This window comes from Suncus etruscus, chromosome 11 (genome assembly GCF_024139225.1).
Source record: "Suncus etruscus isolate mSunEtr1 chromosome 11, mSunEtr1.pri.cur, whole genome shotgun sequence".
In the NCBI taxonomy this organism is placed as follows: Eukaryota; Metazoa; Chordata; class Mammalia; order Eulipotyphla; family Soricidae; genus Suncus; species Suncus etruscus.
In genome coordinates, this window is record NC_064858.1 from 101,474,660 (window position 1) to 101,763,017 (window position 288,358).

General features: G+C 38.7%; 2 protein-coding genes, 1 long non-coding RNA gene and 1 other non-coding gene across 5 annotated transcripts in view; 2 read left to right on the forward strand and 2 right to left on the reverse strand.

Moving 5' to 3' along the window:
- The window catches only part of TBC1D15 (TBC1 domain family member 15), a 76,292-nt gene extending 9,292 nt beyond the window's left edge, over positions 1–67,000 (forward strand). Inside the window, exons 2-17 of the mRNA XM_049782747.1 lie at positions 15,298–15,396; positions 15,955–16,029; positions 19,155–19,293; positions 23,918–24,128; positions 26,634–26,736; positions 28,587–28,784; positions 30,854–30,982; positions 31,804–31,907; positions 32,433–32,527; positions 41,046–41,162; positions 47,938–48,038; positions 55,381–55,480; positions 56,295–56,392; positions 59,872–59,988; positions 61,344–61,430; positions 65,935–67,000. Coding sequence (XP_049638704.1) covers positions 15,298–15,396; positions 15,955–16,029; positions 19,155–19,293; positions 23,918–24,128; positions 26,634–26,736; positions 28,587–28,784; positions 30,854–30,982; positions 31,804–31,907; positions 32,433–32,527; positions 41,046–41,162; positions 47,938–48,038; positions 55,381–55,480; positions 56,295–56,392; positions 59,872–59,988; positions 61,344–61,430; positions 65,935–66,156 — 1,995 coding nt within the window. The 3' untranslated portion in view covers positions 66,157–67,000. The remainder of the gene's footprint in view (positions 1–15,297; positions 15,397–15,954; positions 16,030–19,154; positions 19,294–23,917; positions 24,129–26,633; positions 26,737–28,586; positions 28,785–30,853; positions 30,983–31,803; positions 31,908–32,432; positions 32,528–41,045; positions 41,163–47,937; positions 48,039–55,380; positions 55,481–56,294; positions 56,393–59,871; positions 59,989–61,343; positions 61,431–65,934) is intronic.
- Positions 49,029–49,135, reverse strand: LOC126023568 (U6 spliceosomal RNA). The gene has a single exon (XR_007500683.1). It is a non-coding gene; the product is annotated as a U6 spliceosomal RNA (small nuclear RNA).
- Positions 67,001–78,363: 11,363 nt separating the features above from the next.
- On the forward strand, positions 78,364–210,997 carry TPH2 (tryptophan hydroxylase 2). 2 transcript variants are annotated; one of them, XM_049782762.1, is made up of 11 exons: positions 78,364–78,472; positions 80,682–80,824; positions 84,222–84,405; positions 84,522–84,622; positions 91,189–91,256; positions 120,034–120,230; positions 125,117–125,252; positions 164,994–165,120; positions 198,601–198,696; positions 210,488–210,621; positions 210,748–210,997. In XM_049782762.1, the coding sequence occupies exons 1-11, from the start codon at positions 78,364–78,366 to the stop codon at positions 210,920–210,922; spliced, it is 1,470 nt and encodes a 489-aa protein (XP_049638719.1). In that variant the 3' UTR covers positions 210,923–210,997. The 2 variants fall into 2 exon arrangements, with proteins under 2 accessions (XP_049638719.1, XP_049638718.1); XM_049782761.1 differs by having other exon boundaries at positions 78,364–78,468; positions 80,672–80,824.
- LOC126021916 (uncharacterized) lies at positions 98,974–112,910 on the reverse strand. Its single transcript, XR_007500257.1, has 4 exons — positions 112,876–112,910; positions 112,475–112,644; positions 103,873–103,956; positions 98,974–98,991 (listed from the first exon to the last, which is right to left on the reverse strand). It is a non-coding gene; the product is annotated as an uncharacterized LOC126021916 (long non-coding RNA).
- Positions 210,998–288,358: the final 77,361 nt, after the last annotated feature.

Here is a 288,358-nt window from a genome sequence, read left to right on the forward strand (position 1 = left end):
AACTAAAAGGAGAGTACCGTGGCCAGAAAGCATGACCCCAAGTGCACAGGTATGTGATTACCACAGCGATCCTGAGTCAATACTACAGCCAGAATGTGTGCAGAGCTAATGGAGTGTCCCTAATGAGCATTCTGGTTGATGTGTAAACGCCACACCAAATGTGTGACCCTTCGTGTTAGCACCGTGTTAGCACTAATTGTGTTAGCACTAACTGTGTTAGCACTAATTGTCAGTGGCTCCCATCATCACACGAGTTAAAGGGGAAGGAGACAGACTAGCTTGGATCTGGAACCAAACTTGTTTTCAAAGTCTAACTTCTGTTTTATGATTGACTTTAGTCAAATTACTTAACCAATGTGCTTCTGTCCCTTTAGAGGTAATAAGGGATTGGTAGTAGTACCTCCTTTTTGAGACTGAATTAACAAGTAAATATATTAGAACAAAATCTAATCCATAGTAGATGCTGTGTAGGTGTTATTCATGACCTGAATTGCCTTGAAAGTAAGTCCTTGCTGTTTGGTAGAACGTAAGTTAGAACATGGGTTTTAGCTGTGTGTTTGTTTTTGAGCCACCTCTGGAGATGCTGAGGGCTGTGTACGAGACAAATACCCTGCCCTACCCTCAGTGTGTTCTTTTTATGTTTTGCTTTGTTTTGTTTTGTTTTTGTCAGGGGTTACTTCTGACTCTGCTGCCCCTGGCAGACTCATGGGACTCTATATGATGCCAGAAATCGAACTACTGTTGGTCCCACCGCAGGTTCTGGGTCGGCTGCGTGCGAGGCAAAGGCCCTACTGCTGTGCTATCTCTCCAACCCTTAAAGTTATCTATAGTTCTGATAATCATTAGAACTTAGGAATTGAAAAATACCTTGTTTACGAGTTACGTGATTTTAATGATTTGGGTATCAGTAGAGTAGAGGCCACCAGTGATTTAGGAGACGAAGCTTGATTGCCTGGGTTCAGACTCTAATTCCATGACTTGATGGTTCTGTGTTTCTTTTTTCTTTCAAACATCTTTCCTGTCTCAGTTTTTCTTATTTGTAGAATGATACTTTTCTATTATTAAGTTGTAAAGAATATTACACAGTTAATAATTTCAAAGCACATAGAATTTTCTGGAGTCAAGGGCTCAGTGAACGTTAGCTGCTATCACACTGTTGTTAAGGAAGGTTTTCCAGACTTTTAAGATTATAAGGTTATTATTGGTTTGGGAATAGTTGAATGCTTAGCTTTGCTGTCATTTTTCTTAAGACTACTTGAAATTTAAAAGCAATATAGTAATGTAAAATAAGCCAGAGGGAGAAAGGAAGTATAGGTATGAACTTAGAGTATGACTGTTAATTACTTTGCTTGAGAGCCGCGTTTCTCAAGTGAACCCCTAGTACGTTCCAAAGTGTCCAGAGACGAAAACCCAAATACATTTTGACACATGACACATAGAGTGTCATGGAATGAGAATGGGGGCTAGCCAGTAGGAGGGGGACCACAAAGGAAACAAGATTGGGAGGCAGCCCTGGTTAGAAAAAGGTTGAGAAACGGGCCAGAGCGATAGCACAGTGACAGGGCATTCACGTAAAAGGTTGAGAAACATTGAGTTAGAGGGCTGTATTTTGGCTGTAAGTTTTCTAGGTGCCAAAGAAAGACAAGAATCCGATTAATTAGAAGAACTAGGTGAGGAGCACTTACAAACAAACATAGCATCTTTAGTAAAATAAAGAGCAAAAACAATAATGAACAGCAACAAATAAACCAAAAAGCAAAAGCTTAGAAACACTAGTTTATACATTAGAGAGAGGGATAGCTTCAAGGGCCTGAGCACATGCTTTTCATTTGGGGGTATCAGGATTGACTCCCAGCACCTCTTGGCCCCTGAGCACAGCTGGGTATGGCATCTTGGCCCTTAAGAGTAGTTATTAGGGCCCGGAGAGATAGCACAGCGGCGTTTGCCTTGCAAGCAGCCGATCCAGGCCAAAGGTGGTTGGTTCAAATCCCGGTTTCCCATATGGTCCCCCGTGCCTGCCAGGAGCTATTTCTGAGCAGACAGCCAGGAGTAACCCCTGAGCACCGCCGGGTGTGACCCAAAAAATAAAAAAATAAAGAGTAGTTATTAAAGATTATAACCAAGTCTATTCTTGTAGGTTTTTCATCCTATGAAATATAGCAAATGCAATGTTGCATATTGTATCTTTGCTAAAAACAGAAACAAGCCCCTTAATGCCTCTTGGTTTGCTGGTAGCTTCAGTAGTTTAGTAAGTATACTGTACTCTATATTATACTCTATATCAGGGGTCTTCAAACTTTTTAAAGTGGGGGCCAGATTACGGTCCCTTAGAGAGCTGGCGGGCTGGACTATATGAACTACTAATTCCTACTCACACTGCACATATCTTATATAAATAAAATGAAAACCATTTATAAATAAACAGGTCACGCACCAGTATTTCAATGGGAACTGTGGGCCTGCTTTTGACTAATGAGATGGTCAATGTCCGGTTCCATATTTGTCACTGCCAGCCGTAACAAGTGATGCAAGTGGGCATCAGTTAATCTTGATCTGGTTGGAGATTTCAGATGTTTCATTTTTGAAAAAGTCTGTTCACAGGCATAAGTGCTACCAAAGATGGTTACCATTTTGGGCGCATGGTTCCTGATATTTGGATATGTCTCAGAGGGGAGAGATGCATAGAAATTCAAAAAGTTACTTGACTTAAATGCGTCTTTCAGAGAGTCACAATTCTGCAGTTCAGTCAGTTCCATTTGGTAAATTGTAAGGACAGTTTCAATCTCAACAGAAAATGGGTTACGAAAAAGCTGTATGTCCTGTTCATGGAGATGAAGCTCTTTGAATCTAAATTGAAACTCCTTTTGCAACAATTCTAGTGAAGCCAGACATGTTTCCTTTGGGAATGCAACCAATGGTTTGTCCGCTGACAGGTTTTGAGTTGTTGGGAGATGACTGAAGTTTTTCTCCTGTACTTGTTTGATGAGAAGGCCTAATTTTACTTCAAATGATTTCACATGCGATGCCATGTCACAGATGAGCTTCCCCTTGCCTTGAAGTTGCAGATTAAAACTGTTGAGTAGCTCTGTTATATCTGTCAGAAAGGCAAGGTGCCATTTCCATTCTGCATCATTGAGCTCTGGTGCTTCTTGGTTTTTTGAAAGTAGAAAAGTTGTAATCTGCGGAAGTAAGTCATAGAAACGTTTCAAAACTCTCCCTCTACTCAGCCAACGGACTTCTGTGTGGTACAGAACATCTTCATGGGCAACATTTACCTCAGATAGAAATTCCTGAAATTGTCTGTGGTTTAGTGCATGAGTTCTAATGTAATGAACACAAGATACCACAATTTTCATAACAGAGTCCCACTTCAGTGATTTACAACACAGCGCTTGTTGGTGGATGAGGCAGTGTATGGCAATTGTATGAGGATGGTTATGTTTGTCCATCTCTTGTGTAATGTGAGCAATTACTTCTCTCTTAGACCCCACCATGCTAGGAGCACCATCAGTTATTACACTGACTAGTTTAACCCAGCCCAGCTCCAAACCATTCACAGTTTGGCAGACCTTTTCAAATATATCCACTCCTGTGGTTGTACCTTTGATACTTTGCAGTACAGCAAGCTCTTCTGTGACTTCAAAATACTCATTTGTCCCACGCATATAAATGAGAAGTTGGGCAGAATCACGAACATCATTGCTTTCGTCGAGTGCCAAGGAAAAATAGCAAAGTTTCTTTGCAGAGTTTTGCAAATGGTGCAGCAAATTTTCTCCCATTTCTTCAATCCTTCGTGTCATTGTAACTCCTGAAAGGCTCACTGTACTAAATAAATCGGCCTTCTCTGAACACATCTCTTTGGCAACAGAAATAAGGCATTCTTTAACAAATTCTCCCTCCATAAATGGTTTGCCATTGCGCGCTATTTAGCTTGGCAACTTGAAAACTTGCCCGCAGTGAGGAAGTATTTAACTGCTTCTGCTTCACAAAAGTATTTTGTTGAGTCGTCAGTGTATGTTTCAGTTGTAATATTTTATCTTTTCTCACTTCTCCAACCAAACCATCATATTTATCTTTATGTTGCGTTTGATAGTGGCGTCACAAATTGTATTCTTTGAACACAGCAACTATATTCTGGCATCTCAGACACACAGCTTTTTCTTTGTACCGCATAAAAAAGTAATCGTAAATCCACTGTTCTTTGAATATCCTACACTCGCCATCAATTTTTCTTTTTCTTGACATCATTGTTTCCTAGGGATTTCAAACTGATATTAGTGAAATACAAATATGTGTGTATATATACACACAGTGTATGAACCCCCATTAGTCCCTGATGTGAACACTTACCCCTTGCAGTCTTTTCTAAGCAGACCAGCTCAGTCCCTGATAGTTCAGTTATATCTCCCTATATAATGCCCAAATTGATATGTTCGGAATCAGCATGTGAACACTGAAAAGGAATTTCAAAATGCATATAAAATTTTCAATGTAACCCCTTTAAAATGCTTCAGCATCGAACCCCTAATTTTCCACATGGGCAATTCAGCACTGAACCCCTAACCTCCCAACCACCGCCCACCCCCTAACTTTGATTTCAGCACTGAACGCCTCACCACCCCCAAAGGGGAATTTTCATATGAGTCACTCACAGCCCAATCGGGCAGAACCCTCCCATCTGGCAAAAATTTATTTCTATGGCACTTTTGACTGACATTTGGCAGTGGAAGGAGTGGAGGAAAACCTCACTGACAGGCAGGCACAGCACACAGACACCATGTTGCCTGGGGGTGGAGCAGGCGCCTTTTTACATCATATAGTCACCCACATATGGTACTCCTCACCACGTGGCGTCCGGCGCCCTCCAGTGATGCCATCAGCCAGGTGCAAGGGCGCATCAGTGTCCCTCTCAACACCGCCCTCACGCTCACTCTCCCAGCACACAACATGCCGTGGGCGGAGGTGGTTGACATCATCCCTGAGAAACCATGACACTGAGTGTATATGCTGGCAGGTATCTTGGCAACCAAACAGCGCTCACTGCTGGCTGGCCGGATCAGACTCCTCTGCGGGCCGCATGTGGCTCGCAGGCCTTAGTTTGAAGACCCCTGCTCTACTTGTATCTACTTGAAGTTTTAGTTTTATGATTACTTGACTAAGGTCAGGGTGGGTTTTAGTCATAATAAGCTTTTTCTTTAAATGATTTCATTTATTGAGACACAGTGACTTACAAAGATGACCATAATTGTTTCAGACAAGCAAGGTTCCAGCACCACTTCCACCACTAGTACAACTTTCTCCCACTAGAGTTTAGGTTCCCTCCTGCCTCTTTAAAAGTGACAGATCTTTTCCTTTTGATTAATATAGTTTGTGGTCCATACTTGCTTTATTTTTTTTTAAAGATTCCATTTTGTATATTTTTTAAGTGAGTTTTTGAAAGTGAGTTTGAATTTGATATAAATTCTGATTTGTTGTTACAGTTTAGCAAATCTTTGTGGATATCTGTGTGCAGAAACATATTTCAAGAACTAAAGGGGGAGATTAATTTCTCATATGAATATTGAGAATGAGAAATAGGACACTGCCTCTAAAGAACCCTTCCTTCCTTCCTTCCTTCCTTCCTTCCTTCCTTCCTTCCTTCCTTCCTTCCTTCCTTCCTTCCTTCCTTCCTTCCTTCCTTCCTTCCTTCCTTCCTTCCTCCCTCCCTTCCTTTCTTCTTCCTCCCTTCCTTCTTCTTCCTTTCTCCCTCCCTCCCTCCCTCCCTCCCTCCCTCCCTTCCTCCCTTCCTTTCTTCTTCCTCCCTTCCTTCTTCCTTCCTTCCTTCCTTCCTTCCTTCCTTCCTTCCTTCCTTCCTTCCTTCCTTCCTTCCTTCCTTCCTTCCTTCCTTCCTTCCTTCCTTCCTTCCTTCCTTCCTTCCTTCCTTCCTTCCTTCCCTCCCTCCCTCCCTCCCTCCCTCCCTCCCTCCCTCCCTTTCTTGTCTCTTCTTTTCCTATCTTTCTTCTTCCTCCCCTCCTCCCTCCCTCCCTCCCTCCCTCCCTCCCTCCCTCCCTCCCTCCCTCCCTCCCTCCCTCCCTCCCTCCCTGAGCCTTCTTCCTTCATTTATCCCCAGATCACTGCCTTATGTTAAGGCACCATGAATTTCTACCTTTCTGGATATTTGTGGTTGTTCATTCTTGGCTTAGCTCATTTCTAAACATGTGTGTCAGCTTAGAAAAGACAGGTTGAGGGGCCAGAGAGATAGCACAGTGGTAGAGCATTTGCCTTGCAAGTGGCCGACCCAGGACCAAAGGTAGTTCGAATTTTGGCATCCCATATGGTCTCCTCAGCCTGCCAGGAGCGTGATTTCTGAGTGCTGAGCCAGAAGTAAAACCTGAGCGCTGCTGGGTGTGGCCCAAAAACCAAAAACCGAAAAAAAAGAAAAGACAGGTTGGATCTAGGCATTTTCTTCATAGAACTTTCTACAAGTTCTGAGTATCCAAGAGTTGTTTTCAGAATAGATTCCTAATTATTTCTAATATTGTTTTTGACCCAATGACAAGTATCTGAAGGGATGAGTTCTACCACTGAAACATACCTCAACACCTTATACTCCCAAATCTTCTTTTCACTTCTTTAATTTTTATTTTTTTTTTTTTTTTGGTTTTTGGTTTTTGGGCCACACCCGGCGGTGCTCAGCGGTTACTCCTGGCTGTCTGCTCAGAAATAGCTCCTGGCAGGCACAGGGGACCATATGGGACACCGGGATTCGAACCAACCACCTTTGGTCCTGGATCGGCTGCTTGCAAGGCAAACGCCGCTGTGTTATCTCTCCGGGCCCATTCACTTCTTTAATTTTTAAATTAAATCACCATGAGATATAGTTACAAAGTTGTTCATGATTGAATTTCAGTCATATAGTGTGCGACACCCATCCCTTCACCAGTGTCCCTAGGTTTCCTCCCTCCTGCCTAACTTCCAAATTCTGGAGCAGACTTAAGAATCCCTGTATGATTAGATCTGATCTTTTCTTTTGTCTCTGCACTTTTATTTTTTGTTAAAATTTTTTCAAACTTTGATTTTGGGCCATGTGCTGCGTTGCTTAAGGGTTACTCCTGCTCTGCCCTCAGGGATCACTGCTGGTGGTGCTCTAGAGACCTTGTATGATGCCAGGGACCAGTCCTGAGTCAGCCTCAAGGCAAGCTACATGGTCCTTCCTTACAATGCCTTTAATTTTTTTTTTGTCTCATCTGTTTAGATACTTTTATAATATTGCCACTATTAATGTTTTGTTAAAAAAAACAAGGAGCTATTTCTTGCTCATTGCTCAGGTGATCATGCTGTGTTGGTATTCTAGGATTCCAGTATGCAAAGCATGATCTCTAGCCCTTTGGCTTATCTCCTTGGCCCATACATACCATGCTTTCATCTTACGTTGTAAGGTCTGTTTTCTTTTCTGAATCCCCAGTTAAATCCTAAATGCTATGAAGACAGCGGATGACTCTTATTTTTATACTTAGCAATCGGGTTAGTGCCTGGCACACTGTAGATATTCAAAATAAACTCATTGAAGTAAAAACTGAAAAAGACATTTAGGATCTTTTTTTTTTTTTTTTTTTTTTTGGTTTTTGGGCCACACCCGTTTGACGCTCAGGGGTTACTCCTGGCTATGCGCTCAGAAATCGCTCCTGACTTGGGGGGACCATATGGGACGCCGGGGGATCAAACCGCGGTTTGTCCTACGCTAGTGCTTGCAAGGCAGACACCGTACCTCTAGCGCCACCTTCCCGGACCCGACATTTAGGATCTTGTGCACAATTTTCATTATACTCTTCCATGGTCATTGTTCACATCACACTGCTAGTTTAGTCAATAACTTTTTTTGGGGGGGGCAAACACCGCTGTGCTATCTCTCCGGGCCCAGTATTGTTCGTGTTTTTAAATGTTATGTTTAACTCTGATCCATTTCAATTTAATTTATATTTAAGTGTGGTTTAGATTGAAGTTTTTTTTTTCATGTGGATATATAGTTGTTCTAGTACTATTTGTTGAAATAGCTATATTTATTTGAGGAATTGCCTTTGTATCGTCAAATATAGATTTCCAGAGAAGAAAGATACTTCAAGTGACTAGAGTGCATGCAGAGATTGCTTGAATCTCGCTCAGTAATCCCAAGAACCTTGACGTAGGGAACCTCATGTTCATACAAGCTCTGCTGGGAGCCCCATCCCACACTGCCCTATATGATACCCAAACCCTCCACCACCCAAATTTCACCACATATATGTGTACTTGTGTCTGAAAATCTTTATTGTCACTTTTTCAAAAATAAAATTGCTGGGTCTGGAGCGGTGGCACAAGCGGTAGGACGTTTGCCTTGCATGCGCTAACCTAGGACAGACTGAGGTTTGATCCCCTAGCGTCCCACATGGTCCCCCAAGCCAGGAGCGATTTCTGAGTGCATAGCCAGGAGTAACCCTTGAGCGTTACCGGGTGTGACCCAAAAACCAAAAAAAAAATTTTTTTTTTCCATACACATGTATGTTTCTTTGAATTATTTGTTCCCTTTTTAGACAGGGCCTCCCAGACAGTGTTCAGGGATCTCCAGGGCTATACCCTGAAGTTTTGGAGTGGTGGTGGTGGTGGTGGTGGTGGTGGTGGTGGTGGTGATTGTGTGACATCCGCATTTGCAGAATTCAAACTGGATCCCAACACTCATGTGCCCCGACCACTAAGGTATCTCCTTAGCCTTTTAACTCTTTTCTGTTTATATGTCTGTGTCAATTTTTTTTTTTGATTACTTACTTTAGATTTCGTCATTTGGGGGTGGGCAGGGAAACCTCGCAGTGCTCAGAGGCTCCTCCTCCTGGCTCTGTAGTTGGGCAAGGTGCTGCTTATTCATCTTGTGCCTCCCAGTGTTCAGCATCCACCCAGCCTGTTGTGCTTTCTTTCCAGCGCTGTATAGATGCATACTTTTAGAATGATGTGGTGCTGCTCCACTGTTACTCTTTTTTTTTTGAAATTGGTATATTTATTCCAGGTTGTTTACATTTTGTAAATTGTAGAATTAGTTCAGTATCTCCAAAGGAGCTTCTGGTATTTTAATTTATATTGCAGTCCATATAAAATCAGTCTGGAAAAATGGACATCTTACTATTGATTCTCTGAGTCAGGAATATAGTGTATTAATTGTTATCTGTCACTTTGAAATACTTATAAATTTTAGTTTAAAAGTTTTGTGTACCTTTCAGAATTTGATTTTTTTTGGGGGGGAAGGGTTTGGGTCACATCCGGCAGTGCTCACGCTTCTGGCTCCACGCTCAGAAATCGCTCCTGGCAAGCTTGAAGGACCATATGGGATGCTGGGATTCAAACCACTGTCTTCTGCATGCAAGGCAAACGCCTTACCTTTCCATGCTATCTCCCCATGCCATCGGCCCCAGAATTTGCTATTTTTAATACTATCATAAGTACTTTATTATAACCAAGTTTTTGATCATTGATAATATATAAAATATACCATATGAGACAACTTTTTAACTCATGAAAACTTCTTAAGTCATCTTATATGCTGGTATACGGCATTCTTGAAATTTACTCCGGCTTCAGAGACGAGGAATCTGCCCCCCCTTTACCGCTGCATCCCATCCAGCTGCCAGGCCTCATCACTCAGTTCTCTGCTTGTCCTGATTTGTCTTTCAGGGCACACAGAGGAGCTGAGTTATCTAGTGCCACATTTCATACAGCTGCCGGGTATGTGGCTTTCCGGTGCTCAGTCCTCTGTTCAGCTTTTAGGGGACACAGGAGGCGCTCTGTCTCCCTCTAGCTGTCCTATTAATCACTGCACCCCAGCCAGCTGCTCTTGGAGGAGCCCCCTCTTCCTGCTCTTAATGTAGATCACAATGAAAAAAATCACAGTCACTCACTACAAATGACAAATGTAAAATAATTGTTGACACTCCAAAGTCTAGCTTTATTAAACATATACTGTTAACCTTTTCTCGTCTTTGTTTTTTTGTTGTTGTTGTTTTTCGGGCCACACCCATTTGATGCTCAGGGGTTACTCCTGGCTAAGCGTTCAGAAATCACCCCTGGCTTGGGGGGATCATATGGGACACCGGGGGATCAAACCGCTGTCCTTCCTTGGCTAGCGCTTCCAAGGCACACAGACACCTTACCTCTAGCGCCACCTCACCGGCCCCTGTTAACCTTTTCTCTTACAGTTTTTATTTTTCCATTTGGTGTGTGTTAAAAGAGAGGTACTCTTATATGGTGAACATAGCCCAAACCCTATATTTTAGCAGGAAAAGTAGGAGGTTGTCTTATATGCTGGAAAAGGCGGTAATTGATGTTTGAATGTTGATAATAAAGATTGGATCCTTGTTAGATGGTTTCCTAGATAAATCCCCCCCCCCTTTTTTAGTAACTTTTACATAAATTGCATTGGATTTTCTAGAGGATTATGTCATCTGCAAATAAATGGCTTATCTTTTTTGTTTGGATGTCTTTTTCTATATAACAGTATTTAAAACCTTCAGTACAGTGTTAAATAGAAGTGATAAAGGTGTTTATATATTTTTAAGGTGTTTATATTTTTTGTAATCTTAGGATAAAAGCATATTGTGTTAGCTGAGGTATTTTATAGGCGTATTTATTAGACTGAGGATATTTATTTCTGTTCCTAATAAGCTTATAATTTTTCTTAGAAGTGGGTGTTGAGAGCCACAGAGCTGTGGTGAAGCAAGGCCATTGGTGAAGTAGCTATGGTGGGTGATGGGTGCAACAGGCATGGCTTCGGCGGGTTGGGGTTTTGGCCCTCACTTCCCTCCTGAGACTGCCGGCTTTTAGCTTTTAGCCTGGCCAGTGCACTCATAATTTTCATGGCTTGGGGTATATCTCTTCAAGTACAGAGTGAATTGTGGAGCTGGCTGGCGTAGGCATGACGACTTAGTTTATGGGTGTGGTTTTGGCTACCAGGGCTTCTGGAAGTAGAAGGTGGGGGGAGGAGGGCACTCATTTTCATGTCAGAAAATGTCCTGGTGATACCCTCCTAAACACTGGCACACCTGGAGTTTTGGTCAATTGGCGTCTCTGCAGAGGGTTATAGAAGAGTGGTGAAGCAGCACCTATTGTGATGTGGTGATGAAGCAGTACCTAAATTTGATCAAGTTTGGGTCACATGATTCCATTGTTGTTTACTTTGTGGTTTGGCTATAAATAGTGGTTCTGTCTTTCCTTACCACCACCAGTTGACCCTGTCCCTGGTTATTTCATATATGTCATTCTCTCCTTCCACTCAGTTTCTTTTCTTCTCCTCACCATACCAGGGGGCCTGAAGTGTTCTAGGCAACCTCTGGTTAATCCGCTGCATTCCTTCATGTGGTTATTCTAAATGACGCATATAAGCCAGAACATCCTGTATTTATCCATCTTTTTTCTGGGTTACTTCATTTAACATGATATCTTCCTATTCCATTCAGGTTGCAGTGAATAGTATGGTTGCATCAAAGGAATAGTAAGTTTTTCTGATGAAGATTCTCATCGTAAGGGGCTGGAGAATTAATTTGCTTAATTTGGGAGCAGTATCATCTTAAATGAGTTGGGCTGGGACGTGCTTTTTATCTTCAGTCGCTGTTAAAAGTTTGTGTAGACTGGTGATCAAAGAAAAAGAAAGTTTGTGTAGAATTGGCATTATTTATTTCTGTGTTTGGACTATGCCCACTGTGTCTGATTTATTCCTGGCTCGGTGTTCTCTTTTGGTGGACATAGAGCAGTTTATGCGGTACTGGGGATTGAACATTGGTTAGCTGAGGAAGTCAGTCAAGTCCTTGCTGTATTGTCTTTTTCAGTTTCCTGGTATTATTTTGTCAATATTTGGAAAATTTTCCCAGTCACATCACGTGGATTTGAAATTGTTTCGGTAGGAAGATTTTAAACTATACTCAATTGTCTTATTGATGTAGTTTATTCAGATGATCTTGTTGATGTTTATTTATTTTAATTTATTTTTTATTGAGACCATTGTGAATTACAGGTTCTTCATAGATGGGTTTCAAGCATAGTAATGCGAATTAGTGCATTCCCACCATCAGTGTTGATTTCCTTCACCACAGTTCCCAGCGTGCATCCTGGCCCTCCATCTCTGGCCCCCTGGTCTGGCAGTGTAACAGGCCCATTTTACGGTTAGATTGTTATAGCTTCAGTCTCTTGATTCTATTGTCGTTGACTTTGATTTGGGTATTGAGTTCTGAGTTTTTTTTCCCTTCCACCTGGGCCCCATCCTCCCTCTCTCTCTCTCTCTCTCTCTCTCTCTCTCTCTCTCTCTCTCTCTCTCTCTCCTTCTCTCTCTTTTTTTTCTTTTCTTAATTTGTAGAATAATGCAGAAGTATGAGGTGAAACAAAGTAATTTATGTCCCAAGGTTCTATGAAAAAGGTGGGATCCCCCTATCTAGAAGATATAAATATAATTAAGAAAAGGGAGTGTGGCAGTGAGTTATTTATTTATTTATTTTTTGGCATAGGTACAGCAAACATTGGGGAGGTTAGGAAGGAAATACCCTTGGTCTAAAACAAACCGGTTGTCTCTACCCATGAAGCATCCTGTCATAAAGCTTGATTACAGGCTCCAGGCATACTAATTGGCTAACCCTAAGTTCTTTCTTCATGGTCCCAGGAAAAGTTCTCCTCAATTACAGTTGCAGCCAGGCTTCTGTAATTAGAGATCCTGGTTTCTGCACAGATCCTATGTTGAAGCCAAGGTGTCATGGAGCATCATCTGATTTCATCTCACCGTTAGGTGTCGAGGCAGGGAAACCTGCCCTGAATGCAAGTTGTTGCTGTTTCCTAGTTGTCAGGATGTCACATGAACCCACCCTGAAGCAAGCCAGTGCCAGGGGTGGCATTAGGGCCTCCTCAGGTGGAAATTTGCTTTTTGGTGCTGGTGCAGAAAACAATGCCAGTTCCAAGGGTGGGAGCCAAGGTGTATGTGCGGTTGGATGGTTGATGTTCTGTCAGCTGAGGCCTAAGTCCAGTCACCATGTTCATGAAAGGGTGAAAGGTGCAGCCGTACTTAAAAATTTTATGATTTCTATCCCTATTAGATAGAACTTCTTTCTGTACATAAGATTTCCCCCATTTTAATGTGCCCATGCAAAAAGGAACAATGCTACATAATACCACTGGTGCATATGGGGGTTACATAATCTCTAGAACCTGGTTCTAATCTGAACTCAAATCCAAGAGAGACTTAACATAGAATTTCCTACTAAGGAGATTTGAAAAAGGGAAGGGACAGACAGCTACCTCTCTATATAGAAATATACACTATCTTTTTAATTTTTATTTATTATTTATTTTTGTTTTTTGGGGTCACTCCTGGCTCTGCGCTCAGTAACCACCCCTGGCAGGCTTGTGGGACCATTTGGGAATCAAACCCGGGTCTGTCCTGGGTCAGCTGCATGCAAGGCAAACACCATACCTCTGTGCTGTCTTTCCAGCCCCGACATTCTTATTTTCCGAATTCCATCTAGATAATAGAAGTAGAGCGGCTTTGTTTCAGTGCCACACCCAAGGGTGCTCAGTCTACTACCTAGGAACATGGTGCTTGGAGGCCAGCCTTTGTGATGCTTGGGATCATGTGGTGCTGCTGAGATTTGAATTCAGGCTTTCCTGTATCATTTGCTCCATCTGTTGAGCTCTCTCCAGCCTAACCTTGTCTTTTATTTTATTTATTTTTGCTGTTTGGTTTTTGGGCCACATCTGGTGGCACTCAGGGGTTACTTCTGGCTCTGTGCGCAGAACTCACTTCTGCAGGCTCAGGGGACCATATGGGATGCCAGGAATCGAATCACCATTTGTCCTGTGCTAGCTATGTGCAAGGCAAATGCCTAACCACTGTGCTAATGCTCCGGCCCCAAAAGTTTATTTTGCACACCTGATGGTACTCAGTACTTAATCAAGATTGAACTGAGCTGCATGCAAGGCAAGTGCCCTGCCTGCTAGACTATCTCTCTGGCTCCTGAAAAAGTACTTTTAATGAATTGAAATGAAGCTCAGGAATAGAATTTCAGTTTTTAATGTTATGTCTATAGAAAATAAGATTGCCTCGAGATACATCATTTAATGTAAAGAAAGCCAAGCAGTACAAAATTTCCCAATATCTGTGAAACATTAAAGTACCACAACATCAATAAGAAAAATGGGTTTATGATATTAAAAGAATTTGAGAAACCTTGGGATGAATTTTATGGATAATCATATTAATAAAATATTACTCAAATGTTAGAGTCATCTTTTTTACTTAATTCATATGGTATAGTTAAATATCCTTTGTAACCTGTCCTTCCTATTTCCTTTCTCTATTCTGATTCCTATTCATATTGGATACTATTTAGGAAATCCTAATTTAAAGAACTTTATGTAGTATTACTAAGTAATTTCCTAATACTTGTATATACACATTAGTTTTGTCTGTCAAAATAATCATCTTAACGACTTCTAAATGTCTTGAACTTAGAAGAGACACACATAACATTTAATTTGAGATCTTTCAGTTTATCTTTTGAGTTCAGATATCTGACATTAAAATTACTTTTATATGGGGCTGGCATGGTGGCGCTAGAGGTAAGGTATCTGCCTTGCCAGCGCTAGCCTAGGACAGACTGCTGTTTGATCCCTCGGCGTCCCATATGGTCCCCCAAGCCAGGAGCGACTTCTGAGCACATAGCCAGGATTAACTCCTGAGCGTCACCGGGTCTGGCCCAAAATCCAAAAATAAAAAGAAACTTTTATAGATGAGACAGTCAACACCTTGTTAAGTATTATAGAAGAGCATTTCAACTTTTTTCTTCTCAAAACAGATGTTATGGGCTGGAGAGATAGCACAGTAGTAGGGCATTTGCATTGCACAACCAATTCTGGACGGACATTGGTTCGAATCCCGGCTTCCCATATGGTCCCCTGATCCTGCCAGGGGCGATTTCTGAGCGCAACCCCTGAACACAGCCGGGTGTGATCCAAAAATCAAAAAACAAAACAAGGACCTGGAGAGATAGCACTGTGGCGTTTGCCTTGCAAGCAGGCGATCCAGGACCAAAGGTGGTTGGTTCGAATCCCGGTGTCCCATAGGGTCTCCCGTGCCTGCCAGGAGCTATTTCTGAGCACACAGCCAGGAGTAACCCCTGAGCACCGTGGGGTGTGACCCAAAAACCAAAAAAAAAAAAAAAAAAAAAAAACAAAACCAAAAAAAAATACCCCAAAAACCCACATGTTAAAGTAGTACCAAATGAAAGTGATGTAATTAATGTTATTTTTCTGTTCCAGATTGTATATGAGCAAGAAGGTGTCTATATTCATTCATCTTGTGCAAAAACTCATGAACAGGACAGTTTGATTGCAGGCATATTGCGTGTTTTAGAAAAGGTAAGGTTTTTTGGGGGATGGAGGTATGTTTGGGGTGGTCACAGCCAGGGGTGCTCAGTGTTTCTTCCTGGCTCTATGCTCAGGGTTGATTCCTGGTGGTGGTGCTGGGGGCCAGCCAAGGCCAGCTAGATGGAAGGCAAGTTAAGTGCCTTACATCCTGTACTGTCTCTAACCCAGAGAGGTCTAGCTCTTTGAATTGTTTGTGGTAGTAATTCGTCTTTGTAGAATAATCAAGCATGTTTGAATTTCAAACATAAAGTGAAATCATAATTAAACTGGTTGTGAATTTAACATGGAAGAAAGAAAATACTTTCGATGAGCTAGTAAAATGATATGGGATATTCAAAACTCATGTAAAAATTCTAGAAATATAGAAAGTTACAGTGAACATGAAGTAGAATTTAAAAATGGAGTTAACAGTTGTTATCAAATAATGTTAAATTTGATAGATACGCTATTGCATATTTAAAGTGCTAATATTTAAGTGGTAAAAATTTTCATTTTGGACTTCAGAATTAAGAATAAGTGTTAAGAATGTAAGATTTTTTTTTTTCCTAGGATGCTGAAGTAATAGTGGACTGGCGACCTCTGGATGATGCCTTAGATTCTTCTAGTATTCTCTATGCGAGAAAGGTAAGATAAAACATATAATTACAGGATTGCTGTTTAAAGATAACAGTTTGAAAAAAAATTGATAACAGTTTGGGACTGGAGTGATAACACAGCAGTAAGGGCTTTGCCTTGCACACGGCTGACCCAGGACGACAGTCCGTCACTCCTGTGCCTTCGAGAGCCGATTTTTGAGCACAGAGCCAGGAGTAATCTGAGCATCACTGGATGTGGCCAAAAAAAAAAACACAAAAAAACTAATTGACTGAAATACAGCTTATTTACCATAAAATTCACTCTTAAATATGTTTATTTGGGGTGTTTTGGGCCACATCTGGCAATGCTTCAGGGCTATTGCGAGCACTGTGCTATAAGGCTGTTCTTGGCAGAACCATTTAGTGCTGGGGTCAGTTAAACAATTTGTGTCCCCAAATCACTTTTTTGGGGGGGTTTTATTTTGGGTCACATATGGTTCTACTCTTAGGAATCACTTCTAGCAGTGCTTGGGGTACCGTCTGGGATGCCTTGGATCCAACCTGGGTTGGCCTTGTGCCAGGCAAGCACCTTACCTGTTGGACTATTGCTCCAGACCCCAAAGCCACCGTTTTAAAGTGTATCAGTCAGTGATGTTTCCAAGTACAGATTTTGCACACACTTTCAGGGACCAATAGTGAACATTTTTTTTCAATCACTACAAAAAAGACTCCTTTAAGCAGTCACTCCTCCTGCCCACTTAAACCTGTCCCCTGCTTTCTGAGGGTTTGCCTTTTGTGGATTTTCCCATATACGCATAATAGTACACTGACATATAGGTTTTTGGGTTGCACCCAGCGGTGCTTGGGGGTTACTCCTGGCTCTGCACTTAGGAATCACTTCTGGCAGTCTCGGTTGGGGTCCATATAAGATGCCAGGGTTCGAACCCGGGTTGGCTGTGTGCAAGGCAAACACCTTCCCTGCTATCCTATCTCTGATTTATTTTCCTATCTCTGATTTTTTAACATTAATAGTAATTTTTTTGTTTTGATTTTTTTGGATCACACCCAGTAGCGCTCAGGGGTTACTCCTGGCTTTGTGCTCAGAAATCTCTCCTGGAGGCTCAGGGAACCATAATGGGATGCCGGGATTTGAACCATTGTTCTTCTGCGTGCAAGTCAAACGCACTACCTCTATGCTATCTCTCTGGCCCCAATTGTAATTTTTATTCGATATCATGATTTACAAAGTTACTCCTAGTTTTATGCATTCTGTGTTCCTGAACCACAAGTGTCAACTCCTCTCTTCTGGTGTCCCCAGAATTATGTGATCTTTTATTACATGCTTCCTAGACAATATGTGTGTGTGTACTGTGTGTGTATGTGCATGTTCTTTTTTTTTTTTTTTTTTTGGTTTTTGGGTCACACCCGGGTACGCTCGGGTTCCTCCTGGCTCTCCGCTCAGAAATCGCTCCTGGCAGGCTTAGGGGATCATATGGGATGCCGGGATTCGAACCGCCGTCCTTCTGCATGCAAAGCAAATGCCTTACCACTGTGCTATCTCTCCAGCCCCTGTATGTATGTTCATAAGTTAAATAATTGAATCAGGTGAGATCCAGTCAAAGTTGTTCATGGTTGAGTTTCAGTCATACAGTGTTCCAGTACTCTTCACCAGTCCATATTTCTCTGCAGCTTCGACAGATGTTTTTAAGACTCATTCATTTTATAGTCTTTTTCAGTATTGTTACCCTTTTATTTTTTTATTACTAGATTTATGGGAGAAAACTATTGGTTGCTGGATTATACATTTTAAGATTAGGCTAATATGAATAATGTTGCTATGAATATTCTGCATTATTTATAGACATAATTGTGTACATTTTATTACTTAATCTTCAAAAGCTAGGAGTACAATTGCTGTGTAATGTGATTACTGCTTAATATTTGTACTGTGTGTTGACTTTGCACATGGAAGGTAGAGACTGAACTTTCATTTCTTAATTATCTCTTCATTATCTGGCTTAGTTGTTTTCTTTTAATCTCAAGCTATTTAAACACACAGATTATCTTCTGGTTTCATTTTCTTAAACACATATTTCTCCCAGACCCTTTTGGCAAACCCTTTCCGAATTGGTTGTTCATTATAATTGCTGTATCGCAAGGATTCCTTACACCTCTTTCCCATGTTTTAATTGCCTTATTTTTTATATCCTTCCCCGCCCCATCACACTGGGAATTCATGAATACGTTCTGGTAAGCTTCAAAAAGCAAAAATGGAATTCTTGCTTGACTAGAAGCCTGATCCTCATGTGTCCTTGTGTATTCAGTATATATTTTTCCGTTTCATTATCTGTACACATTGTCAATATGTATGTCTGTTAGTTTACCAGGATGTTGAGTCTTCCTTTTTTCTTGTAGTTGTGATACCTCATATTGCTTTTGCTCCTTTTAAATTTCATTCCCTATTATGTATCAAACTTATAAATATTAATATATATATTTCCTTAAACAACTATCTGGTATTTCATTGGCACTCCTCAGGTTTTTTGTTTGTTTTTTGTTTTTGGGCCACACATGATAGTGTTTAGGGGTTACTCCTGACACTGCTCAGAAGTTGCTCCTGGCATGCTCGGGGGACCATATGAGATGCTGGGATTCGAACTGGGGTCTGTCCTGTGTTGGCCACGTGCAACACGTGCCTTCCCTCTGTGCTATCGCTCCAGCATACTGCTTTGCTCTCTCTCTGGCCGGTTACCCCTCAGTTTACTTGCATATTCCTTCCTGATGCTTATGAGAACCTTTCCAGCTTTTAACTCTTACAGAGTGCTCATTTACAGAGTGGCTCTATTTTCTTGCTGCTTCTCATATGGGTGCAGTTGTATTCAAAGTAGCAAAAGGAAGGAAAGGAATGAAGCCTTTATTTCCTAATTAGAAACTTTCCTAGAAACCCTGCAATTCTCTACTGCTTATATTTCTTTGATAGACTGATTGCAAGGGAGTCTAGACATGCTTTTCTTGTCTTTGTAGTAAAGATAAGAGAGTAAAAGAGTAGTTTTCCACAAGTGCTGCCTTTCTCAATCTATAGACTTATTTTGGGTAGCACTAGTTATTATCGAAAGACATTAAATTCTGCTTTTGGCTACTCTACTAAATAGTTCATATGTGTGATTATTTTAGGACTCCAGTTCGGTTGTAGAATGGACCCAGGCCCCAAAAGAAAGAGCCCATCGAGGATCGGAGCATCAGAACAGTTACGAGGCAGAATGGGATATGGTTAACACAGTTTCATTTAAAAAGAAACCACATATCAATGGAGGTATGAATCAAATCTTTTGAAATCTCAGATGGGTGTGCTACTATATATTATAAAAGAGAATTATTTCATGTTTGTCTTAGGAGAAGGATGGCCTGATGCTTTGACTAATATAGTCTCATGTATTAGTTACATTTCATTTTGATCTGGTAAAAATGTGCTTTTGTTTTAGAGTTATTAATGATAAAACAGTGTTATTGTTTGGTTGTCTGAGGCACGCTTTAAAAATCTAGTAGAATAAAAGAATGTTATTTCATTCTAAAGCACCAGGGGGAGACGGAGAATACCACAAGTCGTACTGTTGTTAACATTGCTGTGCTACTGGGATTTTTTTTCCGCTTGCTGCAGACTAAAAATATAGACTCCTTTCTATATGTTCATAAAGCTTTGTTCTGCCTCTTATATACATTCATATTCCCACACAGGTACATACGTACTTATATTTTTAGATCTGTGATTGCCTTGAGGTTTTACATGTAGAGAAACGATGCTCACAGCTTGATCAGAAAACACAAACCATCTCAGATGGTTTCTGGTAAAGATGTTAAGCGGTTGTGTAGAGTTTGTTTTTATTTTGATTGACAGCAGTTTGGGTTTTTTGTTTTTGGGTCACACTTGGCGGTGCTGGCAACCACATGCTAGAGCTTTTGTATGTACAGCACGTGTTCCAGCCTTTGAGCTATAATACAAATATCATTTGAAAGTGTGTGTTCGGGTCATACAGTTGGCTGTGCTTAAGGCTTACTCCTGGCTCTGTGCTCTGGGATCATTCCTGGTGAGATGTGGAGAACTGTATGTGGTGCTGGGAATCAAACCCAGTTTGGCAGCATGCAAGGAAAGCATCTTGTATCTCTTAAGTCCCTATATTGATAGTTTTATATAGGATTACTACTAAAGTAAAATTAATCCTTCATGGAATCATTCTCGTATACAAGTTATATTTTCTACTTTATCATTTCTTGGAAACAGGCAATCAAGTAGTAAGTAACTCATAAACTTTTGAGAAATTGCTAGTATGTGCAGTTGTTTGTGTTTTCCTTCTCTTTGAGTGCTGGGGGCTAGTCCCTTTCTGCAGAAAAGAAGAGTTCTTACCAGAACAATGCAGATTGTCAAAGAAAGGTAAAAAACCAATTTGGTGGGTGAGATGAGAGATGAGGTTTTTTTTTTTGCCCCCACCACGCACGGCCATGATTTTTTGTTTGTTTTTGGGCACCACATGTAAAGTGTTTAGGGATTGGGAAGAAGGGTGAAGGGAGGGAGGGAGTGAAAGAGAGAGAGGAGGTAGGGAGGGGAGGGAGGGGTGAGGAGAAGAAGAAAGGAGAGGAAAGAGGAGGGAGGGGCACTGCCACAGGGGCCAGCTGAGGGTGAGTGTGGGGCTATGCAGTTGGTCCTAGGAATTGAACGCTGGTGAAGGGTTAGCGTGGGACATTGTATGATCAAAACTCAGCTATGGACCGCTTTTTAGCTTCATATCTCACATGAGGATTTACTGTGCTTTCTTTATTTTTGGTGATCTAAGTTCATTTCGGTGACTTTTATTTGTTCTGGGGTCCATACTTGGTGGTGCTAAGGGACAGCCAGGGTGACTCCAAATCTGTGGCTGCTCGGGGTTATGATAATCCTGGGATTGAATGGAGGACCTTGTTACCTGTGCTCTGCTATTTGGTTTCCTTTAGGAGAAAGGAAGACATTTGGAGTTACTCCAGGAATTCTCTTACAGTTTCTTTGTAACTAAGTCTATTTCTGGTTAACTGTTAATGAATTATTGATTACTTTTTTTTTTGTTATTTGTTTTTATTTTTTATTTTTTGGCCACACCCAGTGACACTCTGAGGTTACTCCTGGCTATGCGCTCAGAAATCGCTCTTGGCTTGGGGGGCCATATGAGACACCAGGGGATTGAACCTCGGTCCGCCTGAGGCTAGCACTGGCAAGGCAGACGCCTTACTGCTCCGTGCCACTGCTCTGTGCCACCACTCTGGCCCCAGAATTATTGATTACTTTTATGTTGACTTAGTGTGCCAGGTTATTGATTCATTTAATGCCACATACTTGAGTATCTGCTATGTGCAAATCATATTTTTCTAGTCAGTGGAGATATAACTGAATGAAATAATGTTTCTATTTTTGTAAAGCATATTATATACTAATATAAATATGCTAATATATGTTATGTATAATATATTATTAATATAATACATATTATATAGTGAAAGGACCCAAAGAATGATTTGTAAATATTTCCTCTCATTTATGAGAAAAATTTATTTCTTCTCACTTATGAGAAGTTTGCGAAAATGCATGAGGCATTTTCTGTTATATTAGATAGTGTGTTTCCTTAGTGAGGGAAATATGTAAAAATTGTTTTGGCTAGAAGAATGGCATAAGTGTAGGGCGTCTGCCTTGCATGCGCTAACCTAAAACAGACCGCGGTTTGATCCCTCAGCATCTCAGGAGTGATTTTTGAGTGCGTAGCCAGGAGTAACCCCTGAGTGTCACCGGTGTGGCCCAAAAACAAAAACATGTATGTAAAATTTTATTTTTGGACAAACATAGATTTCTGATCATTTATATGATTTCTATTATTTAATCTTTAACATATGATTTAATGTGACTTTCTTTTATTAAGTATTGTTACTTTAAGCATTAATATTAAAAATGATCTTTATTGAATTTTTATTGCTGTTTTATTTATTATTTATTTGTTGGTTTGTTTTTTGAGCCACACCCAGCGGCACTCAGGGGTTACTCTTGACTCTGTGCTCAGTAATTGCTCCTGGCTGGCAGTATGGGATGCCAGGGATTGAACCTGGGTCTATCCTGGGTCGTTCACGTGTAAGGCAAATGCCCCACTGCTATGCTATCATTCCGGCCTCAAGAAGTGGTTTTAAATTTTAGAAAGAGGCCGGAGAGAGAGTACAACTGGTAGGGTACTTGCCTTGCATACAGCCAACCTGGGTTTGATCTCTGGCATCTCATACGGTCCCCTAAGACCAGGAGTGCTTTCTGAGTGCAGAGTCAAGAGTAACCCTGGGGGCCGGGCGGTGGCGCTAAAGGTAAGGTGCCTGCCTTGCCTGCGCTTGCCTTGGACGGACCGTGGTTCGATCCCCCCGTTTTCCCATATGGTCCCCCAAGCCAGGAGCAACTTCTGAGCACATAGCCAGGAGTAACCCCTGAGCGTTATCGGGTGTGGCCCAAAAACCAAAAAAAAAAAAAAAAAAAAAAAAGAGTAACCCTGGAGCATTGCTGGATGTGGCCCCAAATCCACCTCTTTACCCTTCCCCATTTTTTTTTCAGTAACATAACTGACATGTCTGAGGTAAAAATGTTAAAATGCCATTTTTACATTAGAAATTAATTATGCCTTTTAATTTTAACGTATTAAAAGGAAATATTTTATTTGTTTAAATGATCTTTGTTGCTTGTTGTCATTTATGATCTACATGAATTTCAGATTTCAAATGTATATGGACTATATACAGACTCAAAATATTTATAACTATAGTTTGGCTTGACCTAGCTTTTATTTGATAAAACGCATTCTAGTAGGATGTTTGAATTTATTCCTTCTCTCGGAAGCATTCACAATTTAGTTATATTTTCATCCTCAATTGTTTCTTTTGTTGTTTGTTTTTGTTTTTGGGTCACCTGACGGCGCTCAGGGGTTAATTCTGGGTCTGCTCTCAGAAGTTGCTCCTGACAGGCTTGGGGAACCATATGGGGTGCCGGATTCTAACCACCATCCGATCTGGGTCTGATGTGTGCAAGGCAAACGCCCTACTGCTGTGCTATCTCTCCGGCCTTCTCAATTGTTTCTTATTTTTATATGTAAATTAATGTCAATCTCTATATTCACTCTAAAGGAAATGAGGATAATAAGTTGTATTTTTTGTTTGTATTTAAAAACATTTTTGTTTGTGAATAACTCTCCAAAAGCATCATGTCATTTTCATTTGGGGAGAGTGGAAAACAATGAACAATTTTTTTTTTTTTTTTTTTTTTTGGTTTTTTGGCCACACCCGTTTGATGCTCAGGGGTTACTCCTGGCTAAGCGCTCAGAAATTGCCCCTGGCTTGGGGGGACCATATGGGACGCTGGGGGATCGAACCGTGGTCCTGATCCTTGGCTAGCGCTTGCAAGGCAGACACCTTACCTCTAGCGCCACCTCGCCAGCCCCAATGAACAATTTTTTGAGTGTCTGTTTGCTAAAATACTTGGTTCTGTACTAGTTAGTAACCGATATTTTTTTAATTCCTTAACATTGGGAGGTAAGTATAATTATCTTCATTTTACAGATAAAGAAACTGAGACAGATTCAATTATTCCCTTTCAGTTAGTAGATAGTATCATAATATATTTGTATTAAAAATTAAATCGAGTTCCACTTCAAAGTCATTGTCATTTTGGGAAAAAAACTTATATTTTTTATTTAAAACATTTTTTAAAATGTTTTTTAAATTTGTTAAATGGCTATTGCCATTTCAGATACAGGTGGGACCCTAGTAATATAAATGCTGTAGTCATTCCCCAGGATCAACTGATTGATGTTAGGCAGTCATGAAGAGCCTTATGAGTACCTTTTAAAAAGGTGAACAAAACTATTTTGCCCCACTTTCTTGTTTTCAAGATGCTCCAAGTCATAGAAATGGGAAAAGCAAATGGTCCTTCCTGTTCAGTTTGACAGACCTGAAATCAATCAAGCAAAACAAAGAGGGGATGGGCTGGTCGTATGTGGTGTTCTGTCTGAAGGATGACGTCGTTCTCCCTGCGCTACACTTTCATCAAGGAGATAGCAAACTGTTGATCGAATCCCTTGAAAAATATGTGGTATTGTGTGAGTAAGTATCAGCTTATTGTTTATTTACTGAAATTGGATTGTTGTCCAGAGGCAAATTTTTGCATGTCATTGACTGTCAGTGACCTATGTGCATATTATTAGGGATCAAGTGCTTTTTTATTTTTCTGGCCTATTGACCACTTTGGATCAGAACTGAGTAAATATTGCCACTTCAGTTATTTGGATCAGCAACCATTTACTTTTTTTTTTTTTACTGTTATATAGAAAAAAATAGTCCAGTGATTTTGTTATTTATTTATTTATTTATTTATTTATTTATTTATTTATTTATTTATTTATTTATTTAGGTCACACCCAGCAGCACTGGCTCCTGGCTTTATGCTCAGAAATTGCCCCCGGCAGGCACACGGAACCCTATGGGATGCCGGGATTTGAACCACCATCTGTCCTGGGTCCGCTGTGTGCAAGGCAAATGCCCTACTGCTGTGCTATCTCTCTGGTCCCCAATGATTGTTTTGTTTTGTTTTTTTGGCCACACCCATTTGATGCTCAGCCATTACTCCTGGCTAAGCGCTCAGAAATTGCCCCTGGCTTGGGGGGACCATATGGGACGCCGGGGGATCGAACCATGGTCCTTCCTTGGCTAGCGCTTGCAAGGCAGACACCTTACCTCTAGTGCCACCTCACTGCCCCCCCCCCCCATGATATTTTTAATCTGTATTTCAGTTGTGAAGACATAAGTGATCCTGGTGGATCTAGTTTCTGTTAAACATAGTTTATAATGTTCTACTTTTTGAGTTAGACAAGTTTAAGACCTTTATAAAATTATTGGTACAGAAGACAGAACACTCTTTCCAAAACTTCCTTTTTGTATTTATTCAGCTATGCGCATGTGTTCTTCTTTGTTTCTATTTCAGCAAATTTGTTTTGGGTTTTATCATAATGATCACAGCTAATTGTTTTATAATAAGTAGTGCTGGATTTTAAAGCACCTTATTGGCTCTGTTATTACTCCTGCCCCATTGACCTGTATTTAAAAGTTAACTTGTCATTTAAAACTGTCCTTGTGAGAACATGTACATCTTCACATTACCCATGAACATCCTCCCAAATATTCAGAAGAATGAGGTTTAAATGCAAGTTACATGTTTTAGAAATCATTTTTCTCCTACTTCAGACAACTAGCCCTGAACTCCCAAAAAAATGATCAGGGTCATAGTAAGCCACACTTGTCTGTGAAGACCTAGTGCTGTTTCTGACTATAATCAGAATGAAGTCCTGTTTTGAATTGGAAACCCCTAGCACTGGGGTTTCATCCTGTTGCGTTAAAATTGAGAAGAGATAACTGTTATTAAAGTTCTTATCTCCAGCATAATAAACTAGAGATAGAAAGTAGCAAAATAGCACATTTAATATTTATTTTAAACACAAAAGTTGGGGATTTATTACAGCGGAGTTACTAAGTTTTAAAACTTATGGAATAGAAATTTTGAATAGGGGTTGGGGCAATAGTACAGTGGGTATAGAATTTGCCTTGCACATGGTTGACCAATTTTTGATCCCTGGCACCCCATATGACCCCTTGAGTCTGCCAAGCTTAATTTCTGAGTGCAGAGCCAGGAGCGCCAAAAAAGAAATCACAAAATTTTTTTTAGATAATTCATTGTATTACTTGCAGTTAGACATATATAATATTTTGCTTTTAACACCTAGTATTGAAATACTACTAAATTATATAGTGAAATTAGAAATCATTTGAAAATAGGACACTTTCCACTATGCAGTGCATTACATATTATATATTAATATCATATTACATATTACAGTGCACATATATGCTGATGAATTCTAGAGTTTCTTGATTTTTTTAAATATTTCTGTGATAATAAAGACATCTGTATACATTAGCTCTATCTACTGTCTACTTACCTATAGGTTCTTTTCAGTATGTATAATGCTAGTGATTGAACTCAGATATGCAAGGCATTTACTTTAACCCTAAGCCACATCCTTGATCCCCAAAACATACCTGTAAGTTTTTTTTTCTAGTTTGTATTTACGTGTGTCTGTATGTTCCTAGAGTAGGTAGCCAGGGCCTCACACATGAAAGGAAGGTAATTCTGTGTGTGTGTGTGTGGGGTCAGTGTTGAAAACCAGGGTCTTGGGTGTGTGTGTGTGTGTGTGTGTGTGTGTGTGTGTGTGTGTGTGTGGTCAGTGTTGAAAACTAGGGTCTTGGGGGTGTAGGGTCTGTGTGTGTGTGTGTGTGTGTGTGTGTGTGTGTGTGTGTGTGCGCGTGCATGCATGAAATTTGGGCTTTTTTATAATGTAATCTTGGCCTTTGTATTCTGTTAATATATTTTGATAGTATTAGAAGTCATTTAACTTGCCGTTTATTAATATTATTGGAAAGTAGTTCTAGATCTGGAGGAGATACATGGTATGGTTTTTTTTTTGTTGCTATTCCAGTGTGCATGAATGAGTATTCAAGTAGTAATTGATGCAGCATGCCAGAACTTTTAATAACTCCTTCCCTTTTTTATTTTAGATCTCCACAGGAAAAAAGAATACTTCTTGTGAATTGTCAGAATAAGAGTCTTTCACAGTCTTTTGAAAATCTTCTTGATGAACCAGCATATGGTTTGATACAAGTATGTTTCTTAAATCTATCTTTTGATAATCACACTCCATTATTTTATATATCTTCTACCTCTCATTTTGTCAGATATACAGAATGAGTGTTTCTCTGTGGAAGCTTTATGAAACTATTTTCCGTAAAGTTTGGAAATGACATATTTCATGATATTTTTCAGATTCAGAAACCTCTTTGGGTTTTTATTTGCTCTAAAGGCAATTTTATCTTTGATCGTTAAACTGCAGTTGAACATTAGTAGATTTTTATTAACATAGTTTTTATTATTTAGGTGAAAGAAAACTGGGTAAGCTACTTTGAATTAATGATAAATTTACCAAAAAATGTGATTTGAATTCTTATTTTCCAGTTGATTCCTTAAGTCATGATAATCGGTTTTCCTTTGCTGTATTTAGCTATGTTCTTGCTAAAAATTTACTTAATATAGACAGATAGAAAGTTAATTTTACATTCCAATTCCTGTGTAATGAAAGTTCTTTATTTATTCACTTATTTTTTAAGAAGTGTTTGAGTGCTTTTTTATAGGTATTTTCTTCTTTGGCTCTAAAAGAAAAGCAAGACTAAAGAGTGAACTTTTAAGGAAGAAGGACAAGAGATTCAACATTGATTAAAATGGAAAGAAAGGGAGATGTTTTTTGTTACTGTGAACATAGTCATTTTAAAGCTAGACCTTTAACATTAACTGTTTCTGCGGGAGAGATAGCACAGCGGTAAGGCGTTTGCCTTGCATGCAGAAGGACAGTGGTTAGAATCCTGGCATCCCATATGGTCCCCCCGAGCCTGCTGGGGGCGATTTCTGAGCGTGCAGCAGGAGTAACCGATGATTGCTGCTGGGTGTGACTCAAAAACAAACAAACAAAAAAAGTAAATCTAACTCTTTTTTTGGTCCAAAATTAGGGTTTATATATCCTTGACAGCTCTGCTGTTTGGGGTCCTGAGAAAGAGGTCTAAATGGTGGCTCTTTCTTAAAAAGGACTCAGGACAAGTTTGAAGTGAGCTAGCTAATCCATGGTGATACTGTATGCTTCAGTATCTGTATACATTTTTATTTTTATTTTGGGAGGGGTTTTGCCACACCCACACTCATCGGTGCTCAGGAGTTACTTCTGGCTTTGCTCTCAGAAATTACTCCTGGTTCAGGGGACCATATAGGATGCCAGGAATCGAACCCAGGTTTATCCTGGGTCTGCCGTGTGCAAGGCAAGTACTCTACTGCTGTGCTATCTCTTTGGCCCCCCAAAATGCATTTTAGACACGATTCTAAGAGCTCTATGATATGGGAACCCCAGAAGATCCAAAAATACTCCTTCTAAATAGGAGTCCAGGTGCATTTGAGGATTTAGAAGTACACCCAGCCAATAAAAAAGCGTTTCATGCCTTTTAAAACTGTTCGATCCAGGACAAATTACTGGTATCAGCATATTTTACTAGTCATACAATTAAATTACAATGTCAGATTACAGTTAGGCATTTTAAACTTAGCTGCCAGATCTCTTTTGTTAGACTAGTGGGATACTGCACACTTCAAGAAATATTCTTTTTGTGAAGGCAGGACCACTAGACAGAAGAAAGCTGTTTTGGGCCATTCACCAGTGGAAAGTAAGAATTGCATATGTCTCTGGTGTGTGCAGATTGAATGAAGCCTGAAAATTAATGTGTTTATGTGCAATCAGTAGCATTACTTGCCATTTAATATACTGTTTCCCAGAAAATTAAATTTTAAGAAATCTTAGATCACTTTTTAGTTTTGATTTCCTCCCATTTAAAAAAACTTTGACTTTCAAAAATCATGATATTTGCTTCCTTTATTTGAGTTAGTAATGCTGTTATCTTTTTCCTACTACATAGAAAATTAAAAAGGATCCTTACACAGCAACTATGGTAGGATTTTCCAAAGTCACAAACTACATTTTTGATAGCTTAAGAGGCAATGATCCTTCCACGCATCAGCGACCACCTTCTGAAATGGCAGATTTTCTTAGTGATGCTATCCCAGGTTTAAAGATAAACCAACAAGAAGAACCAGGATTTGAAGTCATCACAAGAGTGAGTAGAGATTGGTATCTTTGTAATTCTTTTTTTTTTTTTTGTTTTTGTTTTTGTTTTTGGGCCACACCCGGTAACGCTCAGGGGTTACTCCTGGCTATGCGCTCAGAAGTTGCTCCTGGCTTGGGGGACCATATGGGACACCGGGGGATCGAACCGCGGTCTGTCCAAGGCTAGCGCAGGCAAGGCAGGCACCTTACCTTTAGCGCCACCGCCCGGCCCCGGTATCTTTGTAATTCTTAACATTTTAACAGGAAAAACTAATTTTTTAAATGAATGAATGGAATATTATAGGACTAGCAACTCAATTTTTTATTTGCATCTTTCTTTTAATTTCCCGCCTTCATCCAAAATCTTACAACCCTTTTTGCTGAGTTATTTCCTCTCAACTAAGAGTGCTTATTGTCTTACCACCACACACTTGGCTTGTTTTTTATTGATTACTATTTATATTTTGTGGATCTCTTTTCTTTGGATACATTTTATTACTAATACATTGATTGTATAGCAGTGAATAAATACTGAATTTTGCTTGTTGCTGCAGGTTCTGTTTCGAATTTGCCTGTTTCTCAGACAACTAGTCAGGACACAGTAGTCTGGGACCTTTTCTCATGGGAACTTTTTTTTTTTTTGGTTTTTTGGATCACACCCGGCGATGCTCAGGGGTTACTCCTGGCTGTCTGCTCAGAAATAGCTCCTGGCAGGCACGGGGGACCATATGGGACACCGGGATTCGAACCAACCACCTTTGATCCTGAATCGGCTGCTTGCAAGGCAAACGCCGCTGTGCTATCTCTCCGGGCCCTCATGGGAACATTTTTTAAAGTAAAGTTCTGGCTCTGAACTTTGCAAATATTTATATATTTATTTAGATTTGACTTTTGGACCACACCAAGTGGTGCTTAGGGCTTACTCCTGGCTCTAGTAGGGCTTAGGAGATTGAGCTTGAGTTGGCCCAAGTTGGCTTGTAAGGCAAGTGCCTTACTCCACTGTACTCTGGCCAGGCTCAGCAGATCTTTGTGTAGAATTTTGAATTTGCTATCTTCTAGACTACATATAGTTAGAAAATTGTCAAGTACTTAAGGAGCTTATATTAAAAAGTGATTATTTTAAAATTATCAGCGTCTGTTAAAAAAACTAGCACATTCCAGTGGAGCTGATGGATCGTTTATCCAATCTGAAAACAACACGCTTAGTTTGGAATAAAATCTAATTTAAAGGTCTTACAGAATTTACATGTTAAATGTTTTATGTGTTTATAATCAAGATTGATGATAATTGGTGCTGGAACAATAGACAGTGGGTAGCGTGTTTGCCTTATGCTTATCTGACCTGGTTTGATCTCCAGCATCCCATGTGATCATCCTTCCTAGTCTACCAGAAGTCATTTTGAGCACAGAGCCAGGAGTAACGCCGGGTATAGCCCCCAAAACAAAACAAAACAATAAAAGATTGTTGATAGCAAATGTTTTTTCCTCTCTTTTTTTGGGCTTTTGATTTTGGGCAGTATTTGGTAGGCTACTCTTGTATCTGCTTGGGCTCATTCCTGACAGTATCTAGGTGACCATATGATGTACGTAGGGTGTCAACCAAGAGCTCTTCTCCAGACTCAGCCAAGTTTTGCTATCTCTGAAATAATTACTTGGTTATTTTGTTGGTGGAGGAAGCTCCTAAACAGTATTTATGTGGCCTAGGACTCCCTTCTGGTTACTCCTGGCCAGCTGGGAGGAGGTCCAAAAGTGATGTGTGGTAGGCTGACAGTCCTTGTTGATTTCCTGGGCCATACCTGGTGGTGATCAGGGGTCTGCCTGGGTAACACCTGGCAGTGTTGGTGATTGTGTGGTGTTGGAGATTAAACCAATATCAGCCCCATTTTCCTTACCCTCGTGCTGTCTCTATGATCTCTGCTCACTCATTTATCTGTGTAGAAAAGAGAAAATACATTGAAGGCTTATATTATAGTTCACTGCTGGACATTAGAAGTGATATTTTCATATTTAATTTTAGTATGTATGATGACTTCATATCACTGTTTAAAGGTGTGTTCCTTTTTGCTCATCCTATTTTAGATTGATTTGGGAGAACGACCAACAGTACAAAGAAGGGAACCAGTGTCCATGGAAGAATGGACGAAGAACATTGATTCAGAAGGAAGAATTTTAAATGTGGAGAATATGAAACAGATGATATTTAGAGGGGTAAATGCTTTTATCTTGCTTCTACGTTAAATTGCTGATAATCAGGTTTTTCTTTCATTTTTTTTTCCTTCTTTTCCCCTACAGGGCAGAGAGGAACGAACATTTTAACTGTGAAATCTTGAAATCCCTATAGTTGTGGATGTAGTTTAGAGGTAGAGCAGATGTCTTGGATGTAGGAGACCTGGGGTTTGATCCTCAGAAAATCTCTTTCAGACAGAGTGAGGCACCCATGAAGTCTCTGAAGGTTGAGTGAGGAAATACCATTAAAGCTGAGGGAAAGATACTTTTTCTTACTTGAACTTCTGTAGGGCTTGCTAAGGAGACACATATTCCAAGCAGTGGAAGTTTTTATCAAGTAAGGACTCTTATTAAAAGAAAAATCAGCCCCTCTGTCTGATATTCTACTGTATATTCTTTTATTTTTTCTGGCAACTTTATCTCATTTTCAGAATGTTGGGGGTGGGGAAGACGACAGCATGGTGAACTCCACAGTGGTGCTTAGGGGCCACTTCCAACAGAACTTTTTTTTTTGGCAGGGGGGCGGGGGGGGGGGGCACACCCGACTGTGCTCGGGTTACTCCTGGCTCTGAGGTTAGAAATTGCTCCTGTCAGGCTTGAGGGGACCATGTGGGATGCCAGGATTTGAACCCAAGTCTGTCCTGGGTTGGCCGTATGCAAGGCAAATGCCTTACCACCGTGCTATCTCTCCTGCCCTCCAATGCATATAAAGAGCACTGAAGCTATTAGTCTTTTTATTTATACATTTGAATTTCTTTTTTCCTTTTTTTTTAAACACATATGTTTAATATGTTTTTCTTCAGGGACTTTGTCATTCATTGAGAAAGCAAGCATGGAAATTTCTTTTGGGTTATTTTCCTTGGGATAGCACCAAGGAGGAAAGAACTCAGTTACAAAGACAAAAAACGTAAGTGATGGTCTTTCGTTCGTTCATTAAAATGAAACAGCCTGTGTTGGCAAGTGCTCTACCCCCTGTGTGTTTGGTGGTCCCAATGTAGCCTTTGATTTCAAGCTAGCTCTCAGTTATTATGAACAAGTTCATATTCTTAGTCCTTTCTTACCAGTTCAAGGGTATTTTTATATTACTGTGTTTCTGCTATCAATAGACTGAGGAAATGGAACTCATTAAAAATATGTAGATTTGTATTTGTAATTATTCCAGAACTTTAGTAGTGTTTAGTAACTAGAGGAATCATAGTTATGAAATAAAGATTGATACGTTTTCTCAAAATCATACCTGATATTATTAATGTAGCTTAAACAAAGGTTATGACTTATATAAGGTTATTTTATTTTTGCTTATTTAATCATGACTATTTTTTTTTAAATGAATGTACATTTCACTAGTACTACAAATGCTTTGATAATTGTTGAAAAACTCTCTTGGGTAGGTTTCGAAGAAAATTTCAAAACTGTTGTGTCATTTTTTTAGTGATGAATACTTCCGAATGAAACTACAGTGGAAATCTGTCAGTGAGGAACAAGAGAAGAGAAATTCGAGGTTAAGAGATTATAGAAGTCTTATCGGTAATCTTTTCTTATTGATATGAAAATACAAGAGGCTTTCCATGGGAAGTGCTGTTAATATTTGAAATATGAAGTTACGACTCAAAAGTATAAGTAGAATTGGAGAGAGTATATTATATAATGGGTATTTAGTGTTTCTAGTGTTCCACTTCTAATAATTGCATGAACTTATTAGTAGTATATTTATAAGTACTGCTAGATTTAATTTTCAATTTTAGACTCTGAATATACAATATGTAGTTAACTTTATTTGCATTTGAATTAAGTTCATCAAATATTTTTCTTATTACTAAAGTAGTGTCTTAAAAAGTATTGAGCTCAGTGTGAACAAAAAAAAGAAAATACAGCTTTTTGTATAATCTAGAGATAATTCTTATTAGTAGGCTTTGATTTGTATTATCTAGGCCTTCTACGAATATACTACCTTCCTTTTTTTTTTTTTTTTAATCCAGTGACTGTCCTCCTGAAATTCAGTTCTCTGTTTCTGGCTCAGGGGTTTTGTGAATTTCAAGATTAGGGTCATTTGGGGACAAGATATCCTTGGGATCTCCAGGCTCTTCTGCATGGATGCTACTGTAGGTGCTATTGCTGCTGCCTCCTCTTTACCTTTTATTTTACTGTTAGGACTATGTAAGGTCACTAGGAAAAAAAATGGTAGGTGGAATGGCTGGTCAGGCCTAGGTGTCACCAAATGTCCATAGCAAAACTGTTCCTGCTTTGGCTGCATGATTTTTTGGATGTGAAACTCAAATACTTTGAATTCAGGACCTAGCATGACATCAACAGGGCTGGAAATTTGAATCAGTTGCAGAACATTCTCCTTACGTATGTGAGCTCCTGGGTTCCTTCCCTATCCCAGGTGACATTTGCATTATGGTGGCCCTCGAGTTGATACTTCCATTTTTTGCCCCCAATAAATGACTCATCATTTTTTAAAAAGTTTTGAAAACTGAATGACTTCATTGAGGTATAGTTTGTTCCTCCCAAAAGACACTGATAGAATTTTATAATAAAGGTAGACTGACTTTGTTCTGAGCTCAAACGGTGAGACATCTTCAAGGTTCTGGGTTGAACCCTTTCCCTGCATAGAACCACAAGTGTTGCTGGTTTGAGCTTGGATCCCCTAAATAAAAGAAAGAAAAACTAGACTTACTTTCAAATTATATTAGTTATCTGATTATAATGATAAATAACAAGTTGCTTTAAATTATTGAAGGTTAATCATTGAAGTTATTGAAAGTTATTGAAGGACTACATAGTTATTGCTGTTCAGGTATCTGCCAATCATAAAGCTCTATAGAAAATAAGAGTGAAGATTTGACCCCGAGCATTACCTTAAGCACAGAGCCAGGAGTAGCTCCACCAAATCCTGATGGGAGAGACCAGTTCCTCAGGAGACCAGGCAGTGTTGGGGATCAAACCTGGGCCTCCTGCAAACAAAATATGTGCTCAATCTATTGAGTTGGGTCTCTGATCTTGCTTTCTCCTCTGGGACATCAAATATTTAAAGAAGAAAAGGTCTTAGAGGGTCATCTAATTTAGAAATACAAGCCCTTTCCCCATTCCATATTCTCTTCCTTTTTTTATTAAGCAGTGACAAGATGACACTGCTCTTCTCTTTTTTCTTGTGTCCTAATCTTAATTTTATCCAGGAAATTGGATTAAATTGTAGGTGTTTTAAATATCCATAATGCAATTGAGTTAAAACATATAGTAGGGGCTGGAGCTATAGCACAGCATTTGCCTTGCACGCGCCTGCCCAGAACAAACGTGGGTTTGATCCCTGGTGTCCCATATGGTCCCCCGAACCAGTAGTGATTTCTGAGCGCATAGCCAGGAGTAACCCCTGAGCGTCACCAGGAGTGGCCCAAAATAAGCAAAACAAAGCCATACAGTAAGTAATTCAATTCTTTTATTTTTATCAGATAATAAAATTGAAGCCCAGAAACTGTTAGTAAATTGTCATGTCATCTATGTAGTTAGGTGCCTGATCCAGAATGGATGTATCTATTTTTAATTATAAGAATATATTAATTATAGCATGATAAGCATATCTATTAATCTTAAGTGTTATCTAATTTCTATTATCTTTTTTCAACTATGTATTGCTTTCTACTAATAGAAATGTATATATGAGGGGCTGGAGCAATAGCACAGCAGTAGGGCATTTGCCTTGCATGTGGCTGACCCAGGATGGACCTTGGTTCGATCCCTGGCATTCCATATGATCCCCAAGCCAGAAGCGATTTCTGAGTGCATGCATAGCCAGGAATAACCCCTGAGCATCACTGGGGGTGGCCCCCTAAAAAAAAAAAACCTAATAAATAAAATGTATGTATGTGTGCTTTTTGTCTTTTGTTTTTGTTTTTGTTTTTGTTTTTGGGCCACACCCAGTGATGCTCAGGGGTTACTCATGTGCATGTGCTCAGAAATCACTCCTGCTTGAGGGACCACATGGGATGCCGAGGATCGAACTGCGCAAATACCCTACTGCTTGTGCCACTGTATTGTATTCAGTTTATGTTTTTGGTGATAGATTTTGTAAGACTCTTGATCCATTATCTAGAGATCTGAAAGGGAAAGAGAAATTAAGGGTGGAGCTATATTTTTATTGGGAATTGGTTTTGGCCACATCTCATGGTGCTCCTGGCTCAGTGCTCATGTTTAGGCCCCAGTGGTTATTGGAGGACTAGCACCTGACAGTTCTGCCTGCAAAGCATGTAGTAAACCCATAGAACTATCTTTGGTCTTTAACTATATTTTTTGACTGGAGATACTAGGCAGTTGGTGGTTCCTTAATGGAGAAAAAAACAATGCAGTAAGATGAAGTTGAATTAGATAAAATATACTTTGGTGCCAGGAAATAAAAGAAAAGGCAAATGGCCAGTTGAATAACCTGAGGTATTTAAATTTGTGTATGTGGTATAATTATTCATGGAAATAATGGATGCCACCTAGAGAAAAAGGAGCAGGCAGGAAGCCCAGTAATTCCAATAGTCAGAGCAGTGTTTTTCTAAATCTTTGATTAGGGATATTTTGGAAATAACATTGATTATGTGCTAGAGAGAGAGAGCTCAGTTGCTTTTAAGTGTGTAGGTCCAAATTTGCTCTTTAGCACTGTGTGGTCTCCTAAGCATTGCCAGGTGAGGCCTTGGTGTACAGGGTGAGCATGAGGAGTTGTCCCTGAGCAGCACTAGGTGTGACTCAAACAGCAAAACAAAAACCTGAAGAAAATCACACTGTTTTAAATGTTAAGAACACCTATCCAAAAAGTGTTCATGTAGGTACATAGGGACAATTTTGTACTGTGATTTTTTTTTGTGTGTGTGTGTGTGGTTTTTGGGTCACACCCGGCAGTGCTCAGGGGCTATTCCTGGCTCCAGGCTCAGAAATTGCTTCTGGCAGGCATGGGGGACCATATGGGACGCCGGGATTCGAACCGATGACCTCCTGCATGAAAGGCAAACGCCTTACCTCCATGCTCTCTCTCCGGCCCTGTACTGTGTGATTTCTTAAAGGCAGTTGACATTTATCATTTGGGAAAAGGGACAAAAGTATTAGTCTTAGGGAAGTTCTTTTCAGACTAAACAATAAAAGTAACATATGTAATACATTAATGATATGGGGGCCAAGCAGAAAAATAAGGCAGGGGAAGGGGTTAAGAATTTTATGTGTGATTTTTTTTTCCAGTTTTATGTGTAGAAACATGAAAAGCAGAAAAGAATGTGTTAGACTTGTTTCAAACATAGGAGAATGTGTTTGAAGTATATGTGGAAGGTGAGGGATAGTGGGTAGAGACCGACGGGAGAGAACGAAGGTGGAAGATCAGGTTTGAATCACTTAGAAGTTTCTAAATCATTGCAAGAACTTGAGTTTTTACTCGGAGGGAGGTGGGGTGCCACTGGAGGATTTTGAGTGGAGGAGTGACTCGATCTCACTTTATTTACCAAACAATGCTGGCTGGTGTCTGTAGAATAGCTGTGGGAAGTGAGGATGGTAGCAGAAAGATTGCATCGGAGAAATCATTGACACTTAGAAAGAAACAAAACATATATATGAGAAGAAAAAAAAAAAGAGTTTCTTATTCTAGAAGTCAAATGAAGTAAGTTTTTTAGGCAGTAACTGGGAGTTCAAGTAAGATGAAAATAAGTTGACCCTGCATGGAGGTGCAGTGGATGTGACCATCTGATTGGAGAGAATTTGAGAAGGAATGGGAGAGAAATTGGGAAACTGTATTTTTATAGCCCTGTAGAAAAAGATTATCTCTAAACAGAAGGAAAGGAAAACTATAGCATCAATTAGAGGGAAAAGTGAAATAAAAAATTAAGGGGCTGGAGCAGTGGTGCAAGTGGTAGGGCATCTGCTTTGCATGCGCTAATTTAGGATGGACCACTGTTCGATCTCCTGCCGTCCCATATGGTCCCCAAGCCAGGAGTAATCCCTGAGCATCACTGGGTGTGGCACATAAAGCAAATTTCTTTTTTATTTTTAATGACCTGGGGGATATAATTTAAGTTGTAGAGCACAGCCCTAGCATGTGCAGGCTCAGCACTGCATGTGGAACCCCTCACTCCCAGACCACCTCATCCCAGCATGCAGGCTCTGGCCCCTATTAATAAAAAATTACTAAGCGCCTCAGGGTAGCCAAAATAGGATGGATTTCATGCATAAAATAGGACATGTCTTAAACTACCATCATGGAAGTTTTTAGTATTAGGTACGAAGTACAATTATATGAGAACAAATATAGTGATATATTAAAATAGCAGGAACGTGGGGAAGTCTAGATAATTTGTATTTTGTCAGAAATAGGAAGTGAGAGCCTCATTGGAGACATAGTGTGTGGAAGGGAACATTTTAGAGTTGGGGAGATGAGACATGAAGCAATTCTATGAACAGGGAGAGGGACTGAAGTAGGGCATTATAGCCTACTTGACAAGGAAGTGAGGACTCATTTGACATGAATAGTGATGGAGTTTGTAAAATGTGATTAGTAGTCATATTTTCTGACTTAAAGTTTTTTGTTTTATTTTGTTTTTGGGCCACACCTGGTGAAGCTCGGGAGCTACTCCTGGCTATGCACTCAGAAATAGCCCCTGGCTTGGGGGCCCATATGGGACGCTAGGGATCGAACCATGGTCCGTCCTAGGTTAGTGTGGGCAAGGCAAACATCCTACTGCTTGCACCACCACTCTGGCCCCATCTGTCTTACAGTTTTTATTTTATTTTATTCTTTTGAAGCATCATAATTGATGATACCTTAGAAGTTATTGTTGTACAGTTGCAGTTCAACTACACCAGTCCCTTCACCAGTGTTTCAAGATTTCTCCATTATCATATGGTTTCCTCCCGCACCCCACACTTCCACTAGTCTCCTCACCCAGTCATTTTCTTCACTCCGGGTCGTGCTGGGAATTGAAATGGTTTATGTACTAAACCAAGCAAGCACCATGCTCATTGTGTCTCTCAGGCGGAATCCCCTCCCCCTTTTTTTTTCTTAAAAAAAAAAAAAAAAAGTGCCTTGCAGTTAACGGGGCTATTTTTGGGGGTAGGGAGCAAGCCTGGAATTGAACCGAGGAGGATTGAACATAAGTGTTCTTAGGCTGAGGTCTAATCCTATAGGTGTTAATTACTTTTATTTGTTATGATTCCAACTTAAATTTTATTTGTGAAAAATATCTGAAACTTTGAAAACTTGATCCACAAAGTTGCTCATAATAGAGTTGTTTCAAGTATTCAATATTCCATCACCAATCTCATTGCCAGTGTGACCTTTCCTTCCTCCACAGCGTCTCAAGACGCTCACTCACCCCCACCAGCCTGCCTCCTGGGCTCCTTTCAAACAAGTGTTTCCCTCATTTGTTTTTAGACATAATTTCTATTTTTCCTTTCATAAAATATATCGCTTGTTGTAAATTGTTTTTAAGCCCTTTGGTTTTTTGCTGGACTTTTTTAAATTTATAAATTATCAATATAACAGAAAAGGAAAAGAATTTGTGAGGTTACAACTTTTTGCCACATTTAAACCACTTTTTTTTTTGTTTTTTTGTTTTTGTTTTTGGGCCACTCCCGGTGACACTTAGGGGTTACTCTGGCTGTGTGCTCAGAAGCCGCTCCTGGCTTGGGGGACCATATGGGACGCTGGTGGATCGAACAGTGGTCAGTTCTAGGCTAGCGTTGGCATGGCAGACACCTTACCTCTAGCACCAACCGCGCCGGCCCCTAAACCACTTATTAAGGTAGATCTTCTATATTGGCTTGTTGACAACTTGTGGATGAGTTCATAAAATTACATACCTTTATCAGCTATATCATAAGAATGAAATCTTTTGATGTTCTGATTTTATTATTTTTGGAAGGTCACGTTCAGTGGTACTCAAGACTCGCTTCTGGCTCTATGATTAGACTACTCCTGGTGGGGCTCTGGGGACCATATGGGATGCTGGGAATCGGACTTACTTATTTCATACTACACATCTGAGCAAGATGATCTACTATTTGCGTTTCTACTTCTGACTCATTTCACTAGTTTGAACACCCTCTAATTCCATCTGGGTTGTGGCAGATTCCAGGATTTCATTGTTTCTCATAGCTGTGTGGTATTCATTGTGCCTATAGGCCAGCATTTCTTTATCTGCTCATCTACAACTCAACATTTGAAAACCATAGCTCTTTGACTAATGTTGTGGTCCATTTAGATGTGCAGATATCCTTATGGATTAATGTTTTGGTAATTTTGGGATAGATGTTTAGTAGGAAGGAGACCCCTGGATCATGTGGGAGTTTTATTCTTAATTCTCGCAGGTATCTCCACACTGTTTTCTATAGCGGCTGGGTTAGACAAGAGTCTTACTTATACTGAATGAGGGTCTTTTTTTCTTTTTAGAATAACTCTTTTAAAATTAATAAATTTAAAAAATTTCAAGAGTGAAATACAGGTACAATGTTGTTTATGATTGAGTTTTAATCATACAGTGTTCCAACATCCATCCCTTTAGCAGTGCACATTTCCCATCACCAGTGTCCCCAGTTTCCCTCCTGCCTCTGGGGCAGATTTCCCCCATCCCTCTTCTAGGCATTGTGGTTTGCAATACTCCTAAGTAGAGATGTTTATGAGTAAATGAACCATTTGAATGTCTTTAGATCAAGGTCTCAAACTCGCAGCCCTTGGGCCGTTTGCGGCCCTCCTTACAACATTTTGTGGCCCTGCCCTAGAGGAATCTTTTTGTTTTGTTTTGTTTTGTTTTAGTTGTTTGGGTCACATCCCCAATGTTCAAGGCTTACTACTGACTTTGCACTCAAGGATTTTTGAGACCCCTGCTTTAGATGACTTCTTTCTCATTTACTAAGATTTTCAAATTTAGGAAAGGCCCTTTTAGTTGTAAAGTTTTTGTACAGCAGAGTGCATTTAATACATATAAAAATAGATATCAGTGCATTTGTAAACTAAATTCGTCAGTACAACGTGGTAATGTTTCCAAATGTTTTAATGGTGTGAAACCATTTCTAGCAAAATGTGAATTTTCATTTTTTTCAAAATTAAAATAAATTGTTTATAATAATATACAAACTGGATAAATATATAATATGAGTAAGGATTTAATTTGTTGTGAATATGATTATGGAACATGACAAAGAAGCTGATAATACTGCTCATAGTGATGGAAGCAATTATGACTGAAACAAATCTTTTTGATTACGCCTGATTGCATAGAAACCTTTATTCATTACTGTTTTCAACTAATCCTGCCTATCCCATGCTTTCATGACTGGCATTTTTTATGGCGAACTAAAGTGAATTATTACTTAGTGTTGTTTTTAATTAATTAAAATGTTTCCTACTACTTAATTAGAAGATTTCTATATAGAGATAAAAATTTAAAAAAGCTTTAACATATACCCATGAGGTATTGAACCAAATTTTGAAATATATTCCACAGTGTTATTTTATTGCAGCTTTGAAATGGAATTTGATGAATTATTTTCATTAAGTAAAAGCCTGGCAAAAAATAAAATTAATAGATGGGAAATAATCCTATGTTTTTAAGATATGAGCTCTATAAAAATCTTATTTTTGTACAACAGAAATAACTTATAGACTGAGGGCCGGAGGTATCAAAGGAACTATGGGGCCAGAGGTACCAGAGGGTGAGAGAGGAAAAATGGTATATGTATCAAAACTTAGGTGGTGAAAGCTGTGACGCCTTATACATGCAGAACTATGAAGCTCTGATTCTGATATTGGGCAAAGGAATAAGAGTATAGTTTAAAAAAGTTTTAAAGCATAGTCATTTTGAAAAGTTTTCAAATATGGAACAGCAGGGTAGGGTGTTTACTTTGCACGCAGCTGACCTGGGACAGACCCAAGTTGGATTTTTGACATCCCATATGATCCCCTGAGCCTGCCAGGAGTGATTCTGAGTGTAGAGCCAGAGTAATCCCTGAGCAGTGCTGGGTGTAGCAAAAAAAAAAAAAAAAAAGTATTTTTCAAATATGTGATTTTTTTTTTTCTCTTCAGAAAAAGATGTTAACAGAACAGATCGAACAAACAAGTTTTATGAAGGCCAAGATAATCCAGGGTTGATTTTGCTTCATGACATTCTGATGACCTATTGCATGTATGATTTTGATTTAGGTAAGTTCCCTAAATTGTAATTTAAAAATACTCCTGCATATTTTAAAATTGAGATTTACCAATTTATTAGACATATGTAATAGCTTTGTATATGCTTGTGTATCTGTTTTTGGACCTAGGACCTTAGACATTCTAAGCATACACTCTACTAGTAAACTGTGTTACCTGCATTTTATCTGATTATTTGCACTAAATATATTCATTAATGGTTATGAAGGGGACAGAAATGATCAAAAGCATACAGAAGAAAAATTATAAAGGAATCAAATATTTAAGGGAGGGACAGTAATTTACAATATAGAGACATACTTTCAGATGTTTCTATGCAAGGTGCAAGGTGATTTTTTTTTGGAATATGTTTACAGTGCTTGTTTTTTTGTTTGTTTGTTTTGGGGTCACACCCAGCAGTGCTCAGGGGTTACTCTTGGCTCCACGCTCAGAAATTGCTCCTAGCAGGCTCGGAGGACCATATGGGATGCTGGGATTCGAACCAATGACCTTCGGCATGAAGGTCCATTAAATGCCTTACCTCCACGCTATCTCTCTGCCCCCCCAACCCCCACCCTTGTTTACAGTGTTTATAATGGGGGCTCAGTGCCTGTAAGCACCAAGCCAGGAGTAGCTCCCTGAGTATTGTTGGTGTGATGCTTCCTTCCCCTTTCCCTCAAATAATCCCTCAAAACCAAAAGAACTATGACCTATCTGAAAGGTTAAGTTACTTTCAGTATTGTAAGTAGGCTGAAGAAAAATAATAATTAAAAAAAATCTCACTCCTATGTTCTTTGTTTTTTATTTGATATTCTAATTTTAAGCTTTAATTAACCTGGAAAAGTGACCTTTGTGTAGATGTTCCCCCCTCCCCTGTAGAAAGGATGAGCAGTTTTTGATTTTTTTTCTATTTGCAAATAATTTTTTTAAATAATTTTTATTGTGACCAGTGTGAATTATAAGCCTTTTACAGCAATAGTTAAAGTACATAGTGACATTGAATCGGGTGCATTCCCACCACACCAGTGTTGTCCTCCCTCCATCCCTGTTCTCAGCATGCGTCCCATATCCCTCTCCTTTGCCCCCTCCAGGCTGCTAGAATAAGTGGTCCCTTCTGTGTATAGCTTGCTGTGGATTGGCTACCAATTCTGTTGACTTTGACTTTGGGTTCGGTGTTTAAGTTTGATCATTTTTTATTTCGACTCAATGTTCATGGAGACTGTTTGATTCTGTTACCATCCATTTTTTCCCCCTCAATTTATGAGGCAGAACAAGATGATCCAAATTATGTGGTTCTGTTTGAAAAAAAAAAGAAGAAAAGATGAAAATGAAAAAGAAAATAACTGAAAACCAAAAACAAAACAAAAGAAACCAAAACAAACAAACAAAAAAAAACTGGGAGGAGTCTGTCTAGAGGTTATAAATATCAATTTAAAAAGAAGAAAAACATAACAAAAAACCCCACAAGAATCCAAAACCAACAACAACAAAATAAACAAAACAAAAATCAAACAAAAGACCAAAAACATTCTAACCCTCCCCTATAGAAAGGATGAGCAGAAGTTTTTTTGATTCCTTACTGAAACAAGTTTTCTATGAAAACAATTTCAGTGAACACCTTCAGAAACTGCAATAGTGCTGATTAAGATGTTTATCAGTTGGCACTAGTACGAAATCACTGAATGCTAATTTTAGACAGCTTAATCTTTAATTAAAAGGAATTTGTACATTAATTCTGTTCCCTCAACTCATGGCATACAACAAAGAACATTATGTATAAAATAAAATCGTTAAGCAATCAGAATATGAAAATTAGTTTGACTACTCTCCTCAGCTAGGAATTACAGAGAAATATAGTAGGGATTCCAAACGTAAGCTGAAGGTTTAAAGGATTAGTTTCTTTAAAATTTTTATACCTTAATTAATTTATTCTAACTTTATAGTAAAAAGTTTTTTGGTTTTGGTTTTAGGCCACATTGGTGTCTCTCAAGGGTGATTCCTGGCTTGGCACTCAGAAATGACTCCTGACAGGCTTGGGGAACCAGTAGGGTGCCGGGGATTGAACCTGGGTTGGCCGTGTGAAAGGCAAATGCCCTATCTGCTATGTTATTGCTCCTGACCCAGTAAAAAGTTTTTGTTTGGGTGGGATTATTTTGGAGAAGAGATGAAAGATGCTTTGTAACTCTTTTTATACTTGGATGGTATTCTTTAAAATATTTTTATTATGAATCTATTGCAAATTCAGGTCAAATTTTCTTTAAGCTTTAATTGGTTTAGCTTTTATAATTTTCAGTCTTTTAACTATATCATTGCTGTGTTAGGAAAGTTTTGATAAAAATGTAGTCTTTCGGGGCCAGAGAGAGCACAGCGGCGTTTGCCTTGCAAGCAGCCGATCCAGGACCAAAGGTGGTTGGTTCGAATCCCGGTGCCCCATATGGTCCCCTGTGCCTGCCAGGAGCTATTTCTGAGCAGACAGCCAGGAGTAACTGCTGAGCACCGCCGGGTGTGGCCCAAAAACAAACAAACAAAAATTTAGTCTTCCCTTCAATCTTTTTATTAATTTTTTATTTGCTTTATTTAAAAACATGTATCATATAGTTGACATAGTTGACCATTAATACATTTGTTTCTAGGTAAATGAGAGAAAATTTATTTATTTATTTATTTTTTTTTTTTTTGGTTTTTGGGCCACACCCTGTGACGCTCAGGGGTTACTCCTGGCTATGCGCTCAGAAGTTGCTCCTGGCTTCTTGGGGGACCATATGGGACGCCGGGGGATCGAACCGCGGTCCGTCCTAGGCTAGCGCAGGCAAGGCAGGCACCTTACCTCCAGCGCCACCGCCCGGCCCCGAGAGAAAATTTATTTAAAAAGAATAGAAAAGAAAAAAGAAAAAGAGAGAAAGAAAATTAAATGAAGTAGTACAGTGACGAGCAAATTTGTGAAAATTATTGTATCTTCAATGAGGTCCTTAAGGCATTGGCAGAAGGTTTAGTAAGTTCTTGATTTTGTGACCTCAGCTACCCATTGGTGTATTTTTTTTTTTTGGCTTTGGGCCACACACTCAGGCTACTCCTGGCTATGTGCTCAGAAATTGCTCCTGGCTTGGAGGACCATATGGAATGCAGGGGATCAAACTCAGTTCATCCTAGACTAGCGTGGGCAAGGCAAACACCCTACTGATTGTGCCTCTGCTCTGGCCCAAAATTGTATTCTTATGAGGATGACAGCATCAAACAAATAAAGTTGTCCAGTAATTCAAAGCACTATTACTGATAGAGTGGCTTTGTGGGGCATGTTCTCAGCTTCCAGGCTTTCCAGAAGGAGGATACAAACGGGGAGGCGGGGGTGGGGTGGGGGTGGGCATGCCGCACTCACTACCAAGTAGCACTGGTAATATCAACCCATATATCTGCATACCTGATGTTTGGTTAGATTGGTGTCTCTGCAGAGAGTTGTTGAGGAATGATGAAGCAGGGCCATATGCAAAGTACAATTTTGGGTGATGGATGCAGTCGGCATGGCTTCTGCAGTAGGGGATGGGGGTGGGACTTGGCTCTCTCCCTCCTCCCAAGATTGCCAGCTTTCACTGTGTTGCCCATGTGCCCATGATTTTTTTATAGCCTGGTTTACATCTCCTTGAGAAAAGAGTCTATGGAGTTGCCTGGTGCAAACATATAATCTCTTTATTCTTGAGTGTTGTATTATAGGCTCCAGAGGAAAATAACCATTAAGGTTATACGAAAGGAGCTCGCACAATAGTACAGAGGATAGGGCCTATGCCCTGCACACGACTGATCCGGATTCAGTCCCCAGCATCCCATGTGGTCCCCTGAGCACAGCCAGGGATACCTCCTGTGTGTAGAGTCATGTTATTTTGTTTTTGGGCTTCCTCCAACAGTTCTCCTGGGTCACTCCTCACTCTGAATTTAGGAGTCACCCCTGGTGGTGTGGTCTGTGCTGTGCTGTGCTGTAGGTTACAAGGCAAATACTCTACTGCTCAGCCGTCTTTCTCAGCAAGTGTGCATTATATTTGAAAACATCTAATATATTTGTTGAAAAGCATATTACATTTTAATTTCATAGCAAATGTCCTCAACTCCATTTTCCCCCTGAATCTTTTCTCTAAGTATTTTAGTAATTCTATTGTCTACTACTATTCAACTGGAAGCCTGACATAGGAGCCCATATATCCACATGTCTCTTTTCATGCTTTGTGACTAGAGTTAAAGTAACCTATTGTATTTACGCTGCAAGAGCCTCTGCATTTGTGCTGGGGGAATGGGGCCACTCCCAAACAAGGCATACATGGCACCTTTTTGGACTTCTTTCCCTGTCAGCAGAGTGAGGCTTACAGGGACTAGACATAGCAGTAGATGATAGGACAGGCTTGAGGAAGAGGGCGACATTTTATGTTACAGAATTCTGAGGCAATTTGAGTATCCTCCCCCTATTACACTGTTAATATGAGTTTTCTTTTTGACCTTGTGGTATGCTGAGGCTTGAACTTAGGTCTGCTATATGCAAAACAGACACTCATCATTCCTCACAATCAATCCAGCTCCAAATCTGAATTTTTTTCCAAATCTGAGGTTTTGTTTTACAGAATTGCGTTCATTTTCAGCAGAAATACCCCTCCCCATTTAAATGTCTACTCCTTAAATTGCTTTTGTACACATAGATTGAAATGAATGATAGGACATATGGTTTGGATGTAAACATCAAACACATTTTCCACAGACCTCCCAAGATTCCACTGTAATCATTTAAGTTAAACAATATATAGAAGTCGGGGCTGGAGCAGTGGCACATGAGGTAGTGCATTTGCCTTGCACATGCTAACGTAGGATGGACTTGAGGTTCGATGCCCCCCCCCCCCCCCGCATCCCATTATGGTCCCTCCCCAAGCCAGGGGCGATTTCTGAGCTCATAGCCAGGAGTAACCCCTGAGCATCACCGGATTGCCCCCAACCCAAAATATTTACATATATATAATATATTTTATATATTTTTTACACACACACGTTACCATAATTAAATGATGTGTATGAAAAGACTTATATGGAAAGGCCAGTAGGAATTCCTCCTTTTTGGGGTTCAAGAATCTGGGTCTGGGTTGTAGAGTAGTAGTTCAGTAGAATGCTTACCTTGTACGTAGGAAGTCCTGGGTTTGATTCCTGGGAAGGAAGGAGGGAGGGTGAAGGGGAAGGAGGAAGAGAGGGAACAGAGACACTAATGCACCATGAATCTGTCCTAAAGCTGAAGTCTAAACAATCAAGAAAATTGAGGGTTTTATAAGCTGAAACTAAGAAAATTAACAGAAAATGATATACTCAGGTGAAAAGCAAAAATGAAAAACCATTTAAGTGAAGAAAATTTTTTTTTACATTTCTGTTTTTATTTTTATTTATTTATTTATTTTGTTTGTTTGTTTTTGGGTCACACCTGGCAGTGCTCAGGGGTTACTCCTGGCTTCATGCTCAGAAATCGCTCCTGACAGGCTCGGGGGACCATATGGGATGTCGGGATTCGAACCAATGACCTTCTGCATGAAAGGCAAATGCCTTACCTCCATGCTATCTCTCCGGCCCCATTTTTACATTTTTTTTTCCTTTGGTTTTTAGGGCCACACCCGTTTGATGCTCAGGGGTTACTCCTGGCTAAGCGCTCAGAAATTGCCCCTGGCTTGGGGGGACCATATGGGATGCTGGGGGATCGACCCGCAGTCCTTCCTTGGCTAGTGCTTGCTTACCTCTAGCGCCACCTTGCCAGCTCCTTACATTTCTGATTTATTTATTTATTGTATTTTTGGGCCACACCTGGCAGCACTCTGGGGTTACTCCTGGCTCTGTGCTCAGAAATCGCTTCTGGCAGGCTTGGGGATCACATGGGATGCTGGAGATTGAACCCATGATTCTCGGTTCACTGCATGCAAGGCAAACGCCCTACTGCTGTGCTACCACTCTGGCCCTAATTTCTGATTTTTTTTTTTTTTTTTTTTTTTTTTTTTTTTTTTGGTTTTTGGGCCACACCCGGTGATGCTCAGGGGTTACTCCTGGCTATGCGCTCAGAAGTCGCTCCTGGCTTGGGGGACCATATGGGACGCCGGGGGATCGAACCGCGGTCCGTCTCCTAGGCTAGCGCAGGTAAGGCTTACCTTACCTCCAGCGCCACCGCCCGGCCCCTAATTTCTGATTTTTAATCAACAAATAGGAAATCCATAGTTAAAGCTTGTAAAAGAGGTCCGTAATTTTTGTTTTCGTTCTTTTCATTTAAAGTACCAGTGATCCTGGTTCCTGAAGCAGTTGGGCCCTTTCCAGCTCTTCTTTTACTTGGTTTACCTAAGGAGGTTGACACTGCTGACTGCTCTGACTTGTAACTTTGCTTTTCTTAACTTGGCAACTCTTCCTTTATTTTCTTTCCTCTTTGTCTATTCCTTTGCAAATCTCCTTTGAGTCCAATACATTTACATCAAATGGTCATTCTTCTGGGTCTTCTATTTTTTTTCCAATGCTTTTGCACCTTATTTTGTATTATCATTGTTACCCTTGGTAGTAAAATATACACCAGAATAGATGTGAGCTTCTATGTATCTGCTTGACATTTCACCTAAAGAGCTCTTCTTGCTTACCTGACTTTAGGCTTCCCTCTCATCATTTATTTTCCAGTCTACTAGTTTCAGAAATCAAGGAAAGGGCTACTTTAAAGTGAAATGGTGATGACATGCAAATAAACTTACATAAAGCTAGGTTTTCAGGGACGTGATTGTTTCTTTTCTATTCTTGCTAGGATATGTACAAGGAATGAGTGATTTACTTTCCCCTCTTTTATTTGTGATGGAAAATGAAGTCGATGCCTTTTGGTGCTTTGCCTCCTACATGGACCAGATGGTAAGAATGGGGATTTCTCCCTTTCATCAGCCTAATTTGGAAAGTTTCATCCTAAGTAAGATTGATGTTAATATTTAGCCATTATGATGGAACTTAAAATCACTGTTTATTTCTGTTTAAAATTCTTTTGTAGATGCTTGGAAATACCAGCATTGTTTTTAATAGAAAAGGCTGATGTGTGTACTTTACAGTATGGGAATAATAAGATTTAATATTGGTAGGTGCTTATGTTCTGCAGACAAGACCTGAATCTATAACAAATATTGAAGTAGTGGATTCAGTTCTTAGGAAGTAGCTGAACTTTCATAGCATCAAATCTTTCAGAGATAAAGCTCAGTCACGCTGGGTAATATTCTTAAATTTTGTGGACTTGGGGTTTTTGTTGTTAATAGTATGATTTTACTTCAGATACGTTTGAACTGTTTGTAATACTGACACTTTCTTAGTAATTCATTATTTTCTCTGAAGCATGTGATTCTTAGAGTTGAACTAGGTCTATATATGCACATTAATACAAAGACTACTTTATTATCATTGACATATCTTGGAGACATTCTTGGACAATAACTCACAAGAGCATTAGTAGGCAATAACGCAGAGCAGTCTTTTCAACTGATTTCTCATTTAAAAAAAAAAAGTGAGTCTGAGGTTAGATAAAACAGATGAAATCCAGAGACTTAGGTCACAGTACTGTTTAAAAATAAAACCAATATATTTGATGCCAGATATTGAAATGGCTTAATTGGAGAGGGGCGAAAGATTTTGAGTATGTAATGGTATAAAATCTTTCTTTTTCTTTTCTTTTCTTTTCTTTTCTTTTCTTTTCTTTTTTCTTCCTTCCTTCCTTCCTTCCTTCCTTCCTTCCTTCCTTCCTTCCTTCCTTCCTTCCTTCCTTCCTTCCTTCCTTCCTTCCTTCCTTCCTTCCTTCCTTCCTTCCTTCCTTCCTTCCTTCCTTCCTTCCTTCCTTCCTTCCTTCCTTCCTTCCATTTTTTAAATATGGAACGCTTCACGAATTTGTGTGTCATCCTTCCGCAGGAGTCATGCTAATCTTCTCTGTATTGTTCCAATTTTAGTATATGTGCTGCCAAAGCGAGTACTAAAATCTTTCTTTAATGTGCTTAATTCATTATATAGGGTTCACATACATATTGAATTCAGAAGTCCGTTTTTTTTTTTTTTAATTTTATTCTCTTGTTTATCCTCTTTTAACTTTTCTCACTTTTGTCGATTTTCTTTTTTTTGGTTTTTGGGTCACACCCGGCAGTGCTCAGGGGTTACTTCTGGCTGTCTGCTCAGAAATAGCTCCTGGCAGACATGGGGGACCATATGGGACACTGGGATTCGAACCAACCACCTTTGGTCCTGGATCAGCTGCTTGCAAGGCAATCGCCGCTGTGCTATCTCTCTGGGCCCAACTTTTGTCAATTTCCTTAAGTTCTTTTAATCAGGATTTCACTTATCCTCACATAACTTTAGTTCTTTTAAAATATACATGTTTAGGGAACTGGAGCAATACAGAGGGTAGGTTGTTTGCCTTGCACTTGGCAGACTTGGGTTCAATTCCTAGAATCCAGTATGGTCCCATTCAACACCCCAGGAGTGATTTCTGAATGCAGAACCAGGAGCAAACCCCTGAGTGCAGTTGGTTATGGTCCCTCCAAATATGTTTAAAACATATGTTTAATAAGATTTGATAGTTGAAAATGTTATTTATTTTTTGGTTTTTTGGCCACAGCTGATGACGCTCAGGGGTTACTCCTGGCTATGCACTCAGAAATTGCTCCTGCCTTGGGGGACCATATGGGATGCCAGGGAATCCAACCGCAGTCCTTCCTAAGTTAGTGCGTGCAAGATAAACGCCCTACTGCTTATACCACTCCGGCTCCAAAAATGTTATTTTTTTTTACTCAGTGAATTAATAAGTATTCAGATTATTTAGTCTCTTGCATGATTTAATGGTTTTGGGTTATTTGGACACTATTGTCTGCTTTCTTTGTGAATTTTTAAAAAATCTTTTCACTAAAACTATTTCACTATTACTATTTCTTTTTTGTTTGTTTGTTTGTTTGTTTGTTTGTTTTTGTTTTTGGGTCACACCCAGCAACGCTCAGGGGTTACTCCTGGCTCGATGCTCAGAAATCGCTCCTGGCAGGCTCGGGAGACCATATGGGAAGCCGGGATTCTAACCACCGACCTTCAGCATGCAAGGCAAACACTTTTACCTCCATGCTATCTCTCCGGCCCCACTATTACTATTTCTTAGTAAAGGGACCAGGACTTTGTTTAACTAAGTCAATTCTCTGCTGTGCTTCCAGAATTTTCTTATTAGCATTGACTTAGATTCTTTTTTTTTTTTTTTTGGACATAACTGGTGAGGCTCGAGTTACTTCTAGATTTGCACTTAACATCACTTTTGGCTGTTTTGGGGGGACTAGATGAGGTACCAGGGATCAAACCCCAGTTACCATGTCAAACACACTACCTATTGCTCCTGTTCACAGGAACTGATCTAGGTTCTTATTCAGTCAATATTTCTAGAATACATACATGAGTGTTTCACCAGTACTTAGTTAAGACTTCTAATCATAGTAGGTATTCCAAAAAGCATTAATGAGTATATACTGCAATTAGATTTCTATAAAAATTAATACTGACATGTTTAAATATATTAATGGCTTATGGAATATGTGTATGTGCACTCCTTAGATATGTGCATAATATTTAGGTCTCAAATATAAAAATAAGCTTCTGCATATCCATTATGTATTTTTTTTTTTTTTTTGGTTTTTGGGCCACACCCGGTAACGCTCAGGGGTTACTCCTGGCTATGCGCTCAGAAGTTGCTCCTGGCTTGGGGGACCATATGGGACACCGGGGGATCGAACCGCGGTCCGTCCAAGGCTACCGCAGGCAAGGCAGGCGCACCTTACCTTTAGCACCACCGCCCGGCCCCCATTATGTATATTTTAATCTGTTATTTTTGTGTATGAAGCTTCAAAGAGCTTTGCTTCAAAGCTTTGTTTTTCTTTTAAATGTAAATGTTCTTCGTGTTCACCTTTTTTTATTGAGAGTGGTCTGGGGATTTTTCTAGTCTTTGTCTAATCTTTTCCGTGTCACTTAATTCTATTGTCCACTAAAATATTTTTCCATAGTATTTGAAAGAAAGGCCAGTGTGTCACCCTCAAGATAATTTGTGTAGTTATTTCCTGGTGCGTTGCTGTTTTGGTGTCCTTAAATCTGGGCTGATGCTGTTTGACTCCTTCTTATTTTACAGCTTTATTTCTTGTAGGTTCTGAACTTCTTTTTTGATAGCTGTTGATTGTTTTTGTTGATGTTTAGTGGATGTAGGTTTAGATATAAGCCTTGTCTATTATTATAAAAATAATTGCAAAATGACCTAATGAAATTTCTTAAATTCATTCTTCCTGCCTCCTAGTTTAGTTTGTATTTTCCTTCTCCCTCTCTCTCAAATACACATATACTTGCATATATATGTATATGTGTGTATATATATATATATATGCGTGAGCATATATTCACAATGGATTATGTATCTTACATTGATCTTATTTTCTTCTTATGTTCTTTTTTTGTTTGTTTGTTTGTTTTTTTGTTTTTTGGGCCACACCTGGCGGTGCTCAGGGGTTACTCCTGGCTGTCTGCTCAGAAATAGCTCCTGGCAGGCACCGGGAACCATATGGGACACCGGGATTCGAACCAACCACCTTTGGTCCTGGATCAGCTGCTTGCAAGGCAAACGCCGCTGTGCTATCTCTCCGGGCCCGATCTTATTTTCTTTTTATGTTCTTTGTTTGTTTGTTTGTTTGTTTTTTGGGCCACACCCGGTGGTGCTTAGGAGTTACTCCTGGCTGTCTGCTCAGAAACAGCTCCTGGCAGGCAGAGGGGACCATATGGGACACCGGGATTCGAACCAACCACCTTAGGTCCTGGATCGGCTGCTTGCAAGGCAAACGCCACTGTGCTATCTCTCCGGGCCCTTTTTGTTCTTTTTTTGAGAGGGGGATTGGGCCACACCTGGTGATGCTCGGGTTACTCCTGGCTATACGCTCAGAAATTGCTCCTGGCTTGGGAACCATATGGGATGCTGGGGGATCAAACTGTGGTCTGTCCTAGGTTAGCCACATTTGCCACTGCTCTGGCCCCTGATCTCATTTTCTTATTTTCCATTTCCCTGCTTTTCTGAAGTTGGCTTTTGTCATTTTGGAGTGCTTTATAGAAGAGTAAATTGTAATACTTATACAGTGCTGTATACTACTGTACACAGTCAGTTTCAAATCATATCTAATCTTTGGCTGTCATTATAATAGTTACGCTGTTAACCGCAGAACCTTCCTTTATAGATCCTTATGGCAAACATGAAGAAATTACACTCCCAAAGCCTGTGTTAATTAGTTTCTTATCTTAGTTTAAAGAGAAACCAGCTAATAGATAACTTTTCATATGCATATATATCATCAGATAATGTATTTAACTGAGTATGATCTTTAATTTGATATTTACTTCTAATAAAACACTCTTAGTTCTCAGACTGAAATCAACTGTTAGGGAGAATATCTTGTTTCTTAAGAGTTTCAAAAGTGGGCCTGGAGAGATAGCACAGCGGCGTTGCATTTGCCTTGCAAGCAGCCTATCCTGGACCAAAGGTGATTGGTTCGAATCCCGGTGTCCCATATGGTCCCCCGTGCCTGCCAGGAGCTATTTCTGAGCAGACAGCCGGGAGTAACCCCTGAGCACCGCTGGGTGTGGCCCAAAAACCAAAAAAAAAAAAAAAAAAAAAAAAAAAAAGAGTTTCAAAAGTGTTAGGGTTACAGCCCACCATCTAGACCTCAGAAATTTTCAAAATGATTGTTATGGTGATCTCCCATTCCAATTCACTGAATTTATTCAACTTTGAAGATTATTTAAAGCTTATAAATCATAATATTTTTTTCAACTTATGGTTGCAGGGCCCCATTTACACCTTTGAATATTTTTTAAATATTTACTATTTAAACATACAAAATATATATTTATTAAAAGCAGGTTTTTTGTTTATGTGAGTTTATCTATGGTTTTTTATGATATAATTAGTACTGAGAAATGTATCAATATTAATTCTTTTTAAAACAGTAATAAACTTGTTAGCTATGAATGCATGTAATCTTTTTTTTAATGAACAGTAACTTCTAAGATGAAAATTTAATTTACTGAGCAAGAGCAATATTGTTTTCCATTTTCCATTTTCCTTAATGTTTATTTTTTAATAGAAGACAGCTGGATTTTTCTATCTGTGCCTCTATTCAGTCTACTTTAGCATCACATATCATATAGCTTACACTTGTGGGAGAATTTAAAGTACAAAATGTTCATAATGTCTTATTGCAATTAAAACAGTTTTGACTTTATAGAAACTCCATTGTCATAAAATTGAAAAGTAATCCTTAAAGTTGAAATGGATACAGACTAGAATTAAAGTTCCCATATATACTCGTATAAGCTGACCCCCCTAATTTTACCCAAAAATCGGGAAAATTTAGTTACTTGAGTATAAGCCGAGGTGGAAAATGCAGCAGCTACTGGTAAATTTCAAAAATAAAAATATATACTCAAAATAATTACAGTAATTGAGGAATCAGTGGTTAAATGATTTTTTTTTTTTTTTTTTGGTTTTTGGGCCACACCTGTTTGACGCTCAGGGGTTACTCCTGGCTATGCGCTCAGAAATCGCCCCTAGCTTAGGGGGACCATATGGGACGCCAGGGATCGAACCGCGGTCTGTCCTACGCTAGCACTTGCAAGGCAGACACCTTACCTCTAGTGCCATCTTCCCGGCCCTGGTTAAATAATTTTCAATATTTATTGCTAAAGAAAAATTAAACTAGCAACAATAACTTTAAAACTTTAAAGTGCAGAAAACCATAGCTTCACAGATAATCAAGCTAAAACTCAAAGGTTAAATTCCTTCCAAACTGGATTCCTCCTCCTCCTCAGCTGTATGTCCAAACAGAGCTTCAGCTGTCTCTGATGTGAGGGTATCAGCATAGACATTGTCATCATCACTGCTGTTGGTCATACAAAGAGGTTCAGTGGCATCCAGTTCAGTTCAGCTGCCTACCTCTTCAACCCAGCTGTGTGCACTGAATCAAATAACCTGTGTGACCCGAGTATAAGCTGAGTCTGGGTTTTCGGCACAAATTTTGTGCCGAAAACTTGATTTATACTCGAGTATATAGGTAATTTCATTTGATAAAAGAAATATGAATGAATTGATTTGATAAAAGTATTTCCTAATGTGTGCTTTTTTTGTCTCTTATTTGACATAGATATTAAGTTATGCTATTTTTGCATTCTATTTTTTTTTTTTTGGTTTTTCGGGCCACACCCATTATATGCTCAGGGGTTACTCCTGGCTATGCGCTCAGAAATTGCCCCTGGCTTGTGGGGACCATATGGGACGCCGGGGGATCGAACCGTGGTCCTTTCCTTGGCTAGCGTTTGCAAGGCAGACACCTTACCTCTAGCGCCACCTCGCCGGCCCCTTATTTTTGCATTCTTTATCTAAAATGAATGAGAAGAAAATTTAATCCTTAGTTTGAGACCAAGGAGTCTTTTTTTTTTTTTTTTGGTTTTTGGGCCACACCCAGCGGTGCTCAGGGGTTACTCCTGGCTGTCTGCTCAGAAATAGCTCCTGGCAGGCACGGGGGACCATATGGGACACCGGGATTCGAACCAACCACCTTAGGTCCAGGATAGGCTGCTTGCAAGGCAAACGCCGCTGTGCTATCTCTCCGGGCCCGAGACCAAGGAGTCTTTCCCTTTCTCTTTATTGTTCCTTTAACTTTTTTTGGGGGGGGGCACACCCAGGGACGCTCTGGGGTTACTCCTGGCTCTGTGTTCAGAAATCACCTCATGGGGGACCATATGGGATGTAAGGGTTTGAACCTGGGTTTGTCCCAGGTCAGCCACATACATGCAAGGCAAACTCCTTACCCATTGTGCTATTGCTCCGGCCTCCTTTAACTTTTTGCTTAGTTTTAGAAAAAATTTTTGACAGGTTCCACACTTTATGATATGCAGGGTTTATTCCTGGCTAATTCACTCAGGAATTACTCCTAGCTATGATGGGGGACCATATGGAATGCTGGGAATTGAACCTAGGTTGGCTACATGTAAGGCGGTCGCCCTACCTTCTTTACTATCATTTATCTGTAAATTAGTTTTTTTAAACATAGCAAATATTTGTTCTTCGATAAATTTTTCTTCAATATATATTTAGTTATTAATGATTATGTACTTTCACATAAATTGTGTATTGTGTGGTTATATTTATTTTTTTTTAAAGCATCAGAATTTTGAAGAACAAATGCAAGGCATGAAGACACAACTAATTCAGCTAAGTACTTTACTTCGGCTGTTGGACAGTGGATTTTGCAGTTACTTAGGTAGGTATGATATATCATAAGTTAACCAGCAAATTGGAGGCAATATAAGGAAAAGTGCAAAGAATTATTTTAAATATGTAGTTATTCGGTTGCATGGGCATGTTGTTTAGAACAAAAAAGAATGGTACCAAATTATCTTTGTGTAAATCTTCTTTAAAGATTGGTGTATTCATAAAATCAGTTCTTTGCTGCTATTGACGATTTTCTTGAAAGAAGTTAGCCTACGGATTTGACTAGTTTTCTTGAATTAGTAGAAGGCTAGCAAATACATACTTTTTGGGTTTCATTTTTAGTTCATTCTAGGCATTGCTCAGGGCCTACTCCTGGCTCTGTGTTCAACGATTGGATGCTTGGGATCAGTTGAACCTGAGTCAGGTGTATGCAGGCAAATACCTGACCCATTGTACTATTGCTCTGGCTTTAAATATGATTTTTTAATAATAATTTTTATTTTGATTGAAGTCGATTACATATCTTTCACAGTAGTCAAAATGACTATCTTACCTAAACTTCTATTTAGATTTAATGCAATCCCTATCCAAATTCAGACATCATTTTTTAAAGACTTAGAACAATCAATCATAAAATTCATCTGGAACCACAAAAAACCCGGGATAGCCAAACACATACTGAAAAACAAAAAGCTGGGTGGCATCTCTTTACCTAACCTGAAATTATACTATAAAGCCATAGTGATGAATATGATTTTTAATAGCTTGAGATGCCTAGGAAATTCAGAGATGAAACAGTCACTGTGTTCTAAGATAAATTAGTATAAGTAGAAACCATGTATTTTTTTTCTTTTTTTATATAGAATCTCAGGATTCTGGATACCTTTACTTTTGCTTCAGATGGCTTTTAATCAGATTTAAAAGGGAATTTAGTTTTCTAGATATTCTTCGATTATGGGAGGTAAGTTTTTTAATTATTGTGCAAATTAAAATTGCTTGTGGAGTGAAACTTAATAAAAATGTAACATAACAGATTCCTAAAGTTGGCCTTTTCCTGAAATCTCAAGTTTTGTTTTTTCTGTAAACAATGATCTTGAGCTAATTGTCTTTAGTATTTGGATTGCGTTTTTATTTTGTTTGTTTGCTGGTTTTGTTTTTTTGGGGGGCCACACCCGTTTGATGCTCAGGGGTTACTCCTGACTAAGCGCTCAGAAATTGCCCCCTGGCTTGGGGGGACCATATGGGACGCTGGGGGATCGAACCATGGTCCTTCCTTGGCTAGCGCTTGCAAGGCAGACACCTTACCTCTAGTGCCACCTCACAGGCCCCTGGATTATGTTTTTATATATCACAATCCATATGAGAGTTGGAACCAGTAAATTTCTCTTAATACTTTCATAACTAGAGGCTTTTTTTGTTGTTGTTTTTCGTTTTTTGGGCCACACCTGGCGGTGCTCAGGGGTTACTCCTGTCTGTCTGCTCAGAAATAGCTCCTGGCAGGCACAGGGGACCATATGGGACACCGGGATTCGAACCAACCACCTTAGGTCCTGGATCGGCTGCTTGCAAGGCAAACGCCGCTGTGCTATCTCTCCGGGCCCGAACTAGAGGCTTTTTAAACTTCTTTCCGTTTGCTCTTTTCTGTCTAAGAAATGCAGGATGGATAGGTGTTGCCAGAAACACCTCTAAAACACCATGGTTGATCCTGAATGAATATTTGGACACTGCATAAGCAAAAACATACTGTTGCCAGAATTTTTGCAGCTCCCACATTGTTAATTAAGACTATCCCATATGTAGTTGCGGCCCATAGTTTTAAAAAGTGAGGCTTCATGCCACTGATTTTCCATATTCTTCCACCTGCAGACTGGCAGTTGAAAGCCCTTTAAAAATCTCTCTCTCTCTCTCTCTCTCTCTCTCTCTCTCTCTCTCTCTCTCTCTCTCTCTCTCTCTCTCTCCTCTCTCTCTCTCTCCTCTCATTCTCTCTCTCTCCTCTCATTCTCTCTCTCTCCCTCCCTCCCTCTCTCTCTCCTCTCCCCCCCCCCCACCATCCTTCGTCTCCTTTTTGACAGTATTTTCACTATTGTTAATGAAGGGATACCATATATATCACTTTATTCCCTTTCAGCACGATGCCTTTGTTTGCATTGATCAGTTCCAATTATCACTGTCGTAGTGGACCCTAACTGTCATCCTGGTTTTTTGTTGCAGGCTTTCTGCCATAGACTTGTTCTCCTGGCCTTATCTCTATTGTGTCTGGATATTATTACCATACCATCTTTTACTTGGAAACCCCTTTAGATACTTGCTATTGTCCTTCTTTCATGAAAGGCTTGCCTTGATGTGAGACCATGTTCTGTTACAAAGTTCAAAGAAATGATGATAGAAATTGATAAAAGTTGAGATGCCACTTCGAGTTGAGATGGAAGCAAGCTCACTTGAGTCAGCAAATTACTAAGTATAAAATAAATATCCTACCATAAGTACTTGACATATGTAAACATTTTTTACATTTATTTCTTGTTGTTCTAAAGAAGAAAATTAAAGATAAAGCTGAAATCAGCTTTGATCATCATTCAAGGTCCTTTTCTTTCAGATAATCACAATCATAGTTTTTGTTCTATATCCTTTTCTTCATCTTTCATCTAGGGCAACTCTTGATGGAAAACAAGAATTATTCTTAGATATTTATTAATTTTATGAGATCTCACTATGCTTTCACAATAGACTACTGGCATAATCATTTATCATTATCTTATCATTATACAAATTTGGTATTACAGAAATTCTCCCAAGGATAGAATGGGGAAAAATCCATTTGATCTCCCGTTGCCCTCTGAGGTTTATACAGTCAGAAATTGATTCCTGTATTTTGGCAGCTGTCTTAGCCTTTAAGGCTTTATGCTGCTTTAAGGATCATTGCTTTGTGAAGAATCACTTTCCCTTTTTGAAACTGGAATTGAAGTCCACTTTGTTTGGAACTTCTGGTGCTGCTTACGGACCACCCACATCACAACTCGCAGTGGTCAGGGACCATCTAGTACATGACACGGAGCCCAGAGACTTACAGTGCAATCATGTGCTCTACCATTAGAACTATATATACATGGCTCTCCTGAAATTCAAATGTTCTTGACTCAGAATCATTTTATTTTATTTTATTTTTATTTTATTTTTTGGGGGGTAGGGACCACACCTGGTGGCAGTTAGGCGGGGGGGTTACTCTGGGCTCCTGGCAAACTCAGGGTACCATCTGGGATGCTAGGGATTGAACGTGGGTGGGTCCCGAGCAGCAGCGTGCAAGGAAAATGCCCTACTACTGTGCTATCACTCTGATCTAAGCACAGAATCATATTTTAAATATGTTAGTTTTATAAATTTTGTCTCTCAACTTGTTTTAAAAGGATGAGCTGGAAAATATTCTCAGTGCATATCTAGAGTAACTTACTTTTTATTTGCTAACTAAATTGGGAGATTTTAATGAAACCCTTAATTAATTGCATTACAATTAAACTTAAAAAAAACTTTAAAAAAAAGAATTTAGCTTGAAAACTATTACATTTACTTTGCTCTGATCAAAGAAGTGAAAAAATTCAGGTACCCTAAAATACTTTCACAATAGTTTTTTGTATGGACCATTTTGTTTTAGCTATACCTTGGGGGGAAATTAAATTATTAGTCAAATATTTTTGCTGTTGAGATGTAAATTTTGGATAATCGATGCCATTGTGGGCACAATTTAGCGACATATAGTTAGTTATCTGAGTTATAGATAATACATATAAAATGATGTTGAGGATGCAGGTCTGGGTTTTTTTTTTTTAATGTACTATATATAATTGCATCTCTTTGCCTTCTGGGGGCTTAACTTTTTTGCTCCGAGAGATTGTAGATGATATAAAAGTGAAAAACAGAAAGTAAGGAAATAAAATACCATTAGGCCATCAATTTCAAAGAGTTTTGGCTGTGCACCTTAGAACTTATTGCTGTGACAGCTTAATACCGTTTATGATGATATTGCTTAGGCCCAATGATTTGCTTGCTGTGGTTACCAACAGGCCATACTGATCAGTTCATCAGGCTCGCTTAATGTTAAAATTGATACTAGTTGGGGCTGGAGCAATAGCACAGCGGTAGGGCGTTTGCCTTGCAAATGGCTGACCCAGGACGGACCTCGGTTTGATTCCTGCAGAGCCAGGAGTAACCCCTGAGCACCACTGGGTGTGGCCCCCCCCCCAAGTTGATATTAGTTGCTTTGTAGATAAAGGTAAGGTTTCTCTTCCCTACCCTCATTTCCTTATTAATAGACTGCTTCATCCAGGTGACATCTTTGTATAGCAGTCGATCTAAGTTTAGCATTGATTCTGAGGAGAATATTTAGAATGGAGATGGTTTACTAGTTGCTTAATTGTGTTAATACTTGTTCTTTTCCTTTGGTAGGTAATGTGGACTGAATTGCCATGTAAGAATTTCCATCTTCTTATTTGTTGTGCTATTTTGGAGTCAGAAAAGCAACAAATAATGGAAAAGCATTATGGCTTTAATGAAATACTTAAGGTAACTTTTTAAATTTAGATTTTAAGAATAACTTGACTCTTAAGCTCAGTTTGTTATTTCCTTGGAACTTCATTTGAGTAACATGAATTATTTCCTTTGAGAAACATACAAGTAATATAGTGTGCACTGACTCTGTGAATGACAGTCATTAAAAATTAAATATTTTTATTTAAAGCATTGTGATTTACAGAGCTACTCATAGTTAAGTTTTAGACTAAATGCAACGTTTCAACACTAGTCCCTCCACCAGTGTTCCCGGAATCCATCCTAGAATTCCTGCCCCAGCCTGCCATCTTAACAGGCACCTTTTTAAATTTGGTTGTTCAAGTACGGGTTTCATGATTTCATTGTTGTTGACACTGTGGTTTGGGTATTTTTACTTCTGTCCTTCCTTAGCATCACCAATGCACCTGAGTACCCTGAAGTCCTATTCCCCAATTATTTCACATCCGTCTTTTTCCTCCTTTGCTCAGTTTCTTTCTCTTTTTTTTTTTTTTTTTTTTTTTGGTTTTTGGGTCATACCCAGCAGCGCTCAGGGGTTACTCCTGGCTCTACACTTAGAAGTCGCTCCTGGCAGGCTCGGGGGACCATATGTGATGCTGGGATTCGAACCACTGTCCTTCTGCATGCAAGGCAATTGCCCTACCTTCATGCTATCTCTCTGGCCCCAATTTCTTTATTTTTTTTGTTTTGTTTTTGTTTTTGGGACAAACCCAGCAGCGCTCAAGGGTTACTTCTGGCTGTATGCTCAGAAATCACCCCTGCCAGGCACAGGGGACCATATGGGATGCCGGGATTTGAACTGGATTTGAACCACCATCCTTCTGCATGAAAGGCAAATCCCTTACCTCCATGCTATCTCTCTGGCCCCTTTATTTTTTTTAAATTTTATTTTATTGAAACCATTGTGATTTACAAAGTCCTTCATAGTTGGATTTCAGCCATACAATGAATCGACCAATCCCATAATCAGTGTCGACCTCCCTTTACCAGTGTTCTCAGAGTACATCCTATACCACCACTCTTTGCCCCCTGGCCTGCCAGTATAGTATAACAGTTGGCCATTTATTTTTAACTGACCATTTAAGAAAAGGAGGCTCAACAAATGTACTTCCTTCCTAAAAAAAATATTTTCTTTTACTTCTAATTTTTAAACAGCTGATACACTTAATGTGCCATAAGCTTATGAGTAATTTCCTACTTTTAAAACTTTGAATTTTCTTTTATTTATAGTATGTAGACATTTTGTAAAGGATTTTTATCAGCAGGGGAACATAATTGGCAATAAATTGTTTATGTACTAGGATATAGTAGAGCTTTCTGTTTTGGCTATCATTTTATTTTACTCATTTTAGCATATCAATGAATTGTCCATGAAAATTGATGTGGAAGATGTGCTGTGCAAGGCAGAGGCAATTTCTCTACAGATGGCAAGATGCAAGGTATATGGTCTTTTAAATAATTGCAACATTTTTTGCATGGTTTTGGTGGAATAAAGTCAAGAATTTTTCTTTTTAGTATTAAAATAAATGGCAGCTTTATTGGGTATCAGATTGATGCAAAGTCTTGGCTAGCATTTTGTTTACCACAGTAAATTAAAAATTACAGACCTTAATTGAAAACCATTGATTAATTATGTGAGATAGGAAGCATAAGGCAAAATGGCAAAAATAATGAAAACATTTGCAACAACCTGAGTGCAGAGATTTAACTAAGCATTGATAAATTACACAATTGGATTAATGAATCCAGAATAGAACCTGAAAATTAAAATGTACTATTCTCAGATAAAGACAGATGCTAATCCGAAATAATTCATATTTTTAGTCTGTTTTTCTGTTTGTATCAGTCAAGTTCTTAATAGTTTCATAAGAACAAGACAAATGGGATGCATTGTCAAATGAATTCAAGACAAATCATTATACTTTTGTTATAATTTGGCATATACATTCTATTTTTTGTTTCTGTTTTGTTTTGGGGACTCTCCGTCTTGTGTTCAGGGCTTGCTCTTGGCTCTGCGCTCAGGGATGACTCCTGGTGGGACTGTGGCTCAGAAGATGGGGTTTTAGGAATTGAACCTGGCTGACTGCGTGCAAGGCAAACTCCCTGCCTGCTGTATTTGCTATCTCTCCAGCCTTTGATTCTTATGTTTTGGAGATCATACCAGTTGGTGCTCAGGGAATCATTTCTAATTTAGGTGACATTAGCTTTTAAAATAGAAATACTTATATTTTAGGGACACATTGCTACCTACCACAATGCATCTGACACCCAAGTCTCACCATTTGTTGGTCCATTCACTGCGCTCCCAGCCCCAGCATCCTTATCCTGTCCTTGGTAACCTTAATTCTATGGTCAGAGTCTATGTCTTAAGTCCCAGTTATTGTTTTTAATCACACTGTCTTATTCCCTTATATCTTTATGTACGACGTGAGTGGGATTATACAGTATTTTTTTCAACTTCTGACTTAAAGTACTTAGCACAACATTTTCCAGGTCTGTCTAGAATTCTGGGGTCTCAAACTTGCGGCCCGCGGAACGCAAACGGCCCTCCATACAACGTTCTGTGGGTCTGCCCTAGAGGAATCTTTTTTGTTTTGTTTTGTTTTGTTTTAGTTGTTTGGGTCACACCCCCAATGTTCAAGGCTTACTACTGACTTTGCACTCAAGGATCACCCCGAATTTGCCTCCTGTGCCCCCCAGGTAAATTGAGTTTGAGACCCCCGGATTGTAGCAAAAGGGCTAAGCTGTTATCTTTTCCTAAAGCTGAGTAATAAATTCCATTTTGCATTACTATCATTTGCTGCTTCTGGCCTTTAAACATAGACTAGTCTCAGTGATGTAAAGTGATGTCTCATCGTTTTGATTTTTGTTTACGTGGTAATAAACGATAATCTGTTCTTTCTCATTTGGCCATTAGTATGTCTTCTTTGGAGGAAGAGTCTATTAGGCAAGTCTATTTTTTTTAATGAGTTTATTTGCTTTTCCCTTGAGTTTTACTGAGTTAATTGAATTGAGTGTCCTTTGGGGGCATATATATTTTTCAGTTATTAGTCACCATGAAATTAAAAATTCATTATTCGGTTTTACGTTTCAACACCAATCCCTTCATCGGTGTGCACTTCCCTCCGACTGTGTTCCCCTTCCACTCCCATTTGCCTTCTTCTACAAGAGCATCATTGTGTGTGTTTGCACTGTGGTTTGCAGTGCTGTTGTTGATACTTCGATACATAACATGTTACCGTCTTTCAGCACCACCTTCTCCTCCCGGCCATCATTTCTTTCTACTATAGCTGTTACCCCTCTCTATCCTGTCCCCAGCCCCCTCAAAGTGGCATGTTTCCAACTGAATTTCACTTCCCATCTTTTCCATTTCTTTGGGTATTCATTATACCACCATTATGATTCTCTCTATCCCACATGAGAGAGATAATTCTGTGTTGGAATTTCTCTGACCAACTTCACTCAGCATGGTACATACCAAGTCCTTCCACGTGGTAGCAAGTTGCACGACTTTATCTTATCTTCTCTTAGAGCAGAGTAATTTTTGATCATGTATATGTACCATAGTTTCTTTATCTAGTCATTGGACATTTGAGTTGTTTCCAGATTTTGGCTATTGTAGATAGTGCTGCAAGGAACAAATGTTTTTTCTCCATATTTTTTTGAGGGGGGTCGTATGAGTTATATTCCAAGAAGTGGAGTTCCTGAGTCATAAGTAGAAGCTTCAATTCCTAGATTTTTGAGGAATGTCTATATTGTTTTCCAGAAAGATTCCCACCAACAGTGAATGAGAGTTCCATTCTTCCTGCATTCATACCAGTACTGGTTATTCTTTCTGATGTGTGTGTGCCAGTCTTTGTAGTGTGAGAATGTGCTTCATTGTTTTGATTTGCATTTCCCTGATGATTAGTAATTCAGAGCATTCTTTTCATGTGTCTTTTGACACTTTTTATTTCTTCTTTGAGGAAATTTCTGTTCATCTCTTTCCATGTTTTGATTTTTTTTCTTCCTAAGTTCTACCAGAGTTTTATATATCTTTGATATTAATTCCTTATCAGATGATTAGTGGCTAAGTGATTTCTCCCATTCTATGAACTGTTTTTGTATCCTGTCCCTTGTTTTTTTTTTTTTTTTTTGTGAGCTGCAGAAACTTCCTAATTTAATGTAGTTCCATTTGTTTATCTTTGCTTCAACTTGCTTTGTCAGTGATGTTCTATCTGAAGATATCTTTAGCTTCAGTGTCATGAAAAGTTCTGCCTGTATTTAATTTTATATGCTTTATTAATCCAGGTCTGATATTAAGGTCTGATTTAATCCATTCTTACTTGACTTTTCTGCATGATGTTAAAAAGAGGTTTGTGTTCACTTTTGTTTGCAGGTAGATGACAAATTTTCCCAGTACTGTTGAAGAGACTTTTGTGCTCCACATTATTAATTTTGTTATTTTGTCAAATATGAACTGATCATATACCTGAGGGTCTGTTTCAGGCTATGCAACTCTATTCCATTGATCTGACGGTCTGTTTTTATTACAATACCATGCTGTTTTCATTACTCCTGTTTGTAATGCAGCTTGAAATTGGGGAAAGTGATATCTCCCACTTTCTTTTCCTTAAAAATTGCTTTAGCTGTTGGGGGATTTATTGTTCCATGTGAATTTCAGGAGTATTTGTTCTATTTCTTTGAAAATTGTCATGAGTATTATAAGAGCTGCATTGAATCTGCATTGCCATTCCTCCCAATCCATAAGCAGGGGATGTGTTTCCATTTTTCATGTCCTTTTTTATTTATTAAAGTAATGTTTTGTAATCTTTGTATAGGTCTTTCACCTCTTTAGTTAATAGTTAATTCTTTTTTTTTTTTTTTTTTTGGGCCACACCTGGCGGTGCTCAGCGGTTACTCCTGGCTGTCTGCTCAGAAATAGCTCCTGGCAGGCACGGGGGACCATATGGGACACCAATTTCGAACCAACCACCTTTGGTCCTGGATCGGCTGCTTGCAAGGCAAACGCCACTGTGCTATCTCTCCAGGCCCTAATTCTGAAGTATTTGATTTCCTGAGTCACAACCATGAACGGATTATTTAATATTTTTCTCCTCTGTTTTGATTTGCATTTCCCTGATTAGAGATTCAGAGCATTCTTTCATGTGTCTTTTGACAGTTTTTATTTCTTCTTTGAGGAAGTTTCTGTTCATGTCTTCCCATGTTTTGATTTTTTTCTCCCTAAGTTCTACCAGTGTTTTATTTATCTTTGATATTAACTCCTTATTAGATGATTAGTAGCTAAGTGATTTCTCCCCTTTTCATATAGGAAAACTATGCATTTTGAGTATTAATTTTGTAGCCTGCCACTTTACTATACAAATCAATTGTTTTTAGAAGCTTTTTTGTAGAGACGTTGGGACTTTCTAAATATGGTATCATCTCATTTGTAAATAGTGATAAGGTTAACTTCCCTTCCTGTCTGGATGCCCAAGTGGGCAACCTTAATTGTGAATGGCTTTGGCTATTTTGAGGAAAGTTTGTTTAATTTTCATTTCTTTTTTTTTTTTTTTTTTTTGACCACACCTGTTTGATGGTCAGGGGTTACTCCTGGCTAAGCGCTCAGAAATAGGCCCTGGCTTGGGGGGACCATATGGGATGCCGGGGGATTGAACCGTGGTCCTTCCTTGGCTAGTGCTTGCAAGGCAGACACCTTATCTCTAGCGCCACCTTGCTGGCCCCTAATTTTCATTTCATTCAGAATTTTTATCATGAATGAGTGCTAGATCTTTCATATGCTTCTGTGCCTCTATTGATATTTTATTTTTTTTATTGACATGATGAATTATGTTGATAGATTCGCATATGTTGAATCATTGTTTTAAGTAGAAGTGGTATTTTGTGATTACTTTTTCTCTATAGTCAACAAATGTGTTTCTGTGTTTGGTTTTTAATATTCAGGAATTGCCACAAGCAGTTTGTGAGATTCTGGGACTTCAGGACAGTGAAGTGACAACACCAGATTCAGATGTTGGTGAAGATGAGAATGCTGGCATGGCTCCTTGTCCTACATCACCATTTCAGAGTAACTCCTTGCCTGTCCATGCTTCCGGTAGAGCCAGCGACGACACCCCAACACAGATATCAGTGTCCCCAAATGTCAGCAGATTAACACCAGCATGATCATTCTTGCTTAGTTTTTTAAGAGACACTTTGTTGGAACTCTTTCAGATTTTGAAAGGTGGATATTTAAAATCTTGGTATTGATCATGCTCTAAAGTTTATGGAAAGTGTACCGATGTTCTTGCATTAAAGCTTTACAAAGATTTAAACTAATTATTTTTGTAGTTACTTCTACCAAATAGCCTTTCCTTTTCAATAACATTCCTTAGTATTTTTATAGCCATGTACATTTTATTTTCTTGCTAATGAACTGGAATTGGATTAAAAAAAAAACACAAGTGGATGAGTTGGAAATTATGCACTTTGAAAAACATTCACTTTGTTTACTATTAGTTTAGTGGGTTTTGAATTTGGTTAAATATTGAATCTTTCTATATAGCAGTCTAAGCTGAAAAGTAGATTGTTACCCAGTAATGATCTAAAAGAATATGTTTTCTCTGTTGTTTACAACAATACTTCGCTTAAATATTTATGCGTTGGAATGTGAATTAAATTTGGACATTTTCATCAATGCAATTTAATGTGTAGATAAAGAACTATTTCAACCATAGTAAGTGGATTGGCAGTATATTTTTTACCTTGAAATTTTCTTCAATTGTATATAAAGACTCTATAGTTACTTATTTATGAGTATAAGAAAGGATAGGCATATTTTCTTTAACTTAATAAACTTGAGTATTGGTTTATATAACCTGATTTGATGAAATGAATACATAACTTCAATATGAAATTTTTTTCAGAACTATTTTCTTAACGAATGTTTATTTCATGAGACGACATCCAACCCTGTACCTGGTGTAATTTTAAAATTAATTGCTTGTAACCTCACTTTACTAATAATGTTTATTATCTTTCTTAATAATGCATTAACTGATTAATCAGGTCTTCACATTTTTTAAAAAACATGTGCGAAAAGGCTTATGTCAGAAATTTCTAGATAACTGTCATGAGTCTCAAACATCTTTTTGTATATGAACGAAGCTGTTTTTACCATGCAGTGTTGCATGATTTTAAGTTATGTAGAACTAACATAACTGATTCCGTTTTAATTGTAATTTGTTAACTTCTGTACATACCATTAAAATAAATTTGAAGTTGAATTAGTGTTTTTAGTTAAATTATACTTAGAAATAGGATGCTAGTTTTTCAGAACAAAATATCCATGGACCTTTGAATGAGTAGTGGAATTGAGAAAGAAGTATGGCCCCTTTGTAACTGAAAACATTTTTCACTAGTATGAAATTGGGAACAGTGCTGCCTTAGAGAATATAGTTACTTGACTCAGTAAAGCAACTTTTTACAATTGGTGGTAATAAATTAAAATAAGTTATGTAGTTGTTCTGAAATGGATTTTTCCTCTAAAAACTAGAGAACCAAATGAACTTCTTTCTTAACTGACTCTCATGGCAGTACAACCATTAGATTTTAGTTTTTAATATTGCGTGTTATCTTTCATCAGTTAATAATGAGTAAGCCTATTCAGGAAAAAAAATGTGAAATGATCAAAGACTCAGCATCTCCAGCCTTTCATTTCCTGCTGTTCAGGAAATTGCTTAGAACATCTTGATGTCCTTGTTCTTTAGGACTGTGGCATTTTCGGAGTTATTTTCCTATACATAATGTAATATCTACCACAAAGTTTTTTTGTTAAGTTTAAAGTATTTGGTAAGTTTAGAGTACATTCTGTCAAGTGTTAATTCAAACTGTTAGCCCCCACAACCTCCGAATAGCCTAAATTTTTATCTGGCACTTGTGGACTTGAACTTAGGCAGGGGTCTCAAACTTGCAGCCTGCGGGCCGTTTGGAGCCCTCCATAAAATATTTTGTGACCCTGCCCTAGAGGAATCTTTTTTTATTTTGTTTTGTTTTGTATTGTTTTAGTTGTTTGGGTCACACCCCCCGATGTTCAAGGCTTACTACTGACTTTGCACTCAAGGATCACCCCGACTTTGCCTCCTGCGGCCCCCAGGTCAATTGAGTTTGAGATCCCTGACCTAGAGCCTTATACAGGCTAGGAAAATTCTCTATAGATGAAACTCTATGCCTAGCCCTCTTAACATGTGTTTTATGTGAAAGTGATAATAACGGTATTAGATTTTTAATCAGACTCCAGTTGTGGGGGCTGTTAGCATTTCATCATATTTGTTCTGACCCTGGAATGTATGGGTTGCACAATACAAAATACAGTTCAAGGGAGATAGAACATAGGGCCAGAGAGTTGAGCAGCCTCTTGGATCAAACTGAGCCAGCTTCCCCTGTACTTCCCTGCTATATTTTATTAGCTAAAGTTAACAGAACAAAGATAATTCACCTGAGTGTCAGGGTTGACTTAGTTTAGGGTTCTTACTGAGGGGACTGGAGAGATAGCACAGCGGTAGGGTCTTTGCCTTGCACGAGGCCACCCCAGGACAGACCTGGGTTCGATTCCCAGAATCCCACATTGTCCCCCGAGCCTGCCAGGAGTGATTTCTGAGCACAGAGCAAGGAGTAACCCCCGAGCACTGTTGAGTGTGGTCCAAAAACCTAAAAAAAAAGTGTTCTTAATTAAACCTAGGTGGGTCCCAAATCAAGCCTAGGTTGGTCTTTACAACTCAAAAAATGATGAGAGGAAGAAAGGGAGAGCAGGGATGGAGTTTTTAGAATAGCTACATCCAGTAAATTGAGTTAGAAGCTTGAACTGTTGAGATTACTAAAATAATTGAGGTAAGTTTTACTTTAGCTTAGGATACTTTTTAATTTTCTGCTTGTTTACTAGTCTTGGATTTTATAGGACTTAGGGGATTTTGCTGGTTTGTTTTTTTTTTTTTTTGGTTTGGGGCCACACCCAGTGGTGCCCAGGGGTTACTTGTGGCTCTGTGCACAGGAACTACTCCTGGTTAGCTATAGGACCATATGGGATGCTGAAGATTGAACATAGATAAGCTGTGTACAAGGCAAGTGGCTTATCCTGCTATCCCATCACTTCAGCCCTGACTCAATTTTTATGAATTGCTTTACAACATGTTGTTGTTATCTTCCTACAAATATTATATGCCATAGTATATAACTTAACATAAAAGCTGAAATAATTATTTACAAAAATAGTTTTAATTATGATATAAAATTACATTTTAATTCGTCCCTATTTTGATCTTTTCATGTATCTAGAATTCTTCATTCTATATTATAAAATTTACTTTTGTTTTAGCCTAAGGCTTTTGAGTAAGACAGTGAACCTTTTTGGGGATAGACTATTTGGTGTTTCCAAGGGTTTTAACTAAATTTTTATGTTTTTATTTTCTTTTAGTTTGGGGCCACATCTAGTGGTGCAGAATGGTCACACTACTAGTGGTGGTTGAGGGACCAAATGGTGCTAGAGATCAAGTCTGAGCATGAAAATCATGTGCTATCTCTCCTAGTCCAAATTCTTTTGTTTTGGGGCCACACTCAGTAGCACTCAAGGACTGTTCCCAACTCAGTGCTCAGGCATTGCACCCTAGTGGCACTTGGGAGGGACCATTTGATGCCATGGATGAAATCCAGTCTTCCTGAATGCAGAGCATATGATCCAGCCTGCTGAGCCACCTCTTTAGCCTGGATGCCAACCAATTTTAAGGGGCATTTATATTTCTACTACTAAAGGCTGTCTGATGTAACCTTAAATATTTATTGAAGAATCTATATGCTTTTTAAAAAGATTATTTTGGTTTTTGGGCCACACCCAATGGCATTCAGGGGCTACTCCTGGTTCTGCACTCAGAAATTGCTTCTGACAGGCTTGGGATACCATATGGGATGCTGGGATTGAACCCAGGTCTGTCCAAATTTGACAGCAAGCAAGGCAAACTTTCTACCGCTGTGCTATCACTCCGTCCCCAAGAATCTCTTTACTTGTATGTAACTATAATAAGATATTGCCGTGCTAGTTGGATATTTTTAAAATATAAATAACTTTATTTAAAGACCATGTATTACATAGTTGATAATAATTCATTAGTTTCCAAGAGAGTGGACTTATTAAAAACAATAACAAAATACAGCAACAAAAAAAAATAAAGCAACAAGAAAATTTGTGAAAATTACTATGTCTTGCAGTGAGTTGAGATGCTCAGAAGGTTTAGTAAGCTCTTGTTGTTAATCATTCTTTTCTTTCTGAACATCTGGCTTCAGATACACATTGGTGTCTAAATTGTTGTGTTCCAATGGGAATAATAGTATTTAAAAATAAGATGGAGTTGTGGCTGGAGTTCCAAGCACTGTTGCTGATATGCAGCTTTTGTTGGGAGTGTTTTTGGCGGCCAGGTTTTCTTTCTGTAGTCTGAGAAGGCGTGGGTGGAGGGTGCCCCCCCCACACACTCACTCCAGAAAAGACCTGGAGGGCCGGAGAGATAGCATGGAGGTAAGGCATTTGCCTTGCATACAGAAGGACAGTGGTTCGAATCCCGGCATCCCATATGGTCTCCCGAGCCTGCCAGGAGCGATTTCTGAGCGTAAAGCCAGGAGTAACCCCTGAGCACTGCTGTGTGTGACTCCCCCCTAATAAAGAAAAGACCTGGAGATATTAGCCCAACTACAAGCATACCTGGAGTCTTGATCAGATTGGTATTTCTGCTGAGAGCCCTAGAGAAGTGAAACTGGACCATTAGTGAAGAGGCAGTTGTGGGTGTGACCGCAGGGCTAGGACTTGGCTCACTCTCACCTCCCAAGATTGCCATGTTTTAGGGCCAGCGTTGTGGTGCAAGCGATACGACGTTTGCCTTGAACGCGCTGACCTAGGACGGACCCGCAGTTTGATCCCCCAGCGTTCCATGTGGTCCCCAAGCCAGGGGCGATTTCTGAGCGCATAGCCAGGAATAACCCCTGAGCTGATATCACGGGCGTGGCCCGAAAACCAACGAAAAACAAAAGACTGCCATCATTCCACTGTATGGCCTGTGTATCCATAATTTTTCACTTCTTGGTATACATCTCTTTGGAACGGTGAGTTTGTGGAGCTGACTGAATGTAGACATGGTGACTAATTGGAATTTTTGTTTGTTTTGTTCTGGGTCACATCTGGCAGTACTTCTGAAACTGCCATTGTTCCTTGCGGTACTTTGGGGGTGTGTGTAGGACAACACCACTTGGTGTTGGGGCTCAAATCTGGGCCTGTCATTTAAAGCCTTTAGTCAAGCTCTTTGATCGACTTCTTCAGCTACAAGTTTGGGTTTTTCTTTTCTCTTTGGGCCACACCCAGTGACACTCAAGAGTTACTACTGGCTCTCCATTCAGAACTCGCTTTTGGCAGGTTTGGGGGGGACTATATGGGACGCCGGGGATCCAACCAAGGTCTGTCCTGGATTGGCCACATGCAAGGCAAATGCCTTACTGGTGTGCTATCACTCCGGCCCAATTTTTTTGTTTGGTTTTTGGGTCACACCCAGGACACTCGGGTTACTCCTGGCTCTGCTCAGAGATCGCTCCTGATCAGGGCTTGGGGGACCATATGGGACCATATGGGATGCCGGGATTCAAACCACTGACTTTCTGCATGCAAGGCAAATGCCCTATCTCCATGCTATCTCTCCGGTCCCCCAAGTTTGGATTTATTAAGGGTATATCTCGTCTTAAAAATTTTTTTTGGGGGGGAGGGGTTTGGGTCACACCTAGCGCTTAGGGTTTACTCCTGGCTCTCAGCTCAGAAATCATTCCTGGCAGGCACAGGGGACCATATTGGATGCCGGGATTCAAACTACTGTTGGTCCTGGGTCAGCTGCTTGCAAGGCAAATGCCCTACCGCTGCGCTATCTCTCCAGCCCCTCGTCTTAAATTTTTTTTTAAAAAATAATGCCAGGGATCAAGATTTCTTAGATTTTCTTAATGGAATTTTTAGGAGATTTATGAACCTTTTAGTATATTTGATATCTTTACCACATACATGCATATTTGGGGGAAGAGATTATAGAATATTTTAAAAGCTGTTTTAATTTTCTCTGAATGTTGAAACAGTTGTAAATTATTTAGCGTGAAAGTAATATAATTTATGATTCATGCTAATGATTTTATGTGTTAAACCTCTGGTAAGAAACTTCAGTGTCTTGAAAGCATTCAGACCTACAGAATCAATCTGTTGTAAGATCAAGGACGCTGCTGCTTCCTCAAAATATTACTCATTCCTCCCCAGAAAAGGGCAAAACTCTAGCCATATATTTTTCACATGTGAAATGTAAATAAGTTGCATCTTAGATCAAGTTCTGTTAACTTGCTCCTTTAAATTCAATTTCTGAATAACTTTGGAACAAATGCTTATTCTAGTTTATAGAGCTTTTAAGGATTCTGTCTAAAGGTTAATGGAATTACCAAGGGAAGAGAAAACTAGTCTCAGTCGATCTTCACATTTCATTAATTATCTGTGTTTTCTAAACTAGTCTTTAAACTTTCTCTCAACCTGCCAATCTTATTGATTGGTGAAGAGTGAGGAGGAAAAAATGATCCCTTTCATTAACATTTCATAGTTAAGAAGGATGTTAGATGAAGCATTACAAAATCTATCCCTCTCAGAATGGGTGGGTTAAGTTACCCCTGCCCAAGTTAAGCTCTGTGGCAGAGTTTTAACTTTAAAATTTTTTTATTGGAGATGCATTAGGGCCACATTTGGCTCTATTTATGACTTGCTTCTTGCTCTGTGCTCAGGAATCATGCTTGATGGCACTTGGGATTACTAGGTATGGAACCAGGGTTGGCAGTGTTCCTGGCAAGTACCTTAACCCTTGTGCTATCTCTTTGGACTTGGAGTATTTTTTCCTGGGGAAGAAATTTAGGGAATAAATACAGCAGCTGAGACTCAGTGAATTGAGTTTATATGTTGACTCCTCATTCAATAAAACCCTTTTTCCTAATTATTTCCCAAGAACCCATTCTTTCTCCCTTTTTATCGGAGGGACTCGGGAGTTTGCTCACAGGGCTGATGAAGCACAATGCTTTGAATGCTGGAATCCAAATTTCACCCCCAGCACTGCATAGTTCCCTGAGGAAATTAAAAAGGAAGAAAACAGCTTGTAGAAAAGATTCTTTACCATAACAATTTTGTTTCTTGTGGTCAATCTAACATTGAGTTTTCATTATTCTTCGCTTTTTGGGAATGAAGAGTGTGTTGATCCTGTTAGAGGTCTCAAACAAAGGGACTGAATTTAATAGTTTTATTATGTGTTGTAATGAATCGTGGACAGCCTGAGCTTGGATGGGTGTGTCTCTCTTTAATCTTTCCTGAGTTTTTATTTATTTATTTATTTATTTGTTTGTTTGTTTGTTTATTTTGGTTTTTGGGCCACACCCGGCGGTGCTCAGGGGTTACTCCTGGCTGTCTGCTCAGAAACAGCTCCTGGCAGGCACGGGGGACCATATGGGACACCGGGATTCGAACCAACCACCCTTGGTCCTGGATCGGCTGCTTGCAAGGCAAATGCCGCTGTGCTATCTCTCCGGGCCCGAGTTTTTATATTTTTTATGGACCTTCACATTGACATATCCTTGAATTAACAAAGAGAATCATCTGAATTGGATATTCTGGTATTATTTAAGTAACTGCATCTCTGAACCCAAAGTAAATCACCATCCATTTTGTGTTTCGGTTTTCTTCAAACTGGACACACAGACAAATGATAGAGTCCATGTGACCCCAAACCAAGCAAAAATACTCAATATTATTAGTCGTTTAGAGAATCGCAAAATACCCACACAGTTATAGATTTCCAAGCCATTGTGATGACTAAGAGCTGAACAAATGTTTGGAGAAAGTGAAAAACTGAAAGCCTCATGTATTGTGGGTGGCTTTGAAAAACAGTACCGTCACTTCTGAAACTGTTGATAATTTCTCAAAGGATTCCATATGACCCAGGAGTTTTACTTGGAGCCATTTGTAAAATGGTATGTAAGTTTCCTCCATTATCCGAAGTAGCATGATTCTAAGAAACCCTTCTTGAAATAATTTCTATTGAGGTCACAGTTTACTATTGAAGTTGAAAAGAATGATGACTTGAATTTGTACTGGACACTAAAGAGGCTGATTCAGGTATTGACTTTCCATTTAAAAATACAAACAAACAAACTGGAGTCTTGGAGCTAGAACAATAGTACAGTGAGTAGGGCCAACTTGGGCTCCATCTCCGGCATCCCATATGGTTCTCTGAGCCTGCCAAGCATGATTGTGATTTCTGAGCACAGAGCCAGGAGTGAGCACCACTGGGTGTGCCCCAAAACAAAAAAATTGGGAGTCTCAATCTGACGAGGGAGTCAAAAAGCTAGTACAAGGATTAAAGCTAGTGCTTTGGGGGGGGGGGGGAAGTGGTCCCTGTCACCACATGGTCCCCACAGAACAATTGTGTGTGACCCTGATAGGCACTGCTTCCTCAAGGCTTTTTTCCATTATGTAAGTTTTATTTTCATTTTCTTGTTGCTGTCCTTTGATGCACAAAATTTTTTTAGTTTAGGTGGAGCCCTACTGATCTGTTTTTTTCTTTTTTTTTGTTTTTTTTTTTTTGGGTCACACCCGGCAGCGCTCAGGGGTTACTCCTGGCTGTGTACTCAGAAATAGCTCCTGGCAGGCACAGGGGACCATGTGGGACACCGGGATTCGAACCAACTACCTTTGGTCCTGGATCGGCTGCTTGCAAGGCAAACACCGCTGTGCTATCTCTCCGGGCCCGATCTGTTTTTTTCTTAAGTCTACCTGTGCTTTAGATATATCTATGAGACAATTGCCTAATTCATAGTCATGAAGACAAGCATTTTTTTTAAAGAGTTGTGCAATTTTAGTTCTTAATTTTAGGCTTATGATTCATTTTGAGTTATTTTACTATGATATAAGGTAGAAGTACAACCTCAATATTTTTCATGTGGCTACGCAAGAGTTTTCCAACCAACATTTGGTTGTAAGTTGAATCAACCCCCATTTATTATTTGCAATTTATTTAAAAGCAACTGTCCATATATTTAAGTGTGGTTTGGACTATCCATATTGCATTTATATGTCTACCATTGGGCCAGTTCCACAATGGGCTTAGATTATGGTAACTTTGTTTTCTGTAAGTAGAATCTGAATCATACTAGTTTATTGACCAGTTACCCTCATCTCTCGATGTCTGTGAAACTTAGGGGATTCTTAGAGGAGTTGCTCTTTAGACTTCTTGAAGAGTTTTTTTTCTTAATTGTTATTAACTTTCCCATCATTGCCAAACAATTTTTTGTTTTTATCTTCTTTTAAGATCACAAATTTTTGTGTTTTTTTTATGGCTATTATGTATCTTAAAAGGGAAAGGAATTTTTTTTTCAGTTGCATATAGAATTTCTAGAGGGAACTAAAATTGCTTAATGTACATACTTAATGAGAATCTTTTTCTTTTCTTTTTTTTCCCCTTCGGTTTTTGGATCACATCTGGTAGCACTCGGGTTACTCCTGGCTCTGCACTTAGAAATCGCTCCTGGCAGGCACAGGGGACCATATGGGATGCTGGGAATTGAACCACCATCAGTCCTGGGTCGACCACGTGCAAGGCAAATGCCCTATCGCTGTGTTATCTCTCCAGTCCATAATGAGAATCTTTAAACACTACTACGTGTAGATCTCCTGCCTACAATATCTGTACTTATACTCTCATAAATCCCTCCAATATGGGTTTTTGCTTGTTTTTGGGCGACAACTAGTGATGTTTTAGGCTTACTCCTGGCTCTGCACTCAGGACTTACTTTTGGTAGAGCTTGGGGGACCATATGGGATGTCTGGGATCGAATTCCAGTTGGCTATATGTAAGGCAGGCGCCCCACCCTCTAGTAGCACTCTGGTCCTCTATAAATGTTTCTTAAAATCCTAGTTAGATTCTTTTGGATGTGTACAAAAATACAGGATTATTGGACTAGGTAGTATTCAGTTATTGCTTTTTGGGTTTGTGTTTGAACATCTCATGGTGGTTGGGGAGGTAGGGAATAAACGTGGCTCTGTATTTAAGGGTATCTGGGTGTCATGGAGTCCAGAGATTGAATTTAAGCATCTCTTTGTGAAGTATGCACTATCAGGGGTCCTCAGACTTTTTAAACAGGGGGCCAGTTCACTGTCCCTCAGACCATTGGAGGGTCTGACTATATAGTAAAAACAAAACTTATGAACGAATTCTTATGCACACTGCATAGATCTTATTTTGCAATGAAGAAACAAAACAGATACAAATACAATATGTGGCCCGCGGGCCATAGTTTGAGGACCACTGCGTGACTATGCCCTTTGTGCTATATTTCTGCCTTTTATTAAAAAGACTTATTTTGGGGCCCGGAGAGATAGCACAGCGGCATTTGCCTTGCAAGCAGCCGATCCAGGACCAAAGGTGGTTGGTTCGAATCCCGGTGTCCCATATGGTCCCCCATGCCTGCCAGGAGCAATTTCTGAGCAGACAGCCAGGAGTAACCCCTGAGCACCGTCGGGTGTGGCCCAAAAACAAAAAACAAACAAACAAACAAACAAAAAAAAGACTTATTTTGAGAGATCTGTACTGCTTTCTAATATCCTTTTTTTTTTTTTTTTGGGTCAGGGTGCACACCTGGAAGTGCTCATAGCTTATTTCTGACTCTTCTCAGGGATTAGTTCCCAGAAGTGCTTGGAGCACCATATGATGCTAGGGATTGAGCCCAGATCAACTCCATGCAAGGCAAATACCCTACCAGCTCAAGGGGTTCTAATCTTTTGTTTACTTGGGCCACACCCAGTGACGCTCAGGGGTTACTCCTCGCTATGTACTCAGAAATCGCTCCTGTCTTGGGGGGCCATATGGAATGCTGGGGGATCAAACTGAGGTCCGTCCTGGGTCAGCCACATACAAGGCAAACGTCCTGCCACTGCGCCACCCCTCTTTTGTTTACTTTTTCTTTATATATCACTCGAGAGGGTTAACCTTTAGCAAATACTTTTGAGGATTGAATCTGCCAAATTTCTCTTTCTCACAGCAGTACACTAATATACACATTCCTGACAATGCAGTCTGTGCCTGTCCCTGGCTTAGTGCTGTCGTACTGCATGGGCCAGCCAGTACTTGAGCCTGGCAATGCTGGAGACCACTAGGGTCCCCCTCATGATGCTCAGGTACCATCAGAGCAGGGATATAGTCAGTGATCCTCGAGGGCCATGTAATACCAGTGATCAAACTTGGGACCTTGCACATGCTAGCATGTACTCTCCCACTTGGAACTATCTTGCCAGTCCCCAGACAGAAGAGTAATTTTTAGCTTTGAATAAAAAAACACACACACACACATCTGGTCAAGAGTTTCATCTTTGGGTTTTATTTCTTGTGTTATGGAGAATTGTACAATTCACTACAGTTTGAACAGTAAGTATAACTAATTGACCTGAGAATTTAGAATTATGGACTTTGATGCAGCAACGGGTGGAGAGGAAAAATTCAGCAACCATCAATATCATCAAAGGATTACTTACAGGCATTCATCTTCCTTTTCCTTCTAAGACAGGAAGTTTCTATGATGAGTGTCTCAGCTATATCTATATGTGGTTAAATCAAAGCCTCACATTTCTTTTGCAATACAGTTGCCTGAATATCACCACATAGCGGCATCACACGATTGAGAAGCTTTTTATGAAAGCCATCTCTCATACCTGCACATGCACGCAGTCATAACACATTAGAGCAGAAGAGCATATTAATGTAAAGGAACAGAGAACGGTGCAAGGATTCAGCAGTGTTCTTCCTTCTTAAAATTATTTGCCTCCTTTTAGAAAGGACAACATCCTCAAATTTACAGCCACCTAAAGGATAAGTAAGTAGAACTTACTTGCCAGTAGCAGATTTGAAAGATGAGAGCTAATATCAGGGAGTGATTGTTCTCTCCGAAATTACACCCCATAATGTATTATTCTTCACCACCCACGCCCAAATGGCTACTCGACCTATGAAACAAATCACACCACAACACAGATAACCCCAGGCTTTCTAGCTGTAATCTCCCTGTGGCCATCAGCAGCCAGAAATGAGTTTCTTTCTAATCAGTTTTCCATCAGTCCCTAGTCACTCATATAAAGGAACCAGGGAGGGGAAGGTCCTCGCTGCTCTGGCTTCAGCCCCAGGGTTCTGGACAGCGCCCCAGCAGGCTGCAGTTCTCAGGTCCCATCCTCTCTCAAGTGGCACCAGTCTAGCTGCTGCTCTGCCAGTCCCCCTGCTGCAGAGAAGGAAAATTGCACTGGGATCCATGCAGCCTGCCATGATGATGTTTTCCAGTAAATACTGGGCTAGGAGAGGCCTTTCGTTGGATTCAGCAGTGCCAGAAGAGCATCAACTTTTGGAAAACTTAACAGTGAGTACTGAGTAGTGAGTACTTCGAGAGAAGTGTTTTGCAGACTGAGTAGCAGTCTTACCCTTGCATCTGGTCACCAGGCCTAGAGTTACTAGAGTTACAGTTCGTCTCTGCACTGTCTCCCTCTTGCTTTTCTTTAGCCTGCCTTCTTCCCCATAAAGTGGATGTTACTCATCTCAATCTGTTAAGATTTCCTCTTCTCAAAGTTTATAAGTAGAAATTAAAGAAGTTTTGAGCACCAACAGATTGTATGAACCAATGTTTCAGATCACAGAAAGAAAGGAAGTGTCTAGAATTTTGGAAACTTCGGAAGTTCCTATTGCAGTGAGGAAGAGAGAAAAGAAATGAAAACTGTTTCTATGGTTCCTTCTAGATAACTTTCTCCGAGCTTCCTTTCATCTAAATTCCTAGTTGAAATCCTGGTCTTTTAAACACAATATTTTCTATTCTTGTCTACGGTGCTGGTTGCTGGAATACAAAAAACAAAAGATCTGATTGTGTTCAAAAGTTTTCTGTGTGCCTTATTACTCCCTACCTTTGTTTAATTAACGTAATAACGGAGAAGTAATACGTTGCTTCAGTAGTTGAAACATTCTTTTATATTTAAATATTAAAAGAAAAACAAAGCACATTTTGCAGAATTTTAAAAGATAAAAGATGATTTTTAAAAGGACAAAATAAAAAGCATTTACATTCTTAGTTTTTAAAATATTAAATGATATTTTATTGAAGCACTATCAGAGTTTATCATCCAATTCCAATGCAGTCTGTATCATAGAAAAACTTTTAATATTGTAGCTCCCAGTATGAGCCAGAAGGCTGTATTGTACTGGTGGGTTGGTTATTATTGTTAAAAATGATTAAATGTAATTGGGGCAAGTTTTGTGAGACTATTTAAATCAATTTACAGAAAATAAGACCAGAAACATAAATAGATTTTTAAACATTTAAATATCATGAATATTTGGATGGGATATTACACTGAAAAATTTTAAAGTCAGAATGATCTGCTAGAATGAAAATAAAACTGTGTGATTAATGTATGATTCCTTTCATGGACAAAAGTCTATTTAAAAATATAAGATCTGTGTGTCTGTGTATTATATGGTGAGATGAGACAGATGTTGAGAATATGAAGACTTTTGAGTTTTTAATGACTAATACAGTCTAATGTCAATGTCTGCATAAACTTACTTCCTCAACTCATAAATAATAAAATATACATTTCCATGATATATAAATCTGTGAGTGAGACAATGCGAACGTGTGAAAAAAAAACCAGTAGGGAAATCAGAGCAGACAATGGCAAATCACTATGCATTAGGTTTAGTATCAAATGTACATTCCTCAGTTTCATGAAGAAATCATATAATTGATGTGGTCTTACTTTTTGCCAGGGAGAAAGTTCTTTGTCTACTTCATTTGCATAAAACATACACAAAATTATGCACTCTAATTTTGCTTTGCCTGGAAAATGAGTTTTCATGTTTGTATTTTACATTTCTTTTTTTCCCCTCCCCTTTATTCTATATTTCTGACAGGCTGATGTGAATTTCTGGACTCTGCCATTTTTACCTTCAGCCAATAGGACGAATAGTCATTACTTCATCATGTATCATAATATCTTGAATTATTAATGTGTTTACCTTATTCAGTTTCTTAGATTTTACTCTTTGCTTCTAATTATGGAGCCTTCCTTCCTTTCTTCCTTCCTTTCCTCCCTCCCTCCCTAAGTCATAGGCAAATGAGGATTTTCCTTCCTTCCTTCCTTCCTTCCTTCCTTCCTTCCTTCCTTCCTTCCTTCCTTCCTTCCTTCCTTCCTTCCTTCCTTCCTTCCTTCCTTCCTTCCTTCCTTCCTTCCTTCCTTCCTTCCTTCCTTCCTTCCTTCCTTCCTTCCTTCCTTCCTTCCTTCCTTCCTTCCTTCCTTCCTTCCTTCCTTCCTTCCTTCCTTCCTTCCTTCCTTCCTTCCTTCCTTCCTTCCTTCCTTCCTTCCCTTTCTCCCCTTCCTCTCTTTTTTTGATTGAGGCCAAATTTTGTTAAACACTTTTCAGATAACATTTCTTGAAATAGATGTCATCAGTTGAATAAAAATCCTTTGTGTTGTACTTTTGCAGAGAAATTCACCTTTACAGGGTGCAACTCTGGATTCCTAACTAACTTTCTCATTGTGTGTGTGTGTTTGTGTGTTCCTATCTCCTTGAAGCTAAATAAAGGGAACAGTGGCAGAAATGATGAAAAAAAAGTTGCCAGGGGAAACAGCAAAAGTGAAACTGCTATAGAAGGTGGCAAGACGGCTGTTGTCTTCTCCTTGAAAAATGAAGTTGGAGGATTGGTGAAAGCACTGAAACTCTTTCAGGTGAATGTAAAAATATCATATCATGAAAAACAAAGTGACCGTGTGCTTGATTCAAGCCTGTCATCTGTTGTGAATAAATTGCGAGAAAAGATGTTGAAAAAGCTCAAAGAAACCGAACTTCATCAGGCCTTGCAGAGTACTTGCTAAACAATGGAATAGGCACATTTGTATGGACTTTTATTAATTCAAAGTTAGTCCATTAGTAATTCTGCAGATTGTTGGCAGGTGGGGAAGTCAGTAATTAAAAAACGTGATCCTCACACCTGGAAATGCAACCGCAAAAGAGCCAAACGGAACCTTTAAAAATCAAGAGCCTGCAGCTTGATCTGATTTATTAACATTTGAATTGCCCTAGGAGTCCATTTTGCATCAAGTGAGATGCATGAGTCTAGGTATTCCCCGAAGCTTCTCTGTTTCCTGAATTTAATGCATCTTTAAATTTTTTATTTTATTTATCCTTTCTGGTGGAAAAGAGACTTATTGGCAACTTAAGTTGGGAAATTTGTCTGACCAGTTTAGGTCATAGAAGAAGCTAGCAGGGGTGTCTTCGAGGACTGGAACCCATGCTGTGCGTGTGGGAATTCTGCCTTCAGTTCCCCTAATAATGCTGCGAATGCCACCACCCAGCACCACCTGGAGCAACCTCCCAGCACCACTGGGTGTGACCCCCAAAAGGAAAAAAATTACATATAGGTAAAAAGAAGGGTTGGGCCGAAGTGGTGGTACAGGCGGTAGGGAATTGGCCTTGCATATGCTAGCCTAGGATGGACCATGGTTTGATCCCCTAGTGTCCCATATGGTCCCCCAAGCCAGGAGCGATTTCTGAGTGCATAGCCAGGAGTAACCCCTGAGTGTCACTGGGTGTGGCCCCAAAACAAACAAAAATAAACAAAAGAAAAAAGAAGGGTTTAGTTTTATGTTCAATAAAACTAAGTATTACAGTATGTATATATATTTATTCGTTTGTTTGGTTTTTGGTTTTTGGGCCACACCTGGCGGCTCTCAAAGGTTACTCCTGGCTGTCTGCTCAGAAATAGCTCCTGGCAGGCACGGGGGACCATATGGGACACCGGGATTCGAACCAACCACTTTTGGTCCTGGATCGGCTGCTTGCAAGGCAAACGCCGCTGTGCTATCTCTCCGGGCCCTACAGTATGTATATTTAATTTTCCCCCATTTTCGTGGTGCCAAGGATGGAACTCAGGCTCTTACACATGCAAGATGTGTTTTATCACAAAGTCTTATCTCTGACCCTAATACAACTATTTTCGACACTACCCACTTTTTATGTGTAAGTTACAGCTGGTTCTCTCCTTTCTTTTTTGGGGGGGAAAGGAGCAAGACCCACTATGTTCAGGGCATATTCCTTGGCTTTTTTTTTTTTTTAATGTTTCAGAAAATATAAAAGTGCTGTATAGCATTTTCTCATTTCCAAATGGCGGGGTGGTAGGAAAAGAATTGGGTTGATTAAAAATGTCAAAAACCACCTTTGTGTCAGCTTACACCTATTGACTCTCTTCCCCTTCAGGAAACACTTCCCTGGCATTTGTTCTAGGGCTCTTGTTATTAGAATTGTAAGATAAGGAGCTTTGCTCTGTGTGCTGCCTTAAGTTGCTGGCCCAATGGGAAGACGGTTGGAATTGTGGTCAGGGAGTCAGACCTAACTTGGGTAATCGCCACGTGCTTTCTAGATTGAATTTCTTCATTCTACCTAACAAGGTTTACCTCATATGAAATAATACGAGTGGAAGTACTTTCAAGTGCAGATACAGGGCATTATTGTGATGCCTCTTTAATGGCCATAATGGGGAAATTAGCAGCCTGCTTGGCAAATATTTCCTTGTTTTCTTTTGACCTTGAAAAGAGGATCAGCTACCATAAACAGTGGTAATGGAAATCTGGGGAAATATTTTACATATAATTATATCAGCAAGCATTGTCTCTATACAGCGCCCAAAGGCAAGCCAGTTCAATTAGACATCTGGGTGCAGTGGGAAAGTCCCCGGAGAAGGGGTTAGCAAGCTGGAGTTTTCAGCTGGCCTCAGCTAGTTGTGGTATCTTAGAGAAGCCATTTAACCTGTCTGGACCCTCATCTAAAAATATTGCTTTGCTTCAACCCAAGCACATTAAAAGCCCAAAGTGACATGATATTGAACTTTGAACTTGATATTAATCTTATCCCCTTTGCCAACCAGCTTAGAAAGCATGCCATTAATGCCAACATTAAAAAAAGAAAAAGAATGGGGCTGGAGAGATAGCATGGAGGTAAGGCGTTTACCTTTCATGCAGAAGGTCATTGGTTCGAATCCCGGTGTCTCATATGGTCCCCCGTGCCTGCCAGGAGCAATTTCTGAGCACGGAGCCAGGAAAAACCCCTGAGCACTGCCGGGTGTAACCCAAAAACCACACACACAAAGGAAGGAAGGAAGGAAGGAAGGAAGGAAGGAAGGGAGGGAGGGAGGGAGGGAGGGAAGGAAGGAAGGAAGGAAGGAAGGAAGGAAGGAAGGAAGGAAGGAAGGAAGGAAGGAAGGAAGGAAGGAAGGAAGGAAGGAAGGAAGGAAGGAAGGAAGGAAGGAAGGAAGGAAGGAAGAAAGAAAAAAATAGAACATTTCATTTCTGGTCACAAAACTAGTTCCTTTAGTTAAAGGAAGCTGCTGTTGGATTTTATCTTACATGGCACTGGAAGTTACCCAGCCAGCAACTTTGATAAAACCTCTACGTTCACCCAGGATTGTAATTGTGTCTTGCAGTCCACAGTAATGGAAAGGTATCTGTTTATTTGGGGCAAGAGAACTTAATTTTCACTTAACTTGGAGGAAGAATATGGCATCACGAGGGAATTTAAAGTGATTTTTAAATGTTGCTATCTCCCTCGTGTGCCTTATAGTGTATGCTATTGTGGACTATTCTGGAAGGTTTTGATTATAAGACATTTTTCTATTACTCAAGAACAATATAAATTCTTTTTATATTCCTATGACTCCTTTCAGTTTGCTTTCTTTGTTGGGTCATACCTGGCTGTGTTCAAAGCTTACTCCTGACTCTGTTCAGGAATTATTTCTGACAGGGCCCAGGGGACTATACTTTATTGGATGCAAGGGAGTGACCTTGAGCTGGCCAGGTATAGAGCAAGGGCCCTGCCCTCTATTCTCTCATTCTGGCTCCTTATTTTTTATATTTCTGAATAACCTTCTTTTATGAGACAGAGCCTTTCTGCCTGCTCCCAGGAGTTCTTTCTATCAGTAAGCGTATGGTTGGAAGTATTTTCCTGTTTGAGAAAACCAAAGAAGGAAATTGTCTTGTCCTCTATAGACTTGTGATACCTTGTTGAAGAGTTGAACAAAGGTAGACGATGGATACCTGTTATTGAGTAGAGACGCTGCTTCTATTTCCACAGGAAAAGCATGTCAACATGCTTCATATTGAATCCAGACGGTCCCGCAGAAGAAGTTCAGAAGTTGAAATTTTTGTGGACTGTGAATGTGGCAAAACAGAATTCAACGAGCTCATTCAGCTGCTGAAATTTCAGACCACAATTGTGACGCTTAATCCTCCAGAGAACATTTGGACGGAGGAAGAAGGCAAGGCTGGGTTTACTCGGGCAATTTTTGCAGCCTGACACATGTTTCATAAGGAAAGTCATTATAATTTGTGAGCTAATATTTTTGTTTTTCCACCTGCGCTATGTTTTCCACAGAGCTAGAGGATGTGCCCTGGTTTCCCAGGAAAATCTCGGAGCTAGACAAATGCTCGCACAGAGTTCTCATGTATGGTTCTGAGCTGGATGCGGATCACCCAGTAAGTACATGTGATTTTCCACCTCTGCATGTCATGCAGTGTTCCTTACATGTCCTGTGCTGCAATGCTTTAGGTCAAGAAATTTACGATTTCTTCCCCAGAACTGAGCAGATTTTCAAATGATAAAGCTTCTGAGTACATACGCGTTGACTGGAAGCAGATTAGAAGGATAGCATTTCCACATAGAATTTATTTTTGAAAGGGTTGAGCCGAGGAGGAGATTCAAAACCTTGGAGAATATGTCTGTGGGCTGAGATAGGCTGAAATATACTTGCAGATGGTGAGACCCTTGGCAAATGACGAGCTAAAATTGATGACCCCTTTGGGAAACTAGGGAGGACGAGGCATTATGGGGCTTAGAGAGAGGATAAAATTCTCCTTTCTATTTTCTGTGACTGGTGGTAGTTAGGAGTAGAGTAATGGGAGAGTGCCTCGGTCTCAGCGGAAAGGCTGCGGGTTTGAGAATGAGGCCAGATGGAAGATGCATGCGTCTCTTCCCACTTCTTCTCTGAATCCATCTACCACCTTCTCTCCTTTACTCCAGTAAAAATGATCACCTTTAAAGAAATATGATACTTAGCTAAGTCTTTCCCTTTATTCCCACTCTCCCTTTTTATATCAGTTTTTATTTAACACAAGAGACCCAGAACTTTTTTATGGTCAGATTGAAGTGCAATTAATAGTCTGGGAGAAGTAAGCTTGTGTATTCATTTCTTACAAGCATCTCACCCCACGCCCTGCCCTCGTGGTAACCCTGGTGTGAAAACAGAGAGATAAAAGGGGAAAGCACAAGCAGATTACTCATAGTTATGGGAGGACTTTGCGGTCTCAGGGTAATGATTGGAGTCTGTGCAGTGGGTCTCCAAGCCTGAGTAGCAGCATCCGAGGAGACTTTGATCAAGTCCTCACTCAAGTTTGAGATCTGCTGCTCTCAAAGATACTGAGCACTGTTGCAAAAGGGGCATATTCAATCAAGCCCAAAAGATCAATTCACATAAAATCTGCAGCAGATAGGTTGGAGAGATAGCATGAAGGTAAGGCATTTGCCTTGCATGCAGAAGGATGGTGGTTCAAATCCTGGCATCCCATATGGTTCCCAGAGCCTGCCAGGAGTGATTTCTGAGCATAGAGCCAGGAGTAACCCCTGAACGCTGCTGGGTGTGACCCCCCCCCCAAAAAAAAAAACAACAACCAAAATCTGCAGCAGAGTAAACACGTGGTGAGACAGAATTTTGTTATGGTATTGTCAGAAATCCAGATTCCCTCAAGAACATGGAGTATAGTGCCAGCAGATTGTAAATTTTTTGTTTTTTTTGGTCTTTGGGTCACACCTGGCAGCGCTCAGGGGTTACTCCTGGCTCCATGCTCAGAAAATCGCCCCTGGCAGGCACGGGGGACCATATGGGATGCTGGGATTTGAACCACCGTACTTCTGCATGAAAGGCAAACGCCTTACCTCCATGCTATCTCTCTGGCCCCTCAAATTGTAAATTTTCAAAAAAAAAATTCATGGTTATTCATATGCAGCTTTCTAAACTATTGGAAAATACTTAAAAACCTTCAAGTAGTCATCCACTTATTTCCCCCTTTGCTATCACCAAAAGAGTCAGAATATGCAAAAATGTTAGATTTGGGATCAACAGTAGTAAAATGGCTCATTTATGGCTTTTAACGTGCAGGGTGACCTTGGAAAAGTCTCTTGACTTCTGCCCTTTAATTCTTTATGTAAAAAAGTGGAAATAAAATTCTTATTGACCTCAAAGGGATGTTTGAGAAGCCTACTTAATAAAAACAACTGGAAAGCATTTTGGCAAGAGTAAAAGGATTATTCTGGTGATAGAAATGCTGTATTAAATCATTCAGATCAATGCTCGGTCAGTAAAGAATTTCTCACTAACCTTCTACTTCCAAATGCTTCTTTTATTCCAGTTTGAAAATTATTCATCCTGGACAAAAGGGGTCAGTTACTTTAGCCAATCAGCCACAGCATTCAGTGACCTTGTTGTGAAAAATGTATTTCAGTATCAAATGTAGATTTTTCCAGTGTTGAATTTGGTCCCATTAATCCTAATTATAAATACCTTACAATACCTGCACTTATTTTCAGCATATCCACTTGAAATAATTGCAAGTACTTAGCAGTCTCTTATACTGCTTGTCATTTTTCAAAAAAACCCACATAGATTTCTTTTATAAGTACATCATATAATCTCTGTAAAAATTGAGTATCATTAAGTTAATGTTTTAAATCAGTTATTATTTGATGAATATAGAGTTGTTCAAGTGTGTGTGTGTGTGTGTGTGTGTGTGTGTGCCTGAAGGAAACATCCCAGTCCCAAGACAGGAATGATTGTTTTAGAATGACACTGTTGTGCTAGGATGACCTAAGGAACTTGGAAAATAGCTGGGGTTAAATATCAAAGTGAATACCTCTTAAATTTTCCTGGGTACAAAAGTTACTTGGAGAATTTTTCTTAAATTTACATGGAGGACCTAAGAGCCTGCATTTCTTTCTTTTTCTTTTTTCTCTTTTTGGTTTTTGGGTCACAACTGGCAGTGCTCAGGGGTTACTCCTGCTCAGAAATAGCTCCTGGCAGGCACGGGATTTGAACCAACCACCTTAGGTCCTGAGTCGGCTGCTTGCAAGACAAATGATGCTGTGCTATCTCTCTGGCCTTGAGCCTGCATTTCTAATGAGTTTGTCATGGCTTCCGCAGAAGCACAGGGGACAGTGCTTTGAGTAGTAGTAAGGTCCTAGACTGGGAGAAATTTCAAGTTAGTTAAAGATCCACCATAAGGTGCTTGTTGAAAATATAATAACTTTATAATAACTTAAAAGCCATATAAGGAATGTTCATGGATAGAATCTGGAATTGGCTCATAAAAGGGTTCGCAGGGCAGTGTGATGAATTTTAATGTTTTAGAATGATTATCTAGTTCAGTGATTCTTTCCCTGAACTTCCCATTCAAACAATCTCTGGGGAATGAAAAATATAAAGACTGATGCCAGCCTCTTGTTTCAGTGTGTTTATCTCAGAACCTCTGGGAAGGTAGCTGGGTTTTGACTAGTAACTAAAAGCAACATTATTGGTACTAATATTGCATCATGATTGAGCTATTTGGGGGGTCACTCCCTGAGTGCTAACACATGCAGTGGTTTCAGATATGACCCGAGTTTTCAGTTCTCCTGGATTTAGACTGAGATGAAGTCTAAATGATTGCCAAAATTTAGCAAACATATATTTACATATAGGACATCCAGTCCAATATGAATTTCACATAACCAACTAATAACATTTTTTAGCATGAGCATGGTCCAAATAATCTGTAATCTGGTAACCTTCTCCCTGACTTCAGTCCAGAATGAGTGGCCAAGTTGGCTCTGCTTTTGTAATCACTAGTGTCATTAGCTAGCTCACAGCCCTGTTTCATTTTTCCAGTCCAGAGTTCAATTCTGGAAGCGTTAGTGTGCCCCTGGCATTTGGCATTTGGGTAATCACCAGCATGCTAGACTAATGAGGCATGATGAATAAATCACTCTCTCGCCTGCCTAGAAAAGGTGCAGGTGCTCGCTGGGACAAGACAATTGAAATTCTTCAGGAAACCCAGTAGATCATGATCCAGTTGCCATGGTGTCTGACTTGGCAGGAACCAAGGGACCAGATGTGTTTGACTCAGGATTCCTTTCCTTTTGTCATGTCCCATTTTCATTTTTAAGTATTGAAGGTGCTTGGAACTCTTTAGTCTTACCATTCCAGGATGCCTGCTAAGTCCAGTGAGGGCAGAGACTACAACTTGGAAACATGATCTTGTCTGCTACTTGCTAAGTCTGGAACCACTTTTATTTATTTATTTATTTTTATTTAAATATCATGATTACAAGGTTGTTCATGATACAGTTTTTCCCCCACAGATAAAGTTGTTCATGATTGAGTAACAGTCATACAATGTACAAACAACCTTCACCAGTGCACATTTTCCGCCACCAATGTCCAGTTTCCTTCTCATCTTCTCATGCCCTCTCCCTTGTCTCTGAGATCTACATTTTTCTTCTCTCTTTCTCTTGCCCACCTTTTTTTGCTTTTGGACACTTTGATTTGCAGTACAGTGCACATTTCCCATCCCCAGTGTCCCCAGTTTCCCTCCCACCCACTCTTCCCCACCTGCCTCTGGAGAAGGCACTTTACTTCTCTCTCTCTCTCTCTCTCTCTCTCTTTCTCTCTCTCTCTTTCTCTGTCTCTCTCTCTCTCTCTCTGTCTGTCTGTCTGTCTGTCTCTCTCACTGTGATTCGCACTATTTTTGATTAAGGGTACCATGCATGTTACTTTATCCCCTTTCAGTAACCAGTTCTTGTCCAGAGTGATCATGGAACCATTTTTAATTTTTCAGACTCACCTGTGAATAAGGCTAAAATAGTCAAATAATATGTATACATTTATTGCATTATCAAGTCATTTTAATTCCAGTATTAAAATACACACACAAATCAATTTCCAATTTATACTAAAGAAAGTCCTAGCTTTTAGGATAGTGATTAATTTTTTTTAATTAGAGAACCATGATTTACAAAGTTATTCATAGTTGAGTTTTGTGTTCCAGCACCAGTCCCACCACCGGTGTCATCTTCCCTCTACCAATGTTTCCAGATTCCTTCCCAACACCCTCACAAGTATCCCTAGCCTGTCATCTTGACACGTACCTTTTAAAGATCAGTTATGAAAATGTTGTTAAAATTTGGGTCTCATGATTTTAGTGTTATTGTCTCTGTGTTTTTGATATTTATCTCTATCATTCCTTAACACTACCAATGTGCCTGATTCCCCCCATCTCTGCTCCCCAGTTTTTCTTATCTGTCTTTCTCCTCCTCTCCTCCACTCTATTTCTTTTCTACTCCCTATAACTCTGGGGTCAGGGATGATCTAAGTATCTCCTTTACATTATTGCATTCCCTCATCCAGTAATTCTAAATGCCAGTTATAAAGTGATATAATCCTGTGTTTCTAGGACAGGAATATTTAATTTCTGCAAGCTACTTCCAAATTTTCTTTCATTACTAGTTTCTTTTCTTGAGAGAAAGACTGTTGGTAGTAGGATTTCATATCTGTTCAACAGACATTTCTGTGAAGATTTTTATCCCCAGGCTCTGTTTATCTTCCACCAGATAAGACTACTATGATCTTTCTAATGAGTTTTAGGTTCCTTTTCAACAGCCCACCTGTAGAAATATTTGTTGCTGCAGACATGTCAAAATACTCTGGACTGGTGTCCATTTTCCTTGGAAAGCCTGTGATCCCAGTGGCTAGTTTTATTTAATCTACGAGAGTAGGGGGGTTGTCTGGCTTTATTTTCTGAGTAGTCACTGCTTACTAGTTATTCTTTGGACTTAGAAGGTTGCAGAGGTAAAAAGTTAAAGGAAAAAAATCTCACTAAATTGAAATCATTCCTCTGGGCTTCCAGTATTTTGAAGAAACAACTCAGAAAGAATTGATAGTCTGTAAGTTCCTGAAGGAGAGAGAAAATGGAAAGTCTGTTGAGAAGGGGAGAGATTCTTGAATAAACCAGGAAGTCCTCTCAGAAGGATTCCTCTTGATTGAAGGATGACAGACAGGATTTTTAATTTCCCAAGGGCATGATGATGGAGACAAGGCTTGAAGTTGGCTAAAGACTAATTCGAATCATAAGAATTCAGGGCGGAATGGTGGTGTTAACTTGCTGTCTTGGGCATATCTCTCTTGTAATTGATTTTATATTGTGTGGCTAGCCACATCAAAAATAGCAAAATTTCCTTAATTTGTACCAGTTTTGGGATTTTGTGATTATTATAGATGCTATAATATTCATTTGTTTATTTTAGTTTCAGTTTTTGGGACTTTCAGGCAGTGCTCATTAGGCTCAGGACCTCTCCTTATAATTTTTGGCTAATTGATAGGTGTGTTGATGCTAGGGCCCAAACATGCAGTATTATTTGGACTCTGCCCCACCAGGGACTTCCAGGGCCATCTAAGCATTTCTCAGAAGCTTTCAGAGCCCTAAGTAACAGTGCTTTGAGCTATACTTGGTGATGTTGGGGGCATGGTGGAGGAGGGAACCAGCTGGTATCAGAGATTGAACCAGGGATGCCTGCATACAAGGCATGCATAACCCTTCTACTATCTCTGTAAATAATAGAATTTTAAATAAATATTTATTATCCATTTATATAAGGCAATTACATTTAGGTCAACCTATTGAATAACCATGTTAAAGAGACTCGTTTTAATGAACAGCTTAGGATGAATTTGTGATTAAGATCAATTACATGTAAATTATTATTGACACCGACAAGATATTGTTCACAAAATTGGTTTGCTTAACGAAGCCACTTTGCCTGCTTAGTAGAAAGGCATTCCCAAGCATCACACATTGAATGAGGTTGTACTGTAAGCATAGTGTTCCCATGGCCATCCAATGAGAATGTTAGTATTTGAATTGAACACTCAATAAAGACCGCAGTGCTTTCTTGTAGGACATACACAGGTACTTTTTGGGCCCTCTGTTAAATCACTTAATCTCTTTTTTTGTTTAAGGGATTTAAGGACAACGTCTATCGACAGAGAAGAAAGTATTTTGTGGATGTGGCCATGGGTTATAAGTAGTAAGTACCTGTATAATTCTTTCTTGAAACTTGTCGTTGGCTAGTTAGGAAAAACACACGCTATGTTAAAAAGACCTGTCTTCTCTTCACTTTAACTTTTGCAGAAGGCAGACATGAACCATTTTAAACACTCACAGCTCTATAGGCTTTAAATACCAGACCTGATGTTTGACATCCAGGTATAATTGTAAAATAATGAGACCTGCAGGCCACATACCAAGTGCTACATTTTCACCATTGTGTCTGCGACTTTATAAAGGCAAAGGGGCCATTTTGTACACTCTCAGGGCCTGAAAATGTGTTTTCTTTTTACTTCTTACATGATTTTTTCAGTAACCCCCTTCAGTGCCTAGCTTCTCTAATGGAAGTAGTGAATACAGAAAGAATGGTAGAAAAAGCAAGGCAGCTGACATGGAAATGTGGTAGCTTTACATCCAAAGGCACATTTTCCTGTAATTAAAGTGCATATGGGAGAGTTTCATCTCAATTCTGATTAGGTTGGGATGAAATTAGAGAACTAGGGAGGGTTCCAGAATTGTGCTTTGTATACGGTGCAAACAGTTCTGACAAGGTATTTGAAAATGGCAATAATGTTTTACTGTAATGTAGAGGCAGGTCTCAGACATTTGAATGGATGACAGGTCTCTGTTTATTCTATGTATGATCATGAAATTTACAGGTTGTCATGTGCTATTTTCTTTGTCTGCTCCACATGCAAATCTATACCTGGTAAAGAAAAAATTCTTACTTTAAAGGCTAGTTTTGATTGTATGTTATTAAAAATTGTTTTAGAATAAAATTATTGTCAGAAAATGATTTGTTTTTATAACTACACCTGGAGTTGTATGAAGATTTCTCAGTTGAGAAGGGTTCACAATGGAAAGTTTAAGAGGTCATGTATAGTTGAGTCTTGATGAGAAGTTTGGTCCTTTGAACATTTGGATGTGGCCCCCAAAACAAATATACACCCTCATTCCCAAAGGATATTCTCCTCTTGGTTCACAGACTTTATTCATAAATTTGTGAGGATATTGATGGTTGTTAGAAAGAGCATGGTCAGTACAGAATTTTGAGGACTTTGGACTGTCCTTATGACTTGTGTTTGGCACTCTTGGTTTTTATATAAAACAGATAACAATTTTATGTAGATGGTATTTATAAAACATTATCTATAACAACAGTTGTGCACATATACCATATAAAATATTTTGTTGATTTAATTTTTTTTATTTGTTTGGGAGCCATACCTCGCGGTGCTCAGGGATTACTCCTGTTTTTGTACTCAGGAATCATTTCTGGCAGTGCTCAGGGGATCATATGAGATGACCTGGATCAAACTCTGGGTCAGCAGTGTGCAAGGCAAGCACCCTACTTGCTGTTCTAGGGCTCTGGACCCATATTGTTTGGTTAGTTGTGATTTATAATAAAAAACAGATTTAATCTTTCACTCTTTTCCTGGCACAAAACTGGTAAAACCTTTGAAATTTTCTAAGTGATGAGTAGCACCAAGATTTTTTTTTTTGGTTTATATTATTGTGGTGACTTTTGAACTGTATGTAAGATTAAGGGCTGGTTTTGAGGGATACTGGCCTTGTGATTAGAGGGATCAACCTTTCAGGCTAACCAGCACCCACTTACTCATCTTTGGGGAAGGGAGGGAGGGTAGAGATAGAATCAATGACAAATAATGTAATCATGACTATGTAATGATGTAGCCATAGAAAGAGCAAGATTCAGTAGACTTCCAGGTTGGTGACTACTACACTGAGATTTGGGGAAAATAGTTTACCTGGAAAGCCATAAACAATCTATACTCTCTCCCCATTCTATATTCTATGTATCTCTTCCCGGGATTAGGACCTTTTATAATGATCTGGAAATCTAATATGATAAAGTTTTTCTAAGTTCTTTGAGCTATTCTGAAAAATGAATTAAGCCCAAAGAACACTCTTTGAAGGGTTTGGTTTCTCTTTTATTGGTCAGAAGCACAGGTAATAATTTGAGTACGTGATCAGTAATTTGAAGGCAAGTAGGGGTATGGGTGTGGGGCAATGCCCTACTTTAAGAATTGAACTCTTGTCCCTAGGGCCGGAAAATAGTACAGAGTGTAGGCTGCTTGCCTTGCATGTGGCTGACCCAGTTTAGATCCTCCAGCACCCATAATTGTCCCTTGAGCCCACCAGGAGTGATTTTTAGTGCAGAGCCCAGGATTAACCCCTGAGCACTGTCGGGTATAGCCAAAAAAGACAAAAACAAAATAAAAAACAAAACAAAAACAAAAAACTATTGTCCCATAGAATCTGATGTTATATATGGGTAGATAGTGTTATAATTGAGTTGAATTGTGAATCACTGAACCACCGTCCAGACAATAGCTTTGTTATTTGTGTAGGGAAAAACCCTGTTCACATTAAAAACTGAGTCCAGGAACCCAGAAGAATAGTGAGGAAGGGACTAGTTAAAATATTATTTTATTCTTTTGTTTTGTTTTGTTTTTGGGTCATATACAATGGTGCTCAAGGGTTACTCCTGGCTCTGCACTCAGAAATTGCTCCTGGAATGCTTGGAGGACTATATGGGATGCCGTGAATTGAACTACTGTCATTCCTGGATTGGCTGCATGCAAGACAAATGCCCTACTGCTATGCTATCTCTCTGGCCCCAATATTATTCTTTTTAATAGAACCCTGAAACTGAACAAGGGAAAACTGACATTAGACATTACAACAATATTAATGGAATTGGTCAAGAAGCATTACAAATGGGTAGCCTTAGTTTTAAAAGAAAACATTTATAAGGAAAGGAGTGGAAAAGCTCACAGTCTAAACATTAGGGAGGATAAGGGTTTTATGTGCTAAATGCTGGTAGTTGTCAACTTCTTTTTAATATAAAGTAAACTTGAGGTGGGTTTTCTATGGAAAACAAATTTTTATAAGTAATTATTATTATTATTATTTTCGGTTTTTAGGTCACACCCGGCAGTGCTCAGGGGTTACTCCTGACTCTATGCTCAGAAGTCGCTCCTGGCAGGCTCGGGGGACCTGAGATGCTGGGATTTGAACCACCATCCTTCTCCATGAAAGGCAAACGCTCTACCTCCATGCTATCTCTTCGGCCCCAAGTTAAATTTTTTATAAGTTAATTTTAATAGGTTAAAAAGGACGGAGAGAGACCGAAAAGACAATAAAGCAGGTGAGGCACTAGCTTTGCACATGGTCAGCCCTGATTCTATCCCCAACACTGCACCAAGAGGAGTGAACTCTGAGACGGAGTCAGGTTGGTGACTATACTGACTTTGCCTTGAGCAAAGCCACATTTGGTCCCAAATCAAAAACAAAACAGATTTTCAAAAAAAAAGAAAAAATGGTGAAGATTTTTTAATATAATTTTTATTTTGATCGTAGTGGTTTACATATAGTTGACGATAATATTATAGGTTTACATTTACATAAAATCAGGGGGGTTTCCATCACCGATTTGTCCTCCCTACACCTCGGTGTTCGTCCTACCTCCCATATCCTCCTCCCTCACCCTGGGGCTGCGAGAATATGTAGTCCCCTTTGTACCTAGCTTACTACTTAGTAGTCTTGGTCTTGGTGCCTCCCTTATTTCCCCCTCTAACTGGGAGGAAGGACTACATAGTTCAAGTTATGTGGTTTTATTTGAAGAAGAGAAAAGTAATAAACTGGGGTAAAAGTCTAGTATGCTGAAAATGGGGAGAATCCTTCTAGAGGCTCTCATCGTCGGTTTAAGAGATGAAGGAGAAAAAGAAGGTGAAACACCCCAACAGTACAAAAAGAAGTGTCAAATATTCAGTGAGCACTCCAGTGATAATGATAGGCACCACGAAAAAAAAGCCATGGTCGTGAGTTAAAAAACATGGCAGAGCACCTAAAGGAAGAAAAGAAAAGAAGAAGAAAAAACCAATATAAATATAAATGGGGACAACAACTTCAATAACCACATCAAAACAAAGAAATCAACAAAAAGTAGATAGGTAAATAAAAAAATAATAATAAATGAAGAAAAAAATAATATATAAAAGATAAAAATGTTTTGTGCTTTTTGCCTTTTTCTTTTCCCTCCTGTACTGGCACAGTAAATATTGGGGTCATTCGAAAAGGAATTCACTTGGCCTAAGCGCTATGGGGTTTCTCCACCCTTGGGGTATATTTTCACGGGATTAACTATAGACTCCCTTCAGGTTCATTTACTCTCCTGGTGGTGCTTTCGTGGTGTTTGAAAAACTTCTGCTCCATCCTGGGTAATGAAATAAGACCTCTGTATCTAGAGATCTCAGTATCTGCACAGGTCCAGGAGTGGGACTTACGATGAAGTCTTTCTTTGTGGTTCTAGAAGTTCTGTTCCCTCAGTGTCATTTTAATCCATCTTCTGTGGTTGGTGGTCTTGGTCTTTGCACTGATCCTAGGATGGAACCTAGGATAACGTCTTTCATTGTGTTTCCAGAAGCCCCATTCGATTGCGATTGTCTCTGCTGGACCTTTGGAACTGGGGATCATGGTTATTGTGTGGGTCGTAGTTCAAACTCTAGACTAGGGCTTTTTTATTGGTCTCAAGATATATTCAGTCCAGTCATGGTTCTAGCAGCCAGTCATCTGTAAATCGCGGTCTTGGCTTTTGGGCCGACCAAAGGGTGACAAGTCTTCTGATTTTGTCTTATCGTTAGCTGGTGAGGTAGGATAACCTGTTCTTAGGTCAAGTTGTTCCCATTTTCTTTGTTGTCAGGATATCATATTAGAGCTGGCACTTGTTGGTGGCCCAGCGGTATTAAGGCTGTCCCGAATGGGATTTGTTTCCTGTAGCTGTTGTGAAGAACTGTGTCTATTCTATGTCCGGGATCCAGGGTTCAGGGCTGGACGGATACACAGAAGGATTTAACGGTGGTGAAGCAAATTAGGATCTGGTTTCCTTCTTGAAGCTAGAATAGTGGTAGACTCACAGAACTTGTCTTCTTCATAACTAGATGCACAGGGGCCAGTAAGTCACGTAATAAAGATAAGCTAATTTTATATGACTCCTAAAACTCTCCTTGTTGTCTGGTTCAGAGATACCAATTATAATGTGAATGTTATTTGGTGGATTTAGAGTTAAAGGAAAGTATTTAGATAAGAGAGTTTGGAATTTAGAGGTGTTCAAACTTTCAAATTCTTTCCCCTGGACATTCCAGTCCAGACTAACTGTGTAAACACAGTGATAAAAATTGGGGTATTAAAATAAGGCAATCGGGGAGTTGAGAGCTTAGGCTCCTCTAATTGGTCAACTTCGTGGTGCCCATTTTCTTGTGCCCATTTTCTATCTCACAATCGAGCCCATTCTGTGGTGTATTAGTAAGAGTTACAATGAAGACAAATATGCTCTGCATAGCACACTTTCTGGCACGTAGTTTGTGTCTCTGAGACTCAGCTCTTAGCGTTATATCTCTCCCTCTCTTTTCCTATAATCTCTCTCAGTTTTTTATTGCTTTATTATAAAATTCTCTTTTTTAAAAATAATATATTTAAGCACCACGATTACAAGCATGTTTATAGTTGGGTTTCAGTCATAAAAAAGTACACCCTCCAAGGGGCTGGAGAGATAGCATGGAGGTAAGGCGTTTGCCTTTCATGCAGGAGGTCATTGGTTCGAATCCCGGCGTCCCATATGGTCCCCCGTGCCTGCCAGGAGCAATTTCTGAGCATGGAGCCAGGAATAACCCCTGAGCACTGCCGGGTGTGACCCAAACACACACACACACACACACACACACACACACAAAGTACGCCCTCCTTCACCAGTGCAACCTTCCCACCACCAATGTCCCCCATCCCCCTTCTCCCAACCCCCTGCCTATCTTCAAGGCAGGCATTCTACTTTTCTCACTCATTACCATTGTCATGAGAGTTGTCAATGTATTTATTTCTCCAACTGAACTTACCACTCTTTGTGGTAAGCTTTATACTGTGACCTGTATCCTTCAGCCCTCATCTCTCTTGTCTCTGTATTGTATTATTAAAATAATGTCATTTATTTTCCTTAAAACCCATAGATGAAAATAAAAAAAACATAGATGAGATTATTCTGTTTCTTTCTCTCTCCTGACGGCTGCGTATTATCCCATTGTGTATATGTACCACACTTTCTTTAGCCACTCATCTGTTGTTGGGCATCTGGGTTGTTTCCAGATTCTGCTTATTGTGAATAGCGCTGCAATAAACATAGGCATGCAGAAGGCATTTTTGTATTGTATTTTTGTGTTCCTAGGGCATATCCCTAGGGGTGGTATAGCTGGATTATATGAGAGCTCAACTTCCAGTTTTTTTTTAGAAAGCTCCATATTGTTTTCCATAAGGTTTATCATTAAATTCTTTAGCTATATTAGCTCCAATGTCTATGATGTCATCTCTACAAATGCCCAAAGGAGACTCAACTTGTAAAAAAGTTACTTCAATTTCTTATTTAAATACAATTGTATATATACTGATTCTTTTTAATACTGCTGAGCGTCCTTTTTTTTTTTTTTTTTTTTTTTTTGGTTTTTGGGCCATACCCGGCAGTGCTCAGGGGTTACTCCTGGCTGTCTGCTCAGAAATAGCTCCTGGCAGACACGGGGGACCATATGGGACACCGGGATTCGAACCAACCACCTTTGGTTCTGGATCGGCTGCTTGCAAGGCAAACACTGTTGTGCTATCTCTCCGGGCCCTGAGCGTCCTTCTTTAAGGAATGATTTAATAGAAAGAAATCCTATTCTTGCATGTCTTTGTGTGTATTATGTATATGTATGTAGCTACCAGAATATTGATGGCAGATCTTTAGTTGGCTATTTCTTGTAAATAGAGTGAAGAAGCTTGACTCCCAGGATTGATTAGATCTGGAAAGGACAAATTCAGCAGAGAAAACCATCACTACTTAAAGAATTCTCTTCTCATTCTGTCCATGTTGTGGTTTCTTGGAGTCTGAGGATGCAATAGGGCCTGGCAGTATGATCCTGGAAATTGTGAGCAGGATGTCCAGGAGGCTATGGCAGAGCTGGGGCATAGGTCCTAACAAATCTCATCTTTTTCAGTTTGTTTTATTTTTTGTTTGTTTTGTTTTGTTTTTGGGTCTCACCCAGTGGTGCTCTGGGGTTACTTTTGGCTCTGCACTCAGAAATTGCTCCTGGCAGGTTCGGGGGAACATTTGGGATGCCAGAGATTGAACCTGGGTCCATCCTGGGTCAGCTGTGTGCAAGGCAAATGTCCTACCACTGTGCTATTGCTCCAGCCCCATCAGTTTGTCCAGTTTTCCACAAGGTTTCCTTGCAGCTTACAAAAATAAAGAGGGCTTTGTGTTTGAGAATGGGTATTTCTCTAGCCTGGCTAACTTTGTGCATGAGCAAAGGAAAAATTTTTTATCAGTGCAACAGTTACTTAAAATAAGCTCATTTGACTGGTTTCTGGCTGTGCATGATTTGATTTTCTAACCAAAGGTTTAGTCTAGTGTGAGGAGCAGGCTACTTGAAATTGGGGTGACCCAGAAAAATCTAGTATGGAGTTCTCCGCAAATATAGTTTGGTAATACAATTAAGGACCGGTCTGACACAGAGAGAACAATTCAATTCCTTGCTGATAAATGGTCAAGGCTTTACGGACACCAAGGAGAAGTCAAAAAACGTGGTCAAACCATAGATGAAGATGGAGTACAGATGCTTTGAGATAGTAGCTGGGATGGATCCTCAGGATGGAGTTGGAAACATCTGAAGGCAAGGAAGCAAAGGCAAAGAAATGAAATACAAAATAATATATATTGAAACCGCGGCCATGAGCCCTTTAGGGGGTTTGTGTTGAATACCATCTTTTTTATGATAGTCTTGAAAGGATAAGCCAGGAGGAAAGGATCAACACAAGCAGAAAAAAAAAAAATCCACTCTGATGAAAAAGCAGCATGCATTGCCATGAACCCGAAAAAGGAGCACAAGCAGACAAAGTGTCAGCAGCTGAGAACTGCCAATAGGTGCCACTCAGACCTTCTCTGATTGACAGCACTGTTGAGAAACAGGATTGATTACCCAGAGGTCTGCAGCTGCCTGTAGACATGCCTGAGCCAAACGGCCATGAGTGTCAGGGAGCTTCAGCAGTAATAGCTGAGGATGCATTCATTAGTGCAAATCCCCTTCTCCATAGAAGACCCGAAATGGAGAGCAGTGGTTGGAGAGGACAATACTTTGGAAGCCAGCTGGGAGAGGACATGTGACATGCAATCTTCCCATCCCAATAAAAATAAAATCCCAACACAAATAAAAAAAAATCTTGGTATAAACAAGCAAGGACCCCAGGAATAGATAATGCAAAATGAAGTGGCCCAGACTTGCAGTTCAGAGGAAATAGAAGTGTGGGGTCAGATGGATAGCAGGTGTAGAGAGAAAATTATGGTTGTGACGTTGTAGCTGTTAGGTTTGTCGCAAAGTTCATTTCTTTATCATTGGCATCTTCATCTTTGAATATTGGCATTAGCTTGGTGCATTTCTGTGGGTTTTATAAACTGTTCTATTGTTAGAGAAGAAAAATCAGTAATCCATTCTTTTTTTTCAATTGACTAAAAATGAACAAATTTTTCTTTGGGGGCCATTAAAATGATTATTCCTCCAAAATATGCATGCATATTTAATTTAATTATATTTTTTAGTGGGGGTGGAGGTAGTCATTTCAATCCATCTTGCTCTCTTGGAAAGAGGCCCCGAGCTCTGACTTTAATTATACCACTCGTTTGCTTAAATTGATTTTGAATATTACTGTGATTGTGTTTTGTTACAAATGTACTTTTTCCAGGTTGAAATTAAGGTTTTACATGCGCCTTCTAGTCTATTTTTTTTCCCATTGTGTCTGCTTCATCTTTGATTTCATTTTTTTATTTCAGTGCATGGGCTCTGAAATGTGAATAGGGAAATACAAATATCAATAAGTAACGTAAACAAGAAGTTTGCAAGGTGTCAGAAGTTGCTACTCAATGTTGAGAATTTTCCCAATTTTCCAAAAAGATGTACCGATTATAATGTTGGGATCCCAGCTAGTCTTTTTCATCTTCCGGCCTCAGTTTATTGCCTCTGTAAAAGGGAAGAATAGTATCCCTCCTATTTCCCTCCTGCGAGTATGTTACCAAAAGATGAAACAAATGGGTTATTGCTATACTGAATTGCTAGATGGGCAGACATCACTGAACAAGATGTGGTGTTCTGAGCATGAAATTGCTGTTTGATTCATCCCTGAAGATATGTCGGCATTTACACACCAGATAATAGTATTGTACAACACACTTTGGCTAGATACGGCACCATCCTTGTAGCACTCCTTTGTTGAACAAAATGTTATGGACTATGGTTGCAATGGACTTTATTCCTCTATCAAAAATAAGTCAAGGATTCAATTTTTTTTGGGGGGGGTCACACCTGGCAGCACTCAGGTGTTACTCCTGGCTCTCCACTCAGAAATCGCTCCTGGCAGGCTCACGGGACCATATGGGAGGCCGGGATTCAACCACCGTCTTCTGCATGCAAGGCAGACACTCTACCTCCATGCTATCTCTCCGGCCCCAATGATTTTATTTTTTTAAACTTTATTTATTTATTGATCGATTGATTGCTTTTTGGGCCACACCCAGTGGTGCCTCAGGGGCTGCTCCTGCCCCCTGCAGGCTGGGGGACCATATGGGATGCCAGGAATCAAACTGGGTCCCTGCCGGGTCAGTCGCATGCAAGGCAGATGTCCCCTCTCTGTGGCCCCTAGTCAAGGATTCTAAACCAAAAGATTCACTCAGACCCCTGGCCCTCCTGGATGGCTTGGCTGCTTCCACCTCTTATGTGGAGTGGCTTTGAGTGTGGAAATTGGAGTTCAAGCATACCTTTTCTACTTACCCACTGAGTGGGTTCAGAAAAGGTTTTGTGTTTCGAGCACTTCCATTTTCTTATCTGTCTAAGGCTATAACTCTACTTCTGCCTTAAAGGATTGGTATGAGCATTAGAGGAACCAAAATATTTGAAGCTCTTCAAATACTGCACACATAGGAAGTGTTGTGCCAGTTTTTACCGGTACGATTCTAATAATAGTTTTCTCACTTTTTCTGTCCACTTCTAAATATGTATTTGTTCCCCCTTCCCTCCTCTTTTGTTGTTTTGATTACAGAAAGGGTCACCCACTTTGATTGTGTGGGTGTGAGTATTATCTTGAAGCTGGTATCAAAATGAGGGCCAACAAATTAATATTTTTATTCATATTTTTCATCACTCTTGCATCCAAAATTTTGCACATCTGATTGCCCACTAATAACATGTGAGGTGGTGCTAGGGATCAAACATGTGGCTTTTGTCCTGCAAGATAAGGGCTCTCCCAACTGTGCTGCCTGGTGGACAATGGATAGATAGAAAAGAAAGCAGTATTCATAAACTCAGAGGGACCGAAAGGCTCAAAGTTGACTTAAAACAGGGACATTTCCTTGGTTGTATGTTTTGCTGAATAAACTTTCAAAGATGTTTTCGGAGCCATTAGGGCACAATGATCTGATGCTCTTGTTCAAATCTGTGATATGCATCTGTGTTTCTGTCAACTAGGTTAAACCAAGATTTCAAGTCATTAAGTTGCTCGACAAACCTTGGCTCCAAAAGCCCTCCTTTGGGGAAGCAAATGGGAAACTCATGACTGCTCAGTTTTCTGAAGATAAAATGTAGAGCAAATGCATTATCAGCTCTTCCCTTAGGGGAATCTGAAAGCTTGACCAGGGGCTGCAGTATCTGCTTTTATTAGTGTCACTGGCATGGCTGTTGACAAGAGACCAGTTTCTCGTAACATCTACCTCACTACTGGGCTGACTAGTAGCTGAATTCAACGCAAAGGACCCAATAGAGAGCAAGGCAGAAACCTTAATGCCACTTATAACATAGTCTCAGCAGTGACAGTAGTTTTTGTTTGTTCGTTTTGTTTTTTGGCTGCACCCAGAGACAGTCAGGGATAACTCCTGGCTCTGTGCTCAGAAATCACTTCTGGCATCACTTCTGGCAGGCTCAGAGGACTATAAGGGATGCTTCGAATCAAACCTGGGTCCGTTCTGGGTTGGCCCCGTGCAAGGCAAATGCCTTTCCGCTGTGCTATCTCTCCAGCCCCAATGTGTCTGTGTTTTTTATTGGCAGTGACTCATGTTATATTGGCACATTTAAAAAATATTTTAATAAAAGTTATTTATATGCATTTATGTTTATAAATTCTCATTTATGTTTATATAATATATATAGTTATATTTTATATATATTTATATTTTGCTGGATGTTACAGAAGTCCACGAATGTTAGAGATGAGGGTCACTGCGGGTTCATCTTGGAGGTTGACAACCACATATATTTAACTTGTGCTTGGTTTTATTTCTTCAAGACTCATCCAAACTACCTTTTTTTTTTTTAACCATATTGTTTGCTAATGTTTTACTGTAGAACTCATTCACAGACTAAGGTAGTTTAGGAAAGAAGAACATGGAGCAAAATGTAAAGGCTTTGGAGTTAGACAAAGCTGACCTTAATTCCTGCTGTACTGTTTATCAGTTCTGTGGTTCTGAGCACTGATCTAGACTCTGACTAGGACACAGTGCCCCCATCTTCAAATGAGCCCATTAGCTATCTTGTATGGTGGGAGAGTTACTAATAATTTCAGGGCCAGAGGCCAACTGGCACAAGATGTATTGACTATCAGTATCATCACATGCTAAGTACCCGATGGTTTCACCATTCCATGTCATCAATTGTTAAGCTCATTAAAACAAATGAAAGACCTCAAAGAGTGTGTGAATGAAGGATCTGCAGGCTTCACGGTGTGCTGAATTCAAAAAGCTTTTCCCAAAAAAGGTGCAGGTGAGTGCCTATCTCTGCGTCTTTCAGTTTTATCTAGCTCAGGTATGCAGCTCACTTCTTCAGAATGAAAAATGGGTTTTCTCCAATGCCCTTTCAGGCCAGTGAGTCTCAGCAAAAAGTTGAGGGCATGTATTGGTGAGGGGCTATCGTCATCTCTGAGAGGTTGATGCTTGCAGAAATTCTCACCTCAGCTGCACTTTGCAGCTGACCTATTTGGGTGACTTTAATGCCCTTTTTGCAAATTCCTGCCAGGAATTGGCACTGTGTTACCACATTAATTTTCCTCTCATGAAATGTATAGCCTTTGGTAAAGATGACATTTGTATGCATGGCATCCCTTCACTAACACTAGTGCAAACCAAACCATAGTTCTTTCTCCAATAAAGGAGGGGAGAAAGAGAGAGAAAGAGCGTGAGAGAGAGAGGGGGAGAGAGAGGGGGGGAAGAGAAAGAGAGAAAGAGAGAGAGAAGTAAAATGCCCATCTAGAAGCAGGTGGGGAAGGGTAGGTGGGAAAGAAAAGGGTATTAGGGAGAGTGAGAGAGAAATTGGGGACATTGATGGCAGGAAATGCTCACTGCCTGTATGGCTGTAACTCAATCATTAACAACTTTATCTGTGGAAGAAAAAATGTATTATGAACAATCTTGTAACCAAGGTGTTTAAATGACATTCATGCGCTCATTTTGAAGATGAGAACACCAAGCTTCACAAACAATGAAAACTAATTTCTAATTAGCAATAACTTACCAGTAAGTTATTCATTTGCCAATTATTTTTGAACTCACAGATTAGTGTTTGAGAAAGACTACTTTAGGGATCAAAATATCTTCTCTGCTGTTGCAAGTCAGCCCCTGAAGAGGTTGACTGATGGAGGGATGGAGGATGAGGTCTTTCCCCTTCAGCTGGGAGCACGCGTCTGCCACCCTGTCCAGCCGACGGTTCTGAGGTGAAACGGCGGGTAGACAGCTCACAGACAGTCAGGCTTGTGGAAATATTAGCTTTATTTGGTGGACAAGACTGAAGTCCAAGGTCTTAGCCTTAGTTCCAGCCAAGAGCCTCTTGCCTCCCACAGACCCTTGTTTTTATTCCCCAGAATCAGGTACCACCCAATGTTGGGATCAGATACCACCCAATGATGGAAGCAGAATCAGGTACCACCCTAGGGTGGGGGCAGAATGCCAGGTCACACCCTAGGGTAGGGCACAATCACTGATCAGGGTAGGGTCAGTAACATAATAATCCCATAAAATATTTACATACACAACACTCTGAAAGACAGAATTGGGTTTCTCTGCCCCCAGTCCTCCCTTCCCTATTGTTCTGTTTTGGAAGTGACTGTTGCACTTCCACTCAGCAGAGGTGTTATCATATACATGTTGAAATTAATGTTGATAGAACTAATGTCTTGATGATCTTAAAAGACTTTCTTCTCTTTATAGAATTCTCAACATAGTTAGAATGCACAGGCCTTGCATGCATGTAAGGCATGTGTTTAAGTCTTAAGTAGACTTACTGGATGAAGTCAGGACTCAAAACAAGCCCTGTCTGAATTCAATGCTAGGCTGTCTTTGCAGAGTGCAACTCCTGCCCGGGCCATAGCAGAAACAGGTCCTAACCCCTTTTAGGGATTTTGCTAAGCCCTCATGTTCTGTGCTTTCTGTCTCCTAACCAAAGCCTGACCCTCCTGGGATACATGATGGATAGAAATAAACACAGCTGGGCTGAGGCTTGCAGAACAAGGGCCAGGGATTTGTTCATTTTTCTGACTTTTTTTAGTTGCTAGTCTATATATATATATTTTTTTTTTCATTTACAAAATGGCAACTTTTGTGTTTCATCTGCTTGCAGTCTAAGAACACAGCTAAACAGACATGATCGAATAGGAACAAGCAATTTGAAAAGTGCAATCACTAATCCAGCAGGCAGTCCATTCGATCTGGGTGAGAGAGAGTGAGTGATAGTGAGAGCATTGGGGCTCTAGAGAGAATTATGTCATTCCACATGGAATGGTGAGGAGTCTGACCTCCTCTCCTTATAAAAACAGAGAAGAGTATGTTTCCTGTAACCCTCCAATCTCCCCTAGTCCCTGAACTATCACATAATATCAAAATAGAGCCCTTTGGCATTGAGACTCAGAAGTAGGTTTTGGATAGATAATATTGAATAGGTGTACTTATGGAATAAATCCGCTTTGCGATGAGCATATTGGGATTCGAAATCCACATCTTACTTTGAGGAGGGTTTCTCAGTTTCCTGTTTCCCTAAATGACCCAGCAGGAGTCTGCAGAGAAAGGGAGAAAAATTGATAGATTTTCATCGACAGACAAGGGTGGGCTCCAGAATTTGGGCAGAGCTATTGGCAGATATTGGGAGAGCTATTTTGCTGCTTTTCTCTTCCTTCCTAGTGTCCAGACTATGCCTTGAAAAAGTCTCCCTACTCACGGGTAGCTGTGACAATTTTTACCGCTATTTGAGTTGGATTGTTACCAATGCTGGTTATTTTTTTTATTAGCAATTATTGCAACTTGCAGAAAAATAACTGGGGTGACTCTACCTTTCCACCTTTCTGGAAATTTTAGTTGACCTATGCATTTCTTATTTCATGTGAGAAGAGGTTTGATTTATGGATTCTGCTTGTGTTCAGAATGTAGCTTAAAGGAATACATTTACTAGCACGAGTCTGGAGTGCCCGTTCCCTATTTTTAGATAGGCGAATCTTAATTGGATATATAACAAATAGAAGGGAGAGGGAGAATGAAAGGGAAAGTTAGCCTTTCTGAGCTTAAGAAAAGGGGAGAAACTGAGAAGCTGTAAATTTCTATCTTTAATGACATTTCCTTCATCAATTTCATCCGCAGATGAATGGTGGACTCTGTTGTGAGATGGAACCAAGCTTCATTTTCCCCCCTTCTCTGCCTTTTTGAGAAGAGGCACCTTAGAAGGCAAATATGTTTTCTTCCTGACTGAGCTAATTTTATCCCATTCCATTATCCTCCATTGATTTGCTTTCCCAGGTTTTGAATGAAACTGAGATGTATGTGGCTGTTTGGGTATTTTGTGACTCCTGCATAAACACCAGTTGTTGATGCTTTAATTTCTCTGAAATGGAGCGGTAAATTGAAAAGCAGAACAAAACCAAATATTTTTAGTATGGGGGGGGTTCATTTCCCTGATGAGAAGAAAGGTTTCTAAGGAAGGTCACATAAGATAGAGGTTTGAAGAGTACCTCTATTGTGAAACCTAAATATATATATATTTTTTTCTGCCTAAGAGACCACACCTTTTTTTTTTTCTTCTTTTAAAATATCCGCAGCACAACTATAGTTGGACGGACCTAGGAGGTAACTGAAAACAAGAGTTGGGTTTTTAAAAATACTTTCCTGCTTGTTACAGAATTCTCGGCATGTTTACATGCACAGTTCTTGTAAGTATTGCCAGGTTGTATAGGAGAACTATTTTCATGCCAAGTGTTTCTCTCTCCCTAAGTTCAGCTCAGTGGCTGAAAGGAAAAGAGCCTGGGCATCGGGAAGAAAGACAAAAGAGAAAATTGATTTCAAAAAGGCTTATCCTTTCATTTGGGGGACTTGGTGGGTGTTTGAGATATAGGCGAATGTCTTAGTAGGATGTTGTCTGATTATAGCATGACCCCTACAGCTATGGAAAACATTAGCACAGTCTGGACAGAGAATCACTGACTGACAAGAAAGAAGTTATGCCACATTCTAATGCCTTTCACAGGGAACTAGCATGGTATTTTTTCACTTTGAAATTAATTCCACGAACATGAAGGACTCACATGACTTCTACCAGTCCTGTCTGAGAGGTGAATGGATTTATACAGAGAGGTGCTGTTTCATCTCCTCCAGACCTATTCCCAACCCTGCAGGGAAGTGATGAAAAAATTTTTTTTTTCAATTTCTGGACACCTGGAGGAAAGGAGCCAACCATACTGAGTAGCTGTTAGAAATTAGGCATTGGCCCTGGAGTCTTATAGATGATGTCCTCTTTGATCCTCTCAGTGTTGTAGAGTTGTGTCTCCCTTTGATTCAAAGGAGGGGCAGAAGCCTAACTCGTGCTGGATACCTATTAGCTCCCCAGTAATTCCACTGGGTGTTGGGCTGAGTGAATTTCTAGTACTAGCCTTTCAGCATTCAGTTTCCTGCTATGCCTCTTACCAGTGATGTTGGGCACTTATTGTATCAGTGAGCCTAGTTTTCTCTGTCATAAAATGGGACTATTAAATCATTTGGTCACTCTATAATGTGAGCGTTATATGACATAACCTTGCATGTGCTATTATATTAGTTATTACAATTGAATTATATTCATTATTATTATTTTTTGGTTTTGGTCACATCTGGTAGTGCTCAGGGGTTACTCTTGGCTCTATGCTCAGAAATCACCCTTGGCAGGCTTGGGGGACCATAGGGGATGCCTGGATTTGAACTGCCGTCTGTTCTGTGTAGGTCACGTGCAAGGCAAATGCCTTACCACTGTGCTATTGCTCCGGCCCCTGAATTATATTAATTATTTCCCTAAAGTAAAGAACTGCTGAATAACCATATTCCCTATTTTCTATTGGAAGAGGATGAAGTCCACATGTTAATAGAATTTAGTTCTGTTTTTTTCCCTTGTAGTATACTCACTCTTTTTTTTTTTTTTTTTTTGGTTTTTGGGCCACACCCGGCAGTGCTCAGGGGTTACTCCTGGCTGTCTGCTCAGAAATAGCTCCTGGCAGGCACGGGGGACCATATGGGACACCGGGATTCGAACCAACCACCTTTGGTCCTGGATCGGCTGCTTGCAAGGCAAACGCCGCTGTGCCATCTCTCCGGGCCCAGTATACTCACTCTGAAAGTAGTTTTTTCAGTCTCTGGAGCAAAAGTAATCTTTTCTGTTGAAAACGTATTGACTCTATATGTCTTTATTCTGAAGAATGTTGACATTAGGTGACAACATGTCACGAATGAAGGAATGAAGCACTAACCAGCATAGAAGTAGGTGACCATATGGCATTGGTGGAGATATTTGAGACTGAATGTTCACTTGTGTGTGTATGGTGCTGAGTACTGAACCTAACGCATGCCTCACACGTGCAAGACATGAGCTCTTCTGCTAAACCACATCCATGCCAGAATGTGGCCTCTGGTGACCCCCAAGCCAGTTATCTTCAGAGCCTGAGATCACTATTGAATTTCAACTTTCCCCCCCCTCTATATTGGTTTTGTTTTGTTTTGTTTCTTTGCATTCAACTTCTTGTGAATGTTCAATGTGCTAGTATCTGTCCAGTTGTTGTCCTGGTTGATATTTAATTTCATGGCATTTTTGACAGGTGGGAAAAAATCCTTTTAGAATGTGAAAGGGCTTTCTGTAAGGTGAGAACATAGCGGAAAGTTCTGTCCTGGGGTGCACAGAAAAAATAAAAACAAATAATTTTCAGGAGTTGAAATTTCTCTCTCCCTGAGGCTCCCTAGGTGCAGTAGTTTATTTTCATTATGCCTCTTGTAAAGGCAGCACCAATATTAACAATGGGAACACAACATACAATAACGCTTTTGTTTGCTACTATCTGAAAGTTCCTCAGGGCCCATAGACTCATTTACAAAAATTCATGTGCGCAAAACTCATTTGCAAAAGCAAATAAAATATGTGATCACAAATGCTCTTTACCTGAGTGGCCTAAAGGACTAGTCGAAAATGTGTTTGTTCTTCCTTTGCTCTGAGGTACTGCTAGCTGAACAGTCACAGACTGACCAGTCGCCTCTCCAGAGGAGCCTGTCCAGCATGGGTTTGTCAAACGACTCCAGTGCTTTGAAATCTTGGTCTAATCCAGCTGGTTGATAAGTCACGGTACTGATTTGTGAATTCCCTTTTTGAAAAATAGCACTGAATCATTGTGCTCTGTGGCTTTGAAAATCTTTTTTATTCATTGAGGTGTCCAGTCAAGGAGCACAACATTTTCAGTTAAGTTTGAGTGATTCTATCTAGGTGGATGAATACTAACTACTTTCTTTTCTGTAAAAGCTTTGGTTAAAATGGCCTGGAAATGTGAGTTTAGAAAATTAGAAATAGGGCCCAGAGAGATAGCACAGCGGCATTTGCCTTGCAAGCAGCAGATCCAGGACCAAAGGTGGTTGATTCAAATCCCGGTGTCCCATATGGTCCCCCGAGCCTGCTAGGAGCTATTTCTGAGCAGACAGCCAGGAGAAACCCCTGAGCACCGCCGGGTGTGGCCCCCCAAAAAAAGAAAATTAGAAATAGGGGCCGGAGAGCTAGCATGGAGGTAAGGCATTTGCCTTTCATGCAGAAGGTCAGTGGTTCGAATCTCAGCATCCCATATGGTCCTCCGAGCCTGCCAGGAGCGATTTCTGAGCATAGAGCCAGGAGTAGCTCCTGAGCATTGCCAGTTGTGACCCAAAAACCAAAAACAAACAAACAAACAAACAAAAAAGAAAAAGGAAAAGAAAATTAGAAATAACAAACCCTTGTGTGTAAAGTAATTACTATTTAGGAATAATTGATGCTATTAGAGAATTTAGTAACATCTCAGATTTTTGATGCAGTCAACCTTGTTTTAATCCCTGGAACTACATATGGTTCCACATGTACAGACTACAGTGACACCTGAGCACAGTTAGGAACATCCCCCAAGCACAGCTGGTGAGTCCCAAAATCAAAAAGAAATCTGAAGTTTTAGAATTGCTTTTTGTTTGTTTGTTTATTGACTACACATAGTGGCACTCAGGGGCTACTCCTGGCTCTGTGATCAGAAATCACTCCTTACTTGGGGGGACATATGGGGTGCTGGGGATCGAACTCATGTCTGTCTTGGGTCAGCTGCGTGCAAGACAAAAACCCTACCACTTTGCTACCACTTCGAACCCTAGAATTGCTTTTTAAATATCAATAAAAATAATTTAGTTAAAGATAAAACAAAACAAATGTTAGTGTTTTTGATACATGATAATTATTTCCCCTTAACCTTTATATTTACAGACTTTGCTTCATTTGTTGGCTTACTTATTTCACTGTTTATTGAACATCCATGTGATCTTCCAGCCTCTTCTCTGGGTGGCAAAGATAGAATACAAGCCAAGCTTTAGAAGAAAGAACTGAGTTTATCAAGAGGGAGTGGCAGATGGGAAGAATCAATGGAGAACTGTGGAAGCATAGAGACATTTTGGTCATGGGTCTACTGTGGTAACTTTGTACCCCGAAAACGTATGAAGATTTACACTCTTATAAACCAGGAACCATAATAAAACAAACCTCTGATATATACAAAGCAAACAAAAATTCCTGTCTTCAGGAAGTGTACATTTTGACAAGGGAAATGACTATTGCTGACACTAAGTTTGGATATTTTTTCTTCGTGTTTAATTCCCCCTGGTCATTAATGACATTATTTTTATCATAAAGTTATTGGGAATCCTTTCTGGCCTGAGTTCTGAAGTGTAATGGTATCAAATGAAGTAACTTCAGACTTTCTCAGAGACTCTTAACAATAAATGAAAACGCATTTGGATTGTAATTAAGCTTTAATGAACATTTTTTTCCTGGACTGCAAGGGACATTATTCACAAAGGTGTCGCTAAACCAATTTTGTATTTAGTGACATTTTCGTGACAGGCTGTAGTGAGATTCATCAATAGCTGGTTGAAACTACTTCACCCTCATGGGTTACCAAGCTATGAGAAGGGAAAACAACTAACAGCAAGTTTTTAACTATTGATGGCTATTGATTTTTTTAAATTATTGTCAGTAAAGATACAAAAAAAGAATTCACCATTACTCAATATCAGAGAAATGCTGATCAAAATGATAATGCAGTATTATGTATATGATTTGATATAACATGCATATATCAGAAGGACTGGAAACAAAAAGGATTAGCTGGGATATAGTCTGGTTCAGACTCTATGAAAAACAGTATGAAGAGTTCTTTAAAATTGTGAGACTAGGAGCCGGAGAGATAGCATGAAGGTAAGGCATTTGCTTTTCATGCAGAAGGACGGTTGTTCGAATGCCGGCATCCCATATGGTCCCCATAGCCTACCAGGAGCAATTTCTGAGCATGGAGCCAGGAATGACCTCTGAGCACTGCTGGGTGTGATCCAAAAACAGAAAACAAACAAACAAAAAAAATGAGACTAGTTTTTATATGACAGCAACTCACTTTGTGATATATACCCCCCCAAAACAAAAAAAAAACATTAATTAAAAAGATTTTTGCACGTCTATGTTCATTATAGAGCTTAGTGTATAAGCTAGGATATGACACAACTTAAATGTACAATGGCAGATGGCTGGATAAAGAAGTTGTGTTATATAGATGTATATATATACCCACATCATACACACATATATAGTGGGCATTATGTCACTATAAGAAGAAAATGAAACCTTTCATTTCTCTGTGACTTGAATGGAATTGGAAGGCATTATGATAAGTGAAATAAACCAGATAGAGAAAAAACACTGAATAGTATCACTCCTCTGTGGCATAAAGAGAAACAAGACAGTACTAAATGATGAGAAAACCCTTGGCTTTAGATTACAAAACTTTGATTATCAAGCAGAGATATGGAGGATAGCGGGTAGGAAGAGGTGGGCTGGAAGTAACATAATGACATTGTTGGAAAGGCTTGAGCTCTTGGGTTACCAGTGAGGTATGGTAACACCAAAACTGTAAACACAAACACTTTTGTAAACCCAAACTACAACAATAATAATAAATAGGCTATCAAATAATAAAATTACTATGTGATAGAATACAAATGACAAGATTTTCATTCTATCAAAATCAAGACTCTTGTAAATAATATTAGAATCCTTTTAACTACCCTCTACAGTCTCATTTTGTTTCTTAGATAGAAAAGATAAGAACGACTTATAGATGCCTCCCTGGAAATTATGCAGAATTCAGGTAGACTCACTGAGGCCTGCAGTTCCTGTATCTCATAAGTCAAGAAGGAACAAAAGAGAGAAACTTCCTTCTTTTCCATTCCCGAATCTTTTATCAAAGGTTCTATTCAAATCCTTGGAGGAACTGTTAATTGCTAATGAGTGGCAGAGTGGTTGGGGTTTTACTTGGCACCTCATCTCATTTCCCTTTTGCAACCCCTAGGTGGAAGTGTCAATCAAAAGAGAAAGGCCTAAGGTGGGGAAGAAGAGAAAAGATGAGACAGAGATGAGAGAGACTGTCTTTTCCAGGTAGATAAACAGCTCTTGAATAAGGGAGGCAGCTCGTGCCCTGAGGAACATGTAAATGAAATCAAATCGAAAATGAGTTCATTCCTAACTCTTCCCTATCAAAGTCACCCCTCCCCTCCCCCAGTTCTCTGTTTACCTTCGCCTCCTGTTTGGTGCTTGCCACTGAGGACATCCAGCTGTTTTCAAAGAACATAATCTGCATTGTGTTTGCACCAGCCTTGCCATCTTGATGTAAATGCCATCAGTCGCGCCTGTCACATCTTCCGCCACTGAATAACTGAATTGCTTTCCAACACTGGAGTTCCTCTAAAAAGATAACACAAGCAGAGAAACGATTGCACATTAGGAATTCTAGCAGCCAGGACTCCAGGAGGCAGCCAGGGTGTAGTTCCATAATCAAATGTTTTCCAGCTCCCCACATTTTAAAGAAAAAGTCTGAAAAAATCGCGTGCTGTTGGAGCTGCTAGAGGGGAAGATCAAACAAATAGTTAAATGAAAAGAGGATCTTGTTGCTTATTCTCATGCTTATTCATCTACCTATCGGAAAGAACCCCCACCACTGCAGCGTCAGTGGGGTAGATGTCTCTGGAATTCAGTGTCAAAAGTGTATTTGTTAAACAACTTGCCTCTAACAAGCTCAGGACTTAACCTAGCAGTATTTCCTCTGTCTCTGACTCCAATGAGATGCATCTGGGTACTGTTACTCTCTCCTCTCTGCAGGGACCTTCATCACCTTGTCTCCAGGAAGAGTAGGATTTAATCTCATGGGCTAGGAGATGCTTCCTACAGCCTTGAGTGTTTCCAAAGAAAGTTCCAGATTTTATTTAAAATTATAGTCAGTAAGCATACAAAAAAAAAAAAGAGTTCACCATTACTGAATATCAGGGAAATGCCAAAGAGGAATACTGCACCAAGGCGTCTTTTTCAATTGTTGAGTCTAAATCTCCATTTGGACCACTCTCTCCCTTTTCCTCAACCTGTTCTTATTGTGTCTATCATGTTGCTAAAGCCTTCGGTTGCCATCCTTTTGGCAAAAATGCCGACTTGGCTGTTTACAGCAACTACTAAAAGTTGTGTCTGTTTTTCCTGTGAATTGGAAATCGGTGAATAATAATTTTGGTGATTGGGATTTCCTGCATTCCTAACTCATTCTGTATAAATAGAAGTCTCCCTAGAGATCTAATTATAATACTTACATGTAATTAGTTTGTGGAGAGTCTCATCAAGTTGGGGTTTATACCAATGTAAATAAATGGGTTTTATTTTTCCCATTACTGAAAGCAATGCTTTCAACTGTGTTGTGTTGAATTGTACTTTTCTGCTGGGAAGCAATTCCTTAGCAGTATCTAATTTCCTGTCATTTTCAATTATTTGTGCAGTCTCATTTGGGTATTTAAGATCGAGTTCTGCTCATCTAAAAAAATGATTAATCTCAAAAACTCAAAGTATCCCTCACCTGCTTAGTTATTTGGAGTTGGTATGTGTGTATGTGTCTAAAGCTTTATTGTTTCTTACCCTTCCTTTTCTTGTGTGTATGTGATGTGTGTGTGTGTGTGTGTGTGTGTGTGTTATGACCCGGGGTCACAACTCTTAGCTATGGTGTTGTGCAATCTTTTTAGTCATAGTGCTTGTTGGAAGTCACATACTTGGTCATGGCACTGGGGATCCTGAATGACTTTATTGTTGGAATTGTACTAAACATGGGAAGCGATGCTGGGCATCACATGCATTACCTCACATCTCTGAAGCAGGTGTTGTACCACTGAGCTCTCCCTGGATCTCTTTATTTTCTTCTAGGATCCATTTTCTCCAGAGTTGAGGACTGAGAAGAGGGCCAAAAGGGCTTCCACCTGCCACTACCTCTGTTTTCAACTGTCAGTGGTAGATGGGCCTCAGGCTACCTTTATTTTATCTTGAATTTTCCTGATAGGATGGTCTGGATTAATTGGGTTCTGCCTCATGTTTATATAATTTTCTTGCAATATTACTGTTCTTTCCACTTCTACCTCTGCAGATATGCACCCTGTTCCCCTCTGGCCTTCTCAGTGGCCTCCATATCTGCCCTTCTTCAAGCTGAGCACACCATAGCATGGGGCCCCTCACAACCTGCTCTTCAGGCCTGAGGACAACCCTCGAACCAACTTTTATTTGCTGAATACTGAATAGAAGAGAGTATAGTTGGGGGAGAGGGTCTTCTATTTTCTACCCAGGCACCTCATGTTTGACCCACAAAAATTCGTAGATTTTATTGGATACCAGATTCCAGGCTTAAGTGAATCTTTAATACCAGCAGTCACATGTCAAGACACATGGCAGTGCTCCTCTAGGCTTCCAGACACCCACACAGAGATGGTTTTGCTACTGTTGGACCAGAAGCAGGAAGGTCTGTTGTCCTGTTGCTCCCTGCTGCCCTCTGCAGAAATGAGATGCTGAGTCCCACTTCTCACTGGCCTCCTCTGCAGTTCTTATTTGCATGTCTGATCTTCCTCATTCAGCTGACTTTCCTACCTTTTATAACATCTCATTTTTTGTTCAGTTTGTAAGTGAAGTTTAAGGGTAGAATAAAGGGGCTCGTATGACAAAACTCTGTTGGTTCCAGGACCCTTTCTGTTATCTTTAAGGAGATGCTCAACTCTACCTGATGGATTCTCTGGATAGTGATGTACTCAGTTTACTTTGTTTTTGGGTCAGAGCAGTGATTTAAGCTCCTTTAATAGACATTAATTATAATGCCTATTATGGGGCTGGAATGATAGCGCAGTGGTAAGGCATTTGCCTTGCATGCACTAACCTAGGATTGGATCTTGGTTCCATCTCCCGGAGTCTCATATGGTCCCCCAAGCTAGGCGCGATTTCTGAACATATAGCCAAGAGTAACCCCTGAGCGTCACCAGGGGTGGCCCAAAAACCAAAAAAAAGGAAACAAAAAACCTACCAAAAACAATAAATATAATGCCTATTCCATATATATTATAACATATATATCCAGGGATATAAGCATATAATATACAGGAATATTTCCTGTAACCTGTAATATATCAGGACACTCCTCTGCTATCTTTTTCATATGCAGTTAATAAGACTTTGGTAACAAAGACATATAAATCCAAATACATTCTGATTTTTCCTGAGACCTCAATTTTTATTTCTATAAATGTCAATTTCAAAAATGAAAAAAGATCTGAATTCCTCTGTCTTCCTGGTTCTTTAAGTTCATGCTGATTCTATTGGAGGTACTCAGAACTCTGCAGTCTTAGTGTGAAAGTCACATGAGTGAATAAATATGAAGTATCCTATATGGTTTATCAATCAGCCTATAGCACATTTATATATAATTGTGTATGGGAATAATTGTATATGACATTTCCTACATATAAATATCTATACTTGTATATCTTATTTGAACTCAGGACATGAAAATTTGCTGGTGTCTAGAATGTATGTTTTATTTTATTGATATACTTTCCAATTAAGATGATAGCATAAGGGCCTGGAGAGATAGCACAGCGGCGTTTGCCTTGCAAGCAGCCGATCCAGGACCTAAGGTGGTTGGTTCCAATCCCAGTGTCCCATATGGTCCCCCATGCCTGCCAGGAGCTATTTCTGAGCATAAAGCCAGGAGTAACCCCTGGGCACCACTGGGTGTGGCCCAAAAACCAAAAAAAAAAAAAAGATAGCATAAGCCAGATTGACTGGGTTTTAAGCCTGGCCCCATTATTTTAGGAAATAACTTTATCTCTCAGAACCTCAATTTACTCATCAATAAAATGTAAATTACAGTCCGCTCTATCTCTTCTTCTTTTTTTTTTTTTTTTTTTAGTTTTTGGGCCACACAAGTTGGTGCTCAGGGGTTACTCCTGGCTGTCTGCTCAGAATTAGCTCCTGGCAGGCATGGGGGACCATATGGGACACCGGGATTGGAACCAACCACCTTAGGTCCTGGATCAGCTGCTTGCAAGGCAAACGCCGCTGTGCTATTTCTCCGGGCCCAGTTGGCTCTATCTCATGGATTTTGAGAATCAAATGAGTTCACCTAAAAACTCATAACCTCAAAAGTCTCTGACACTTGGTTCTCAAAATGAGCTATGATATTTCTGCATTAATTCCATGGAAAAACAGATTTCTTGTCTTTTGCTCTATTTGCAGTTCTTCAAAGAGGAATGAAATAACTCAAGCTGTCCTTTAGTTTGTGATAGTTGATTTTTAAGCATTTTCCTTAAATAGCTATGGGGGTTGGGGATAGAGTAATGTAAAAAATTTGACCAGGATCACTGCATCAGCTCTTGAGTCAAATGTCATGTTAGTCGTCACACCAGCAAGACAGACCAGCAAAAACATGAAAATAGCCATGACTATCCATGGTCTCAGGCTTGAGATGCTGGCAGTTCAGTTTTTCCTTCTGCTGCTTCCTTATTCAGCTCCCTTTTGAAATGCTGCATGTTTGCAGATCAATAGCAAAGGAAAAAGTTTGACCTAACGATTCTTTCCAAATGGCCTCTCAATATTTCATTTATTGTTTCAGCCTCATCGCTTCTCTACCTTCTGAGTTTGCACACTCCTTATTAGCTTGATTGGCTTACCTGACTCAAATTGATTCTGTTGAATTTTCTGGAACCAGAAGCGGACAGTTTATATATTTATTTCCCAACATCCTTTCTATTTTTATCTTTAGATCACAAGTTTTCCATCTAAAATTCATCACAGATGCAAAGTCTTAGTGGCTTGATCTTTCTCTCAAATATTTGCCCGGTTGTAATTTTTTATTTGCTATCAACTGCCAAATTTAAACAAGGCTAATCTTGTTCTAATTTGGCTTATATAAATCCTCCTCTTGGCACTTCGAGAAAGCAAATGTTAATTTCTGGTTTTCTTCCATGTTATTTTTTATCTCTCATGTACTGCAGTGAATTAACACACACACATACACCAAACAAATGTGAGCAAACAAATAAAAAAAAATCAAAGTTGTGAGAGTTGGGAATGACTGTCATTGGGGATTGCAATGTGAAACAGAAAGCATTTTGATAAAACACTCTGAAGTCTGTAGTGGTGGTGGGAGTCAGGAAGCAGGGGGCCTGTTGGCTGGTCTTTGCAATTACTCTCCTCCTTCTCCTCCTTTTTCTAGCTCTGGTATCCCTCATGGATGCTCCCAGCTTCCGGAAGGTTCCAGCAGCTGAAGCAATCCTGAGTGATATTTGCAGCTTGTGTGTGCATTGACTCCTATGGGGGAATTCTGAGATTGTAGGGCTGGATTTCATTTTGTGTGCATGTATTTGGACTTCCAGGTACTCCTTGCTTTTTAAATTTTGTTTGTTTGTTTCTTTTTTTTTTTTTTTTTAATTATTGGGCCACACCAGCGGTGCTCAGGGGTTACTCCTGGCTCTGCATTCACAAATCGCTCCCGACAGGCTTGGGGGACCATATGGGATGCCAGGGATTGAACCCAGGTCTGTCCCGGGTGGGCTGCGTGCAAGGCAAACGTCCTGCTACTGTGCTATCACTCCGACCCCGTATTTTTTTCATGTGTTTTTTTTTTGGTTTTGTTTTGTTTTTGAGCCACACCCAATAGCCCTCAGCGGTTACTCCTGGCTCTGTGCTCAGAAATCACTCCTGGCTTGAGAAACAATTGGGGATGCTGGGGGATTGAACCAAAGTCCGTCCTGGGTCAGCCATGTGCAAGGAAAATACCCTACGGCTGCGCCACTGTTCCAGCCTCACCATCTGGACTTTTAACTAAAAATAAAAATTGTGCTGATCTTCCTAAGTGGAGCAGACTTCATGTGTGTATCTCTGAGCATGATATGTAGTAAAGGCTTCTATTTTTTGGTTTGCGAAAATTTCACTTTAAATCTAGCAGTCTTTTAGTTTCTTGCCCCAGACAGTTATTTCACACTAAAGAAATAATCTCAGAATGACTCGGAATTTGCGGTGAGATTCCACTGGGGACATAGAGAGCCCCAGACATTTTCAGTTTAGAGGGGCAACCTGCATTTACCAACACTGTTTTGTTCTAACATAGATGAGACAAAAACAGTCCCAGTCCTGTGAAATGAATGGATGTTATTCAAGGACATGCTCTTGTGATAAATCATCTTATTTCAAGTAGAAATTTCCGGAAACCTATTGTGGATGTTCAGAAGAACTTGCTGCTTTATTGTTGTGATTGCAGGAAAGACTTGGAGAGTACAACCATGTACTGAAAGCAGCTCTTTTCAACCACAACTATTATGAATTGCCAATATCAGTTAAAGATCATGCATTTTCATCAAATTTCCATAAGGAAGTATGAAACGGAACTGAAATCAATTCTCTAAAAGTCCAAATATAAATACACAAAACATGAAATACTGATATGATCCTTATATTATTTGATATTTATTTGTTTGAGGGGGAGACCATACCCAGTAATGTTCAGGGGTCATGTCTGACAGTGCTCAGGGGATCATATGTAATACCAGATATATAACCAGATATATATAACCAGATATATAACCAAAGCAAGTCACCGTTCCTGCTGTATTATTTCTCTGGCCCTGAAGGGAATCCTTTTAAGCACTCAATCCTATTTCTAAAAGGGGTCCCTGCATTCAGTTTTGCTATTTTTGTGGGCTAGATATATAGATATACCACAGCTCTGCACCACCAATATGTCCGAGAACCCTGCCTTCTGCTCCTGTTACCTTCTCTCCATCTCTTCTTTCTCTTACTTCCTTTCCTTCCCTGTCCTTCTCAGTTCCATCCAGGGACTAGGATAGCCTAGGCCTCCCCACTTTGATACCTTGCTTTCCCTTGTTCTGCTATTCTACATACCACAGAGAAGTGAGGTGAGATCCAAATGACAATAAACCAACTCGAAAATGTGCTTGTCAAGGAGGCAGGCCAGAGAGTCTGAGGGAAACTCTGGCACACTGGAGAAGGCAAGTTGACACTACCAATAGGATTAGTGTTTGAACATCATAGGCCCAAAACTTAACTATGAATAACTTTGTAATCATGGTGGTTTCATATACATACATACATACATACATACATACATACATACATACATACATATATACATATATACTGCATTTTCTGGCATATAAGATGACTTTTGAAACAAAAAAAAAAGTGAACCAAAAATTGGGGGTCGTCTTATACGCCGAGTATATCCCAAAAAATGTTTCAATATGCCGCTAAACAAAAATTGTCTGAATATTGCCACAAAACGAATTTTCCAACTCGATCCTGCACCAATCACTGCCAGGCTGCTCGGACCGCCTCTCTGACTCAGCCAATGCAAGCAGGCTTTTGATGCATGCAGATTAGACAATGTTCTGGACCCGAATCTACACTGTCAAAAGCCTGCTCAGATTGGCCAGAGTCAGAGAGGAAGTCTATTACAGTAGAACCTTGGAACCTTTGCTTGTTGTGATTGGCTCACTGTGGTACATGAGCACAGGAACACATGTAGCACATGCAGCACAGGAACCTTCTGTCTGATACAGTGAATAGAGGCCAAAACCTATGTTTTAACTGCAAAATTAGGGGGTCGTCTTATATGCCGGCAAATACGGTGTGTATATATATACATACATACATACATATGTATATGTATATATCTTTTCTTTTTTGAGTTAAAAGTTGATGCCTGACAGCTACAAAACAAGAAAACTCCTAACTTTGAACCATTCATTTGTCTTCTCTTACGCCTAGTGGTCAGCCCATTCCCCGGGTGGAGTACACTGAGGAAGAAACCAAGACTTGGGGTGTTGTATTCCGGGAGCTTTCCAAGCTCTATCCCACTCATGCTTGCAAAGAGTATTTGAAAAACTTCCCTTTGCTGACGAAATACTGTGGCTATCGGGAGGACAATGTGCCTCAGCTGGAAGATGTCTCCCTGTTTCTGAAAGGTAAGACCTCAGGAGGCTTCGCAGACATTCTCCTTTGCAAGTTAATGTTTTTGTTTGCTTTTCAAAGACACAAGTTGAAGTCAAGGGCTTTGTTTCCCCCCAAAAAGAAAAACCCTTCGGATTTAAAAAGAGGAAAATTCCCAGAGGCCTCCTGTGGGAAGCAGAGCAGGGACTTTGGACAGGGAGATACCTCAGTGGTTTATACAGCTCCAGGGCCTGGCAAGTCTCTCTGTGGTAGGCTGTTTTCTGTGGTACACTTGAGGAGAGTTGCCATTTCTGTTGTAAGCACTTTTGGATTCAGAAAGTGTTGGGCTCCACAGGTATGCATGGAAGGAAATCGGGCGACTTTTTATTTGCTTTTTCAAACAATTTGTGCTGGATGAAGAAATATCCTGGATAATGTTGAACATGAATGCATTCTCTCTGAAGGAAAATAGTAAATTAATCAAATCAATAACTTTAAGCATAAATTCCTTGCCAGGGACTGCATTTCTTGCTGATGTTACCTTTTTCAATAAGACAAGTCTCGGGTCATTTTCAGTGCTTGCATTTTGTGGGGTCACTCTTCTCACCCAGTTGCCCAGGACAGCAGCTCCCAAAATTTAGGTCATTGTAGAGGATAGGCCTGTGGAAAAATGTTCAAACCATTCTCATCTCCTGGCTATACAAAAATAAGCCTCAAGGTGATGGGGTCACAGGTATAGTGTGTAGCCCTCTGGCTTTTGTGAGTGAGTTCTAAATAACTCAACCTCAATTTAAACTTTTTTGTTTGTTTGTTTTTTGATTACACCGGCAGTGCTCAGGGGTTACTCCTGGCTCTATGTTCAGAATTGCTCCTGGCAGGCTCAGGGGACCATATGGGATGCCGGGATTTGAACAACTGACCTTCTGCATGCAAGGCAAACACCTTACCTCCATGCTATCTCTCCGGCCCACTCAATTTAAACTTCTAACCCCATTGTTTAAATTTGTTTCCTGCTCTGTCTGGTATAAACCCTCTGTTAGAGCACAGAGTAATCCACATCTTCGTGACACTATTCTTTGATGAAAAATTATCTTTTCACCTATTGAAATTTTCACTTTCTTTCAAGACTCAGAGCAAGTCCTGCCTCTTCTTTATCTCAGGTTTATGACTGCTTTCAAGATTAACCCCTTTTCTGACTTGAGCTATGCCAGTCTTTTGGTTGTTTTATTTTGGTCTTGTTTCATTTGGGGGCTGCACCCAGCTATGTTCAGGACTTACTCCTGGCTCTGTGCTTAGAGATCATTTCTAGTGGTGCTCAGGGTGGCACCAAGAATCAAACTCAGGTTGGCAGCCTGCAAGGCAAGCACCCTATCTGCTGTCCTGTTGCTCCAGCCCCTAGATCTGGTCTGTCTCCAGAGGAGAGAAAGGCACAGTCTTATAGTGAGTACACAGAAAACCACACGCCTAGAGTGATAGGGAGATCTCAACTATAAACATCATCTCAGGATTTGTTTTTATTTATTTCTTAATTATGTATGTGGACCTCTCAACTGGTGCTCAGGGCCCTGTAGGGTCACACACAATAATGCTTAGGAAATCATGTGGTACTAGAGATTGATTGAATTGGGACTAACCATATGTAAAGTGCATGTATCTTAAGCTCTAGTCTATTTTTTTTTCTATTCCCAGTACCAGTGACAGTAGAAGAAATATTGTTGGGGCTGGAGTAATAGCACAGTGGGTAGGGTGTTGGCCTTGCATGCAGCAGACCCAGGTTTGATCCCCGGCATCTCATATGGTCTTCCAGCCCGCCAGGAGCAATTTCTGAGCACAGAGCCAGGAGTAAACCCTGAGTGCCAGCTGGCTGTGGACAAATATATATATATATATATAGTGAGCCATTGATAGTATTATTCACTTGGCACAGAATTACATAACTACAATCTTATTTTCTAACTAATTCATATTCTCCTTGAGGATCTTGCCTTAATTTGTCCCACTTTAATTTCAACTGAGAACTCTATAATAGATGTTATATATTTATCTTGGGTCTGATTACTCACGTTTAGGGATTTTTTTTTACTGCATCATTTCTCAAATTCTCAAAATTAGAACATTATCACATAATTTTTTATCACACCTGTTCTCAATTTACCTATATGATAGATTGCAGAATGCCTGGGCTTAAGTTCTCACTCTGTTACTTCTGACTTATGAGACTTTAGACTAGCTGCCATGATCTTTCTGTGCCTCACTTTCCCTTCTGTAGATTGGGTTGGGAGGGAAAATGAATTTTCATGCCTATACCCATTCAACATTTCTGAATCTTTTTTTTTTTTTGGGCCACACCCAGCAGTGTTCAGGGGTGATTCCTGGCTGTCTGCTCAGAAATAGCTCCTGGCAGGCACGGGGGACCATATGGGACACCGGGATTCGAACCAACCACCTTTGGTCCTGGATCGGCTGCTTGCAAGGCAAACGCCGCTGTGCTATCTCTCCGGGCCCAACATTTCTGAATCTTAACTATGATACTTATCATCTTTGTTTTTCACAACCCCCATGACTATATGCCAGGAGTTCTAGATCAATCATTGGTATTTAGCAAGAGCAATTTAGATGTTTTCCTTTCATTTAATTGGTTCATTTAAAATAGACCTAATTTAGGAAGATTGGGGCATAGCTCAGTGCTGAATGCCTACTTTGCAAGACTGGCATTTTCAGCTAATCCCTAGGATAACCCCACATATGCCAAGTGTAATCTGGCTGTTTGAGATCCCTGGTGCCACAGCAGTATTTGATGTCTGGCACACTGAAACCAGAGTGTCCAAGTATTGCAAACAAGTGTGTGTGTGTGTGTGTGTGTGTGTGTGTGTGACCCAAATTATTGCAATAGCAACTAAAAGGGAAAAGGACTAACAAAAAAAAGGTCCACCTAATTTGTTAAATGTTTATTTATTTATTTATTTATTTTTGTTTTGGGGCCCCACCCTTTAGTGCTTAGGTGTTACTCCTGGCTCTGCAATCAGAAATCACTCCTGGCAAGCTTCGGGATTATATGGGAAGCCTCGGATCAAACTCAGGTTAACAGCTGTGTGCAAGGCACTTGTCCTACCTGCAGAGCTATCACTTTGGCTTCTTGTTAAATGTTTAAAATAATGGTATACATAAACTCAAATTCTAAATGTTATGTTTACTTACTTATTTATATCTGGCTGTACTCAAGGCTTACTCCTGCAGAACTCTGGGCTCAGAAATCATTCCTGGGATCCAGAGAGAGAGCACAGTGGTGTTTGCCTTGCAAGCAGCCAATCCAGGACCTAAGGTGGTTGGTTCGAATCCCGGTGTCCCATATGGTCTCCCGTGCCTGCCAGGAGCTATTTCTGAGCAGATAGCTAAGAGTAACCCCTGAGCACCACTGGGTGTGGCCCAAAAACCAAAAATCAAACAAACAAACAAAATAAATCATTCCTGGAAGTGCTCAGGACTTCATATGGGACTAGACTGGAAGTCTAGTCCTATTCTAAAAATATTATATAAAAATAAAATGCATAGTGTGAAAGACTTGTAATTCACGTCGGTCAAATAAAATTATTAAACAAATAAAATGCATAGTTATTAAAATAAATGTTTGTGTACTACCACTCATATCCCATACATGGGAGATATTGACCTAATTGTTATAAAACAGAAGGAGAAGAAAACCCACTTTTATTTTTTGAATATTTAGGATTTAATGAATCAAAGTGAAAGCTTTTGAAACATTCATAATAGAGTTAGATTTGTGGGTTTAAGGAGGTTTGAGAACAAAGCAAATTTCATGTAGATAGTAGAAAGCCCAGGATGAACTTGCTTTATTAGCCTAGATAATTTTTGTTTGTTTGTTTGTCTTTGGTTTTTGGGCCACACCCGGCGGTGCTCAGGGATTACTCCTGGCTGTCTACTCAGAAATAGCTCCTGGCAGGCACGGGGGACCCTATGGGACACCGGGATTCGAACCAACCACCTTAGGTCCTGGATCAGCTGCTTGCAAGGCAAACGCCGCTGTGCTATCTCTCTGGGCCCAGCCTAGATAATTTTTGCCACTAAAAATCAGCTTTAACTATTCTGAGGTTGTCAAATGAGTTGAAGTTTTAGAATAGGAACCTTTACAGTGCTGATCTCAGAAATAAGAACAGGACATCTGTGGTGAATGTACTGAGTCTTTAAAAGAAAGAAACTTTAGGAAGCCCTTAGACTGAGAATGCAGTTGGCCAGCAGCCTAGCCTACTTCAATTAACAGTAGAGGGTGATGTCACAGATTTTCAGTAACTACTTCCCTTTTTCCCTTTACCAGAAACCAACAGAGCACATGGAACTTAAGGGTACCTCTTCAAGTTGCAGTCAATTGATATGATTGTTCTCATAACATCACAGAGGACAATTGAATTATGGAATTAAGGAGTTAGGTGATACTGATAGAAATTGTATGTAGTGTGAACTAAGATGCTAGTGAACGGAATGAGTTATTTGGGCAAATGACCACATACATGCAGAGTTGATCCCTAGCTATGTGTGTTATTTGTCTGTTTGAAAAAAAGAGGGCACCAGATTATAAGCAGTAAGCATCATTTCTATTGTAATCTCTGTATTTGAGCTTTCATAATCCAATATGAACTTAAATTCTGACTTTTTTCCCCCACTGCTCTTTCCGTTTGAAGGAATGCCTTGTTTCTATGGAAACCATCACTCACGAGTGTATTTTAGTCATCAAAAGTCACAAAGTGCTAATTGTTAACAGTTTATGCCATTCATTTGTCAAGAATATTAAGACCCTGATTGCTTTGTTTCCAGGACACCCTGATAAATAATAAGAAGGCTTGCTTGGAGCCTTACGTCCTTTTGGGTTAATAAGTAGTTTGGCTTTTTTTTGTTGCCTCTATAGAAAGATCGGGGTTCACAGTGAGGCCGGTGGCTGGCTATCTGAGTCCAAGAGACTTCCTGGCAGGACTGGCCTACAGAGTGTTCCACTGTACTCAATATGTCCGCCATGGCTCGGACCCCCTCTACACCCCAGAACCGTGAGTACTGCATAGAAAGCCAAGGCTGGACAGAAATTACCCTACTGTAATATAATCCATGTTCACTTTGCTTGAAAGTGACTAAGTCTCTCTCTTACCTCCAAAATTGTTTCCTCTCTCTAGCTACTAAGAGCCACCCAGTCACCTAAAAATGTAAGGTGACTTAAATTTAGATTTAAATTAAGATTTAAAATGTAAGATATTCCTTTGAAATATTAGACTCCACTGGGTATATGGCCTCCTCTAACTTTACCTTCATGCAAGCCCTCTGCTTTGCTCAGAGTGTTAACAAAATGTCTCCCTAAACCATGTTAAAGGTTTTGTTAAAGTCACAATGCATATAGACCATTTGGAAAATGCTGCTTTTAGAGAGTCAGGGTTCATTGAAATGCGAATAACGAAGATCATTCCTACATGCCAGGCATTTCTTGAATCAGTTCAGTTAATTCCCTCCAACTACTTTATGGTGTAGGTCCTTCCACTCCCCATTTTTTACTAATGAGGAGACAAAAACAAAGAGGAAAATTGAACAGTAACACACAGTCAGGACACATATGTCCGTCACATTGATGAAGTTCATGTATACTCACCCACTGTCCTCTCCCTTAGACTTTTTACACAAACTCAGAACTCTGGGCTTTGCTCTCCTGCGGTCTTAGGTCTTGAATATTCTTCCCATTCTACCATCATCTTGAGATCCATATAGATTGGTAATTTTTCTTTGATTCTGCTTTGGGAGAATCTGCCTCTGGGGATTTTATTTCCTTTCTGCTGTAAACTGGGTGGGCTAAGGGTGTAGAGAAAGTAAAAATGGCGATATCAAACTTGCTTTTGTATTATGGGTGGGGCTCTAGGGAAAGCCGTGAGCCCCTTCATGCTCATAAATTTGGCCTCAAGTCTCTGGGTGTGTGTAGACTTTCACAGAGAAATGTTCTGGTTCCTTTTCTATGTGAATTTCCCAACACCATCCACCTTCCATTTCCTCTTTTCTAGACAACACTATCTTTCTATCCTCTGTATACTCTTCCCTCAGAAATTGTCACTTTCTTTATTGCACTCCTATTATATGTAATTAAGCTTGCTAGCTTTTAACATTTTCTTAAAAATCTTTCTTTAATTTAAATGCAGTGGTCACAAGGTTATTCATATTACAAGTAACATTTATTCACAGATAAAGTTGTTTATGATTGAGTTGCACTCATACAATGTACAACAACAAAGCACATTTTTTTGTTTTGTTTTGTTTTGTTTTTGGATCACACCTGGCTGCACTCAGGAGTTACTCCTGGCTTTGCACTCAGAAGATGCTCCTGGCAGGCTCAGGGGACCTTATGGGATGCTGGAATTCGAACCAGGGTCTGTCCTGTGTTGGCCGCGTGCAAGGCAAATGCCTTACCGCTTGCTATCACTCCGGCTCCCAAGAAATCAAAGCACATTTCTTTTCTTTTCTTTTTTTTTTTTTTAAATAATATCTTTATTTAAACACTGTAATTACAAACATGACTGTAGTTGGGTTTCAGTCACAAAAAGAACACCTCCCTTCACCATTGCAACATTCCCACCACCAATGCCCCCATCTCCCTCCTCCCAACCCCCCCTCCCGCCTGTATTCAAGACAGGCATTCTACTTCTCTCACTCATTAACATTGTCATGGTAGTTGTTAGTGTAGTTATTTCTCTGACTGCACTCACCCCTCTTTGAGGTGAGCTTCATATCATGAGCCAGTCCTTCTGGCCCTCATCTCTGCGCATTATTACAATAATGTCTTAAAACCCATAGATAAGTGAGACTATTCTATGTCTCTCTCTCTCTATCCCTCTGACTTACTTCATACAGCAAAGCACATTTCTTGCCACCAATGTCAACAATTTCTCTCACCCTCCCACCCACCCTCCCTTGCCTGCTCTGGATCAGGCGTTTTTACTTTTCTCTCTCTGTCTTTCTTTCTCTCACTCATTTCTCTCTTTGTCTCTCTCGGGTTTTGGATTTTGGGCTACAATCAGCTGTTCTTAGGGCTTACTCCTGTTTCTGTGTTCAGAGATCACTCCTGGCAGGCTCATATAGGATCAAACCTTGGTCTTGCTTCGAGTAAGGCAAACTCCTTATCTGCTATAGGTGTTCTAGCACCCTAAATTAGATTTCTTTAGATACTTAAAATGAACAAACACTTACTGGGAAAATACTAGGTGCTTGGATTTTTTTAGAACAAGACAAAGATCTTGTGTTTCTGGAATAGGGGAGAAAAATAGAATAGAACAGCTGGAAAGGAAGCAAGTCATGATGGACTAATGACTTATGATGCTCATACTATGATGTGCTTTGTCCTTTTGAAAACAAAGCAGGGTGAGGAGATGAAGCGTGAGGAATGCTGCTTTTGTTGGGGGAACAGAATCATTGGGGTAGCCTCTTGGGAGGAACATTTGAGCATGCAGAAAATTTCAGGGAGAGGAAGAAGAATCAAAACAAAGACTTGAGATTTGGAGCTGTAATTGGAACTCTCCTCACTTGGAATACACTCAGATGAGTGCCTCGTCTCAATCTTATTGTGAGTTGTAACTTATTACAAGAGATAAATCCTTGGATTTTCAACATTTCAATGTCTAGCACAGAGTTTCTGGAACCTTTGGGATTTCCTAGGTGGTTGGAGAGTTCAACTTGTCCTTGGTTTTGTTACTTATCTGACTTCTTTGGATATTCCCCCTAAGTCATCCAAGACTAACTTGGACCTCATTGGCTGGAAGATTGGAGTCTGCAGTTCCACCTTGCTGGCTTCTGGGGAGGGAAAGTGGTTAAAGAATTAATCAATTGCATATTCCAATGATTTAATCCACGAGGCCTGTGTAATGAAGCCCTTGTAAAGCTTCTGAAAGAATGGTATCCCCAAGAGCTTGTGTGTTGGTGACATCCAGAAACGTGAGGAGAACAACACATTCAGAGAAAGTGCAAAAGCTCTGAGGCATTCCCTATATATCACCCAATGTTCTCTCACACTGGTTGTTCATCTATATGCTCTCTTCTATCCTTTTATAAGCCAGAAATCTGGTTAACAGAATGTTTCTCCAAGCCCTGTAATTCACTCTAGCAAAATAATTTGATTTCTAGGAGTCTGTGGGAACCTCATATTTAGAACCAGTGAGTTTGGATATGTAGATACTTAAATGTTTAGACCTCATAAATATTTGATACCTAAAACCTGGGGTGAGCTGATGGACGCCTTATCTCGGTCTCTGAGAAATGGTCGGTGCTGGTCACTGCACAGAAAAGAGGACACAGATAGGAGAATATAAGGGCAGATTTATTAAGGCTCAATGTTAAGGGCCCCCAAGTCAGAGAGACTTAGAGCTCTGAACTAGGGGAAAGCAGTCAATTTATACACCGTATGCTGCCTTTCTCACCCAAAATCATTGATTACATAAGTCAAAGCAAATGTACAGGAGCAGAAGGCTGATTAGGACATTGTGATCAGATTGTGACTTGACACTATTTTTCTGTTAGTCTAGACATCCTTCCTTACTGATTATGGGGCCCTACAGCCTAAATTCAAGGCTCTAGGTAGTGTGGCCAATTCATGCTCATCCTGTTTTATATAGTTTTTTCTTGCAATACTAATCCTGGGCCAGATCACAAAAAGCATAAATGGCAATTTATGTCACAATAAATTTGTGACTGGCTTTTGAATTGTGTGGATGCACTTGGCTTGTAGGGCTGAATTCTTGATCTGTGGCACTTGATAGTTCCTTGGGTAATAGTCTCAGAATTAAATTAAATTATAAGGCACCTCTTGGCTGTCATAAAATTGTTCCTTGTTGGTTGAAAATCCATTCCCCCAGGCCTCAAGACTGGAAATGGGTCCAGAAACCCCAAAGACCACTATTATTCAGGCCACCAGGGTTATCACTTTGCTTATGATGCTGTTTTGCTTGAATAATCTTGTGATTAATGGGCTGCCAGGGTCTTCGCTGGGGAGTAAAGAGCTGTTGGAGGTTCAAGCAATTAAGTAGCTGAGGGTTGGTAGGAGGGGCCCTGAGTGGAGTCTCTGGAGCCCCCCACTCCTTCTCTTAGGCAGACTGGAGGCTTACTGACCAGGTGAGTCCCTAGTGGGTCACTACATAGTTTTTAAGCTCCTTTCAGCTTCCTTGAAATTGTTTTCCGGGTAAACAAAGGTTACTTATAGGACTCAAGACATTTGGCAAAGAAGTGCTTAGAGTGGAGGGAAGGCGCAAAGGAGCATTGTCAGAGTTAGAAAGCCAATCTCTAAATCTAGCCCAGAGGGTTTACAAAGGGCTCTGTTTACAAATAGCAGCATTTTGTTAGTTCCCCCTGAATAACTGACCCTCCTGAGTCCTGCGTTAGCATGCCAATAGGTATGCAGACCGAGGACAAAGAAATGAGATTTTAGCCACTGTAATATTTTGGGATTATGTGTTATACTTTTACTAAAGCACTTTCAGCCAATTCATCTGACGAACATTTATGTGCAAAACTAGCAGGGAGGTAGAGTGGATTTAAAGATAAATAAAACATAGTGCTTTTTTTTTTTCTGACAGGGGAACTAGAAACATAAATAATTATGAAGGGGCATGGTTAGACCTATAATGAGGAAGTGTATTATAGGCAAGAGAAGCATGTGTATGCGAGTGTAAATGTGTTGTTGGGGAGAATAGTCTCCAATATCTTTTCAGAGAAGCTGCAGTTTTGAGTGAGGGGTGTAGAAGGGTAAATGGAAATTCCCTTTTTTCGGGCAAGGCAGGATCAGGGAGGCACAGGGAAACTTTCATGTTTAGAAAACAGTGAATGCAATATTGTGGAGGCATACAAAGAGCAAACATGTGCAAGGTTTGCTACATCAGTGGTTATAGCATGGGTTAGGCACCAAAGGTTTCTTCCTTCGGTCAACAAAGTAAAACTTGGCAAGCTGGGGGACATCTGGGTTCCCTCCTGTAGGCAATCAGGAATTCATCTAGGTTCTTAAGCACAATATGATAATCTTGGGTGAGAAAGATCATGGGATTGGACCTGAACAGTGAAGAGGATGAGCTTACTCACAAGCTGATATACTGGTGAAGAAACACTGTAGATCAGGTGTTGAGCTACCAAAGGTAGGATCAGAGGGCACTGAGGTAAAAAAGTGTCATGGCGATGGAATTAACACTACTGGTGACTACAGTAAGAGTGAGAATAAGGGAGGATCACTAAGTAAGTTTAGAGAGAGGAGTATAACCGATACTTATTTCTAATAATTAATAAGAATATTGGAGGAATATTTGATGGAAGACAGAAGGAAAGAGGATTTGGATTTGCACACGCTGTTTTGAGGTGCCCATGGGTGGAACTTCCAGAGGAAGTAGCATCTGGTTATTAGGTTATTAAAAATAAAGACAAGGATTTCAGAAGCATATCTGACACGTATATGGTAGACTTGCTTGTTTTATTATTCCATGCTCCTTTGAGGTAAGAGGTAGAGGAAGCCAAGTCAGAGGATAGTGACTTGGAATCTGTAAGGTTGGTTGTTTTTAAGCCTCTTTTGGGGTGTGTTTTATACCATTCTCATTTTGCATAATATTATTAGTGTTGTTATTTTATAAATTGGTAAAACGTGTGTTCAGAATCCAGAGTGTTTGAAATGTTGGACTGTCAGCATCAACTTCTTTTCTGCCACCTGTTCCATGGACATTTCTTTCATTTGCCCTAGAGCTGATCACCACTACCAATTTCAATGACATCCTTCTAGAAATTCATTTATGTGGACCAAATTCTCTGTAAAGATTCCTTTAATCCTGGTGTATTGCCAAGTCCAAAGTCCCTTCTCAGCCACATAGTTTGAATCTATGGGATGCTATATTGGGATTGCTGTTTTCTGCCCAGACTCGTTCACAGGCATTGTTTTTGTAATGAAATCCCATATCTTCAATTGAAAGCCAACGAGAGGGCAGAGTCTCCAATTTGTGAAGTTCAAGTTGGCTCCTGTGTTCAGTGCTTGTATTCTGCTTCCAAATAACTGCCTTCAATTGCTGAACTGTTGTAGTGGAAACAACGCTAATGAGACCAAGGTGAGCCCTGAAGATGCAGGTAGAAATGTGAGTGAGAGCAGCAAAGAGACATTATGAGAAAAAAAAATCTTTCTATCTTCTGCTTCAGTCCAGATAGAAAGTATCTTGATATAGCTTACAACACATGTGGGATTTTTATTTTTATTTACTTTTTGGGGGCTATTCTCAGCTGTACTTTGGGCTTACACCTGGCTCTGTGCTCAGGGATCACTCTTGGCTTAGCTCAGGAGACCATATGAAGTGCTAGAGATTGAATCCAGGTTGACTGTATGAAAGGCAAGCTCTCTACCCACAGTATTAACCCTACATACAGTCCTCACATTGTGAATTTTTAAACTCATTTGCATTTTATCTATTAAAGACTATGGGTTTTCTAAATTGGGCCAGATAATGGTTTATAAAAATGTAAGAAGTGGTAACAGATTGGGTTGGTTCCATGTTTTCTGGTATTGACATATTGGAAAATTAGTGACTGTGGGTTGTCTTGATGAGAGAAGTTGTTTTGCTATGTTGGTCTACCATGGTTGAAAGTTCACTGAGTCTGCAAAAGTAGAAGATGGCCTTGTTCTTTCTCCATTTGAATAGCATCAGACGTACCAATTCTGCTCTTCACTGTTGCCTAGTTACTTGCTTTAGAGTTTAGGGTTTCTTGTTACTAATTGAGTATTGAGATTTTCTTTTTAAAAAAAACTTTATTGATTGATTGATTAATTGATTGATTGGTTGTTGGGCCACACCCAGTGGTGCTCAGGGGTTACTCCTGGCTCTGCACTCAGAAATCATCCTTAGCAGGCTGGGGGACCATATGGGTGCCGGGAATCAAACTGGGTCCCTCCTGGGTAGGCCACATGCAAGGCAAGCACACTAACGCTGTGCTATCTCTCTGATCCCAGTATTAATGTTTTTAAGTGATTTTTTTTGTTAAAAAAATTAATTGGGTCAAATTCAAGGTGATTCCAATAATAGCATCCCTCTTCCACATCAGAATAAGGGGAGACGGTCAATTTCCATGGGTGTAGGTCTATCACCTAGTATGGGGTGTGGCAGCATACAAAAAAGTCCCCCAATCTTCTCCCCTCTTTGTCTTCCTGGAAAGTCTGCTATGGGCGAGTGGTCTCCACTCTCTGGCAACCTCATCTGTTTTATTTAGCATAGGGGTGCTCACTTCTTTAGCCAGTTAGGATCAGAAGCCTCCTTGTGGTGGAGGGTGTCCTGTACTTTGCTGGATGGAAAGCAGTGTTTTTGGTCTCTACCAAGTAGAAACTGAAAATTCTTTCTCACCTCAGCCAAAAATGACAGCCAAAGATATCTTTAGCTATTGTCAAATGTTCTTTGGTGTTTAGGGGTGTGGCTTTATCTTCTGGGAGAACCAATGTTCTAGGTTAAGAAATGCAATATGTCACACAAATCTTGCTTGTTCTGTCAGTTACTGAGCTCCTTCTTCTTAGAAGCAATTTTGTTTTCTCTGCAAGAATCAAATCTAAGTCTAATATTCCCTTGTGTAATTTCTGCTAGTTTCCTGCTTCATAGAGGGGAAAACTGATGTCACCTGATGCCACCAACCCTCATCTGCTTCTGCCTCCTTCTGTCCCATCTCTTATGTTCTGGTCACACTGGACTTCTCACACTCCCAACCCTTTGGCAGGTGACTCTTCTTACACAGACTTCTACTTCCTCCAGGATTAAAACTGTCACAATTTTGTCTGTGAAGACTTTCCAGGCAGAGTTAGATGTTCCTGTTGCCCTTTGTTTTCACGTTGAACATAATTATGGTTTTATTTGTCCATGGTTTCATGGTTTATGGTTCACTGGAGTTAACTCAAGGTCCCTTGACAAAGGCAAAACAGAAATGAGAAGATTCAGGCTAAGGTTGTAGTGGATCACCAAACTTGACACATCAAACAGAAAAGAAATCCAGCATGGACTAAAACTATGGGCAGCATTGCCACAAGAGGTGCCAGGTTTGAGACACACTGTCCGCTCAGGTCCCAGCTCCAGTCTGAGCTCTATGACATGAGTGAGCTCAGATATTCTCTGCATATACACAGACCTCTAGCTGCATGACTTCATTCTTATATTTCTATGTGTCATCCCTCATCCCATTTTCTCCGATTTCACAAAAGAGGGGATTTTTACATATTCCGTATGCAGGCAAAAATCATGAATCTTTAAAAAATGTTTCTGTCTTTTTGATGCCACTATGACTAGGAGTCATGCTCCATTAGCTGTGGTGCTTATATATATATATATATATATATATATATATATATATACATATATATATATATATATATATATCCTGGTTGCAGTGTTTGATAGTGTGCTTCTGATCACAGTGCTCACACATTAGTTGTGATGTTCCCAGATGCTGGTTGTATGCTGGTTGTGGCACTTGGGGTCCTGAGAGCAGAGTCTATGCTTGGTACATGTGGATAGCATTGGGGATCAGACTTCAGACTGATGGTTGCAAGGCAGACACTTTTGTCACTGTGCTATTCCTAGGTTCTTTGAACCGTTAGTGTGGGAATTTCAGACATCAAAGAAAGCTCCAAGGATAGGACATTTAGATGAAAATAGCCTTTTCTTTCAATAACACCTAGAAAGGCCAATTCTGCTAGCCTATTTAGTTTTTCATATAAAGACAGCTTTAGAATAAAGAACCGACTTCCTAGAACTGGAGAAGAGCAGTGATAGCACTGTGGAGGTTATCTATAATGCCTCTCCTTATTAAAATGAGAAAAAGAGAAGGAATAAAGAAAAGAAAAAAAGAACTTCAGCTCCCTGTCACACAATGTACAAAAACCACATTTCTCCCTGTTGAAACTAATCTGAATCTTGTTCCATGTAAAATATAGAAAAGCTCATTATCTTATCTTAAAAAATAATAATAATACCACTCGGTGACTTAGTCTGAATTCTAATTGAACATAGGTAAAATGTTATTTTAGGATGAAATTCTACGAGTTGCTAACTTCTACCAAACTGAGGGGCTGGCCCCTGGAGGCTGCCATGGAGGTGCAATGTGAAGTGGATGGTGTGAGGTATGGGATTTCCTCTCTTGGGGAAGTTGGAAAAGTAGGATTAGAAAATCTCTGGGTTCTCTTCCTTGTCAGGAAGGTGACCCAGTAGATTTGTGGACATATGGAGAGAATATAAGTGAGCTGGAAGTGGGACTTTTTTCTCATTCTGTGGTCTGGTTTGCCTGGTTGGATTTCTGTCCTTCTGGTGCACAGAGATGCTTTAGATTTTCAGGTGGTATTTGCACCCCACCTTGAGTTTTGGTTTTATTTATTTGGCTTTTCTGTTCTGGCATTCATTTCTAGAGGAACTGTGAGCTCTTAATTTTTTTTAAAAAAAGTTTCTACAGGTTTCTGGAATGTATCTTGTGCCAGGTGGATATTTAATACCTGCATATGCTGAAGTGCCTTGTATATCATTTGAAATTGTCTCTGGTGTCTTGATGGCCATTGAAACTTAAAAATGCAGAAAGTGTTAGTTGGAAATATAATAGTGGGAGCAGAGTTATAGTACTGTGGATAGTACACTTGCCTTGCATGTGGCCAATCTGAGTTCAATCTCTGATATATTCTGTATGGTGAAATGGTAGGTTGTGTGTTCTACAATCCCCAGAGAGGAAAAGGGATCACCATGCTCTGATCTGGGTAGGACAAGAGACACAGGTTCAGCAACAATCCCAAAGCAAGAAATAATCCACATACAGTTGGGAAGGAATAGCAGGCTGGAAACTAACACCCACAAACTGTTCACCCACAAGCCAATCGCTCCACCAATGTTGAACCATGAGGCAAGATGGCAGCTCTCCCTCCAGGCCTTCAAAGCAGCCCTTAATGGAAAAAAACAGAGTCCACCCCCATGGAGAAGGGAAAAAGCCAGATGAGGAGGCAATGGGAAACATCTTTTTAACATAAAACCAAAGGAACCCATTGAGAGACATCTAATTAGAAGGCAATATGAGGACCAATCCAAAGGCCTGTATCAACACCATATGCTTCCCCAAGCATTTTCAGGAGTGATTACTGAATGTAGGGCTAGGAGTAACTTCTGAGTATGGTGGAGCTGTGGACCCAAAGCAATAAAAAAAAAAAAAAAGCAAGAATATAGTTTAATAAAATTAAATTCTTCAAAGGCTAAATTTAATTTTCCTTCAAAGGCTGTTTATATGGACTGATTGAGATCTCAGAAATGATCATGGGTATAAACAGTATTCTCTGAGGCATTTTATATCTAGCTATCAAAATACCTGCCATTTGTACATATAACTATTATTTATATGTCTAATATACAGTTTTATTCTCAGTATAGAACAAACTTGTCCTGTTTTTTTTTGTTTTTTTTTTTTAATTTTTTTTATTTTTAATTATGAGAACAAGGATGCAAAGAAAGAGGACAAGGTAAAGTTACAGTGGAAGGACAATACATAACATAATTCTCAGAAGTCCCCTTGCTGATATCCCAACTTTGAAATTTCATCCAAAGAACATTAAGATTGTAACACACTATAATATTTCTTAACAGCACACAAGGCAATCTAAAGCCATAAAACTTACATAACTCCTTAAACATTACAGGCATAGCATTTTTTTTACATTTCCATATTCATGCATATTAGCTTAAGTTGACCTCAAATCTTAACTGGGTTCTTTTTAAGGATTAGAGTCAAAGGAGCACAGCAAAAATGGTGTTAGAGTGGCAATTGTTGTTTGCATAGGCCCACCAAAATATGAGGGACATGGAAAGAAATAACCTTGGCCTAAATACAAAAAGACCCGATCCCTGAAGGTTCCTGGCACAAGACCAACTCTAGGCTCCAGGCAAGCTAGATCGTCCAATCCAAGACATTGTCTGTAGTGCCAACACACTTATATTTTTCACACAGTCTCTGTTGTTGGTATCAAGCTTCTGTATTTAAGATCCTGGAATCTGTATATCCAACATTGAAGTCAGGATGTGGAGCGTCCTCTGGTTTCACCTTACAATCAAAGGGCAATGCAGGGAGCCCTGTCCTGTAAGCAAATCGTTGTTGTTGTTAAGTCTTCTCGGTGTTAATGGAAGTCTCTTTTGAGCAGGACAATGTCTGAGCAGTGTAGAGTCTTCCTTGGTAGAGGATTGCTTCCAGGTGATGCTATAGACCAGCCTGGATGTTTTGTGGATGGCTTCCCTGGTTCAGGGAAATGCCCTTTCTTCTGAGGTCTGTGCCAGGTCGTTATGTCAATGTTCAGGGTGTAAGGTCCCTTTGCACTATAAGATTTGTCTGTACCAATCTCTATTAGATAGGATCTTATTTATATGTATAGTATTTTCCCATTTTAATGTGCCTATGCACAAAAGGAGCAATGCCACGTGGTGTTCTTGGCCCATAAGGGGGTGATAAGAACAATTATGGTTCAATCATAAGCATTAATCTGGGGGACTCTTTCTCTAAGATTCCTTGTTAAACAGCTCAAAAAGAGAAGGAGAAAAGCGGTTAGAATCATCACTATATAAGACAACATTTAGTAAGAATTATAGCTGTCAGAGAATAAAAAACAAAATATTCTAAAGAAATACGTGTCCATTTTATGTATCTTGAAACAGTTTGGGGTTGTTACACACAATGCACGGCTTTGGTCTGTGATAACGCTTGTACACTACTGATTAAAAAGAGTAATGTAGATTAGAGATGTTTGGGGGGGATAGAGAGTAAAGGAATAAAAAAGAGCTTTGTAGGGATGTGGGAAAGGGCACGATACAAAATAAAGATTCTGGATACGTAAAACGTAACATAACAGTAAGGAATACTCTTAATATATGAATTACGCGCGGGGGCGCTAGCCCCCGCACGGTTCTGTAGTTTTGGGATGCATAGGGCGGGATTTCTCCCCCCCCTCCCCCCAGGGCCCGATTAACCAGGCGTGGCCCTGAAGACCCACCAGGTTTGGGGGGATCTTGGCCCCCTGGACTAGGAGTTCAGCCCAGGGGACCTGTGGCTAGCTGTCCTGCCCAGAGCCCCCAACATACCAGTCAAAGACCCAGAAATCCTGGCATGTGGAGTGGTCTGAGCCCAGCTATGCCTCTGTAGTTTTGGGATGCATAGGGCGGGATTTCTCCCCCCCTCCCCCCAGGGCCCGATTAACCAGGCGTGGCCCTGAAGACCCACCAGGTTTGGGGGGATCTTGGCCCCCTGGACTAGGAGTTCAGCCCAGGGGACCTGTGGCTAGCTGTCCTGCCCAGAGCCCCCAACATACCAGTCAAAGACCCAGAAATCCTGGCATGTGGAGTGGTCTGAGCCCAGCCGTGCCTCTGCAGTTTTGGGATGCATAGGGCGGGATTTCTCCCCCTCCTCCCCCCAGGGCCCGATTAACCAGGCGTGGCCCTGAAGACCCACCAGGTTTGGGGGGATCTTGGCCCCCTGGACTAGGAGTTCAGCCCAGGGGACCTGTGGCTAGCTGTCCTGCCCAGAGCCCCCAACATACCAGTCAAAGACCCAGAAATCCTGGCATGTGGAGTGGTCTGAGCCCAGCCGTGCCTCTGCAGTTTTGGGATGCATAGGGCGGGATTTCTCCCCCTCCTCCCCCCAGGGCCCGATTAACCAGGCATGGCCCTGAAGACCCACCAGGTTTGGGGGGATCTTGGCCCCCTGGACTAGGAGTTCAGCCCAGGGGACCTGTGGCTAGCTGTCCTGCCCAGAGCCCCCAACATACCAGTCAAAGACCCAGAAATCCTGGCATGTGGAGTGGTCTGAGCCCAGCCGTGCCTCTGCAGTTTTGGGATGCATAGGGCGGGATTTCTCCCCCTCCTCCCCCCAGGGCCCGATTAACCAGGCGTGGCCCTGAAGACCCACCAGGTTTGGGGGGATCTTGGCCCCCTGGACTAGGAGTTCAGCCCAGGGGACCTGTGGCTAGCTGTCCTGCCCAGAGCCCCCAACATACCAGTCAAAGACCCAGAAATCCTGGCATGTGGAGTGGTCTGAGCCCAGCCGTGCCTCTGCCTTGTCCTGTTTTATATTTCAAGAATGAAGACCAGAGGTTATCCAATGTCTCATGATTCTGTACTGGCTGCCTTTGGAAATATAGAATATTGCCAAGAGCAGTCTTGTAAATACATATATAGCATAGCGACCCTACCCCTTGTTAGTTGCTCAGGGTGGAGAACCTTGTAAGTTAAAATATAAAGTTTATGTACAAATTCTTTTTTTGAATGGCAATTCTTTGTGATCAAGGCAATATCTATCATTTCCAAAGAGAAATTTTGCATAATTGTGCACCAGAAATCCCTCTTAAACTATTAGAATGGAAATATTAAAATATTTATTTTATTCTCCAGATGTTGTGTTTAACATGCTAGTAGTACATATAAAAATATATTTGGCACAGTGTAGTGTAAATTACTTTCGATCAGAGACTTCCAGATTCAGAGCTGTATTAGGATGATGGATCTTTCATCTTGAATTGATGTAGGTAAATAGTCTTCCTGGTGTTACTTTTCAAATCAAATAGCAAACTTCCACCAATAGATAAAAAAAACCTGGTGCTACCTGACTAACATTGCAGCACTAATGATCATAGATAGTTAAATCTGTTTGTGTTAAGGAATATTTTTTCATATAGTTAAACATATGAGGGACAATTTATATAATTTAAAATTGACAATTCAATTAACTGTTTAAAGTTAAAAAAATTTCCAGTCAGGTGATTTTTCTGATAATTGCAACTGTGTGTCAAGTTTTACCAGAATAATAAAAGTGAATTATTCCCAACAATATTTTCCATCTGTTTCTAACTAAATGAAATTTATGCCTAACCCTTGCTTATTAAAACAGATCCCTCTGTAAAAGTGGCAGAAGATGCCATTAATTTCCGTTTCTTGGGGATCAGACATAAATCCTCATTTGTTAAGTAGTAACATCAGCAGGTGGAGACGCAGGATTTCGCATTTCTAAGAAAGGTTGTCTGCTACTTCTGGATGGAGCAGATGTCTCTCACTAGGTCTTTAATGAGCAGAAGCAAGTTCTTTCCTGTCTCAGCTGCCCTTCCTTGCTGCTCTCGGGGATTCTGGGGCTGTGAACTCCTTTGCCTTGAGCCCTGCCTTTGGGCAGCATATTGAATATTGGGCTTTGTGGAAGTCAGTTGCAAGCAAAGGTCTTTCGTGGAGCCAGGAGAATAAGCCACAGCTTTGTAGAGTGAAACTTCCATATAAGCTTTCTTTAGCTACTACTTACACTTCCCCCAGAAAAGTGAGTGTAGGTCAGACTTCTGTTCAGCCAACCCGCTTCCTGCAGTGTGACTGTTGTTTTGTTGTTCAAGATCTCAGAGGAGTGTTTCCAGTAGTTCTCAGAAAATGGTCTGTTGTCAGCAAGTGGATCCTCCTTGGCCTCTTTTGCTTCTACTGTACCTGCAGCCATCTTTTTCCTCAGGAGGAATTTAGGTTAGGTCATCCAGGATCTGTTAAGAAGTTAGAGGCAGGGGCCGGAGCGATAGCACAGCGGCGTTAGCCTTGCAAGCAGCCGATCCAGGACCAAAGGTGGTTGGTTCGAATCCTGGTGTCCCATATGGTCCCCTGTGCCTGCCAGGAGCTATTTCTGAGCAGACAGCCAGGAGTAACCTCTGAGCACTGCTGGGTGTGGGCCCCCCCCTTCCCCCAAAAAAAGAAGTTAGAGGGGCCCGGAGAGATAGCACAGCGGCGTTTGCCTTGCAAACAGCCGATCCAAGACCAAAGGTGGTTGGTTCAAATCCCGGTGTCCCATATGGTCCCCGTGCCTGCCAGGAGCTATTTCTGAGCAAACAGCCAGGAGTAACCCCTGAGCACCGCTGGGTGTGGCCCAAAAAACAAAAAAAACAAAAACAAACAAACAAAAAAAAAGAAGTTAGAGGCAGCCACTCTGGACAACACTGCCATTCTTTCCCTTTTCTTACAGAGAATTTTCACCTGTGCTAAGCACAGGCAGCAACAATAGCCCCATCTTCACTATTAATAGCAAGCCTGGATATATCCTCAGTTATTTCCCTGGCAATATTCTCAATGTTGTGAATGAATCCCCATAACAAAACAACCCCCTGGGTTGTTATTATTATGAATTTATAGATGAGAAAAGGAAGACAGAGTGGTTGAAGTATTTGCTCAAGGGCAAACAGGAGTCAGGATATGAACTCAGAGGTAGTACTTACTTAGTCTATGGATTAACCATGGTTTTATGGCAACAGTAATACTAAATAGAAAAAATTAAACTTTTACGTGCGCTGAAGTTGAATATCTTCTTTCTCTCTTCCCCATTTGTTTCAAAGCAGCATGATCTAGGAATATCATTAAGAGTATTTATTTATTTATTTATTTATTTATTTATTTATTTATTTATTTATTTATTTATTTATTTTGCTTCTGGGGCCACACCAGGTGACACTTAGGCATTACTCCTGGCTATGTGCTCAGAAATTGCTCCTGGATGGGGGAACCATATGGGATGCCAGGGGATGAAACTGTGGTCCGTCCTAGGTTAGCACGTACAAAACAAATGTCCTACTGCTTGCGCCACCGCTCCAGCCCCAAGAGTATTGTATTTATGTATGCATCTTCCAACACTACACTTACCACCAGAATGCCTGCTTTCTTTCTCCAGTGTCTCAATGACCTCTCCTGACATCCCCCTTCCCAGAAAATATCTCGTTCTGTGTGCCAACTCTCCAATTCTATTGCCCCCTACTGTGCATCTTTATATCCCACATGGAAGGAATTACTTTATTATCACGTTGCTTTAATTCTATTAGATTCTAATAATTTATTCTATTAATTATTAATTATATGTTAATACTTAATATTAATTCTATTAAAGCACTGTTTTTTTCAAAGTTATTCATAGTTGAGTTTTAGACATACAATGCCCCAGCACCCATCCCACTGCAAGTGTCACTTCCTTCCAGCAATGTTCCCAGATTTCTTCCCCTGCCACCTCCAACATATTTCTCCTTCCCCACACCTGACATCTTAATAGACACATTTTACTGTTTGGTTGTCAAAGTTTGGATCTTATGATTTTATTATTGTTGAGTCCATATTTGGATATTTAGCTGGCATGATATACTTATTATAGTGCTTCATACAATAGCCAGGATGTGGAAAGAACCCAAATGTCCAATTCTGGACCAAGAAATCGCTATACATCTGGATCCAAACTTTCCAGATGGAGCAATGGACATATGATTTCTCAAGATGCCATGTAAACAGTCTTTAATCATTGAAGTCTGAGGTGTAGTGGTTGCATGAGTGGAGGGAGGGATAGGCCTCTATATCTGGAGCAAAGGGAAAATCGAAGGCTGCAGTTTTGCAAAGAGATGGGCCAGAGAATGTTCAGAGAAGCCAAAGTCAGTACTGTAGAGGAAGAAGCCAAAGAAATCAAAGCCAGTGAATTCTTTTTTTTTTTTTTTTTTTTTTTTTGGTTTTTGGGCCACACCCAGTAATGCTCAGGGGTTACTCCTGGCTATGTGCTCAGAAGTTGCTCCTGGCTTGGGGGACCATATGGGACACCGGGGGATCGAACCGCGGTCCGTCCAAGGCTAGCGCAGGCAAGGCAGGCACCTTACCTTTAGCGCCACCGCCCGGCCCCAGAGCCAGTGAATTCTTAAGTAGGAAAAAATGTGATATATTTACACAATGGATTATTTTGAAGTAATAAGCAAAGATAATTTTTTAATTTTAATTTTATTATATTTAAAAATGTTTTATTTTATTTTATTTTATGGTTTTTGGGCCACACCTGGAGGCACTCAGGAGTTATTCCTGGCTCTATTCAGGACTTAATACTGGAAGGCTTGGGGGACCATAGGGTATGCTGAGGATTAAACACAGGTCAGCTACGTGAAAGGCTGTGTACAGTGAAATACCACTGGTACCACTGTACCAGTCCCTTCATTTTAAAAGAAAAATCTTGGTGGTCTTATTTCAGAGGGTTATGCAATAGGAGTCCTTGTTGATGGTCTTATGCTGCATATGCTTGGTATTTGGTCTTGGGTCCAACTACTGAACTTGCTAAAAGTCCATCTTCTCCTTTGATCTCTGCAGAAGCATATCAGCCTCTTATTTACCAAAGGTTAAATAAAGCTTCTATTTCATTAGGGGCAAAGAGGGAGACAGTGTTTCTCTACAGTGTCCAAGTGCAGGAAGTAGGCTACTGTGTCCTTTTCCTCACACATAAGGAACTATGGACTGTAGACCCCAAATTTGAGGCCATAATCAGCTCTCAGAGAGACAGTGCCAGCTATGTCTCCTTCCTGTGCGAGAAACTTCAAAATCCTTTTTGGATCTCTGCAGACAAGTAGCTTTACATAAATACAAATTGACCTTTATCTGGGGAGCGTGGCCATCTCTTCTTAACATTGTGGACACTGGAAGCCTCATAAAATTCTAGCAAGTTCTTGGTTACAACACCAGACTTTCTTGAACTGGAGTTCCAAGTTTTCAATCATAATAGTGTGTCTTGATCTGTTAGTTTTCTAAAAGCAAAATAACCCCAAAGACTTTTTACAGTCTTGGTCTCAAAAACTCCACGTGCTCGTACATTATAGACATTATTTATATCAAACCTACACATTATTGAATACCTGTGTGCTTTGAAACCAAATGTGTGCCTATTTGCCTGTTCTTTTTGTTCTCAGGTTGCTGTTAGCTGTATGTAGACGGGGGATAAAAGTTTTAGATGTGTGATCCTGTGTGTGTTCGCATGTTTATGTATGCAAAAGCAATGGTGGTTTTTTTTTCTTCTGCTATCCCACCCCAGCCTTGCCCTCTTTGGTGTGCTACCTATCATCCAAAATTAGCATCCTGCATGACTGAAACTCAATCCTGGATGACTTTGTAACTCTGTATCTCATGGTTATTCAATTATAATTTTTTAAAAAATATTAGCACTTTTTTGCACCTCGACTTGAATTATAATTCTTCATCTTCTTTCAGTACCGTGGTAGCCAGGAAGAAATTCTTTTATGTGGGAAAATGGAGATGACCTGGGAAAAAATGTTCTGGGAGTATTTGCATTTTAAAATTACATTTTCAGAAGAAAAATTAAAATAGCTGAATTTTAGGTTAGAAAGAGGTAACTTCTGTCCAGAAGTTTTATTATCATGTCAAAGCTACCGCAGAGAGACCAAAAAAATGACCTGACATTCTTCATATACTGGTGATTTTACTCACCGGTTTAGAAATCATTATTTAAGGCTCAAAGAAGCCAAGTAGTTTGCTATGGCCACACTACTAGAAAGTAGCAAAACTGAGAGCAAGTCCATATATGCTAGCTTGGAGATGAGGAAAACCACTGGGACTTGCCTGCTTCTTTTCCTCTTGGAGCAATAAGAGCTCATCTATACAGGCATATTTAGCGAACAGTTATTAAGGGGCTGGGGAGATAAACTTAAGTAGTAGAGCACAGATCTAGCAGACACAAGACCTAAATTTGATTCCACGAACCACATGACTCTCAATAGCTCTCCAAAACATTATTGAATATCTATGATGTGCCTTGCATTTGAGTTCCAGCCTTTCCTAAAATTTGGGTTCCAGGCTCTTTCTAAGCATTGGAACCTAAAGATGAGCCTGTTGTGACCTGTATGTTGGTGAACCTTCCTGTTTAAGGGATAAAATATTTTCCCAAAGGGCAAACCTCTTGAGGTGTAATAGGCCTAGGTACAAGTGTAATTTAATATAATATGACTGTTAATATATAACTTCTTGGGATCTCTTTAATTTTTTCTTTTCTTTCCTTTTTTTTTTTTTTTTTTTTTTTTTTGGTTTTTGGGTCACACCCATCAGCGCTCAGGGGTTACTCCTGGCTCTATGCCCAGAAATCACTCCTGGCAGGCTCCGGGGACCATATAGGATGCCGGGATTTGAACCACTGTCTTTCTGCATGCAAGGCAAACACCTTACCTCCATGCTATCTCTCCAGCCCTTCTTTAATTTTTTTAATGCATTATCTTACTACAGTGTTTAAGGACACAATGAGATAGAATAGAACCTTTATAATCTCTGACTGCTAGTGTTTCACTTCTATGTTGCCCAATTTAGAGATGAGACTGTTTAACTTTATTAATTGAAATGAAATAAAATTTTAAATTTTATTTCTCGGTTATGCTAGCCTCATTGCAAGTGTTCACCAGGCACCAGTCACACAGTGTGACTCTACTGTGCAATGTAGATAGAATATTTATTCCATCATCGCAAAAATTACAATTGCTTAGCACTGCTCTAGTAATTCATCTCCACAGGCATATGGGCCATAGACTTGGATATGAGACCAAATTTTATTATCTTAATTTCTGTTGTTGTTTGGGAACCACAGTGGTGGTATACAAGGGTTATTACTGGCTCTGTACTCAGGAATTACTTCTGGCAGTGTTGGGGGACATTGTGGGATGCTGGTGATCAAACCTAGGCCAACTGTGTGCAATATAAATGCATCACCCACTGTACTATCACTCTGGTCCCAACTTTATGCATTAGTATTATGTTATCTGACCCTTTTGGTATTTTCTGAGGTGGTTGGCAGCTAGAATCAGGGGTAGAAACAGTTTTTATTGCAGTCCTTTTTAAAGAAATAGAAACATCTCACTGAAACAGGAAAACTAAGACTGGCTTTTGGACTGTCCTTTTATGGAGCCATAGTTTGGCTTTTGCTGAGAGTCATGCTACGATTGTGCCTCAGTCACTTTTAAATTTCAGTTCCTGACAAAGTACTTGTTGCCAATAGACACTCACTAAATACGTCTTAAACTAAAATTAAAAAAATGGTACCTGTACTGTTTTCTGATTATATCAAAAATAATTGTAGTGAAGAATAGTAACATTTTAGACTTCCTTAGAATTCTGAAGGGGAGAAAGGCAAAAAATAAAGATGATTTCCTCCAGGGTAATATCCAGATGCTCTGCTTCATAAAAGAGGTTGACATATGCACTTACTCTATGCCAGGGATTTAAGAGAGAACAATCATAAGAACTATGTCAAATCTTGTCTGAGTCAGATTTTACAGCATCCTATTTTAAATCTAAATGGAAGAAACTTTGTATATGGTTCCAAACTGGAAAAAAGAACCCTATGCCATATTAATTCCCATTTTCATCACCTTGGTGCAGTAAAAACAGGTGAAATTATCCTCCTTTCAGTGTGTAGTGGTGTGGCATCTCAGATGATTTGTACTCAACCCACCACATGTTGTGTGATCCTGTAGAGTACTATTTTGGCGACCAGTTATTCTCTTGCTTCTTTTCATCATGCAATGCTCTAACTTTCCACTCACCTTCCTTCCTTTTCCCTTTATGATTGAGTGTTAAGTGCTGGGTTCTGTGTCATTTAGAGCAAACAAAACCTGTAGCACTCCGTTGGAAAGACTGATGTGCTGATTCGGATGGGAAGCAAATGTTGCTTGGATGCTCACTCAATGTTTCTTGAAGGCTTTAATTTACATTTATAGCAAAAATAAAAAGGAGTTGTTGGACACACCGTGCTAAGTAAGAGTCAGCTTTGAAAACTGATAGGGAGAAAAAAAATGCATGACTCATTTTGAATTTGAACTTAACACGGAGGACCTTTATTCCCTTATGACAAAATGCTCACAACTTTCTCAGAATGATTTAAGAATCCCCTGGGGGCATTTTGCCCTGCATATATTTTTTTTTTTTGTGGGCCCATTTTGATAGCTTGAGAATCCTCCTAACAGGGCTTATCAGAGAAGATTCCAATTTAAAGCAGCAAAAGTTTAGTGTCTGATATCAGTCCTCACTGTTCATTCTCCCCCCACTTCTTCTTTTATAAAGGGGATATGATGTTTCACAGTGTTAACCATTTTTGAAAGGTCTTACATTTCTAGTGAACAGAGTCCTTTTGTGAAAAATCCTCTCAAAGACATTATTTGGGTGAAAATGTATCAAAGGGATGTGAGGTAGAAAGAAAAAAAGTTGGCCGATGTAGAGATTGGCGGCACTATGTGCTGACAGGTGCAATTATAGTCAAATAATGGAATCTTTTAAGAGCGTCTGGTAAGAGAGACAACGGTCCTGGGCTCACATCAGAGACCATCAGTTTATCTTGAAAGTCAGGGGTCCCATTGTGGACAACCTCAACAACCTGGGGATCAGCAACTACTTTGCAAGTGGGCCTCGCAGCCATTTCAGTGTACAGATTAGGGAGAAATAATAGCATGATTTTGCCTAACAGGACATCCTGATGCACAGTTTGGAAGGAAGAGTTCAGGCTTTCTTATATATCTGGGACCTCTTTTTAGCCTCCAGTTGAGAATCAATCCAGTGTCTGCTTTCCTGGATTACCAAGAAGCTACAGAATATGCCAACATTTGAAAGTTTATGAACAAATTTTATTTTTAAATTTAAATTTTTTTATTTTATTAAAACCATTGTGCGTTACAAAGTCTTTCATAGTTGGAAAGACATAGAGTGAATCAGGGCCATTGCCAAAACCAGTGTCGACCTCCCTCCACCAACAGAGTGCATTCTATACAACCACCCTTTGCCCCTTGGTGTGCCAGTTTAACAGCCCATTTTAAGTTTAGATTGTTATAGTTTGGGTCTCTTGATTCCGTTGTTGTTGACTTTAGCTTAGATATTTAGTTATTTTTCCTTTAAGTCCATAAGTAAATAGGTTATTTCTTTAGATATGTACATAGCATTAACTGGTAAGATTCCATAACAAATTTTCAACAGAGAGCTAATAGGATCTTACATGTGAAGAGCAATTCTTTTCTTAATATTTTTATTTAAACACCTGTTTACAAATATGACTGTAGTTGGATTTCAGTAGTATAAAGAACACCCCCATTCACCAGTGAAACATTCCCATCACCAATGTCCCAAATCTCCATCCTCCCTCTGTCCCCACTTGAACTCAAGACAGACTTTCTACTTCCTTCATTCATTCACATTGTTATGATAGTTCTCAATGTAGTTATTTCTCTAACTGCACTCACCACTCTTTGTGGTGAGCTTCATGTAGTGAGCTGGACCTTCCAGCCCTCCTCTCTTTTGTCTCTGAGAATTATTGCAAAACTGTCTTTTTTTCTTTTTTTTAATTTTTCAACTTTTTATTTTTTTCTTAAAACGATAGACAAGTGAGACTATTCTGTGTCTCTCTCCCTCTGACTTATTTCAATCAGCATAATAGATTCCATGTACATGCATGCATAGTAAAATTTCATGACTTCATCTCTCCTGACGGCTGCATAGTATTCCATTGTGTATATGTTCCACAGTTTCTTTAGCCATTCATCTGTTGAAGGGCATCTTGGTTGTTTCCAGAGCCTGGCTATTGTAAATAGCACTGCAATGAATATAGGTGTGAGGAAGGGATTTTTATATTGTATTTTTGTGTTCCTAGGGTATATCCCTAGGAGTGGTATAGCTGGATCATAGCTCAATTTCCAGTTTTTTGGAGGAATCTCTATATCGCTTTCCATAAAGGTTGGACTAGACAGCATTCCCACCAGCAGTGAATAAGAGTTCCTTTTTCTTTACATCCCCACCAGCACTGCTTGTTCTCATTCTTTGTGACATGCGCCAATCTCTGTGGCATGAGGTGGTACCTCATAGTTGTTTTGATTTACATCTCTCTGATGATTAATGATGTGGAGCATTATTTCATGTGTCTTTTGGCCATTTGTATTTCTTTGACAAAGTGTCTGTTCATTTCTTCTCCCCATTTTTTTTTTGGTTTTGGGGTTACACCCAGCAGCGCTCAGGGGTTACTCATGTCTCTCAGAAATCGCTCCTGGCAGGTTCGGGGGACCATATGAGATGCCGGGATTCAAACCACTATCTTTCTGCATGCAAGGCAAACACCTTACCTCCATGCTATCTTTCTGGCCCCACTCTCCCCATTTTTTGAATGGATTAGATGTTTTTTTCTCATAAAGTTGTCAGTGCCTTGTATATTTTGGATAATAGCCCCTTATCTGATGAGTATTGGGTGAATAGTTTCTCCCACTCAGTGGGTGGCTCTTGTATCCTGGGCACTATTTCCTTTGAGGTGCAGAAGCTTCTCAGCTTATTTCCATCTTTTTATCTCTGCTTCCACGTGTTTGGAGAGTGATTTTTTCCTCCTAAAGATGCCTTTAGTCTCAATGTCAAGGAGTTTTTACCTATGTATTAGGATTTTTTTTTTTGCAGCAAAAGTTGGGGAAAATATAAAGGAAAAACCTTTGGCTTAAAAACCATAAAACATCCAACCATAAGACGAGCTATTGGCTCCAGTTGTCTAACCCCAAAGTCTATCTTCATGGTCTCAAGAAAAGGTCTGCTTAATAGCAGTTGTCATAGTCAGACTTCTGTAATTAGAGATTTTTTAAATCTTTATTTAAACATCTTGATTACAAATATGATTGTGATTAGGTTTCAGTCATGTAAAGAACACCCCCTTCACCAGTGCAACATTCCCACCACCAATGTCCCAAATCTCCCTCCATCCCACCCCACCCCCACCTGTATTCTAGACAGGCTTTCCAGTTCTCTCATTCATTCACATGGTTATGGTAGTTCTCAGTGTAGTTATTTCTATAACTGCACTCACCACTCTTGTGGTGAGCTTCATGAAGTGAGCCGAAAGTTCCAGCCTTCCTTTCATTGTCTCTGAGGATTGTTGCAAAAATGATTTTTATTTTTCTTAAAACCCATAGATGAGTGAGACTATTCTGTATCTCTCTCTCTCCCTCTGACTTATTTCACTCAGCACGCTAGATTCCATGTACATCCATGTATAGGAAAATTTCATGACTTCATCTCTCCTGATGGCTGCATAATATTCCATTGTGTATATGCACCACAGTTTCTTTAGCCATTCGTCTGTTGAAGGGCATCTTGGTTGTTTCCAGAGCCTGGCTATTGTGAATAGTGCTGCAATATATATAGATGTGAGGAAGGGATTTTTATATTGTATTCTTGTGTTTTTAGGGTATATTCCTAGGAGTGGAATAGCTGGGTCGAATAGGAGCTCAATTTCCAGTTTTTGAAGGAATCTCCATATCGCTTTCCATAGAGGTTGGACTAGACAGCATACCCACCAGCAGTGGATAAGAGTTCCTTTCTCTACACATCCCCGCCAGCAATGATTGTTCTCATTCTTTGTGATGTGTGTCAATATCTGTGGTGTGAGATGGTATCTCATCATTGTTTTGATTTGCAACTCCCTGACGATTAGTGATGAGGAGCATTTTTTGTTGTGCTTTTTCACCATTTGTATTTCTTTTCTTTTTTTTTTTTTATCAAAGTGTCTGTTCATTTCTTTTCCCGATTTTTTTGATGGGATTAGATGTTTTTTTCTTGTAAAGTTCTGTCAGTGCCCTGTATATTTCGGCTATTAGCCTCTTATCTGATGGGTATTGGGTGAATAGTTTCTCCCACTCGGTGGGTGACTCTTGTTCTTTTTTTTTTTTTTTCTTTTTGGTTTTTGGGCCACACCCGTTTGAAGCTCAGGGGTTACTCCTGGCTATGCGCTCAGAAATCGCCCCTGGCTTGGGGGACCATATGGGACACCGGGGGATTGAACCGCGGTCCGTCCTACGCTAGCGCTTGCAAGGCAGACACCTTACCTCTAGTGCCACCTTCCCGGCCTGGTGGGTGGCTCTTGTATACTGGGCACTATTTCTTTTTATCTCTGCTTCCACTTGTTTGGAAAGTGCAGTTTCCTCCTTGAAGATGCCTTTAGTCTCAATGTCATGAAGTGTTTTACTGATGTGTTGTTCTATATACCTTATGGTATCAGGTCTGATACCAAGGTCTTTAATCCATTTGGATTTTACCTTCGTACATGATGTTAACTGGGGGTCTATGTTCGCTTTTTTGCAAGTGGCTAACCAGTTCTGCCAGAACCACTTGTTGAAGAGGTTTTCCCTGCTCCACTTAGGATTTCTTGCTCCTTTGTCAAAAATTAGGTGCTTGTATGTCTGGGGAACATTTTCTGAGAGCTCAATTCTATTCCACTGATCTGAGGGCATGTCTTTATTCCAGTACCATGCTGTTTTGATAACTATTGCTTTGTAGTACAGTTTAAAGTTGAGAAAAGTAATGCCTGCCATTTTTCATTTCCCTAGGAGCGCCTTAGTTATATGAGGGTGTTTATTCCTCCAGATGAACTTCATAAGTGTTTGATCCACTTCTTTGAAGAATGTCATAGGTATCTTTAGAGGGATCGCATTAAATCTGTACAATACTTTGGGGAGTATTGCCATTTTAATGATGTTAATCCTGCCAATCCATGAGCAGGATATCTGTTTTCATTTCTATGTGTCCTCTCTTATTTCTTGGAGCAGGACTTTATAGTTTTCTTTGTATAGGTCCTTCACATCTTTGGTCAAGCTGACTCCAAGATATTTGAGTTTGTGTGGCACTAATATGAATGGGATTGCCTTCAGGGCGTCCATCTCTTCCCTATCATTATTGGTGTATAAAAAAAGCCCTTGATTTCTGTGTGTTAATTTTGTAGCCTGTCTCTTGCTATATGAGTCTATTGTTTCTAGAAGCTTTTTGGTAGAATCTTTAAGGTTTTTTAAATAGAGTATCATGTCATCTGCAAACAGTGAGAGCTTGACTTCTTCCTTTCCTATCTGGATTTCTTTAATATCTTTTTCTTGCCTCATTGCTTTAGCAAGTACTTCCAGTACTATGCTGAAGAGGAGTGGTGAGAGCGGACAACCTTGTCTTGTACCAGAATTTAGAGGAAAGGTTTTTAGTTTTTCTCCATTGAGGATAATATTTGCCATTGGCTTGTGGTAGATGGCTTCAACTAGATTGAAAAAGGTTCCTTTCATTCCTATCTTGCTGAGAGTTTTGATCAAGAATGGGTGTTGGGCCTTATCAAATGCTTTCTCTGTGTCTATTGATATGATCATGTGACATTTTTCTTGTTGTTGATGTTTTGTATTATGTTGATAGATTTATGGCTGTTAAACCATCGTTGCATTCCTGGGATGAAACCTACTTGGTCAAAGTGTATGATCTTCTTGATGACACATTGGATCCTATTTGCCAGGATTTTGTTGAAGATCTTTGCTTCTGCATTCATCAGGGATATTGGTCTGTAATTTTTTTTTTTGGCAGCATCTCTGTCTGGTTTTGGTATCAAGGTGATGTTGGCTTCATAAAAGCTGTTTGGGAGTGTTCTCGTTTTTTCAATTTCATGGAAGAGCCTGGCTAGGATTGGTAGGAGCTCCTCTTGAAAGGTTTGAAAGAATTCATTAGTAAATCCAGCTGGGCCTGGACTTTTCTTATTAGGCAGATGTTTGATTACAGTTTTCCTCAATACTGATGGGGGTGTTTAGATATGCTACATCCTCCTTACTTAGCTGTGGAAGGTTATAAGTGTCCAAGAATTTATCCATTTCTTCTAGGTTCTCATGTTTAGTAGCATAAAGTTTCTCAAATTAGTCTCTGATTACCCTTTGTATCTCTGCAATATCTGTCTTGATCTCCCCCTTTTCATTTCTAATACAGCTTATCAGTTTTTTCTCTCTTTGTGAGTTTTGCCAATGGTCTCTTAATCTTGTTTATTTTTTCAAAGAACCAACTTCTGCTTTCTTTGATCTTTTGGATTGGTTTTTGGTTTTCCACTTCATTGATTTCTGCTTTCAGCTTTGTTATTTACTTTTGTCTCCCTATTTTTGTTTCCTTTGTTGGTCATTTTCTAATTTTATGAGCTGCGTCATTAAGTTATTCAGGTATGCCCCTTCTTCCTTCCCGATGTGTGCTTGTAAAGCTATAAATTTTCCTCTCAGGACCGCTTTTGATATGTCCCATAGATTCTGGCAGTTTGTGTCTTCATTATCATTTGTTTCCAGGAAAGTTTTGATTTCTTCTTTGATTTCATCTCAGACCCACTGGTTGTTCCGTAGCAGGGTGTCTAATTTCCAATTGTTAAAGTTTTTCTTCTGTGTGCCTTTGTAGTTCACATCTAATTTCAGAACCTTGTGATCAGCAAAGGTAGCCTGCAAGATTTCTATCCTTTTGATTTTATGAAGATATGTTTTATGTGTCAGCATGTAGTCTCTCCTGGAGAATGACTCATGTACATTGGAGAAGAATGTGTATCCAGGTTTTTTTGGGTGGAAATATATATATCTACTAGTCCTCTTTCTTCCATTACTCTTTTCAGGGCTAGTATATTTTTGTTGGGTTTCAGTCTGGTTGACCTATCAAGTTTTGACAGGGCCGTGTTGAGGTCTCCCACAATTATTGGGTTATTATTGATGTCTTCTTTCAGATTTGTTAATAATTGTATTAGATAATTTGCTGGTCTCTCATTGGGTGCATACATGTTTAATATTTTGATTTCTTCCTGTTGCACTTATCCTTTGATTAGTACATAGTGTCTATCTTTGTCCCTAACAACTTTTCTGAGTATAAAGTTGGTGTCATCAGATATTAATATGGCCACCCCAGCTTTTTTTTTTTTTGGTTTTTGGGTCACACCCGGCGTTGCTCAGGGGTTACTCCTGGCTGTCTGCTCAGAAATAGTTCCTGGCAGGCATGGGGGGACCATATGGGACACTGGGATTTGAACCAACCACCTTTGGTCCTGGATTGGCTGCTTGCAAGGCAAACACCGCTGTGCTATCTCTCCGGGCCCCACCCCAGCTTTTTTAAGTGTGCTGTTTGCTTGGATGATTTTCCTCCAGCCTTTGATCTTGAGTCTATGTTTGTTCTGACTATTCAGGTGTGTTTCTTGTAGGCAGCAGAAGGTTGGATTCATCTTTTTGACCCATTTTGCCACTCTGTGTCTTTTAATTGGTAAATTTAGTCAATTATCATTGAGGCAGATGATTGTCATAGGATTTAATGTCATCTTTGTAGATAAGTTTGCTGTGTTTGTTGGTCTCTTTTGTCTTAAAGTAGACCTTTCAGTTTTTCCTTTAAGGCTGGTTTTTCATCTGTGAAGTTTCTGAGCTGTTGTTTTTCCATAAAGCTATGTATCCTTCCTTCAAATCTGAACGTGAGTCAGGTTGGGTGCAGTATTCTCGGTGAGGCATCCATTTTATTCAGTCTTGTCACAATATCCCACCATTGTCTTCTGGCCTTGAGAGTTTCTTGTGACATGTCTTCTGTAAGTCTTAGGGATGCTCCTTTGAATGTAATTTCCCTTTATGATCTTGCTGCTTTCAGTATTCTATCTCTATCTGTGGGATTTGTCATTGTAATGAGGATGTGTCTTGGGGTGTTTTTGTTGGGGTCTCTTTTAGCTGGTACTCTTTGGGCATGCAGGATTTGATTGCATGTAGTCTTTAACTCTGGGAGTATCTCTTTGATGATGTCTTTGACAGTTGATTCTTCCTGGAAATTTCCTACCTGGGTCTCTGGGACTCCAATGATTCTTATGTTGTTTCTGTTGAGTTTATCAAAGACTTCTATTTTCATGTGTTCGCATTCCTTGAGTACTTTTTCCATTGCCTGATCATTTGTCTTAAGGTTCTGTTTTAATTTCTTCTGCTGTGTTGAGTTTTTCTGCATCTCATCTTCCAGCATGCTGATACTGTCCTCAGCTTCTGTTACCCTTCTGGGGAGGCCATCCACTGAGTTTTTCAGTTGAGCTTCTTTGTTTTTCAGATCTGTTATTTTAGTTTGGAGTTTTCTGATTTCTGTCTTTGTGTTCTGTTGAGATTGGTCTATGCTTTCTTTGAGTTCTACAAACATCTTCCATATTTCTATTCTAAACTCCTTATCCAAGAGGTTAATCAAATTGTTAGAATTTTTTTTCTTTTTTTTCTCTCTTTTTTTAAACATCTTGATTACAAATATGATTGTGATTAGGTTTTAGTAGATGGTTGAAATTTTTTTACGTCATCCAAGCTATTGTCTTCATTCTCTGTGCATGATGTTTGCCTGCAAGGTTTCCGCACTGTCACGCTTGTAGTGTGATTTTTTTTCTCAGTGTTGTGGTGGGGTTCATTGGTTAGAAACAGTGCACAGCTGCAAGTTGAAGTGGAGTGGCCAGGCTATTCTGCTGCCTCTAGGTGACATTTTTTTTTGGGGTGCGCTCCCTAGACCTTTGAGGAGAGCTTCAGGTATTCAGGAAAGACAGACAGGCAAAGCAAAGATTCTTCTTGAAATCCTCAGAGTCATCAAAGGCACAGCAGGGTGGAGCCTTTGCAGGCCAGAGGGATCAGCTCTCTGCCTGGCGACCCCCACAGCCAGACTTTACTCACTCACTGCTGGGCAGCTTTGGATGCAGTTTTTTGGGGGTGCGCTCCCTAGGCCTCTGAAGAGAGTTTCAGTTATTCAGGAAAGACAGACAGGCAAAGCCTGTAATTAGAGATTTTGGATTTTGCACAGATCCTGTGTCAAAGTCAGAGTGTCACAGAGCATCTTCTGATTTCATTTTATTGTTAGTTGATGAGGCAGGGAAACCTGCCCTGAAAGCAATTTGTAGTTGTTTCCAAGTCATCAGTGTATCATATTAACCCACCTGGGAGTTAGTCTATGCCAGGGCAACATTAGAGCCTTCATTATAGAAGTTCTATTCCTGGTGCAGGTGTAGAAAACTATGCTGGTTCCAAAGATGGGATCCAAGGTTCAGGGGTGAATTGCCTGAGTGTTTAGGATTGAAGTGTTTAGGATTGAAGCCTAAGTCAAGTCACTATGATAAATTGTTCAGGATGAAAGGTCCCCCTACAATATAAAATGTATGAGTTCCTATCCTTATTAGATAAGCACTTCTTTTTGTACATAAAAATTCCCCATTTTGGGGTCAGGCGGTGGTGCTAGAGGTAAGGTGCCTGCCTCTCCTGTGCTAGCCTTGGACGGACCACGGTTCGATCCCCTGGTGTCCCATATGGTCCCTCAAGCCAGGAGCAACTTCTGAGTGCATAGACAGGAGTAACCCCTGAGCATTACCGGTGTGGCTCAAAAGACAAAAACAGAAAAACAAAAACAAAAAAAAGAATTCCCCATTTTAATGTGCCTATGCAAAATGGAGCAATGCCACAGGATACTACTGGTGCATATGGGGATAAAAATAACAAGCTAACCAAGCCCCAGGGGGCAATGAGGGGGTTATTGGATGCATGTTGGGAACAGGGATGGAGGGAAGACAACATTGGTGGTGGGAATGTCCCTGATTTATTGTCACAATGTACCTAAAATATTACTGTAGAAGATTTTTTATCCCCTTTGGTCAAAATAAAAAATATTTTAAAAATAACAAGCTAAACAATCCCAATAACCTGGTTCTAACATGAACTCAGAACCAAGAGATACTTATCTACTAGAATTTCCTACTAAACAAATCCAAAAAAAGGATGGGGAAAACCACATCTACATAAGAAAATACACAATAAGAATCATACCTATTGGGCCCAGAGAGATAGCACAGTGGTGTTTGACTTGCAAGCAGCTGATCAAGAACCAAAGGTGGTGGTTCGAATCCCGGTGTCCCATATGGTCCCCCGTGCCTGCCAGGAGCTATTTCTGAGCAGACAGCCAGGAGTAACCCATGAGCAATGCCGGGTGTGGCTCAAAAACAAAAACAAAACAAACAAACAAACAAAAAAGAATCATACCTATTAAGGAAATACATCTATAGAAATATATAAAGGATATATACATATCCCCTTTAAGTCTTTTGAAATAGTCTGGTTGGGGCATAAAATCCGGAGCACAGCTTGAGCTTGTGACATGGTCTTGTACAGTCTGAAAATGGCTTGCAGTAGTCAAGGATGAGAAAATGTCCTCGTGTTGAGAGTCTCTCAAAAGCTGAATCTGAGTCCACAGCAAAAGGATGTGGGAGAAAAGGAGCCACCAAGAGGAAATCAGCAGCAGCAGCAGCAGCAGTGGTGGAAACAGCTTCTTCCCAGACCAAGGCAACCCAGGCTGGGTGGCCATCCTTTTGCTTTGGGAGCAGGCAGACAACTGGTTGTTGTGTGTGTGTGTGTGTGTGTGGGAAACACCCAGTTCCTGAGAAGTTAAGGCGTGATGATAAAAAGTATTAAATAGGGAGAAAAACAAATCCCTGGGCAGAGAGTGAAAGAATAGAAAAGGATTTGTAAAGTAATAATAAGGTGAGGGGGAAACAGAAGGGTTATATATAACAGAGGAAAGGACTATATACAACATAGACAGGCATTATGCACGATACAGACAGACACTAGATGGACAGAGGTGTCCACCACACACACACACTCACACACACATAGATCAACCGATAGTTGCAGTTGAAAAACTGACCCAGGTGGAATGGTTTAGAGTGCCTTAAAAATATAAAGCCACCAAGTCAGATGGAAAAGGTTTTTCAATTCCTAGGCAAATCAACTTGGTGAGAGTAAACTTTGCTGAAGAAAGGCTTCTTCAGTTAGATTGTGCATAGAGCATTCTTAAAATAATCATAATGTATATGTCTAGAATACTAAGCAATATGGTAATGAGCACTGTAAAATGAGTCTACATCATGAAGTATCATCTAACATATCTTGAACATTTAGTTTCCTTTCCTGAAAGCAAACTGAAAACATGGGCATTATGATATAATAGTAAACTAGCTTGAATCGAAAATAAATTGCAAAAACATACTCAATGAATGAGCACTGTAGCAAGAATCTGGCATGCAGTTGCTTATCCCAATGGTATCTGGAAATAAACATTAGATCATATTAGCAGATATAAATGGAAAATAAAAAGATTAGAATATTTGTCAAGAAATCATAATAAGCACTGTATTTGGAGTCTTATATAACATAGCACTGTAATATGAAACTAGGGCAACCAATTTATATCTCCTAGAAGCACTGTGAACAAAAGGATTAAAGGATTATTATAAAAATATTAAAATTAAGACACTAAAACAGTTTTAAAAATAATTTTTATTGCGACCAACATAAATTATGAATCTTTACAGTAATAGTTAAGGTACATTCAATCAGGGGTATTTCCACCACCAGAGTTGTCCTCCCTCCACCCCTGTTCCCAGCATTCCCCTCTTTTGTTCCCCAGCCTGCTAGTATAACTGATCCCCTTTGTGTATAGATTGTTGCAGATTGGGTATTGATTCTGTTGTTGACTTTGGGTTAGTGTTCAAGTCTGATCATTTTTTATTTTTACTCAATGTTCATATGGTTGTTTGGTCCTGGTACCATCCATTTCCCCCCTCAAATTATGAGGCAAAACTACATGACTCAAGTTACTGGTTCTGTTGAGAAAAAAAAGAAAATAAAAAAATTAAAAAAATTAAAAAAACAAAAGACAAACAAATAAACAAAACAAAGCCAGGAGGAATTCATCTAGAGGTTATAAATATCGATTTAAAAGAAGAAAGGGTTGGGGTCGGTGAGGTGGTGCTAGAGGCAAGGTGTCTAAGCGCTAGCAAGTGGTTCGATCCCCTGGCATCCGCCCAAGCCAGGGGAAATTTCTGAGCATTTAGCCAGGAGTAAACCCTGAGCATCAAATGGGTGTGGCCAAAAAAAAAAAAAAGGAAAGGAAAAAAGAAAAACATAACAAACAAAAACACTCACAAAACCAAAACCAAAAACAAACAAATAAACAAAAAGAAACAAAAAACAAAAATAAAAAAAAACGGGAAAAAAGTACTGCAACTACAAAAAAGGACAATAGCAACTAATACAACCACCAAACAATAACCATGAGAACAAAGAAAGAAAGAAAGAAAGAAAAAAAAAAGAAAGAAAGAAAGAAGAAAGAAGGAAAGAAGAAAGAAAGATAAAGAAAGAAAGAAAGAAAAAGAAAGAAAGAAAGAAAAAGAAAGAAAGAAAGAAAAAGAAAGAAAGAAAGAAAGAAAAAGAGAAAGAAAAAGAGAAAGGGAAAAAGGGCTGGTGTGGCAATGTTTTGTGCTTTTTTTTTTTTTTTGCATAGGCACAATAAATATTGGGAAAATTAGAAAGGGAATTCCCTTGGCCTAAGAGATACCGGGAATTTTTGCCCTTGAAGCATATTACCATAGGAGCTGCTACAGGCTCCATACACGTTCATTTTCACATCTTGAAGTCTTTTTATGTGCTAGGAAACTTCACTCAGTTGTGGATGAAGCCTCTGTAGCTAGAGATTTTGGTATTTGTGTAGGTCATAGGATGAAGACTAGGATAGAGTCTTTCTTTACAGTTCTATCAGTTCTGTTCCATCACTGCTGTGGTAAACAGTCTTTTGTAATTAGTGGTCTTGGTTTTTGCTCAGATCCTAGGACAAAGCCTAAGAGAGAGTCTTTCATTATGGTTCCAGAAGTTCTGCTCAGTTGCAGTTAAGACACTAAAACATTCTTCTAGTGAGCACTATAGCGGGAGTCCATGGTTTCCAAACACATTCTGCACCTGCTTCTGTGGATAAAAGCACTAGTTCATTATTACAGACATTTATAAAAAGCAGTTGATTAAATACCTGCTCAATCCAAACAGCTGTATCCATTGCTGCAGGTCTCTTTCAAGTATAAAAAAAGAATATAAGCTTTTTTTTTTTTTTTTTTTTTTGGTTTTTGGGCCGCACCCGGTGGTGCTCAGGGGTTACTCCTGGCTATCTGCTCAGAAATAGCTCCTGGCAGGCACGGGGGACCATATGGGACACCGGGATTCGAACCAACCACCTTAGGTCCTAGATCTGCTGCTTGCAAGGCAAACAACGCTGTGCTATCTCTCTGGGCCCAGAATATAAGCTTTTGTGTTTCACTTCTACTCATTTTCTTTTCTTCTTGCTATATGCTGGAGCCAATGGTATTCGAATGAACTACCACTGAGATAATTTTGTTTCTTTGTGCATTTATTCTAAATGCCACATATAATTGATATCATTTTGCATTTATTCTTCTTCTGGCTTACTTCATTTAACATGATATCTTCCAGTTCCAACCATGTTGCAGCAAATTGCATGATTGCTATGTAGCTATGTAGTGGTGGTCCATTCTATATATGTACCACATCTTTATGATCCACTAGCCTGTTATTGGACATCTAGGTTGATTCCAAGACTGGCCTATTGTACTGAGTACTGCAATAAATAGTGGCATGCATACATACTTTTGGATGAATGTCTTTCTATCCTGGGGGTAGCACCCAAAAGTAGGATTGTTGGGTCATATGGCAGCTCAATTTTGAGTTTAATGAGAACCCTCCATTCTGTTTTCTGTCAAATATTTTTCCTTGGACTTTTTATTCAACTCATTTAAATTCATTCCTCTTTCTTTCTTTCTTTCTTTTTCTTTCTTTCTTTTTCTTTCTTTCTTTCTTTCTTTCTTTCTTTCTTTCTTTCTTTCTTTCTTTCTTTCTTTCTTTCTTTCTTTCTTTTCTTTCTTTCTTTCTTTCTTTCTTTCTTTCTTTCTTTCTTTCTTTCTTTCATTCTTTCTTTCTTTCTCTCTTTCTCTCTTCCTTCCTTCCTTCCTTCCTTCCTTTCTCTCTCTCTCTCTCTCTTTCTTTTTCTTTCTTTCTTTCTTTCTTTCTTTCTTTCTTTCTTTCTTTCTTTCTTTCTTTCTTTCTTTCTTTCTTTCTTTCTTTCTTTCTTTCTTTTCTTTCTTTCTTTCTTTCTTTCTTTCTTTCTTTCATTCTTCTTTCTTTCTTTCTTTCATCTTTCTTTCTTTCTTTCTTTCTTTCTTTCTTTCTTTCTTTCTTTCTTTCTTTCTTTCTTTCTTTCTTTCTTTCTTTCTTTCTTTCTTCCTTCCTTCCTTCCTTCCTTCCTTCCTTCCTTCCTTCCTTCCTTCCTTCCTTCCTTCCTTCCTTCCTTCCTTCCTTCCTTCCTTCCTTTCTTTCTTTTCTTTCTTTCCTTTCTTTCCTTCCTTCCTTTCTTCTTTCTCTCTCTCTTTCTTTCTTTCTTTCTTTCTTTCTTTCTTTCTTTCTTTCTTTCTTTCTTTCTTTCTTTCTTTCTTTCTTTCTTTCTTTCTTTCCCTTCCTTCCTTCCTTCCTTCCTTCCTTCCTTCCTTCCTTCCTTCCTTCCTTCCTTCCTTCCTTCCTTCCTTCCTTCCTTCCTTCCTTCCTTCCTTCCTTCCTTCCTTCCTTCCTTCCTTCCTTCCTTCCTTCCTTCCTTCCTTCCCTTTCTTTCCCTTTACTTTTCTTCTTTCCTTCTTTTCTTCCTTCTTTTCTTTCCCTTCCCTTTGCCTCCCTTCCCTTCTCCTCTCTTCCCTTCCCTTCTCCTCCCTTCCCTTCTCCTCCCTTACATTCCCTTCCCAACCATACGTGACAGTGCTCATGGATTACTCCTGGTTTTGTGCTCAGAAATTGCTCCTGGCAGGCTCAGGGGATCTATGGGATGCCGGGGATTGAACCTGGGTCAGCCACATGCAAGACAAATACCCTAACTGCTGTGCTATTGCTCCGAACTTTTTTTTTTCTTTATACAAACTTTTATTGAAGGACTTTGGGAAGATTGAAGGTTGGGAAGAAGATATCAAAAATAGGCCACACACAGCAAAGAAGGTTTGTTTCATTCCTAATGAAACAATATAGCTCAAGATATGGAAGGGTTCCTATCTTTTAAATTTATCTTTCCTAGGTCCAGGGTGATAGTACAGTGGATAGGGTGCTTGTCTTACATGTGGCAGAATCCCTGGTACCCCATATGGTCCCCTGTGCTCTCCAAGAGTGACCACTGAGTACAGTGCCAGGAGTAAACCCTGAGCACTGCTAGATATGACCTCCAAAAAAGAATAAATAAATTTATGATTTCCTTGATCCAATTTTGTGTATGATTGGATTAATTGGCCATTGTAACACAATTAAGTTTCTTAAATTGACTGTGAGGATAAGTTTTTGATTATAAAATTGAGTTGATAGGTCATTTTTCCTTTAAATATCACGATTCTTAGTGGCATAATGTGGGGAATGGAGGTACTCTTGGCAGTGTTCAGGGGCTGGGGATTAATCAAAGGGCACCCATATGCAAGCATGCACTTCAGTCCTCTAAGCCATTGTCCTCTTTTTTTTTTTTTTTTTCTTAAATTCTAGAGATCTGAGTCTTTTGTGTCCTTGGATGTCTAGTGTTTTTCTCCCTCTTCTCTCTCTCTCTCTCTCTCTCTCTCTCTCTTTATTTTGGGGGGCACACCCGGTGACACTCAGGGGTTATTCCTGTCTATGCGCTCAGAAATTGCTCCTGGCTTGGGGGACCATATGGGATGTTGGGGGTCAAATTGAGGTCCATTTTGGGTCAGCTGCATGCAAGGCAAATGCCCTACAGCTGCATTATTGCTCTGGCCCCACTTTCTCTCACTCTTTCTCTCTCCACACTTTGTGATATTCAGGACTCTGCACTCAGAAATTAGTCCTAACTGTGCTCACGATACTACATGAGATGCTGAGAATTGAAGTCTAGTCAGCCATGTGTAAGGCAAGCATCTTCCTGCTGCACTGTCTCTTCAGTCTCTCCATCTCCTCCTCTCTCTTTCTGTCTTCATACAATATGTAAAGATGTTGCTTTACTCTCCTTTAAGCTTATGTGCTTTTTTGCCTCCGTATTCTGGTAAATATAAGACCATTTTCTTCAGTGATCTTCTTCAACTCCTTAGTAAACTCACAAATCCAGTATGGTCCCAAGAATTCACTATGGTGGTAGCCACCACCTAACCTATTTAAAATAATAATTTTTTTTTTTTGGTTTTTGGGTCACACCTGGCGGTGCTCAGGGGTTACTCCTGGCTGTCTGCTCAGAAATAGCTCCTGGCAGGCACGGGGGACCTTATGGGACCACCTTTGGTCCTAGATTGGCTGCTTGCAAGGCAAACGCCACTGTGCTATCTCTCCAGGCCCAAAATAATAATATTTTTAATCAAATTTAGACACCATGAATTACGAAGTTCTTTACAGTAGGGTTGCAAGCATACAATGTTCCTGTCTGCAATCATACCACCCCATAACTTTATTCTTCTACTACCGACTCTAGGTTCCCTCTCCATTCATTCACTTCAAATCTGACTCCTTGTTAGATACGTTTTCCAGTTTAGTTACTGTAGTTTGGATCCTCTGCTTTTAATCATGTTGGCTCTAGTGGTTTATAGAGATATTTATATATTTAGAGATATTTGCTATATAGAAATATTTCACTTCTACACAAGTAGATAGGTCTGCCAGCTTATTCTTATCAGTAGTTAACATTGGATCTGACCCATATTAAGCATTCAATCCATGTTGGTTACAATAATTGGTATTTATGTTTCTGCCTTTTTTTTATAATGTAAGTTAGTAATATGTATCATCATCTTCAGTTCTTCTCTGGAGTTTGACATCTGGTCTCATTTGGAATTACTGTTTTTTTCAACATAGCTCAGTAGGGGTGCTTGAGTATTTACATTCTAGGCTGCTGTTGGGTATTCATATTTATCCATGATGAAACTCTTGATCCTAATTTCAAGCAGTGTGGACTACCTGACCTTTAAAAAACTGATTGAAGGAGCTAGTCTATAGGTCCACTATGGCATAGAATTATTACACCAATAACTGAATCAAATGCATTCGGAGATACTGTTAACTATTTCATGAACCTTCTGTACTAGCTTTATTCTGTCACCCATTTTCCGATTTAATTATAGCAGAATTAAAATTGGGAGACTCAGTGTTACATGTATTCAAATTTTATTTCGTTAATTTTTTCTTGAAGCCAACAATGGACCTTGCATTATCAGTTATGAACGTGGGGGGGGGTCTGCTCTGGCTATCACTTATCCACTGGAGAGCTTTGAAAAATATAGAGATGCTCTAATTATGCCAGAGAGTCTGGCTAAATTGCTTTTAGGTTGGGAACTGTTATTAGTACTTTTAAAAATGTTTCTCAAATAATTTCCAGTCTTGAGGACCATGAGAAAGAGATTTAGGTATATATTTTTACTAGTGTTAACCAATTTAGTTAAAATATCTCTCCATTTATTAAGTAAGCCATGTTTTATTTTAATTTTTTAGTGACTATAAATTTATTTTTAAATAATATTTTTATTTAAGCCACATTTTTCTTCTATTCTCATTTATTCCACATTCAACAAAAGAAGAAAAAACAAAAGAAGAAAAAGCATAGTGAGTAGGAAGGGGAATTTGATTTCAAATATTCTTATATTTACATTGTGATTTTGAAAAAAAAAGCTTAAATTTTCTGAATTTTTCTTTTCCTCTTTACAAATGAAGATAATAAAACTTTGAAAGTGAAGATTAAATTAATATAACACAACACACACTATACTTATTATATATTAGTCTTATTTTTTCCTTCTTCTGCCTTTAATTTCTTCATAGATAAAATGAGGAATTTTAATAACAATTAAAAATTCCTCTATGGCCTAAAATCCAGGGAGTCTGAATCTCTACCATTAGTAATATGTAGTATGGTCAACATATATACTTTCCCCCAAATTCAGTTCTGTGTAAGAGGAAAGTCATTGGCACACAGTTGACAGGGAGTAAATTTGGTGTTTTTTTCAGTATCATGACTACATATTTTCATTTGGCCATATTTTTAACCTGACATGCTTATATCGTGGCTGGTTAATGTTGGGGATGTGGTTGAAATCGTGGGAACAAGATTTTTTGATTGAATCATGCCAAATATTTTTGTAGACATCAATCTTGAACCCTTCACCACCGTTCATTTGTTTCCATCACATGACTGCCCAGCTTACCTTCTACTTGTAATAGCCATGTTAGTACTTGGCATTTATATTATGGCACCTTTTCGAAGTGATACACTTCAAAGGAATTTGGAGCCTTTCAATTACTACCTGGCTAATTAGTTTTTGTCAAGATAATGAAATACTGCTGCCTCTTGATCTCTTCCCAGAGAGTCACAGGGGAATCCATTCCAATATAGCTTCATATCAGGAAACAGTGCAGAATTCATGGCAGTGACTCAGAAAGGCATTTTCTTCAGTTCTAAAGGGAAGTTTAGACAAATGAGCAAGGCTCTAAGTTTCTATTGTACCTAGGAAAATAGAAAACTGGCTGGGGAAAGGTTATGAGGGCTTCTAAGTACAGACTCAATGCAATTCCTTGTGTTATATGAAGAGAGGACAGTTGTCTGTGGGTAAAGCCACTTTGATGATGCCATTAAACTCCTCTGTTGTTTCCCAGTGCCTGGCAAACTATAAAAACGAGATGTAGTAAAACTAGTGTTAAAAATAAGAGTTTAGAAATCAGGGTAAGCTGCATTCAAATTTTGCTTTTCCTGCTATCTGTAGCACCAGTCAATTTTTTTTCTCAAAGTGCCAGTAAAAGAACTAATTTATTTGTGAATAAATAAATATGGCTTTGCGATATGACCCCAGTCACAACTACTTGACCCTGCTGTTTTAGTCAAAAGGAGCCATGGACAACACATACATGAGAGGGCATCATTTGTAGTTCAAAAACACTTTGTTTTGAAAAACAGGCAATGAGCCAGATCTAGCACAAGATTATTAATGTGCTTATCCTAAACTATAGGATTTTTGCATTAATAAGTTCCTAAGTTCTCTGTTTCTCTTGAGAACTATCAGAGATTATATGTATATTTCTAGCCAGACAAATATCAGATACTTGACAGTAAGAAAGGAAAAATAAGTCACTATTATTTTATTAAAAACATTGTATATGATATAATTTGTTATTAATTTCAAGTTGCAGCTAGAGATCAGAGATGTATTATTTGATGAAATTTGTTAACAGAAATTAATTATAATTTCAAGGTTATAGTTAGAATTTTTTTTGTCTTGTTCTATATAATGGGTTGTTTAAAAGCTTCTTATATCATATTTTTTTCTGATGTTTTTCCTGTCAGGGACACATGCCATGAACTCCTGGGGCATGTTCCACTACTTGCAGATCCTAAATTTGCCCAATTTTCACAAGAAATAGGATTGGCATCTTTGGGAGCGTCAGATGAAGATGTTCAGAAACTAGCCACAGTGAGTTCATTTTTAACTTCAAATACAATTCCTTTTATGTCCATTTGTAAGTTAAGGAAACATTTTGACGTGTATAAATGACAAGGCAAATGTTCTGTGAAGGAAATACTTTTTCCTATACTGTGGTCTTTTGATGCAATGTGTATTCTTGGCTGATTAACCACTTAATATTTGTACTTTTATCCTTCTTGTTCTGGTGGGTAACTAGCTAATAAGTAATTTAGGCTTACATGTCCTAAGGTATTAAGTACAACTACTCACCTCAGGCATGGTAATGCATAAACAGACACAGAGGGTATGGAAAGGAAAGAGTTCAGTTGTATTCCAATAAACAACTTTATTAAAAAAAAAATGGTAGTGCGCCAGATTTGCTGTCTTTGGCAGTTTGCTGACTCTTAATTTAGGACAATATTTATGTTCATTTTCTGACTCTCATTCTAGAACAATGTCTATGTCCTAGTAATAAAATACTAATAATAGCAAAAGGCAAGATTTTATTGGTGAAATCGGGCTGTAGCTTAGAAGTCTCACTTTGATTAGACCACATTGTGGTCAGACACGATCTGAGTCAGCAATAAGAAGCTCAGCCTATCTGATAAAAGTATAAAACCAGATCAAAATGGAATAGATGATGCGACAGTCTCAGCAAGGCTCTTCTTAAAACAAGCACTAACGAGGAGAGGAAATGTATAATGTTGTATAATTTAAGATGCCAATAAGCCAGATCTAGCACACTCAGATTCAGTATTTTAGCCCCATGTCAAAGAGCCCAGTATGAGAAAGAGCAGGGTCAGCAAAGTCACCTTCAGGCACCAGTCTAATAATTGACATGCAAGACTCCAGCAAGAGAAAATGAGGTCTTAAGTTGTGTGTGTGTGACACGAGAATGCAGGAATATTTTTCACTTCCATCAAGAAATAATGTATGAAGGAAATGGAAAGCCTGTCTAGAGTACAGGCAAGGGTCGGGTGGGGAGGAGGGAGATTTGGGACATTGATGATGGGAATGGTGCACTGGTGATGGGTGGTGTTCTTTACATGACTGAAACCCAAACACAATCATGTATGTAATCAAGGTGTTTAAATACAATATATATATAAAAAAAGAAATAAATTTTCTCCCAGGTTCCTTAAAACACATATCTTTTCCAGCATGTCATTTACTTTTGTGTATCTTTTGTATTTAGAGACATGGAATCTGAGATACAATTCTATACTACAAAAAAAACAACACTGCAATACCCTATTCCTATTGCAGGTGTCAGCGGAGGGACAGTTGGGTCAAGGGAAACTGTGCTAGAGTGGAGTGAGTGTCTCTTTGATAGTATAAGTCTAGGTTTCAGTTTCTATTTATAGCTGCCCAATGGGAATGCAGGTTTGGTGTTGCCAAATATCCATATTTCTTAAACATTGGCAGTCTGAATTTCCAAATGAAGTGTAATGACTATAAGTTTTGGTTCATAAAGATTATCCACCGCTACAAATGAAAGGAATGTATTTGTAGACTGGATCTGGATATTGACTTCCAATTTGGAACCTCTAGGAATTATTTCTCAGACTATTGACTATATATTTATTACTGCTTAACAAATAACCCTCAGACTGGCTTCCTCCAGTGCGAATTATGAGAGAGGGAGACAGGGAAGGGTGGGAATAGAGGGAGAAAGGAAAGGAGAAGAGGGAGAAAGAGAAGGAAGAGCAGCCGCAGCAGTGAAAGAAGAGGAGGAAGTTGTAATAGCTTTTGTGACTTGATTATGTGCTATTCATATTGCCTGTGTATTCATCAGAAGGGATTCACTCTAGCTCACTCATGAGGAGAAAGACAGGGGAGGAGAATAAAGTTCCAACTCTTGTACAAAGAATCATCAAAGTGTTTCTCTACATTTTAAAATCATCACACTAGTTTTTTACTTTTCTTTCCTTCCTTCCTTCCTTCCTTCCTTCCTTCCTTCCTTCCTTCCTTCCTTCCTTCCTTCCTTCCTTCCTTCCTTCCTTCCTTCCTTCCTTCCTTCCTTCCTTCCTTCCTTCCTTCCTTCCTTCCTTCCTTCCTTCCTTCCTTCCTTTCCTTTCCTTTCCTTTCCTTTCCTTTCCTTTCCTTTCCTTTCCTTTCCTTTCCTTTCCTTTCCTTTCCTTTCCTTTCCTTTCCTTTCCTTTCCTTTCCTTTCCTTTATTTCTCCCCCTCTCCTTCTTTTTCTACCATTCTCCCGCCCTCCCTCCTTTCTTGAGTTTGGCTTCAAATTTAAAATTTTACAACTTCAAATTTCCCATAGAAATTTCTAGATTACTCTTTATTCTTCTGAACAAAACTGAACAAAGGTTTTAGAGATTTGGACGTGTGTGTGCTTGTGTGTGTGTGTGTGTGTGTGTGTGTGTGTGTGTGTGGTGTATGTCTGTGTGTGCACGCATGCACTTTTAGAAATGGGAGGGGCATTGTATTGAGCCTATCATTCTTCCCATTTTTTTCTATTTTAGACTTAAAAATTATACTTGAACTTTGAAACTATTTTATTAGGGTTAGTATATTTGTAGGATGACTACATTTTCTCATAAAACATAAAGTCCTTAACACTATTCTAATACCATTGTCTGTAAATTGCCCTATCTCCAACAGCTAGTCAACATTTCTATTAGAGACCACTCATTCATTGATCACTTCATCTCTCTCTCTCTCTCTCCCTGACTTTGTCTTATTTTTTTTTTTGACTTTTCCTTGGAATATATAGGCTTCTTCCTAAAAGTCAGTTAAAGACAACACATGTTTTTTAAGTATCTAAAGAATTCCAGGTACCTGTGCCAGCATAACAGCATAGCTGGTAGAATATTTGCCTTGCACAACTTCGAACTGAGTTTTATCCCCAGATTCCCATATGGTCCCCCAAGCCTGTCAGGAGTAACCCATAAGTGCTGCCAGGTTTGCCCTCCCCCCCCCTAAATAGAATCCTAAGTACCATGAGTTGGAGGAATAGAAAAGATAAGGACATAGTATAAGGAAGTCAGAATGTAGGTCACAAAAACAGAAAACTCAAAGTTAGTATTATCTTTTTAATTTGCTAATTTACATCAGCAAATATGTAGACATGAATTTAGGGCTTTTCAATGATATGTGAGTACTGATCTCAGTAATGGAGCCAGCAGAGAGATTTGCTCTGCATTAGAAATAACTGGTGAATAGACTAAGTGTGATCATCGTATCCTCCAAGGATGCCAACCCTGCTCAGAATCTTGTCGTGGGGTTTACAGTTCTAATATCAAGAAAGCGTAAGCCTATCTCTTTCTACACTTTCCCATAGCCAAAAGGCTGAGAAGTGATTTGAGTCTCTCTCTAAATGTCATGGAGAATTGGGCTGTGGGGATTGTTCCACCATGCATGGTTTTGCCTGAGATATCTTTTATTTCTCTTTTTCTGATATTGCCTGAACCCAAGTCCCAAATACCTTTGATTTTTTTTTTTTTTGCCTTTCACAAGCTTTGAAGTTCTAATTCTTTCCAATTTTGTAGACTTCCCATTTATTGTGAAAAGTGTTTTGCAGACCAAAGAGAAATTTGAAAAGCTGCTTCTTTGTGATGTGGAAGGTATGGAAAAAGATAGGCTCAGTTTGAGGAGACTCGGGCAATTTTTCCTGAAATGAACCAAAACTGTTATTGACTTCCAGACCTGGAGACTATCCCTCAGTAAAAATAAAACTAAAAACAAACACACCAACAAAAAAGGTGTACAGAAAGCTGTTGGAAGATGGTCTTGAAAGAAAACACATTTAGAATTCAGCTGGGAAATTTCAAAGTCAAACCATGAATACATAACCTATTGGATGGCATACATATTAATAACCACCAGCCATATTCTGGAGCTATAAGGCCAATTTAATAACCCAGTTTGAGCAGAGTGAGAGATTAAGAGCTAAGGCCTCATAGCAGAGGAAAGAGTCCAGCGGTTGGGGGATAGTGGTGGTTAGCTAGGCCTCTTAGCTGTCCAGATGAGCAATGGGAGTGTTATTAGCTGATTTCCTCAAAGTTGTTCCCATTAAGTCCCCTGAAGAAGTGCTAGAGTAAAATGAAAGATGAGATGTACCAAAGGAGAAAAATCCATAGAGAGGACAAATGGAAAACCACAGAAATCACTATTTAGGCAGAACGACGAGACAGGCCTTATTATTCTTCTACCCTAGTTGAGATTTATATTATTAATGGCTCTGTTTATATAGTGCCTGCTTTTTCTTGTTTCGTGAATTTACCACTTATGAAAAAGAGAGTCATGCCCACCGAGAGCAGACGGTTAACAACTTTCTGTGATGTGTTGTCAGCAAATCCATCTCAGGAAGAAAACTCCCTCCACCAGGACTAATTGGCACTGCCAAATTCTGTTTGGGTCGAAGCCGATTTTGAATTTCTGCATCTGATTTCAGAGCAACGAGGCTATCGCCTGTAGCTACTGTCTCTCCTCGTTATATTTTGTCATGATGTTTATTTTGACATTTTAATAATGCAGTTTTGAGCATGGAGCTCTCTCTGCTGTTTTATGGGGGCTCTGGTTTCTACACCCTGAGAACCATTGAAAGGAAACTCTTTTGTAGCTGAAGAAATTGATGATGATGCTTGGTAAATGCATTTCAAATGCATTGTTATACATGTAAATAATTTGCCCTCTGGTGGATAATGAATAAGGCCACTGATTTTGGCAGCTGTATTCTTTTCATACTCTCGTCATAGCAGCCCAGGGTCTGCTCATGATAGATAGGGAAAAATATTCCCAATAAAGGCTGATTAGAGTGTGCTATAAATCTGAGACCAGCCATTTCCTACAGTAGTGCTGGCTTAACTGAACGGAGCAGATTAGTGTCTTCTTTAAGAGTTTGAAACCTAAATGCCTCTAGGGGCCAGCTAGGTAGCAAACTTGTATGAAATAGACTGATTTCAGAACACAAGTGGGTATTGGAGCCAGCAGAGAACTGAAGAAAACTCATGATACCTAAAGACCTTCACAATCAAACGGTAAAACCACCACAACAAAATGTTCTCTGGCTACAAAGTCATGTGAATAAGCCGAAACAGAAATCCAGGCTTTAATTACCTGCCCTCATATCTAGACTCAACCATCTGTGTGAGATCAACCCAAGCTACAGTTGTCTTATGTCATAGGAGTTTTTCCCAGTTAATGTTTGCTGGACAACTGCTTTTTAGTCTAAGAAAAGATGGCTCCTGCACTGTTCATCAGATGAGATAAGCATCTTATTGTCGCTGAGAGGTGACTGGTATTGAAGTACAACTTGAAACAGTTACAAGCATGAGCACATGCGTAAGATTTATTTAACTCATTAATGAGGGAAAAGCACTATGGTAAATCTGGCTGGAAGAAGAATTTGAACAACTGAGACAATATAATCACTGAAGGAAAGGAACCTGGAATAGGGTAGAAATGGTTTATGTTCTTCTGGTCAAACACTCCCAACCTGCAACCTTGAGGCTAACTTTTCTAGCCAGCAAAAATCATTTGTGTGTCAAGTGGACAAAAATGACACAATTTATCAATCTCCACAAGTTAGCCTGTAATTTGAGGGCATTGGGTCCCAATCAATAGGAAACAGAAAGTCAGGCAAAGGTTATATCCCCTAGTTTAGTGACTTTCAAATTGTCATGTGTTTAAAAGAAGTCGGGGGTTGTGAAAATTAAGATTCTGGTCTATTAGGTTCAGCATGGGGCCTAAAATATATATACATATATATTTTAATAAGTTCCAAGCTTATGCTGATGTTTCTGGCCTAGGAAAAGCAGTGCCATGACCAGACCTGTTTACTATACCTTTCAAAAGGTGTGGGGTGTCCTTTTAGTCTTATTGACTTATTTAAATATATTTTAAAATTTAAATTAGTTTCTTGGATGCAACTGGTAATACTTGGAGTTATGCTAAATTTGATGCTGGGAGGTTTCTCCTGCTGAATCCTAGGAGAACTTGAAATACTGGAGTTCAAACCCTGACCTCTGGCACAGCAAGGATGCTCTCCAAAACTTTGAGACATTTTTATGGTCCTTTAATAGTTCTTTCTAAAAACTGGTTTAATAAAATATTGCTAGGTAAATAGCCTGCCGTGTGTGAAATAAGTTTATTTGATACTTATCCTGGTATTAAAGAACAACATCAAAAACTAGAGCCCTGCATTGCTAAGTGACGTGCCATTGGTAATGCTTTCTGGCTCTCTCCGTCCTGTCCTGCTGCCTGCTGTTTGGTGTATGACTTGCATTATTTCACATCACAGGAATGCACTCACAGGAACTTGCTGATCAGGTAAATTTAAGAACTAGTCCTAGAAAATATTGATTTCTCTTTCCTCATCTGTGAGCAAATGTAAAGGGCTGCCTTTCACCAAAACGGTGCATCCCATCCTACGATGATGCAGATGGCTTCAATTCAGTTTATTCATTTCTCACATCATAAAGGCATTTGAAACAGACAAAGCTGTGCATCATTTGTGGGAGAAGGCAATCAGTATGAATGTACCACAGATGTTTTTCAAGCAGAATATATCGGCCTCTGGCCCAGTTGGAATATTTCCTCTGCAGCAAGTGTTAGGTCATCTATTCAGTTCCATTGACCCTGAAACATGTTTATCTTCCTCTTGGATTGAAAGGATTCTTCTGTCATTAGGTCTGGGTAACGTTGATGAGAAGAAGCTTGACCCAAGGTAATGAAGGAATAAGTAGCCTTTCCCAGGCAGTTTCAAGGACGTGAGGCTCAGGAAATGTTATTATGAGTTTTGTCAAGGGAAAAAACCTAGTGGTAAATGTATTTGGCAAACACTGGGTTCAATGAAGGACACAGCTCTGGTTTTTTAAGTGTAGGACATTTCAGAGACTTTAATAAGATAATGTACAAAGGGAAAATATACCAGTGCTAAAAATATTTTTCCAAGGTTGGGGGGCATGTCTCATTGGTAGTATAGTTTCTATACTTTGTGTGTTGATCTTGCATTTGAACACTGGCAATGCAGAGAAAAAAATTCCTCTGAAACTTTGTCACGTTTTCTACATTTTAAGGTGCCATTGGCTATAAAACATAGTCTTATTTTAATAGAAATTTTTTGTAAGGCTCTCAAATAGTATGAAGGAGGACTGGGAACTTAAACTCATGATGCTTGGTCAGATGATTCAATGTTTGGGATCAAGGATGGGGACTGCTTAGCTTTGTGGTGTTAGGGATCATACTTGGTGGGGTTTGAGGCCCATGTGGTATTATCTCACTTTGGATTCTAGTGGGAGGCATGTGCTCTTGACCCTTGAGCAATTTTCCTGGTCCCTAATAGAATTTATTTAAAGGAGGAAAAAATATTAGTTAATTCATTTCTTGACATTGGAAGATGAAGTTTCATTTTAGAAAAATGTTAAAACATAAAGAAGACAAGCCTCAAAAATACATTTTGTGTTTTCAGGAATCACTGTTTAGGAAATGAATTTTTATTATCCCAAGCTATTAATATTTTGAAGAGTACATTTTAGTAAGCTACAAGTCTAGAGTAGTTTATGAAATGGTAAAATTAATTGTGAACAGAGACCTGATTGTCAATATGGTTTTTTAAAGAAAATAATTATAAAGAAATGAATAGCAGTCTTTTTTTTTAATTTCTTTTTTTTTGGGGGGGTGGCCACATTAGCAGTGCTCAGGGATTATTCCTAGCTCTGCACTTCAGGAATTACTCCTGGCAGTGCTCAGGGGACTACTATATGGGATGCTGGGGATCAACACCCAGGTCAGCCACTCGGAAGGCAGACACCCTACCTGTTGTACTATCACTCTTGCCTATGAATAACATTAAAAAAATAAAAACAAAGCATTTTTTTTGTTGTTCTAAGAATATGACTTTATATTGAGTGTTTTTTTGATGAGCATGAATCAAGTCTGTTTGAATTTCCAGGTACAACCAGTACTTTCGCATGCTGAGAGTGGTAATGAAACATACATTCAATTTTAAACTAATAATCAACTATACTTCTCATCTGAAGTGAAATTGTAAAGGGAGCTTATTTTATGAATTGCTAAGTAATGTGTTCCTACCTGTGGAGGACATTTCACTTATTTTCCTAGTTCCTCATATCTTTGCTTACCTGGCTAGGGGGGTGGGGGTGGGGATTTTCGATGGTATGTGCAGCTCCAGATCTTTCTGAAGATGAATGACATTAAAAATCACCATTTTAGTGTCTCTGCAGAAAGCTGGAAATAAGCCCCAGGCTTATTTATTCCATGTAGAGTCTTTGAACTAGTTCAGCTGTTTGGATCATTTGATACAAAGCCGACAAAAGGCTGGAAGGAATGCACTTTTATACATTCTTAATTGAGATGTTTGGGCGGATGATCAGTTTGTGTGTTATTTCTAAGATAACTTAATTAAAACTTAATAATATCTATTCCAACTCATTACTTTCACATTTTTGTCTTCTGTGGACGTCGAAAAGTAGGGTGTCTTGGAAAGAACACTTTATTTATTTAAGTGGCCCACAGAGTTTAGTGTCTGTCTTTTTTCATTATTTTCACCACACCCTTCTCATAGTCTTTTTTTATTCCTCCTTGAATGCTTCAAAGCAATAATTTCTTCTGCCCATAGTTCTTGTCTAAGAACTTTGACATGGGAGCTAAAGCAATTTTGTTCAGATTGTGTACATTCTACTCATGGTATTCATTAATGTCATCAGGATGTACTGGCTATTTCTTTATATTATGAGGACATCACCATTATTTGGAATTAAGAAGTAAGCTCCACATTGTTCCCTGTGTTTAGCTGTGGGTTTTTAATAAATGCCTCAAAATACATTGAAGAAATTTTCTTCTATTCCTATTTTTGTTGTTGTTGTTGTTGTTGTTGTTGTTTTGGGTCACACCCAGCAGTGCTCAGGGGTTACTCCTGGCTCTATGTTCAGAAATCACTCCTGGCAGGCTTGGGGGAATCCTATGGGATGCTGGGATTCGAACCACCATCCTTCTGCCTAGAAAGCAAATGTCCTACCTCCATGCTATCTCTCTGGCCCCTCTATTCCTATTTTAATGAGAATTTTAGCAAACTTATCTTAGATCTGCAATAGTTGAACCATGAAACTATCTTTCATATATAATGCAGTATTTGTGAACAGAGACCTGAGTATCAACCCATTTTTTTTTAAAGAAAATAACTGTGAGGAAATACATTTTAAAAAAGCATATAAATATAATCACTGTTTATTCTCTAAACTTATTATAAATGATTTTAATTTAAATTTAGGCATCTTAGTTTATATATGAGGTAATTTTATAGTTTCAGAATACTACACCATCTCCAATTATTATTTTTCTATGGCCCGAGTGAGCCCTGAGTCTGCTTCATGTTGCCCCACATAGTAACATCACAAATCAGAAGCTGAGGTCTCTCAGAACTTAATAAAATAGTGTGCATGAAGTTTGGTGGGTAGCATGTAGTGTAGTTCTGTGCATAGTGTAGTTCTGTGCGGTACAGTCTCAATGTGACTAGACCCCAGTAGGGATTCAAATGCTAGCTTTCTTGAGGTATAACTAGATATACCATTTCATGAGTTCAGAGTGTACAACATGTTGATTTGATATGCTTGGTTATTGCAATAATATCTGTATCATGGTGCATAATTACCATATGTTTGGTAATTATGTGTATGGTAATATTTTGAGATCTACTCTCCTAGTAACTTTGAAGTGTTTAATGCAGCATTAATAACTACAAACACCATGCCCTACGCTAGAGCTCCAATATTTACTTACCATTTAACTAGACACACTGCTTACTGCACTGCTCTCAGGTCCTGGTAATCATGATTTTATCTTTTTATTTTTATAATTTTAGGTTTGTAGATTCCATATAAATGTGATATTATATGGTATTTGTCTGACTTATTTTATTTAGCTTAATGGCCTCAAAGTCCTCTCTGCTGTTGCAAATGTCAAGATTGTTTTTTTTTTCTTAAAAATGAATGATAGTCCATTGAATAAATATGCTATTTCTTTATTCATTCATCCACTGATGGAGACTTAAGTTATTTAGATATATTGATTATTGACCATAATAAACATGGAATTGCAGATATCTCATTGAGATCCTATTTTCATTTTTGTTGTAAATAAAACCAGGAGTGGAATTTCTGGATAATATAGCAGTTATCCCAAAATTTTTTCTTTGAGGAAACTTCAGACTTTTTATAGCTAATGCACTCATTTTCATTTCTCCCAATATTACAATATTACAGTGTTACTCTTATCCTATCTTTGTCAACTCTTGTAGTTCGTTTTTGGTCCACACCCAGTGACACTCAGGGGTTACTCTTGGCTCTGCTCTCAGAAATTGCTCTTGGCTTGGGGAACCATATGGGACACCAGGGGATCGAACTACTGCTGCACCACTCCTCCGGCCCCATAATTTTTTTTTTGATGATGTAAATGCCATTTTTGCTGTTTTCTAATTTGGTACTCAGGGAAAACTTGTATCACTTCTTTGAACTTCATTCGCCCTTTTAAAAAAAGGAGTATGCTACCACTTATTGCTGAATAAGGAACAAATAAAGTAAAATATATTTATGACCCCTACTGTGTGAATAATACATCATACCCAGGTATCAAAGTACTTCATCTCACCATTAACCAAGAAATCCTACCTGTATCAAAAAAGATATTCATTATTTTCCAAATAATTTTGAATTTATTTTAGTTATTAACCTTAAAAATAATTTTAAAGTTAGCTCTAGTTCTTTATCCAGAGACAATGTCTTCTCATGAGTCAAACACCCAGACATTGATCCCTTCTTTTTTTCTCCAAGTAAGCTGCATTGCATTCATAAAGTACAGAAGATTGCTGTAGTCATTGTAATACCCATAAAGATGCACAAAAGAAGTTTTCTGGTTTAACTACAATCTAGTAGGCTCTCAAATCCTAGACTGGTATTAACAGAAATATCTGTGGTGTAATTCCATTTCTAGCAAAAGCAGAGAGAAGATGGTTGGAATTTTTTATGAGTTAGAATAGCAGAGGTAATGTTATATCGAACTATAGGAATTTAATTACCCCATTCCACAAATGTAGTTTTCAAATAAAAGAGTCAAAAGGATTTCCAAAGCTATTCTTCTGCACTGTGATATAAAAACCCAGAATACATTTGGTAGATGTAAAATGTATTACTGTACATTATGAGCAACACAATGAATGGAAGTACAATACGGAACACGACATGAGATTGAACACATGGTGATTAAAACTCTCTTTGCTCCTTTCTTTGAATATTGTAATTTTCTTCGAGTTTTTTTTTTTTTTTTTTTTTTTTTTTTTTTTTTTTTTTTTTTTTTTTGGTTTTTGGGCCACACCCTGTGACGCTCAGGGGTTACTCCTGGCTATGCGCTCAGAAGTTGCTCCTGGCTTCTTGGGGGACCATATGGGACGCCGGGGGATCGAACCGCGGTCCGTCCTAGGCTAGCGCAGGCAAGGCAGGCACCTTACCTCCAGCGCCACCGCCCGGCCCTTCTTCGAGTTTTATATGCATGTTGCTGTGTGGATGGACATGTCTGGAATGTTTCTGTGGGTAGATTTTATATTAGGGGACCGATGGTATTTGAGGGCTTCAGTCCAGAATAGGGCAAAGTAAAAAATGCTGTTGGGACCAGGAGGAATCGATCACAGTGGGGTAGGCACTCATTATCCTCTTTAGGGTCTCTCAAAATCTCTTGTATTGTATTTATGAAAAATTATTTTCTCAGCAGTGAATGGAAAGCAAACATAGAATGACTTAGAAACTGATTTACCAATGAGTCCTAACAAAGTAAGGAAATACAACCTTTGCTTCTTCATTTTTACAAATGTAACACATTACTATTAGAAAATTTTACAGTGAGCAGAGCCATAACACTGCGATGGGGCATTTACCTTGCATGAGGCCAACCCAAGCTGGACCCCGGTTCTATTCCCGGCATCCCTTATGGTCCCCCAAGCTTGCCAGGAGTGACTTCTGAGTGTAGAGCTAGGAATAGCCCCTGAGCACCTCCGGGTATTACCCCAAAATCAAAACCAAACAAACAAACAAAAATACCACAAAACCAAACAGATAAATAAGAAAAAGCATATCAAGATTATTTGTAATAACACAGCAGCGATAACTGCCACTAACTTTTTGGTGTGTATAACCTCCCAATATTTCAGAGAAGACATTTTACCACATCAGAGAAGAATTTAGGAGAAGGAGTCCTGGCATTAGGAAGAGGAGCAATGAAGTGTTCATCCATTTATCACACACTTGTGCTGTCAGGAGAGACTTATCTTTTACATTCACAGAGAAAGGACAAATTGAAAGTACTATAGGAATCGGGGAATTATGATTTTTTTTTAAACGCAGGTAGGTAAGTTGTGAACAGCTTCGGTAAGCAAATGCAGCTAATGACTTTATTCTGATTTTATTTTTTTTCTGTGGCCAAGTTAGCTGATAGCATCTTTAAACTGAAAATACTGGAGCCCAGGATGTAGTTTAGTGGTAAAACACATACTTGATAGGCACCAGATTCTATTGCTGGAACCACAGAAATAAAAATATTGGTTTTCATACACATTTCTTTTTCTTTTAGTGGTAGGGAACTTTGAATGGTGCTCCTCACAAGGAGTGGTTCTCTGCCAACTGTTTAATGTAAGATTCTGCAGATATAGCGCTGCTGGAGTTCTGTGACTGCATGTAGCAATGCTCAGGGACCAGGTTATATCAGAGATCAAAATGGGTTGGTTACATGCAAGGCAAGCACATAACCTGTACTACCTTTCCAGCTCTATACATTTCTTTCTCTTCCCTTTCCTTTATTGTTGTGCTTGTTATATACTGGTTGCAGAATTGGAATACACTTGGTTGAGGTGTTCCAGAGGGCACTAGTGATCTTGGTATTGCCAATGGCCATACTTGATAATGCTAGGAGGTGCTGGGGCTCCAATTTATAACCTGAGTCATTCAAGTAGATGCCCTACCACTGGCTTCTTCCCTAGGGCTCTCTATGATGCCAGGGAGCAGGGATCAAAGCCAGGTTGACCTCGTGCAAGGCAAGCGCTCTACCTGTATTATCTCTCTGATCCCTGTTTCAGTTATTTGTTTGTTTTTGGGCCATACACAGCTGCACTCAGGGGTTACTCCTGGATCTTTGCTCAGAAATTACTCCTGGCAGGTGCAGAACACTATATGGGATGCCAGGGATCGAACCCAGATCAGCCACGTGCAAGGCAAGCACCCTGTTTGCTGAGCTATTGGTCCAGCCCTCATGTTTCAGTTAAAATGTATTATTATTTTTTTTACTGATTTAAGTTCTGTGATTTATGATACTGTCTCTGATGGTTTTCCAGGCACATACCATATTTTTCACTCTTTAAGACACAACTAACCCTAAGACATAGTTTTTAGATGCTCTCCCATGCTCTCAGGCTTCAGCTCTAGGCAGCATTCTCTCCATAAGAAGCACTTTTAGGAAGGAAAGTGCTTCTTATGGTATGAAAAATATGGTAATTCCAACAACACAATCCTCACCAATATGCCCACCTGCCTCCCTCTGCCCCTCCTTTTCAATCTCTCTACCCTTCAAACTCATTTGTATGGGTCACAACTTTGTCCTGTTTTTGAATCCCACACAGGAGAAAGATCATTCCGTATCTATTGTTTTCCTTTGTCAATCAGTCATTCTCCTAGCAAGGCTACTTTTACCTGTCAACACTCACTTCCTAGTTAGCTTTTATGGGGTTTGTTTTGGGGTCCCATGCTGATTGGCCTCCTGTGAGACAAGCATCCTTCCTGTTGTACTCTCTTTCCCTCCCTGGCCTGTTATCACCCTTCCATTAGCAAATGTATTTGAAAGCTTCCCTGTAGTAGCATTGGATCTTAGGTAATTACAGGAGTGAGAGAAGTGAGAGCTGGAATAAAATACCTTCAACCCTACTGCATATGATATTACATGATTTTCCTTGAGCTTTTGTCTCTTAGGGTCTCGCGTGTAAGGCTGATAGCAAGGAGTCGGCTGATGGCTGCAGAACCCAATTGCCCTTCATCTCTGGGCACTGTTATTTACAGGCTGGTTAGCTTGGGGGGAATTTAATTACTCTCTCTGTACCCTGGTTTCTTTATCTTTAAAATGAAAATAATAATGCATTGGAGTCTGGTGGAGCTTTTGCAGATTAATAAGATAATCCATCAACAAGCTGCTTGGGCCAATGAGAAGTATTTAATAAAGGAGAACTCTCTGTGACGTGATTGTACACTTAACTGTCATGAGAATCAAGTGCAGAGAAGGCTCTGGAGAGAATGTTTGTTGTCTTGCTTGTCACCTTGGGGTAATTCTCTACCTTTCAAGCATTCCGGTTTTCCCTTCTGAACTGCAGACTCTGCAGTTTATATTACAAAAGGGATTTTTCGACAGAGACAGCGTGCTACTTTGCAATGTGAAGCGTTTTAACCATAAATAATAAGGGTAAGGCCTCCCCTGGAAGATGTCAAGCTTCTCCCAGGAGATGGAGGAGGCCTCCTCTGAGTTAATAGCACGCCTCCCCCGAGTGAGCCCAAAGAAAAGCAAGTCGACGGAAACAGCTTGGGAAAACAAATGAATAAATATTGTTTGTGCCCGGGAGAGCGCCTGAAATATGAATTCCTGACTAAACTCCTCAAGCAGATTAGGAGTGATGCTGTTCACTGAGACAAGCCGCACTCCCTTAATAACGAAAGAAAGCAATAAATTTGGGGTTTCAGATCTTGGCTGCTCCTCACGAGGAGTTCAAGTTTGAGAATTGGAGCCAGGTGTTTGCAGTTGGGCTGCGAGATGGAGGCATTAACATAAAAGGATGCAAAGAAGCACTTGACAGGGTTCCAAAAGCTGTTTGCTCTAGTTCTGAGGCATTTTTTTCTCACTTGTCTGTGTGTTTGTGCAGTGGGAACCTATGCTGGGATCTGACTAGCCAGGTTGAAAGTTCTTTCTCTACAGAGAAAGCACGGGGAGAGAGAGAGCTTAAAATGTGACACTGGGAAGCACTTGGACTGCGCACAGGAATATTTTTTGGGGTGGCAGTTCACCTTTCCTCCCTCCAATTTACTTAGGGACTCTTAGTTCTTTCAAGATGCAAGTTTAGACTTTGATCAGCAAGAAAGCAAGTATCGGATACTGCTTCTCTGCAAGGCATGGAGTCGCAAAGTCATGACTTTGTGGAATTCCTACTAACTGGCTCCTTTCAAGCTCTGATGGAACCAGTGCAGCACATTCATCATTCATTTGGCAGATTATTTACTGAGCATCCACTATTTATCAGACACTGGGAATTCTACTGGGGATTAGGGAGGGTTGGTGCTCCTTCTTGCTATACAACTGCCTAGCATCAGTGCAAAGAGAAATGAGGAGGGAATTTTGGTAAAATTAGGGAGAGGGCTAGATTAACAGTGGTGGTTCCCTGGGGGAACACTTTCTTTATTTGGATTTCAGGCATACAGTGTTCCAACACTAAATCCTTCATCAAGTGTCCACTGCCCTTCATCAATGTTCCCAATTCTCCTCTCTCCCAGGTTGCCTCTATGGCAGATCCTGTAATTCTACATTTTAGATATTGTGGTTTGCCTTACTGGCACCGATAGGGTTTCATGCTTAGCAGTTTACTACCTTTTAGCAACCTCGTCTCCAGAGTGACCCCTTTCCTCCACGTCTTGATCATCTTTATTGGCTGTAACATCTGCTTAGTAATAAGCAGCTAATGCTTTGTAAAAAAAATTTGCATCTTACCGGGTTGCCCACATATTGAAAGCTTCTCAGAGGGGGATCTCAGAAATGGTTGAGCTGTAATTATGTCCACAACTGCCTATTTAGAAGGTAACTTCTCTATGGAACCAGATTTCTGTTGACTGGGGCTGGGTCAATCTTGATGATAACTATGGTCTTAACCACCTCAGAGCAAGAAACCTCATCCGAGTTATTGATCTTATATTGATTACCAGTCTTATATATCAATCTTATATTGATTTAACCATTGTCACATTTATTTCAGGTCCCAGTGGCACATCAACATTGGTAGTATTCATATTACTCCTCAGAAACCCTCCCTGGTTAGGATGCTGTATATAAATGGCACTGAATAAAAATTTGGTGAGAATAGAAAACCCTGTTTTATGGATGAATATCAGTGAAACTCAGAAACTTGATCATGGCCATACCGTAAAATAAGAGTAAGGACTGAGCCATTTGATTTTCTAAGACCATTTCCAGTGCACTAGTACTTCTTTGGGCAAGGTGTGTATATACAAACAAGCAGCAGAGATATGGACACAGTGTCCTACAGGCAAGCAATTGCTACAATTTCCACTGTTTTATAAATTATTATGGGGGATATACCTCATAAAAGTGCAGGGCAGAACATATGGTCCTAGGAATCAAATTCAGGGCTTGCATATGAAAGTATATACATGCTTTGTCATTTGAACAATATTCAACTCAAATTATTACTGTGAAAGTATACCCAAGGGATTATACATCACAATCTTCTGGCCAGAGGTCTGTGAAAAACAATATAGCCTACACCGTACTTACATGAAAACAACTGTCATGTCTTAATTAATTGTTTAATTTATTTTTTAAATAAACACATGCCCTTATATGTGAAAGGCCTTTGTTGAGTATATAGGATATTGTCTGTTCTTAAAAATGTCAGTCTCACTATTGGTTTGACTGCCTGTCCTGAAAGAAACAACTCGTCAGAGCTGAGTTAATGCCCTTGTTCAATGGGGCGCATGATTCTAAACTGGAAGTGAAACTTCATCTTCTATCATCTGTTTCTGTACTAATAATGGGAAAAATGGAGAATGAAACAGAGGGACTGATATTCCAGGCAGCCCCAATATCCCAGACCTCGGTTGTCAGAGCCATAGAGTAAGTTGGATCAAGTAACCTCATGGGCTACCAGAACTTTTTCAGGTCCTATCTTTTCAGTCTCTTGGATGCTTTTTCATCAATCTGTAACCCAATATTCAATGTAACTATATTCCTATACTTTTTATTAATTTTTTTTAGAGATAGGGATGAACACAGAGCCTCACACATGGCAGGAAAGTGCTTGACCTCTGAACCATTTTTCTAGTCTGATCTCAGTAGTTTTGAACAGTACTATTTATTTTTGTGCTATATTATAAGAATTTTTACTAAACATGTGATATACCATATCTTTTGCTCTATAAGACGCACCAGACCATAGCGTTTAGATAAACATATAGTGTTTAGATGAGGAAAACAAGAAAAAAATCATTCTAAAGCAAATGGTGTACTAAAATATTCAATAAAATATAACAGAATAATATTTCAACCATGTTAAGTGAACAGCAGTTGATGTGACATTAAAATCATTATGACTGTCATTAACAAATGGAGAGAGTTTAACTTTTGAGTACTCTTCTAGTTTTCTGGGAACCCCAAGAACTCCTCAGCATTTGCTCCATAAGATGCTCAGACATTTTCTCCCCTCTTTGGGGGTGGGGAAGTACATCTTATAGTACAAAAAATACAGTATTTGGATTCTAACCCAGTCTCATTTTTTTGTACTCTTCGCATTTCAATGCTATTTCCCTCTGGTAAGACTCAGAAAATGTACTTCCTTTTATGACAGGCTTATATGCATGTTCCTTACTGGTTTCTGTCAGGCATGTGCAGCTACTTGGTAAAGACTAGAACCACAGTGATTAAGGCTACTCTTTCTGTGCAAGATGCAGGAGGAAGGCTGCAGACAGTAAGACATTCTCCATCTTCCCTGGCATATAGAAACTTCAAATGTCAAGGACTTGGCTATCAATTCTAATGTCCAGTCACCCTGGGAATAGAGAGAAGATGGTGTGGTAGAATGTAGACAACATGTACTTTGAGGGATAAACTGAACCAATTTCTGTCTAGCTCTGCCCCTCTTGTGCTTGCCCAAGTTCCTCAATCTAAGTCATTTTTCCATCAATATAATGATGATTTGGTATTGGCACATAGTAAGAATTCTCTATGTGTTATTATTTTGTGTTTTTACAATTTTACAGGGAAGGAATCAAAGACTCAGATAGGTGAAAGAACTTGATTTTTTTTCTTGTTTGTTTGTTTTTGTTTTTGGGCCATACCTGTCTGGTAGTGCTTAGGAGTTACCTCTGGCTTTGGATTCAGGGAACCAATAATGGACTGCTGGGGATAGAACCTGAGTTGACCATATACAAGAAAAAAGCCTTAGTTTCTGTATCATCTCTTCAGCCCCAAACTTTATCTTTTTCAAGATAAAACACATGACAGAGTCTTCCCTTGAACTTCAAAGTCAATGTATACCATAGGTTTCTGTCTCTTGGGGTTGTTGTCTGATGTTAAGAGCTGATCTTATGGTAGTGAAAATTTTAGTCACTCACAGTTACCAGAGATCAAAGAGCTCAACTGAGCTGAAATTCTATCTAGAGGCTCAATTACATATAGACCCTCATTGTGACAGGGACCCCAGTTCACAGGTAAATCTTCTCAGCACCATTTCCACGTCTTGGTAGTTTGTGTCGACTCTGAGTGTGAGAGATAGTTAGTGACTAGAAAAGAAGCATGACTTCATGAATAAAATATTAAAATAGAAGACAACTGAGAGCAGGCAAATGACAAGAAGAGCTCTTGCCACTAAATGTACCTTCTCCTCAGACATAAAAACATCATCCAAGATTCCTGGATTCTTCCCAGGAAAGAAATAGATGAGAAAGTTCTAGCTCTTTAGCCTTAATGTTCAAAGTGGGTTTGCTTTAATAATGTGAGGAAGAAAATAAAACGACTCTCTAAAGGCAGTGCTGGCTACCCACAGCTGACTTGGGAGTCAGTAAAAATCTCATTTTTTGTGCTGGCATTCGAGAGCTGACCTTTAAAATCACCACATCTGGGGAGAATGTGTGATTTGATGCAGAACATTTTAGGGCACACCAAAGAGATGAGAATGTGCTCATCAGTTTTCTTCTCCTTCAAGGAGCTCAGAATTGCTTAGGTTATAAAAATCAGTTCTTGGACACTTCCAAACCTATAGCATTTGCTTAAATAGGTCTTCTGTGCAAAGTAGATGAAGCTCACCTATGAATGAAACGCTGACCTGGTATGAAAATGTGTGTGTGTGTGTGTGTGTGTGTGTGTGTGTGTGTGTGTGTGTGTGATGGGGGTGAAGTTTAGCCCCTTCAAGGTTGCTGTTTCTATAAGGTTCTTAAAGGGGCATTTGGGAAAAGATGGAAAGGCTTTAAAAGAAGAATCAAACTTGAATTGCTTTGTTATGGAGATATTGTTCTGAGGCTTCTGCTCTCTCCATCTAGAATCCGAGAAGTAATACGAGTGACTATGAAACCAGCTTTTGATTTGTGAAATGCAAACTGCCAGCAGGTCCAGCTAGCACTCAAAGGAAGTCTATTTATATTCATAATATCCTTTTTATAGAGCCACAGAATTTGGGGGAACAGAGAATTGGAAGGATGGTCATCTCACAATTTATCTGCAGGAACAAATAGCATCTGTCTACTCTTGTGTGTCATTATTGGCTAAATGAAGGCCTGGGCAGTGGTGCTGATTGAAATTCTTTCTCATTGCTAATTCTGAGTAGTCTGGGCCTCGAGGCACTTCAGGGATTGGCTCTCCAAGTCAAAACTCCTCCAGACCTTTATCAAGCAGTTAGCATTTGTTCCCTGGCCACTTTCCCTTTGGCTGCAAACTTGAACTGAAAAAAAACTCTGCCCTGACATTTTTGGACAAGGACCCAGGTGTCAAAATCAGTGGGTTTCCAGAGTCAATGCTTCTACTTAAGCCACTTCCTTAATCACTGGGCCCTGAGCTTGTGTGCTGGAGCTATCTGCCAATCAACCTTCATTTCCGCCTCTGAAGGCTTTTGGAGGCTGTGATTCCTCCTGGAAGTGCTTGACCTGAATGCGGAGGGAGGGCAAGGAACTCAAGGATTGCTGAGACTAAGTGGCATCAGGAGTTGATGACTAGTGGAGAGAGGTTTTCATCTTTCCAAAGCCTGTAATATTGGAACATTTGCCCAAGGTAGTAGTTACTGATCTGGAAGATTGGCCCTGACTGTTGGCTTTGCCCACTGGGATGCGCTTCTTACAGAATTACTTCCTCAGTTCCATCAATATATGCCGAGCAGCTGTTCATGGCTGACAGGGGGTTTAAGACAGACAGCTAACTATACCAAAAATAAAACTAGCAGTCCCTAAACAGAATTTGGTACAGGTCAGAAGATGGGCAATCTGGATGCAGGGAGAGAATCCAGTGGTGGGAGAATCTGCCTTGCAAACTTGAGGTGGTGAGTTCAATCCTTGGGGCTACCGCATTTCCCAGTGCAATTTTGATAGCTTCTCAGTTTGGGCTTGGAAGGTTTTCTGCCTGAGCAAGAGGTTCAGCCTCTCAACTAAAGGATGCAACTGCTGGTTCAGTGCATTGGGGAAAATCATAGCCAGAAAGGTGACCGCTTTGATCATTCCTGTTTGAGTGCAACAGCCACCCTCCAGCCATCCCGCCACTGGCACTCTACTCAGGTCCACAAATAAAGGCAAAACAGCTGCAGGCTAGTCTGTATGCCAATGCCACCCTGAAAGGAGTTGGTACCTCCTGGTGCAGCAAAGTGTTCAACTGCCACCACAAAACAGGTGTGAGACCCCTGCCTGGTCTTTGCTGCAGCATCGACAGGAGAGAAGAAAGCAGAAAAATAAAAGAAACTAATATTTCAGTAAAGATTCAGGCAAGAACAAGGTGTGAGAAAGGACAGGCGGGAACAGGGCAAAAGGACCTTATCAGATGAAAGAAAAGTGGCTCATGCATTGTGGAAAAGGCGAGTGACTTCAATGCAGCTGCATTAGTTCCTGTGGGGAGATTGGCAAGGAAGAAAAGGGGTGCAAAAAAGAGGCTGGAGGAGGCATTATCAGCTTCTGGAAGGTTTCTTTCTTCCCTTTGTCACAATCAGGCTCTTTTTCTAGGACACTCGGTGCAGGGGAGGCTTCTGAGAAAGTCAGTGCAGGCCCTGTGACCTGACTTTAAGCCTTGGAAGCAAGCAGCATGCTTTCAAGTTCCAGGCAACTCCAACTTGGGGGACTTGAATGGAAAGTGGTCAGGCCTTCCTGTTGTTTTCTGAGGGGAAGGTAGAAGACTTTTTTTTTTTCACTATTTTTTTTTATTATTAAAAAAGTCCATTAAAGTCCATTGTCGAAACTAGCAATAGTTAAATGATAAGTCAGGTGGCCTTTGAATTTGAAATGCTCAAGATAAGCTGAAGAAGGAGCAATAAAACCAAAATGGCCCGAGGGTGCTTCAACAAAACCTTCCATTTAGCCTTGAAAGCAACCAAAATGATATAGGAAGGAGTACTTAAGAAACACACACACACACACACACACACAAAATCCCCACTAAAACAGTGCTGCTGAAAATCGCCTGTGTCAATGTATTCTTCAATAAAAGTTGTTTTCTGCTGACGCCTTTTTTTTCCCTCTCTCCGATGGAAGTTCCTCTTATATTTGATGATCAATTTTCCACAAGGTTTGCCATAATGTGTCCCCAGAGCTTAGGTTTTTACATTTTAATTTATTCCAGGCCCCTTCTTAACCAAGACAATATATGCTGTTTTCACAATTCAGGGGTCATCTCATTCTAGCTGACAAGACATTGCTGAGATTCACAAACATCTCTTTTGTTTTCTGCTCGTTTTCCTCTGTTGTGGTTGGAGGAAACCCACTGGCAAAGAGACCTGTATGAATGGAGCCAGTGATCTAGTACATTCGATGACCATGCCTCCCTGCGATGTTCATTTTATGTTCTCTTCACTCACTCTGTCCTCTTTGCCTTACTCTTTTCAATAACTTTTCTTCTTCCCTATGGGAATCCATTTATCTATCGGTGTCCAAAGCCAGTTTCACAGTCTTTTGTTTCCAGACAGATCCAGCACCCAGCAAGTTCAAGATACTGTGAGAAGTTTGAGGTGGGATTAAAAACAGAAGAGTTTTATTATTATTTTTTATATTAGCCTTCTCTTTCCATCCATCCTGCGTGTTTTTGGGTCCCAGAAACCTTATCTTTAGCTACTTCTGTGGTCTTAGCTAGAGAACAAGACAATTATATTTTCCTAGCTAACTCCTCATATTTCAATCCGCTAATGAATTTCAGATAGTGACCTGGTTCTGACTCATATAATGAATGTTCAAGAATAGGATAATTGAATAAATTTAAAGAAAAAATGTGTTTTGATGAAGGTATAAACAGCTGAGAACAAGGTTGATTTCCATCTTTGCTTTACCCTGGGCTTCAAAATCGTGATACTTGAATTTTATAGTCTTTGGCCCCCAAATCTCTGAGGCTATGAGGAGGAGAGGAAGGATCTAAGGTGTGGTGGCATGGATGACTTGGCGGCCTTAGTTTTCATTTCCAGCATTTGCTGCACTATTATTTTAGCCTAAGGCAAAATTATGAAGCATAAAATTTATCTCCCATTCCTTTCTGTTATCTCTTGAAAATATTTCCCAGAGACATTTTCTAGTCTCTAAATAGAACCTCTTGTATTACAAACAGTTTTACATACTCACAAAATTCTCATGTGACTTAGTTTTTATTACCCCACCCATTTTATTTGAGGCATTGTGATTTATAATACATATTATAAATTCATTTATGTTGCTTTAATATATCCCAACATTTTCTGCTTTACCATCCATCAAGCCTTGTTCTCATTCCAATCCTATAATTTGTTTGTTTGGTTTTTTTTTTTTTTTTTGCAATTTAATTAAGATTAAAGGAATTGCTGCCAAAAGCCAGAAGAAAATTGATTCTTGTGAACTGAAATTTGATGTTAGCTAAAATTTAAATTCTGGTGTCTGGGATGAGAGATAGGTGAGGGAGAGAGGAACTGGAATGGTCTCCATATTTTCAACAACTTATCAAGTAGACTCTTCTGTTTCGAATGTTTTTGGTTTCCCCAGTGGTATTAGGGGCCACCACAGCTATCCCTCTCAATGGTAGGGAGTCATCATTGTACCAACAATCAAACCTGGGTCCTATGCATGCCAAGCGTGTACTCCAGCCTTCTGAGCTACATACACAGCCTTCAAGTGTATCCTTTGACACAACTTGTTCAAATTAAGATCAGAAGATGTGAGATGAAATTTAGAAAGCAAGGCTATAAGAAACAGAGTCTCTCTGCAATGAGGTATATATAGGACCTTTTTGAGTGACATTTTTCATTTCTGGAATTTATTATTTTGTTATGACACAGACACTGAATAGAACAGATATCTGTTGGATGTGTGGGAGCAGTATTCAGGACTTCTCAGCTTTATAGGTCTAGTCTCATGGCTAGATGATGAAATGGTAGTAGGAGGTAGCTGGCTATGGAGCATTGGGATTGTAAAGCATCAGAGGTAGCAGAGTTAATTTGGTGAATGGAGGTAATAACTATTTGTATTTAGTGTGAAAGGACTTTAATGATCGGAACTGCAGGGAGTTACTGGTTGATTGGCAGTGACTTTTTGTTCATAGGTGTACTTGTGGATAAGAATTTGAAATTGAACACATTTCTTCAGTTCTAGTTCAGTCAAGTATGGGTCATAAAAATCTCTTGAACATTGAGCATTGAGATTTTTTTTATCTATACCATGAAAAGTAATCAGGAGTTTATGTCAAATGAATAGGAAAATAAAAAAGTTATGTAAGATAAAATATGTAAATATGAGATCAGAGAGTTAGTATAGGGGTTAGTGCACTTGCCTTGCATCCAGCCAATCCCAGTTCAATCCCTGGCATCACATATTGGTCACTGAGGATCTCCAGGAGTGAGCCCTGAGTGCCATTGGATGTGGTCTCCTAGCCCTCAAATGTAAGTTCTCTTAACTTGGGAAGACCTGTATACAAATTTTCCTTTTCTTTTGATGTTTTGATGTGCCCTCATTGAATTTAGATGTTGAATGATAACTCCATATCAGAATCAGAAAGTGTTCCAGATTATTAGACACTAAAATTATACTTCTGTGTTTTTAGAACGATTTTGTATGCAAAACAGTTTTTGATGTCCATTTCTTCTCTATCATTATCAGCGTATAAGAAGGCCATTGACTTTTGCGTGCTAATTTTGTAACCTGCCACTTTGCTATATAAATCTATTGTTTCTAGAAGCTTTTTTTTAATATAATTTTTATTTTGACCAAAGTGGCTTACATATCTTTCACAGTAATATTTTAGGTACATATTAACATTGAATCAGGGGAATTCCCATCACCAAAGTTGTCCTCCCTCCTCCCCCATTCCCATCTTGCATCCCATATCCTCCACCCTCATCACCCCTGGGCTGCTAGTATAAGTGATCCCCTCTGTGTCTAGCTTGCTACTTATTGATCATACAACTGTTTGGTCTTGGTATCCTCCATTATTTCCCCTCTATTTGCGAGGCGGAACTAGATAGTTCAAGTTATGTGGTTTCGTTTGAAGAAAAGGAAAGCAATAAAATGGGGTAAAAATCAAATAAGCCGAAAATGGGTGGAGTCTCAGTTTCAGAGAGGAAAGGGAAAAAGGAAGTAAAACACCATAACAATACAAAAGGAAATATAAAAAAAAAATCCAGTTTGCACTACAGCAATAAAGATAAGCACTACATAACCACGGTCCTGAAATAAAAACATAACAGAGTGCAGAAAGGAAAATAAAAGAAAGAAAAGAAAAAAAATTGGAGACCACAACTTCAATATCCAAACCAAAACAAAGAAATCAAAAAAAAAATAAATAAGTAAAAATACTATTTTGTGCCTTTTTTTTTTCTTCCTGCATAGGCACAATCAATATTGGGGACATTAGAAAGGGAATTCCCACAGAAATCTTGTAAAGCAATGGGTCCTTACACCCTGAACATTGACATAATGACCTGGCACAGGCCTCAGAAGAATGGGCATTCTCCATTCACCCCTGAACCAGAGAAGCTAACTACAAAACATCCAAGGTCATTTATAACATCATCTGGAAGCAATCTTCTATGAGGGAAGACCTTACCGCTGCTCTGACATTGACCTGCTAAAAAGAGACTTCCCTCAACACTAAGAAGACTTGACAACAACTTGCTTACAGGACAGGGCTCTCTGCATTGCCCTTTTATTGTGAGGTGAAACCAGAGGACGCTCTACACCATCCTGACTTCAATTTAGGATATGCAGATTCCAGGATCTTTAATACAGAAACATGATACCAACAACAGAGACTGTGAAAAATAAAAGTGTATTGGCATTACAGACAATGACTTGGATTGGACAAACTAGTTTGCCTGGAGCCTAGAGTTGGTCTTCTGCCAGGAAACTTCAGGGGTAGGGTCTCCTTGTATTTAGGCCAAGGCTTTTCCTTTTCATGTCCCTTATATTTTGGTGGGCTTATGCAAACAATAACTGCAACTCTAACACCGTTTTTACGGTGCTCCTTTGACTCTAATACTTAAAAAAAACCCACTTAAACTTTTGAGGTTAACTTAAACTAATATGAATATGCAAGGAAATGTAAGAAAATATTATACCTTCAATGTTTAAGGAGTTACATAAGTTTTATGGCCTTAGATTGCTTTGTGTACTGCTAAGAAATGTTATAATGTACTACAATCTGGGGACTTGAGGGACAAAGTAATTGTACATGGGTTCTATTTTATTTTTCTTAATGTTCTTTGGCTGAAAGTTCAAAATTAAGGTACCAGCAAGGGGTTTTCTTCTAAGAATTCTGTTTATGGGTGATTGTCCTTCCACTGTAACTTTACCTTTTCCTCTTTCTTTGCATATTTGTTCTCATAATTAAAAATAAATTTATTTAAAAAAATAAAGAAAAAGAAAGGGAATTCCCTTGGCCTAAGGCATACAGGGTTTCTCCACCTTTGAAGTATACTGTCATGGGAATAACTATAGACTCCTTGCATGTTCATTTACTCTCCCCTCTGTGCTTTTGTGATGTATGAAAGACTTCTGCTCCATCATGGGTGATAAAATCAAACCTCTGTATCTAGAGATCTTGGAATCTGCACAGGTCAAGGAATGGAGCTTATGATGAAGTCTTTCTTTGTGGTTCTAGAAGTTCTGTTCCTTCATTGTTGTTTTAATCAGTCTTCTGAAGTTGGTGGTCTTGGTCATTGCGCTGATCCTAGGATGGAGTCTGGGATAGAGTCTTTTGTTATGTTTCAGAAGACCTGTTCAGTTGCAATTGTCTCAGTCAGACCTCTGGAATTAGAGATCTTTCTTGGTTGTTGTACAGATCGTAGACCAAAACCTAGACTAAGGCTTTTTTATTGGTTCCAGGATACGTTCTTCCCAGTCATGGTTGTCACAGTCAGTCATCTATAGAAGAAGCTTTTTTTTTTTAATATAATTTTCTTTCCCCCTTCTAATGTTAGAGGGGAATGAGTTTTGAAATTTTATACTAACATTGTTTCTGGAATGTCCAGAAGTCAAGTAGTATCTGTGCCATGGCCCAAAAGATTCTTTACTATGTAAAGTAGATCAAATTGGACACATCTCAGGTAGGACTTTTAAAAGCGATTCTTTGTTTTGTTTTGTTTTGTTTTTGGGCCACACCCGGCGGTGCTCAGGGGTTACTCCTGGCTGTCTGCTCAGAAATAGCTCCTGGCAGGCACGGGGGACCATATGGGACACCGGGATTCGAACCAACCACCTTTGGTCCTGGATCGGCTGCTTGCAAGGCAAACGCCGCTGTGCTATCTCTCCGGGCCCTAAAAGCTATTCTTTTTGCCATTTGTCTGTCCTGAATCTATGTATTATGGAATTCTAGAGGTGAAATGATGCGTGTGATTGTTTAAAAACTTGTACTATCAACATGAAAAGATAAACTTTTAGTGAAGGTAAAGGCAAAATCGATCATTTACACATTGTCTCTGTGTACCACTTATTAACACATATTCACTTAATAAATACCATATGTTTCTTATGTTCCTTGATAAAATAGAAGGTCCTAGGTCTTTCTCTTGGATATGTGTTCGTAAGTTTTTAAAAATATTTAAAAAATTATTGTTCATTACAAATGTGTATATTAGTGTCTGTGTACAATTTTATTTAATAGGAGATTATAGAATGACTTTCAGAAAGTGGTCCTATAATTATTTCTAAGGATGAAGAAAATGGGGGAAGCAGGAAGCAAAAGAAATTCTTTAAGATGGAAATTAGAACCATATATTTCTTTTCCATTAAGAGTTTTTTTTTAAAAAAAAGTACATCTGTTTAATGTAGTATATAACTTAGCAAGAAATTCAGCGACATAAGACCTTAAAAATAAAGGATATTGCATAATGCTTATATTCCCAGTGGGTGGGGCCAATATGTATTTTGTTGGTGTGTTTTTATGCTAGATTGTTCTCTCACTCTTTTAGTGTTTGTACTGCTGATTTGAATAGACCAGTTGAATAGAGAGTGGCGTACTGCCAGTCATGATCTGAAGATGGCAGCATTGGGCGATCTTTCTTAATTTCCTAACCATACTCCTGCTTAGCAGGTCTATGTCCCACAGTGGTGTTTGGATTTCAGGTTGTCACTCAGACTTTCTTCTGCCTAATGACTGTATGTATGTAAATTATTCTGCTTTTCTTTTATGGAGGAACTTCAATCTATCATTCTTGTTTTGGTTTTCAGTTAATGATTATATGTAATTATATTCAAATAAAATATTTATAAATAATTACATATAATTAGTGGTGTGTAAAATTTGGAATTCATGAGCGTCAGCTTTGATGAAAGGTAACCTTCAGTTTGGGAGCTGTTAGGCTTATTATTTGTTTCTGTTTAAAAGACATTAGTAGTCAGGTCTGTTTTGGGGTAATTCTGAGTTTTTTTTTTTTTTTTGAGGGGGTGGGGAGAGAGGAATAATAGGATATTTATTTGTGAAATCTCTAAGGAATATGTTATAGATCCACATCTGGAGAGTGCTCAGAGGAAAGCAAGTGGCATTTTCTTAAAATTTCAAAAAGCAATTAGTTATTGAATTTTGAAAGGTCTTTAAGGGGCCATTCAGTCTGACTGTAAGTAGGCTTTGCATTGAAAATCAGACAAGACTTAGGCCCATGTTCCTTTCTCCCTGTGCGTGATCATGCCTAGGGCTTTCTACACTATCAAATGCTATTGAAAACAGAAAAGACAAGAATCATCCTGGGCAAGTCTATGATTCAAATATTTCTAGTAGTCAAGGGACAGGTGTATTTTTCTTTTCTTTCTGCCACACGTAAGGTTGCAAAATGAAAAGCTGTCTTCAAGCCAAGGGTCTGATGCTCCAGTTATAGTGGGCTGGAGAAGTGGCAGGTAGATATCTTTCTGGATTGAGGATAGTAGGAAAGCAAAGGGAAAGGGAGAAAATGAACAGATGGAGCTGAGTAAGATCCGAGTTTCTGGAAGGACTCCCAGGTGAGGGTTGGGGCCAGAGAACATCCTGCATGATGGAAAGGAGTGTGCGCAGTTGCTCTTTACTCTGAGCTTGTCCTGATTCTAGAAGCACCTGACCAAAGATACACGGATAGATTCAATTTTGACTGTTTTGTCCCATTTATGCAGATCTTTTCATTTCTTCCAGATAGAGGGAGATGCCAAACCTATATAAAGACTGTGGAATGATATAGTAGATTTTTTTCAAGATCTCTCTCTGCCTTTTAATGTTGTTATTATAACTATGATCATACTTGTGTATGCAGTATTATAGCAGGAGGAAATTAAAAATTTACTTAATAAGTTGACTTAAATGCTTGTGTAGCTGTCTCCATGTATATATTTTGTTTGTTTGTTTTTTGTTTTTTGGGTCGCACCCGGCGGTGCTCAGGGGTTACTCCTGGCTGTCTGCTCAGAAGTAGCTCCCAGCAGGCTCCCATATGAGACACCGGGATTCGAACCAACCACCTTTGGTCCTGGATCGGCTGTTTGCAAGGCAAACACCGCTGTGCTATCTCTCTGGGCCCCATGTATATATTTTGAAGGGTTTTATGTTTGCTAATTTTGGGCCACACCTGGAGGTGTTCAGGGTTTAATCCTAGATCTGTTCTTAAAAATCACTCTTGGTGGTGCTTGGGGAAACATATGGGATTCTGGGGGTTGAACCCAGGTTAACTGTGTGCAAAGCAGATACCCTACTTGCTGTGCTATTGCTCTGGCCCCTGAATTTTGAAGATTTTTAAATTTGTTAGTACATCTTTTTTCCCCCAAACAATTTTGTATTTAATTTATTATTCTTGTTATTGATTTTTTTATAGTGCTAGAATTAAACCCAGAGCCTCATGCTTGCAAAGAGAGTGCTTTACCATTGAGCAGTATTCCCTGGCCCTAAATTCAACATCAAGGTACTAAGATTTTATATCATGTGTTACCAACCCAACTTAAAGAAATTAGATAAAGACATCCTACAAAGATGTCATGTGATTTGATTTTTTTTGCTTTAGGACTTTTTAAAATTTTTATTTATGTTAGTTTTTTTAGGCTTTTTATTATTTTGGTAATAAAAGAAAATTAAGCATCAATTAACTTTTTCCTAGAAACTAAAAGTACATATATCTAAATGGGGTTTTTTTACTCCTCCCCCTTTTGAGTTATCATATTTACTTTCATAATTACATAGAACTAATACACCATGCCTAGCACCAGTGTCTAGAGATCACTCTGCTATTACCCTATGGTTCCCACCTCCTGCTTCCCTATCTCCAGCAACCTCGCTTCACAATTTTATTCACTCCCTATCTCAGGATTTGCTTCATCAGGAGCTGTTGAACCCCTTACTTCATTTCTTTATATTCCACACATGAGTGAGATCATCTGCTATTTGTCTTTTCCTAGAAACTTAAATGTAACAGATGTCAAGTTCTTTAATGTGCCAAAAATCTAGATCTTTTAGATGACATCATCGAGACTGGGTCTGTGTAATTCACTGTTTCTTCTGTTTTCCATTTGGTGAAAATAAGAGACAGGTGTCTTTTTTTCTATGATTCTATGATTATTTATCTTTACTGTGTGTTGATTGTGTAAAAATTATACAAAATCCTGGAGGACAGATTGAGGGTTGTATTTTAGCTCTTTAACATGTATTCATCATCTTGGTATTTTGTGTGCTATTGACTTCTCCCAATTCCCTTCTATTTTCCATTCAAGTCATATTCTAAGTTACTCATCCCCCTTGATCTTGGAGGTGACTCTGTCTTCTTAAAGCATCTGTCTGCTTCTCCTCTGTCTCAATCCCCCTCCCAACCTCACACCCCAATCTATTCTTCACATAGCACCAGGATCATGTTTTGCAACCGCATCAACACAAATCTCTTTGTTGCTTAAAACATTCCTGGGAATTGCTCTTAAAAAATTTGTTCCTGGGGCCTGGAGAGATAGCACAGCGGTGTTTGCCTTGCAAGCAGCCGACCCAGGACCAAAGGTGGTTGGTTCGAATCCCGGTGTCCCATATGGTCCCCTGTGCCTGCCAGGAGCTATTTCTGAGCAGACAGCCAGGAGTAACTCTTGAGCACCGCCGGATGTGACCCAAAACAAACAAACAAACAAACAAAAATTCGTTCCTGCCTCATGACCTTAGCATATGTTTTTTTCCCCTTTTATTTATTACAATCCCAAGGGACATTCTACCTCACTACCCAGATATTTTCACAACTGACCATTTTGGATACCAAATAAGGACTGACTTTTCAAGAAAGTTATAGCTTAAATTACATTCCCTCAGAGAGGCCTTTTTTTGATTACTTCACCTAAGTAACTTCGTTCTCTGCTTAATATCTGAAGCATATGGTTTCATTATTTATGAAGCATATTTCATTTACATTATCCTGTATATTGAATCTTATTGTTGTTACTACAGTTAGCTGTCTCATTCCACTAGCATACATGCCTCATGGGATCAAATGCTTTATTTTTTATTATTGTATATCTTCAGCGGTTAGAGCAGAGTGTGACAAGGAGTATTTGATGAGGAAATAAATAGATAGCAAGACTCCATGAGAGGATATAGTCAAATAGCAAATTACAAATGGGTTAGACTAGAACTCAAGTATTTTTATGCTTCTTTCCTCTAGGTAATGCTGTCAAACAGTAAGCCTAACTTGGTTCATCCATTGATTATTTATTCACCAAATAGTTGAGTCCTTATGGTTCTAAATGAGGAATGAGGTAATAAAATACTTTGCTCCCTCTTCTAGATATTTATCAGTGTCTAGAGATTTTTCTGTATTTGGTGGCTCCTAAACGGTACTCAGGAAGCCTCTGGATATGGCCACCCAGTGATATTTAGCCAAGTGGGCCACTGGGTCAGTGCTTGGGCCTGAGGATATGATGCTGTTGGGGAGACCAGGACCATTCTGGTGGTACTAGGGTTTATAGGTATATTTTTGGTTGCTACACCTGGGGTGGGATACTCCTGGCATCCAAAGAGTAGTGAGCCAAGGGATGCTGCTAAACACCTTTTAAGCCCTAGTTAAAAATATTCTTTCTTGGGTTGGGGAGATGGTATAGTAGGTAAGGCACTAGATTGCTCATGGCTAACCCATTTTAACTATCACTGGGGTGATCTCTGAGCACAAAAAATGAGTAAGGCGCAAACACAGCTGTGTGTAGCTCAAAGGCAAAGAAATAGTAAAGCATTGCCCCCCCCCCCAAAAAAAAAACAAACAAGAAAGATAAACTCTCCTGTCTAAAAAGTGATTGAGAAATCCATTTTTGGAGGAACAAGGGTGTTGGTCCTCATTGATTATAGTGTCCTGGGTGGAGAGGCAGGTGTCAAACAGAAATATCATATATAAAGAAATTAAAGACTATGGAAGGCTGGATTGGGATCTGAAAAAGAAGTCAGAACAGAGTAAGGAGGAGTTCTTGTTATATTCTGAAGGAGAAGATGGGTCTAGGGCTATAGTTTTAGTTTTTTTGGGGGGAAGTTTCTGAGGAAAAGAAATTTGTTTCCAGAGTTTCAACTCCATGAACTGGAATGATCAGTTCTTGGGTCCAGCCCAGTGCTACAAAGCAGAGAAGCCTCTTCAAATTCAAATTTCTTCCTCACAGTGAGAAAAAAAAAATCAACGAAACCCTCTGAAACTGAGGAACATCTTAACCTCCAAATAAAAATAGAGCCAACTGCCAAGGGCTAGAAATAATTATTATTTTCTTCCCCTTTTCAGGAGAATTTAAATTCTTCTCTCACACCTTCAGCACTTTATCATCACCAATGCAGGACAGTGTTAATTTGATGCACTTTTTATTGCTCATTGTCAGTTTCTCATTTTTCTTTCAGAGTAAAAATAGTGTGATATTAACTCTTCTCAAGAGAATCATGAATTTTTTTCAGTAGTCCAGAGATTTATGTCTGTCTAAGTTGATTTAAACTCAGTAGAAGCACTTGCAGATTTTAATATCTCAGAGAAGCTGTAGTCTTTGATGATGGTAAGACTTAGGCCATTGAAATGGCTCTAATTTATTTATGTATGTTTATATGTGTTTCTCTTAATATATGTCTGTGTGGATATAGAACATGTGTGTACATACATAGAAATGCATTTAAGATTTTTCACTAAAATCCTTAATAGTGGGATTGTGGTTTTGGCAATTTGGTAGGCATATACTCACTTTCTTGGTCTCTCTCTTGTTTCTTTACCAACTTTTTAAATCAAGGTTTAGAACCCAGTAGTTAATTACATTTTTTTTTTTTTTGGTTTTTGGGTCACACCTGGCAGTGCTCAGGGGTTATTCCTGGCTCCAGGCTCAGAAATTGCTCCTGGCAGGCACAGGGGACCATATGGGGCGCCGGGATTCGAACCGATGACCTCCTGCATGAAAGGCAAACGCCTTACCTCCATGCTATCTCTCCGGCCCCCTCAATTACATTTTTTTTAATCGAGGAGTTAGAGCTATCATATAGTTGGAAGGGCATGCAAAGCAAATGCTTATAGTGGAACGGGAGGGCATTTGCTTTGCATGCAGCTGACTCAAGCTTGATCCTCGAGTATTTCCAGGAGTAATTCCCGAGTATAGAGCCAGGAGTAATGAGTAAACAAATTGCAAAAATAAGTTTAGGATTGCTGGATTTCAAGTTATGTTCCCGTATTTGCATGAATTGATTTATGCCACGGAAACACAACTTGATAAATATTGTAGCATATTCTTATGGCGTGATCATTGTGACATATTTATTTCTAAATCTGTGCTTTTTATTTTAAAAATGATTGTAGGGAATATGATTTGTTTAACTCTTGTGGGTTTCTGTATCCAGAAATCATAAGATTCTTAGTTATTAATACATACACTTTTCATATATTTTTAACCTGGAAAGGAATTATTGAGCAGGAAAATATATTTACAAAGTGTTCTTGAGTCAAATATATATAAGTAGACAGTGTTAAAAAAATTGGATACAGTGCACCAGTTAATTTGGGTGCCATTTTAATTTATAAAAGAACATGTTGACTAGTTTACTGTATATGAGTCCAGTTATTTTTTCTTTTTCCTTTTTCAGTGCTATTTCTTCACAATCGAGTTTGGCCTTTGCAAGCAAGAAGGGCAGCTGCGAGCCTATGGAGCAGGTCTGCTTTCCTCCATCGGAGAATTAAAGGTAGGAAGCTGTTGAATGAAAATCTCCTTTCCAAGCAAAATGGTTCAAGGTCATGGAAAATATTGATTTGTTTGTCTGAGCATTTCTACTTGAAGATACCCCATAAATATTTAATGCGGAGGACTTGGCACCTCCTATGTGGGTGCTGACCTAACTTTTTGCACTTTTGAAAATGGGTCAGACCTTTATGGGTTTGTGGCGTGACTCAAATGGATAAGAGCCATGTGAACAGATCAGCAGGAATGACAAGTAAGTGATCAACCTTTGGGGAACGAATGGCTGGCCTAAATTGAGTGCTAAAAAGGACGCAAAGAGCTCAGTCATGGAAATTCTCTGTTAGGGTCTGATGGCTATTCTCCCTTCTATCACCTTAATGGAGTCCCCACTCTTTAGTTTTTTAAGGGTTATTCGGAGTGAGTTTAGCTTCTTCAAATTTAATATGTATTATGATATCAGTAAGCAGTTATAACTTAAAAACATGCAAAAAAATAATTCTACAGTTAGAGAGGTTTGTAATACGTGTAGTGATATCTTGATGAGAACTCTTTTTGGTCATAAAATACAGTAACATTATTTATTCAGAAAGGGTAGACCTGGAGCATTCTGACAATTTAGACTCTCAAGTTACTTAAGGCTTGAATTTGATATTGTTAGGAGACAGCAAATTTTTGATGTAATCGTTATATTTTCTTATATTTTCTTAAAAATATTATTAAAGTTTTTGAGAAACTATGCTTATAAATCATGATTAGACATAGCAGTTTTAATCATAATAGATTGAAAGATTATATTTTGGAACATTGAGTTTTATTCAGATTAGAACCCCAATCTCACCACCGGTGTCAATATCCTTCCTTCATTGTCCCCAGGTTCCTCCTATTCCCTAGCTTGCCTCCTTATAGACACATAGTGTTGAATAAATAGTAAGTTGTGATGAATTTAGAATGCACTAAAATATATTATCTGGAATGGTTATAAGTAAATTTTTTAGTCATATTTTTGGTTATTCAGATTCAGATCAGTTACATGGAAGTTTTAGGATTTTAATTTTGAGTGTTCTTTTGAATATTTAATTTTTATTGCATATTATAATTGGCTTTTATATGATTCTTGGAAATTTTTGCTTGTTTTCATTCTTTTGTTTTTGAGGCCACACCCAGAAATGCTCAGGACTTATTTCTAGATGTAGTTCAGGGATCATTTCTGGCAGGGCTTAAAGGACCAGGTTATATTCTTAAAGATTTATAATTTTCCTTCCTTTCCTTTCCCTTCCCTTCTCTCCCCTCTCCTCCCATTTCTTCCCATTCTTTCCCCTCCCCTCTCCTCCCTTTCCTCCCCCTTTCTCCCATCCCCTCCCCTCCTCTCCCCTTCCCTTTTATCCCCTTCCCTTACCTCCCCCTCCTCTCCTTTCCATCCCCTCCCTTCTCTTCCTCTCTTCTTCCATCCCTTCTCTCCCCTGCCCTTCCCATCCCATACCCAACCCTTCCCTCCCCTTCCAATCCATTATCCTCCCACCCCTTCCTCTTCCTTCCCCTTCCCTCCTCATTCCTTATCCTCTCCTCTCCTCCCCTTTCCTCCCTTCCCTATCCCGTATCCTCTCCTCCCCTCTCCTCCCCATCACTTACCCTCTCCTCCCCTCCCCTTTCCTTCCCATCCCTTTCCTACCCTCCTCTCCCCTTCCCTTCCAATCCGTTACCCTCCCTTACCCTCCCCTCCCCTCCCCTTCCCATCCCTTACCCTCCCCCATTTCCCCTTCCTTCCCATCCTTTACCACCCCCCTTCCCTTTCCTCCCCTTCCTTCCCTTTCCTTCATTTTTGGACCATACCACGTGGGACTCATGGTCTACTGGTTCAGTGCTGGACCATGGGGTTCTGGGGATTAAGGCAAAACTGTAAACAAAATTGTATGCAAAACATGTGTTCCAGTCTATAAGATATCCAGTCCAAAGATTAACAGTTCAACTGTAGTTTTATTGAGCCATTTACTTTATGATTTAATTTATCCTTTCATTTCTCAAACATTTGGATGAGCAGGTACTCTGTACAACATGAGTTTCCAGGGACTAAAATAATTGTAATGAATATTAAGAATATGAAGCAAATAAGATGTATCTCAATGAACACTTGCAGAATTTTTTATTTTAGGTGCTTTAAATATATTGGCATTTCTCAGAACTTTAACTAGATAAACGTATTATCATAGATTAGGAAACTGAGACAAAAAGAACTAAGACAAAAAGAACTTGCCCAAGTTTGGACAGCAAGCAAACTTGGGAGGTGGACCCAAGAACAAATGGACTCTAGTCTCTAAAACGAGAGCTTTCACCTCTCAATGTACTGTGTAGCGTCCCTTTTATCCAGGAGTTTACAGTCTAGCATATTAGATAACACAGTGAGACAGATGGCAGCTAGCATTTGTGGAACCTGACAGACTGTGCTTGGAAATGCCTCCTGACAAGTCCCGCTTGCCAGTGTGATACATGAGCAACTATAAGCTGAATTAGCAGAGGTTGAGGCCACAGGTGAGTTAATGGACACGGTGCCTGTGCTCTAGTTAAAGTCTGGCTTAAGTAGGAAGCTGCTGAGGCTCAAGAGAGCTGGAAATGGCTGTAAGATGTAAAAATAACAAAAGCTTGATGAAATGTGGTGACATTTTTGGAGAGGGGAAAGTATTTGGGTCATACCTGATTGTGATCAGGAATCACTACTGATGGTGGATCATCATGGGGTCCCTTCAGGGGACCATGTATAATTCTGGGGATCAACCCCAAGAGAGTCACACGCAAGACTTTAACCACAATATTATTTCTCAGCCCCAATATTTCTTTTTTTTTTTTAAAACAAGTTCTTTACAAAACCAAAATATATTTGACATTTATCTTCATGCAGTGGCCAAAACCCACAGCTATACCACATCATATCTCTGTGAGACCCAAGTATTATTTAGGATGCCTCTTGATTTTCCTGGAAAAAGTAAAATAAAAAAAAATCATCTAGCTTGTGAGCTACATCTATTTACATTCTCTTCAGTGGGTTTATAAATGACTCCAGAAACAGACGAAGCAATCTCTTCCCTTGCCCCCAACTTTCGACAGGGTCCTCTGGTCTGCTTAATGAGGCATGCATAGGCAGCATTGGGGTGAATCTGTTGTTTTTGTTCCTGTTGGTGCAGATAGAATCGTCTAGAATTGGAAATCAGCCAGAAAGATGAACACCAAAGGGCATTGTCTGTTGTGAATTTTCTTGTTCTGGTCCATCACCTCTATTCATTAGCATTCTTCCATTCTCAAATTTCAACACTTCAACATCCTATGATTGCTATTTTGGACCATTTTTACAATTCAGAATTTCTTCCTATAAGAAATATCTTCTGTTTGCTCACACAGAAAATATAGCATGATACTTTCCTAAGCACCCTCAGCACTCCATCTCTGCCCAGTTCTGTGCAAATGTCCAGAAACATCTCAAGGCTTTTGAACATTTCTAACTTCTTTGAATGAACAAATAACAGCCCTGTGCCAGGGAGGAATAACTATTAATAGCATCACAAGGATGCCTGTGAAAATATGCTGATAATTTTGAATACATTTGTTTTTTAAGGTAAAAATTTTTTTTTGCTGGTTTAACTGCAGCCCAAATGCTTTAAGAGGATAAATAAATATATACACACATATGTGTGTGTATGTTTCATTTCAAGCTAACCTAGTACTTCCAAATACTATATACATAGTTTTGTAGTTTGGAACTATTTATTTTCCTTTTTTTTTGAACAAAGACAATCATAATTCTTTGACAATGCTCATTTTTTCCTTTGAAGGCAGGAACAAAAGAAATGTTAAAAATGTGTAAAAGATAACATAAATCTTATAATCATAAAGACTTTTAGGGATTCCCAACAGACACTTCCCATGTCTTCTTCGCTATGGAGACCAATTGATAATGAAATAAATCATCTGGGAAACTGGCTTTAAAATAAACTAGAAAACAGGACCAATGACTGCTATTCAGACTCAGTCTGGCATAGGTCTTTCTTTCTTCTTTCTTCTTTTTCTCTCTCTTTCTCTCTTTCTCTCTCTATCTTTTTCTTTTCTTCTTTTCTTCTTTCTCTTCTTTCTTTTTTCTTTCTTTCTTTCTTTCTTTTTTTTCTTTCTTTTTTCTTTTTCTTTCTTTCTTTCTTTCTTTCTTTCTTTCTTTCTTTCTTTTTTTTTCTTTCTTTCTTTCTTTCTTTCTTTCTTTCTTTCTTTCTTTCTTTCTTTTCTTTCTTTCTTTCTTTCTTTCTTTCTTTCTTTCTTTCTTTCTTTTTTTTTTTTTTCTTTCTTTCTTTCTTTTTCTTTCTTTTTTCTTTCTTTCTTTCTTTCTTTCTTTTCTTTTTCCTTTTCTTTTTTTTCTTCTCTTTCCTTCCTTCCTTCCCTTTCCTTCCTTCCTTCCATCCATCCTTCCTTCCTTCCTTCCTTTCTTCTTCCTTCCTTCCTTCCTTCTTCCTTTTCTTCCTTCCTTCTTCCCTCCCTCCTTCCTTTCCTTCTTTTCCTTCCTTCTTTCCTCTTTCTTTCTTTCTTTCTTTCTTTCTTTTTTCTTTCTTTTTTTTTTTCTTTCTTTCTTTTTTCTTTCTTTCTTTCTTTCTTTCTTTCTTTCTTTCTTTCTTTCTTTCTTTCTTCTTTCTTTCTTTCTTTCTTTCTTTCTTTTCTTTTTCCTTCCTTTTTCTTTTCTTCTTCCTCCTTCCTTCCTTCCCTCCTTCCTTCCTTCCTTCCATCCTTCCTTCCTTCCTTCCTTCCTTCCTTCCTTCCTTCTTCCTTCCTTCCTTCCTTCCTTCCTTTTCCTTCCTTCCTTCCTTCCTTCCTTCCTTCCTCTTTCTTTCTTTCTTTCTTTCTTTCTTTCTTTCTTTCTTTCTTTCTTTCTTTCTCTTTCTTTTCTTTTTTCTTTCTTTCTTTCTTTCTTTCTTTCTTTCTTTCTTTCTTTCTTTCTTTCTTTCTTTCTTTCTTTCTTTCTTTCTTTCCTTCTTTCCTTTCTCTCTTTTTCTTTCTTCTTTCTTTTCAAGTCCTTACTGCAATAAAATTTTAATAGAGCCCCAAACACAGTTCATATCAGTATCCCCATCCACTCAGCCAGTATAAATTGATTTTCATAGTCTTTTCTACTATCTGAGGAGGACCTTCTCATTTAGTAATGGCCAAAAGCAATGGCTATTATTTTCTTTCTTCTTTCTTTTCGTTATTTGGGCCACATTCAGCGATGCTTAGGGGTTACTCCTCACTCTATGCTCAGAAATCATTCCTGGCAGGCTCAGGAGACATATGGGATGCTGGGGATCAAACCTAGGTCTGTCTCATGTCTGCTGTGTGCAAGGCAAACACTCTACCACTGTGCTGTCACTCTGGTCTCATGTGTCTTTCTTTTACACCCTTTTCTTTATGGCTCTAATTAAAAATAATTTTTCAATTAGTCTTCCATTCAATCATTTTATTCAACCAATCCCCAAGTTGAAGCCTTTAGATTTTAAGGAAATCGGATTCACAAGTAGGGAAATTCCAAGGCAGTGACTGATAAGCATCTTTGTTGGTTCTGTTTTGTTAGGAGAAATAATAGTGTAGTTGATTAACATTAGATGGAAGAAGTTATTGTTAATACATTGGATAAATCTATTTTAAAAAGTGAGTCTTTTAAAGCAAAAGGCAATTTCTTCTTTTTTTATGTCTGGGTAAGGGAAAGGTCTAATACTTTATTTTCTTAAGTCAGAGATTATTTTTTTTCATAAATGTCCTTAATATATACCCCATAGTAGTTGCTGGATTATTATATATAAACCTGTCAGTTCTGCTTTTTATGTTTTCACAATGGTTTGAAAAATTGTGATCTGGGCATTTTGGTTTGGTATATCCTTGCAGCGTGGATTCATTATATCACTTTTATACAATGATTTATCAACTTTCACAGAACAGTTTAGTAGTTATTTCAGTATTTGTATTTACCACTATTTGTAACAACTCTTTAAGGAGTTCCCAGGCTGGAGAGAAGAGACTTGAGATGCCTGCAGCTTTTCTGAGGTTACCCAGAATGTCAGCAGTGAAGTTAGAACTCTATTTCCAAGCTCATAAAACTTCTCCCCATTCAGATGGTTTGTGCCACCTTTATCCTCCCCTCTTTCCTCAAATTAGTAGTGTAGCAATCCCAGGAGAAATATGGGAATACTGGGGTCCAGGAAAAGACTGATTGAAGAGGGTGTTATTCTTTTGCCCTTGTAACTTATTCACATTGGTGAAACTTTCAACATTACTTGTTGAAAATGAGGCTGTCATAACATTGTCACCCAGTTGAACAATAGAAATGTTATATCAGTGTGCTTGTTTAGCAGGAGGAATATTTAAGTATATATATATAAAAGTAGTATTTACCTAAATATACCTTATATTTATATATAAGCATATATATAAATGTATTTTTGTTCTGATGTGGAAAAATGAGTTTAGTGTGAATATGGGAGTGTCTCCAAATTCTTATTCAGAATCTAAGGCCCAACATTATCTGAGTCTAACTTCAATCATAAAGTTTCCCCTGTCTTTAACCTGTGCTGATTAGATATATCATCATTGGAGATAATAACTCTGTGTCATTGTGAAACAAGACTTCAGGTTGATGAGGTCTAGGTAGGCATTTCTGCAGTCTAGTATGTGGAAGTCTCAGGCCTGGAAACTGGTGTCTTTCTATGCAGAAAGGACTCTCAGGACTGCAGAGATAGTAGAACAGAAAGGGCTTTTTGCCTTGCATGTGGCTAACTTGAGTTACCTCCCCAATATTCTGTATGATTCTCTGACCATCACTAGGAGTGACCCTTGAATGTAGAGCCAGGAGTAACCCCTGAGCATTACTGGGTGTGGCTTCAAAACAAAACAAATAAAAAGAAAACAACAATAAAAAGAAAGAGTCCCAGACTTCTGGGAAAGAGGAGCTAACTAGTGATGGATAGTATAGCTGCCTATATATGTCTTTCAATTACCATCTTGAGATTAAATACATTGAACATTTCCCCTTGCTTGGCATTTTGTATGTATTTCTTTGTTTAATCTTTATAACACTGGTTATATAATTTTATATTAAAACTATTTTCAGATGGACTCTGGTATAGGAATACCTAGTGAATAGAATAGAGGTGGAGTAATTTGTCTAAAGTCACATTAGAATGAGGGGAAAGGAAGGAGCTAGATTTGAATTTTAATTTCTTTATCTTAAGTTACTAGTTTTGTGCCTCTCATAATGTTTCTTTCTAATAATTTAACAACTGGGTTCTGGAAAGCTTTTGGTGTTGGAAAGGGAATTTTTCTTTTTTGGGTTTTTGGGCCACACCCGGCAGTGCTCAGGGGTTACTCCTAGCTATCTGCTCAGAAATAGCTCCTGGCAGGCACGGGGGACCATATGGGATGCCGGGATTTGAACCAACCACCTTAGGTCCTGGACCGGCTGCTTACAAGGCAAATGCCGCTGTGTTATCTCTCTGGCCCTGGAAAGGGATTTTTTTTTATCTTCAGAAGACTGGAAAGGCAAATGAGTCTTAATTTATATATCAAAATTAATTACTTAGTAATAGCCATTGCTTTTGGCCATTACTAAATGAGAAGGTCCTCCTCAGATAGTAGAAAAGGCTATGAAAATCAATTTATACTGGCTGAGTGGATGGGGATACTGATATGAACTGTGTTTGGGGCTCTATTAAAATTTTATTGCAGTAAGGACTTGAGCATTCATAATGATAAATCCTTTCAGTTTGTCAATGAGATTGCTTCTCAACCTTGACGAGTTTCAGTGATTTGGTAACACTTCCCCACAATAGGTGCGTTCGGATTGCTTGGTTCCTAGTCTAGTGTTCTTTTGTTGGCATAATAGGGAAACACAAAAGAATCCTTTCAGAGCTCCTAGAATTGAAAGGAAGGGAACCACCAAGCCTTCCTGAGTTTGAAAAATGACTTGAGTGTGAAAGATTGTCAGACTGATTCTGGATGGATGACAGACTGCTATGATTTTAGGGGATTCAGCACATTTCCCTGGGAGAAATAACAGAATTTGTTTTAGTATTCATAGACAATCTACCCTGGACAACGCATAGGGCCTTCTTGCTCTCCAGAACCCAGGTGCCTTAGAGAAAGACAAGGGTAGGAGAGGACTAGTAAATTCTGCAGGGCTTTCTTCTATTGAGCAGAGGACTATGGAATTAATGAAGACATAGATATTATTTGATAGTCAGTGGATCATGCTCCAGTATTCAGAAGCAGGACCTCAGTAGTAATTGCACAGAAGTGCTCCCTATCTCAGACTAGTTATAGACTATCACCAACTCATTTGTTGGTCGCGCTCACTGGCTATTCCCCCAACTCCAGATTCTTGTTATTTTAGAGGCTAATATCTGGCTATTGCTACCATCATATTATAATACCCAAGGGGTGACACTGGTTATCTCCATACATAGAGAAGTCTCTAGAAAGTAATAAAAATATTGAAGCCAGGGCACAGAATATTGTAGCCAGGGCACTTGTCTTGAATATATGAGGTCTTGGGTTCAATTCCAAGGATCACCAAAAGAACAAAACAAAACATAAAGAAAACCCTCCAAAAACCTACCAAAGCCTACAAAACTTTTAGCGTAGTGGACATATCAGGCTCCTTAGGATGTTTTTAGAATTTAGGACTGTTTTAGAACAGTTTTTAGAAATTAGAACAATCAGCTTTCAATTTTCCCTTTGACTATTACATTAAATGATATTTTATCTTTTTCTCTGTTTACATGAGGATAAAATTTGTGTAGTGGTTTTTGTCTCAAATTGTATGTTATGAAGCCATTGATTTCTATTTTGACAACACCTAACAGTGCTCAGGGAATCATTCGTGCAGTTGATTAGAAGACCAGATATTGGGGATCTAGTCTGGGTTGGCTCTGCATGCAAGGATGTTCTCTCTCTCTCTCTCTCTCTCTCTCTCTCTCTCTCTCTCTCTCTCTCTCCAGCCTCAAAATTCATTGTTTTGTTTTGCTGAAGTCTGGGGCACAGAACTCATTCCTTGGGATTTTGCTTGATCTTTAAAACAATCTCCTTCACCTTAAAAGAGAGTATCTGAATATCTAGAGGGATGGTATTTTTCTCTACCAAAACTGATTTCAGTTTCCATTCCTGCATACACATCACTGACACAGTGACTTCTCAGCTGCAAATTTCTTCTTACAGCATTGCGGACCAAGCAGAGGACTTACTTGTACTTCCTTCTTGTCCTTGTCCTTGACTGGTGCCACACATGTGATTCAATAAGGATGCCCTACAGGTGTTTTTCTCAAATGTTCCTTTACCCTCTTCTGCTGTTATTCTCCCCATGCTCTTGAATGAAGCAATGTGAGACTAGAAAGATCTTGGATGCAGAGTTAGTCACTAAATTTTTGTCTTTCCTATTACATGCACCAAGAGATGAATGCAACAACACAGGCAGTTAAATGTACCTACAATACTACTGCAAAGAAAACAACTTCTAGTTTTCTTTTTTTTTAATTTTTTAATTTTTGGATAATATCTTTATTTAAACACAGTGTTTACAAACATGACAATAGTTGGATTTCAGTCACAAAAAGAACACCTCTCTTCACCAGTGCAACATTCCCACCACCAATGCCCCTCATCTCCCTCCTCCCACATCCCTTGTCTGTATTTGAGACAAGGCAACTTCTAGTTTTCAAAGACATGGCTCACTTTATTCTTTGCAGATGAACAACAGCTTTCATGAAAGGACATTCTGTTTATTGAGACTGTGAACATTTTTTTTAACGTGGACAGAATTATTAGTCATGTGGAACTAAAATCTCCTGATATTTACTCCACTATATTGAATCTAGCACAAATTTGCAGGTGCAGTGACCTTATAATGAATTTATTTTGTGGGCCAAAACCAGAGCTGTTCACTCACTCCACCAGGCTGTCTCTCTTTCTGCTTCATGTATGCATGAATCTGGGCAATGCAAGTTGGTGAGAAAGTGAATCACATACAGGGTAGTGGTTCTTTTCCTTGCATGTCAACCTTTGGTTCTCAATTATATCTTCAAACGCAGGGAACCACAGCTTTCTTCGTGGAAGGCTGTGAGACATTCCATGCATTTTGAAATTGTTGCGGGGTGGGGAAATGCACCAAGAATACTGAACAGAAAAAGATTTTCAGAGCTTCTTTAGGAAATTTTAGCAGTTAGAAATAGAGGAGGTAAAAAAATGCTTAGGAATCCAGAGGCTGGAACAGAGAATGTCTGTAAAAATACTCCCTCCAAACTTTTCATTTATAGTTGAAGAAATGAAGGCTCTGAGAGGTGAAATATTTCCCCAGAGTTCAACCAATTAGCCAACAGTAACATGTGAACTAAAGACCAAGTTTTCTGACTTGGTTCAAGACAGTTTTTTTCCTATACCTTTTTCTCTTTGGTGCTCTTGACTAATTTACCCTTATTTTAAGGATGAGATTCCTTTAACAAAAGAGACAAAATTCTGAGGAGTATTTTTTTAAAATATAATTCACAGCCACTTATATCTGAGTCATTTTGGATGCCTTTAAAATATAGATTTTTTTTTTTTTGGTGATTCATTCAGACATAACAAGGAAGCTTGAGGCCCAGAGACCTGCATTTTCTACAAATTCCATTGTGATTTGAAGCCCCAAGTGGTTACGAGCCATCTATCTCTCCAGGATCTATGAACTGGCAGTTGGCATGTGATAAGAAATGAACATTGACTTTTAGCATCCTGGACTTTATCTAAGGAACAGACCACTCATTTTTTTCTTTTCTCTAAGTGCAATCCCACAGTGACCTGAGTGGGATGAAGACTGGTCAGAGTACGAGATCCACTGACTTTCCTATTTTTCCAGTGTCTGTTCTTGGTATGACTATAACTATTAATATTAGCCCCTTTATCACTCCTCCCCATCGCTCCAACCTGGCAACATTTTCTGCTGTGCATTGCTTTGAGGAACTTGGTGGAAGGTAAATGTATGCTTTGCAAGCATTATTAAGTAAATAGGCCCACTACTGACTCTGTTGTTGCACAGTACTTGGCCTCAAAATGTCTCGCGATGAGTCCACAAATAGTTCAGTCAGAATCTCAATTACTTCTGCACGCAGGTAATTATTACTTCTGTCACTTAAATGAAATTTCAGCACATTGCTTATAGCAACACATTTAGGACCATATTTATGTTCTTCCTACTCCTATTCATAGCATAGATTCAAAATTCCATTTTTGTTAGGATACAATATGAGCTATCTTTCCATATGAATTTGGCTGATAATAAATAAAATAATACTATAACCTCATTTCCCCCCTCAGCAATAATAAACTAAAAAAAAAAAAACCCAAACCTGGCATGCAATTTATCGTGTTCATTGGGAGAATTCCATGTTTTATATAGGTTATTATCTGAATTCTGGGAATGAATGGTATACTTTGAGATCTGTGCTTTTTGTGCTTTGGGTTTTATTTTTTATTTTTTGGTGGGGTAGGGTTGGGGTGCCCTCCTAAGCAATGCTTAGGGATCCTAGGTTAGAATGGATTGTGGTTCAATGATCAGGCCCTGGTATATGATGCTGCTACTAGGTAGGGCCCAGTGGTTCTGTGGATTACCAGGGTCAGGTAACCTACAGTGTGTGTGTGTGTGTGTGTGTGTGTGTGACAGTTCTGGGGATCAAACTCAAGTCTCCATTCATAAGCATGTATCCCAGCCCATTGCATAATGTCCCAAATCACTTGCTATGAAGTTTAACCACTTGGAATGTGTTTTGCAGCATGCCCTTTCTGACAAGGCCTGTGTGAAAGCCTTTGACCCAAAGACCACTTGCTTACAGGAATGCCTTATCACCACCTTCCAGGAAGCCTACTTTGTTTCCGAAAGTTTTGAAGAAGCCAAAGAAAAGATGAGGTACATTTCTTCTTCCTTCTACAGAAAAGTACTTTTTCATTTTTTCTGACTCTCATTCTGCTTGCTCTCTGTGTCTTATCTCAATGCTTGCTGATCTCATATCTGCTGTTTCCTTTGATTTTGCAGGGATTTTGCAAAGTCAATTACTCGTCCCTTCTCAGTGTACTTCAATCCTTACACACAGAGTATTGAAATTCTGAAAGACACCCGAAGTATTGAAAATGTGGTACAAGACCTCCGCAGTGATTTGAACACAGTGTGTGATGCCTTGAACAAAATGAACCAATATCTAGGGATTTGACGCTAGGACCAGTATTGATGCCGTCCTGGTATTTTGGGGACTTAGCAAGTCAGTCAATGTCATATAACACCCTAACTTTCTGTGTCATGCCTTGGCTAGTAAGCATGCAATTCCATTCTACTCTACCTATATGTAATTCCACTGTATTAATGTATGAAATACCACAAGGAACTCAATGATAGATAACCATTCATTGTATGAAAAGTTGTAATACATTTAAATGTCTTAGATGGATTTGACATTCCTGCCTACTGTCCTTAAACAAACTCTACCTGTTAAAAAATTGGTAACAAATTGCCATCTTATAATTCTAGTTTATGACCTTTTCTTCTCAGACCAGACTTCCCATCAGTATTCATTAGAAAAATGAAAACAGGAGTGAATTTGGTTCTGCTTCTATAGTATTGGTGTTTTCACAGCATTATTTAAGGTAAACACAGAATCGTATGAAACTTCACATTAATAAAAGATTCAATATTGTTTCAAAATTTAAATTACTAAACACACTAGGTGGACTGTTTTTTTTGGTTTGATTGTTCAATGTATTAAAAAGGAGAGCTTTATTTATTTATTTATTTATTTATTTATTTTTTTATTTTTAACAAATGAAATATAGAGGTTTCACAGGCCTTGAATAAACTAAGTTGTGAGAAGTTTTTTCAAGTATTTTGGAAGAAAGTACTTCCAGAAAGGACATAAGGAAAGGTTTAATGGTGGGAAATAAATATCAGAAAGAACTATGAATTGTATCCTGAAATAAAATGAATTAATGAATCATTATGACTTAGGTGTTTAACTCATTTTTCTTTGAGAACAATAAAATGATAAAGCTCTGATTTTAAAGGTATAGAAATCTCAGAGGTTAATCAATTTTGTGAGAGCAACACAATTAGTTATGCATCAGCCTTTTTTTAGCCCATGGTGTTTTGCTTTTGAATTGCTAAATTCAACTTGCTGCATGCATGGATTTATGTATAGTTGAAGAGAAACAAATGCTTACCAAAACTAATGTTTATCACTAAATAGAACTCGGTTTGTGCTCTAGCACTGCCTGCCAACCATGAAATTGTTTCTTTTCATAATACTGAACCAAGCAAGATTTCTGAGAATTTGTCCAATTGCCTAAAGTTTGGGGAAATTTGGGTAAATACAAATGATAAGCCACAAATCTTTGGTCATTATTTTTTTTGCCACAAATGGTATTGCATATAATTTGATGATCAAATATAAAATTTGGATAAATACAAGTAATAAGCCACAAATCTTTGGTCATTATTTTTTTTTGCCACAAATGGTATTGCATATAATTTGATGATCAAATATAAAAGTATAATAAATGATTAAATCCAAATAGAAAAAGGCTAAAGGAGTAAATTTCATCTACTTATTCAACAAAACAACACCACTCATCTATTTTTTCATTGGTTGTACAAGATATTGGGTGAAAGAATAGAGGGAAGAAGTAGAGAAGATGACAAGATAAATTTTAAGTTAGCAATTCTCATATATATACTTGAGGAATTTCCAAGTATATTCTTTTAATAGAAAATTACATATAATTTCAAACTTATTCACACTCTTATATGATTCTGTTATGAGTCAGAAAAATTTGGCTATTTAAGTATATATTGGAAGAACATAAAAAAGTTAAAGTCTACAAGAGACAGTTCAAATTAAATAAAAATTCAGATATTTTAATATTTATGTTAATGATCAAGACTTATTTCAGAGGTGCCCAGAACTGAGATTAATTCATAATCTATTTACTACTTAAAAAATTAATGTGTAATCAATATGTATCATTATGTTAATTTCAGGCATATATAGCATAACCATTCATTATATATAAAATTCATATTATAATATTATTACCAGAGTAGTTTAGCCTTTCTTATATTACATAATTATAAAATATGTATTATTTATAACTATGCTATATATTACAAACAGCTCCATGATTACTTTATAACAGAAGTTTGTTATTTTTTTGACAGTTTATCCCATTCATTTTACCCCAAAACTCAACTCAATTTATTCCTCGGTCAATCACCAATCTGATAGTAGGGTTCTCTTTACATTTGAGTCCTTCATTTGCTTTTTATTTACATTTTTTATTTAGGCACTGTGATTTTTTTTGGGGGGGCTCACATCCAGCATCACTCAGGGGTTTACTCTTGGCTCTATGCTCAGAAATTGAGCCTGGCAGGCTCAGGGACCATATGAGATGCCAAGATTCGAACCACCATTCTTCTGCATGCAAGGCAAATGCCCTACCTCTATGCTATCTCTCCAACCCTCAGGCACTGTGATTTTTAATCCTATTAATTATAATGTTTCCAGGTCTTCTCTAACTCTTTAAAAATTTTTTTTTACACATGAAGAAGATCATGCTTGGATTAAAGACCTTGATATCAGACCCGAAACCATAAGGTATATAGAACAACATGTAGGTAAAACACTCCATGACATTGAGACTAAAGACATCTTTAAGGGGGAAACAGCACTGTCGAAACAAGTGGAAGCAGATATAAACAGATGGGACTGTATTAAGCTGAGAAACTTCTGCCCAGGATACAAGAGCCACCCACTGAGTGGGAGAAACTATTCACCCAATACCCATCAGATAAGGGGCCAATATCCAAAATATACAAGGCACTGAACGAACTTTACAAGAAAAAAAAAAAAACAAAACATCTAACTCCATCAAAAAATGGGGAGAAGAAATGAATACTTTGTCAAAGAAGAAATACAAATGGCCAAAATGCACATGAAAAAATGCTCCACATCACTAATCATCAGAGAGATGCAAATCAAAACAACTATGAGTACCATCTCACACCACAGAGATTGGCGCACATCACAAAAAAAGAGAACAAGCCATGCTGGCAGGGATTTGGAGAGAAAGGAACTCATATTCACTGCTGGTGGGAATGCTGTCTAGTCCAACCTTTATGGAAAGCGATATAGAGATTCCTCCAAAAAACTGGAAATTGAGCTATGATCCAGCTATACCACTCCTAGGGATATACCCTAAGAACACAAAAATACAATACAAAAATCCCTTCCTCACACCTATATTCATTGCTGCACTTTTTACAATAGCTAGACTCTGGAAACAACCAAGATGCCCTTCAACAGACGAATGGCTAAAGAAACTGTGGTACATATACACAATGGAATATTATGCAGCCATCAGGAGAGATGAAGTCATGAAATTTTCCTATACATGGATGTACATAGAATCTATCATGCTGAGTGAAATAAGTCAGAGGAGAGAGATAGACACAGAATAGTCTCACTCATCTATCGGTTTTAAGAAAAATAAAAGACATTTTTGCAATAATCCTCAGAGACAAAGAGGAGGTCTGGAAGGTCCAGCTCACGACATGAAGCTCACCATAAAAAGTGGTTAGTGCAGATAGAGAAATAACTGAGAACTATCATAACAATGTGAATGAGTGAGGGAAGTAGAAAGCCTGTCTAGAGTACAGGCGGGGGTGGGGTGGGGAGGAGGGAGATTTGGGACATTGGTGGTGGGAATGTTGTGCCAGTGAAGGGGGGTTTTCTTTACATGACTGAAATCCAACTACAATCATTTTTGTAATCAAGGTGTTTAAATAAAGATATTAATATAAAAAGATCATGCTGTATTGCTTTACTTTTGTCTTAGTATAATGCTTTCAAGTTTTTTTATATTGTCATTAATGAAAACATTTTTTATTGTTTGAATATGTCTCACTGTGTGAAACATATCACAAATAATTTGTTAACCCATTTATGGATAATCTCAATGTTTTATATTTTTTATTTAAAAAATTACTTTATTTAAGCATAGTGGTTTACAATATATATACATACAATTTTGTTCATAATATAGTTATATTTTTCAGTTACAGAGTTATCCTGACTGAATTTCAGTCACACAATGTACATCACCCTTCACCAATGCACATTTCTTGATTCCATTGTCTCCAGTTTCCCTTTGACCTCCCCCCACCTCTCCTTTGCCTGCTCTTTGGAAGACATTTTTCTTCTATTTTTTAATAATTTAAATAATTATTTTAATTGTAATAATTTTAATATTAAGTTTAATTTATTTAAGTTTAAATTTATTTAAATTATTAAATTTAATTTAATATTATATAATTTTAAAATTTTAATAATTTCAGGATGTGCATGAGGGGTGAATATATCTTTTTATGTTAGTGTTTCCATTTTCTTCAGTTCAAAATCTAGAAGTGGACTAATTCAAAAAATATTTAAGGAACCTCAATATTTTTTCCCTAGATTTTATTTTTCTTATACAATTGTAAGTTATATGACCTTACATTCACACAAGTTTTTTTTTTTATCTTTTAAGAGGCTATTTTAATTTTTATTTATTTTTGGATAAATTTCCTTTAGTATGCAGAAAACATTTTGGAATTAGATCCAAAAATCATTACCAACACTACTGTCGAGGAGGTTACCATATGCTTTCCTTTAGTAGTTCTTTTTTTGTTTTTTTTTGTTTTTTTTTGTTTTTTTTTTTTTGTTTTTGGGTCACACCTGGGAGTGCTCAGGGATTACTCCTGACTGCTCTTAGGCAGGCACAGGGGGTGGGGGTGGGAGCACATGGGATGCCAGGCTTCAAACCATCATACTTCCTGGATCGACTGCATGCAAGGCAAATGCCCTACCTTTGTGCTCTCTTTGATCCAGTAGTTCTTTTTTTTTTTTTTTTTTTTTTTTTTTTTTTGGTTTTTGAGCCACACCTGGCGGTGCTCAGGGGTTACTCCTGGCTGGCTGCTCAGAAATAGCTCCTGGCAGGCACGGGGGACCCTATGGGACACCGGGATTCGAACCAACCACCTTTGGTCCTGGATCGGCTGCTCGCAAGGCAAACGCCGCTCTGCTATCTCTCCGGGCCCTGATCCAGTAGTTCTTTTTATTTCAGGTTTTGAATTCAAGGTTCTAATATTTTATTTGTTTGTGTATATTGCGACCACCTCTGGCAGTTCTCAAGGTTTACTTCTGGTTCTTCGCTCAAAAGTCACTCCTGGTGGGTATTTTGAGTTAACGTTTTTCTATGATGTAAGTCTGGTTCAGTTTTTTGTTCTATATAAAATACTTGGTTTAAAGACCATGTATCACATGGCTAACATATTTGATCATATTCATTTGTTTCTAGGTAAGAGGGAACAAAATACTGAAAAAAAAGAAGGAAATAAAAAAATAGAAGAAAGTAAAAGAAGCACAGCGACAAGAAAATTTGTGAAAATAATTGTATCTTGCAATGAGGCCATTAAGTCATTGTCTGAATGTTTAGTAAGCTCTTGTTGCTAGTTGATCATTTTATTACTTCTTTTGTTTCTGAACTGTAGGCTTCATATTCTCATTAGCCTCTAAATTGATATATTCCTACTGGGTAACAGTATTAAAACAAATTGGAGTTGTCTTTTTTGCAGCCTCGCAGTTCAGGAATTCCAAGCACTATTCTAATATTGAGGTTTTTGTGGAGGTGTTTTTTCGGCTTCTAGGACATCCGGAAGTACACTCCAAAAGAAATCCTGGTGATGTCAGCCATATACTGGCACTCATGGAGTTTTGGTCAGATTGGTATCTCTGAGATACCAATGAGGCCATTGTTGGTGGGTGGTGGGTGCAACTGGTTTGGTTCAGCAACATGGGGACTTGATTGCTGTGTCCTCCTAAGGCTGCTGTTTCAGCTGTTTGGCTGGTGTACCTATGATCTTTTTTTGGGGGGGGGAGGTCACACCCGGCAGCGCGCAGGGGTTACTCCTGGCTTTACTCTCAGAAATCGCTCCTGGCAGGCTCGGGAGACCATATGGGATGCCGGGATTTGAACCACTGTCCTTCTACATGCAAGGCAAACGCTTTACCTCCATGCTATCTCTCTGGCCCACGTACCTATGATTTTTTGTGGCTCGGTATACATTTCTTTGTAGAGTAGAGTCTATGAGCGGGCCGATTGTAGATATAGTGCCTGTATTTGTCAATGGTTCAGTTTTATATATATATATGTGTGTGTGTATATATGTATATATATATTTATAATTTTTATTTTGATCATAGTGGCTTACATATTGTTGACAATAATATTTTAGGTACATATTTACATAAAATCAGGGGGGATTCCCATCACCAAATTGTCCTCCCTACACCTCCGTTTTTGTCCTACCTCCCATTTCCTCTTCCCTCACCCCAGGGCGGCTAGAATATGTGGTCCCCTCTGTATCTAACCTACTACTTAGTAGTCTTGCACCTGTTTGGTCTTGATGCCTCCCTTATTTCCCCCTCTAACTGGAGGCAGGACTAGCTAGTTCAAGTTGCGTGGTTTTGCCTGAAAAAGAGAAAATAAATAAACTGGGGTAAGAGTCTAATACCCTGAAAATGGGCGGAATCCTTCTAGAGGCTCTCATCATCGATTTGGGAGATGAAGGAGAAAAAGAAGGTGAAACACTCCACCAGTACCAAAAGAAGTGTCAAATATCCATTGAGGGCTCCAGCTATATCGATAAGCACCACAAAAAACAGACTAAAAAACAAAACAAAACAAACAAAAACAAACAAAAACAAACAAAAAACAGGCCATGGTCTTGATATGAGAAACATGGCATAGCACATAACAAAAGAAAAGAAAGGAAGAGAAAAAAATAAGTATAATTGGGGACAACAATTTCAATAATCACACCCAAACAGAGAAATCGACCAAAATAGATAGGTAAATAAATTTTTATGTTTACTCGATTCCTTTTATTGAAGAGACTACTCTTTTCATACTGCATATTCTTGGTTCCTTTGTCATAATTTATCATATATTCCTGAATTTACTTCTAGGATTTTATTCTATTGATACTTTTAAGTGTATAGGGTTTTTAAATCACTGGTTAAATTTATTTATTTCTAGACATTCATTCCTTTTGATGAAATTGGAATGAGATACTTATCTTATTTTCTCTTTTTTTGGATTTTGAGCCACCCCTGACAGCACTCAGGGTTTACTCCTGGCTCTGCACTCAGAAATCGCTCCTGGCAGGCTTGGGGGACCATATAAGATGCCGTGATTTGAGCCACCAACAGTCCTGGATCAGCTGCATGCAAGGCAAATACCCTACTGCTGTACTACCTCTCTAGTCCCAGGATATTTTTCTTAATTTCCCATTCTAAAACTTTATTATTATTATAGAGAAATTCAATATCTATACATATACATATACTATTTTTGCATAGGCACAGTAATTGAGGAAATTAGGAAGGAAATTCCTTTGGCCTAATGATACAGGGTTTCTCCACTTTTGAAACATACTGTCATGGGATGAAATCAATAACTTTTTGTATATTGGTTCTGTAACTTGTAACTATTCAGTGCATTGATTAGCTATGTTTTTGGAGACCATAGTTAGGCTTATGTATAATATTACATTATTTGGAATTAATCACATTTCCTGATCTTAGAGGAAATTTTCATCTTTTCCCCATTAACTCTATGGTTAGTTATGAAATTATGATAGATTTTGTTATGTTGAGAGAGATTTTTTTTTAAAAAAGCATATATGAATGCTAAATTTTGTAAAATGCTTTTTCTGCAGTAGTTGAGATACTAATTTTCAAATTATTTTGGAGAAAGAGAAGAGTAATAATGTCTTAAAGTCTGGGGACACTTTTTGTGCTTAAAGCTATTTCTGCCATAGGCACAAGGGTGAGTGAGTGATTCAAAGCAAGTTTGGCCTCTCAGTTTGCTGCCTTCTGTGGTCCCTGTGGGCACAGCCCTAGTGGTCTCAAAGATGTTTGAGGGACCACTCTTTGATGTGAGTCTTTAAAGATGGAATGTCTTATGTGGAGTTGAAACCCATTATTCCTCTGGGAGAAGTTCTGGCTTTAGTTGCTTTCCCCTTATGGGGGATTGTAGTCAGTAGCCTGTGTGCCTGCTTTTCCTGCTTTATGGAACTCTCCCACTTTCTTGAATTATGTGGAGAAATCTCTCAGTTTTTTGTTAAAGTGATTTGTTTTAAAGAAAATTATTCCATATATAAATGAAATTTGAGTATGTTTGTGGGAAGAAATGTATTCAAGCTCTTTCTATGTTGCCTCCATGAACCAGAGCTTTTCAAAAGATTTTTGAAAACTTTGATAAACTATGAAATTCAGGAAGTTTCAATAATAATTTAAGTGAAAGAGGCAGAGTTTGAAAAACGGCTGTGGAGAGAACTGAACAAAACAAATGAAACAAGAACTTACAATGATCAAGTAGTTGCATATTTCAATAATTCTATAGATCCCTAAAAGAGCTTCTCATATCTTGGTTTGCTAGATATAGCTGCTTCTGAATAGCTATTTAGTTAAATAATAATTTAGAATAATATTACAGAATAAAACCAGAAAATTTTAACTAACAATATTAGGAGACTAAGAAGAATAATAAGGATGATTCTAGAAGCACTTGCTGAATATTTTTCAGGTAAGAAGTTGGCTAAAAAGAACCCACTAATATTTTCTATCTATGTTGTTTCTAAAATTTGGTGTATCTGACCCCATTAATAAAACACTCACAAGACCAGAGCTATAGCACAGTGGGTAGGGCATTTGCTTTACCTGAGGCCAACCTGGGTTCAAACCCTGGCATCCCATATGGTCACCTCTCAGCCTGCTAGGAGTAATTTCTGAGTGTGCAGAGCTAGGAATAACCCTTAGTGCTGCCCAATATATACTGGTGAAGGGTATTTTATATTACATGACTAAAACTCAATCACAAAGAATTTTGTATCTGATAAAAATACTGTATTATGAACAACCTTGTATCTCCACGATGTTTAAATAAAATAATTAATAACAAAAAATAAAACAAAAAACATCCAAGAAATGAGCAAACAAACACAAAACAAAAATAACACCCAGAAAGTCTACAAGTCTTAATTTTCTAGCTACATGAAAAAGAACACTTTTTTTAGGGAAAAATCTCATTTGAATTGTCTCTTGATTGGCTTACAGTGTTATCTTTAATTTTTCTTACATGTGCAAAAATCTATGTTGTTTCAAAAATAGAAGAGTTCCAAAGTAAATAGGCTTTCCCACAGAGATGATGTGGATATCATACGAGTAGGAGGAATTACTTGATTCTTTTTAGATTTGTTCTTCATTCAAATAGCCGTAACCATGGTTTTCACTGTGTGAAACAATGGAATCATGGTTTTCCTTTGTTGCAAGCATTTAACATGTAAATGTCATTACAACTAATGGTGGGAAAAATCCTATAAAATTTAACAGCCATCATAGGAAATGTGTTGGCAGAAAAAGTCCCCAAATGGAAAAGCTATAACAAAATAGTCACAGCCAGCTTTTTGTCACATCTGATACCTGCTCAGTGCAACCATTTTATCTCAATTATGCCTCATGACTTCGAGCTGAATCAAACAGATTCAAGAGCAATTATAAATTTAAGGACACTTGCTCACTGTGAATCATTTTGGCATGGCTGTTGACTTCTGCGATCACTTAGTTAATCAGAAATCAACACCAGGTTCCTCCTAAGTCCAAGTTTCTTATGCATTATCCTTTGCATAAGACAGGCAGAATCTGACTTGTTCATTGTTGGTATTAGGAACCTGGGTCAGCACTCAACATATTTTTAGATGATAAGTTTATTTGACACAACAAAGTATACTAGACTATTATAAACCGCACCCCTTAACAGTAGGAAACTTTCTGGGGCCGGTGAAGTGGCGCTAGAGGTAAGGTGTCTGCCTTGCAAGCACTAGCCAAGGAAGGACCGTGGTTCGATTCCCCCGTGTCCCATATGGTCCCCCCCAAAGCCAGGGGCAATTTCTGAGCACTTAGCCAGGAGTAATCCCTGAGCATCAAACGGGTGTGCCCCCCCAAAAAAAAGAGTAGGGAACATTCACCCACGATGGTTAAAAAATATATTTTTACATTAAGGTAAGGGATGTGAAATAGTTTCTGGCTTAGTCTCATTTATTTACTGTGTAATTTAGAGATGATGCTCTATGGGGATGATAGATCTATTCTTGTTGTGCTTGCACTTAGTAAATGGGTTTGAGTCTAATGAATGTAAAGTATTGCCACATTTACCAACATGAGAAGTCTAAAATGAAAAAAAAAAGTATGCTTTAACGGGGAAGCAAATAGAAATACAAACTTTCATTTTCAAATGGAGTCATGGCTCACATCATCTCATTTTCTTCATTTGAGAAGGAAAACATTAACGCAAGATGCAGATGTCCTCCAATTCATTTGATCTAATTTTCAACTTCTAAAGAATCAGGAACAGATAGTTACTCTCATGAACCTTGTCTTCCTTATAATGAAAAAGAAAGCAGCCCAAGTTCCCAGTGAGTTTGCGGTATTTTTTTTTGTTTGTTTGTTTTGTTTTGTTTTGTTTCTCCTTCTATTTCCAAAAATGCTCTTTTATTCTGAGGAGTGTTTCTGATGCTGATTGCCACATTCTGGGAAGAGACAGGGGAATAAATAGTCAGATACTGCTTCTTTTATATACTTATTTATTTATTTGTATAATGTCTTTATTTAAACACTGTGATTACAAACATGCTTGTAGTTGGGTTTCAGTCATACCCTCTTCACCAGTGCAACATTCCCACCACCAAGGCCCCCCATCTCCCATAAAAAACATTATTGTTACAATGCCCAGAGATGAGGGCCAGAAGGACTGGCTCATGCTATGAAGCTCACAAAAAAGGAGTGGTGAGTGCAGTTAGAAAAATAACTACACTAACAGCTATGATGACAATACTTCTTTTAGGCTGGAGAGATAGCACAGTGGTAGGGCGTTTATCTTGCAAGCGGCTTACCCAGGACCTGCATTGGTTCGAATCCTGGCATCCTATATGGTCCCCTGTGCCTGCCAGCAGCGATTTTTGAGCAGAGAACCAGGAGTAACTCCTGAGCGCCTCTGCCGGGTATGGCCCCCAAACAAACAAACAAAAAAGACAGTGCTTTTCATATTGGACTGTATTTCAAATGAATCAGTTCTGGAACATAAAATAGTGTCTTGTTATAATGGGACTTGAGGCATCTGGAAATATTCATATCAAGCACACTACTGGAACTGAGGATATAGTGTTCAGATAGTGTTTATCATTTATATAACAGAAAACTCATTCTAACTTGCATTTTGATGGAATGATACAGGCACAACAACTACAACAGATTATTTGAAATTATTTTGTTGTTGCTATTTGGGGGCTACAACCAGCAGTGCATGGAGGGGGGTATTCCTGGTGTTGCTTATGGGGACCATGAGGGACCAAGTACTACTGGGGATTGAACGCAGAGCTCCTGCATACAAAACATAAACTCTAGCTTATTGAATTAGCTCCCTGACCCAAATTTTATGAAGAAAATAATTGAGGATGATGTATTGGTATAGAACAATGGGAAAGGTGTTTCTGAACCTTTAGAAGCCATTTAACGAATTATTAGGAAGGGGAAGAAGCCAGGCATGAAAAAAGTCACAAAGAGTGTACCCGAGGACCTTTTTTGTGGAGATGCTGCAGTATCTCAGTAGGCCCATCTCTACATCTCAGACTGCATCTGCACCCTTTTAGGTGAAGTTAGCCTACTGGCTGACTTCCTCTGGGATTTTTGGAATCAAACATGGGTTATTTTCCCTTCAAACCAATTTCTGAGAGGCTCCATTCTATACCCCTTAAGAAGGACCAGCTCTTAAACCACTCTACTTTTTTCACTTCTCACAATATTCACATTTATACCTCCTGTCATTGGGTAAAAATGGTTGGGTAAGAAAAAGAGCCACACCCAGCCTAATCCCTTAGAGATTCCTGGAGGATTGACTACAAATATTCACTTTCAGTAAAGCAAACACAATGGTGATGGTGCATAGAAGCCAACCCAGCTCAATGAATGAAGTAACAAAACAGAAAACTATTAGTAACCAATCAACTCTATAAACTCTCAGAAAATGATGTTCATGACACCATGTTGAGGATTCATTTGAGTGTGAAGGAATGATGCTACAGCTAATCAGCAAAGCACAAGAAAATGAAATGAAGGGTATGATAGATGATATATAAAAAAAACCTCAATATAAGGTCTAAGCAATAAAATTAGTGCAACTAAAGAAAAGATTGAGGGAGCTCTAAAATGAGATGCATGAAATCTCTAAGGAAAGGTAGAAGATGGAGAAAATTCTGTAAAGAAATGAGCAGCATTTCACATGTCTAATTACTCTTTTCTCTTTCCCAGAGTTTCCAATAGAGAACTATGGGAAGAGTTTAAGAGGAACAATATAAAAATCATAGGATTCCCTGAAGTGCAGGAAGGCACTAGTTTAAAAACCATGGATAGGAATTTTCAAGATTTTAAGAATGCAGGCACTGTGACCCAAGAAACCAGAAAGTTCCCACCAACAGCAGGCCTAATTTCACATTACAGTTAGAAGGATAGGGGCTGGGAAGGTGGCGCTAGAGGTAAGGTGTCTGCCTTGCAAGCGCTAGCATAGGACGGACTGCGGTTCGATCCCCTTGCGTCCCATATGGTCCCCCCTAGCCAGAAGCAATTTCTGAGCGCTTAGCCAGGAGTAACCCCTGAGCATCAAATGGGTGTGGCCCGAAAAACCAAAAAAAAAAAAAAACAAAAAAAAAACCAAAAATCAAACAATTAGAAGGATAAAAGCTCAATACAGAATGTTGAAAGCAGTAAGAGCAAAGAAGGAATTTATATACAAAAGGAAGCCCATAAGATTCACAGCAGAGCTGCCATTTGAGACTAAGTCAAAAGAAAAAGACCAACCAACCAACCGACAGACCAACCGACTGACCATCCAACCAACCAACCAACCGACCAACCAACCGACCAACCAAGCCACCAACCAAGCCACCAACCAAGCGACCAACCAACTGACGGACCAACCAACCAACCAACCAAACAACCAACCAACTAACCAACCAAGAGACCAACCAACCAACCGACCAACCAACCAAAAGAAAACTCAATGAAAAGAACACCTCACCAAGATTACTTCATCCAGCAAAACTATCATTCAGATCAGAAGAGCTTCATGGTCAGGGAAAAGATGAGAGAATTTATCGATTTAAGCCAGTTTTGCAAAAAGGGTTAAAGGGATTTCTTTAGAAGACAAAATCAACCTCTTTGTATTTTTCATGGAGAAAGCCATTTACTTAGGGTATTACGATTGCTCTCTACTAAATTAAGGAAGGTTTGCTTATTCTTTGCTTGAGAGAGTCTTACAGTTTTTCAATAATAAATTAACATTTCATTTATATTGAATGTTTATTCCATGTCTTTTCAGGTGATCTTTTTTTTACATTTACAGAGATTTTTTAAATTACATTTTTTCCCTTATGAGTACAGATATTTAAACATTATTTATAATTATAATAATCTTGAACACAAACCAATATTCCCATTGTAGGAGAATATACTTCTTTATGCTTTTATAAGCCTATTCATATTTTTCCTTAAAATTGAAAAAATTCCCCTCACTCTTATTAAATTGTATATTTGTAGGGTTTATCTATTTCCCATTAATTAAAAATATAATCATAAAATCAATCCTATTAATTTTTAATATTATATACTTGTAAAAATGAGTAAGATAGTTTTTGTAAAAGTAATTTTTATTAATATCATTGGTTTAGAGTTTTGTGGAATTTAGGAATTTAGCTTTATCATCTGTGTGTAGGTATTACCACTTTCGCAATAAATAAAAAAATCTCATATGTGGGACATAAAGACACATAGTAAAGGTACAACAAAAGGCCAATGTCACGAGAATGCAAGATTTGCTGATAGAACTAAACTTAAGTGGTGGAGGGCCCTTGAGACAATGGTGATGGGCATGGTGTTGGAGTGATGTGTTTGCTAAAATGATGTATGAAAAGTATAATTAATAGTACTGCAAGAAGAAGAAAAAGTACAAGAAGAACAAAACAAAACAATAAAACTCACCGTTGTCTCTGGAAGATGGGCCAGAAAGACCAAAGTAGCCAAAGCAGGAATGAGTGGAAAAGTTTGAGGAGAGATAGATAGGTGAGTGGAAGAGGAAGGATAAGGGGACAGTTTGTGAGACAGATAAGATAATCCAGTATTATAAATTAGGTGTACTCTAATGTCTATGGCAAGTCACTGGGAAGGGAGGACTTTAAGCAAGTCTGAGAGACATGATAAAGAGGAGTCTCAGGCTGCTCTTGAAATAAATTGCAGGGTGGGCTGGAGTGTGGCAGTGCTATGAGAAGTGATAAAACCATTTAGACAGCCATTAAAATGGTGGCTATTCGCAAAGTCAGTGTTTTATTGCATCATGGAAAACATTATTAAAAGTAGTGTGGACTGGAGAGAAAGTACAGTATCTTTTCACATGTTTAACTCAAATTTAGTCCCTGGCACCCCATATCATCCTTGAACACCACTTGAAGTGATCCCTGAATTCAGAGACAAGAGTAAAACCTGAACACAGAGGTGTATAACCCCCAAACTGTCTATGAAATACCAGAGGAAATGGGAATAGCCATTTCTGTGATTGATAGTAATTTGACTAGTGAAGCAGGTATCCAACGATATTCTCTATGTTGCACAAATACTTAAAATTTTCTTGGACAAAAACTTCATGTTAAACTTTCATTGGCTAGTTTTTAGGACAGAAAATCAGACTGGATAGCAAATGCCATTTTTTTCTTATGACACATAGATATAACTATGTATATCTACATATGTGTGGAACCATGTTTATAACTATACAAGCAAAAAATGAAATAAGAACTAGGGCTTTATTGGTGAATGTTGGTAGAGCTGACATAATTTAGGTTAAAAAAACATCCCTTACCATCAGGCCAAATTCAGTAATTGCATTCACTGACTATTTTAATCATTTTGGCTACAAATAGGACATATAAATGTAAGTGAATTAGTTAAACCTATTTCCATTCTTCTTACGATCACCCATATTCCCCAATGTATGTTTCAAATGCCCCAGAAAGTTTCCCTTGCTGGGATTTCTCCCTTTCTCGAAGAAGAACAAGTCTGGTGCAGCAGCTGGAAGTAGATTTCCTTCTTTGGGAAAGATGTCGTGAGCCTGATGTTCAACTCAAGGGCATCTGCGGTGATGGTGTCTACAATCAGCATTCTCATAACCCAGGCTGGGTACAGTTTTTATAATTGAACAATAAAAACATCTGACAGATGTGGGCAGGGCAATTTAAAAGCTAGATGGCATCAAGAAATTAAGTTGATTTTCTGTTCCAATCAAATCTCTTGTAAAAGATGCAAAACTCACTCTCAGCTTATAAATGGCAAAAAGATTAATGATGGGAAAGTGGTAGGAATTTTTCTGGCTACTCGTTGGGTCCTTCCAGATCCCTTGCAATAGCTTTACTTTTTAGCTTGTTAACTTCCATGGATCTAGCAAGATGCTGATTCAGGATCTCTATTATTCCCGAAGGGTTGCAAACCACTGAACACATCTAATGTACAGCTTGCCCAATTTTAGTGAACAGCTAACTTTCCAGACGTTAATGAGGCCAATTATTGGCAAGTGAATTTCAAGTGAAGAACACATTAGGTTTGCCACTATCGCTGTTATTTGTTTATTGAAATCGATTGAGGCAAACTTCCTTTTGATCATTACACCTGATTGATTACTGCACACGGCATTATGAACGAATGAGGTTCCCAAATCACATAGCTACGTGGAAAAAATACCTCCAGGGCCTGGAGAGATAGCACAGCGGCGTTTGCCTTGCAAGCAGCCGATCCAGGACCAAAGGTGGTTGGTTCAAATCCCGGTGTCCCATATGGTCCCCCGTGCCTGCCAGGAGCTATTTCTGAGCAGACAGCCAGGAGTGACCCCTGAGCACCGCCCAAAAACAAAAAACAAAAACAAAACAAAAACCTCCAGGTGGAAGGGCAGAACTTTATCCATTTCAGTGTCAAAGCTTGACCATTAAGTTGGAATGGCTCCTCATTAGCCTCTTCAAATCTCTCCAGAACTTTTAGTTTTTCCTGTTGAGTAGAACTTAAAAGAAGCCTTAAGTCCTCTTTTGCTCACATACAGTCAATATCAAAGGGAATCACATGCAGGATAATACTTACTGCTGAAAATGAGTGCAGACACGACCATCCTGATTTCAAGTGGCATTGGAAAGTAGCATTTGATTCACCCAGCCAAATGATTTCTGCAAGTGCAGATCATTAGCCCAACCCACTCCAGCATATTTGAATTGGTGATCAGCCCACAGCTAATTGCCAGACTGAGTCTGCCTCTTGAACTTCTGCCTGGAATCAGAGAGAACATTCTCCATGATTCCTACCTAGCCTGGCCAGAAATATTTATTCCATATTGGAACTTTGTTTATGAAAATGTTGTTACTCTTTTTATCTCTCAGTGAAAGAAATTTTCTTAGAAAAATGTGAGGAGAAAAAGAGATAGTTGTTCAAGAGAGAACACAGGCTTCTGAGTGGGGAAAAATGTCCAAGCTGGTATCATTGCTTCGATTGGGAGGTGTTTGCCCATACCTTATTATTATTATTATTATTATTATTATTATTAAATCTTTTGTGAATTGCCTCATTATTTTATTTTACTCAGTGGTAATCAGGGTTTATGGGGGATGTTTGGGTATCATATGTGGTATCTGGGATCAAATTGGGGGGGGGGTTAGCCTGATGTGAGGCAAGTGCCTTCAGTCTGATCACTCTTGTTTTCAAGTCCATACCTGGCAAGATGTTGACTCTACCTCTCAGATAGAGTGGGCTTATAACCAAGGCTTGGACTATTATAACTCTTGAGCCCTAAAGTTTGGTTCAAGGGTGGACTATGCCCTACAGTGAATTCATTAAGTTTAAATACTAAACATTTTTGGAGCTACTGAGCAAGAACTAGCCTATTTTTTTCCTGTGATGGAAGGCAATGATAGGTAAGTCTGAAAATTGCTGAGCCCCATTCAGTGGATACAAGGTCAAGAGGATGAAGGAGGACTCTGTGTTAACAATCCTGCCAAACTTGAACATTCAGTTACTCTTGAAGGTAGGCGTGCTTTTGGACTTCCTAGATCTGTGAGTTAATAAATGCCCTCTCAGCCCCTGTTCTAACTTTTCTGCTGCTGTCACTGGAACCAAAAAAGTGCTAACACTTAAGATAAAAACACAAGAGAAGAGGTAGGAGATTTTAGATTTGCTCTCTTCACATTTTTTCCTCTAGGTTTTGTAAATCACAACTTTCTGAAGAAATACTATTTATGTCCTTTTGGTTTAGTCTGTGACTTAGAAATTCAGGGTGACCTGTTTATGCTCTTCTGATACTAAGAACAGTTTGAATTTTTCTAGTGAGATGTGGCCAGAAAATTGCTCAGCAGTTTTTAGCTAGAGTCCAGGTGACAACTTGATATTCAATCTCTTGGTCACTAATTTGTTCCATGGAAAAAAGTGCCAAGACAAATTAAACGTAAGAACTGGCAAACACTTTTTGTATCACGGTGTCTTTTTATTAAATAGTATTTTTTTGGGCCACACCCGGCGGTGCTCAGGGGTTACTCCTGGCTGTCTGCTCAGAAATAGCTCCTGGCAGGCACGGGGGACCATATGGGACACCGGGATTCGAACCAACCACCTTAGATCCTGGATCGGCTGCTTGCAAGGCAAACACCGCTGTGCCATCTCTCCGGGCCCATTAAATAGTATTTTCAAAGATCACAACTTTCATTTGAATTGGGCAACTTTAAGCAAAATTACAATAGAGTGAACAAGCTTTGAAATAAAATAAACATAAATTATCATTTTTACTCCCTCCCTCCCCTTCCTTCCTTCCTTCCTTCCTTCCTTCCTTCCTTCCTTCCTTCCTTGCTTGCTTGCTTCCTTCCTAATGTACAATGAGTGATCACTGTACCTTTGTGGCCCAAATAAGAACTGATGAAATCTCATTATGGTGTGACTCTATAGACTTGTGGTTACTTTCATGATAGCCTTAAATCACTAGCCAGAGTATCCTAACTTATTTAGTGGTCTCTTCTCTCTCTCTCTCCCTCTCCCTCTCTCTCTCCCTTTCTCTCTCCCTCTCTCCCTCCCTCTCTCCCTCCCTCTCCCTCCCTCCCTCCCTCCCTCCCTCCCTTTCTCCCCCCCCTCTCCCCTCCATCAAATTGAAATTAAAATTCTTTTTAAATGAATGAAAGTAGAAGTTTGGATTCTGTGGGAAGATGCTATTAAAGAAGTCAAGTTATTGTCATAGTTAAATTGAACCAGGTTAACCCTCACTTGTTCACAGCATCTCGGAAAATCCAAAATTAAGGGTAGAGGGAGTGGCAGAGTAGATGGCTATATATTACAGGCACCAACCCAACTATAGGCCCAGCCAATCCTATGCCAGAGTTGCTATATTCTCAAGGTTCCATTTCAGAGGGCAGTTGCTCAGGATTGTCTCTGACGAAAATAAAGTCCTGTTGAGAGGAAGCAAATTAAGTATAGAATATATGCCTTTGTTTTTTGGCAGCACAGAAAAGGAAGCTGTTAAGTGAAAATAGGAAACTAGAATGTGATACATTGGGAAAGCAATTCCTTTTATCCACGTGGCTAATGAACTGAACAAAAAGTGAACAATTTGTTTTACATGATGGTTCACTAATGCTAACTGACAAGGTTTCCGTTTTGAGTCCCCCATTCAGTTGTCTATTTTGTCGTACAATTGTACAATTATCAGCCCATTGAATGCATGGCATAAACAGGATGCCTGCAATGTCTGTGAGGAATAACCATTGCTGTTGAAATCCTTACGGATAAAGGAAGAAGCAAGGGACTGGCAATTTAGAGTGTCTCTTACTCGCCTGAAAACAGCCATCTGCTTCCTCTGTGATGTCCTCTTCTCTGGAGCACTCACAGAAATATACTAATATAGGAAGGGAAACAGTAGGTGATTCCATTTCAAGTTGTTTTATTCTTCCTTCCTTTTTGTCTTTAGGTATAACTGCTAACCATCAGTTGAGAGGCAGCAATTAATCTCCTGAGTTGTGTTTGCAAAAGGAAAAGAGACAAGAGAACTGAACTGCTATAGCCCACCTTCATTTTCATAATCAAAGATCAGTAAATTGTTGGCTTTATTTTCCATTCCCAGTGTATTGATTGTTGACTTCTTTTTTTTTGAGATATCAGTCACATAATTTGGGTTAGTTTGTTGAACAAGGGGGAGCTTTATCACATGACTCATGGAACCCAAGAGCATTGTCTATCTTCAAAACAAACATATGGTGACAGGAAATATTATAAATCTCTCTCTCTTTTTAATCCTGTGTTATGCCAGAGTTGGAATTCAGGACCTCACACATGTGATGCAAGTGCTCTATCACTGAGCTACAAATTCTGGCTCAGATATTTCTGCTTTTACCTTTTTCTTATATGTACATTTTATTCTACTCTCCAAATGATCACTACTGATCCTTGTAACAAATCTTGATATCTATTAGAACTTGTTTTTGAATTCTTAATGATCAGAATTGGGGTGATATTTTATACCCTACCTCTTTTTCTCTACTCCTGGTTGGATTTACTGGCTTCTTATGTTGGCTAAATTTGTGGAGTGGGGAAGTAAACTCTGACTAAGGGAAAAACCATTTTGGCTAATCCTTTGACTCTGTTACCTAGTATACAGTTTTTACCTGGTATGCCTGATGAATAATCTGGAAAGCCAGCCTTAGGGACTCTTACAGGAAAGATGTGGAAAGAGAAAAAGGGTAGCAGGAACATGAGGAACATTAAGAGGAAGAGCAGACTTTGTTCTAGAAGTATTCCAGAAGATTCTTTTTTTTATTAATTTTTTATTTTTATTTATGAGAACAAAGATGCAAAGAAAGAGGACAAGGTAAAGTTACAGTGGAAGGACAATAACCCATAAACAGAATTCTCATATTCCCATTGCTGATATTTTAACTTTGAACTTTCAGTCAAAGAACATTAAGAACAATAAAACAGAACCTATGTACAATTGCTTTGTCCCTCAAGTCCCCAAATTGTAGTACATAATATTTCTTAGCAGCACACAAAGCAATCGAAGACATAACACTTATGTAACTCCTTAAACATTGAAGGCAAGGTACTTTTTTACATTTCCATGCACATGCATATTAGTTTAAGTTAACCTCAAAAGTTTAAGTGGGTTGTTTCTCTTAAGGATTAGAGTCAAAGGAGCACAGTAAAAACGGTGTTAGACAAAAGAGAAAAGAGCTGGAAGTTCCAACTCACCTCAGGAGGCTCACCACAAAGAGTGATGAGTTTAGTTAGAGAAATAACTACATTTTGAACTGTCCTAATAATGAAAATGTATGAGGGAAATGGAGAGCCTGTTTAGAGTACAGGCGGGGGTCGGGTGGGGAGGAGGGAGATTTGGGACATTGGTGATGGGAATGTTGCACTGGTGATAGGTGGTGTTCTTTACATGACTGAAACCCAAACACAATCATGTATGTAATCAAGGTGTTTAAATAAAAAAAAAGTAAAAAGAAAAAAAGGTGTTAGAGTAGCAATTATTGTTTGCATAGTCCCACCAAAATATGAGGGACATGGAATGGAAAAGCTTTGGCCTAAATACAAGGAGATCCTACCCTTGAAGTTTCCTGGTATAAGGAAACTTCCTAGGCTCCAGGCAAACTAGTTTGTCCAATCCCAGAAGTATTCCAGAAGATTCTTAGGTGTAATTTAAAACCATCTCTACACAAGGAGGACAAAGAGAGACCCAAAGGAAAAGGATAACCACTCCAAATTTGGAAGTGACATTTTTAATAAGCAAGAGATGTTGCATATGAAGTTATGTTTTGGACAACAAGATTAGTGGGTCTCCATATCCTATTAATACCTGCCACATTTCCAGAAGTTTATAAAGAGGTTTACTTTATGTGTTTAGACACATATGACTTGAAAATGATCTAAATAAGACATTCACAGCAGAAGAGATAGTAAAGCCTCTGATAAACTGGGTCCTGCTCTCAGGCTGGTGGATGGTCACATTCTCTTGGTTGCTTTCCATAACAGTCCCCATAACTAAAGGAGATATATTGTACTAAAAAATGAGTCCCCATCTAAAAGTATGGGTAGAAATTCTGTGCTCTTGATGTAATTGTAATTGAATTCAGAGATGTGCTATGAACATGGTCTAAAAGATTCTATTAGCCTTCCTCTCATCTTGAAGTTCATTTTATTCTTTTTTAAATTAAAAAAATCATAGTTTATACAATATGATTACAATAGTGTTAAAGTTTAGATACCAATAAACAAGTTACTGACACTGCTAAAGTCAGTCACCTCTTGTCCTCTTGTCCATCTCTTCAGTTCTCCCGCATCCCTCCCCACCCCCAACTTGGTAATAGTTTTGTAATCCAAGTTCAAGGTGGAATGATATTTACCTTTGGAAAGCAAAGTATAGTTTATTGTGTTCTGTTTTCTCTGAAGATATTACTTCCAAGGCAGGCCAACATAGAAGCTTGAATCCCATTTAAGAGCTTGTACATAGGAGTATTTATGATATGAATGATGAATGATTTGACCTCCTTACTTTTTATTGTCTCTACTCTTTTCAGGATTTTCCCCCTTTTGTTGAATGTGACCTTGTTACTGTGAGGGTTTATGCAGTATAACCGAGAAAAATGAGGACAGAAGCTCAAACCTATGAGGTCCTTATAATGAGAAATGCTTTTTTTTAATAATCTTTAAAAGAAGTTGATTAAGTTCACTAATGCTTCAGAATAGAAACTTCTACTGTTCTAAAAATTTTGTCTTTGAATGACTGGCCTCAATTTAAGAAGATATTTATAGATTGCTTTCCTCTATTTAGATATGTTACATATAAAATAATTCCTAAACTTTCGGTTGCTAACCATGGTTTATCACTTAGAAATACCTATCTGAATTCAGGGAAAATTAGATAACTATACACTACATTAATTAGCTTGTTTTGTCAGGATTAGGTTAATGTCCATTATTTTTAGTATAATTGCTATACATAAAATGAAATCAAGAGAACATAATGATGGCGAATTTGTCTACACAAAACATAACACCCCATTTTTTTTTAGAGGCAACAGACAAAATAAAAATGTCTCTCTTATTTTATAGACTAATTTTCCTAGTTCTTCTTGAGTCAGGTTAAAGCTTTTGAGGCACTAAGTTTTAGTGTGTGTATGAACAGATGGTTTTTTGTTTAGCACCAGCAAATGTATAGATTCTCTTTTCCCTATGATGCAGTGACAGAGTGTAATAATGGGGATAAGAGAGCTTGTTTCTAATTCTGCTAATAATGATGACAATTACCTTAAGCATTCAATATAACCTTTGAAATGAAAGCCAATAATAGTATTGATTCCATATGAGATGATATATTTGAAGTACACAGGATATAAAATAACTTCCACAATTCCAGTTAACAAGAATGACATGGAATGTAATTGACTAGATGCCTTGGACATGACATTGATAAACATACAATAAGTGTGAATTATGATTTTTTTCTGTCTATTGCTCTTTTAAAATATGTGCTTCTATCTTTACTAGTTTTTATAGTTAAAACTGGAGTATGCCCTGAGAACCATTGGCTCTAGCCTACCACCCCCCAGAAATTAAAAAGAAAATCTCCATAATTGTCAATCTTTGACTTAGAAATTTTCCCTCAGAGGATTGAGTAGTTCTTTATGACATACCTTGATGGTGACACTTTCTATTTCTTAGAGTTGTGTGGCTTTCCAACACATACAATTTAGAGAGTATGAATATACTTTTATGGAAGACCAGAATAAAGCAGAAATACCTGAAATGAGGGAGATTTATGCCAGAGAATATCTACTGGTGGAAAATACCACTTCTAGGCAAGTATCCCCAAAACACAAAGACATGAAAGGATATACGAATACCTATGTTAGTAGTATCTCTTTGTATACCAAGATATGAAAAACAATCCAAATGCCCATCTATGGGTGAAAGATATAGTATAGATACACAGTGGAATACTATATAGTTCTAAAGAAGAAAAATATCAAGCAATTTGCCACAGACAGATGGAACTAGAGTATATCATGCTGAGTAATATAAGCTATAATAAGCTACAAATATGTAGCTACATATGCTAAAATACAGAAAGATCTTTCATGTTTTGGACCTATATGTACACAGCAATGCAGCAACAGAGAGCCAAAGGCTACACAATGGAATAAGGGATCCACACAACTGAATTGGCAAGGTACAGGGTGCTTGAAAGGGGAGAGAGGTAAGTACACTGGTATTGGGCTTGATATTAAAATTATGTGCATGAAAAGCACCATTAACAGTGTTCTAAATTATAGAAACTCTGTCAATAAAGAAAGTTAACAAAAAAAATCTGTTGGTAGAGAGAAGACTTCAGGTATCTTTTATCCCCCCCCCTTTGGATCATATGCCTTAATGTAGTCCTAAACACACTCACAAAAATTTCTATTTTCTGATATTTCTTTTCCTGCTGCACTTTGGACTTTTGCTAGATTATAGCCTGACATTCTGTTTGAGCTTTAAGGGAGTCAAACATTTTTGAATTATTTTAAAAAAATGTTCAAATAACAAAAACTTTTTAAAAAGTCCTCTTAAAAAATATATATATATATACATATATGTATATATATCATCTACTTGGAAGGAGATTTTGGAGACATTCAGGTTTTTGGAACGCTTAAAAATAATTTTGAAAGGCAAGAACGATAGCCAAAAATAACTCCTGATTGTGCAGAATCTTGCTTATCATTATCAAAAACAGGTGCTGGGCTAAGCCCTTTAAATGTATTATCCCATTAATCTTCACAACAACCCCATGAGGTCTATGTCGTTATTATATATATTCAGATAAGTAATCAGAAATTCAGACAAAGTAAATACTTATGCAAGGATAAACTGAGAACTGAAATCAATCATTCTTTATATATTTTTTTCCATTTTTTAAGCTTTATTGATACATTGATTGGTTTTGGACCACATCTGGAGCTGCTCAGGGATAACTCCTGGCTTTGCACTCAGAAATCTCCCCTGGCAGGCTGGGGGACCATATGGGATGTCAGGAATTGAACCGGGAATCGGGTCCCTCTCCTGGCCACATGCAGGCAAACGCCCAACCACTGTGCTATCTCTCTGGCCCCCAATAATTCTTTAAAATATGGAATGTTTGACTCCATAGTCCAGTCTCTAAACTTGAGTTCAGGGTATTGGTGCTGAGCTATGAAAGGCTCTAGAAAGGTACAAATTAAAACCTGTTTCTTCACCACATTTTGTTCATTTTCTGAACAAGTATTAAGACTGAGTTTGGTCATAGCATTCTTTAGAATCAGACTTTCCTGGTTCGGATTCTAGCTCTACCATTTGGTATTTAAATGTTTTCACTTGTACCTCAATTTTCTTATACTTAATGATAATAACACTATTATTTCAGGGGTATTACATTAAAATGATTATGATATACTACACGTGAAACACTGGAATTACACATATTATCAGTAATGTTAGATGTTACTCTTACTGCTCTGGTCATTATTACATAGGATGGCAGATACTGGATAAAAATGCCTAGTGAAGGAACAGCACTAATCAGAGAATTTTGGAGAGGCTACTTTCCATTTCATGGTATATGAATAGACTTTGCTTGATCAATTGCTTAAACTTTATAGCACTCAGATAGCTACCAAAATTATGAAAAAGAGATTATTTTCCTCCCAAGACTGATGCTATTTAAGTTGATAGTGTCTCCTTCCTGGACACCATTAATATCTCAGGTTTAAATATCTAAAGTTTTGGGGTAAGTTTAGTATAACTCGTGTTTACTAATTTTCCAGGATTATTTATTTGCTCTCCTTTTAGAAAATTTTAGAAACTATAATTATGGTGGCATTTTAGATATACGTTGGACTTTTTGTTTTTGCTCTTAGTTGTGGGGGGTAATATCTTGAGGGTGGGGGAGAATCATTTCTGTGGTTCTTAGGGAGTCCCTGAGTACCTGGTAATTTTAAGAGGGCAAAAAGAACTGGTGAGAAGACTCAGGAAGCTTCAAATTCAAGTCTTGTGATCTACCATCTGAGATACATTCTGATCTAGGTTTTACACATAGGCAAACAACCTTATTTGTAGAACTGCATTCTTGCATTGGATGCCTATATAATTTTACTGAGCTATGAGTTATTATTATTATTATTATTTGATTTTTGGGTCACACGTGGCAGTGCCCAGGGGTTATTCCTGGCTCTACATTCAGAAATTGTTCCTGGCAGGCTCTGAGGACCATATGGAATGCCAGGATTCGAATCATTGTCCTTCTACATGCAAGGCAAATGCCCTACCTTCATGCTATCTCTCCAGCTCCGAGTTATTTTTATTTATAGAAAAAAATGGAAGTGTTGGTGAGGATATGCAGATACTGAGACTTTTAACTATTCTTGGTGGAAATGTAAGATGCTAAGGTAGTGGTATTGCTAGGAAGCCAAAAATACCCTCGAACACCCCAAAACACCACACAGAAAAGCTCTCTGCATTCCTATGTTCATCATAGAACTATTTCTAATAGCCCGAATCTAGAAACAGCCAAATGCCTAAGAAGAGATGCATGGCTAAAGAAACTCTTGTGCATTTACAGTTTGCAGTATAATGGAATACTATGCAGCCATTAGGGAAAAATGAAGTTTGCTTTTACATGGATGGTTTTAAAGAGTATTATGTTGAGTGAAATGAGTCAGAGGGAGAGGGATAGACATAAAACATTCTTATTTATCTGTGGGATATAAGAAAAAATAAAAGATAGTGTGGTAATATCCAGAGACAACAGAGATGAGAGTCAAAAGGACAAATACACAAAGGAATATTATGCAGTCGTCAGGAGAGATGAAGTCATGAAATTTTCCTAAACATGGATGTACATGGAATCTATCATGCTGAGTGAAATAAGTCAGAGGGAGAGAGATAGACACAGAATAGTCTCCCTCATCTATGGGTTTTAAGAAAAATAAAGTTATTTTTTGCAGCAATTCTCAGAGACAAAGAGAGGAGAGCTGGAACTTCCAGCTCACTTCATGAAGCTCACCACAAAGATTGGTGAGTGCAGTTATAGAAACAACTACACTGAGAACTACCATAACCATGTGAACGAATGAGGGAACTGGAAAGCCTGTCTAGAGTACAGTCGGGGTGGGGTGGGATGGAGGGAGATTTGAGACATGGGTGGTGGGAATGTTGCACTGGTGAAGGGGGGTGTTCTTTACATGACTGAAACCTAATCACATATTTGTAATCAAGATGTTTAAATAAAGATATAAAAAAGGAAAATCCATGGTAGGAAGCTTGCCACAAAGGGTGGTGAGTGTAGTTATGGTAGAGAAGGGTTCACTGTGAATATAATAGATGAAATTTATTCCTCCGGAAAAGAACTGGGTACTGAAAGGCGATAAAGTGATATGCATGATACGCCTTCATTAACAATAGTGCAAACTTCAATGTCATAAAGGGAGAAAGAAAGAGAGAAAGAGAAGTAAAATGCTGCTCCAGAGGCAAGAGAGGTGCAAGTGAGTGGATGGGAGGGATAGTGGTGGTGAGAAGTATGCACTGGTGAAGTGTGGTGTACGTTCTATGACTGAGAAACAATCATGAACAATTTTTAAATAATTTTTAAACAATGTTTAAATAAAGTAATCATAAAAAAGAAATAAATTGTCTACAATGAAAAAGGTTATGGTTCAAAGTTAATTTTGGTTGTTTGTTCTATAAATTAAAAGATTCATTGAGGGGTCTTATTGGTAGTACAGGAGTTTAAGCACATACATTTCATGCTGCTGACCCTGGTTCGATCCTTGGCACCATACTTGGCCCACCAAACACCACCAGAAATGATCCCTGAAAGGCTAGTGATAATGTAGCAAGTAGACTTCTTATCTTGTACATGACCAACCTAGGCTTGATCGCCAGCATCCCATAGAGTCCCTTAAGCACTGCAGGAGTAATTCCTGAGTGCAGAGTCAGTAGTAAGCCCTGAAAAACTCAGCTGGGTGTTATTACCCCTTTCAAAAAAGAATATTCTCTAGACACAGAACTGAGAGTAACTCTGTGCACAGCTGGGTGTGGTCTCCAAATATATATATGTATATTTATTGAAATATTGACACATAGAGTATAAAGGGTTTTAAAATATTAAAATTAGAACGACGATGATTTTCAGAAGCCCACTTCTGTATATATATATATTCAAAAAAATCAAAATCATATTCTTTAGCCGTAATTTGCATATCTGCTGCAACATTATTCATGATAGCCAAGAATTTGAAACAACTTAAATGCCCTTGAAATGATGAATACGTAAAGAAATGTGGCATATGATACATGTAAATGATTTAGTATTAACAAGAAGGAATTCCAGCCATATGCAATAACATAGTTGATCTTGGAGGATATTATTTCACAGTAGGAAATAAGTCCAGGAGGTACTGCTTTATATTCTTTATGTGAGACATCAAAAATTCTAAAACTCATAAAAGTAAGAAAGGGCCAGGAATGAAAAACAAGGAGGGAGGGATGAAGAGAGATAATGGGTATATTTCTTTAGTGATGAAGGAAATATACATTCTTGAAATAAGCTCATAACATACTGCTTAAAATTAAGACTGCTCAGCTTGGTACTCTGGAAAATTCTAAGATACTGGATTTTATATTAATATAAAGTTTAAAAAATGTAAAAATACCCCTTCATGAGAAAATATTTGAGGACATGCTCAGAGGATTTCACAAATATGATCATTAACTATATGCAGTTTTTGGTATGTGAATTATATCTCAAATAAAACAGAGAGATAAATAGGGATGATTGGATTATATAAATTCTCACACTACTTCTTTCTTTCTTTCTTTCTTTCTTTCTTTCTTTCTTTCTTTCTTTCTTTCTTTCTTTCTTTCTTTCTTTCTTTCTTTCTTTCTTTCTTTCTTTCTTTCTTTCTTTCTTTCTTTCTTTCTTTCTTTCTTTCTTTCTTTCTTTCTTTCTTTCTTCTTTCTTTCTTTCTTTCTTTCTTTCTTTCTTTCTTTCTTTTCCTTCCTTCCTTCCTTCCTTCCTTCCTTCCTTCCTCCTTCCTTCCTTCCTTCCTTCCTCCCTTTCTCCTTCCTTCCTTCCTTCCTTCCTCCTTCCTTCCTTCCTTCCTCCCTTTCTTCTTCCTTCCTTCCTTCCTTCCTTCCTTCCTTCCTTCCTTCCTTCCTTCCTTCCTTCCTTCCTTCCTTCCTTCCTTCCTTCCTTCCTTCCTTCCTTCCTTCCTTCCTTCCTTCCTTCCTTCCTTCCTTCCTTCCTTCCTTCCTTCCTTCCTTCCTTCCTTCCTTCCTTCCTTCCTTCTTTCTTTCTTTCTTTCTTTCTTTCTTTCTTTCTTTCTTTCTTTCTTTCTTTCTTTCTTTCTTTCTTTCTTTCTTTCTTCTTTTTTTTATTTTTGGGCCACACATCCAGTGACACTCAGGGGTTACTCCTGGCTATGCCTCAGAAATTGCTCCTGGCTTGGGGGACCATATTGGATGCCCAGAATCGAACCATGGTCCATCCTAGGTTAGCACATGCAAGGCAAACACCTTATCGCTGGCGCCACTGCTCCAGCCCCCTCACACTACCTCTATCCCCCAAATTCATGTAACATATGATTCTGTAATTTTGATTCTGTGCCAATAATCTATAGGCTATATTTTCCCATTCACCACAAAACCGACCTGGTCCTTGTCATACAGTTATTAAATATTCTTGGAATTGATTACTCTGCCAGTGGGTGCATTAAATTTCTCTTCTTAGACACTTCTCAGTGTCCTGTCTATATCACCTATCAATCCCTTCTCTTCTACAGCTCATTACTACGTGCATTCTCTCTCATCATTTTTAGAAAAATTTAGTAGAGTTCAGTTTTGAGCCCCACAGGTGAATGGATTTTCTTTCATCTTGGTACTATTTTAATATTTTTCCTTTCATCTACTCGTGTTGGTAAGCTACACTCTCACACTTAAGAGTACATGACTTTTGACGAATGGTATAAACTAGTATTACAAGGTTGGTAGCTACAATAAAGCACATTTTCCTAAAAGTAATATCATTTAAAAATCTGGTTCGTGTTAAATTTACTAGATAATATAAAAAAAATAAATAGGGCTCTGTTTCTTTTTGGAGACTCTAAGGGAGATTTCACTGAGTTTTTCAGCTTCTAGAAACATCTCTTCTCTTTTCAAAACTAGTAATGGCAGGCAGTACCTACATTTCTTGACTCTGAACAGTTATTTGCGTAGTCACCTCTGCTTCACTTTTGTTTCCATTATTTATTTTTGAGCACTGTAGTGAGTATTTTAGGTTTATCTATATCATCTGGGACAGTCTTCATAAAGTGTGAGGGCAGCTGATTAGCAGCCTAAATTCCGGCTCTGACCTTTTTCTTCCTTCTTTCTGCTATGTCATCTTAAATACTTAGATTACAGAGATTGGAACATAGACATGCTTTCTTAAGGCTTTATTTTTTTTTCACAAATAAAACCATTTCCTAAAATGTTGCTCAACCATCTAGACTTTCTGTACAGTTTTATCAATGTTCTATAGACCCTCTTAAGATTAAATAATGAAGAGTGTTGAAGAGATCAACAGTGACAGCTGGATGTTACTGAAAATTTATAGTTCACGATAAGAGCCTTGAAAACTTCTTCAATATTTCTTATCATTTCTAACACTAACACACTGTTTTTGGCTCACCTACTCTCTCCTAGAAAACAGAATTTATTTATACAACACGTTTCTCTAGTGGCATTAGAAATTGCAGAGTTCCCATTAATTAGAAATATTTATTTACATGGATGTACATGGAGTCTATCATGCTGAGTGAAATAAGTCAGAGGGAGAGAGAGAGACGCGGAATAGTCTCATTCATCTATGGGTTTTAAGAAAAATAAAAGTCATCTTTGAAACAATCTTCAGAGACAATGAGAGGAGGGCTGGAACTTCCAGCTTACTTCATGAAGTAAAGAAAGAGTGGTGAGTGCAGTTATAGAAATAACTACACTGAGCCTTTTGCGCGGCTTGGGTCGGCACCTCCCCCCAGGGGCTCCGGCGTGCAGGAGGGAGGCGTGAGTGAGGAGAGGCCTGAGTGAATTTCTGTCCCTTTGCGCGGTTTGGGCTGCCCCCCCCCCAGGGACCCCTGCGTGCCAGCCGGAGAGGGTCCAGTGATTCCCTTCCCCCAGGTAGGTGCCTAGAAAGGCAAGTTGAGCTACCCGAATAGACGGGAGAGATAGGGCCAGCCATCTGGACTCGCAGGTGACCTAGAACAGTCCACCCCCCTGGACCCTGGAGTGGACCAGGGACTCCCCAAGGGTGAGGACAGAACCCAAAGTGTTGGACTGAGGGAACCCTTCAAGGGAGACTTGGAGGGGGCGGAGCCCCAGTGACTCCCAGAGAAAGGAGAGGTGATTGAGAGCTAGGCTCAACAGCGCCAGTAACCATTGTGGCAAGGAGTGGAACTGCACCGCTGACACAAATAAGGAGCAGAAAGGGACAAGACCCACAGCAGGAAGGCTGCACTCTAGGTAGCAAAGGGGAGGAGAAAGGGCTAGGCTCAACAAACTCACCCAACAGGCCCCTCTAGAAACACCTTCAGGAAGGGGACCAAAGCAGGCCAAAATTAGAAGCCACAGCACTCCAAAATACACCATTAAATACAAAGAACAATGCGTAAAGCAAGGAAATCGCTAATAACTGGAGACACCATGACAAACCCTATCAAATTTCCAAGTCCACCAAAGCGCACAGATCCACGGGAAGAAGACCTAAAAGCGGTCATGAGGAAGGAAATGCAAGAATTACTAAAAGAATTAAAAGAAACCCTAACAACCGAATATAAAAAATCCATGGACGAACGAATCAGCCAAATTAAAGAAGAAATGTCAAAGAACATGAGAGAGTCCATACAAAAAGAAGTGAAGGAATTAAAAGACAAGGTAACAAGCCTTACGAGCAGAAACACAGAGTTGGAGAAGCACATAGAAGAACTCGAAGGAAAACTGCAATCAAAAAATGATCAAGAAACCAACAAAGAAATAAAAGGCAAAGCACTGGAAGGAAAAGTCCAGTACCTAATGAACAAGGACAAAAGAAACAATCTAAGAATTGTGGGTATACCAGAAGGGGAGGAAATAGGGAAGGGGGTAGAACAGGTAGTCAGGGAGATAATAACAGAGAACTTTCCCACCCTCTGGAAAGACAATTCAGGACAAATCCAAGAAGTCAAGAGAGTCCTAATAAAATAGACCCCAATAAACCCACACCAAGACACATAATAATCCAAATGGCAAAAAACAAAGAGAAAGAGGAACTCCTGAAAGCAATAAGGGAGAAAAAAAAACCTCAAGTACAAAGGAAAGGACATAAGAATCAAACCAGATCTCCCATTTGAAATAATTCAAGCAAGAAGACAGTGGAATGACATATTTACACGACTGAATGAAAGAAATTTCCAACCCAGGGTCCAATACCCAGCAAAACTATCATTCATATGGAAGGGCAGACTAAAAACATTCTCAAACATGAATGAACTTGAACTATTTGTGCAAACTAAGCCGATCCTAAGCGACTTACTCAGAGAAGAATTACACAATCCAAACCCCCGATTGTAACAACAACCACTCCACACAATACAACTGCACAACAGTCCTCTGTATCAATATTTTCCCTAAATGTAAACGGACTAAACTCTCCAATTAAAAGACACATAGTAGAGAACTGGGTTAGGAAAAATAAACCGGACTCTGCTGTCTGCAAGAAACACACCTACAGCTACAGGATAAGCACAGGCTTAGAATAAAAGGATGGAAAGTAATTATTCAGGCCAATGGAAAACAAAAAAGAGCAGGGACAGCCATTCTTATATCAGACCAAATTGTATTCAACCTCAAGAAAGTGATCAGAGACAAAGAGGGTCACTACTTACTGGTCAGGGGAACATTATATCAAGAAACACTAACCCTGGTCAATATTTATGCACCTAATGTAGAGTCACCAAAATATGTGAGGCAACTACTGGCAAACCTGGAGAAACACATGAAGGGAATTGTGATAATAGTAGGGGACCTCAATACTCCACTATCACCACTGGACAGATCCTCCAAGCAGAAAAATAGCAAAGAAATAAGAGCTCTAAATGAAAAATTAGAAAATTTAGGGCTAACAGACTTATATAGAGCCCTCCATCCCCAGAAAGCAGAATACACATTCTTCTCAAACCCACATGGAACCTTCTCCAGAATAGACCATGTCTTAGGATACAAAGCCAACCTATGTAAGATCACAAAGGTAAGGATCATTAGAAGTACCATTTCAGATCACTATGCAACAGAGCTTAAAATTGATGTCAAGAAGAAGCAATGGAGGAAAACTAATACCTGGAGACTAAACAACATGCTGCTCAACAACAGCTGGATCAAAGAACAACTCAAGGAAGAAATAAAAAGATTCCTTGAGACAAATGACAATGAAGAGACAACATGTCAAAATCTATGGGACACAGCAAAAGCAGTAATTAGGGGGAAACTCATAGCAATACAGGCTTATGTCAAGAAACAGGAAAACAACAAAACCAACAGTTTAAAAGATCACCTCAAAGAATTGGAACAACAGCAACAGAGAAATCCAACCACAACCAGAAGGCAAGAAATAATAAAAACCAGAGCAGAAATAAACAACATCGAAACTAAGAAAACAATACAAAAAATCAATGAGACCAGGAGTTGGTTTTTCGAAAAAATAAACAAGATAGACAAACCATTGGCAAGACTCACCAAAAAAAAGAGGAAAAACACCCAAATCACTAGGATCACAAATGAAAGGGGAGAGATTACAACAGAACCCCAAGAAATACAACATATCATGAGATCATATTATGAACAACTATACTCAAGTAGACTAGAGAACCCAGTAGAAATCGACAGATTCTTGGACAAACACCCTCCTCCAAGACTGGAAAAGGAAGATCTAGAAAGTCTAAACAGACCAATCACTTCAGAGGAAATTGAAGAGGTAATTAAAAAACTCCCTAAGAACAAATGCCCAGGCCCAGATGGATTTACAGGTGAATTCTATCAAACATTTAAAGAAGACCTATTACCACTGTTCCAAAGGCTTTTCCAAACCATAGAAAAAACAGGAATCCTCCCCAACTCCTTTTATGAGGCTAATATCACACTCATTCCCAAAGAAGGCAAAGACACCGCCAAAAAAGAAAACTACAGACCAATCTCACTAATGAACATAGATGCAAAGATACTCAACAAAATCTTAGCAAACCGATTCCAACACTTCATCAAAAAGATCATACATCACGACCAAGTGGGTTTCATACCAGGAATGCAAGGTTGGTTCAACATCCGCAAATCAATAAACATGATACATCACATCAACAACATGAAAGACAAAAACCACATGATCATATCAATCGATGCCGAGAAGGCGTTTGACAAAATCCAACATCCTTTCATGTTAAAGACACTCAGCAAAATAGGGTTAGAAGGAACCTTCCTCAAGATAGTTACAGCTATTTATGAAAAGCCTACAGCCAACATTATACTTAATGGCGAGAAACTAGAAGCATTCCCACTAAGGTCAGGAACTAGGCAAGGCTGTCCACTCTCTCCACTCTTATTCAATATAACCTTAGAAGTCCTAGCAATAGCAATCCGACAAGAGAAGGGAATCAAAGGAATTCAAGTAGGGAAAGATGAACACAAGCTAGCTCTATTTGCCGACGATATGATGATATACATCAAAAACCCTAAAGTGTCCACAGTAAAACTCCTAGAAACAATCAACCAATACAGCAAAGTGGCTGGATACAAAGTCAATACACAAAAGACAGTAGCGTTTCTATATACAAACAATGAAGTTGAGGAGAGAGAGATTAAAAATACAATCCCATTTAAGATAGTATCAAAAAATATCAAGTATCTAGGAATAAACCTTACAAGAGAAGTGAAAGACCTATACCAGGGAAACTTCAAAACACTTCAGAAAGAAATTGAAGAAGATCTAAAGAAATGGAAGAACATCCCATGCTCATGGATAGGTAGAATTAACATAGTCAAAATGACTATCTTACCCAAACTTCTATATAGATTTAATGCAATCCCTATCCAAATTCAGACACAATTCTTTAAAAAAATAGAACAATCAATCACAAAATTCATCTGGAACCACAAAAGACCCAGAATAGCCAAACACATACTGAAAAACAAGAAGCTGGGAGGCATCTCCTTACCTAACTTGAAACTATACTATAAAGCCATAGTAATTAAAACAGCATGGTACTGGAACAGAGACAGGAACTCAGACCAGTGGATCAGAACAGAATTCCCAGACATAAACCCCCAGATATACAGCCAACTAATATTTGATAAAAGAGGCAAGAATCTGAAATGGAACAAAGAAAGCCTATTCAACAAATGGTGTTGGTACAACTGGAAAACCACATGTACGAAAGTGAAAATTGACCCATACCTCACTCCTTATACAAAAGTCAACTCAAAATGGATCAAAGACCTTGAAATCAGACCTGAATCTATAAAGTTTATCGAGAATAAAATAGGCAGAACACTCGAAGACCTATATATCAAAAAGGTCTTTGAGAACGGAGCACCAATGGCAATAACGTTAGCATCAAATATAAACAAATGGGACTACATCAAACTAAAAAGCTTCTGCATGGCAAAAGAAACCCTACTTAACGCAAGAAGACAGCTAACAGAATGGGAAAAAATCTTTTCACTTGACATATCAGATAAAGGGCTGATATCTAGAACATACAAAGCACTCAGAAAGCTGAGCCCCTCAAAACCAAATAAAGCCATAGAAAAATGGGGAGATGAAATGAATAGACACTTCTCTGAGGAAGACAGAAGGATGGCCAACAAACACATGAAAACATGCTCACCTTCACTCATCATCAGGGAGATCCAAATCAAGACAACAATGAGATACCACCTTACACCAGTGAGGTTGGCTCACATCAAAAATAATGAAAACAACCTTTGTTGGCGAGGATGCGGTATGAAAGGAACTCTCATCCACTGCTGGTGGGAATGCCCCCTAGTCCAACATCTATGGAGAAAAGTCTGGAGAGTGCTCAAAGAACTCAGAATTGAACTGCCATTTGACCCAGCAATTGCTCTACTAGGCATATACCCACAAGATGGAAGGACATTCATTCCAAAATATATATGCACCCCACTATTTATTGCAGCACTCAGTATAATAGCCAAATCTTGGAACCAACCTCGATGTCCAACAACAGATGAATGGATCATTAAGATGTGGTACATATACACAATGGAATATTACATGGCAGTCAGGAACGATACAATCACAGACTTTGCAGCAACATGGATGGACCTAGATCATGTTATGTTAAACGAAGTAAGTCAGAAGACAAAAGATAAACACAGAATGGTAGCACTATTCTGAAACACCTAGAACACATAGTTTATACACAACTAAATCCTATCAAATAACAGGGTAGAAACTCCGAACACTGTAATAGTCAGCATAGACGTGGGAGCAGTGTCCAAAATACATGAAAAAGGAACAACGCAAACTCTTGACTACACATTATACCACAAAGAAAACAGCAACAACAGAAACGGCAGCATAGAGAGAACAGGTATGTAATCAGACTTCTACAACAAAGGTCCACAATAATCCCTTAGAGTTCATATACAGGAACACAAGTATAGAACACCAAGGGAAATCACGGACTACAATGGCAACATACCATAACACTACCTTATTATGCCTTTATCTTACTATACTTTAAATAACCTCTCAGCTTTTCTGCCCACAGGTGCCCTTGGATACAAAGGGCGGACAAACTAAGGTGGCAACTTGTGATACCAAACGGGATACCATACCTTGCTTGCACTACGAGATGGCCACAAGAAAACTCTTTAACATACACTTTATCTCTAGGTAATACCTTCATTTAGGAATTGAAGCACGTGTCCAGTCAGACCACTGAAGCAGTACCTGAGACGTACAGACTTAAACTACAGGGTCTATTCTTCGAACACATTCAATCAAACCAGCATTCCCTTGCTATTCTCTCCCCTCTTCTCACTACTTTTTTTTTTTTCTCTTTTTCTTCTTCTATTCTGCTCATTACTTTTCTCCCTTTCTCCCCCCCTTTTCTCTCTAAGGTATTTTCTCTTTTCTCTCCCTTCAAACCCTTCCCATACACCTTCCCCTTTCCCCCCTCCGGAAATCCAACTATCCCCTCACCCCTCAATCCCATCCAGATCTCCCACCATATTAAAACTCTTCACCCCCAGTCCTTATTCTATTAGGCATCAAGATCGACCTCCTACCCAACGAACCAGTACCCAGCACCCAGGCGAGAGGACACCCAGATAAACCCACACCTCGTCTCCTGAAAGAAAAGACAGCCAACTCCCCTATGGACTCATGCTGCGAGGCCCTCCCGACCAACTCCCCCTAACGCGAACTGCTCCTTGAAACCGGGCCTAGATCCAAAAGTATCCCCAATGCAAGAACTCTTCCAAGACCTCCCTGCCGCAAATATTTACCAATCTGAAGAAGGTCAGGGGGTGGGTTAGGAAGATGCATGGGAACCCACACACCACAAGAAAAACCCAAAAGACAATGGGAAAAACTGTACTTCCAACATAGGCATAAGACCTGTAATACACCACCTCTTTACCTGCCCTCCCCCAAATGTAAGGTAGTCTTTTGCACCACTTTGGTCCCATAAAAATTTCGCTAACTCATTTTATTTCTTTTCTTTTTTTTTAATTTATTTATTTATCTTTTTTTAAATGTTTGTCCTTCATATATATTTGTGAGCACATACAGTTTCAATTCCCCCCCCCCTTTTTTTTTCTTCGTTTTTTGGTATGTGACCTGTGACTGTTATCCCATCAGTCCACCCACGAATATACAGACATTATAATGTAGCACCACTTCCCCCTACAAAGGCACACTAAGTAAAGGGGAAATTTTACATTTAAAAAAAATAAAAGAGAGCTCTTATCTACTAGAGATAGGAACTCATAGTTATTTAAAATATAGGGATATCTCCTGCCTTGAAAATATGTCATGTGGAATCAAATTAGACCTCAGGTGATTAGATACCATTCATCCAGCCTTGAACCCTGGATCCCCGATATAGAAACGGCACAGCTCTTCACAACAGCTGCAGGAAACAAACTCCATCCAGGACGGCCTTAATACGACGAGACCAACAACAAGGCCCAGCTCTAACATGATATCCTGACAACGGGGAAAATGCGACCATCTTGACCTTAGAGCAGATTAGCCTACCTTACCAACTAACGACAAGACAAAACCAGAAGTCTTGGCTCCCTTTGGTAGGACAAAAACCCAAGATCGGGATTTACAGATGACTGGCTGCTTGATCCACGACCAGACTGTATACATCTTGGGACCAATAAATAAGCCCTAGTTTAGGGTTTGAACTATGACCTGCACAAGAATCATGATCCCCAGCCCCAAAGATACGGCAGAGACAATTGTAATGGAATGGGGCTTTTGGGGAGCACAAAGAAAGACGCTATCCTAGGTGCCACCCTAGTCTCAGTGCAAAGACCAAGATCATCAACCACAGAAGATGGATTAAAATGACACTGAGGTAACAGAACCTCTAGAACCACAAAGACTGACTTCATCATAAGTCCCACCTCAGGATCTGTACAGATACTAAGACCTCTAAACACAGAGCAGAAGTCTTCCACACACCAAAGGAAAAAAAAAAAACAAAAACAAAAACAAAAAAAAAAAAACAAAAAAAAAAACACCACCGGGAAAGTAAAGGATCCTGAGCAATGTCTAGAGTTGATCCCATGACAGTATGCTCCAAGGACGGAGAAATCCCATATCTCTTAGGCCAAGTGAATTCTTTTTCGAATGACCCTAATATTTACTGTGCCAGTGCAGGAGGGAAAAAACAAAAATACAAAAAGCACAAAACCTTGGCTATTTTTTTGATATAAATATATATATATATTACCTTCATTTATTATTGTTATTATTATTTTTGATTTACCATTGTATTTTGGTCGATTTCTCTGTTTGGGCGTGATTATTGAAAGTGTAGTCCCCAATTATACTTATTTTTTTTCTCTTCCTTTCTTCTCTTTCGTTATGTGCTATGCCATGTTTTTTAATTCAAGACCATGGCGTGATTTTTGTTTCTGTTTTTGTTTTGTTTTTTTTTTCTACTTGTTTGTTTGTTTGTTTTGTCTGCTCTGTGTGGTGCTTATCGATATAGCTGGAGCCCTCACTGGATATTTGACACTTCTTTTGGTACTAGTGGAGTGTTTCACCTACTTTTTCTCCATCTCCCAGATTGATGATGAGAGCCTTTAGAAGGACTCCGCCCATTTTCGGGGTATTAGACTCTTACCCCAGTTTATTACTTTTTTCTCCTTCAAACAAAACCACACAACTTGAACTAGCTAGTCCTGACTCCAGTTAGAGGGGGAAATAAGGGAGGCATCAAGACCAAACAGGTGCAAGACTACTAAGTAGTGGGTTAGATACAGAGGGGACCACATATTCTAGCCGCCCTGGGGTGAGGGAAAAGGAAAAGGGAGGTAGGATAGAAACGGAGGCGTAGGGATGACAATTTGAGATGGGAATCCCCCCTGATTTTATGTAAATATGTACCTAAAATATTATTGTCAACAATATGTAAGCCACTATGATCAAAATAAAAATTTATATTAAAAAAAAAAGAAATAACTACACTGAGAACTACAATAATCATGTGAATGAATGAGGGAACTGGAAAGCCTGTTTGGAGTACAGGTGGGGGTGAGGTGGGATGGAGGGAGATTTGGGACATTGGTGGTGGGAATGTTGCACTGGTGAAGGGGGTGTTATTTACATGACTGAAACCTAATCACAATCATATTTGTAATCAAGATGTTTAAATAAAGAAAAAAATGCAAAAAAAGAGAAATATTTATTTGTGCATCTTTGAGCATATTCAGCTTGATAGTTAATTTTTTCACTACTGCTAAGTAGAAGAGTACTAAATTGGCCTGGCTCCAAATTATTCACTACATCTTGAATATAGTCAGGGGTTTGGGATGAGGGAGATGGGGTAATGGTGGTGGGAATGTTGCACTGGTGAAGGGGGATGTTCTTTTTGTGACTGAAACCCAACTACAGTCATGTTTGTAATCACAGTGTTTAAATAAAAAATAATATTAAAAAACAAAAACAAATTATTCACTACTAAATGAAATATTGATTGTGGAAAACATCAGTGCATAGAGCTAGGGTGATGGCAAAGGGATCAGGTAAATAGGTACAGAACCCTGTTTGGTTCCTCAGCATCACACACTCTTTCCACTATCCTAATCACTTCTGAATATGGTCCTAGCATCCTCAAGTACTTCCTGAGTAATCTTCATGGTTTTTGGTAGTCTTTGCCACTGCGGGGTGACTGCATGTAGCACTAAATCCTGGGGCCTGAGCATCGAACTATCCAAACTGGTTCATGGACTGTTGAGAATAGATGTTGGACTCCCTAAGCATGACTTAGGAAGGCCTCCAGCACTTCCAAAAAAAGCACTACACTATAAGCACTACACTATAAAAATCCTACCTTTCTCCACACTGAAGGCTTTCTATGGACCTGGATATTTTTTTTTAAAGAAAATGCATCACATAGTTGATCATTATACATTTGTTTCCAGTTAAGTAAAAGCAAAGTTACTGAAAATCAAAATGAATTTAAAAATAAAATGGAAGAGAAAATAAAAGAAAGAAAGAAAGAAAGAAAGAAAAAGAACATACAGTAGGAGATGGAGTGATATTACAGTGGTAGGGCATTTGCCTTGCGCGAGGCTGACCCACGACGGACCTCAGTTTGATCCCCAGCGTCCCATGTGATCCCCAAGTCAGGAGCGATTTCTGAGCACATAGCCAGGAATAACCCCTGAGTGTCACTGGCCCAAAAAAACAAAAAACATGAAGAACATACAATCATAAGTATATTTGCAAAAATTATTTTATTTCCAGTGAAGTCATTAATACAATGGCAGAGGTTTGGTAAGCTCTTGTTAGCTGTCCATTTTTTTAAATTGGATGTTCCTTTAGGGAAGGGATGATAGCATCAATAAATGAAGTGGTCCAGAAATTCAAAGCCTTATAACTGATATTCCAACTTTTAGAGGCACGTACTCAGGTGGCAGGCCTACTGGAAGAAGGAAGATGTGGGGGAGGGTGGAGTGTGCTTGAACTCTCTCCACAAAGCCCTGGTCATACCAGGCTCCAAATTGATATACCTAAAAGGTGATCTGATCGGTGTCCCCAAAGAGAGTTGTAGAGGGTTAGTGATAAGGTAGGGGCATAGGCAGTATGGTGATTCTGGGCGATGGAAGCAGCAAGCTGGCTTCGTCAGGGCAAGGGCTTGGCCCATTCTCTCTGAGATGGCCAGCTTTCTGCTGCATGGGTCAGCATAACCATAATTTTTTTTTTTGGTTACACCCGTTTGATGCTCAGGGGTTACTCCTGGCTAAGCGCTCAGAAATTGCTCCTGGCTTGGGGGGACCATATGGGACACCAGGGGATCGAACTGCGGTCTTTCCTTGCAAGGCAGACACCTTACCTCTAGCGCCACCTCACCGACCCCCATAATCTTTCATGGTTCGGTTTACATATCATTCGAGAAGAAATGAGTCTATTGAGCTGGTTTGGTTTGAACATGGCAACTACCTAGAACTGAATTTTGAGATATGTCAATCTAATTTAGATTATGGTTGGATGAATTTAACTTTATCACCATGTTGGGAAAGTTCTTTAATCTGTCAAAGCCTTTATTAACTTGTATTTAAAATGAGGCTAATATAATCCCCCCCCCATAGTTTTGGGGCAAAAATTCAATGAAATAGCTTTAAATTTGTCTTAAGTGGACTTAGTCTGACAACGGTTTTCTTTTCCTCTTTTTCTCCTAGACACATACAAAGACCACTTCTTAAATAAATTTAGCTATTATGTTTTACATCATGTGTTTTCTATAGTGTTAACTCTAACAGCTTTGATGTTCAACACTCGTGCTATGGATTCTGTCACTTTTTGTAGGAGTATATATTCATTTCTCTGTCACCAAAATGTCTAGGACACTTGACAAAAGTCTTTAACTCACTAGTATGTCTCATCATCCACTGCCCATGGCCCACCATCTTACGTGGCATTCTTATTTCCTTATTAGGGTCAACAGTGTACCCTTATTTAATAGCTTCCATTCCCTTGCCCTAATCCCTGTATATTCAGATATACAGATATTTGTTTTTTCTCTCTGACTCACTTGGCTTACCAAGTTATTTCTACCAAGTTCAGAAAAGTGCATGATTTCATCTCTTCTTGTGACTCACAATATTTGATCATGCAACTTCTATTTATTTATTTATTTATTTATTTATTTATTTATTTATTTATTTATTTATTTATTTATTTATTTATTGGTTTTTGGGTCATACCCGGTGGCACTCAGGGGTTACTCCTGGCTCTGCACTCAGAAATTGCCCCTGGAAGGCTGGGGGACTATCTGGGATGCTGGGAATCAAAATGGGTCCCTCCTGAGTCGACCGCATGTAAGGTGAAAACCCTACCACTGTGCTATCACTTTGGCCCCTGTGCAATTTCTTTATATTTATCTATCCTTGGCCATTTGGATTATTTTATATCCTGGCTTTTGTTTTAAGTGCTGAAATTTATAGTTGTGTGACAGATTTTTAAATCATTGTTTCTGCATTTTGGGCGTAAATCCCAAGAAGTAAAATTGCTAGAGTACCTTTCTTACCCTTCTCTACTATTAGGTGTGGCAATATACTTAGATCATAACAAATACCTATAGACCATTCAAATAACTGTTTCTCTACTTTCTGAGAGTGAACTGAATGCTTGGGGTGAGCTTACACTCCCTCTGTCTCTGTCAGCTCGAGAACTTAAATAACTCAAGCACTCAGACCATATTACCTACCACTATCTGAACTCTTATATGAAGTAGAAATAAATTTCTCTTGTCTTAATAGCATGTAGATCTTGGAATAGCATGTAGGTCAACTTTACACGCCCCTGAGTGGATCTCATCTGTGATGTTCAACACTCGTGCTATGGATTCTGTCATTTTTTGTAGGAGTATAAATTTATGGTTTCCCTCTATGCTTATAGTACCCCTTTCTCTGATTTGTTATTTTATAAGTCCTTGAAATTCACTAACGACTCAACATCTAAGGAAGTTCTCTAATTTCTTGCCTACACTAGAAGAATCAACTACCCTCATCTTTATTGCTAAAGTATTATCCTCCAAGGCATTTGTGTGAATAATCCCCCAAAACATTTTACAAACCTTTGCTGAAGGTTTGCAGGAACTTCAAAAATTTGGACATTTAAAAGTTGGTATTCTTTTCATTTATTTTTTGGTAGAAAAAATTTATTTATGTATGTATGTATTTATGTATAATGTAGAAAAGTATTGAAAGTAAAGGAGAATGAAAAGGAATTTGCTGGGTGGGGAGGAACATAGTATAGGAATAAGTTAGATATGGCCTTTTGAAAATTTTATTTGTTTCTAATTAATTGCTTTATTCAAACACCGTGGTTACAAGGTTTTTCATAATACAATGAGCTTATTTTTTCATAATTGCAAAATTGGCTATGATTGAGTTTCTGCCATACAGTATCCAGCATCCTTCATCAGTGCACATTTCCCACCATCAATGTCCCCATTTTCCTCCCACTTTCTCTGCTGCCTGCCTCTTGGGCAGGCATTTTTCTTCTCCCTTTCTCTCTTACTTTTTTCCATTTTAGATATTGTGGTTTACAATAATGCAGTGCACATTTCCCACCATCAATGTCCCCATTTTCCTCCCACTTTCTCTGCTGCCTGCCTCTTGGGCAGGCATTTTTCTTCTCCCTTTCTCTCTTACTTTTTTCCATTTTAGATATTGTGGTTTACAATAATGTAGGTCATCCTCTGATAGCCTTCTGATAATTCTATCTTCCTTCATCTCTGTCTCCTCTCTTACACACACAGGTTTATTGAAACATCAAAATTAGTTGTATCTCTGAGTTAGATTCAACAATATCAAAAGGCTCTGAAAGGCCTTTGTTTATAAGTGGTATTTTATAGTATTTGCCATCCCATGCAAATCAGCAAAATCCAGGTGCTCGTTTGAAAAAAAAATCAGTAGAAACATCAATTCTCATTGGATTCATCTGATGCAATATATCGAGAGTTTAGCATTTGGCTAACTTGAGTATAATCATAGATGATAAGCTGTAATGATAATGAGAACCGAACTAAAATTCTCTACTCAAAAATGAGTACCAACTTATCTAAATGTGACTGAAGTTTTGTTACTTTTCTCTTATATCATCCATTTTTCTCCCACTCATTTTTGCATTTCATGTTTTTCTTACTAGTAGACTATTTACTTTGAACAGAAGATTTCTTATTATTTACAGCAAATTTTCAATATCTTTCTGTTTTTTTTTTTTTCTTTTTTGGGCCACGTCCAATGACGCTCAGGGGTTACTCCTGGATATGCACTCAGAAATCGCTCTTGGCTTGGGGGACCATATGGGAAGCCAGGGGATTGAACCGTGGTCAATCCTAGGTTAGCGCATGCAAGGCCCTGCCTCCGGCCCCCCTTCTGATTCTTAAAATGTAGATATCATTACAATATTCAAAAGGGATTATGTTCCTCTTTCACTATGCAAAATGCATTTTATCTACTTCTCATTACCTCAATGTTCTCTGTCTCTGTGTCTCTCGTTCTCTGGGTGTGTGGATGTATGTATATTTAGGATCCTCTGCAGAGTATCTCTCTATTGGAATGACTAATTATGGTAATTTTATTTTATATTCTGGATTTGTCAGAAATACTGGGTCAAATTGGGCAGTACTATAATAACTGTTAGATTTCCCCTGCCATTCTGTTCTATATGCTGTTGGTTGAGAGCAGTTTAATTATTTATCTACTTCATAACCACATTCACACAGCCTCCACCAGTAAATGATGTATGTAACATTACAACATAATTTATTATATCAAAACTCATGTTCTGATATAAAAGGAATCAAAGGAAAACTTCAATGCAGAGAATCTCATTTACTTCAGAGTTCAAGAGCAACCTGCCTTAAAAGCAAGTGCGTGGCTTCGAGGCACTTGTAATATTGTTCCCATTTCAATAATATAAGACTAAATCACAACAAAAATCAAAGTGACTGCCCCATGCAATCAGGTAATGTTTTTCTTCCCCATGTTTATAAAAAAAGTTAATTTATTTATGATAAAATCATTTGGTCTCAGTGGGTTGCTTGTCTAAATTCTGGTCAAAACTAACATTAATGCTCTTTAATCTGATGCTATTAGGGCAGTAGTTAAAATAGTTATTTGAAGAATAAAACAGGAAATTATTTTTAAGAGACATTGCAAAGATTTTACCTACTCTGTGAACATAAAAAATATGTATTTATCTTATAACAAACTCACTATCTTTATTTGGTAAACCCACTGTCTTTTTTTTTTTTTTTTTTGAGCATGGCCCCCCTGATTAAATACCTGCAAAACTTTTCTTACGCCATTCACAGCTATGATTCATCAGCCATGAGTTGGACTCGTTTCTATTTTGGGGTCACATCCGGTGATGCTCTGGGGTTACTCCTAGCTCAGCACTTAAAAATCACTCCTGGCAGTGCTCCGGGGACATTAGAAGTTAACTGAGAATCAAACTGAAGTGGGCCGAGTACAAGTACATTTTACCAGTTGTACTATTTCTCTGGTCCTTCCGGGTGGATTTTTGTAGGTGGGAGAAAAATCTACTGACTTAGACATGGCTGTCAGAGCAAACCTATGTATTTCCCCCCCCCAACCCCCAGAGCAAACCTATATTTTTATAGTCTTTTCAACTCTGTTATGATCATCTCACTCACATTTGATCTGACATAGATTTTTAGTGACTCATTAAAAAACTCTCTTCGAAACTGTTCACTATGGTTTTAAAAGAAGTCAGAATGATTGTCTTTACATATTATGGAATTCTATGATATTTCATTAAATGATGCAATTAAGAAGTTAGACAAGAGGTATAAACAGTAATGAGAACAAACAACTAGCTTGGCAAGCACCCAATTTTGCCAGTGGAGAGCAGACTACAGAGTGGGTCCTTGGGGTCTAGTAAAAAATTTTTTTCCCCACGTTTATATAAAGTTTATTTATGATAGAATCATTTGATCCCTGTGAACTGCTCTGCACTTCAGCTCTGGACTTCAACTGAAACACTTTACAGAGGTAAAGTCAGCTTTGGTAAATTGGATAAGTGGAGGTAGGTTAAAAGAGTTCTAATGCACTTCTCAGATCCCTTTGAAATGTTTCACTGGGACATCTGAATTACACTGTACTTTTGATTAAGATGTGAAATGCATACTTTTGCAGAAACCCCAAGCCTTTTAATTTGTAAATGTTATCTTTTAGTTTAGGGAAACATGAATATGAGGGACAATAACTAAATTGACTATACTCAGCCACAATCTCCAGTGTCAAAATTGATTCTGTTTTTTCACATCTGTTGTCAATAGCCAGTCAATATTTCCTATTGACTACATCTTCAAAATACATTATAATAAAAAAACACCTACTACTCTTATTAATACAACTCATAGCCCAGATAACCGTTATGTCTTATTTGGAGTCCAAGGAAGCCTTCAAAATGGAGGATTCATATGGCTAGGTATCTAGATTCCGTGTGATGATCAAAGTGATTCTATTAAAACATGTCTTATGATGCAATTTTTTTTCCAACTCACTCTTCAATGTTAATGACAATACAAAATTTCTTACATTCTCCCTAAAGAATGAACAGCAAGTTGAGATGAACCTTTATTTCTATGACATCATCTTTGCATTTTCTTGTCTTATCTGTTCAAAAAAAAAATGCTGGAGTCCTCAAGCTTCCTTGAAAAGTTCCACCCAGGACATAGGGGGCACCTATGCAAGTGTAAAGACCCTTCCTGCTCTTGATATCAACATATCTTCTTTTCCTACTCTTTAAAGTCTTTTCACAAATGCTATATTATCAGAGAAAACTAATTATTCAATTTTCTCATCTCACTGTTTTCCCAAATTGTGCCATGCCCTAGTACTTTTCCCATTTTCTTTTCTGCTCTGTCTTCATAGTGCTTATTACCATACATATTTTAAATTTACTTTTGGATTTTCTTATTTTTTTCTTTGGGTTTTTGGGTCCCACTAGTGGTGTTCAGGGACCACTCCTGCTTCTGAGCTCAGGGGTCATTCCTGACAGGGATATACAGCAGGAATAGAACCTGGGTCAGCTGATAGAACCTGGTTTAGCCGCGCAGATGGCAAGTGCCTTAAAGACTGTGTTATTTCTCTGGTCTCTATATTTGTGTATTCTTTTTTTGTTTGTTTGTTTTTGGGTCACACCCAGCGACACTCAGGGGTTACTCCTGGCTCTGCACTCAGAAATCGCCCCTGGCAGGCTCAGGGGACCATATAGGATGTCGGGAATCGAATCCCCATTGGTCCTTGGTTGGCTGCATGCAAGGCAAAAGCCCTCCTACTGTGCTCTCTCTCTAGCCCCATATTTGGGTATTCTTTATTAAAATTAAATCTCTACTTTTACTTTCTTTTAGCTGAGATTTATCTCTCTTTTTTTTTACATGCCTCTGTTTTCTAAAAGAATGCTCAGTATATAGTGAACTTCTAATACATTTTTTTGAGTGAAAGAATAATTGGATGAGGGCCGAAGCCATGGCGCGAGCGGTGAGGCATCTGCCTTGCCCGTGCTAGCCTAGGACAGACTGTGGTTTGATCCCCAGGCATTCCATACGGTTCCCCAAGCCAGGAGCGATTTCTGAACTCTGCTAGGAGTAACCCCTGAGCGTCACTGAGTGTGGCCCCCAAACAGAAACAAAACAAACAAATCAAAAGAATAATTGGATCAATATAGTTTTATCATGACACTAAAAGTGAAATATTTACTTTATAATGGACAGAAATATGATTCTTTCATTTAATTGTTAATAATTATATTAAATATCAGTGAAATTTAATTTTGGGAATTGTTGATAGTTTGTAATCTCTGGAAGTCAGCTATGGATTTAAGAATTAATTTCTCTAGACCATTTTCATAATTTAGATATTGATGAATTATTAAAATGCATCGTAGAGAATAAATCAACAAAAATTATTTTCAACAGCTTTTTGTCATAGTTTCATATTTTTAAATCCATATTATTTTTTTTCTAGACAACATATAATCTTTATTATTTGTTCCCTTTCTTTTCTGAAATGACTGGCTTTGCAATATCAGCAAGAAATGGTCTCAGTTGGGGAAATAAATAAGTTTAATTCTCCCTTAGGATTTGAGATGATTAAAATTGAGACTAGGTAGGATGTTTCTTTCATATGTTATTTCTTCAGCTTTATAATTTTATGTTCAAGCCAGTTTATTTTTCTAAGCCTTCCCTTTCCCCCTCCTTCGAGGGGAAAGTAAATCGCTTTACCTGGCAGAAACATGCCAGCAGCATCCTGCCAAATCTTTGAGGGAGCTGATCCATTGTTATTAATTTTGGAAGATTCATAGAAGCCAGTAAAAGACATCAAGTGTCAGTGCTTAGAAGCTGATGAAGATGACTTTTTACTTTTCTTCCTTTTCACAGGCAAGGGATAGTGGGTGGGCACATTTCCTTAGTTTTAATGATAGTGACACATAATCAGAGACAGTCATTTTTTCCAGCTCTAATGGGAGGGAATGACTGCTCATCCACATAATAGAGCCTGGTGTGCTGGAAGAATTATATGGGTCTGGATGAAAAGAATCGGTTTGAGTCTCCCAGCATCTATCAATAAGTTGGGCTTCCTTTATATACCTTACAAAGTTCCTTTGATTTCTTGTACTTTACAAAAGGTGATTGAAGTAGGCATTTAAAGGAGTTAAATATACTCATGCATTTCCCTGTGACTATTATGTTTTCTTCTTGTGTGTCAGGATGAGGACAATTATCAATAAAATATATGAGATTATGATTTGACACTGAAACTCACCACTTATCACAAGCATTTGTAAAGTCCCAAATAATATATTGGGCTGGTTTGACTAACAACTTTTTGATCCTTGATATTTTTTTCATTTTTATTTTATCATCTAAATTACAGGGGTCCTCAAACTCTTTAAACAGGGGGCCAGTTCACTGTCCCTCAGACCATTGGAGGGTCTGACTCTAGTAAAAACAAAACTTATGAACGAATTCTTATGCACACTGCATATATCTTATTTTGCAATGAAGAAACAAAACAGATACAAATACAATATGTGGCCTGTGGGCCATAGTTTGAGGACCACTAATCTAAAAAGTCCATTTTAACCCTCAATGTTATATAGTAAAGACAATGCAATAAAATTTCATTCAGGCTATATTTAAAAATCTAAATGCAATGAATAAAACAAAGCTTTAGACCAGCTAATGCTTACCAAGAGGAAAGAGGGAGAGATGGTTAGTATATGGAGACAAAATGGTCAACAGTAGGTATGGTAAAGGATAAAATTAGACTTTTTAGTGGTGACTGTAATGTGTTATATGTAGATGTTAATTTTTAATGAAACATCTGAAACATATAATGTTCCAATGCAGTACTACTTTAATAAAACTTTCTTCTGAAACAAATCTTTATTAAGCTATTTCTTTATGTTTCATATTGCAAAGGTGGATTTATTATTTGGTAGAAACTCATATTGCTTTACATGAAAAAATATTAAAGTTAAATAGCCTTGTTTTTGGTAACTGGTATTTTATTGAGAAAAATACTTTACATTTATTATTTTAAGCTGAATGTGGACTCACTCCTGGGTGCGTCAGAAATACAAATACTGTCATACTGACTTCTGCAAGAAAGGAAAGGCTTCGTTTTAGTGCGGAGTGCAAGGAAGATAGTCAAATTGCTCAGAGATACCCTCAATCCTTTTATTTCAGGGAAAATAATAGGGAGAAGGAGAGAATGACAATACTTCTACCACCCAGTTCTGGGACAATAGGAAAAACTTTTGGGAATAAACAAGATGAGGGGTCCTAGGTCATCTAATTCTCTGTATGATGTTTCCTGTGCATTTTCTCTTAAATCATAACTTGTAACAGGTTGTAATGCTCTACTGATTTTTTTTTGCCTTGAAGGCAAGTAGGAGTGAGAATGATCTAGAGATGGGGGGAATGTCTGAGTGAATTTCTGCTTATTCTTTCCTACAAAACTGTTGCAACATATTTAATACTTCTGCAAAGCACTTCTGGCAAAACAGAGTAGAAAGAGTTATTAATTTTTATTTGGCCTAATTTGTCAATGTCAGGTAACCTTGTACCTTTAGTCCACCACATCAAGTAGGTTGCCCTATCCTTTAAGGCCCCATTTTCGATTTTTCCTTTTTTCCTAAAACTAAAAACAATGGATTGTTGGTCACTTGAGGATCCTCCCAAAGAACATTGTTTTATTTATTACTTACATCCTGGGATTTTTTTTTTTGGAGTGAGCTTAGTTATCTCTGTTTCAATATCTCTTCTAGGGAGGAAATAAAAAAATTCTAACATAAGGAAACAAATAGGAAGAAAAATAAACAGACCTATAACCCTGGATATACTTTGCAGCTATTTCTAGGTAATTTCTCCCAGAGGAAGAGCTATTAACAGGCGTTCATTTTGGAAGGTCAGAATCTTGTTTTAGCCATTTAAAATTCAATATTAATAAGAACACAATTAAAGTAAACATTCTACAGCCCATGTGAGAATCATCAAAGTTTTGAATAAGAGGAGGCATTTAAATGATAAACATATATGGAATATTGTACTAGAACTGTGTTGGAAAATTAGTGTTGGGAAGAAAAATACTATACGATAATATGCTATGAAATTTTAAGCAGAGCTTTGTTCAGAATAGATTATCCCTAGACACTCCAATGGACTTCCCCAAGATACGCAGAACAGGTCTTCCATGACACATTATTTTGGCATGAAGATTTTTGTTTGATTGTTTTAGGACCTAACCTGACCTGCTCAGAATTTATTCCTGGCTCTGAAACAGGAGTAACTCTGGTAGTTCTCAGGGGACCATATATGGTAAAAGCATTGAACCTAAGCAAGGGGGTCAGCCTGTGCAAGGCAAATGCCATACCAGCTGTACTATCTCTCTAGTGCAAGAATTTTTAATTTTCTTTTTTAAATAATATCTTTATTTAAGCACCATAGTTACAAACATGATTGTAGTTGTGTTTCCAACATAAAAAGACCCCCCCCATTTCATCAGTGCAACATTCCCACCACCAAAGACCCCTCCTTAATTTCCCTCATTCCTCAACCCCCTTCCTGTATTGAGACAGGCATTCTACTTCTCTCATTCATTAACATTGTCATGGTAGTTGTTAGTGTAGTTATTTCTCTAACTGCACTCACCACTCTTTGTGGTGAGCTTCATGTCATGAGCTGGCACTTCTGGCCCTCATCTTTGGGCATTATTACAATAGTGTCTTTTATTTTTCTTAAAATCCACAGTTTTTGGGGTGCTTAGCGTTATTGTTGGAACCCTTAATAGATATTTGACACTTCATTTCGTAGGGGTGGACTGTTTCACCTTCTTTTTCTCCTTCGTCTCTCAAACCGATGGCGAGAGCCTGTAAAGGAATTCTGCTTATTTCCGGCATATTAGACTTTTACCCCAGTTTATTATTTTTTTCCTCTTCAAACAAAACCACATAACTTGAACTAGCTAGTCCTGCCCCCCAATTAGAGGGGGAAATAAGGGAGGCATCAGGACCAAACAGGTGTAAGACTACGAAGTAATAGGATAGGTACAGAGGGGACCACATATTCTAGCAGCCCTGGGGGTGAGGGAAGAGGATATGGAAGGTAGGACAAAAACGGAGGAGTAGGGAAGACAAACCGGTGATGGGAACCCCCCCTGATTTTATGTAAATATGTACCTAAAATATTATTGTCAACAATATGTAAGCCACTATGATCAAAATAAAAATTATGTTAAAAAAATCCACAGATGAGTGAGAATATTCTGTGTCTCTACTCCTTCTGATTTATTTCACTCCGTATAATAGTTTCCATGTCCATCCATGTATAGGAAAATTTCATGACTTCATCCCCCCTCCCAATGGCTGCATAATATTTCATGTGTATCTGTACAACAGAATGGAGAAACTATTCACCCAATACCCATAAGATAAGGGGCTAATATCTAAAATATACAAGCTACTGACAGAACTTAACATGAAAAATAATCTAACCCCATTAAAACTGGGGAAAAGAAATGAACAGACAATTTCTCAAAGAAGAAATACAAATGGTCAAAAGGCACATGAAAAAATGCTCCACATTACTAATCATCAGGGACATGCAAATCAAAACAACAATGAGGTATCATCTCATACCACAGATAATGGCACACATTTTTTCACCCCGCCCCCAAATTTTTAATTTTTTTTGATTTTTTTTTTGTTTTTTCGGGCCACACCTGTTTGATGCTCAGGGGTTATTCCTGGTTAAGCGCTCAGAAATTGCCTCTGGCTTGGGGGGACCATATAGGACGCTGGGGGATCGAACCACGGTCTTTCCTTGGCTAGCACTTGCAAGGCAGACACTTTACCTCTAGCGCCACCTCGCCGGGCCCGACTTTTTAATTTTTTAAATAGAAACCACACCTGTGTCCTGTGGCCAATCCTGTGATGTTCTGACTCAGTGGTGCTGGATGTGTAGGGCAGTGCTCAGTAGTTGGGGTCATCAGAGTCAACCAGCAATGTTGGCCAAGAGAGCTGTCTTGAGTTAAGATCAACTGATGCACGACAAATTTAAGTGGTATTTTTTTGGGGGCGAGGGAGGGTTAGTGTTTCCAAGTTGTGCTCCTGAGTCCCTTTGGGGATTATGGGCCAAATAGGCTCTCAAATCAGTGCAAGGACCAGTGGCTTGTAATGCTGCTTGTATCCTGCAGTTGCAGAGATATTTGAGTGATGCCAGGGATACTGGAAGCCTTCAGGTCAACACCCAACAGTGCTTGGGGGATCTCTAGAACTGCCAGGTGCTTGGTATGTAGTTCTGGAAATGACAGGGCAGGAGGGCTCCCTGACTGATATATCCCACCCTCTTTGTGAGAATTTTCCTCTACTTTACAATAAAAATGAAAATTAAGACTATCACTTAGGATTAGGTTTTTGAAATTTAACAGAGATAAACTTATTATTTATTTCAGGCACTGTGATTTACAGTATTGATAAGGTCAGGGTTTCATGCATAAAAATTGCACTACACACAGCACCAGCTCAGCTTTCTTCCACCATTGTCTCAGTTGCCCCAACTTGTATCTTCTCCCTTCCTCCCTACCAGAGAACCCCTATTCATGTGGCAGGGAAAATATCTAACTACACAGCACTTAGTCTTTGTAATAAGACTTCTGAGGTCCCTAACACTCTCCCAGGAGATCTCATTTTTATCCAGAGTCTCTGTAGAAACATAATTGATTTTTGTTTCTCCAACTAATCTGTCATGTTAATTTGATGATTTGACCATCCTGGAAACCCTAAGAAGAGTAGTAAATTTATCCATTTTTCCTAGATCCTTTTTTCTGTATCTATTGCTTTTGTCCAAGTATTAGAAAAACTATGGTCTTTCTCTTGGCTGTGGAGGGAAGGGAGTATTATTGTTAGAGACTAGGCAGTGCCTAAGCCCAGTTTCTTCCCATCTCTCTTCTCTCCTCAAACTGCTGACCAGTCACCTCCAGATTTCTCTCTTTGTGAAGGCATTCAGGATTCTAACTATAATGGTTCTATGAAAACTTTTTTATTTCAGTTGGTCATTAGAAAAGGGAAGTATTTGTTGGGCTTCAGGAAGCATTAAATAAAAAACTAGATTAAGATCAGAGCAATAGTATAGAGGGTAGGGCACTTGCCTTATTGTGGCTAACCAGAGTTCTATCTCTGGCATCCGAAATGGTTTTCTTTTCTTTTTTTTTTTTCCAAAGGTTTTCTAAGTCTGCCTAGAGTGCTCACAGAGCCAGGAGTCAGCCCTGAGAACTGCCCGTTGTGACGACCCAATAAATAAAAACTAAATATGTAGAACTGGATATCAATATATATATATATATATCATCATGAGTAAAATAAGAGAGAGAGAAAAAAAAGGGATAATATTACTTATTCTTGGTACATAGAGAAACTAAACCAAGGATTTAGTGATATCAGTTGACAACAACCTCTGGGGCAGTGCACAACAAAATTTAAATTATCTGGTTGGATAGGGTCATGTGTTTGGGAATGAAGAAGTGCTGTAACTAACATGTAATCATTGGTGGAGGGTCTTAGTTACTTTGGTGGTGATGAAGTACAGTAACTGATATATCAAAACTGTAAATGTCAACCCTATAACACAAGCTAGTATAATATAATATGATATGATATAACAAACTATATAGTAGCCTATAACACAAACTATAATAATTACATTAAAAAAGAAAAATATGATAGTGGTGGAGAGTTACAGGCATGTTGGTGCTGCTGCACCAGAAATAAAGATATCAATAATACTCCTAGAATCATGTTATCCAACCTATAATTTAAAAAATAAGATAAAAGATATGAAACAACAGGTTTAAGTCCTACTTTTGGAGATTGCTAAGGAAAACATTTAGTTTATTCCTAGCTATTCCCTGATGCTTATTTTGGTTGAGGGTTCAGAGGTTTTCTCTGCTATCATACTCGTGTTACAAGATATTGGAAGCATGTGGGCACCTCAATTCTTGCTTTACATGATTGTGGGATTTGTCTGAAGAGCTAGAATAGAGCAACGGAAGAAAGACACCACAGCCTCTGAAGTCAAGCTTTCCAGTTCTTTTTCCAATAATTAGTGGGACTTTAGTGATGCATCTAATCTCTCTTTGCCTCTCTTTCCTAATCTGTGATCCAGGGGCCTTGACAATGCTCCCTGAGAGAGTTTCAGTAAAGTGCTGAGAACACTGTCTGACACACTGTAGCTCATGGGCTGAGAATAAGAATGAGTCTTCTTAGCATATAATGTGAGATGTGACTGAGCTGTACAAAAAATTAGGGCGACTCATTAAAAAGTGCTACAGCAGCAGTGGATTTTATTCTACCCCATTTCCTGGTGGAAAAAAATTTTTTGACTTCTCGAAATCAAATTAAATCTGATCCCTGTCTTCTTCCCAGTAGATGGCTGGAAGTTCAAGATCAGTTTTGAGATTTAATTATGGAAGTTTTCTCTGTTTTTCAACTGGGCAACGGTGCTGTAGTGGTGGATTGGAAGTGGTGGTGGTGAAATTTTTAGAGATGATATCGGGGTGCATGTTGTGGTCCAAGTAGATCCCTATTTTAGGTCACATCTTTACTTGCTGCTCCTCCCTGCTCAACAAGATCTGATAGATAAACACAAATGCAAATATTGAAGAGATCTGATATGCATTAGACAATGATCATTACAATTAAGTAAATGCATATATAGATCACTTTATGTGATTCCCTTTTCCCTTTTCTATTTTTGTAGTGAGACCTACTTCCTTAGCAAGTTTCAGGTCTGCAGTACAGTATTATTAACTATGTTCACCATGCAGGGCATGTACATTAGATTTTTGCTCAATTTCACCCACATATCCCTACCTCCCCATCTCCAATTCCTGACAACTACTGTTTCAGTCATTTTCATCATTATTTTTTGGAATCATATCTAAGTGCTATCTAAGAATATATCTTCAAATTTCTACTGCTTTGTTACAGTTGGAACCTGGGGTTTTACAAGACTGTGTCTATATCATTTAGTAGACACATACCACTCACCCCTTCTTCCTCTTTCCTTTGTGGAACCTCATTATTATTGTCAAACTCATAGATGTCAAAAAATTTCCCTATTTCGGGAGAAGCACTTCTCTAAGTATTGACTGTATGTTCTTTGTTACATTGTAAGTTCTGCATATTCCCTAAATAAATTTAGGCTTTTAGGGGAAAAAAAAATCCAGAAATATACGTGCTTTTCAAAAACTGTGACTTGGTTATGCAGAATAAACTCCCCGAATCCCAAAATAATCACTGGTGTTATCTTGAAACAAGAAGGGAAAATTACAGAAAAAACTTTATCATTTTTTGTTTTCTCCATGGGTGTTCGTGTATGGAACATAACAAATCATTTTCCTTTAGAGTTCTTTGTAAACTCCTTTCACTTATCTAAGAGCCACCCTGCCCAGTCACTCCCAGAAACCAACTCATGTGAAATGACAGTCAATGCAATTTCAGTCATTTTTGGTCTAATTTCATGGCCCTTTTATTGACAAATACAGTCGGATTCTTCTCACAACAGAGATGGCAAAAGTCAGACGAGCAATGCCTAACAGTGCAGATCAGAGATCCCCAAACAAACCAACATAACTGAATCAATCATGCTGTTTTAATTATGTTTACTTTTAAATTTAAAAGTATTTTGGGGCCTGGTAGAGATAGCACAGTGGCGTTTGCCTTGCAAGCAGCCGATCCAGGACCAAAGGTGGTTGGTTCGAATCTCCGTGTCCCATATGGTCCCCCGTGCCTGCCAGGAGCTATTTCTGAGCAGACAGCCAGGAGTAACCCCTGGGCACTGCCAGATGTGGCCCAAAATCCAAAAAAAAAAAAAAAAAGTATTTTAGGTAAGGTGGTGTGTCATAGTGTCAATTTTCTGTTCTTATTATATACTTCCTATCCCATCAAAAATTTCCCTTTGTAGAATTGTAGTAATACAATTACATTTTGTCTATAAAAGATCAAGATCATGTGGACACTGAGGGGTTGGAAAGATAGTCTAATGTTTGCTTGCAGGAGTCCTGATACTTCATTGTCCCCCAGGAATGACCCTCAAGAATTGAGCTGGGAGTAACAGTTCCCCTATCCCACCCTTAATATCCTGAAAGCATCACGGTGTTTGGCTTTAAAATTGCAAGAACAAGGGCCAGAGTGGTGGTGCAAGTGGTAGGACAGTTGCCTTGCAAGCGCTGACCCAAGATGGACCGGGGTTCGATCCCCGGGCATCCTATCTGGTCCCCCAAGCCAGGAGCAATTTCTGAGCACAGAGCCACATGTGGCCCAAAAACCAAAAAACCAAACCAAAACAAAACAAAATTCTCCAAAAGACAAACAAAAAACCCCCCAAAACACAAACAAAACTAAACAAAGCAAAAACTGTGACAACAAATATAGATAAGCATATTTTAGTTGATCCATGATCCTGGGATTTAATTTAAATGTGAGCCGCATTTTCTTTATGTTTTTTTTCCTTTGATCTGTAGAGCTGCTTTTATTTTTCATCTAAAGAGTACCATATATGTATAATATGATATCCATTTGTTATCCTTTTACTGTCACAGAATCTAAATTATAATTCAGGGAAGAAGCATGATCTCAGAAATGTTCTTAGTCTTCTTTTCAGAGAAAATAAGGTCAATTTTCTCTATCCTGGAATAAGTACTTAGGTTTCTAAGCTGATAAGTCTTTGGATCTCAAGACCAATTACTAATCTTGAGGTCAGAACTTTAATAGGAAAGTCCAGAGACTGTGGTTTGCATTAGGAAACTGAAAAAAAAAAAAAGTTAACCAGATTTCATTCCTGCAGCAGACTATTTTGCTTAGTGTTAGTTTCAATTGCTTTCTGTGAATATATACATACATACAAAAATGAAGAAATTAAGATGATAAAAATAAGTTGTATCCTCTAAAATAAGATAAAACAAATGATAGATTGTGGGTCAAATATGACTCACTACCTAAAAATAAAGTTTATTCAAACACTGCTGTATTGATTTATTTCCATTTTGAGTATGGCAGAGTAGTTGTAACAGAGGGCATATGATTAGAAAAGCTTAGAATATTTGGTCCCCCACAGAAAATCTTTAGTTCTGTTATTAAAGCTAATGTTTAGTGTGGAAAGTGTTATGAAGAGTAGTGGGTAAGCAAGCAAAGACACCTTTTTCTCACATTATTCATATGTGGATGAATCTGAAAGAAAAGTCAAAGATCATTATATTTCCATTGTCTGTATATACTTCTTACATAATACTTATCACTGAGTAATTCTAGTTTCTTTTTTGTAATTCTAATTTTTTAAACTAAAATTATTTTTTAACTTCCATAATTTTAAAATGTCTCGTTTATTGTTAAAATTGCTTGTTTTGTAAACATTAAAGATCTTCATTATGAACAACATTGTGATAGGCATGAAAGGCAGGGAAATAAGTATAATATATCTTTCCCCCACCCTCTTTTTATTTTTCTCTTCTTCATGGTTTAGATCTGGGATTGGAAACCCAAGTAACTTCAGGGATAAGTCTGAGAATGCATATGAGGGAGGCAACTCAGAAACCCTAATTTAGTGTCTTGATGTGTCTAAGTTGGTATAACAAAATATCATAAGTGGAATCAACTTGCAAACAACAAGTATTTATTTCTCACCAGCCTGGAGACTGCGAAATGCTAGATTCGGGCACTGAAGATTTTGTGTCTTGTGAGAGCCTCCTTTGTTGACAGTGATCTCACTTTAATCACATGACAAACGGGGCAATCTTGCATTTCCTACCTCTATGAAGGGCGCTGATCTCATGAATGGGGACTGGTCTTTCCTCACAGACTAGTCACCTCCCCACAGCCTCACATCCTCCTTATGCTTTCACATTGGGTTTAGAACTTTGATGTATAATTTCGTTTTGTTTTGTTTTGGTTTTGGTCCACACCCAGTAGTTCTCAGGGGTTACTCATAGCTGTACACGCAGGAGTCTTTCCTGATTGTGCTCAGGGGACCATATAGGATACCGAGGATTGAACCTGAGTTGGCTGTGTGGTAGGCAAATGCCCAGTCACTGTGCTATCTCTCTGCCCCAATGCTGGATGAATTTTTGAAGAATATGAAAATTCAGAGAAGACATTAGGCATATGATGTAGATTCCCCCTTTCTGACTGTTTAATGCATATACAAAGAATTTAAGCTTCTTCAGAGTTTATGTTGTTTCCTGATTTTCTTGAATTATTTTGTTATATTGGGGAACAAAACAAGATCCACTTTTGCCCACTGAGCTACATCTGCACCCCTTCCTACTTTTCTTGGAACTTGAGTTCTTCTTGAATTGTCCTTCTTTTAAAATATTTTGATAAAACACATTTAAGATACTTGCTTCTTCACTGAGAAAAACCACAGTAAATTATAATAAACGGGGGCCTACCTCTTGGCGTTAGTATTTTGAAGATAACAGAACTGATGACTGTGAAACTCTGAAGATGAAACTTCTTCAGGGAAAAACTATTATTTAATTCCAGTCTAGTATAGTCCAAAGGGAAAAATAAATGATCTTTCTCTTTCTCATTACTCTCCCCCTCTTTCTTCACTGACCTCTTCCTTCTTCCCTCTCTCATTCATTCATTCATTCATTCACTCATTTTTTTGGGGCCCCCCAGTGACGCTCATGGATTACTCATGGCTATGTGCTCAGAAATCGCTCCTGGCTTGGGAGACCATATGGGACACTGGGGATCAAACTCAGGTTTGTCCTGGGTCTGCTGCGTGCAAGGCAAGTGCCCTACCATTGTGCTATTGTTCCAGCCCCTATTCATTCTTTTTTTAATTTGTTGGACACACCTGGAGGTTTCTCAGGGATGACTCCTGGCCCCGACTTCAGGAATCACTGTCAGTGAGGCTCAGGGGTCTATATACAGCGCCTGGGATCCAAAACTAGTTAACCATGCATGAGGCAAGTTCCTTATCCACTGTAATATCACTTCTGACCCCACTGCCTTTTAATAGAAGAAGGAAAATTGGAGAATTGATCTGGATTTTATGTGAATTTCTAATACTAATTAATATTAATATATTTTTTGGGGGGAGGGTCACACCCAGCAGCTCTCAGGAGTTACTCCTGGCTCTGTGCTCAGAAATCGCTCCTAGCTGGCTCAGGGGACCATCTGGGGTACCAGGATTCGAACTACTGCCCGTCCTGGATTGACTGTGTGCAAGGCAAACACCCTCTGCTATACTATCTCTCTGGCCCTAATATGTTTAATTAATTTTAATTAACCAACCAATATTAATGAATAGACAATAATTTATTTATTAAAAACAAAGAATGCAATTAATTAATTAAATCAATTAATTTTAATTAAAGTTTTAGGACCATACTCCACTGACACCTAGCATTGTGCTTAATGGTCACTCTTGGAGGTGCTTATGTAACCATTGTGGTACTGGGGGATCAAACTAGGGGTCTTACTTAATGCTTAAACTATCTATGTGAAGTAAATTTTTAATGTGTCAGCTGAAAAATATTGGCTATACTAAACTTAACCTACATACCAATAAAATGATATTATACTTATCATAATATGTATGAAAGCTACTTGGGTAATCTTGGGTAAGTAAGGTATCTTGGGTAAGTAGCTAGTTAAAGGATAATAATATTATTCATGACGATTATTAGTTTATTTTTGAGCTTCCCAAGCAATGTTCAGGGAGCTCAGTGACTATGAGCTGTGGGAATGAAGTGATTTATTGCTCTTCTTGGTGATACGGTGCTGCCTGAGCTCAACGATGCTGAAAGTACACCAGGCTCTCATTTGGTTATGCTTATAGGATTTGTGGTGCCAAGCATCAAACTCAAGATCTACATATATGGGGCTCAAGAGATAGCATGCAGGTAGAGTGCCTTTCATGCAGAAGAATGTGGTTCAAATCACGGCATCCCTTATGGTCCCCCAGGCTAGCCAGGAGCGATTTCTAAGCATAGAGCCAGAAGTAACTCCTGAGCACTGCCGGATGTGACCCAAAACCCAAAAACAAACAAACAAACAAACAAACAAACAAAAAAGACCTACATAGATGACGCGCCATGTTGAGCTATCTTCTGAGTTCCTCCATGATTTCAATTATCTTTTACTATTTTATAGATAAGAGGAGATGAAGAAAGATGTAACTTGACTGACCATAGGCTCATGAAAAATGCTCATCATTCGTTATTTTCAGGGAATTGAAATTCTAACTCATAAGATCTAACCTCACTCCCGAGAGAATTATCTATATCACTCAGATCAGAAGGTGGGGAAAAAAAAACAAAAAACCCTTGCACATCGTTGGTGGAAATGTGAGCTGGTGTAGATCTTTGAAAATCTTATCACTACCATTCTTCAGAGGGCATAAATAAATTTACCATTTAATTCATTGAATTTGTACTTGTCTATTTGAAGAACATGTTAACACTAATTTGAAGAAATAAATGCACTGTGTTCTTTGCAGTACCTTTTACAATAATCAACATGTGCAAGTAACCTAAGTGTCCAAAGATATATGAGTAGGTAAAAAATATGTGGTGTATATACACAATTGAATATGATGCAGCTATAAGAAAATATAAAATCATGCCATTTGAAACGATAGGGATGGAGTTGATGGGTATAATGCTAAATGAAATAAACAAGATTAAAACAGGTCGGAACAATTTTTATCATAATATGTAGGGTATAAAACAATTAGTAGTTTATTTTAGAATGGGAACAAACAAAACCGGTGCAAACCCAACCCTTAAATTTGAACTCCAGAACTAGGATTTTTAGAGGGGGAGTGCATAAAGGACACACAAGTGGAGTGCATTCAACAGATGGGGATGGAGGAATATTGTCACTTTTGTGGGGGGCGTGGTGTGACTACTTACTTTTGAAGAAGTGTGAGAAACACCCCTAAAACATATGGTGTGGTGCAAACCAATGTCATCTTAAGAGTTATTAAAAAGAAACTTGTCTGAGTTTCTGCAAAATCTCTTCCTTGTTTCCCAAGGAAATAGTACTGACAACCCAGAATTATTGTGGAGAGTTAAAGATGATAAATGCTATAATTGTCTTAAACCATAAAGTATAGAGGGATAGCTTATCCCAGTTGCCAAAAGGAGAGTTATTAGATGCTTGTTGAGCTAAAATGACATTTAAGTGATGAAGCAATTGCCATTAATCTATATGGAAAAGATTTTGAGTATTTCTAACCCCCTAAATAACCTATTAAATTATACCAAATATGACATAAATCCTAAACTAATATTATCATGTAGTAGAAGAAAAATGCTATGATAAATACAAAGCTTTTATCAGGTAGTTCTGGGGAAAATGCTTGGTGGTGCCACCTCTCTGCTCTGGGTATAGTTACTTCTAGAACAGCTGCTGCAAAACAAATGCTGGACCTGATTTCATTTTTATGATTTTTGTCCTGAAGGTGAAAATTCTGGTTGGGTTTCTCCTATGAAAGAAAGCTGGAACTAATGATTTCTTTTTGTGGTGACAGCAAAGTGAGGTCACATGAAAGAACTGGGAAACTTGCACTTATTTTTACAAGTCACAAAATAGACTTTCAATGCTATCTGTACTTGTGGGGGAAAGAAATTCACAGTTTTTCCTGGCAGAATGGACTTTGATCTAGGCTTTCACAGAAGCCTGGCATTTTGCAGGTGTGGAGAAGGGCACAGTAGGCAAAGGAAGCTTCTGGCTTCATTGTTTCCAAAATATTGAAAAGCCTGTAGGAATTCTGAAGTCTGAGACATATTGGTCTGAACAATGATATCACTGAAAATATATATGTATATATATTTCTTTTTTTTTTTTTTGGATTTGTTTTTGGATTATATTCTGTGGTGTGCAGGAGATAATCTTGGTTCTGTTCTTGGGGATTGCTTCAGTGGTTCTGAGTATGTAACAGTATGAAAAATTGAATCCAGGCTCTGCATGCAAAATATACACACCTAACTTTTTTATTGTATTTGAGTAAAGTGATTTTTTTCCTCCTGTTTATGTATTAAAAAATAATTGGAAGGCCTTTGGAACTGGACGTTCTTCTGGAAATTTCTTCTAAACAATTGAAAGGTGTTTGCAGTAATAAATTTGATTTTTTTTTGACCATTCTATTATGAGCCATTTAGGCAAAATGCATGAAAAATCTGAATAGAACAATATGAGTTTCATTTAGAAAAGTCATTAGAAGAAAAGTATTTTTGATGGTACAATCTGGTTTTCAGATGTTCTTGAACTTGGGTATATGACTTGCTATTCTAGGCTTTTAAGCTCCCATGCACCCCTCCTCTTTGAAAAACATTTGCAGAAGCAATAATTAATTTTTGAATAATATCTTCATTTAAGCACTATCGGTACAAACATAACTGTAGTTGGGTTTCAGTAATACACAGAACACCCCCAGTGCAAAATTCCTACTTCCAATGCCCCCCTCCCTCCCCCACTCACTGCCTGTATTTAGTTTTGTTTTATTAATTTGTTTTAGGATATAATTCAGCCTAGTAACATATACTGGCTTGCTCTCATTTGGTTGTGAGTTGTATGTGGATGGGATATCTCTCCAAGGGTCCTCCATGGGGCTGGGGACACTTCATACCATGTTCATCCTGGTGATGTGTGTCTGGCAGTTCATTGTTCGGGTCCAGTTATGTGCCCGTACTTAGACCCTGTGGTACTTAGGGAGTCACCAAGGCTATACTTGGAAGTGCTGGGGTAGAGCAGGTGGTCCTTGGGTTTGAACTCTGGGCCTCATGCATGCAAAGTTTACTATCCATTCCTTTTTCCCAGATTCTTTCTTTAAAATTTAAATTTTAATCCAATTACCATAAAGTAAAAAGTTACCACAAAGAGTGGTGAGTGCAGTTAGAGAAACAACTACACTAACAACTATCATGACAATGGCAGTGAGTGAGAGAAATAGATCGCCTGTCTGGAAGACAGGCAGAAGGTAGTGGAGGAGGGAGATGGGGTACATTGGTGGTAGGAATGTTGCAATGGTAAAGGGGGGGCATTCTTTTTTATGACTAAAACCTAATCACAAACATGTCTGTAATCATGGTGATTAAATAAAGATACTATTATAAAAGAAAATAGAAGTTATAAAGTCATTTATGATTGAGCTTCGGGTGTCCAATGTTTCAACACCAATCCCTTCATCAAAGCTGACTTCTCTCCACCAATGTCCATTTTCTCTATCTGGCCCTCAATACCTCCTACCCCATCTCTATGGCAGGCACTTTGAACTCCTTTTAAATTTTTCTATGACTCATACCATCATTTCTGAATTGCTTAGGTCAATGGTTTTGTTTTTGTACATTAAAATTTTTGTGTATATTTAAAATTCTTTCCCTAAGAGATTAGACTTTAACTGCTTCTGTTGCAATCTGGTTTTCCATATCTGCTAGTGATGGATTTTGCATAAGACTCTGTCAGAGACTGTATCTATTATTTATTTTTACCAGTTTAGGACAGCATTCTTTACTCACAGATGTCTAAAGTATGTATCTCTTTGAAAATCTATAAACCTGCTCCAGTTTGTAAATAGCCATTACAAGAGAAAGCTAGTAAAAAAAAATCCCGAGTAGAAGGAGTGTATGCAGATGAATTCAGATTAGCATTATTCATTAACCTCAGCAGTTTTGCTGGTTAATAATCGCTAACACACTGCACTTTGCAAGATTACTTCCTAGGTGATATAAATGTCCCTTCAAAGACATTCTTGCTATTTCATTTAAAAGGCAATGAATTAACCCTGGACATCTGCCATCTATAATTTCTATCTAGTGGAACTGCCCTTCTATATAACATATTAGATTTTAGTGCTGGGAAAACTTCACCAGAAAGTAACATCTTGTTTCTCTATTGAATGAAAGAGCAAATATGAGAGCAATATTAGTAGTGATGATAACATTTGCATATATTTGGACATAAACTATCTGAGTTTATTTTATTTTATTTATTTATTTATTTATTTATTTATTTATTTTATTTAAACACCTTGATTACATACATGATTGTGTTTGGGTTTCAGTCATGTAAAGAACACCACCCATCACCAGTGCAACATTCCCATCACCAATGTCCCAAGTCTCCCTCCTCCCCACCCGACCCCCACCTGTACTCTAAACAGGCTCTCAATTTCCCTCATACATTCTCATTATTAGGACAGTTCAAAATGTAGTTATTTCTCTAACTAAACTCATCACTCTTTGTGGTGAGCTTCCTGAGGTGAGCTGGAACTTCCAGCTCTTTTCTCTTTTGTGTCTGAAAATTATTATTGCAAGAATGTCTTTCATTTTTCTTAAAACCCATAGATGAGTGAGACCATTCTGTGTGTTTCTCTCTCTCTCTCTGACTTATTTCACTCAGCATAATAGATTCCGTGTACAAAAACCCCTTCCTTACACCTATATTCATTGCAGCACTATTTACCATAGCAAGACTCTGGAAACAACCAAGATGCCCTTCAACAGACGAATGGCTAAAGAAACTGTGGTACATATACACAATGGAATATTATGCAGCTGTCAGGAGAGATGAAGTCATGAAATTTTCCTATACATGGATGTATCTGAGTTTATTTTAAAGATAAATACATATTTTGATTAGGAAGTCTATACAATGTGACACATTATTTTAAAACCATCTTATTTGAAACTTGTAGATCTGATTTTAGCCTAGCTCAGGCACCTATTAGGTGCGACCTAGATGAATTATTCAGCCCCGGTGACTTTAAATATCTTCAATGAAAAATGCAAATATAGCAAAACTGCATTGTGTTTTTATGTGTGTATATGTGGAGTAGGTTTCACTCAAGTGGTGATCAGGAAGGCTGGGGATCCTAACTGATTCTCAGTTAACTGGGCCAGAATTTCAATCCAATGACCACCTGGCAATACTTAAGACTTTGCTCTCAGACTTTACACAGCAATGCTCCACCTGATGCTAGAGATCAAACTGGTTGGTTTGATTAGAAAACACTCAGTAGAGAACATGTCAAAAGTTTGGTCCTTGATAAATGACGGTTATCATAATGATTGAATCAGACTCATCTAGAAATTATTCATTGCTTTGAATTTCTCTATATAATTTTGAATAAATTCTTCTAAGAAGTTTTTGTGATGTACAAAATGAGAATGATGAATTTATAATCTAGATTTTACCATTTATGTAATCATGATGATAGGTCAATAATTCATTCGCCTCATCCATTCATCTGCTCATGCTTTTCTTGGGTGGAATTTAATGCCATTGTTTACTAAACTTCAGGTATTGGGTATATAGAGGAAAATAGAGGCAAAGAATTTATTGAATTGATGCTTACGTTGTAATAATGCATGTTAGAAAACCAAAACACTGCAAAATCCATAACAAAATGATAAAATCTTGTAATGGGGTTATAAAGAAAGTAAAAACAGGCTACTTATTGTGTTGGGGTTAAATGCAAGGGCAGCTCTAGGTAGTGTGGCCAGGTCTGAGAAGCTATATTTTATAGAAGGCTTAGATCATAAAGAAGCCTAATACAAAAGGCATCTGTGAGAAATACCCTAGATGGCAAGACTCTAAAGGTTCCCTGGTGGTGTGGTGGAGTCAGGGGAGTGTATCCCACAAGAGAAAGTTTGAGTATAATTTTATGAATAATAGGAGACCAGTGGAAACTTTTAATCAGGAGGAAGACACTCTGATTTTTGTTATTTTGTTTTGAGTTTTTTTTCTTATATGCCCGGAAGTGATAATAGAATACCTGAGGATTAAATTGCAAACAAAGTACTTACCTCTGTCATAGAAAAGCAAAACATAGAGGTTAGCTATTGTTGCTTTGTATACGTCTTTTTTAAAAGAGCTTTCTTCTTTCTCCCTCCATTCACCTTGTTTCCTTTAACTTGCATCCCCGATTGATATGTTGTTCTAAGTTTTTATGTGAATGTATTGGAGATAGGCATTTTAGGTGGCGTAAGAGAGGGGCCTTGAGAAAAAGGACCACTCCTATAATAATATCATATTATAAAACATATAATTATATATTATAGTAAATATGCAAATTATTATATCATATATCACCTTATGTAATATACACATAAAATGATATATAAATATAGATATAAAATAATAATATAACATATATCCTAATTATACATAACTATATAGATACTCCTTGCTTAACGACCTACCTGTTTAGTGACTGTTCGCACTTAGGACCATCTCTTCACCTTTTTTAAATTTTATTTTAAATATTATTTTTTCATCTTGTACACTTTACAGTACAGTACTGTGGGTTCTGGTGCTTTAATGGACCTACTTTACTAACTTTATGTTCCGTAATACATTGAAGTACTGTGTGCAAATGACACAACCTATGCGAATTCAAACAAGTGGAAGTTTTCAGTTTGATCTGTCTCGTTATTTTACTTGTTCTGTATTGTCAAGTACTATGCATATACTGTACTACTGTAAACAGTACAAGCAGTTCCTCGCTTAACGACCAATTCGTTGAAATGGAACTTGGTCGTTAAGTGAGGAATATCTCTATATAATAATAATAATTATAATTTTCATCGTATTTTTGGGCCATACCCAGTTATGTTTAAGGGTTACTCTTGGCCTTGCATTCAGTAATTACTCCTGCTAGTGCTCTGGGAACCATATGGAATATTGGGGATTGAACCTAGGTTGGTTAGGTATAAGGCAAGCACCCTATCTGCTGTAGTTTTTCTCCAGTCCTAGAGTGGAGCTTTAATTTGATCCCTACAAGAATAGGAAGAGAGGGCCTGGGGATATAGCTTCTAAGGATGAGTACCTTGCATATGCAAGTCCTGTAGCACTGCCTTTCTGACTTAAGCATGGAGCTGTTGAGTTTCATTGACAGGAGTGGTCCCTGGCCCTTAGCACTTCTGCAGAGGTCCACATATATATATATATATATATATATATGAAAAAAAATATATATAGTAAATATAAAATAAAGACTAGGAAGAGAATCAGGGTTTCATTGGTTATAAATTTGAATGAAGTTATCTCCATTCTCATTTGATTTTCTATGTGAGATACAAGAAGCATTTAGGGAGACACAAGGCCTAAGATAGAACTGTTATATATCAATGAAAGTGAAACACCAGCAATGTTTATTTTAAACAATATTCTGAGCATATGAATTAAGCAGTCAGGACTTCTAGATTCATTAGCTCTGAAATAACATGCTTGGCTGCCTATATCAATGACTGGGGAGGTTTAAAAATGGTTAATGTTTGGTTGTTTTTATTGCTGTGGTGCTTTTTAAGTTTTTGTTTATTTGTTTGATTTTTTTATTTTGGGGGGGTTTGTTTTTTTTGTATTATTTTATGTTTTCCTTCCTTTTCCCCTTTCTTGTCTTAAACTGATTTTTATAGTCTCTAGAAGGACTCCTCTCGTTTGAATTTTTGCCCCTCCATTTTTCTTTTTCTTGTTTTCTTTTTAAATATAATTTTTATTTTAATTATAGTGGCTTACATATCGTTCACAGTAATATTCCAGGTACCTATTTACATTGAATCAGGGGGATTCCCACCACCAAATTGTCCTCCCACAACCGCTCCCATCCTGCCTCCCATATCCTCCACTCTCCGCCCCCCCCCCCCAGGGGCTGCTAGAATGCGTGGTCCCTTCTGTGTTTAGTATTACTTAGTGGTGTTATAACTGTTTGGTCTTGGTGCCTCCATTACTGCCCCCTCTAATTGGGAGGCGGGACTAGAAAGTTCAAGTTATGTGGTTTTGTCTGAGGAAGAGAAAGGTAATATAATGGGGTAAAAATCGACTATGCCGTCTATGAACAGAGTCATTCAAGAGGCTCTCATCCTTGGTTTGAGGGACCAAGGGGAAAAGAAGAAGGTGAAACACCACAACAGTTCAAAAAGAGGAATCAAATAAGATATCCAGTGAGCACTGCAGCCATAAAAATATGCACCACATAGTTGCCACGTTTTTCTTTTTCTTTCTTTCTTTCTTTCTTTCTTTCTTTCTTTCTTTCTTTCTTTCTTTCTTTCTTTCTTTCTTTCTTTCTTTCTTTCTTTCTTTCTTTCTTTCTTTCTTCTTTCTTTCTTCTTTCTTTCTTTCTTTCTTTCTTTCTTTCTTTCTTTCTTTCTTTCTTTCTCTTCTTTCTTTCTTTCTTTCTTTCTTTCTTTCTTTCTCTTTCTTTCTTTCTTTCTTTCTTTTCTTTCTTTCTTTCTTCTTTCTTTCTTTCTTTCTTTCTTTCTTTCTTTCTTTCTTTCTTTCTTTCTTTCTTTCTTTCTTTCTTTCTTTCTTTCTTTCTTTCTTTCTCTCTCTCTCTCTCTCTCTCTTTCTTTCTTTCTTTCTTTCTTTCTTTCTTTCTTTCTTTCTTTCTTTCTTTCTTTCTCTCTCTCTCTCTCTCTTTCTTTCTCTCTTTCTTTCTTTCTTTCTTTCTTTCTTTCTTTCTTTCTTTCTTTCTTTCTTTCTTTCTTTCTTTTCTTTCTTTCTTTCTTTCTTTCTTTCTTTCTTTCTTTCTTTCTTTCTTTCTTTCTTTCTTTCTTTCTTTCTTTCTTTCTTTCTTTCTTTCTTTCTTTCTTTCTTTCTTTCTTTCTTTCTTTCTTTCTTTCTTTCTTTCTTTCTTTCTTTCTTTCTTTCTTTCTTTCTTTCTTTCTTTCTTTCTTTCTTTCTTTCTTTCTTTCTTTCTTTCTCTTTCCTTACCTTCAAACAGAACCACAAAACTCGAACCATCTTGTTCTGCCTCAAAAATTGAGGGGGAAATAATGGAGAGCACCAAGACCAAACAGTCATATGAACATTGAGTATAAATAAAAAAATGATCAGACTTAAACACTTAAAATCCAAAGCCAACTACAACAGAATCGATACCCAATCTACAACAAGCTAGACACAGAGGGGACCACTTATACTAGCAGCCCGGGGGGCAGAGGAGGGGCGATGTGGGATGCATGCTGGGAACAGGGATGGAGGGAGGACAACATTGGTGATGGGAATGCCCCTGATTCAATGTCGCTATGTACCTGAAATACTACTGTGAATGATTTGTAATCCATTTTGGTCAAAATAAAAATTATTAATAAAAATGTAACACATTCTTGAATTCTACCTCTAGAAATTTTGCTTTAGCAGTTAAGCAATGGGGCCTTATAATATGTACTTTGACAACTCTGCTTCAGATGTTCTATCAAGGTTGAATGCTCTCGTATTGGACTATTTCTTAATGGTCCAAAATGATGAAATAAATGCATTCAAATGGATTGAACTTTTTCTGGACAACATCACTGCTAAGAAAAGAACTGGTGTAAAAGATTATTTAAATTTAGAATTTATGGTTTTATATGAGGTTCCTTTATATAAAACATGCACTTAATAAACATGCATTTATAATGTGTTGAATTGTGTATTTGTCTTCTAAAATTTATAGACAGAAATATTAGTGATATTAATAACTAGCTGTGCAGTTTTTGGCAAATTATTAACTAAATTTTGTTATTCCATAAATAAAATGATGATGATAATGCCTCTAAATCCAGAAAAATATCTTACTAAGATAAAAGAGAAATCTGAAATCTTGTAATTATTAAATAAACTTAATCCATAAATAAAAATTTTCATAAATAAAACTCCAACTTAGATGATTTCACTCATTTGTTCTAGAAATAATAATAATAATGTCAACTTAATACAAATTCAGATTGGGAGAAAAAAATTGTAGTTTGTTTTATGAGCCTGGCATAACAAAAATAAATCTTGACAAGAATATTACAAGAAAATATTATGGGTCAGTTCAGTCCTTGTGTTAAGATTTAGCATGGCAGGCCTGTGACTGCATGTTTAATAAGGCCTGCTTGCGAGAGTGGTCCTTGGTTGGAATTGGGAAATTCGGATTTTAGAGCTAGGCCTACCATTTCCGAATTCGTAAGAGTAATTAGTGGGTTTGAACTGTTTGTACAAAAAATTTTTGCTTTATGTTCACCATCTCTTGTTTTTCTTTAAGAAATGTGAAAATTTGGAACATGCTTCTAGGCAGAGTACTTGTGTGACTATTGTCCCATACAGACCTTCCACTTTGAGTCTCTTATGAGCCTCCCTGACAATGAGCACTTAACCTTATATTGTTACACTTCAATCTTGAGGGACTAAGTTTGTTTTTCTTTATTTTATTTTCTTTATTTTTTGAGCCACTGATTACGCTCAAGGGTTACTCCTGGCTATGTGCTCAGAAATCGCTCCTGGCTTGGGGGGGCCATATGGGATACTGGGGGATCAACCGCGATCCGTCCTAGGCTAGCACTGGCAACGCAGAGGCCTTACTGCTCCGCACCACTACTCTGGCCCTGAGTATGTTTTTCTGATCTCACTGGGAGAGAATTCTTAGCAACTTGTTTCTGATTTCCTCCAGTTTACTCTTTCTGCTTTGTTCCTTTGCTGAATTTTCGTTGCATCCATTTGCTAAAATAATTTAGCATTACCAACTACTGAATCCTCTGAGTCCTCGTAAGTCATAAAACCTGAAAGTACTTTGGGAACCCTGAACACATACATGTTCTATTATTACATGTATTGAGTAATCCAAAAAGTCACAAGAAAGTAATGAAGGGCATATGACTAGATGACATGATATGGGAGAGTTGAATCATAACTTCAGAAAGGTTTTAGGCATATCATAAAAATTAAAAATCAACCGTATGCAATATAACAGCAACAATCATCTAGGAAAATATTGTAGCATTGAGCGGTTCATATGAATACATTTGATAGTCCTACAAAAAGCCTCAGAAAAAGATACAATTATTGAGAAAAGCCAATGAAAATTTAAGGTTATTAATGAGCATAAGTTTTTGGTCTACAAAATTCACATAATACATATTGAAATTCTTTCCAAATTGATCTATAATTCAGAAATACAATTAAAATGTACTTTTTTAAAAAAGGAAAGTGTGGTTATTGAAGTTGTTGTCTCCATTTATATTTATGTATTTATTTTTCTTCTTTTCTTTTTTTTTCTTTATCTGCTTTGCCATGCTTTTTAGCTCAAGATCATGGCTTTTTTTGTGGTGCTTATCTTTATTCTTGGAGTGCTCACTGGATATTTTATTTGACACTTCTTTTTGTACTGTTGGGGTGTTTCACCATTTTTTCCCCCTTCGTCTCTCAAACCGATGATGAGAGCCTTTAGTCTAGAAGGACTCCGCCCATTTTCGGCGTATTTGATTTTTACCCCAGTTTATTACTTTTCTCTTCTTCAAACAAAATCACATAACTTGAACTATCTAGTTCAGCCTCCCTGTTAGCGGGGGAAATAAAGGAGGTACCAAGACCAAGCAGGTGTAGGACCACTAAGTAGTTAGCTAGGCACAGAGGGGAACCACATATTCTAGCAGCCCCGGGGGTAAGGGAGGAGGATATGGGAGGTAGGACAGGAAGGGAGGTGGAGGGAGGACAATTCGGTGATGGGAATACCCCTGATTTTATGTAAATATGTACCTAAAATATTATTGTCAACAATATGTAAGCCACTATGATCAAAATAAAAATTATAAAAAAGAAAAGTGTTGAGCTTTGTTTTATCTGAATTATGAATAAACTCTTGAAAAGCAAGATAGAAGGATCCATTTTTCATAAATAGATAGAAAAATACAATACATATGACTATATAAATATATCTATACATAAATCACATAATATTTCTATACATATGTATATATCCATATATTTTTATTTATTATAATTTTATTACATTATAGTAGGAAAAACAATCAATGTACTGAGTCAATAGTTTATTCATATGGAAAATAATATACTAAATTTTTATAAATATTTATAAATATTCATTTAAGATGAGTTATAGGTGTCATTGAAAAAATGGAAAACAATAAATAATAAAGCTTTCTGTGAAGACGAATATTTTATAACTATGCCGTCCATTACAATAGCTATGAGAGAGCCACTACCTATTGAGTCCTTGAAATGTTGCTGGTGTGTATGATAAATTATTTTTTATTTTTTCAAAGTTAAGTTTGTAAATATTTAAATTTAGCCACCTGTAACTAGTGGCTATAGTAATTTAAATGCTTTTTTCTCTAGACTTTATTGTAGGACACTATCTTTATAACCTTGAGATAAAGAAGGAGTTCTTAAACAGGCAGTCGAATTAGCAACTAAAAATATGATAATTTAAACTACATTAAAATTGATAATTTTGTTCATCAAAAGACACCATTAAGAGGATGAAAAGTTAAGGCACAGAGTGGAAGAAGGCATTTTCAGCACAGAAAATCGAAAGTCTTGTTCAGAATACATAAATTAGTCCTATAAAGAGAAGGAATAGATAAGAAAAGGGAGATCAAATTAGAAAAATTTCAAAGAGACTTGTTCAAGCACTTTAAAAGGAGGACATACGAATGATCACTGGACCTATAGAAAGGACTTAAATGATCAGTAATCAGTGTGAATTAAAACTATTAGATTGTAGCAACATTTTTTTAATCACAGTATTACAATTCAAAACACTTAAAAAATTCTAAGGGCTGGTGATGATGCGAAGTGCCAGAAATTTTCACACATGCTGGTAGGCTGGTAGGTAATTTAGTTCAATCATGAAGAAAACCTTCTAAAATTAAATTAGTATTGCCTCCTAAAGTTAAAGCTCTGTATATTCTCTGACTTAGCATGTTCCCAACAGAAACACAAGCACATGAGATTTTTTTTTAAAATTACTTTTTTTAAGCACTGTGGTTCAAGGTTGTTCATAATACATTTGTTTTTAATTTTTCAGTTGCTTAATGTAACGTCTATGAATGATCATAGCAGTTCAAAGCAAGAAAAATTTAAATAACCATTTGGAATATATGTATGAAGCAGGGAGGCAAGGTATAATAAAATTTTACTTATTTGTGAGTGCCCAGGCAGGTTACGGAACCATATGGGATGCCAGTGATGGAACCCAGATCTGCTGCATGCAAGGCAAATTCCCTATCCATTGTGCTAACACTTTGGCCCCTGTAAATCATTCTTTAATAAACATGTATCATTAAAAAATTATGTGAGAGCAACACAAGCTTCTTGTACCTGGACTATCTCTCTAGCCACTGACATTTAAAATATATAGATGACAATGAATAAACTACAGTCAGACAAATAATCACAAATTAATTTTATAAATATATTGAGCAAAAGAAGTCAATGTTTCATGTCAGTACACTTAGATGAAATAAAACGTTCAAAACTGCTAAGAAGGTTTAGAAATTGAGAAAGTTGCGAGGATGTCATCTTGGATGAAAAGCCCAAGAATAGTGTTTGACAGAGCAGAAGGAACTCTCTGCAGTATTGATGATTTATTTCTTGCCCTGACTGTTGGTATGTTGTTTTGTCAGAATATATTATTTTCAGAATTTTTTGTCAGAATATAATATTTTATGTACTTACGTTTTGTGTGCTTTTCTGAAAGCACATTATTATTATTAGTTTAATAATGAGACAAATTAATTAAGAAATACATTATTTTTCTCATTTTTTTAGGTTTTAATTTTTATGGGGATGCCATACATCATGGTTCTCAGGGTTTTCTCCTGACTCTTCTCTCAGGGATCACTCCTGGCTGGGTTCTAAGGACCCCACGGGGTGCCAGAGAACCCAGGTCAGCTGCATGCAAGGCAAATGCCCTACCTGCTATGCTATCACTCCAGCCTCCAAAAGAACAAATGAGATGTTAAAAATTGCTTAAAAAATAGAGATTAAGGGCCCGGAGAGATAGCACAGTGGCGTTTGCCTTGCAAGCAGCCGATCCAGGACCAAAGGTTGTTGGTTCAAATCCCGGTGTCCCATATGGTCCCCTGTGCTAGCCAGGAGTAACCCCTGAGCACCGCCGGGTGTGGCCCAAAAACCAAAAAAAAAAAAAATAGAGATTAAGATGGTATATCTCCAATGTGTGTAGAACATGTATTTGTATCTTTGTGCTAATATCAGTATTCAGGTCCTTCCATGTTTGAAGTGGGTTTTGGCTGATAATGCAGACTATGTAAGTGAGTTAGGTCAGCTGCGCAGGAGAGAACAAGGCTGGCTTTCATCTACTGAGCGCTGAGAGACAGACTGGCAGGTGGGTAGCTGGTAGCTGGGAGACCTGGCAGTGGTCTGTTGACAGATGTCCTGGCTGGTAGTCTAGGGTTTTCATACTGGCAGCAGGCAAGCAATAGCACTGAGTGTTTAAGTATGTAGGTGATTAGTGCAAGGAGGGCTTATCACAGATTTTACTGACCATGCCAGGCAGAAGTCTCAGTGATTGGCCTCCATATCACTAGAAGAATAAGAGGTAAAAGATGGTATTAATATTGTAGAAGACCATAAGATATAAAGCAGGAAAGCAGGCAGTTCTTAAAAATAGGACAATATGGAGGCTTGGTCATGAAAGCCCTCAGAACCTGGAGCTATTTTGAGCCTTCAGGTAGGCGTTAAATATTTGTAACTATGCAGTTTGGGGCTAGAAGAAGGACCAAGCCTGGGACGCTATTTATAATTCCCAGGAAAAAATAATAGGAACATAAAATGTTAATTTTAACCTTAATGTTCACCTAATCTAACTCCATTTTACAATAAAGGAGCTAATAATATTGAATACCATCTGTTAATTGCTTTTTATAAGCAAATCCACCTGATGCTTGCTGCCACTCGATGAATTATAGAGTGTTGTCTTTATGCTACAAACCATTTTGAGAAGTTAAAGAACCGTTCTATGTCAGACAGCACAGTTAGCACTATTTCCACTTCATCAAATTGTAAGGTAAGACCAGAGTTGGGCCTAAAATTATTCAGCCTTCTTGACTTCCAGGCTTATTCTATTTCCAATATGACAGAATGACTGTAATTTTATTTACATGGATTGACTGAGAAAGAGCGGATCTAAAATTTCAATACTTCTCTCTCACTTTAGCTGAAACATGGGCTGACTGATAATTTAGACTGGAACCTTTGGTTTCCTGTATTTGAGGGTTGTTGAAAAATCTGAATTGCACCCAAATGAACTTGAATATAGAAGGATGCTTAAGTGAATCAAATCATATCTTTAGGTTCCAGATGAATTTTTCTATGTACAGACGTGGTTCAGGAAAAGCAGACCATGTAAAGTTAAAAAGAAATTAGGAAAAAAAAGAGGGAAACTTCTAAATAACTATTCTGAAGCTCTTTTTGGTTGAGAAGAGAACTGGGGAGAGGTTAATGACACCCTTGCAGCCTACTATCACAGACCTATTAGTCCTGTGGCAGGAGTGGGAAAGACAATGAAGCACTCTGCTGGGATGGAGGAGGAGAAATTTCCAAAGCCACTTGAAAGACGAAATAATTATAGAGAATCATTTGAAACTTCGCCAGAAATGTAGCATGGGCCAGTTTTTTAACACCTTTATTCACTCTGACTGAATTGTAGATAAAAAGCATTTTATCTACCTACCTTATAGAGACATGGGATACATATAATTTTTGTTACAAGATTCTCCCAACTCTTTCACAAAGAATACTCTAAAGGCAATGTAATGTTACTACCATTTCTTTCTGCCTGTGTCTAGGGAGATTTTGAGGACTACAAATGGATTAGGTGGGTCATAATACTACAGTACCTATGCTTCAAGATCTTTTGACTCTGAAAACTAAATATGGAAGACTATATTCTCCTTAGCAGCTACATATAGAAACACAGACGAAAAATTGTTAATAAATATGTATTACCTAGGGATGGCATTGTATTGTATAAAATGATCTTAATTAGTTGTCTGCCTTTTTGTTGTCTTCATATGTTGTGCTATGTTTCTTTATTTGAGGTATGTGTGAATGTCGGTGGATGCTGGAAATCAAACTTAGGGAGGGTGCTACCCATGTAAGTCAGGTGTTGTATCACTGAGCCACTCTAAGCTTCTTCCTTCCTTCCTTCCTTCCTTCCTTCCTTCCTTCCTTCCTTCCTTCCTTCCTTCCTTCCTTCCTTCCTTCCTTCCTTCCTTCCTTCCTTCCTTCCTTCCTTCCTTCCTTCCTTCCTTCCTTCCCTCCCTCCTTCCCTCCCTCCTTCCTTCCTTCCTTCCCTTCTTCCTTTCTTCCCTCCTTCCCTCCCTCCAGGCAATTATTGACTGAGATGAAAATGAAAAAAGAAAAGCAGACCACTTAGGCTGGAAAACAATGATAAAGTGCAATCTTTCACATTAAGGTCCTTGGTTCCATCCCTGGAAACTCTCTCTCTTCCCTTCTGTCACTCATACTATCAGCTTATTGAGGCACAGCTGAAATAGAAAAACTATATTTATAATTTAGATTTTTGAGTTTGGAGATAACAATATATGTGTGAAGCCATTAATACTCTCAATACTGCACATATATCTATTGCTTCCAAAGGTTTTTATACTCCCATTACTACCACCCCCCCACTACTACTTTTGTGTGGTAAGAACATGAACATAATAGATCTACTGTATTGATTTTTTAAATATATACTTAGTATAGACAATAAAAAGTGCTGCATAAAAATTACTTTTCTTGCACAAAAAATTCTCCAAATAAATATTTCAGACTAAATCTTCCTTCAGTACTATTTCAGCTTTTTGTTTACACATTATGAAATTTTGTATTGAAAAGATAGTTTTTGCATGACTATTTTCTTTTTCTAAAATCATAAATGTTCTTCACCTGAATATTTGGGAGAATCTCTGGTGTCTTATTAAATTACGTGCAGCAGTTTATTGCCTTTTTAAAATGAAAATTTATTATATGTATCTTCGATTTTCTAACCAATTTATAGCAATTACTCTAAAGAGATGAGGTAGGTGGAAACGTTAAAGATGCCCACCCTGCCCAGTTTGAATGAAACTTTTTGTTCCAAGCTAAGAAAACTCCCTGTAACCTTATTAATAAGATTCTATGTTGTTGTGACTACTCAAAGCTTAAGCATGAAGCAAAGTAAGGATGAACTTGTAGATTGGCCAAGACAAATAGATTTTTGGACCTCTGAGTTTTGTCTAAGGTTTCAACTGCTTGCCTAGTCTAGACCCCGTCTTTTCAGCTAGTGTAAATAAACCTCCTTGTTTTACTGCCATATACTGTCTTCATGTATTTGATTAAACAAACACTCACTACAACATTTTAATCCTATTTTGGAAATATATCTTAAAAAACCCACCAAGGAGTAAGAAACACATGGTGCCCTCAGTCCAGATTTTAGTATTTTTATGCTAAATTTTGTTATGTGTAGAAAAATATTTATGACTCCATAAATAATAATAATAATAATATAATATAATAATAAAGAACTACTGATACACAGATGAAGTTTTAAAGGCATAATGGAAAGGAAAAAACTATTTATTTCACTATATAGAGATATGTTTCCAGTTAAAACATGTTTTTCATATTTTCAAGAAAATCCAGAAATTTTCATTTTAATGTGCACTTTTTATTTATTTATTTTATTATTATTAGTTTTAGTTTTAGTTTTTTTCTGGGGGGGCGTGTCACACCTAGCAGCGCTCAGGGGCCACTCCTAGCTCCATGCTCAGAAATTGCCCCTG

Bases quoted from the DNA above. Each gene is read 5' to 3' on its own strand.
- TPH2 (XM_049782761.1), top strand. From the start codon at position 78,364: ATGCAGCCTGCCATGATGATGTTTTCCAGTAAATACTGGGCTAGGAGA. The intron at 84,406-84,521 runs GCAAGGCTGGGT...TGTTTTCCACAG, and splicing joins CATTTGGACGGAGGAAGAAG to AGCTAGAGGATGTGCCCTGG. The intron at 84,623-91,188 runs GTAAGTACATGT...TTTTTGTTTAAG, and splicing joins AGCTGGATGCGGATCACCCA to GGATTTAAGGACAACGTCTA.